Genomic DNA, 288358 nt, shown 5'->3' with positions numbered 1-288358 from the left:
GCTCACCAGCTGATGTAGTCTAGGTTGTGTGTGTTTGGTGTGCCACATCCTTCCCTTAGTCATAGTTTTTTGGGGTCTATTTAGTCATTTATATAGTAATGTCGGTAATTGGCAGTGACTAATATCGTTTTAACAATTTTTGTTGACGAAATTAACACTGTATTATACGACCATGAGTGAGGTCATTCATCACTTTCACCCGCTGCTGCTACACAGAAGCACAGCTCCATCAGAAAGTCAACATGGCCACACATTTTTACAGGGTGCTACTGACTGAATATGAGAATGTAGCTAACACTCTTGTGGTGATATAAGACTTCTGTGACTTCTTAAAATTAATTTACATCAATCACACAGACACAAATACCCACACACTCTCCATGCTAGTGATTTCATTTCCCCTCGGTGGTTGCCAGTACACCCCTCCATCCTCCCCCCCCCCCCCCCATTTTTTTACATTTACATTAGTCATTTAGCAGATTGGAGGTAAAAACCACATACAGTATCACCGTCATTGCAAGTAAAACCTTCTTCTAAATAGCCGACGTCTGCACAATCAGTGCTAGAAAGAAAAGACTCGCCCCTGTCATACCAGCCCTGCTGCCCCCACAGTGGACTGGAAGTGCCTTCAGGCACCACAATAGGTGGCTCTGCTCCAGGCTTCAGACTGGGGACTCGTTGGGAGGGGGGATGATAGAGGGGTGAACAGGCAGGCAGGAAGTGGAGAGTGAATAAAGGAAGGGAGGTCAGGGCACAGTGTCCTCTCAGTAAAGTGGTCCCCAGTTATCTCATTCACAACAGAGCTTCTTATGCATCCCCAGATAACCAGACCTTCCCCAAAACCAACACCCCAACCTCCACATATACACTGAGTATACAAAACATTAAGAACACCTGCTCTTTCCATGATATAGACTGACCAGGTAAATCCAGGTGAAAGCTATGAACCCTTATTTATGTCACTCTATGAGTATAGATGAACAGGTTAAATAAGGATGTTTAAGCCTTGAGCCAATTGAGACATGGATTGTGTATGTGTGCCATTCAGAGAGTGAATGGGCAAGACAAAAAATGTAAGTGCCTTTGAACGGGGTATGGTAATAGGTGACAGGCGCACTGGTTTGTGTCAAGAACTGCAACTCTGCTAGGTTTTTCACGCTCAGTTTCCCGTTTGTATCAAGAATGGTCCACCACCCAAAGGACATCCAGCCAACTTGACATAACTGTGGGAAGCATTGGAGTCAACATGGGCTAGCATCCGTGTGGAACACTTTTGACACTTTGTAAAGCCCATACCTGAATTCTAAATGGATTTGAAAATAAATCATACATATCTACACTGTGACGATCGTCAAAAGGAGTAGACCAAGGTGCAGCGTGGAAAGTGCTCATATTTATATTTATTGTAACTCAGAATACTCAAACAAAATAACAAACCAAGGAAACACGAACGTCACATTCTGCAGGCTTACAGAGCTGTACAAAAACAAGATCCCACACAGAAGGAGGGGGAAAAAGGGCTGCCTAAGTATGATTCCTAATCAGAGACAACGATAGACAGCTGCCTCTGATTAGGAACCATACTCGGCTAAACACTAGGAAATAGAAAACATAGAATGGCATAGAATGCCCACCCCACATCACACCCTGACCTAACCCAAAAAAGAGAAAATAAACGGCAATCTAAGGTCAGGGCGTGACATACACAAATCTGTTGGCAAATCTTTTGAAAACGATGTACAGAAATACCACATTTCCCTAAGTGTTCACACCCCTCAATCAATACATGTTGGAATCCCCTTTGGCAGAGATTACAGCAGTGAGTCTTTTAAATCTTTTAAAAGCTTTGCACCCCTGGATTGTAAAATATTTGCACATTATTCTATTAAAAATGTTTCAAGCTCTGTCAAGTTGGTTGTGGATCATTGCTAGACAGACAAGTCTTGCCATATAATTTCAAGCTGATTTAAGTCAAAACTGTAACTAGGCCACTCAGGAATATTCAATGCTGTCTTGGTAAGCAGTGTCTGTTGGAAAGCAAACTGAACCAGGTCTTCCTTTACGATTTTGCTTGTGCTTATCTCTATTCCATTTATTTTTATCATACACAACTCCCTAGTCCTTGCCATTGACAAGCATACCCATAACATGATGCAGCCACCACCATGCTTGAAAATATGAAGAGTGGTTCTCAGTGATGTGTTGGATTTGCCCCAAACATAACACTATGTATTTAGGACATAAAGTGAATTTCTTCACCACATTTTCTGCAGTTTTACTTTAGTGCCTTAACTGCAAATAGGATAAGTGTTTTGGAATATTTCTTTCTGTACAGGTTTCCTTCTTTTCACTCTGTAATTTAGGTTAGTATTGTGGAGTTTTTAATCCAGCCTCAGTAGCCACAGTAGCCTCAGCCTACTGTCACAGGCATTGAACTCTGTAACTGTTTTTAAGTCACCATTGGCCTCACGGTGAAATCCCTGAGCGGTTTCCTTCCTCTCCGGCAACTGAGTTAGGAAGGATGGACGCCTGTGTATCTTTGTAGTGACTTTGTTTATGAAACATCATCCAAATTCTAATTAATAACTTCACCATGCTCAAATATACAATGTTAGTTTTTATACCCATCTACCAATAGGCGCCCTTCTTTGCACAGCACTGGAACACCTCCCTGGTCTTTGTGGTTGAATCTTTGTTTGAAATTCACTGCCTGACTGAGGGACCTTACCTATAATTGTATGTGTGGGGTACGGAGATGAGGTAGTCATTCAAAAATCATGTTAAACACTTATTACACATATAATGAGTCCATGCAACTTATGTGACTTGTTAAGCACATTTTTACCAGTGAACTTATTTAGGCTTGCAATAACAAGTGGGATGATTACTTATTGACTTAAGACATTTCAGCTTTTCATTCATAAGTAATTAGTAAAAATGTCTAAAAAGATAATTCCACTTTGGCATTGAGGTATTGTGTGTAGGCCAGTGACACAAATCTCATTTTAACCCATTTTAAATTCAGGCTGTAACACAACAAAATCTGGAAAAAGTCAAGTCCTTTCTGAAGGCACTGTTTATAGGGATATGGGAGATGGGGAAGGATCATTTTTGGAGATTGTATTGGACCTAATGAATCAAGACTGAAACAGGAAAATGAGAGTCTTCTGAACAGTAGCCTCCACTATGGCTACTTTGATTATACCAATCTTTTCAGTTTGTCTCTGGTTTTTGGTGTTGATACTGTCTCATTCACTGTAATACTGACAATTTTTTTTATTTAATGGTGAAAAATGCAATTTTTGTGTTTATATTAAGATAAAAGTCACATTAACATTAAAAACACAGACACTGAGTTTGGCTTTATTGCGCCAGCTGTGTGTAGATGCTTTAAGGTGAAGATCCGTTTTCCTCTCTGAGATCTCTCTGACAAGCTTTCAGATTTCAGTTATTTCAAATTCTCAGAACACTCAGACAGAGGTGATTGGTGAAATCTGACAGCTGTTGATGATGTTAATATCAGCCATTTTATCTTCAGTTACTGTAACAAACTCAACAAAAAATGCTATTGACTTCTGAAATCCCTCTCTCTGTCATGACTGTGCTCTTCTCATTTGGTTCATTGATTTGACCTACGGACTGTGTATTATCATTATAAACAGTATCTATTAATTATGTGAATCAGATCAGTGAGTATCTCTAGTCTTTGCCCAGATAAAAAAAAAATCCACTGAGAAGTGTTTCAATGTATCCAGTGCTTGAATCCAGTCTTAAAGGGATACTTCGGGAATTTGGCAATTAAGTCCTTTATCTACTCCCCCTCATGGATACCATTTGTATTTGTCTTACATCCAGTATGAAGGAAGTTAGAGGTAGTTTCCCGAGCCAATGTTAACTAGCGTTAGCGCAATGACTATAAGTCTATGGTATCTACTAGCATTCTAGCAGTTACCATAGACTTCCAGTCATTGCACTAATGCTAGTTATCAATTGCATTAATGCTAGTTAGTAACTTCTTTAAAACTGCAGGCATATACAAATAAATGTTATCCACAAGTTCATCTGTCTCTGGGGAAGTAGTTAAAGTGCTTCATTGCAAGAATCCTGAAGTATCCCTTCAATGTAAATTACAAGATTCGCTCACCACATTACCGGGAACATCAAGCCCCAATGGCCACTCAAATGATCTTCCCGCAAGCATAGTATCGTTTATAACCGACTTAAACTGTACGTTTGTTTCAGCTAGCGTGGTGTCGAGCTTTTACTCAGGTGTGAGCCCAGAGCCACGTCAAGGTAGGATATCTATTATCTACAGACACAATGCTTTACAGTAGACTTTATTTACACCATGGCCATAAATGTTTGAAATCCAGGCTAGCGCGGGGTAGGAAGAGGATGTTCTCTGCTGTAGTCTTTGGAAAAACATGCTGAAACATTCCTCACGTTTGTTCGAGCACAGTACAAATAGCCCTGACTTTTGGCGTGATGCATTCAAATTCCCTTTGTGAATTAGATTTACTACAACTCAGATTTCTTCAGTTTGTATTGACTGCTACATGTGTAGATAAGAACATAAATATTGGGAATCGGTGCTGTAGAGGATATTGGGGTTGATGAGGGAGGATGCTGTGGTTCTTCGATGTGTGTGTGTCTGTGACACAATGTCCCTTTTGTTGGCAATCTCCTCCAGAGGATCCCGGGAGATCCCTGTGTAATGCCTCCACCTCCTGTCTGCTTCTGCAGCCTCACTGGGATCCGAACAACACAAAGAACCACTCTCTCTGTGCCTGTATGTGTGGGAAATAAAGTGAAGTGTGTATACACTGTGCCTGTGGTGTGTGTGGGGGTCTCTGTTTGTGTATGGGAGAGAAAGAGAGAAAGTGAATGAGGCTGAGAGAAAAGCGCACTGTACCCCGTTACCCGTTATATTGCTTTCACTCCTATGCTTGTCATCTGGACACAGCTAGAGACACATTGAGAGAGAAGACTAGTCTCTGTGTCTCTCCCACTCTTGACCCTCCCCTCCACATCCTCTCTGTGGTCCTGAAGACCGTGACTTTGCTCTCAACCTCCTACGTGGGACGATCCTTCCTGGACCAAATATGGACACACACATACAGAGTATTTTCTGAATTTATTAGTTTCTTCACCAGTGAGCCTATGCCATCCTAGACTCCTGAGTTACAGGCTGTCTGGCTAATGGGTGGGCCACGTTTCCACTCTTCCAGTCACACAAGGGAGGATAACATATTTTTTTACACCATACCCAAACCGGACGCAAGTGCATTTTGTCCTCCCACACCAAACGCGATCACGACTCGCAGGTTTAAATATCAAAACAAACTCTGAACCAATTATATAATTTGGGGACAGGTCGAAAAGCATTAAACATTTATGGCAATTTAGCTAGCTAGCTTGCAGTCGCTAGCTAATTTGTCCTATTTAGCTAGCTTGATGTTGCTAGCTAATTTTTACTGGGATATAAACTCCGACAATTAATCCACACATAAAATGGTCAACTGAACCGTTTTTAAGTAATCTCTCCTCCTTCCAGGCTTTTTCTTCTTTAGACTTTATATGACGATTGGCATCTAACTTTCATAATAAGGTGTATTACCACAACAACCGACCGACCTCAGTTCATCTTTAAATTAATGAGGAGATGGCACGTGGGTATATGCTTCTATAAACCAATGAGGAGATGGGAGAGGCAGGACTTGCACCGTGTTCAGCGTCACAAATAGAACTGACAACTATTTTAGCGCTTGGCAATGCAGATGCTCGTTGGCACCCGTGAGCAGTGTGGGTTCAATGATTTAATAACATGTATGTGTACATCTATTTTGAAATGATCGTGCACCCTACGTGAGCGGAGTGGTTAGCATGTTAGGAGCTACTTATCTCTCTACCTCCCCTTCCTCTATGTATGTCAGAGCATTATATGTTTTATTTAAAGGGAAACCCAAAAGAGTTAGCTCTCAACATTGTACATTGTTATAGTGTGTGTGTGTGTTTCCATGAGTCAGTATATTGAATGTTTGAATGCTCTGTGTTTTCATGTTTGTGTGAGTCTGTCTGTGTGGGTGCTTGTTTCCTCAATTTTTCTACTGCTTGAAGTGATAGGGAATAGTATACAGACACTGGAGGGCTAGGGACTCAGCCAGCTGCAGCATTCAAATACAGTCACTAAACAAACACAGAAAACAAAAGGTCTTTATTAGGATAAATATATATTTATATATCTCCAACAGGGCTTTTCTCTGAATTCTGTATTCAATCAGTACAGTAGATGGAAATACAGTATGTTTATTACAGTGACTATTACACTAAACCTGTTCAAGACAGATGCTGTAAACACCAGGTAGTGTACGCTGTCCACAACAATCGTAGTAAATAGTAATTCATTATATATCTAGCTAAATCTTAAATAATTTGGAAACTTCCCATTTCAAATATGCATGATGCTGTGTGAATAGTAGTGTAAATACAGGTGTGGATACGGTGATGATGATAATGGAGAAATCATCAGTCTCACACCATTTCATTGTTCTCTCTCACGGAGCCCCTCTGTCAGTAGACAGGAGGAACAAAACCCCAAAGGTGTCTGTCTAAAACAGCCAACCACATGCAGCTGTCAGGGGAGAGTGAGAGTAGTGTGGGGCTGAATAGACAGCCTGGAATATTAACACACTGACTGAGGAGAGATAAAGGAAGAGAAAGAGGTAAGGAAGGGAAGAGAGGGGGAAGGGAGAAAGGGAGGGGTGGGGGTTGAGAGTGTCAGTGTGTGACGGGTTTCAAATCAAATCAAATGCTATTGGTCACATACACGTGTTTAGCAGATGTTGTTGTGGGTGTAGCAAAATGCTTGTGTTTCTAGCTCAGACAGTGCAGTAATATCTAACAGGTAATATCTAACAATTTAGAATATATAAATATATGGACGAGCAATGTCAGAGCAGCATAGACTAAGATACAGTAGAATAGTATAGAATACAGTATATACATATGAGATGAGTAATGCAAGATATGTAAATATTATTAAAGTGACTAGTGTTCCATTTATTAAAGTGGCCAGTGATTTCAGCAGCCTCTAATGTGCTAGTGATGGCTATTTAACAGTCTGATGGCCTTGAGATAGAAGCTGTTTTTCAATCTCTCGGTCCCAGCATTGATGCACCTGTACTGACCTCGCCTTCCGGATGATAACGGGGTGAACAGGCAGTGGCTCGGGTGGTTGTTGTCCTTGATGATCTTTTTGGCCTTCCTGTGACATCGGGTGCTGTAGGTGTTCTGGAGGGCAGGTAGTTTGCCCCTGGTGATGTGTTGGGAAAACCGTACCACCCTCTGGAGAGCCTTGCGGTTGCGGGCGGTGCAGTTGCCATACCAGGCGGTGATACAGCCCGACAGGATGTTCTCAATTGTGCATCTGTAAAAGTTGGTGAGGGCTTTAGGTGCCAAGCCAAATTTCTTCAGCGAAGTGGAGGTGTTGTTTCCTACCTTCACCACCTGAGGGCGGCCCATCAGGAAGTCCAGGACCCAGTTGCACAGGGCGGTGTTCAGACCCAGGGCCTCGACCTTAATGATGAGCTTGGAGGGTACTATGGTGTTGAATGCTGAGCTATTTTCAATGAACAGCATTCTTTCAAAGGTATTTCTCTTGTCCAGATGGGATAGGGCAGTGTGCAGTGTGATGGCGATTACATCGTCTGTGGATCAATTGGGGCGGGAAGCAAATTGAAGTGGGTCTAGGGTGACAGGTAAGGTAGGGGTGATATGATCCTTGACTAGTCTCTCAAAGCACTTCATGATGACAGAAGTGAGTGCTACGGGGCAGTAGTCATTTAGTTCAGTTACCTTTGCTTTCTTGGGTACAGGAACAATGGTGGCCATCTGAAGCACTGTGTTATCCTCAAAGCAGGCGAAGAAGGTGTTTAGCTTGTCCGGAAGCATGACATCGGTGTCTGCGATGTGGCAGGTTTTCTTTTTGTAGTCTGTGATTGTCTGTAGACAATGCCACATATATTTCTTGTCTGAGCCGTTGAATTGCGACTCCACTTTGTTTCTACACTAACGTTTTGCCTGTTTGATTGCCTTGCCGAGGGAATAACTACACTGTTTGTATTCTGCCATAACTGTTTGTATTCTGCCATATTCCCGGTCACCTTGCCAAGGTTAAATCCGGTGGTTCGCACTTTCAGTTTTGCGCGAATACTGCAGTCTAGCCATGGTTTCTGGTTAGGGTAGGTTTTTATAGTCTACTATACAATTCCTGATAAACTCAGTCACCGTATCAGTATATTCGTTAATTTTACTCTCAGAAGCTACACGGAACATATCCAAGTCCACGTGATCAATCTTGAAGCGTGGATTCTGATTGGTCAGACCAGTGTTGAATAGTCCTTAGCATAGGTACTTCCTAGTTGAGTTTCTGCCTATAAGAAGCGAGGAGCAAAATGGAGTCGTGGTCAGATTTGCCGAAAGGGGGGGGAGGGCCTTGTAGTCATCCCGGAAGTTGGAGTAGCAGTGGTCAAGTGTTTTAGCAGCACGAGTACTACAGTCAATGTATTGATAGAACTTTGGCAGCCTTTTCATCAAATTTGCTTTGTTAAAATCCCCAGCTACAATAAATGCAGCCTCAGGATATGTTGTTTCCAGTTTGCATAATGTCCAGTGAAGTTCTTTATGGGCTGTCGTGAAATACACTGCCGTGACTACAACCGAAGAAAATACTCTTGGGAAATAATACGGTTGATTGTGAGGTATTCTAGGTCAGGTGAAAAAAAGGACTTGAGTTCATGTATGTAATCACAATTACATCATGTGTTGTTAATCATGAAAAATACATCCCCGCCTTTCTACTTCCCGGAGAGATATTTACTCCACTCCAATGAGGGTACAGTATGTGGTGTGCCTGACTCAGGCCCAATCTCAAATTCAGTCAGCTAAGAAAATCCACAGCTCATACTGATACCATTCATACATTTCATAAATAGACAGGGTTTCATACTTAGCCTCATTATTTTTAGAAGGGCTATTTCAAATCCTACAGGAAATAAAGTGTTTTCAACCTCCTTTCTCCTGAGTTTCTCTCCTCCTCCTCTCCTCCTTTATCCCTTGTTCTTTCCCTTTTTCCCACATCCGGCCTGACTGTACAGTAGCTCCCACGCCAGTGGTTTACTAAGCTCGTTTCCCTAAAAACGTGGGAGGGTTCTCAAAAAGCCCGGTCTATTGTTGGTTTTGCGTGTGTGTCTGTCTTTGTGTGTATTTGTGGTTTTGGTGTATTGACTGATGATAGTGAGTAGTCATATTGTGTATTGTGATGTCTGTGTTGGTAATATCATGTGGTAGAAAAGTACTGTACTCTATTGTGTGTTGGCAGAATGTGGTTCTGTGTGAACAGAATACTGAATCCCATGCTTTGGTATTCCCAGTGCGTTGAAGAGAGTATTTGTCGGCTCTATTATCTGTGATTTGGGGAATAACTTCCTTTGTTTTGTTCTTGACGTCGGCATCCTAAAATGCACCCTAAGGAGTAGGCCTGGAAGAGACAGTAGGGTTTAGGAGCCAAACAACCTCGTTGTTTAACCACAGAGAAACAGCTCCTAATCCACCTACACATTTCCCTGTTTCTCTAGTTATTCTATTCAATTATGCAGTACAGTTACCTCTTATAGTATTACTGTATAATTGGCCATTACTAACTCCTGTCTCCTGGAACACCTTTGGCCTCTCTGAGAATGCTGGGGTTAGATCTCAGCTGTCGACTAAGAGCAGACGTTTATTCTCCCATACATTTATTTATTTATTTAACCTTTATTTAACTAGCTAAGTCAGTTTAGAAAAAAGTCTTATTTACAATGACGGCCTACCCCGGATGATGCTGGGGCAATTATGCGCCACCCTATGGGACTCCAAATCACAGCCGGTTGTGATTCAGCTTGGAATTGAACCAGGGTCTGTAGTGACGTCTCTAGCACTGAGATGCAGTGCCTTAGACCGCTGCGCCACTCCTTTACCACTCTAGCCATCTCCAGCAGATGTGTAATTCTTGTGGAAAAAGATAGAATTTTCACAAAGAACCCCCCCACTACACCAAACCAAATTATTGTGATTATAGAGAAAATGCCCTGGGGCATAGTGTGGTGTGGTGGTGTGTGATTGTGCGAGCTGCTTTATATGAGAACTCAGCATGCTTAACGTGATGAGTGTGTTCTCCTTAACATCCCATTGGCTGAGTTTACCCTCACTCTGATTAGTGTTTACATTACCACCATCCAACCAGCCCCTCCAGTGGCACTCTCCGTGTGTGTGTGTGTGTGTGTGTGTGTGTGTGTGTGTGTGTGTGTGTGTGTGTGTGTGTGTGTGTGTGTATGTCCTGTGCAAGTGGGCGTGTGCAAGTGGGTGTGTGTGCGTGTGTGTCTCATCTGGACTCAAATTAGCACATTCCCAATGAAGTGATGAAGTTTATTTTCTATCTCTGATGAGTCATTGCGAGTCTGTGTGTGTGTGTGTACTATGTGTGTAAAACGGCACTATTTTGTGTCTAAATAATTGGATTATAACAGGATTTTGGTAATCTATGTTAACCCAGAAGTCAAATCTTGGGTAATTTGGTCAGCTGCATGATTAACTTCTGTGTTCATATGTGTTAGAAATTGAGAGTTCCGGTAAAACAAAGTCCACTCTCACGAAATAAAAATATCAGCACTCCCGATACGCCCAAATAACCAGTGACGAAAACCCCCAAAACCAGAATATATGCTGTTTGGATCTCATGCATCCAATTCAGTCCTGGAAGATTCTCTCTGTCTACACACAGAATCTGCCCACGGGAGATTTGGATCATGGTGATTATGCCCAACAGAGAAAGAGGCAAAGAGAGTGAAGTTTTACCCAGCTCCGTAGCTCACATTGAACAACAAGAGAGATAGGCCCGAGTTGCCCCGGCAGTCTATTCACTGTGTCATTCAGTCTAGCTCAGCCTCTGAGCAGACAAACAGACAGGCAGGCAGGCAGACAAACAGACCCAGAGGCATGTTTTGAAAGGTTGGGGATTATAGTGGACTTGGCTGCCTAATTTGAAGTGAAAGTTAACTTTAAATAAAGAATAGACAGCTTCATGCCAAGATTAGCAAGTCTGTCTCTTTCTGTGCTCAGTATTTTGGAATGAGGGGAGATGTTTTGTAGTACTACTCTATGGGATGGATTTACACAGTGTGTAAAAATAAAAAAAAAACACAAACAAAACGAAAGCATGAAAGGAAATTATTTACACAGTGTATAAACCAAAAATACGAAACAAAACAAACAAGAAGAAAGTATGAAAGGAAATGAAATAGTCTTATCCGTTTTCTTAACCTTCACTTTTAATTTTTTTGTTTTATTCTCTATAGAAAGTAGTAAGTTCAAAGACACTTAAATTGTTTGTCAATTTGACAATCCATGACTCAATTGTCTTAAGGTTTAAAAATCCTTCTTTAACCTGTCTTCTCCCCTTCATCTATACTGATTGAAGTGTATTTAACAAGTGACATCAATAAGGAATAATAGCTTTCATCTGGATTCACCTGGTCAGTCTATGTCATGGAAAAAGCAGGTGTTCTTTATGTTTTGTATACTCAGTGTATATCTCTCTATTATGCGTGCGAATACTTTGGAACAAATTCCAAAATGTAATTAATTTGATTTGCTGGTGTTTTTGCAGTCTTTTATGTCCCAAATAAAATATTTATAAAAAAAAAATATATAATCACCTGCTGGTCAAATTCGGCCCACGACTCAGCAGTTAGTGAACACTGTAGAGAATCTGTGGCTTTCCCAATGGCTATAGTTCCTCCTGTAACAGAGAGATGGCAGCAGTGAGCCACCAAGTCCTCCCTTGACAATACCGCGTGTACAGTACAGGGACCGTAGGATAGGGATTAATGCTGACCCCCCTGCACCTATTACATATACAGACACTTGGTTTCTCTTATGAACATTCTGTTGGACCATAACAGGTTCAATAGACAAATATTCAAAAGTCTCAGAGAGAAGTTTCAAGTTGTATTTGTCACATGCACAAGTACAGTGAAATACTTAACTTGCATGCCCTACCCAACAGTGCAGTATTCAATATAAAAAGGTATAACTAATTCTAAAAAATAAAAACAAAATATTAGAAATAAGAGAGGACGCTATATACAGGTTCAATGCCAGTATTGAGTTAGATATGTACGTGCACAGTAGGCACGGATTAGGAGAAAGTGACTGGTAGCAGGATTAATAATAGTAAACAGTATGGCAGCAGCATAAGTGGTGGGTGGGTGTATATGTAAGTGTAAGTGTGTGTGTGTGAGAGTGTTTGTGCACGCAAGACTGGCAGTGTAGGTGTGATAGGCGGATATACATGTAAACAGGGCTGAAAAGTGACTAGTAGCAGGAATATATAAATACTTATGATAATATACTAATGGCAATATAAACATGTAAACAGCAGTAATAGTAATAAGTAGCAGGATAAATAGATAGATAATAATGTTAATGGCAATCAATAATCAATGAACAGCAGCGTAATGGTAGTAATAAATCGAACCAATAATACTTTTTCAGCAGCGTAGGTGTGAGGGGAAGCAGTAGTTGTTAGCCATTTAACAGTTTTATGGCCAGGGGATGGAAGCTGTTTTGGAGTCTGTTGGTTCTGAGCCTTGATGCACCTGACGGGAGCATGGAGAACAGTCCATGTCTTGGGTGGCTGTAGTCATTGGCAATTTTTGGGCCTTTCTAAGACACCGCCTGGCATGTGGGTCCTGGATGGCTGGAAGCTCACCCCCAGTGATGCGGGTGAGCTTCACTCTCTGTAGGGCCTACCAGTTGAGGGCGGTGCAGTTGCCATACCAGACGGGTGATACAACCAGTCAGGATACACTTGCTGGAGTAGCTGTAAAAGTTCCATTATAATCTGAGGGGCCATACCAAATTGTTCCAGCCTCCTAAGGGAGAAGAGCACTGCCTTTCCTTCTTCACGACTGTGCTGGCGTGAGAGGACTATGTTAAGTCCTCATTGATCTGGACACCAAGGAACTTGAAGCTCTTGACCCTCTCCACTGCGGCCCCGTCGATGTGGATGGGAGTGTGCACCCGCTCCTGTTTCCTGTAGTCCACGATCAGCTCCTTAGTATTGCTGACATTGAGGGAGCGGTTGTTGTCCTGGCACCACACTGCCAGGTCTCTGACCTCCACCCTGTAGGCTGTCTCATCGGCATTGGTGATCAGGCCTACTACCGTCATGTCGTCAGCAAACTTGATGGACTTGGAGTCGTACATGGCCACAGTCGTGGTTGAACAGGGAGTACAGGAGGGTGCTAAGCACACACCCCTGGGGGGCCCCCGTGCTGAGTGTCAGTATGGCTGAGGTGTTGTCGCCTATTCTTACCACCTGGGGTCGGCTTGTCAGGAAGTTCAGGATCCAGTTGCAAAGGGAGTTGTTCAGTCCCAGGGTCTCGAGCCTGTTGACCACCTTGGAGGGTACTATGGTGCTGAACACTAAGCTGTAGTCAATGAACAGCATCCTCACACAGGTATTCCTCTTTTCTAGGTGGGAGAGGGCAGTGTGGAGTGCAATTGATATTGTGTCGTCTGTTGGGGCTATATGCAAATTAGGTGTCTGGGATGATGGAGTTGATGTGTGCTGTGGCCAGCCTTTCAATGCACTTCGTTATTACATATGTGAGTGCTACAGGGTGGTAGAATAGTATGCTGTGGTGGTCTGTCTGGGAATAGAGTATGTTAGGGCCTCCAGGATGTCAGATGACACCATACCACTCTGCTAGAATAGATGGAAAGGGATGAGGAGGGATTTCAGGGAGGGAACTACTTCTCAGGGTGCTTGATTCTCAGTCAATGTCTACTGTTAAATCATGCATGTTAAGACTTGAGAGAGAGACAAAGCAAGTGACATAGAGAGAATGTTGGTCAGGGAATATTTGTTTGCTGAAGTGTCAGCATTCTCTCCCCCTCTCTTAGTGAGGAGTGAGAAGTGATTTAGCGTAGCCTAGTGTGTTAGCGTAGCACGCTAGTATGGGAGAGCCAGTGTGGGTCGTCTGGATAAACACCTCACCACTCAGCCTCCCCACCATCTTTAATTAGTATTGTAGCAGGGGCACAGTGGAGGCATGCTGAGGTGAGCCCACATTCCCCACAGTAACCAGTTATTGGAAAATGCATCATGGAGGCTGTTGCTACATCCTTATCCCGGGTGACATTTTGGCTCTGGAAATGATAAACAGTCTCACAGGAAGTGCCTTGAGGCTGGAGTTATTGGTGATTTATCTGGTTTCTGGTGATGTTATCATTGATGAGATACAGCATGTTCATAGAGCATGTTATGTCCTGGCCTTTCACATGCAGAGATGAGTTGGCAGCCTAGCCTAGTGGTTAGAGCTTTGGACTAGTAACTGAAAGGTTGCAAGATCAAATCCCAATGCAACACTTCACATAACATTTATGTTGCGCATAATGGTTGTCTGCATACGTGTGTATGTTTTTTTTGTGTTTTGGCGTTAGTTATCATAGCAATCCACAAGGGTTGATGCGAACTTTGCCAACGTTTCTTTCAGTTAGAGAGCTTATGTTCACACCTAGCATCAAGAAACACACATAACCAACATACTAAACTCCAAAAGAGTTTACACAACGAGTGCTCTATACACACAAGGCAGTTGACATAGAGTTTACAGGCATTGTCACATTGTGTACACACACACAAAGGTGTTTATACAGCGCTTACTCTCTGTCTACTCAGGGATAAAGAGATGAGTACACACACAGGGCTTTATTGCACACACACACACACACACACACACACACACACACACACACACACACACACACACACACACACACACACACACACACACACACACACACACACACACACACACACACACACACACACACACACACAGCAAAGGGAGGAGGACAATGCTTGGTTGTTGTGTACATTTAATTAAATTTAAGTTCTAAAAATAGTAGGTGTGTGACTTAAGAAGAAGTGTACACTGTCAGCTGGGTTGATACCTGTTCTGTGTGCATAGCATGGCATGCAGTATGGAACAGATTAGTATATTCCTTGATAGGATCCTTGTCTATCATCAGTAGAGACTCATTCATTAACATGCACACACAGTGGCACAAGCTTGTTTAGGAGATGTGTAAACATTGTTGCTAATCTGTGACCTCAAGGCCTAACTTCTGTTTCTCTCTCTCTCTCTCTCTCTCTCTCTCTCTCTCTCTCTCGCTCTCTCTCTCTCTCTCTCTCTCGCTCATTGAAACTGACACACTTTGTACACACTATCATAAATACAATACACACCAAGGCTTCCTTTACTGAGGAGGCATAATGGGTTGTTTGTGTAGTTTTCTAGTTTGTTTTGGGTTTTCCTTCCGAGTGTGGGCTGTGGCTACATCGTGATACTTACTCTCAGCACATGAGCTGACTGTGCCCTACTACTGCATGGCTTAAATCTAAGTCTATGAATAAAGCTGCAATACAACTGTAAAATAGTAAATCAGTGTTGTAATTGTTGTATCATCTTCCTTAGTTAAAAAGGCTTTCTTCCTTTGTGGGTGGGCATGGGCGTGCGTATGTGTATTATTGGGTCATTTAGGGATTGCTGCATTCTTACTCATTCATTGTAATGACCAATGATCTCACCCCTTTGGATCAGTGAGTATTTCTCACAAAAACAAGAGAGAGAGAGAGAGAGAGAGAGAGAGAGAGAGAGAGAGAGAGAGAGAGAGAGAGAGAGAGAGAGAGAGAGAGAGAGAGAGAGAGAGAGAGAATTTGTGTATATTAATGAAGCTACAATACAACTGTATAATAGTAAATGGTAATACCAGTGTTGTAACTCTTGTGTAATCTTTCTTAGTTACAACGGCTTTGTTCCATTGTGGGTGTGTGGGCGTATTATTGGGTAATTTAGGGTTTGCTGCAAACTTACTCATTCATTGTAATGACCTATGATCTCACCTCTTTGGATCAGTGAGTATTTCTCACAAAAACGAGAGAGAGAGAGAGAGAGAGAACATTGGTGTATATTAATTAAAATACAATTGTATAATAGTAAATGGTAATACCAGTGTTGTAACTCTTGTGTAATCTTTCTTAGTTGAAATGGCTTTGTTCCATTGTGGGTGTGTGGGCGTATTATTGGGTAATTTAGGGATTGCTGCAAACTTACTCATTCATTGTAATGAACTGTGATCTCACCTGTTTGGATAGGTGAGTATTTCTCACAGAAACAAGAGAGACAAGAAGTTGGAGAAGAGAGGTAGAGAGTGGGAGGGAGAGAGAGGGGGGGGGAGAAAGGTAGAGAGAGGGAGAAAGGGAGCATGGATGTGTGTATAATGACAGCGGATAGTAATCTAAATGAAGGGTAATTGTTTTAGCCGGAGTGTTTTGCCTTTTAAGTGAAGTATTCTTTTTTTTTACTATGAGAGTTTTCCTGCGTGCGTGGATGCATGTGTCTCTTTGTATCTGTGTTTAATTGAAGACTTAAATCAGTCTGTCGTACCTGTAGTGCTCTCCTCCGTTTACGTCAACAAGCTGACAAACAGGCCTTTATTCATCAAATACACACACGCACGTTCACACACACGTTCCCACACGCACGCACACATCAGAAGTTATTCAGGCTAGTTTATTTTATTTTTCTGTTTGTGAGGCCAAGGTGAATAAATGGCTCTTTGGAAGTGCTCACTTAGGGTGTGTGAAAGTGAGTAATATGAAAATCAAAGGTATAAGATATGCGTAAGGGAGAAACAATGGGGGGCTATGCATTCTATGGAAAATAATGCACAATGTGGAAGGTGTGTGCCACTACGTGCTAGCGGACAAACAATTGGCCCAGCGTCGTCTGGGTTAGGTTTGGTCGGTGGGGCTTTACTTGACTCATCGCGCTCTAGCGACTCCTTGTGGCGGGCCGGGTGCCTGCAGGCTGACCCCAGTTGCCAGTTGAAGGGTGTTTCCTCTGACATATTGGTGCGGCTGGCTTCCGGGTTAAGATGGCGGGTGTTAAAGAGCGTGGTTAGGCGGGTCATGTTTCGAAGGACGCATAACTCCACCTTTGCCTCTCCTGAGCCCGTTGGGGGAAAAAAGGGGGGTAAAATAAAAAAATATAAATTAATTTGCCGGTAGAAATGTGTTCAACATCCACTGAAGTAGCTAGCAAGTTTACTAGATAGCTACCGTTTACTAACTTAGCTAACCAAATCATCAGTCCTAGCTTGCTATTATGATACTCTAATTCAACAATGACAATAATGTTTTCAATTCGACTTTTACTTTCGAAAGCAGCTCAAACATAGAACATGTAAGAATTAACTTCATGGACATGTAATGGTAGGGAAATAATGCACGCTCTAGAATGCCCTTCAAGCCAATCAGAAATGAGTATTCAACAATGCCATGTGTCACACCCTGTCTTGTGCTTGTCTCCACCCCCCACCAGGTGTCTCCCATTTGTCCCCATTATCTCCTGTGTATTTATACCTGCGTTTTATGTTTGTCTGTGCCAGTTCATCTTGTCTTGTCAGGTCATTCCAGCGTTTTTCCTGTTTCTCAAGTTTTGTTTTCTAGTCTTCCCGGATCTGACCATTCTGCCTGCCCTGACCCTGAGCCTGCCTGCCGTTCTGTCCATGATTGACTCTGACTTGGATTACTGACCTCTGCCTGCCCTTGACCTACCGTTTGCCTGCCCCCTGTTTTATAATAAATATCTGAGATCCAAACTGTCCGCCTCCTGTCTGCATCTGGGTCTTATCCTAAGTCGTGATACCATGGTATAAATGACAATAAGTCAGACCTGCTGAAAAGTGCAGAGACTTGGATACTGTACAAACCCATGGCAGTGCCTCTTTTACAACATGGAGCTTCTAACTCTCAGAGACATGCCTAAGCTACATCTAGTGACCGTGAGAGGTGTCTCTGTGTGTGTGTATAACGGAGAACAGAACATGATTAGTCAGTAGAGAATCTGTCTCTCCATCTGCTTCTCGTGGTGTAGCGTGGCTAGAGCTCCGAAGACAAAACACACACTGTTTTCTTCCCTTCTCCTCCGTCTCACACACACACACACACACACACAAAATAATTACAGGACGGGAAGTCTGGGAAGTGTTTGTCGGCATGAGCCTGAAGTGTGTGTATGGTGTTAACGATATGTGCAGCGTGTGTGTTGCTGTGGGGTTCCCAGAACGTTCCCAGAATGTTCCCCCAACATTCCTTCCCCCAATTACTAGGATAATGAGGGGGAAAGCCATAGATACACAAACAGTGGTTTGGGCAGCATTCACACTTTCCTCTCTAACTGTCCTAACTGTCCAGACCTCCAGGGTCTCTGACAGTGAGGGCCAATCCACTCTACCCTACAGGGTTTGATCTCCCAAAGGAAAAAACATAATCTATCCCTGGGCTGCCGGTGTGTTTACATCTCTGACATCAACTCAGGATACCTAGGAATAGTGTGTGTGTCTGTCTGTGTGTGTGTGTGTATATGTGTCTGTCTGTGTGTGTGTATATGTGTGTGTGTGTGTGTGTATATGTGTGTGTGTGTGTGTGTATATGCGTGTGTGTGTGTGTATATGTGTGTGTGTGTATATATGTGTGTGTATATGTGTGTGTATATGTGTGCGTGTGTGATATGGGAGCGTTTAGTTACAACACGTGTGGCCGACGTTCAGGCAAGGCTACCAGTGGTGCTGACTGCCTGTGAAAGGTTTATAATTTCTTTAAACACTGCGTATTATTATAAAATGAGACTGCCTGATGTAATAAAACTAAACTGTCATGTTCATCGTATTATGGTGGAATTAAACTGTCTCACCCTTGGGGGTAAGGCTGTAAAGTTCGGATCATAACCCGAAACACATTCCACTACTCCCTTCTCGTTCTTCACATACAGGTGTGTGTGTGTCACGGAATTGGTGTCAGTCCGTGCCTGATATTCTGACTTGACAAATGAATAACCAGACATCAAAAACAGTTTATGGGTTTATGAAAATGCTAATGAATTTATGGAATATGTTATGTGTATAATGCCATATCCTTTGGTGCTGCAGCCTGTAAAGAGAGAAAGATGCATGTTAGAGGTGGTTGGCACGCTGGCAATTCCAACAAGCTCTCATAGTCTCACTGCAAAATTAGACTTTCATCCACGTTCTCCAAATGACACATTTCGAAGTCGCTCAAAATGACACATTTCAAAGTCTTTTTGTTCCTCCTGCTGCTCTGTATTATTCAATTTCTCCAAATGTCAAATTTCGAAGTTAAAGCTTAAGTTTAGGCACTCATTCCGAATTTGGGATAGGTTTAAAACAAAAAGTAATGGATTATGCCTATCCGCTATCCCTGTCCACAACACCCTGGAAAAACCCAAGCCTGCTTGGCGGTAATAGCGCTGACTGTTGCTCCTATTGGCCGGTTTTGAAGGCATTTTACGACTTTCTCAGGACGTCAATCTTGAACGATCTCTCTGGGCAAATCAACTGGGTTTGGCACATGCAAATCCATTTTTTTTTTTTGCACCTGTATTTTATTCTTTCAATCAAGTATTTTCTTGTATTTAATTTGCCTTACAAAGCACACATTGTAATGGTAATTAGATGGCAATGAGTTAGTACTCAAGGGAATATTTGATTTAGTTTATCACTAGTTTGTTACCTGTCTACGTCTTCCTTGTTATTTTAGTTTTGTAAATATTCCTACTCTTCGCCGGGTATTATTATCCTCACTTTGCTAATAAAAGCCTCACTCTGAGCAAGAAATTCAGCTCTGCATTGTTGTCTCTTCACTGAAACCTCAACCGCTATTGTGGCTTCCCTTATGTATGTGTGTGTTATGCATGTCTTACATTTTTGTTAACTTCTTATGGATCCGTTTGCGCGCCAATCCCTTTAGCGGGATCGATTTGACAACACCCAGTGAAATTGCAGCGCGCCAAATTCAAAAACAGAAATACTCATAATAAGAATTCATAAAACATACTAGTGTTATACATCGGTTTAAAGATTAACTTCTTGTTAATCCAGCCACAGTGTCAGATTTCAAAAAGGCTTTACGACGAAGCAGACCATTCGATTATCTGAGGACAGCGCCCAGCATACCAACACATGAAAATCTGATTTCAACCAGGCAGGTGCTACACAAAAGTCAGAAATAACGATATAATTCATGCCTTACCTTTGAAGATCTTCTTCTGTTGGCACTCCAAAATGCCCCATAAACATCACAAATGGTCCTTTTGTTCGATAAATTGCTTCTTTATATCCCCAAAATGTCCATTTATTTCGTTTGATTCAGAAAAACACCGGTTCCAACTCGCCCAACATGCCTACAAAGTATCTAATAAGTTACCTGTAAACTTTGTCCAAACATTTCAAACAATTTTCCTAATCCAACTTACGTATTTTAAATGTAAATAATCGATAGAATTTAAGACGGAATATACTGTGTTCAATAAAATGAAAGTGGAGCGAGTTCCAGGTCGTGCACACCAAACAAAAAAGTACACTTGGCTTGACACTCAGAGAGGAAAGGGCTACTTCTTCATTTCTCAAAGGAAAAACATCAACCAATTTCTAAAGACCTTTGACATCTAGTGGCAGCCATAGGAACTGCAAGCATATTTCTATGAAAAAGGGATTGCAATAGAAAAATAAAGGAAAACAGATTGAGCTCAATTTTTTTCCCCCTGGATGGATTGTGCTCGGAGTTTTGCCTGCCAAATCAGTTCTGTTTTACTCACAGACATTATTCAAACAGTTTTAGAAACTTCAGAGTGTTTTCTATCCAAATCTTCTAATAATATGCATATCCTATCTTCTGGGCCTGAGTAGCAGGCAGTTTACTTTGGGCATGCTTTTCAACCAGACATGAAAATACTGCCCCCTAGCCCAAAGAGGTTTTAAGCATTTCGTTGCACAACACCCCCCCCCCCCCCCCCCGACCCGACCATCTGCCCCACAATTATTTTTGGCAGGCAGATGGTCGGGGTGGGGGTGTGGGGGTTGGTGATTTTATGGTGCAAACGGTGCAATGAAATGCCCCCCAAAATTATTGTGGACCCCCGGTATCCTGTGCATATGACCAATAAACCTTGGTGTGTGTGTGTGTGTGTGTGTGTGTGTGTGTGTGTGTGTGTGTGTGTGTGTGTGTGTGTGTGTGTGTGTGTGTGTGTGTGTGTGTGTGTGTGTGTGTGTGTGTGTGGATGTAGATGTGCCAGGTAGTTGTCTGTCAGGTAGACAAGGGCAGCCGAGTGCTTAGTGATGATTGGTGAGCGGTTGAGGCTCTGTGAGCGTCTTTGTCTGTCTGCTGGATTGTGTTTTGACTTGCATAGTTCTGGCTGCCATCACAGCGCTAACATCACTAAGCGAGATGCTGAGAGACAATCACTAAGCGAGAGAGACAGAGAGAATACCTCAGCCCCAGATGTTTCTCTCGCTCAACCTCTCAGGGATATGTCTTCACTATGCGTGAATGGTTATCATGTTTGAGAGACATGAAGGCATTACCAACCTGTCACTCATCATCTCCCCTGCCTTGGTGACCACTGCTGAGAGCAAAGACCAGAGCAGTGATATCTTAGCGACGTTAAATGGACGTTAGCAATGGATATTTTGTTCCAGAGCCATAGACATATATAGGCTAGTTTTTATTCTAGATATGTTTTACTGTTAAATTATTCTTGGCTCTGTTCTCAGTTATGGACTTTGACTTGTGGGTTAAGTAAGAAAATATGGCCCATCATCGCCACATGTGTTACTACTGTGTCTTGTTTAGGGAGATTTATGAATGTAGTTGTGGATGTTATAGGCCTAGATGCAGCCTAGTGTAGAGAGTGGTAGGCTATCTATTTTTAGTCATGCTAACAAGGGCATCATGGGTTGGGCAGTGTAACAGTTTTACTCCCTTCATACACCACTTTACCCTCCTCCATTTTACACATATAAGACTTTGGAATGAGGAAATAAAATGTTTCCATCCTGAATAGTATGAGCTGAAAACCAAACATATTTGCAAAACCCATTGTTAGCTATCATTTGACATTAATATACATATGTTTCTTATCCAAAGGCTGCTGATATAAGAAAGGGATCTAAGAAAGTGACAGATCCTTAGAAACAGAATGGATTATATATGAAGCCTGCACACCTTCAGTATTGTATTTGTTTTCCATTGTCACAGTGAGCCAATAAAAAGTATGTTCTGTCTTAAAACAAATAGATTGTTTCTGTTTCGCTCCTCAAATAAAGCATCACAGACGAGAATAGAGGGGGACACAGTGGGGCCTTTTATCTCAATGCCAATGAGTGTAGTGACTGTGTGTGTGTGTGGTGTGTATTATGCAATCTTTGTGTGTGTGTGGTGTGTACTATGTAATCTGTGTTTGTGTATTCTTGGAGTTGTTAGGGATCTTTCATTAATCAGAGTTAATTTCCGGGGGCATATTGTAACCTAACGTTATCGCAGAGACAGTCAATTATCTACACAGATTATTTCCCTGCTGTCGCCTGACACAGAATCAACCTGGACGCAAGCCTAGTTTTTCTTTCACAATTGTCTGTAATCTTCTCTTAAATATCAAAATGATTAATGACGCCTCAGTTACACATCATCACAATAATATACAATGCCTTGACTAATACCACTTGTGTTACTGACGGAATTCCTCACTTATCTACACACAAAACCCCATAATGACAAAGTGAAAACATGTTCCTAGAAATGTTAGCAAATGTATTGAAAAAAATAACATTTACATAAGTATTCACACCCCTAAGTCATTACTTTGTAAAAACACCTTTGGCGGCGATTGCAGCTTTGAGTCATCTTGTGTATGTCTGTATCAGCTTTGCACATCTGGATTTGGGGATTTTCTCCCATTCTTCCTTACAGATTTTCTCAAGCTCTCTTTAAGTTAGATGGGGAGCGGCGGGGAACAGTAATCTTCAAGTTTTTCCAAAGATTTTCAATGGGATTCAAGTCTGGGCTTTGGCTGGACCACTCAAGGACTTTCACATTCTTGCTCTGAAGCCATTTCAGTATCGCTTTGTCTGTATGCGCGAGGTCATTGTCCTGTTGGAACATAAATATTCGCCAAAGTCTAAGGTCATTTGCACTCTGAAGCAGGTTCTCATCAAGGATTTGCCTGTATTTGGCACCATTCATTGTTCCCTCTATCCTCAGTACCTGCTAATGAAAAGCATCCCCATAGCATGATGCTGCCACCACCATGTTTCATGGTAGGGATGGTGTTAGACAGCCTGGTTTTCTCCAGACATAGCGCTTTGCATTCAGGCCAAAGTGTTCATCAATCTTTTGCCCTACCTGTCTTTGATATGCCTTTTTGCAAACTCCAGGAGTGCTGTCATGTGCCTTTTTCTCGGGAGTGGATTCCGTCTGGCCACTCTCCCATAAATCCCAGATTGGTGAAGCGCTGTAGACACTGTTGTCCTTCTGGCAAGTTCTCCCATCTCAGCCAAGGAACTCTGTAGTTCTGTCAGAGTGGTCATTGGGTTCTTGGTCACCTCCCTGACCAAACTCGTTATTGCCCAGTTGTTCAGTTTGGTTGGTCGGCCAGCTCTAGGCAGAGTCTGGGTGGTTCCATAATTCTTCCATTTCCCAATGATGGAGACCACTTTGCTCTTGGAAACTTTAAACACTCTAGAAATTGTTTTATACTCTTCCCCAGATACATGCCTCATCAGAATTCTATCTTAGAGATCAGTTCCTTGGACTTCATAGTATAGTTTCTGCTCTGACATGCACTGTCACCTGTGGGACCTTATACTGACAGGTGTGTTTCTTTCTAAATCATGTCCAAACAATTGAATTAGCCACAGGTGGACTCTAATCAAGTTGTAGTGACATCTCAAGGATGATCAAAAGAAATTGGATGCACCTGAGCTCAATTTGGAGTGTCACAAGAAAGGGGTGTGAATACTTACAGTGCCTTCGGAAAGTTTTCAGACCCCTTGACTTCTTCCACATTTTGTTACAACCTTATTCTATAATAGATTTTTTTGAAATCTTCAGCATTCTACACACAATACCTCATAATGACAAAGTGAAAACAGGTTTTTAGAATAGCTTAGTAACGGTTCCGTAACTACAGAAGCGGTGAGACAGGAAGCAAGGACAGGGTGAAGATTTAATAATAAATAGATATGAAACAAAACAAGAACAGCGTCTGGGCAAGAGAAACAAAACAACATCAAAACAACGTGACAGGGACACCACCGGGCATCCATCCTGGGCGAGCCTGAAGGGCTGTCCAAGGCATGGAAGCCCGGCGAGCCTGCTGAGATGCGGTAGCCCGACGAGCCGGCTGAGTGGTCCAGCCAGAGCCCGGACTTGAACCCTATCGAACATCTCTGGAGAAACCTGAAAATAGCTGTGCAGCAACACTCCCCATCCAACCTGACAGAGCTTGACAGGATCTGCAGAGAAGAATGGGAGAAACTCCCCAAATACAGGTGTGCCAAGCTTGTAGCGTCAATCCCAAGAAGACTGGCGGCTGTAATCGCTGCCAAAGGTGCTTCAACAAAGTACTGAGTAAAGGGTTTGAATATTTATATAAATGTGATATTTCAGTATATTTCATAAATTAGCAAATTACCTGTTTTTGCATTGCCATTATGGGGTATTGTGTGTAGATTGATGAGGGAAACAAACTATTTAATAAATTTTAGAATAAGGCTGTAACCTAACAAAATGTGAAAAAGGTCAAGGCATTTGAATACTTTCCGAAGTCACTGTGTGTAGAAAATATATTTCTGTATTTCATTTTCAATAAATTTGCTAAATTTGTTAAAAACATCTTTTCACTTTGTCATTATTGGTTATTGTGTGTAGAAGGGTGAGCAAAAAAATGTAAAAACGTTTTGAATTCAGGATGTAACACAACATCATATACAATATGTCAAGGGGTATTCTTTCTGAAGGCACTATAAATCATGGTCTGTTATTGTTTAGTAAATCAGAGCAAAAAAGTTGCCAAATAAACTGTTGATCAAATGATATTTTAAACAACAGTATAACTAGCCTCAGTCCAAAATCTCCCACCATGGAGCAAAAATGATTGATATATTATAACAGCCGAGCCATTTGTTTTGAAGAACATAATAGGCCTACAGTACTTGTAATTGTTTAAGACGCTAAGACATTTGAATCTAACAAGTTGTTTATTTCCCTCTCCCTGAAAGCCAAGGGATTCTATAACTTTATAGAATGTGAGAAGAGGATGACATGACACCATGTAAGTGAACTTGCTGACACCAGCGACACCTCTCAGAACACTAGTTCAATTATGCTGTGAAGAATGTATCCATATGTATTCCAGTCATTACATAACTACTGGTCCACACAGTTAAGACATCACCCAGGTAAAAAACATCACTGTGACTGAATAGGCCAGTGATTAATGTACATGATTAGATGAGTGAGAGATTTAGACAGAGGAATGGCTGGTTGATGCTGCCTGGGCTGTTGGTGTCATCGTGGTAGGTTGTTGTTTGCTTACACATTGTAACTGCATTCGGAGGTTGTCACAAACACAATAGTGCCTCTCTCTGTGTGTTGACATGGCCTGTCAGATAAAGCCGTAATCCATATGGTCTATGTGAGATCCCCATTATCGGCTTGGATAGCAGTTCAGCTATACTTACCATGTGCTGTTTTAATTCAAAGTTAGAATGGAAGTATTCCGTATCTAAGGCTGACTCCTAATGCTGAGGAATCTGTCTTTACACTGTTTCAACCCAACAGTATAGGGTGTATGTGGCATTGTAAGAAACCTGTTGCACACACACACACACACACACACACACACACACACACACACACACACACACACACACACACACACACACACACACACACACACACACACACACACACACACACACACACACACACACACACACCACACACACACACACACACACAATCCTTATTTGTGCCCAGTAAGAGGAAATAAGCAGTGTGAATGCAGATAGAGTGTAATCGTGTGTCATTCAGTAGGAAGGGAATTTGTATGTAGTTAACCGGTTACAGGATCCTGCCGAGACAGGGTTGTGGTCAGACCAGGGTGGGGAAGCAGTCATCCGATTGATGGCGTAGGCCTACTGTGGTTGATCATAGAGACAGAGGGTGGATAGAAATAAAGACACGGGAGCAGATCAGAACTGTGTGTGTCCGTGTATGTGTGTGTGTTCGTGAATATATGCTGGGACAAACAGCTGGGGAACCCAGAGTTTGCTCCTGTAGTCTGGGCAGGTTGCTGTTGGATTGTGGGATAGAATATAGCTTTCCGCCCTGTTCTGGTGGACGTCCTACTGTACACTCTTACAAATAAAGGTGCTAACTAGAACCTAAAAGGGTTGTTTGGCTGTCCCCATAGGAGAACCCTTTGAAGAACCATTTTTGGTTCCAGGTAGAACCTATTTGGTTTTCCTTTGTCGCGGTGAGCCAATAAAAAATATGTGCTGTCTTAAAACAAATAGATTGTCTGTGTTTTGCTCCTCAAAGAAAGCATCACAGAGGGTTCTACATGGAACCCAAGCGGATTCTACCATGGGGACAGCCGAAGAACCCTTCTGGAACACTTTTTTCTAAGAGTGTAGCTACTGATCTTTTCTCCCAAAACCTCAACATTATCAGACATATGCCTCACAGTACTGCTTCAGTGTTAGACCCAATGTGGGAATATACTAAATGTATCATGCTTCACATCATCAACATTCATTCTCAAGCATACAGGCCTTCTATATGCCTAACCATATCTATGGTTTACAGTGTAGTGTCAGTAGTGCAGGTATATTCTCAGCTAACACATGGTCTGTCATTCAAATGAAATCAAATCAAATGTATTTATATAGCCCTTCGTACATCAGCTGATATCTCAAAGTGATATACAGAAACCCATCCTAAAACCCCAAACAGCAAGCAATGCAGGTGTAGAAGCACGGTGGCTAGGAAAAACTCCCTAGAAAGGCCAAAACCTAGGAAGAAACCTAGAGAGGAACCAGGCTATGAGGGGTGGCCAGTCCTCTTCTGGCTGTGCCGGGTGGAGATTATAACAGAACATGGCCAAGATGTTCAAATGTTCATAAATGACCAGCATGGTCAAATAATAATAATCACAGTAGTTGTCGAGGGTGCAACAGGTCAGCACCTCAAGAATAAATGTCAGTTGGCTTTTCATAGCCGATCATTGAGAGTATCTCTACCGCTCCTGCTGTCTCTAGAGATTTGAAAACAGCAGGACTGGGACAGGTAGCACGTCCGGTGAACAGGTCAGGGTTCCATAGCCGCAGGCAGAACAGTTGAAACTGGAGCAGCAGCACGGCCAGGTGGACTGGGGACAGCAAAGAGTCATCATGCCAGGTAGTCCTGAGGCATGGTCCTAGGGCTCAGGTCCTCTGAGAGAGAGAAAGAGAGAATTAGAGAAAGCATACTTAAATTCACACAGGACACCGGATAAGACAGGAGAAATACTCCAAATATAACAGACTGACCCTAGACCCCTGACACATAAACTACTGTAGCATAAATACTGGAGGCTGAGACAGGAGGGGTCAGGAGACACTGTGGCCCCATCCAATGATACCCCCGGACAGGGCCAAACAGGCAGGATATAACCCCACCCACTTTGCCAAAGCACAGCCCCCACACCACTAGAGGGATATGTTCAACCACCAACTTACCATCCTGAGACAAGGCCGAGTATAGCCCACAAAGATCTCCATCACGGCACAACCCAAGGGGGGGGGGGGCGCCAACCCAGACAGGAAGACTGCGTCAGTGACTCAACCCACTCAAGTGACGCACCCCTCCTAGGGACGGCATGGAAGAGCGGCAGTAAGCCAGTGACTCAGCCCTGTAATAGGGTTAGAGGCAGAGAATCCCAGTGGAGAGAGGGGAACCAGCCAGGCAGAGACAGCAAGGGCGGTTCGTTGCTCCAGAGCCTTTCCGTTCACCTTCACACTCCTGGGCCAGACTACACTCAATCATAGGACCTACTGAAGAGATGAGTCTTCAGTAAAGACTTAAAGGTTGAGACCGAGTCTGCGTCTCTCACATGGGTAGGCAGACCATTCCATAAAAATTGAGCTCTGTAGGAGAAAGCCCTGCCTCCAGCTGTTTGCTTAGAAATTCTAGGGACAATTAGGAGGCCTGCGTCTTGTGACCATAGCGTACGTGTAGGTATGTATGGCAGGACCAAATCGGAAAGATAGGTAGGAGCAAGTCCATGTAATGCTTTGTATGTTAGCAGTAAAACCTTGAAATCAGCCCTTGCCTTAACAGGAAGCCAGTCTAGGGAGGCTGGCACTGGAATAATATGATCACAATTTTTGGTTCTAGTCAGGATTCTAGCAGCCGTATTTAGCACTAACTGAAGTTGATTTAGTGCTTAGTCCGGGTAGCCGGAAAGTAGATCATTGAAGTAGTCCAACCTAGAAGTAACAATAGCATGGATTAATTTTTCTGCATCATTTCTGGACAGAAAGTTTCAGATTTTTCCAATGTTACGTAGATGGGAAAAACGCTGTTCTTGAAACAGTCTTGATATGTTCTTCAAAAGAGAGATCAGGGTCCAGAGTAACGCCGAGGTCCTTCACAGTTTTATTTGAGACGACTGTACAACCATCAAGATTAATTGTCAGATTCAACAGAAGATCTCTTTGTTTCTTGGGACCTAGAACAAGCATCTCTGTTTTGTCCGAGTTTAAAAGTAGAATGGTTGCAGCCATCCACTTCCTTATGTCTGAAACACAGGCTTCTAGCGAGGGCAATTTTGGGGCTTCACCATGTTTCATTGAAATGTACAGCTGTGTGTCATCTGCATTGTAGTGAAATTTAACATTATGTTTTCGAATGACATCCCCAAGAGGTAAAATATATAGTGAAAACAATAGTGGTCCTAAAGCGGATCCTTGAGGAACATCGTCATTTACAGTTGATTTGTCAGAGGTCAAACCATTCACAGAGACAAATAGATATATTTCTGACAGATAAGATCTAAACCAGGCCAGAACTTGTCCGTGTAGACCAATTTGGGTTTCCAATCTCTCTAAAAGAATGTGGTGATCGATGGTATCAAAAGCAGCACTAAGGTCTAGGAGCACGAGGACAGATGCAGAGCCTCGGTCTGAAGCCATTAACATCTCTGGGCTAGGTGGGACGTTAGCGTCCCACTCTATTCAACAGCCAGTGGAATCGCGTAGCGCGAAATACAAATACCTCAAAAATGCTATAACTTCAATTTCTCAAACATATGACTATTTTACACCATTTGAAAGATAAGACTCTCGTTAACCTCTTACATCTAGACGTTCCGCTAGCACAACACCTGCTCCAATATCGAATGATAGCCATGGCGCGATTTACAAATTCCTCAAAAATAATAATTTTTCAAACATATGACTATTTTACAGCATTTTAAAGACAAGACTCTCCTTTATCTAACCACACTGTCCGATTTCAAAAAGGCTTTACAGCGAAAGCAAAACATTAGATTATGTTAGCAGAGTACCCAGCCAGAAATAATCAGACACCCATTTTTCAAGCTAGCATATAATGTCACAAAAACCAAAACAACAGCTAAATGCAGCACTAACCTTTGATGATCTTCATCAGATGACACACCGAGGACATTATGTTATCCTCTTACATCTAGACGTTCCGCTAGCGGAACACCTGCTCCAATATCCAATGATAGGAGTGGCGCGAATTACAAATTCCTCAAAAATACAAAAACTTCCATTTTTCAAACATATGACTATTTTACAGCATTTTAAAGACAAGACTCTCCTTTATCTAACCACGTTGTCCGATTTCAAAAAGGCTTTACAGTGAAAGCAAAACATTAGATTATGTCAGGAGAGTACCCAGCCAAAAATAATCACACAGCCATTTTCAAAGCAAGCATATATGTCACAAAAACCCAAACCACAGTTAATGCAGCAATAACCTTTGATGATCTTCATCAGATGACACTGCTAGGACATTATGTTATAAAATACATGCATGTTTTGTTCAATCAAGTTCATATTTATATCAAAAAACAGCTTTTTACATTAGCATGTGATGTTCAGAACAAGCATACCCACCGAAAACTTCCGGTGAATTTACTAAATTACTCATGATAAACGTTGACAAAATACATAACAATTATTTTAAGAATTATAGATACAGAACTCCTTTATGCAAACGCTGTGTCAGATTTTAAAATAGCTTTTCGGCGAAAGCACATTTTGCAATATTCTGAGTACATAGCTCAGCCATCACAGGCTAGCTATTCAGACACCCGCCAATGTCGGGGCAACCTAAACTCAGAATTACTATTAGAAAAATTGGATTACCTTTGCTGTTCTTCGTCAGAATGCACTCCCAGGACTTCTACTTCAACAACAAATGTTGTTTTGGTTCCAAATAATCCATAGTTATATCCAAATACCTCCGTTTTGTTCGTGCGTTCAGGTCACTATCCGAAGGGTAACGTGCGAGCGCATTTCGTGACAATTTTTTTTCTAAATATTCCTTTACCGTACTTAGAAGCATGTCAAACGCTGTTTAAAATCAATTTTTATGCTATTTTTCTCGTAAAATAGCGATAATATTCGAACCGGACAACGTTGTATTCATTCAAAGAGGAAAATAAAAAAATGGCGAGGTCTCATGAACGCGCATCTCCAGTCTCACTGTCCCCAGTTAGACCACTTACAAACTCTCCTCCTGTTATCTGCCCAGAGACAGGAGACGCGTCATTCCACTTTCTGAAGGCTTTAGAGAGCCAATGGAAGTCTTAGAAAGTGTCACGTAACAGCACAGATGCTGTAATTTCGATAGAGATGCATCAGAAGGACTACAAATTGTCAGACAGGCCACGTCCTGCATGGATTCTTCTCAGGTTTTTGCCTGCCATATGAGTTCTGTTATACTCACAGACACCATTCAAACAGTTTTAGAAACTTTAGAGTGTTTTCTATCCAAATCCAAATCCAAATACTAATAATATGCATATTCTCATTTCTGGGCAAGAGTAGTAACCAGTTTAAATCGGGCACGTTTTTTATTCGGCCGTGAAAATACTGCCCCCTAGCCCAGATTGGTTAAAAGGTCATTTACCACCTTCACAAGTGCAGTCTCAGTGCTATGATGGGGTCTTAAACCAGACTGTAGTGTTTCGTATGAATTGTTTGTCTTCAGGAAGGCAGGGAGTTGCTGCGCAACAGCTTTTTAAATTTTTTTGAGAGGAATGGTAGATTCGATATAGTCCGATAGTTTTTTTTATTTTCTGGGTGAAGGTTTGGCTTTTTCAAGAGAGGCTTTGTTACTGCCACTTTTAGTGAGTTTGGTACACATCCGGTGGATAGAGAGCCATTTATTATGTTCAACATAGGAAGGCGAAGCACAGGAAGCAGCTCTTTCAGTAGTTTAGTTGGAATAGGGTCCAGAATGCAGCTTGAAGGTTTAGAGGCCATTATTATTTTCATCATTGTTTCAAGAGATATAGTACTGAAACATTTTAGTGTCTCCCTTGATCCTAGGTCCTGGCAGACTTGTGCAGACTCAGGACAACGGAGCTTTGGAGGAATTCACAGATTTAAAGAGGAGTCCGTAATTTGCTTTCTAATGATCATGATCTTTTCCTCAAAGAAGTTCATGAATTTATTACTGCTGAAGTGAAAGCCATCCTCTCTTGGGGAATGCTGCTTTTTAGTTAGCTTTGCGACAGTATCAAAAATAAATTTCGGATTGTTCTTATTTTCCTCAATTAAGTTGGAAAAATAGGATGATCGAGCAGCAGTGAGGGCTCTTTAATACTGCACGGTACTGTCTTTCCAAGCTAGTCGGAAGACTTCCAGTTTGGTGTGGCGCCATTTGTGTTCCAATTTTCTGGAAGCTTGCTTCAGAGCTCGGGTATTTTCTGTATACCAGGGAGCAAGTTTATTATGACAAATGTTTTTAGTTTTTAGGGGTGCAACTGCATCTAGGGTATTGAGCAAGGTTAAATTGAGTTCCTCAGATAAGTGGTTAACTGATTTTTGTCCTCTGACATCCTTGGGTAGCAGAGGGAGTCTGGAAAGGCATCAAGGAATCTTTGGGTTGTCTGAGAATTTATAGCACGACTTTTGATGCTGGGGGTCTGAGCAGATTATTTGTTGCAATTGCAAACGTAATAAAATGGTGGTCCGATAGTCCAGGATTATGAGGAAAAACATTAAGATCAACAACATTTATTCCATGGCCCAGAGTATGACTGTGGCAGTGAATAGGTTCAGAGACATGTTGGACAAACCCACTGAGTCGATGATGGCTCTGAAAGCCTTTTGGAGTGGGTCTGTGGACTTTTCCATGTGAATATTAAAGTCACCAAAAATTTGAATATTATCTGCTATGACGACAATGTCCGATAGGAATTCAGGGAACTCAGTGAGGAACGCTGTATATGGCCCAGGAGGCCTGTAAACAGTAGCTATAAAAAGTGATTGAGTAGGCTGCATAGATTTCATGACTAGAAGCTCAAAAGACAAAAACATGTTTTTTTTTGGTTTTGTAAATTGAAATTTGCTATCGTAAATGTTAGCAACACCTCCGTCTTTGCGGGATGCACGGGGGATATGGTCACTAGTGTAACCAGGAGGTGAGGCCTCATTTAACACAGCAAATTCATCAGGCTTAAGCCATGTTTCAGTCAGGCCAATCACATCAAGATTATGATCAGTGATTAGTTCATTGACTATAACTGCCTTGGAAGTGAGGGATCTAACATTAAGTAGCCCTATTTTGAGATGTGCAGTATCACGATCTCTTTCAATAATGGCAGGAATGGAGGAGGTCTTTATTCTAGTGAGATTGCTAAGGCAAACACCTCCATGTTTAGTTTTGCCCAACCTAGGTCGAGGCACAGACACGGTCTCAATGGGGATAGCTGAGCTAACTACACTGACTGTGCTAGTGGCAGACTCCACTAAGCTGGCAGGCTGGCTAACAGCCTGCTGCCTGGCCTGCACCCTATTTCATTGTGGAGCTAGGGGAGTTAGAGCCCTGTCTATGTTCGTAGATAAGATGAAAGCACCCCTCCAGCTAGGATGGAGTCCGTCACTCCTCAACAGGCCAGGCTTGGTCCTGTTTGTGGGTGAGTCCCAGAAAGAGGGCCAATTATCTACAAATTCTATCTTTTGGGAGGGGCAGAAAACAGTTTTCAACCAGCGACTGAGTTGTGAGACTCTGCTGTAGACCTCATCACTCCCCCTAACTGGGAGGGGGCCAGAGACAATTACTCCATGCCGACACATCTTCCTAGCTGATTTACACGCTGAAGCTATGTTGCGCTTGGTGACCTCTGACTGTTTCATCCTAACATCGTTTATGCCGACGTGGATAACAATATCCCTATACTCTCTACACTCGCCAGTTTTAGCTTTAGTCAGCACCATCTTCAGATTAGCCTTAACGTCGGTAGCCCTGCCCCCTGGTAAACAGTGTATGATCACTGGATGATTCGTTTTAAGTCTAATACTGCGGGTAATGGAGTCGCCAATGACTAGGGTTTTCAATTTATCAGAGCTTATGTTGGGAAGCTTCGGCGTCTCAGACCCCGTAACGGGAGGAGTAGAGACCAGTGAAGGCTCGGCCTCTGACTCCGACTCGCTGCTTAATGGGGAGAACCTGTTGAAAGTTTCTGTCGGCTGAATGAGCGACACCGGTTGAGCATTCCAACAGCATTTCCCTCCAGAAGCCATGAGAAAGTTGTCTGGCTGCGGGGACCGTGCGAGGGGATTTATACTAACGTTACTATCTGTACTTACTGGTGGCACAGACGCTGTTTCATCCTTTCCTACACTGAAATTACCCTTGCCTAACGATTGCGTCTGAAGCTGAGCTTGCAGCACAGCTATCCTCGCCGTAAGTCGATCGTTCTCCTGTATATTATGAGTACTACGACTGCAATTAGAAGGCATCATGTTGATGTTACTACTTAGCTTCGGCTGTTGGAGGTCCTGACGAACCATGTCCAGATAAAACGTCCGGAGTGAAAAAGTTGAATGAAAAAAAGTTGAGTGAGGGAAAAACAAAAAATATAAACGGTAATTAAAAGGTTGTAAGTTTGGCAAGAAAACGCACAGCACCACGTAAACAAGTCTGCAAGTTGTGTAAACACACAGTACTGTATGTAGTTCTCTCTACCAGCCAACCACTGTATAGAATCCAGTCATTGGGTGGGATTGGTGAGTTTTATATCACTTGTTTAGTGCCTCTCTTCCTGGCTATATATCTGTTTCATGTTTCTTTAACATTTTCCTTTGCTGGTGTGTGTGTGTGTGTGTGTGTGTGTGTGTACACTGTGTGTACACTGTGTGTACACTCTGTACTGTGTGTGTGTCAGTGTGCTGCTGCTTGCACTTCTGCTCTCCTCTGCAGCCAAGCTGAAGGGAAGTCTTTCCATTGATATATAAAACTCCAGCAGAGCACTTCCCTTTCCCGAACCGTTCCTTGTGATAGCTCTCCTTCAAAGACGTTCCGTCCCAGCATTCCGACCCCTGACACGGCGTTCCCACCCTGGTGAGAGAGGCGGGTGGAGCTGCATTTGACCTGAACCCTGCACATTGTCTTACAGTAACCTTTCTGTTACCGTGCATGTGTGTAAAATCTGTTTGTGCGTGCGTGCGTGTTATGATCCATTTGTCAGAATGCAGTGTCCGAATGCACAGAGCGTATGTGTGCAGATTGCGGTGATGCCATCCAAATCTGGCATAAAGGGAGAGGCATGGAGAGAGAGACAAATAAATGTAGAGAGGGGGGGGGGGGAGGGGGTTTAGTATGTGTCACGGTCTTACAGTGTGAAGTATCTGGTGCCTAATAATGGAGATTGAGATGGATGATCCAGATTAAACTCTCATTTAAAACCAAAGTAGTGAAATACGTGCTCAGATTATACAGCTTTTCATCCAAAGATTAATGTGTGATATTAATGTGTGATTATTTGGTTTAAAGAGGTTGGGTGTTCTCTCTGCACTCTGCATGCCTGTGTGATAACATTCATCTATCTATCAGTCATATAACCCCTTTCCAAACATTGGGACTTAAAGCCACAGTCTGTCTTTTTGTCTTTAATGTTATAGTTCAATCCTTTGACTTAGAAGAACATGACTTATAAATACCTTATTGAGATTATAACTACCTACCAAACATTGGAACTCAAACACGGTTAAAAAAATGGCAGGAGAGAGAGTGTGGTGTAGACAATGGCAAACCATAACATGACTGTGTTTTCGGGTGGTCTGGTGGAGGTGTCATGGCGTGATGGATCATTCTTGTTCCTTTGCTGGTCCAGTTATGCACTGTGGACTTGGACATATTTTCTCTGATCGTACAGTGCACTGTGGACTTGGCTGCAGCAGATATGAAAACATGAACCTCTGCACTGATTTATGATGGAACAGGCTTGCCAGATATTTTTTAATAACACTATAATAGTATTATAGCATGATGGTCCAGTAATGCTGTGGTCCTTCATTCTCTGACTCTCCCTTTTCTCTCTCCTTCCTTCCTTCCACCTCTTTTTCTATTATGTATTTATTTACCAGGTAAGTTAACTGAAAACACATTCTCATTTACAGCAACAACCTGGGGAACGGTTACAGGGGAGAGGAGGAGGGATGAATGAGCCAATTGTAAGAAGGGGATGATTAGGTGCCCATGGTGGTATGAGGGCCAGATTGGGAATTTAGCCAGGACACCAGGGTTAACACCCCTACTCTTACAATAAGTGGGATCTTTAGTGACCACAGAGAGTCAGGACTCCCGTTTAATGTCCCATCCAAAAGACAGCACCCTTCACAGGGCAATGTCCCCAATCACTGCCCTGGGGTATTGGGATATTTCTTTTCACCAGAGGAAAGGGTGCATCCTACTTGCCCTCCATCACTTCCAGCAGGATCTGGTCTCCCATCCAGGAACCAACCAGGACCAACGCTGCTTAGCTTCCGAAGCAAGCCAGCAGTGGGATGCAGCGTGGTATGCTGCTGGCCTTTCTTTCTTTTAATTTCCTTCTAACATAACTTATAAACAGTTCATGAATAATAAAGGGGGATGGGGCAAAGATAGATGGAGAAATAGGGTGAGTGTGCATGGCCGGGAGGGAGGGGGAAAGATGGTGAGATGGTGAAAGAGAGGAAGAGAGGGAGGAAGGCATTGAGATAAGAGGGTGTACACCCACTAACAAATCTCCTTCAGATTAAAGGTGGTGCTGTGATGGGGTGATGGGGAAGGGCCACTCCTATGACTACGGTTATGACTCCTATATTACACTGTTTTTACTCCTACTCTCCATGCCATCAAGCATCAAGCATCAGCTGTCAGAGCAGCTCACAGATCACTGCACCTGTACATAGCTCATCTGTAAATAACCCATCCAACTACCTCATCCCCATATTGTTATTTATTTTTATTATTTTTGCTCCTTTGCACCCCAGTATCTCTACTTGCACATTCATCTTCTGCACATCTATCACTCCAGTGTTTAATTGCTAAATTTAAATTACTTCGCCACTATGGCCTATTTATTGCCTTACCTCCCTAATCTTACCTCATTTGCACACACTGTATATCGATTTTTTTCTATTGTGTTATTGACTGTACGTTTGTTTATTCCATGTGTAACTCTGTGTTGTTGTTTGTTTCACACTGCTTTGCTTTATCTTGGCCAGGTCGCAGTTGTAAATGAGAACTTTTTGTCAACTGGCCTACCAGGTTAAATAAAGGTGAAATCAAAATAAATCAAAAAAATAAATCAGAGATTCCATCACAGGTACCTACCGACAACATAGTAACATAGTAACAACATAGTAACAAACACACACCCAACTGTATGACTGAATGTTGGGATCGGATCATACTATGGGTTCCTGTGTGTCACACCACACAGTGCCTCAACCTTATCCTTATCACATCCCCATCCCTCTCACTTTCCATCTCTCTGTTCCTCTCTCACTCCCTATCTCCCTTATTCTCTTGAGGCATTTGCCCGTTTCCCATCAAATCCACACACACACACACACACACACACACACACACACACACACACACACACACACACACACACACACACACACACACACACACACACACACACACACACACACACACACACACACACACCCGGCATGCATACATGTGCTTGTGCCCAGGACAAGTACAACACATCATAAAGTTGACTTAGACACATTCATTGACCCTCAGACAGTTGTTCACGTACAGAAAATATGTTATTTACAACCAAAGAGCACAACAACCAAGCAGTAGACTGGCCAGTAACACATGAAGACACAGCTGTTCTCATCTACCCATGGGGTAGGGGTCATGGGTGGGCCCTGGCAGGAGGACTGTCTGTAACAGGGCTGGGCAGGGGAGGTTTGGGTTGTGGTCTGAGTAAATTAGGCGTATTGGGGGTCTGGAGTTTAGGCTCCAGGCTGTGTGACAGGGAACAGGACAGCCAAACTTTAGAAAATAAAAAAATAAATGTTTGCTTGACAGTGTGTGAGTGTGTGTGTGTGTGTGTGTGTGTGTGTGTGTGTGTGTGTGTGTGTGTGTGTGTGTGTGTGTGTGTGTGTGTGTGTGTGTGACCAGAGGGGTAGCACCTGCAAGGGCGGTGGTCCCTTGACTTCACTTCTATTTAAAGATCATATAAGCAATGCCAGGGGCAGGGATGGTAGGGAGGGGAGGATGGCTCTGCTCACAACGGGGGCATTCATCAAATGAGAGGGGATGGGGGGGAGAGGGGGGCAGGATGGAGACTCGACAGGGGCGCTGGAGTATTAAAGTGGGGTGTGAGGGGGTGTAAGGGGGAAGGAAGGAGGTACAGGGAGGGAGGAGGAGGAGGTGTGGGGCCTTTTGTTGAGTCTCACCCCTCCTAATCAGAGAGGACGCTGGTAGGCTCATTACAGACAAATGGGGGAACAGCAGCAGCAGCTGAGGAGGGGGGCAGTTTGGTCCCCGGTCTCTACAGGGGGCTCCTCAGGAGTGGGGGGGTCTCTACTCACCTTTCCTTCCCTCTCTTTCCCCTCCCCTGCCCTCCAGTTCTCTCCTCCCCTCTACTGCTTTGATATCATCTGGTCCTGCTGATACAGTTGATAAAAGAGTGAGAGAAAACTGACCGACTGGAGAGGGAGGGATAAAGAGATAACTGTGTTCCAAAAAAGGTACAGTTGCCAGGACCACACATACAAATTCCATCTAGACATGGAAGCCCTAGAGCACACAAAAAATTATACCTACCTCGGCCAGAACATCAGCACCACAGGTAAATTCCATAAAGCTGTGAATGATCTGAGAGACAAGGCAAGAAGGGCCTTCTACGCCATTCAAAAGGAACATAACATTCAACATCCCAATTAGCATCAGGCAAAAAAATACTTTAATTAGTTATAGAATCCATTGCCCTCTACTGCTGTGAGGTCTGGGGTCCCCTCACAAATCAAGAATTCACTTTGCATGCAGAACTCTGCAAAAACCTCCTCTGTAAAACACAAAATAATGCATGCAGAGAAGAATAAGGATGATGCCTGCAAATGATCAAAATCCAGAAAAGAGATGTTAAATTCTATAACCACCTAAAAGGAAGAGATTCCTAAAACTTCTACAGCAAAGCCCTCACCTACAGAGAGAATAACCTGGAGAAGAGTCCCACCAGTAAGCTGGTCCTGGGGCTCTGTTCACAGACACAAACAGACCCCACAGAGCCCAAGGACAGCAATACAATTAGAACCAACCAAATCATGAGAAAACAAAAAGATAATTACTTGACACATTGGAAAGAACTAAACAAAAAACTAAGCTAACTGGAATGCCATTTGGCCCTAAACAGAGAACGCAAAGCGGCAGAATACCTGACCACTGTGACTGACCCAAAATTAAGGTAAACTTTGACTATGTACAGACTCAGTGAGCATAGCCTTGCTATTGAGAGAGGCCAACGTAGGCAGATCTGGTTCTCGAGAGACCTGGTTCTCGAGTGCCCACTGCCCACAAAATGAGGTGGAAAATGAGCTACACTTCCTAGCCTTCTACCAAATGTATGACCATATTAGAGACCAATTTCCCTCAGATTACACACACCCACAAAGAATTTGAAAACAAATCCAATTCTGATAAACTCCCATATCTATTAGGTGAAATTCAGTACCACATTGTGCCATCACAGCAGCAAGACTTGTGACCTGATGCTACAAGAAAAGGGCAACCAGTGAAGCACTATTGTAGACACAAAATATATTTATCTATTTATGTTCCTTTTCGAAGTATATGCATATTGTTACAACATTGTACATAGCCATAATATAACATTTAAAATGTCTTTATTCTTTTGAAACTTTTGTGAGTGCAATGTGTACTGTTTATTTCTGATTATATAACATTAGTTTACTATCTATTCCACTTGCTTTGGCAATGTAAACATGTTTCCCATGCCAATAAAGCCCTTTGGATTGAATTGAGAGAGGGACCGAGAGAGAGGGAGAGATGTTAGGGGAAGGAAGGAAAGGTATGATGAGAGAAAGATACATTAGTTGGTATAAATTCAATATAAGCGTAACGATCATCTGAAAGAGGGGACCAAGATGCAGCGTGGTGAGTGTTCATATTGAAGTTTTAATAATACGAAACACTTGAACATAAAAAACAAACGCCAACAGTTCTGTCAGGTGCAAACCACACAACAGAAACAACTATCCACAAAAACCCAAAGGAAAACAGGCTGCCTAAGTATGGCTCCCCATCAGCGACAACGAAGTACAGCTGTCCCTGATTGAGAGCCATACCAGGCCAAAACAAAGAAATACAAAAACATAGAAAAAAGGACATAGAATGCCCACCCTAGTCACACCCTGGCCTAACCAAACTAGAGAATAAAACCCTCTTTATGGCCAGGGCGTGACAATAAGAGAATGTTTGAAATGCACTGAATATGACAGTGTCAGTGTGTAAGTTGGTGAGTGGAATGTTGTAGATGTGTTGTTCAACAGGGCTAGGTCCAGGCAGGGTTACTCTACAGGAAGAATATACAGGTTGCCAAAATAAAGTAAACACTTAAGAAAATGAGGGATAAAAAGTATATTGAAAGCAGGTGCTTCTACACAGATGTGGTTCATGAGTTAATTAAGCAATTAACATCCCATTATGCTTTAACTCATGTATAAAATGCCCAGTTGCCCAGTTGCTAGAAGAAGAGATTTCACTACCCATGTTTCCATCCACAGTTTTTATTCGAGTAAAGTCATATCATATAAAAAAATAAATCACAACAGCTCTGATGGAAACAGGAAGGTCTGGTACAATTTTATAAACGCCGACAGACCATTTGTTCGTTCCACATGGTGGGATCTTTTTGTGTTGGTAAAATGTATTATACGAGAAATGGTGGTGTAAACGCCTTTCTGAGCAAATATTGATACAACAACGATCATATTGAAGTTAACTTGGAGTCACAAGATGATATGGTGTGTGGTCCTCCAGCTACGACTTGGGAAACCATGCAGTTTATTATGCTACAGATTAAGTATTGTTGTCTTAGGTCTTTCTTTATGTAGTGTTGTGTTGTCACTTCTGTTGTGATGTGTGTTTTGTCCTATATTTATAGTCTTTTTTTTTTTAAATGTTAGAATTATTTCAGGCCCCTGGAGGAGGCCTTTTGCCTTTTGGTAGGCCGTCATTGTAAATAAGAATTTGCTTAACGGACTTGCCTAGTTAAATAAAGGTTAAATGTTATTTAAATTTTTTTTAAGTAAGTTATGATGAACTTCACAGAGTGGTGAAAGTGCACTGTGATCTTGATGCTTCTTTCCAATAAATATTGAAGGTCTTATTCAGGTGACATGATGATTGAAGCTTGACTACTGTTTGACAAATATTCTCACTCTTATCATAATAATCTCATCATGTAGCCTAGACTAGCCTACTTGCACAGCGTACCCGCACTGTATCTGTGAGCTGTTGGTTAGAGCACATGTGCCAAGACCAGAGTGGGCACATTTGCTATTTAACGCAACAGTTTTTGTGAAAAACTTCTCGGTAGAGTTGAAAATGCGATTGAAACACATTGAACTTTAGATTTGTATTCGGCACATGAAAACTTACGCAGAAAAGTACATTTTGTGTGCACTATGTCATCACGCACTGATTTTTATCTTCAATAAGTCAGATGGAAACTAGGGTTGAATGGAGGGAACCTGGTTACAAAGACTCATGGGGATTTACCGCCCCTTAACCACTCCCTTTTCCCCGGGATAAATAACTGCGAGAAAGCGGTTTAATTTTAACAAATTATTTATACGAACAGCATGGCGTGAAATGGAACTGTTAAATTATATGCAATGTCTAAATCTGGCTTCTCTATGGCCTCTGCGTGATGAATCATCAACGCTCATGTTGGGGACAGACAGTCCATCTCAGTATGGAGTGCAGTTCACAATAAATGTAGACCTATCATCTCATCATGGTAAACATTTTTCTTGTGACAGGTAGGCCTGCATTTGGTGCAGCATAGTCTATGCTACAGTAATATAAAGACAGAATGCATGTCCAATTTAAAGACTTACATCTGGCTTTCGGGGGTCACATAATTTTTTTACTGTAAAGACCATCATTCTTTCAATTGCAGCTGCAGAGTTTTAAAACAGCCTATCACTCGAATATAAATGCTTTAAATCAGCATGATCACTCTCTCACAGTCTTTCTCTCTCTCCATCAACTCCATTAAAATTGCATCCAAAATAGATAATCCTGTTCTAGATTAATTTATAGCCCTATATATATAGTGCGTTCGGAAAGTATTCAGACCCCTTGACTTATTCCACAATTTGTTACGTTATAGTCTTATTTTAAAATGGATTACATTGTTTTTCCCCCTCATCAAACTACACATACTAACCCATAATGACAAAGCAACATTTTTTACAACTGAAATATCACATTTACATAAGTATTCAAACCCTTTAGTAAGTACTTTATTGAAACACATTTGGCAGCAATTAGTCTTAGTCTTCTTGGGTATGATGCTACAAGCTTGGCACACCTGTATTTGGGGAGTTTCTCACATTCTTCTCTGCAGATCTTCTCTAGCTCTTTAAGGTTGGATGGGGAGCGTTGCTGCACAGCTATGTTCAGATCACTCCAGAGATGTTCGATCGGGTTCAAGTCCGGGCTCTGGCTGGACCACTCAAGGGCATTCAGAGATGTATCCCGAAGCCACTCCTGCCTTGTCTTGGCTGTGTGGTTAAGGTCGTTGTCCTGTTGTAAGGTAAACCTTCGCCCCAGTCTGAGGTCTTGAGCACTCTGGAGCTGGTTTTCATCAAGGTTTTCTCTGTACTTTGCTCTGTTCATCTTTACCTCGATCCTGACTAGTCTCCCAGTCCCTGCCACTGAAAAACATCCCCACAGCATGATGCTGCCACCACCATGCTTCACCGTAGGGATGGTGCCAGGTTATCTATAGACGTGAGGCTTGGCATTCAGGCCAAAGAGTTCAATCTTGGTTTCATCAAACCAGAGAATCTTGTTTCTCATGGTCTGAGAGTCTTTAGGTGACTTTTGGCCAACTCCAAGTGGGCTCTCATGTGCCTTTTACTGAGGAGTGGCTTCCATCTGGCCTCTCTACCATAAAGGCCTGATTGCTGCAGAGATGGTTGTCCTTCTGGAAAGTTTTCCCGTCTCCGCAGAGGAATTCTTGAGCTCTGTCAGAGTGACTATTGGGTTCTTAGTCTCCTCTCTGACCAAGGACCTTCTCCCCCGATTGCTCAGTTTGGCCGGGTGGCCAGCTCTAGGAAGAGTCTTGGTGGTTCCAAACTTTTTCCATTTAAGAATGATGGAGGCCACTGAGTTCTTGGGGACCTTCAATGTTGCAGAAATGTTTTGGTACCCTTCCCCAGATCTGTGCCTCGACACAATCCTGTCTTGGAGCTCTGCAGACAATTCCTTCGACCTCATGGCTTAGTTTTTGCTCTGACTTGCACTGTCAACTGTGTGACCTTCTATAGACAGGTGTGTGCCTTTCCAAATAATGTCCAATCAATTGAAATGACCACAGGTTGACCCCGATCAAGTTGTAGAAACATCTCAAGGATGATCAGTGGAAACAGGATGCACTTAAGCTCAATTTTGAGTCTCATAGCAAAGGGTCTGAATACTTATGTCAATAAGGTATTTTGTTTTATTTTTAATAAATTAGCAAACATTTCTAACAACCTGTTTTTGCTTTGTCATTATGGGGCATTGTGTGTAGATGGATGAGGATAATAAAAAAAAAAAATCCATTTCAGAATAAGGCTGTAACGTAACAACATTTGGAAAAAGTCAAGGGGTCTGAATACTTTCCGAAGGCAATGTAGATGTCCTGGCCTACCTCTTTCAGGTAATAAATGAACTGCAGTGTTAGCCTTATATTTAGTTAATTAATTATGGGTTATGCATAATAAGCTTCTAACTTATAGCCTCTGTCTCTTACTCGATACGCACGCAAGTGTGCTTTAGTGGCGGTTATGATGAGGGAGGACAATTGTTTTTTTATGAGCATGGCCTTATTTATATTACAGCATGTTGGATGACTGTCATTCATATTCCATTCACCCAGTTCAATGTAACATCGATAGGTTCAGGCGACTACATGATACTTGAATTTTCCCTATACCCATCTTGAGGTTGCTACAACCAAGCATATCAATGAAAATTTACGACGTAGGTACACACAGTTCAAGATACATTTTTTAGATGACAGGCAGTGACACATGGACAGACAGTGCCACATTCAATACCTCCTTGCACTCTTGCCTGCATCTAGCTTATCTAGGGTGTAATAATTATTCCAACAGTTGCAAACGAGAGTTTCTATTGGACGAATGCAGGTATTTTTTTATTCCCGTTTCGTTTGCTTCCGTTTAAGAAACGTTTTTTAACAGAATCGATGGAATGAATACACCCCTGATCACGCATAAACTCAGATCACTTTCATATGTAGCAGCCACATTGTATTCATTCTAGCCTCTATGCACTCTCCTCCTCTCACCTTTTACCTTCATTTGTGGACTTCAATAAACAACACATCAGCTGTATGTGACCAGGCAGTCATGATGTGCGCAACTGGTTGAAGGTAAGTGAGCAGCGGTATGGAGTACGCCGGGGCCCCCTCGATGTCCAAAGGGGGCGGAGGAACCTCCCGCACCTCAGACTCCTGGAGTGGGCCAGCCACCACCGGCCTGAGGAGAGCCACATGGAACGAGCGGTTAATACGGTAATCGGGGGAAAGCTGTAACCGGTAACTAACCTCGTTCAGTCTCCTCAGGACTTTAAATGGCCCCACAAACCGCGGCCCCAGCTTCCGGCAGGGCAGGTGGAGGGGCAGGTTTCGGGTCGAGAGCCAGACCCGGTCCCCCGGTGCGAACACCGGAGCCTCACTGCGGTGACGGTCTGCGCTGGCCCTCTGGCGCAGCACGGCCCGCTGGAGGTGAACATTGGCGGCGTCCCAGGTGTTCTCCGCGTGCCTGAACCAGTCGTCCACCGCAGGAGCCTCGGTCTGACTCTGATGCCAAGGCACCAGAACCAGCTGGTACCCCAGTACACACTGGAAGGGGGAGAGGTTAGTAGAGGAGTGGCGCAGAGAGTTCTGAGCCATCTCGGCCCAGGACACGAACTCCGCCCACTCCCCCGGCCGGTCCTGGCAATAAGACCGCAGAAACCGACCCACATCCTGGTTCACTCTCTTCACCTGCCCATTAATCTCTCCACCTGCCCATTAATATAGTGGCTGATCGAGACCCCCAGATGTTCCATGAACACCCTTCAGACCCTCGAAGTGAACTGGGGACCCCGATCAGACACTATATTCTCAGGCACCCCGTAGTGCCGTAAGACGTGTGTAAACAAGGCCTCCGCAGTCAGTAGGGCCGTAGGGAGACCGGGCAGAGGAAGGAGATGGCAGGACTTGGAAAAATGGTCCACAACGACCAGGATTGTGGTGTTACCCTGTGAGGGAGGAGGAGCGGTGAGGAAATCGACCGACATGTGCGACCAAGGTCGTTGTGGAACAAGTAAGGGGTGTAGCTTACCTCTGGGCAGATGCCTAGGAGCCTTACACTGGGCGCACACCGAGCAGGAGGAAACATAAACCCTCACATCTTTTGCCAAGGTGGGCCACCAGTACTTCCCACTCAGACAGCGCACCATCCGACCGATGCCTGGATGACCAGAGGAGGGTGACGTAGGGGCCCAATAGATCAACCGGTCACGGACAGCAGACAGAACGTACAGACGCCCAGCGGGACACTGGAGGGGAGCGGGCTCTGCACGCAACGCCCGCTCAATGTCCGCGTCCAGCTCCCATACTACCGATGCCACCAGGCAGGAGGCCGGGAGTATGGCGGTAGGATCCATGGGCCGCTCCTCTGTGTCATACAGCCGGGACAGTGCGTCTGCCTTAACATTCTGGGAACCTGGTCTGAAAGACAGGGTGAAAACAAAACGGGTAAAAAACCTCACTGCACGGATGTACTCCAGGTTGTGGTGGTCAGTCCAGATGAGAAAAGGGTGTTGAGACCCCTCAAGCCAATGTCTCCATGCCTTCAACGCCTTGACCACAGCCAACAGCTCCCAGTTCCCCACATCATAGTTTCGCTCCACCAGCTGAGCTTCTACGAGAAGAAGGCACAGGGGCGGAGCTTCGGTGGCGTTCCCGAGTGCTGAGAGAGCACGGCTCCTATCCCAGCCTTGGACGAGTCCACTTCCACCGTGAACGCCAAAGAAGGATCCGGATGCGCCAGCACGGGAGCCGAGGTAAACAGAGCCTTCAGGTGACCAAAAGCCCTGCCCGCCTCAGCCGACCACTGCAAACGCACCGGGCCCCCCTTCAGCAGTGAGGTAATGGGAGTCGCTACCTGACCAAAACCCCGGATAAACCTCCGGTAATAATTGGTAAACCCTAAAAAACGCTGCACCTCCTTTACTGTGGTGGGAGTCGGCCAATTACGAATGGCTGAAATGCGGTCACTCTCCATCTCCACCCCTGAGGTGGAAATGCGGTATCCTAGGAAGGAGACGGACTGTTGGAAGAACAGGCATTTCTCAGCCTTGACATACATGTCATGCTCCAACAGTCGACCAAGCACCTTGCGCACCAAGGACACATGCTCGGCGCGTGCAGCGGAGTATATCAGAATGTCATCGATATACACCACTACACCCTGCCCGTGCAGGTCTGTGAAAATCTCGTCCACAAAGGCTTGGAAGACTGACGGAGCATTCATCAACCCGTACGGCATGACGAGGTACTCATAATGCTCTGAGGTGGTACTGAACTCGGGGGGAATGCGCACGGTGGAGACCTGATCGGGACTTTCCACCGTAGTAGCACCAACGGAAACCCCTAAACACCTGCCCGAGCACTCTCGTGACCACCCTGTGAGAGCCCTCCGTTGCCATGAAACAGTGGGGTCATGACAGGCTAACCAGGTTAGGCCTAGCACCACGGGAAACGCAGGAGAGTCAATGAGGAAGAGACTAATTCTCTCCTTGTGACCCCCCCTGCGTCACCATGCCCAGGAGAGCGATGGCCTCCCTAATTAACCCTGACCCCATTGGTCGACTGTCTAAGGCGGGAACTGGGAAGGGCTTAGCCACTGGAACAATGGGGATCCCTAAACTATGGGCAAATGATCTGTCTTTGAAATTCCCAGCCGCGCCTGAATCGACGAGCACCTTATGCTGGGAATGCGGGGAAAACTCACAAAAGTTAACTTGCAAAAACATGTGGGCAACAAAGGGCCCTGGATGAGAATGGTGCAGGCTCATCTGGGGTGACGCCAGAGTGCCCTGCCTGCTGCCTCGACCCCCAGAGGTACGAACCAGATACCGACCGGCAGTGTGCCCTCTGCGGCCACAGATGGTGCACATGAAGGCCCCTCCTCCGGCCTCCCTGAGTGCAGCACCTCCCAGCTCCATAGGCACCGGAGCGGTGGTGCTGGAAGATGGAACCGTTCGAACGTCCGCAGGTGGCCAGCAGGTTATCCAGCCGGATGGACAGGTCCCCCAGCTGATGAAACGTGAGGGTGGTGTCCCTGCAGGCCAACTCCCGACGGACATCCTCGTGCAGGCTGCAGTGATAGCGGTCGATCAGGGCCCTGTTGTTTCCATCCCGCTCCGGCGGTCAGGGTCCGAAAGTCCAAGGCGAACTCCTGGGCGCTCCTCGTCCCCTGCCTTAGGGGCCGCCATTGCGCGGGTGGTCGAAGACTGCCTGGAAGCGGCGGGTAAACTCCTCAAAGTGGTCCAGCGCCGCATCTCCTTCTACCCACACGGCGTTGGCCCACTCCAGGGCTTTCCCCGAGAGGCACGAGACGAGGGCGGACACCCTCTCACGTCCCGAAGGAGCCGGGTAGACGGTCGCCCGATACAGTTTCAGCTGCAGCAGGAACCCCTTGCAGCGTGCCGCCGTCCCATCAAACTCCCCGGGAAGGGCAAGACGAATCCCACTGGGACCGGGTGCAGGAGAGGCGAGTAGTGGAGACCCCTGTTGTGCTGGGGAGGGCACTGGAGGAACTCCCTGTCTCTCCCAGCGGTCCATTGTCTGGACGACGCGGTCCATGACGGGGCCGAGATGGTGGAGCATTGCCGTGTGCTCTCGGACGCGCTCCTCGACCCCTACAACAGGGGTACCTGCTCCTGCTGACTCCATCAGGGGTGTGGAATTCTGTCACGATGTGTGCAACTGGTTGAAGGTAAGTCAGCTGCAGGAGAGCAGAGATGGGTGATAACAGGCACACTTTATTCATGCCCAAGGAAAACAGCGATAACGCCCAAAGTACACAAATGGTACAATTAACAAAACACACGGGTCAAACACATACCCAGTGCAAAGGGTAATACACATTTAGTCAGATGAGGGAATTTGAACCAGGTGTGCGGAAAACCAAGACAAAACAAATGGAAAATGAAAGGTGGAGTGGCGATGGCTAGAAGACCGGTGACGTCGACCGCCGAACCCCGCCCGAACAAGGAGAGGGACCGACTTCGGCGGAAGTCGTGACACAGGTGGAAAAACCTTCACACCATGTCATAACCGCTACACACAGCCTACATCGTTGTCCCCACATTAGCTAAAGTAACATCCTAGTCAACATAGCTAATAGAACTAGTGCGTTAGTAAAACCGCTACAATCATGCAGTAATGTTACAGTGTATAGTCAGTAAGAAGTTAGACCGGCGGGCTCCGGTGGCAATAAATGAATAAAACCAAAAGCTTAACTTGATCAGATCCAATAACAACATTAGAGGATTAGAAATCCAAGGCTTAAAAACGAAGGTGTCCATGTATGCCGATGACTCAAGTTTTATATTAAGTCTGCAAGCTAGATCCCTGCAATGTCTCAGTGAAGATCTAGATGACTTTTCTGGCTCTCTGGACTAAAACCTAATTATGATAAGTGTGCAATATTACGTATTGGATCTTTAAAAAATAGAACTTTTACATTACCCTGCAGTTTACTTATAAAATGGGCTGATGGCGAAGTAGACATACTTGGTATTCATATCACAAAAGATATAAATAAGCTCTGCACAATGCATTTCAATAGAAAACTTGTAAAAATTGACAAGATCCTGCAACCATGGAGAGGTAAATACCTGTCTATTTATGGAAAGATTGCCCTGATTAACTCCTTAGTCTTTTCTCAGTTTACTCACTTACTTATGATGATTTGTTTATGAAATCATATGAGCAAAAAATATTTTGCTTTATCTGGGATGCTAAACCAGACAAAATAAAATGTGCCTATCTATATAATGAATATGAATTGGGTGGGTTGAGATTATAAAATATAAAAGCACTAAACCTTTCTCTAAAAGCTTCACTTATTCAAAGGTTTTACTTGAACCCTAAATGGTTCTCAAGTAGATTACTAAGAAAAGCTCATCCATTGTTTAAAAAAAATAGTGTTTTTTCCTTTGTGCAGATTGCCATGTCTCATTTTCGATTAATTGAAAATGATACTTTTTTTTTCAAAGTATCTCTCTTTTTCAAACAAGCATTGCAGAGTTACAATTTCAATTTCATCCCCCTGAAAAGATATAACAAATATTACAACAAATATTATGGCTGAACTCAAATGTGCTGGTTGATAAAATACCTGTATTTATGGGAAAGATGTTTGAAAAGGGTATTTTGTTCTTAAATGATATTGGAAATTGGAATGGTAGAGTTATGACCTTCATGGAGTTATCAGAATTGTACGGGAAGGTCTGCTCAATCCAAGAGTACAAGCAATTGATTACAGCATTACCCCAAAAATGGAGGAGGCAGGTGGCAGCGGGAGTAGGTAGGGAACTGGTCTGTCTGCCCAATATAAAGGATCAAAACTGGTGGAGGAATAAAAATAGCATTGAAAGGAAAGTATACCAGTTTCATTTGAGGACCAGGATGTTGACAACTGCCATACAGATTGCAAAATAGTTGGGAAGAAATTTCTAATGTACCGATTCCATGGTACAGGGTGTATGTCACAATGGGTGGTGTGTGGATTCAGAAGAGTCAGGCGCAGGAGACAGAATGATTCCGTGAAAGAATTTAATAAAATATCCACATGGAAAATATGCAACGGTATGGAGTGCAAAGCGTGCAAAAAGAAACGCACCACCCTTAAAAGAACGTAACCAGGGACGCAGCCCAAACGAATAGCGTAACTCCAAAAATACAGAACCTCATGACAAACACACCCTGACAACACGAACAATCCCGCACAAACAACAAACCTAACTAACTAGCCTAAATACCCCTCCCCACTAACAACTAACACAAAACAGGTGCGCAACTAACCTAGGCCTAACTAACAGAACGTGAAACATAAATCGATGGCAGCTAGTAGGCCGGCGACGACGACCGCCGAGCGCCGCCCGAGCGAGGAGGGGCGCCACCTTCCGTAGGTGTCGTGACAGTGTATGAGTTAATATATAAAACAATGCAAGATTCAAGACTTCGTGCTTTTCAGCTAAAATTATTTTATAGCATTCTTGCCACCAACAAAATGCTTAATATTTGGGGCATAAAATCATCGAAGCCCTGCAGATTCTGTTGTGAGGAAACAGAATCAATAGACCATTTATTTTGGTATTGCCCTCAGGTAGCCTGTTTCTGGTCTCAGGTTCAGGAATGACTGAAAATGCAAAGCATTGACCTAAAATTGACCCTAGAAATAGTACTGTTAGGAGATCTGGAGAGACCGGGTCAGTCAATTACAAATTTACTAATACTCTCAGTAAAAGTATTTATCTTCAACTCGCAATCTGTGGATTCTATTCGATAGATTGAAATTGTAAGTTAAACATCACAGCATAGCTAAAATACAGTTGAAGTCGGAAGTTTACATACACTTAGGTTGGAGTCATTAAAATTAGTTTTTCAACCACTCCACTCTTGTTAACAAACCATAGTTTTGGCAAGTCGGTTAGGACATCTACCTTGCGCATGACACAAGTAATTCTTCCAACAATTGTTTACAGACAGATTATTTCACTTATAATTCACTGTATCACAATTCCAGTGGGTCAGAAGTTTACATACACTAAGTTGACTGTGTCTTTAAACAGCTTGCAAATTTCCAGAAAATGATGTCATGGCTTTAGAAGCTTCTGATAGGCTAATTGACATAATTTGAGTCAATTGGAGGTGTACCTGTGGATGTATTTCAAGGCCTACCTTCAAACTTTGCTTGATATCATGGGAAAATCAAAAGAAATCAGCCAAGACCTCCACAAGTCTGGTTCATCCTTGGGAGCAATTTCCAAACGCCTGAAGGTACCACGTTCATCTGTACAAACAATAGTACGCAAGTATAAACACCATGGGACCATGCAGCCATCATACCGCTCAGGAAGGAGACCCGTTCTGTCTCCTAGAGATGAACGTACTTTGGTGTGAAAAGTGCATATCAATCCCAGAACAACAGCAAAGGACCTTGTGAAGATGCTGGAGGAAACGGGTACAAAAGTATCTATATCCACAGTAAAATGAGTCCTATATCGACATAACCTGAAAGGCCGCTCAGCAAGGAAGAAGCCACTGCTCCAAAACCGCTATAAAAAAAGCCAGACTACGGTTTGCAACTGCACATGTGGACAGAAATCGTACTTTTTGGAGAAATGTCCTCTGGTCTGATGAAACAAAAATAGAACTGTTTGGCCATAATGACCATCATTATGTTTGGAGGAAAAAGGGAGAGGCTTGCAAGCCGAAGAACACCATCCCAACCGTGAAGCACGCGGGTGGCAGCATCATGTTGTGGGGGTGCTTTGCTGCAGGAGGTACTGGTGCACTTCACAAAATAGATGGCATCATGTGGACGGAAAATTATTATGTGGATATATTGAAGCAACATCTCAAGACATCAGTCAGGAATTTAAAGGAGGCCTACAAACCTGATTCGGTTACACCAGCTCTGTCAGGAGGAATGGGCCAAAATTCACCCAACTTATTGTGGGAAGCTTGTGGAAGGTTACCCGAAACGTTTGACCCAAGTTAAACAATTTAAAGGCAATGCTACTAAATACTAATCGAGTGTATGTAAAATTCTGACCCACTGGGAATGTGATGAAAGAAATAAAAGCTGAAATAAATCATTCTCTCTACTATTATTCAGACATTTCATATTCTTAAAAAGATGTGGTGATCCTAACTGACATAAAACAGGGATTTTTTACTAGGATTTAGTATAGTTTTATCTAAAAAGGATCACTTTTTCTATGTTTAGCGATTTTTATTTTTATGAAATTCATTGAGGAGGATGGTCCTCCACTGGTGTGCTTAGCTGGCCTCTCTCCCTGTAAAACGCTCCTTAGCTCTTGGAGTCCCATGCAGGAATAAGCTAGACTAGAATAGCTTGCTGGACATATTTTTTTAGCATTTCTTATACCAATCGACTCGTCGAAGAGGGACGCAAGCTCTTGTTTGCTGAATGTTAAATACAGCTGTCAGTAGAACTCATGGGTCGTTTTAAAGAAGAGCGAACGCGCAATGTCGGTAGGCTGTTGCAGTTATTTATTCAGACCCATGACCTTTCAATCTTCGAGAAGAGAAGTGAAATCCTTCTGCATCTAATTCTAGTTCTACATTATTCAACAATGTCATTAGAATGATGAAGATAAGGACAATGAAACGTATATAGTTTAACTGTTGAAAGTGAGGAAGAAATGAAGCAACAATAGAGAGATATAGAGGAGGTAGGCTAATAACATTAGGGGAAATACTATGAAAGGTATATATGCTTTAGCCTACTAATTATAGAAATAGGCCCAATTTATATTTCAAAATGAAAATACAATTCGTAACCTATACTTGTGACTTTGTAGGCCCCATGTGATGCACCAGAATCCCATATTCTCTCTCTGCCTTATCATGGTTTGAACGATGTGCATAATCCCAGTCCATATAATACAGTATAATACAGTACAGTAATACAGTTCACACTCAAAAAGATTAGCCTACTGGAGCTACTTTCATTTATTTACCCAAGAGAGCATATGGCTAGCTACATCTATGGGCTTTTATGTTTTTCTGTCCTGCTTAATGTGCAGAAGCCTATATAATATTCAGTATGTATTGGATAATGGCACAATCATTTGGGCTTTTTTGGGCTTGGGCTCATTAAATGTCTTTAATGTAGGGCTCATAAAATGTATTTAATGTATGGCTCATCAGGCTCAGGTAGCATCAGGTTTGAATTTTCAAATGACACTTGCAGTTTTGGCAGGAAATACCAGGTTAACCGGGAGAAAAGTGGTTTATTATCGGGATGGAACATTTGTAAAATACCGGGAAAATATTCAACTCTAGTGGAAACACACCACTGGTGGGAAAATATGGATTTTCTTTATGCAGATTTTTGAATATTCGCATGAAAATCTGTCACCAATTGGATGGAAACCTAGCTAGTGACTTTGAAAGAGGGGTCTCAAAGGAGCATAGTTGGTTTAAAGGCTGTGTGTGTGTGTGTGTGTGTGTGTGTGTGTGTGTGTGTGTGTGTGTGTGTGTGTGTGTGTGTGTGTGTGTGTGTGTGTGTGTGCGCGCACGTGTGTATGTTTGTGTCACAGTCAAAATCTCAACCCAATTGAACACTTGTGGGAGATTTTGGAGCGACGCCTGAGACAGTGTTATCCAACAAAATACCAAATTATGGCATTTTTCGTGGAAGAATTGTGTCGCATTGCTCCAACAAGGGTTCCAGACACCTGTAGAATCTATGTCAAGGTGCATTGAAGCTGCTTTGGTGCCCCAACACCCTATTAAGACACTTAATGTTGGTGTTTCCTTTATCTTTGGCAGTTACCTGTATATTGCACTAGATGTATGAATCTCTGATTCACAGTGAGCAGTTGTGTGGTGCAACCATTCTCCCACTGCAGAAGATGAGTGTGTGTGTGTGTTGTTGTTTTGATGTTGGCAAACCACAGCTAAACACCCATCAGGGTAAAGACGATGATGCAACACACACACACACACACACACACACACACACACACACACACACACACACACACACACACACACACACACACACACACACACACACACACACACACATGCACACGCACAAAAACACCTCCCCGACCATATGCGTGTGTATTTGCTAAACGCAGCAGTAGCCCTGGGGCCTGACCACAGACCACTGTAATAAGGTCTGTTGCCATGTTTACACGCATGTCTATTTTTGTGAAGGAGGATGATTGATGATTGGCGTCTACAGGCTAAACGGGCTGATTGGGATGGAGTGAATAGGTTCTCCTATCTTTCCCAGGGAGTTCCCTCTCTGGTTATGTAAAGCATTTTACCCAACACTTAAGGACAGCAGTCTAGTCCTCTCTCCACAAGCCTAATCACGCAGCAAAATTAGACATTTTCGAGATCACAACGTCTATCCACGTCTTTCATCATTGTTCCATGTACTACCAATTAGAATGGTGCCTTACAGAACATGCACGGTATTATCTCTTTATGAAGCTAGGAGATAGATGACTGATGACACTAATGGGCTTAGGATCATCAAGGCAACGGATTGGCCAAAACATTCCAGGCATTCCGTGCAAGTCAGAGCGTCGGGAGGAGAATGGGAACAGGGTGTTGACGCTAGGCAGCGAGATTGGCCGCCCACGCATATCGATACCCGTCACACGGATCTGGTAGGAGAGAGGGATGGAGACAGGAGGAAGGATGGAGAGATGGATGAGAGGGAGAGGTAGAGAGTGAGAGTAGGCCGGGAGGCATCTTTGAGGGACTTTCCAGACTCTCTTCTTCTATAAATCCTGTGTTTGACAGCAGATCTACAGGTCTCTGTGTACCTGCCCTAACAGACTCTCTCGTACGCCTGCCCATACAGACACTCTCGTATGCAACACATACCTTCACTACACACGTGCCGTATCTCCCACTCTCTCAGCCTCCCCTCCTCCCCTGTTTAAGTGTTTGAGTTGTATTTGTTCATCTCCATAGCTGCAGCGACATCTTTGCTAGCCAAGCCGATAGCACCTGCAATTAAATAGACAGACAAACTGAGGCGAGAGGGAGAGGGAAATCATTGGGAGAAAAACAGTACAGGGGAATCGGGGTCTTTGTGGGTGTATGCGTGTTGAGCCTTGCACTATGATCTCTCATGACTAACTAGGTGATAAGGAAATCAGTGACTTATCACAACTAAGTGTGTGCATCCACAATGGCACCCTACTCCTTACATACATTTTTAGGAAATAGGGTGAAATTTGGGACAAAACCAATGCCTTATCACAGGGCTGTCAGTGGGTGTCCTGAGCTAGAAACTGCTGCATTTTCTTTTTTACTGTGGAGTAAGATAGTCTTGAATGAATGGTGTGTTTTCTTCTTAACCTGGGATTCAGAGCAGTCTTTTAATGCTACAGTACAAAGGCACCTGGCAACAAAGGCAACGTACACATCATACCAATGGTGAATGGTGTCTTGGTTTCTGAATGTGTAGTGGGATGTGTTCTCAGTCAACTTACCTGGTAAAATAGGGGTCAAATATGTGTGTATATATTTTTTAAATGTGGCGCCGTCTTTTAATAGCACAGGACTGCAAGTGTAGCAAACACACATTCCAATTCACATACCAATATGGCGGGAAACTGTTTTGTTTCATATTGTCACCACAGCATTTCAATGTCACAGGTATCCCATGGCTAGTGGGTAAGTAAATACTTTCTAAACACTTTTTTTCTTAAAACTACATTGTTGGTTAAAGGCTGTTGTATTCAGTGAATGTGACAAATAACATTTGATTTGAAGTCCTCTGGTGTTAGTGTTTTTGGTTTTACTCTCCTTGAGAGGACCAGGGCCCAGATTCACAAAACACGTCTTACGCAAACATTTAAGAAGCTTCTGAAGAAAAAAAGTTCATAAGATAGTTCTTAAGTGCAATTCCTCAACAATATCTTAAGATTAAATGATTTTCCTACGAACTTCTCAAATATCTTCTTACAAATCTTCTTAAGATGTATGTTGCTAGGGAACCGTTTTAGCTAGCTATCTAGTTAGCAATGGCAATCATGTTAGTATATTTGTTACTGAGATTACTGTTCTTAAACATGTTCTTGGGTTTTAAATAATCAATACTGAAACTTTCAGATTAAGTTTGCGAGTGAATTAAACATGTTCAATTGCATCCATGAGCTTTTTCTCTCACTGTCCTGAGTTTAGAATAAGGGTTTTAGCTATCTTTGAATTAAGAACATTTACAATAACTTTATTTTCAATCATCTAATTTCTTTATAACTTTTTGCTTAAGGAGAAATATAAGAAATTAGAGGTCGACCGATTATTATTTTTCAACGCCGATACCGATACCGATTATTGGAGGGGCAAAACACCAATACCGATTAATCTGCCAGTTGTTTTGCACAGTATTTATTTGTAATAATGACAATTACAACAATACTGAATGAACACTTATTTTAACTTAATATAATACATCAATAAATTCTATTTAGCCTCAAATAAATAATGAAACGTTCAATTTGGTTTAAATAATGCAAAAACAAAGTGTTGGAGAAGAAAGTAAAAGTGCAATATGTGCCATGTAAAAAAGCTAACGTTTAAGTTCCTTGCTCAGAACATGAGAACATATGAAAGCTGGTGGTTCCTTTTAATATGAGTCTTCAATATTCCCAGGTAAAATGTTTTAGGTTGTAGTTATTATAGGAGTTATAGGACTATTTCTCTATATACGATTTGTATTTCATATACCTTTGACTATTGGATGTTCTTATAGGCACTTTATTATTGCCAGTGTAACAGTATAGCTTCCGTCCCTCTCCTCACTCCTACCTGGGCTCAAACCAGGAACACATCGACAACAGCCACCATCGAAGCAGCGTTACCCATGTAGAACAAGGGAAACAACTACTCCAAGTCTCAGAGCGAGTGACGTTTGAAACGCTATTAGCGCGCACCCGGCTAACTAGCTAGCCATTTAACATCGGTTACACCAGCCTAATCTTGGGAGTTGACAGGCTTGAAGTCATAAAAAGCGCAATGCATTGCGAAGGGCTGTTTGAATCAATGCTTACGAGCCTGCTGCTGCCTACCATCGCTCAGTCAATCTGCTCTATCAAATCATAGACTTAATTATAACATAATAACACACAGAAATACGAGCCTTAGGTCATTAATATGGTAGAATCCGGAAACTATCATCTCGAAAACAAAACGTTTTTCCTGTCAGGGAAATACGGAACCGTTCCATATTTTATCTAACGGGTGGCATCCCTAAGTCTAAATATTCATGTTACATTGCACAACCTTCAATGTTATGTCATAATTACGTAAAATTCTGGCAAATTAGTTCACAACAAGCCAGGCGACCCAAACTGTTGCATATACCCTGACTGCGTGCAATGAATGCAAAATGACACAATTTCACCTGGTTAATATTGCCTGCTAACCTGGACTTCTTTTAGCTAAATATGCAGGTTTAAAAATATATACTTCAGTGTATTGATTTTAAGAAAGGCATTGATGTTTATGGTTAGGTACAGTTGTGCAACGATTGTGCTTTTTTCGCAAATGCGCTTTTGTTAAATCATCCCTCGTTTGGCGAAGTCGTCTGTCTTTGTTAGGAAGAAATAGTCTTCACAGTTCGCAACGAGCCAGGCGGCCCAAACTGCTGCATATACCCTGACTCTGTTTGCAAGAGAAGTGACACATTTTCCCAAGTTAAAAGAAATTCATGTTAGCAGGCAATATTAACTAAATATGCAGGTTTAAAAATATATACTTGTGTATTGATTTTAAGAAAGGCATTGATGTTTATGGTTGGAGCAACGTGTACCTAAGTGATTATATGCAACGCAGGACAGGCTAGATAAACTAGTAATATCATCAACCATGTGTAGTTAACTAGTGATTATGATTGATTGATTGTTTTTTATAAGATAAGTTTAATGCTAGCTAGCAACTTACCTTGGCTTCTTACTGCATTCGCGTAACAGGCAGGCTCCTCGTGGAGTGCAATGTAAAGCAGGTGGTTAGAGCGTTGGACTAGTTAACCGTAAGGTTGCAAGATTGAATCCCTGAGCTGACAAGGTAAAAATCTGTCGTTCTGCCCCTGAACAAGGCAGTTAACCCACCGTTCCTAAGCCGTCATTGAAAATAAGAATATGTTCTTAACTGACTTGCCTAGTTAAATAAAGGTCCACATTTTTTATTTTTTACAAATTATTACAAAAAAAATTCAACATTTGGCCAAATCGGCGTCCAGAAATACCGATTTCCGATTGTTATGAAAACTTGAAATCGGCCCTAATTAATTGGCCATTCCGATTAATCGGTCAACCTCTATAAGAAATAGGGCAAGAAAATTTCCAAGAACCTTTTTGAGGAATAGCAACTTTGCTTAGCTTTCTTCTTAAGCCTATAGTGAAGGAAAGAATGGCAGTTAAGAAGATTTTGTGAATCTTGGCCTGGAAGGGTTAGGGGTTTGGCTTAGGGTTAGGTTAAGGTTTAGGGAAAAAATGATTTAGAATGTGAATCAATTGTTTGGTCCCCACGAGGATAGTAAAGCAAACGTACGTGTGTGTCATTTTTTTTTTAAGAATAGACTGACGCATACACACATGTACGTTTGTTTTACTATCCTCGTGGGGACCAAACAATTGATTCCCGTTCAAAATCCTTTCAAAATCCTCCCAAAATCCTTACTGCCTATCCCACAAGGAGAATAAACTAAAAAACACACACACCAGAGGACTTATTCACTTGCCATGGGCTACCTGTGACATTGAAATGCTGTGTCTTTATACAACGTGGTTATAGAAGTTATTGCGGTAATGCTTCCTCTGGTGTGTGTTCAGTGTGCGATGGCAGTGTCTGTCAGTGAGATACCGCTTGTTTCCTCTCCGGGCAAAGAGAGGCAGGCATCAGTAGAGATAGGAATGTTTCTGCGTAGTCTGTCAGGCTGTTATTCTGATCCATTTTAAGAAACTTGGTTTCCACTGAAATCAAAGGGGAACGATTAATGACGTGACGCGAGTTCCAACAAGGCTCTGAACTTTGTTAAATCGCCTCTCTCTCTCTCTCTCACGCTCTCCCTCCCTCTCTCCCACTGTTTGAGTGTTATTGTGTCTGGTTCTTAGGGAACGTCAAGTTGGCACATCACAAGGAAATATAATGCTCTGGTTTTTTTGGCAGGTGTGTGTAGGTTGTGTGTACAACCTAAACATAAGTGATACAATTGAAACAAGACAGGACTAGAGCTGCAGAGGTTGGTGAAGCAACCACCCTTCATAACATATACATTACAGTACATGGTAATAGATACAGCATATACTGTACACATAGATGTAAAGAGATGTGCTGCTGTGTAGTATTGCATAATGTAGATCTCTTGTGAAATTTGACCTCAATGTCCTTAAACTCGCATCTTCTTCCAAGGTAGCCTACAACCTTAATGTCCACTCCTATGTTTTGTGTTCTAACAGTAGGCTATAGGAGGAGATGTACTTTACATTGATGATTCAGTGTATTCTAAAACTCACAAGTTATTTCAGAGTATGACAGGGACGAATCTTGTGTTCATTTTGAGTATAAACTCAATGCCCACTCCCAATCCTTCCTGAACGACTCATAGATCTAGTAACTATCATAACAAAAGGTGTACTTAGCTAGCTGTCATTTCGTCTACAGCAGTGTGAATCAGAGGGATAGTGATATTTCAGTGATGCTATTTCCCCTCATGTAGTCCCATAGCCCATACTATAACCCAGGCACCATGCTTACAGAGATGAGGGACGTTGCTGAGTAAACTTCATGAAAGTGGAGTAATTGATCTGTCTGAGCACGTGTGTATGTATGTACGCGAGGCCTAACCCGTGCTCCTGAGGGGATCTCAGCCTGTTTGTATTTGCCCTGTTAACACACGAATGGCCTAATTTCAGCTCACACAAATGTGATGACAAAGGTATAGGCAACTGAGGTTTCTCTCTCTTAGTGATCACTCTATTAGTCTGTTTGTAGTGGAGGAAAAATGTGCGTCAGTTTCTGGATTTCACATATTGGTTAATATGTTCGCTGTCCTCTTTAATGCTCTTACAAATATTTCTAAAACACTAATATAGAAAATCAGGGGAGGAATCAGTGTAGTTGAATGTTGATGATGTGGTTGTGATGCTGCTCTCCAACATGGTTTGGGTCAGTTCCTTTGTAATTTCAGTATATGCTCTCCAATATCTGGCAGTTTGCTGTTCATAAGACTGAGGACTGCTTACATCAACGCTACTGTGTGTGACCTCATACCTGACCCATTTGTCCATGTGGGGAAAGAGGAAGTCGAACAATACCACTATATCTAACTGTTATAGACTTCACAGGACCACTGCTCATCAAAGAGTAGTGTGCATGTGTGTGTGTGTGTGTGCGCATTTTACAGCTCTAAATCAAATCAAATAAAATGTTATTTGTCACATACACATGTTCAGCAGATGTTATTGCGGGTGTAGCGAAGTCCTTGTTTCTAGCTCCAACAGTGCAGTAATATCAAACAATACACCCAACACACACAAAATTAAAATAATAGAATTAAGGAAAATATAAATATTAGGATGAGCAATGTCGGAGTAGCATAGACTAAGTGGCACAGTAGAAGAGTATACAGCATATACAGTTGAAGTCGGAAGTTTACATACACCTTAGCCAAATACATTTAAACTCAGTTTTTCACAATTCCTGACATTTAATCCTAATAAAAATTCCCTGTCTTAGGTCAGTTAGGATCACCACGGTTTTTAAGAATGTGAAATGTCAGAATAATAGTAGAGAGAATTATTTATTTCAGCTTTTATTTCTTTCATCACATTCCCAGTAAGTAAGAAGTTTACATACACTCAATCAGTATTTGGTTGGATTGCCTTTAAATTGTTTAACTTGGGTCAAACGTTTCGGGTAGCCTTCCACAAGCTTCCCACAGTAAGTTGGGTGAATTTTGGCCGATTCCTCCTGACAGAGCTGGTGTAACTGAGTCAGGTTTGTAGGCCTCCTTGCTCGCACACGCTTTTTCAGTTCTGCCCACACATTTTCTATGGGATTGAGGTCAGGGCTTTGTGATGGCCACTCCAATACCTTGACTTTGTTGTCCTTAAGCCATTTTGCCACAACTTTGGAAGTATGCTTGGGGTCATTGTCCATTTGGAAGTCCCATTTGCGACCAAGCTTTAACTTCCTGACTGATGTCTTGAGATGTTGCTTCAATATATCCACATCATTTTCCGTCCTCGTGATGCCATCTATTTTGTGAAGTACACCAGTCCCTCATGCAGCAAAGCACCCCGACAACATGATGCTGCCAACCCCATGCTTCATGGTTGGGATGGTGTTCTTCGGCATGCAAGCCTCCCCCTTTTTCCTCCAAACATAACGATGTTCATTATGGCCAAACGGTTCTATTTTTGTTTCATCAGACCAGTGGACATTTCTCCGTGTGCAGTTGCAAACCGTAGTCTGGCTTTTTTATAGCGGTTTTGGAGCAGTGGCTTCTTCCTTGCTGAGCGGCCTTTCAGGTTATGTCGATATAGGACTCATTTTACTGTGGATATAGATACTTGTGTACCTGTTTCCTCCAGCATCTGCACAAGGTCCTTTGCTGTTGTTCTGGGATTGATTTGCACTTTTCGCACCAAAGTACGTTCATCTCTAGGAGACAGAACGTGTCTCCTTCCTGAATGGTATGACGGCTGTGTGGTCCCATGGTGTTTATATTTGCAAACTATTGTTTGTACAGATGCACGTGGTACCTTCAAGCATTTGGAAATTGCTCCCAAGGATGAACCAGACTTGTGGAGGTCTACAATTTTCTTTCTGAGATCTTGGCTAATTTCTTTTGATTTTCCCATGATGTCAAGCAAAGAGGCACTGAGTTTGAAGGTAGGCCTTGAAATACATCCACGGGTATACCTCCGATTGACTCAAATGACTTAAATTAGCCTATCAGAAGCTTCTAAAGCCATGACATCATTTTCTGGAATTTTGCAAGCTGTTTAAAGGCACAGTCAACTTAGTGTATGTAAACTTCTGACCCACTGGAATTGTGATACAGTGAATTATAAGTGAAATAATCTGTCTGTAAACAATTGTTGGAAAAAATTACTTGTGTCATGCACAAAGTAGATGTCCTAACCGACTTGCCAAATCCATAGTTTGTTAACAAGAAATTTGTGGAGTGGTTGAAAATCGAGTTTTAATGACTCCAACCTAAGTGTATGTTAACTTCCGACTTCAACTGTACATATGAGATGAATAAAGCAAAAATATGCAAACATTATTAAAGTGACTAGTGTTCCATTATTAGATAATTCATATTAATATCTGTCAAGTCACACAGTTAGTCCTTGCTCAAAAGCTTGGATTCCAATAGGCAGTACACGTACGAATATATGAACTTGTGTCTGTGTGTGTATCCCAAACCCCGGGTCTGCACGTATTCTGTACATTTAGAAACCTTTTAAACAGTTACCTCTTTTTTTATGTCTCAATATCTGCTTGGCAGCCGGTGGACCCCCAATGATGACAGAGCTTGGCTGGGTGCCTGGACCTAGAACAATATCAGGGGGCTGGAAAGAGTGAGAGGCCCGGCCAGAGACACGCACGCAGCCATGCAGCTACCCACACACATACAGAAATGTCTGGCCTCTAAGCCGTCAGCACCACGGCCCTACCTTACATAATGACAGAGAGTGTAGGCATTAAGACAAGTTGTTTGATTTAAGATGTCAAGAAGTCCCGGACCCTGCCCTTCTCAGCTGGTTTTGATACCACGGCCTGTGTGTGTGTGTGTGTGTGTGTGTGTGTGTGTGTGTGTGTGTGTGTGTGTGTGTGTGTGTGTGTGTGTGTGTGTGTGTGTGTGTTCCTTCTGCATACCTCTTCTGTGAAATAAAAACAAGAGGAATGGACAGGCTCACACACACAGGGAGGTAAGTAAGGGAGGTAGCACATTAAGGTCTGTGAGAGGCAAGAAAGGGCGAGGAATGACAAAAGCTAGGGTTGCGCAGAAGAGGGAGGAAGAGGGGGTGTAACGTGTACACTAATAATCGGGAAGCAAGTATAGGGAGTGAATTTAATGAATAAATGAACAAAACAAGAAACACGAAAAGCATACACACTTGAAACAGAGTGAGTATTCTTTAATGTATATTTTTATTTTACTAGGCAAGTCAGTTAAGAACAAATTCCTATTTTCAACAACAGCCTAGTAACAGTGGGTTAACTGCCTGTTCAGGAGCAGAACAACAAATTTGTACCTTGTCAGCTTGGGGATTTGAACTTGCAACCTTTCAGTTACTAGTCTAACACTCTAACCACTAGGCTACCCTGCCGCTCAGTATATGCTGAGAGTCAGAAAGCAAGTGCAGGTGGTGAGTTTAATAATAAACGAAACATCGAACAATAGAACAAACACGAGTAGCGTATAGACATGAAACACATAAACAGAAACAATAACGCCTGGGGAAAGAACCAAAGGGAGTAAATGTGACGGGGGGAAGAGGAGGAAGTAGGAGAGGAGGAGGGTAGGAAGATGAAGGACAGGAGTGAGGGTAAAAAAGTGAGACGGGAGAGGAAGAGGATAAGAAAAAAAGAAGGGGAGAGAAAAAGGTGAGGGGTAGAATTGTCTATAAGAGTTGGCATTCGTTTTTTAAGGTAGTGGCCTCACATGAAAGAGGGCATTGTGGGACTGTTAGGCCTATAGTTCCATTTGGAGCCAGAGAAACACAGCCAAGGATTGTGTTCCAAATGGCACCTTATTTCCTTATAGTGCACTACTTTTGACCAGGGCCCATAGGGCTTTCTAGGGCCCAGAGTGCACTATATAGGGAAAAGGATGCAATTTGGGATGCAGCCCAGGCCTCTCCCCCCTCTGCACTGCTTGGTGTAGTAGCCTGGTAGTTTAGGGACTTGTTTCACTCAACAACTCCTGACAGCTCAGTGGGAGAAAGCACTTCTTGACTAGGCAGTGTGTGTAGATGTGTGTGTAGACGAATACCACCCTAAGCCAATAGTACGTGTGTGTGAGTGTGAGTGTAGTGGGCACCGTTAATGAAAACTTCAACAAAAAGAGTGGAGTGTCAAGGTTGATTAGGCTGAGCTCGAACGGAGGAGTTTAATCGAAGGTGATCGAAACCAACCTATGTGTGTGTTTGTGTGTGTGTGAGTGAGTGAGCCAAAAAGAGCCCCTCTGTTCTCTATCAGGTTAAATAGTGGGTCTTTATCCTAGAGCCCTGTAGCAATAGGGGGGAAGCAGTAAACTGTTGACACGTTTCCACTGTGCAGAGTGTGTGTGTGTATGTACAGTACGTGTGTGTGTGTGTGTGTGTTCACAGTCAACCACCAACACATTTCCGCTGTGCAGACAGCGCTCCTACCGCACAGTCCAGGAGTGTCGACCATGACCAGCTTGGCTTTACAAGGTTAAATGTGATCTTGTCCTCAAAGGGTCTGGTCACACACAGGGAAAGAGACACACACTCTCCAGACTACATACCCCCTAAAAGTTGAACTTCTTGGTCCTTTGAACCGCATCAGAACAACACTTTAACACTAGTATGATTTCCATTTGTATTGACGTGAATGTTTTCTCTCATTCTTTCTGTCAGAGCTCCACTAACACTCTAATGTGGATGGTGTTGGTGCTCGGCATCTGCTGTACGCTATAAAGATGTGTGGTCTGACCAAGCGTGTGAAGTTCTACCAGGCCTCTACTAGTGAACTCTACGGGAAGGTCCAGGCAAAATTCTACAAGGCCTCTAACTGGGGAACTCTACGGGAAGGTCCACCCCGTTCTACCCACTCTTACCTTTTGGTAACAACACGTGCGCACGTACGCATGCACGCACAACACGCATGCACGCACACGCACACACGTCTCTACTCGGAGGACATTCAAGCTTAGTTTCATATGGACGCTTCTATTCCCTAGCACTGCTCTTCAAAAAGGTGTGTGTGTGTGTGTGTGTGTGTGTGTGTGTGTATGTGCGTGTTTTCATGCGTGTGTGAACAGAGAGGGCTTCAGAGTTGCCTACACACTCCCCCAGGCTAAACCTCTTACTGAAGACTGAAGTGGGTCATACTTTAACAAAGACACCTTTATGCCCAGCGCAAACACACACACAAACACACACACAAACACACACACAAACGTCTCAGCGTGATATCAGGTTTCATGTTCTGTGTTGTCTAAATGTTCTCCTCCCTGACACTTTCCCTGCCTGTCTGTCGACACCTGATCTGCTTGTATGGGAGGGAGGGGATGCAGCATACCATAATAACCAGGACCACTCCACTATTAATTAGAGGTGGGGGGAGCATGGTGTAACTATGGTGACCTCCCTTCACCTCCTGTCCATGTCAGTGTGCCAACCCTGTGGCTTAATCAACGAGCAGGGCTCCTCCCCTCCCCTCTCCTACCCTCCATTCCCTCCCTGAGTCTGTGGCACCTCTCTCATCATTGGAGAGGGAGGATGAGGAGAGAGAGGAGGGGTGAGGACTGGGTAGAGGGTGAAGAGACGGGGAGGCAGAGAGGTGTAGGGAGAGGAGAGAGTAGGAAATGGGAGAGAGTGAGGGGGGGTGAGAAGAGGGGACAGGGTGAGGAGAGAAGGGGAGGAGAGAGCGGGAGGACAAGGATGGAGGGGTTGATAGAAAGACGCTGAAAATGGTGAGGGAGATCAAAGAAAGAACGATGGAAACTATGAGAGAAAGGAGGAGGGGACGTTATCAGTCTTGTGATTGCTTCTACTCACTCATCATTAGACTGCAGTCCAGTGAAACATGATCTGTAGTACCACTGGACTCAGGACTCAAATGTTATGACTTGACTGTTGCACATTCATGTTTATCTCTCTCGCTCTCTCTCTCTCTCTCTCTCTCTCTCTCTCTCTCTCTCTCTCTCTCTCTCTCTCTCTCAGGTGCTGCTAAGCTGTATGCCTGGATCGTGGTGAACTTCAGGGAGGCCTATAACCTGGTTGCTGTCAACGGGATCCTCTTCAACCACGAGAGCCCCAGAAGATATGAGCACTGCTGCCTATAATTATAGCTCACTTCCTGTACTGTATTAAACTTCTTACAATGTTCCATGATGCGCTCATAAGTCATATATGCTAACTGCTGGAGCCATGCCTGCTATGGGTGAAGCACATTTTTACTATTTCCAGCCTTACTTTTTAGGATTTGTTTTTGGGGAATGAATGACACACACATACACACACACACACACACACACACACACACACACACACACTACCACATATTTGTGCGCACACACACACACCAAAGCCACTGGTTGTGGTAAATAACGTGGATTTTTTATATGCGTTGTGAGCCCAGAGGTTAGAGAGGTCGTGAGCACTGGTTTAACCTGATTTACACACCACTGTGACCTGAAATGAGTACCACATGACTGGACACACATACACATACACACACCCACCGCTGTGCCCGGGTCGCCTGTTCAGGTGTTTATGATTTATTCCTAATGAAAGCCCTGGCCACGACCGCAGTCAAAGGTCAGGGGTCGGCCAGTAATTCCTAATGGTTTACTAGAGAGACGGGTGAATCAGGGGGAGGGTGTGGGAACGGTTATATGAGCTAAATTGGAGTTACTCCAAGCATATAGAGTCAGACATTGAGACTGACTGGTGAGAAGTGTAATTTGACTGACTGAGGGAGATTTGTCTTAGAGACAGATGAAGAGATGGAGGGACAGAGCATTAGAATGAAAGAGGCATGGGAGAGTTAGCGATGAAGAAAGATTGAATAAGGGATTGAGTGTGGGCTGGCAGGGAGTGAGGAAGACAAGTGGAGACAGACAGAGAGATATGCAAGGAGGGATGGATTCAGACAGACACTCAAACCGACAGACAGATTGAACCTCTGACCCTATGAAATCTAAGAACCTGGTCTTCCCCCAGAACACTTATTTGGACAATACGCACACTGCCCCCTCCTCTTCAGCCTTTCTTTTGACCTTCTCTCTTTCTTTCTCCCTTTACATTTACATTTTAGTCATTTAGCAGACGCTCTTATCCAGAGCGACTTACAGTAGTGAGTGCATCCATTTTTCATACTGGTCCCCCATGGGAAACGAACCCACAACCCTGGCGTTGCAAGCTCTACAAACTGAGCTACCCCCCCCCCCCCCCTCTCTCTCCTTCTCCCCCCTCTATCTCTCTTTCTCTCTTCCCCATCCCTTCCTCTTTCTGCATCGTTCTAGCAGGATGTTGTATGTTGGCATCTCCTCCTCTCAGATGTATGTCTGCTGTTGTTCATAAACCATGAAAGCTCTCATCAGATTCCTCTGTCTGATCTGGTGAAACATCCCCCCTCCCAACACACACACACACACTTTTACGTCTGGTTGTTGTGTTTCTCAACCCAGGGTGGCGTTTTGGTTGGCCGGCCAGTTTAGAACCCCGGCCGTGGCACTGAGGGGGTTTTGGACTTTACTCTGTCACCCCTGGAGGGGCAGGTGTCACCCCAGAAGGGGTAGGTGTGTGTGTGTGTGTGTGTGCGTCCATGTGTGCTGGTGTGCATGCGGGTATATGTGTGTGGCTATAATGGACTCTCCCTTCCCTCACAGCACATTTCATGTCCTTTATAAACTCATAAAACCACAGGGAATTCAACGCTATTCAAAAAATATATATAATTGAGTGGTGCAAAGTATTGGAACTATGTGTGTGTGTTTCTGTGTGTGTGTGGGTGTGTGTGTGTGTGTGTGTATTTGTTTGATATTAAAGGGCCATTCATTACCTGCCTGCTGCCCCTCCCTGCTCCAGCACCACATGGTCATTAGTCACCAATGGAGCTGGGAGAAGATGATGTAAGAACGTTCTGTTGCGATGACATCACCGCATCCTCCACCTCCACATACAGGAAACACTGTGATGCCATTGTCCCAGCGTGCCACCGTGACCTGGCGGAGTGTGTGCGTCATAACCGGAATAAATTTTATTTTAAAAACTGGAATAACCACAATGCAGCAGCAGCACACAGACATTTTATGAATGGAACAGCCTTGGGACATCTAAATGCCGGTTTATACTTAGGTGTAGCAGGTCAAAACTACATTTAATTTTTACTCTGGTGGAATGCTGCACAGACATGAAAAAAGTGAATATGTCTGTGACTGTCACAACATCTGTTGTCGTGGTTACTGGGCTGCTACAGCAACAAATCCAAATCCATCTGTGACGAGATCTGCAGGAGTGCTAAAATTCTCAGATAGAATGACCTACTTTTATTTCGGCGCACTCACAACCATAAGCTATTTTCTGTAAAATCGCCATCATTAACTTGTAAATAATGAAGTTGTTGTGGGTTTCTTTTCCTGTTATAATGAATAAAAGTAACTAAAGTTAAGACGTTGTCAGCTATACACTGGTCATTATTTGAACTGCCTAGCCTGCTAGCTAGTATTCATTTTTTCTTAGTTTCTTCCTAAGAAAAAATGGGATGCTTGAAAATAATGTTTAGGATTTCTTCTTGGAAATGTACTTAACTTAAGGACTGCTAAACCCTTGTCTTGTGACAAATGGATACTTTTGTAACCATTAATGTTTTCTTGCACCACTGCCACAGACAAATTACATTTTAGCAGCCACTCTTATCCAGAGCAAGTTACAGTCGTGAATGCATACATTTCATACATTTTTTTCTCCATACTGGTCCCCCGTGGGAATCGAACCCACAACCCTGGCGTTGCAAACACCGTGCTCTACCAACTGAGCCACACAGGCTACCCAACATTTAAATATAGCAAGAAAACTAATTAAACACGCATTATCTAGCTAGCTAGTAATTAACAATATATTATGTTAAATAGCTTGTGTTAGCTCGTCAATTTGCAAAGAAGAACTTGTCTAACTAAGATAATGTTAACTTTGTTAGCTATGTTGGCTATAATGTTGCTATGCGTTAGCTAGCTAACGTTGCTACCTAACTTACCGGTCGCGCAGTCTCTCTACCACCTTCTCTCCTATCATCAACACCTCCTCAAGCTGGTCCACATGAATGGTCTCTCAGTTCCCTTCTTCTTAGCAGCAGACTTAATGTCAGACCACTCATTTTTTTTACGGCAGTATCACTCTCCCTTGCCATACCCCCGATGGCAGAGACAGACTCGGCCACTCTCGCCCATCCTCTCTTTTTGGTCCCGGTCGGTAGTGACACCGCAGTCTTTGAGTCTCCCCAACAGTTTCTATTGCGCTTTCCTTGGTTATCCATTTTTGTTTTATATAGCTAGTCTGATGGCTATATTGTGGTGTGAAAAAAATAAAGTTTATTTTTCCACATGAAGGGTTCGTGGGCCAACAAAAAAAAGAATCTTGAGACATAAAGGAGATTAATTAATGTCATTAAATGGAAATATCCACATTTTATTATAGTGTGCTAAATCCTATCATCCTTGTCACATAGGCTTATTTATTGGTTTCAAGCACGTCACTAATGTCAATGCCACATAAGAAGATATTTACGAAGTTACAGAGAAAACAATGAATTCTTAAGAACATTTTGAGGAATTACATTTACTATCTTATGAACTTTTTTTTTTCTTCCTTAAGAAACTTACGTTTTTTCGCAAGTAATGTTTTGTGAATCCGGCCCCAGGCTGCTAATGTCATGCAGAGTCTGTCGCTTTGTGTTTTGACTTTTTCATAATGATAACTACAAGTTTGATGTCGAATGACAATAGAATGTTCATGATGTCACCGCGACAACTGTCTACAGACATGTCAATAGACCAACTGTGAACCAGCTTTAGCCCTGGAAATTTGACTGGTAAACTCATGGGTAGACTTGCAATGACTGCCTGGTATTGTGATGCAATAATTTCCATGGTAATGTAAAATGTTCATTCAAATGATGTTAACTGACATGGCTCATGCCATGGAATGTATTTTTGTAATATCAGTTGAGTTCAATCAACCAATTACAGCCCATATTTTAGCACATATTTTACCTCCTGCTTTGCTCCTACGGGGTACACTCGTAATGACCGCTGGTCCACCCGTTCCACCATCATTGACTCGAATGGGGATGCACGTTCTATTCATACTATTTCTATGGCAGCTCATGCAGTCAGGACCGTCATCCAAAATTCCATGACTGTCACAGCCCTAGCGTGCGTGTGTGTGTGTGTGCGTGTGTGTGAAGATGGTTGGCCCTATCTATTTGAGGGAGTTTTTACAGAATGATCCAAAACATTGAGTCCCATTGCTATTGGCCTCTGTCTGTCTGACTGGGCACCAGTCACACCAGTAACTGTTCTGGTGTAGTGTGGTCTGATGTGGTGACTACTAGGAAAGGGTGAAACTTGGAAGGGTGACCTGACCACACACACTCTCTCTCTAACTGCCGTCTCCAATGTTCACTTCTATCCTTCTTTCTTTATTGTATTTCTGATGAGGTTGTCACAGTGAACAAAGAGCATCTCTCTCTTTCTCTCTCTCCCTCTCTCCCTTCTCCGTTCTTTGCTGTCGTTCAGTGAACAAAGAGCTATGTTTCCAGGTCAGCTCCTAGCTAGGATGATGAGTTAATCCCAGATGGCATTTATCTTCAGGATTCTCTTACCTCGTCTCCTAAACACCTGGCTGTTCCACCAATAAACAGGGGATTCCTATTGTTCTGTTGTAGAAAGGTTCTGCAATCAGAACTCAGGAAAGTTGAGAAGGAAAAATAACCTTTGAACTAATCCAGCATGAACCAAAGCAAACAATGAATCACTCCGTATCTCCCGGCCTGGGTGGTTTACACCGCGGCTAGGCTGCTAGCTCTAGAATGGTTAGCTTAGCCAGTTAGCCATAACAAACACTGCTCGTTTACTGATACGGTGTGGGGATTAGCACGCCGCACACACAGTTAATGGACTCCATATTGGCCCCGTAATAAGATACACAGCAGTCTTACTGAGTAGCTCACACAGAGTAGCTTAGGACCCTACAGGATCACTGACCAGCACTGAACCCTTTTAAAACTTCTGTCTGTCTGACAATTCTCGGTCTGTCGGTCTCGTTTGATGTCTGTCTGATTGGCTTCATACTAGTATGTATCAGCTCTCAGGTATCAGTCTCTCAGCACACCTCAAATCAAATACAAGTTTATTGGATGGGTACACAGATTTACAGGTGTTATAGTACATGCAGTGAAATGCTTATGTTACTAGCTCCAACAGTGCATTAGAAAGGGAAAGGGGGATACCTAGTCAGTTGTACAACTGAATGCCTTCAACTGAAATGTGTCTTCCACATTTAACCCAACCCCTCTGAATCAGAGAGGTGCGGGGGCCTGCCTTTATCGACATCCACGTCTTCAGCGCCTGGGGAACAGTGCCTTGCTCAAGGCAGAATGACAGATTTTTACCTTGTCAGCTCGGGGATTCGATCCAGCAACCTTTCGGTTATTGGCCCAATGTAATATAGAAATACACAAACTAAATGCTAACTTTACATGAAGTACATTTGTGGTGCTTGCTTAAGCTCTTTAAAAGTATTTTTGTGGTAGTGGAAGAAGTTCAAAATGTTTAACTTGACTATTTTAAGCAAAGCAGTTACATATAGTCAAATATTCGTCTGATTACTTTGATAGACTACTATATCATTGTTTGTCTACATGTAGTTATATTTTACCTTTTATAATGGTCTGTAGGCTGCCTTGCACAGTAGTAAACCCCCATCCGGCTGGCGATCCTGTTGTGCGTTTCTGACTAGGAAACATTATCTTCAACCTAGCAAGGAACACGGAAGTAGGATTAGAGATGACTTTGTTTTGATTTCAAACATCCTTTTTGTGGAGTAAAGAAAGACATACTAACTGAACTGAAAAGGCTGCATGACTCTGATTCTAATTAAAATGTCTAAACTACAATTAGTACGGTGTGAAAACTGAAAGAAGAAAGACATGACAAAGCGGTCTTCTGTCAGAAGATGGGAATAAAAGGTAGGATCCTGTGCAATAATTTCCATGGCAGTGTAGAAAGTTCATTCAAATGATGTTAACCTCTCTGGGCCAGTGGGACGTTAGCGTCCCACCCTAGTCAACAGCCAGTGGAATCGCGTGGCGCGAAACACAATTACCTAAAAAATGCTATGACTTCAATTTCTCAAACATATGACTATTTTACACCATTTTAACCTCTGAACGCAAGAACAAAACGCCGCTATTTGGATATAACAATGGATTATTTGGGACCAAACCAACATTTGTTATTGAAGTAGAAGTCCTGGGAGTGCATTCTGACGAAGAACAGCAAAGGTAATAACATTTTTCTTATAGTAAATCTGACTTTGGTGAGTACCAAACTTGCTGGGTGTCTAAATAGCTAGCCCTGTGATGCCGGGCTATCTACTTAGAATATTGCAAAATGTGCTTTCACCGAAAAGCTATTTTAAAATCGGACATATCGAGTGCATAGAGGAGTTCTGTATCTATAATTCTTAAAATAATTGTTATGTTTTTTGTGAACGTTTATCGTGAGTAATTTAGAAAATTCACCGGCAGTGTTCGGTCGGAATGCTAGTCACATGCTAATGTAAAAAGCTGTTTTTTGATATAAATATGAACTTGATTGAACAAAACATGCATGTATTGTATAACATAATGTCCTAGGGTTGTCATCTGATAAAGATCATCAAAGGTTAGTGCTGCATTTAGCTGTGGTTTGGGTTTATGTGACATTATATGCTAGCTTGAAAAATGGGTGTCTGATTATTTCTGGCTGGGTACTCTGCTGACATAATGTAATGTTTTGCTTTCGTTGTAAAGCCTTTTTGAAATCGGACAGTGAGGTTAGATTAACGAGAGTCTTGTCTTTAAAATGATGTAAAATAGTCATATGTTTGAGAAATTAGCCCATAGAGGTTAAAATCAATTTTTATGCGATTTTTCTCATAAAATAGCGATAATATTCCGACCGGGAGACGTCGTTTTCGTTCAAAGACTGAAAATGTAAAATTGACTCTTCACGTGCACACGCGCACCCGTTTCATTGTTCTCAGATCGACCACTATCCAAATGCGCTACTGTTTTTCAGCCAGGGACTGCAGAGTCATCATTCCCCATTCTGGGGCCTTCTGAGAGCCTATGGGAGTTTTAGAAAATGTCACGTTACAGCAGAGATCCTCTGTTTTCGATAAAAAGGCTATAGAAGGACTAGAAATGGTCAGAGAGGGCACTTCCTGTATAGAATCTTCTCAGGTTTTGGCCTGCCATATGAGTTCTGTTATACTCACAGACACCATTCAAACAGTTTTAGAAACTTTAGGGTGTTTTCTATCCAAATCAAACAATTATATGCATATTCTAGTTTCTGGGCAGGAGTAATAACCAGATTAAATCGGGTACGTTTTTTATCCGGCCGTGAAAATACTGCTCCCTATCCTAAACAGGTTAACCTCATCATCATTGTATCATTGCAAATCCAAAGTGCTGGAGCACAGAGCTAAAACAACTAAATGTGTCACTGTTCCAATACGTTTGGAGCTCACTGTACAATGCTGAGATCCGTCATTGTACAGCATTGTACTGATATCTCCGTTCCTCCAGGGTTTTTGGTTGGGGTATGTCCGGATTGTTATTGTGGGTACAATCAAGAGATTTCCTAATGAAGCCTGTGACTGATGATGTATATCCCTCAACGTTGATGGATGAGTTCTGGGTGGATGAATCTTTGAACATATTCCAATCAGTATTCTCAAAATAATCCTACAGCATTGAGTCTGCCTCCTATGTCCAGTGCCTCACTATTCTCTGTGATGATGAGTCCCTCGAGTTGCTGCTTGTAGGTGCGAAGTAGGAACAGAGAGACATGATTGGCCGAACTAGGGGCGGGAGATGGCTTTGCACTTGTCACGAATGTTTTCGTGTAAATCGTCAAGCACGCTGGATCCTCTTATGGGACAAGATACATGTTGGTTACATTTTGGTGAAAATGTGTTTTAAATGGGCTTGGTTAAAGTCACCCGCGACAGTAAAGACTGCTACCAGGTGAGAGGATTCTTGCTGGCTAATAATCTTGTACAGTTTGCTAAATGCCGCCCTGGTGTTTGCTTGTGGCGGTATGCACAGAGCTGTGATAATACCACACGTGAATTCCCTTTGCATATAGTGGGGTTGGCATTTTAGCGTCAGAAACTCAAGGTCGGATGAACAGGAGCTCGCAATGTTGGAAGTCTGGGAGTTGATGACGTGGAAATGTTGGCGGTCTGGGAGTTGATGATGTCACAATGGGACCTTTAGAATGTTGAAGAAATCCCATGAAAGCTTAGCAGTTTAAAAAGTATAAAATATATCAAAAGTTGTATACAAATGCACTGGTCCTGTCAATGGCAGTTGTAAGAGGAGTAGCATTCCAAATAATAACAATAAGAAGTATTACAAATATTTCAGAGGCGACTCTTGCTTTGCAAGCCCCACTAATAATCCCAGAGACCACCCTTACCCTTCCCGGACCACCCTTACCCCTCTTACTCCCCTCTCAGAGCTCTAATTCCCTTGTTTGTTTGGGGATAATTTAAGGAAGCCTAAACATGAGGTGAACTGTGGCCAGGTGAAGACGAGAGACTGTCAGACAGACACCTCAGAGGACAGATGTTGACAGAACTCTTGTCAGCCTCACCCTCTCTCACCCCCTCTCTTCCCCCTCTTTTCACCCTCTCGCCCACCTCCTCCAGCCACCCTACTCTCACCTTCTCACCAGCCTCCCCCACCCACCCTCTATCCCCCCTTACCCACCTGCCCCCCCACCTCCTCTCAACCGCCTCACTCTCTCTCCTCCTCTAATGAACTCGGAGGTAAGCCTCCACGCTCTCCTCCCTCTCACCGACCCCCCCCCCCCCCCCCCCCCCCCAGGGGCATCATCACTCAGCACCACACCTGTGTTTGTGTTGCCGGGCAGGTTGCCACGGTAACTACAAATCTGGATGACGGTGATGCTTTTAGCGGTGCTAATGAACTCGGAGGTAAGAAAATCTCCCCTCAATCCCCTCTGAGCCTTGGTGTGGCGTAGGCAGATTTCGGTGATTGGTGTTTAAATATAGTATTTGTGGGGTCTGATATGTACATTGGCCTTGTCTTATTGGCCAGACAGAATTAGACGTTTTGTCTGTCTCATTCTCTCTCTTTGTTCTGTTCTGTCGTGTGTTCAGTCATGCGAGAAACATGCCTCATCTCTTTCTTCTTTTCTTTCTTTCTTTCTCTCTCTTCCTTTCTCTGTCTCAATCTCAGTCTGTCTCTGTTGCTCTCTGTCTCTCTGTCTCTCTCTCTCTCTCCCCCCTGTTCTCTCCCTCCTTACCCTCCCAATCTTTCTTCACACCTCCACAAATCCACTCTCTCACTCGATCTCATTGCATCACACCTGAGAAGATTTAGGGAGCAGCTAACTCCCTCTCTTTCTCTCTCTGTCTCCAGTATCCCCCTTTCTTTCTCTCTTTCTTTCTCTCTCTTCACACCCTCGCTGTCCCCCTCCCTCCCTCCCTCCCTCCCCTCCAGTTGAGTCAGCCCTGAGTGAGAGGTTGATTCTCTCAGGTGTGAACAGACATTCTCTTGGCGGAGAGAGAGAAAGAGAGGATAACTTACTTTGGATGAAATACAATTCTTTTCTCAATTTTAAACTCGGGATCTGTCAGGATCTAAGTTGTACAATGATGGCTGACAGTTCCTTGGCCCAGCCACGTGAGTGTGTGCATGCACGTGTGTGCGTGTGTCCAAGTACCCAATGTTCAGATTTATCAGCCACACTGCACTCCAAGTTCCTATTAGTCAGCTACTCCAGTCATAAGTCACTATTGATAACAAGAGTGATAGAGGCCACTGAAAGGTTTATGAAGAAATCTTTACATAGAAATCCAGCTAATTTATTCCCTGTATTAGCTGTGTATGTACTCATACTGAGGTTAGTTAGGGGTAAATAAGGGTCGGTTCAAATCCCTACCTGTGCGGGGGTGGGGGGAATAGTAAGACTGGAGGAGGGATTTCATATGGAATCTTCCACTAAGCCACTCACCTCCTGGGCCCTTGCTCCCTGACATCAATGTTTAATGGGATTTGCGTTCTGGAACCCCTCTGTTGATGAAACTCCAATGTTTCCATGACAACTCAGCAGCATTCAATTCAAACTACAAAGCAGCAGTTACTTCTTTAAAATCATTTTTTTCCTCATCCGGTATCAATGTCATTTTTTCACGACATACATGGCTAGTTCAAACAGGTTCAAGGAAAGGTAGCAGTCATGTCACATAGCTGGAATAGTTGTGATTTTGTGCTATTTGCTATTGTAAGTGAAAGCATTTTTCAATCCACACTGAACAAAAATATTAACGAAACATTTAAAGTGTTGGTCCCATATTATTTGTCTCCAATGTATTTGTCTCCAATTTTTGTGAGCGGTTCTCCTTTGCCAAGATAATCCATCAACCTGACAGGTGTGGCATATCAAGAAGCTGATTAAACCGCATGATCATTACACAGGTGCACCTTGTGCTGGGAACAATAAAATGCCACTTTAAAATGTGCAGTTTTGTCACATAACACAATGTCACAGATGTCACAAGTTTTGATGTAGCGTGAAATTGGCATGCTGACAGCAGGAATGTCCACCAGAGCTGTTGCCAGAGAATTTAATGTTCATTTCTCTACCATAAGCTGCCTCCGATGACGTTTTAGAGAATTTGGCAGTACATCCAACCGGCCACACAACCGCAGACCAAGTTTATCCACGCCAGACCAGGACCACCTTCTTCACCTGCGGGACCATCTGAGACCAGCCACTTGGACAGCTGGTGGGTGGGGTGCTGAGGAGTATTTATGTCTGTAATAAGAACTTTCGTGGGGAAAGAAACCGATTCGGATTGGCTGGGCCTGGCTGCTAGTGGGTGGGCCTATGCTCAGGCCCACCCATGGCTGCACCCCTTCCCAGTCATGTGAAATTAATGAATTTATTTCAGCTGAAATTGTTGCATGTTGAGTTTATATTTTTGTTCAGCATAAATGAAGTAGAGACAATGATGTGGGTAAATGTAGTTAATATGACTATATTATACAACGGGTGGGTCTAATACTGAATGCTGATTGCGTTACAGCCAGTGTCTATTCCACAAGTTCCACCGGCTAAATCTATCTTGTTAAAATGCCTATTTATTCTGTTCCATCTTATTGCGCAATCCACTGTCTCATCAGCCCAGCCAGTCAATTTATAAACTTGACCTCCACTATAAAAAACATCTCGACATTATCTCACATTTCTTTTAGACTAACATTTAGTTTTCATCAGTGGAGATTCGTATAAACCTTGCTGTCTGTCTCTTCGACATTTGCAACATTGTTTCTACATTCAAATTCGATCTCCAGATGTCCCATAGTAAATTGGGAGTCGGGATGAGAGGCAGGCAGCTTTTCTCAGCCAGTCAAAATCATGAATCAGCACAGTTTTTATGGATAAATAAGAAATGTCAATTGAAAAAAGGTCAAACAAAAGAAGTGCTGCTAGGGTGCAGTCTTTCCAGCTTCAGTTTGAAGTGATTGTTGTGTTGTTGGCTAGCTCCTCTAAACAACAGTGTCCTGACGAGTGAGCAAATATCCTATGCCAGGTAATAGCATGCCTCATTAGCTCATTGCTATGGATGTATCCAAATAAATGTCACTAGAAAACAGTTTAAACAAATGCAAATGCAGCTAATTTGCTGTTATTCTGGCTGCATTGTTTGTCGTGACTGTATATTAGCCGTAGTTGGCTAGCTAGCAAGCAAGGGATAAGAACGTTGCTAGCCAGTATGGCAATGGAACGTTTCAAATGACTGGGTCCATAGATGCAGAACAAAAAGACTGAATGACTGGGTCGCGTCTCTGGCAACCGAACCAATAAAACGAACGACCAGCCGGCTTGGGTAGCAACCCTAGATTTGTATCGGGACTAAATCTTGTGGAAGGATGAAATAGTATGAATACATTAATCAAAATAACGTTTTTAATGAAAATAATGTGTAGCAAAATTTGAAATTGTGTTTTTTACATTGGATAAAAGTAGAAATCAGAGCTAGAAAATGATATATCATACACTACAGTTGAGGAACAATGGAAAAGTAATTCTGCTTTGAAAGTTGATTAACTTGTAATCTCACTTTTGAGAACATGGCCTTTGAATATTTTGGTACACCTACTGGAGACCTCTTCTTTGTATACACCCATTCAGAATTGTTCACACCCTCTTAAGCTTTAGCCCCACCCATCTCTTTAAGGGTTGAACCTAGCGTTCTGTCCTAACAACAGCAGTCAAGCACCTAAGATAACTGGCTAACATTGGCTAGCTTGATAGCTACTTCCAGACACAAATGAGAGAACAGTTCACTCTGACCATTTTACTCACCCTAGTAGAGCTGGTTAGGCTGTTTTTATGTTACCCAGAGTGTTGGTTACTGCAACTGTGCTGCTGGCAACAATTTACACTTTTTTGCCAACGTTTACCGACACTGGCCATATTCAACGGGTGTTGAGCATTCGTAAATTCGTCAGATATTCTGCTCTCTGGCACACACAGATTAGAGTGCTCTGAAGTCTGAGTAGATAGCATAGCGAATTTACCAGCTAACTCTATAAACAGTTGTCACAGTGACATCATTAACATTCTATTGAAATGGTTACTTGCATAGTGGAGTCTTTTGTTAAGATGAACCATAACCATAATCTCAAATCATGATGTTACTACACTGCATGAATCTGCAGGTAGCTAACCAACCAGGTTCAATGTTAGCTAGCTAACATTAGACTATAACTAGCCAAGCAAATGGCTCTGAGATACGAATAATATTACTACACAGATCATACACATAATGTTAGCTAGCTGACCTAACAACAGCAGTCAAGCACCCAAGCTAACTGGCTAACATTGGCTAGTATGCTAGCTACTTCCAGACACAAATGAGAGAACAGCTCACTCACCATTTTAGTCGCCCTATGGAAATGGATACCTACATAGTGGAGTCTTTTGTTAAGACATATAACAACCTACCTAAACATTGAACAATAATCCTAACTCATGACGTTACTACCCTGCATGAATCTGCTAAACAATCAGGCTCAATGTTAGGTAGCTAAGATTAGGCTATAACTAGCAAAGCAAATGGCTCTGAGATACAACTAATATTACTACACAGATCATAAATGTAACGTTAGCTAGCAATCCAGCCAGCTAACATTAGCTAGCTAGCTAACAGTACACTTTAACTTGAAATGAAAACGACTTTCTGACAAATTTAGAAACGTGTAATATCTGAATACACTTCTCACTCTCTCACAGATGCCATGGCTGCCCTTAGTTTGAATATGTAATCCAGAGACAGGTGTTTTCTCCATCTCCTTAGCTATCCTACTCTAATTCCACTGATTTCAAAACAGAAAATGGAGAGCAACACTGATGCAGTTCTACTACGCAATATATTTAAAAAATAGCCGTGTTAGACAGGATTACCTACACATACTGACCAACTCAAATAGACAGAAGTGTGCTACATGGCAGTCCAATCCAAACTCATCTCTCAGCATGTCCAGCCCACTCATTATCTCAGCCAATCATGGTTAGCGGGAAGGTTGCTGACTTTTTCTTTGGCTAAACCAACTAGACTCGAAATTTAACAATTGTATTTGAATTTAAAGATGGCATACAAGTTTGTTATGAAGGCACATGGAAGTTCATGTGTTCAGAAGGCATTTCTGCCAAAAAACGCATTTTGATTTAAAAAAATAGTTTACGTTCAAATGGCTCTCCTGTGAAGTAGTAACGTACGACATACGCCTAGTTTCCTGAAACGAGTCACATATGTCAATCATTCTTTGAATATGTTGGTAACCCCGTTGTATAAAAGTGATAATGCCCTCGAAGCTGGTGTATGGAGGACATATTGGCACAGTGTGGGCCTAACAACACCCGAGCCAATATATCCTCCAAACACTGGCTTCTTGGGCATTATAACTTAAATAAGCCACTCTGTCTCTCAATCTGTACTCCAGCTGCAATGACCGGTGTGTGTGTGTGAGTGAAAGTAAGCTTACCAACAAACACACTGCTTAGCTTCCTGGACTGAGAGGAAACACACACACATACACACACACACACACACACACACACACACACACACACACACACACACACACACACACACACACACACACACACACACACACACACACACACACACACACACACACACACACACACACACACACACACACACACACACACACACACACACACACACACACACACACACTGGTCAGGCACACACATACAGAGAGAAAAGCTCCCACATAACTGTATGGTAGTGTGAGTCAGACAGCCATTTTGAGGTCTGTCTGTCTGTAAGGCTGGGTAAGGCTCGTCTGTCACGGAACATGAGGGCAGACTTCATAACTCATCATCCCTCAGTGTTATGGCTCACTGGTATTATAGCACCGTTATAATGACAGAGTTACTGCCACCAAGAGACCCTGAATAACCCTGCAGTGCCAACTCAACGCCACCAAGACTAGTCTCACCTCTAGCCTGATCCCCTGTCTGACCCTCTCCTTCTCACTCTCAAGCTAACACACAACCACCCCCCAGGAGTAACCTACATGACCCTCTCCTGGCCAAGTGGACTAGATTGGCGTGGGGTAGGGTGGAGTGAGGTGGGGTAGAATGGGATGGGGGGGTGTCTCGTTTCCCACTGTCGGCAAACATCCTCCCCAAGACTCCTCTCTTCCTCCACCCCTCCATTCCCTCATCCATCCCCAGTCGCAGATGTGCCAATGTAGCCCGTGTCTTACGTATTTCCATTCCCTTCTCTCGTCAAAGAAACCAAATGGAATCGGAAAAGAAAAAAAGGACAGAAGTGAAGGGATAGAGAGAGAGAAGGAGAGAAAGACAGAGAGAGAGCGAGAGAGAGAGAGAGAGAGAGAGAGAGAGAGAGAGAGACATTTCCTGGCATGGGTTTTTTTGCCTGCTCGGTTTTCACAGCCTGTGGTTTTATTGGACTTTCCGCAGGGCGAGGTTAAACGGCCACCGCCGCCCCATTCACACACACACAGAAACACACACCTCAATGCGGCTGTGCTGTTGCCAGTAAAGGAACACGCATTGACAGCAGGGAAAGTAACAGAGCAGGCTTTGTGTTACTCAGCAGTCCATTAGGGTAAGAGCGGTGTGTGTTTGTGTTTGTTTGGAGCAGTACAGCGCTACAACTAGGGAGGGAGGAGACCCACAGCCCACTCCAAACAGAGGTATGAGCTTTACTGGCCAGGGGAGTACAGGTGTGCATGTTTGCCTGCTCTTGTTTGTGTGCCTTCCTGTCTGTGTGTGTGCCTGCATATGTGTGTGGTGTGTGTGTGTGTGTGTGTGTGTGTGTGTGTGTGTGTGTGTGTGTGTGTGTGTGTGTGTGTGTGTGTGTGTGTGTGTGTGTGTGTGTGTGGGTGTGTGTGTGTGTGTGTGTGGGGGAAATCAAATCAAATTTATTTATATAGCCCTTCGTACATCAGCTGATATCTCAAAGTGCTGTACAGAAACCCAGCCTAAAACCCCAAACAGCAAGCAAAGCATGTGAAAGAAGCACGGTGGCTAGGAAAAACTCCCTAGGAAAATCTCCCTAGAAAGGCCAAAAACCTAGGAAGAAACCTAGAGAGGAACCAGGCTATGAGGGGTGGCCAGTCAACTTCTGGCTGTGCAGGGTGGATATTATAACAGAACATGGTCAAGATGTTAAAATGTTCATAAATGACCAGCATGGTCAAATAATAATAATCATAGTAGTTGTCGAGGGTGCAACAAGCACGTCCGGTGAACAGGTCAGGGTTCCATAGCCGCAGGCAGAACAGTTGAAACTGGAGCAGCAGCACGGCCAGGTGGACTGGGGACAGCAAGGAGTCATCATACCATGTAGTCCTGAGGCATGGTCCTAGGGCTCAGGTCCTCTGAGAGAAAGACAGAAAGAGAGAAAGAGAGAATTAGAGAGAGCATATTTAAATTCACACAGGACACCGGATAAGACAAGAGAAATACTCCATAAGGAGTAAGGTTTAGTTTATTAGTGGATTGGGCTGGGGGTTTGGGTATCCCTCCCTGTGTTTCCATAAGGCTTACACCTCCAGGCTGGAGAGTTCTGATAACCTGAATTTAACCTGCTCAACAGGAGTTTGGATTGGATGGTGTTACAGTTCAGGCCCTCGCCATCCCATAGTATACATACATACCACCATAGTTACCAGTCTGAGTTCTAGTTATACTGCCCAGGCCCAGGCCCAGTCTGTGGGAATGTCACGGTTTAAGTATGTGATAAGGATAGTAAAGTGTGGCGGTCAGTGCCGATTAAGATGTGGGAGGACAATTTTTTTTCATTAGCATTATTTCTATTACAGCATATTGGATTACTATCATTCATATTCCATTCACCCAGTAAAATGTAACACCGATAGGTTTAGGTTACTACAAGATACTCAACTTTTCCCTATACCCATCGTGAGGTTGCTACAACATAGCCCATGAATGAAAGTTTACAAAGTAGGTGCACACAGGTTGAGAGAAACATTTGAGGTGACAGACATTTAAGAAACATTTTTTAATAGAATCATCAGAATGAATACATCCCTGATCACGCATAAACACAGTTCATTTTCATTGCAGCCATGTTATATTCCTTTTCGCATCTATGTGCGCTCCTTTCACCGTGTCCCTTCGCTTGTGGACATCAATGCCTAACACATCAGCTGTATGTGACCAGGCAAAAAAAAAACGTTCCAAGCCAAACCATATCATAACTGCTACATATAGCCTACATCTTTGTCACCATATTAGCTAAAGTAATGTCATATTCAACATAATAGAACTAACGCTTTAGTAAATCTGCTACAATCATGCAGTAATGTTACAGTGTACAGTCAGTAAATCAAATGAAATGTTATTTGTCACATACACACGGTTAGCAGATATTAATGCGAGTGTAGCGAAATGCTTGTGCCTCTAGTTCCGACAGTGCAGTAATATCTAACAAGTAATCAAACAAATTCACAACAACTTCCTTATACAACTACCTTAAAGGGATGGAATAAGAATATGTACATAGAAATATATGGATGAGCGATGGCCATGCGGCATAGGCAAGATGCAATAGATGGTATGAAATACACTATATACATATGAGATGAGTAATGTAGGATATGTAAACATTATTAAAGTGGCATTATTTAAAGTGACTAGTGATACCTTTATTAAATCCATTTAAATCCATAAATCCCAGTGATTTGGGTCTGTATGTTGGCAGCAGCCTCTCTATGTTAGTGATGGCTGTTTAAAAGCATGATGGCCTTGAGATAGAAGCTGTTTTTCAGTATCTAGGTCCGAGCTTTGATGCACCTGTACTGACCTCACCTTCTGGATGATAGCGGTGTGAACAGGCAGTGGCTTGGGTGGTTGTTGTCCTTGATGATCTTTTTGCCTTCCTGTGACATCGGGTGCTGTAGTTGTCCTGGAGGGCAGGTAGTTTGCCTCCGGTAATGCGTTGTGTAGACTGCACTACCCTCTGGAGAGCCTTGCGGTTGAGGGCAGTGCAGTTGCCGTACCAGGCTGTGATACAGCCCGACAGGATGCTCTTGATTGTGCATCTGTAAAAGTTTGTAAGGGTTTAGGTGACAAGCCAAATTTCAGTTTGTCCGTGATGTGTATGCCAAGGAACTTAAAACTTTCCACCTTCTCCACTACTGTCCGGTCGATGTGGATATTATTTTTTTTTTAGGGGGGGTTGTTGAACGAGAGATTGTTTTCCTGACACCACACTCTGAGTGTTTGGAAGCAAGACGTCGGTGTCTGTGACTTGGCTGGTTTTCTTCTTGTAATCCGTAATTGCCTGTAAATCCTGCGACCTACACTACCGTTAGAAAGTTTGGGGTCACTTAAAAATATCCTCGTATAAGAAAGAAAAGCAAATTTTTTGTCCATTAAAATAACATCAAATTGATCAGAAATACGGTGTAGACATTGTTAATGTTGTAAATGACTATTGTAGCTGGAAACGGAAGCTACAATAAGGAATATCTACATAGGCTTAGAGAGGCCCATTATCAGCAACCATCACTCCTGTATTCCAATGGCACATTTGTGTTAGCTAATCCAAGTTGATCACTTTAAAAGACTAATTGATCATTAGAAAACCATTTTGCAATTATGTTAGCACAGCTGAAAACTGTTGTCCTGATTAAAGAAGCAATACCACTGGCCTTCTTTCGACTAGTTGAGTATATGGAGCATCAGCATTTGTGGGTTTGATTACAGAAACAAAGAACTTCCTTCTGAAACTCGTCAGCCTATTCTTGTTCTGAGAAATGAAGGCTATTCCATGCGGGAAATTGCCAAGAAACTGAAGATCTGGGTGGGAGGCCCCGGTGCACAACTGAGCAAGAGGAGAAGTACATTACAGTGTCTAGTTTGAGAAACAGATGCCTCACAAGTCCTCAACTGGCAGCGTCATAAAATAGTACCCGCAAAACACCAGTCTCACAGCCAACAGTGAAGAGGCGACTCCGGGATGCTGGCATTCTCGGCAGAGGTGCAAAGAAAAAGCCATATCTCAGACTGGCCAATTTAACCTCTTACATCTAGATGTTCCGCTAGCGGAACACCTTCTCCAATATCCAATTATGGACGTGGCGTGAAATACAAAGTCCTCGAAAATCCGAAAACTTCAATTTTTCAAACATATGACTATTTTCCACATTTTAAAGACAAGACTCTCCTTTATCTAACCACACTGTCCGATTTCAAAAAGGCTTTACAGCGAAAGCAAAACATTAGATTATGTCAGCAGAGTACCCAGCCAGAAATAATCAGACACCCATTTTTCAAGCTAGCATATAATGTCACAAAAAACCAAACCACAGCTAAATGCAGCACTAACCTTTGATGATCTTCATCAGATGACACTCCTAGGACATTATGTTATACAATACATGCATGTTTTGTTCAATTATGTTCATACTTATATCAAAAACCAGCTTTTTACATTAGCATATGACGTTCAGAACTAGCATTCCCACCGAACACTTCCGGTGAATTTACTAAATTACTCACGATAAACGTTCACAAAAAACATAATTATTTTAAGAATTATAGATACAGAACTTCTTTATGCAATCGCGGTGTCCGATTTTCAAATAGCTTTTCGGTGAAAGCACATTTTGCAATATTCTGAGTAGATAGCCCAGCCATCATGGCTAGCTATTTTGACACCCACCAAGTTTGGTACTCACCAAACTCAAATTTACTATAAGAAAAATTGGATTACCTTTGCTGTTCTTCGTCAGAATGCACTCCCAGGACTTCTACTTCATCACCCAATGTTGTTTTGGTTCCAAATAATCCATAGTTATATCCAAATAGCGGCATTTTGTTGTGCGTTCAAGACACTATCCGAAGGGTAACGAAGGGTGACGCGCCCGGCGCGTTTCGTGACAAAAAAATTCAAAATATTCCATTACCGTACTTCGAAGCATGTCAAACGCTGTTTAAAATCTATTTTTATGCTATTTTTCTCGTAAAAAAGCCATAATATTCCGACCGGGAGTCGTTGTTTTCGTTCAAAGACAGAGAAAGTAAAATGGACTCTTCTCGTGCACGCGTGCGCCAGTCTCATTGTTCTCAGATCGACCACTATCCAAATGCGCTACTGTTTTTCAGCCTTGGCCTGCAAAGTCATCATTCAACGTTCTGGCGCCTTCTGAGAGCCTATGGGAGCGTTAGAAAATGTCACGTTACAGCAGAGATCCCCTGTTTTGGATAGAGATGATCAAGAAGGCCAAGAAATGGTCAGCGAGGGCGCTTCCTGTTTGGAATCTTCTCAGGTTTTGGCCTGCCAAATGAGTTCTGTTATACTCACAGACACCATTCAAACAGTTTTAGAAAATTTGGAGTGTTTTCTATCCAAAGCTAATAATTATATGCATATTCTAGTTTCTGGGCAGGAGTAATAATCAGATTAAATCGGGTACGTTTTTTATCCGGCCATGAAAATACTGCCCCCTATCCCAAACAGGGTAAAGAACAGTATCATCTGCATAAAAATTAACATCCGCTGTTTCAATAAGATCCCCAATGTTGTTGATATACAAAATTCACAACAGTTGGACCAAAATAGAACATTGAGGAACACCTGAGCACACCTCTATGGACTCAGATTTACAACCATCCACCATTGCACATTGTGTGTGATTTGATAGGTAATTTATAAACCAATCTAGAGCATGACCAGTAATTCCAAACATGTTAACCTTTGCACTAACACAGCATGTTCCAAGACAGACACACAATGTAACGTCTTGTCAAGAGCACAGTGGATGTCATTTAAAACTTTCAATGTTGCTGAAGCAGTGCTGTAGCCAGACCTAAAACCTGATTGTATTCCATTTAAGATGTTGTTTTCTTGGAAATAGATCTTTAGATCTTTAAGGACTCCAGTACCCTTGACAGTACAGACAATTTTGATATGGGTTGATAGTTGTCAAGTAGCGAAGGATCTCCACCTTTCAGGAGAGGCAGTACAAAAGCAGATTTCCATAACTTGGGGATTTCCTTTAACATCAAGCGTGAGGTTAAAAATATATGTTAAGGGAGGAGCAATGAAGTCTGCAGCTAGTTATAGGAAGCGGGGGTCTAGTTCATCAGGGCCAGGGGATTTTTTTCCATCAATTTCTTTCAGGGCTTTACGCACTTCTGAAACAGAAGGATGAAAAGGAGAACCTGGTTAAGGAGTGCACAGGGGTGTCAGGTAAATTCATAGGGGGCTCAATTATACCTTTGACCTTTTCAAATTAACTGCCTGCATCTATAAAATGCTGATTCAAGGCTTTCAGAATGGAGGTTCTCTGTGTGTCTACCAACAATTGTTTGGGAAGGTGTGTGTCTTTTTTGCACTCCAAACCTTTCACTACTTGCCAAAATTTGGATGGATTTAAATTATCTGAAGTACATTTAAATTTTTGTCATTTAGCAGACGCTCTTATCCAAAGCGACTTACAGTAGTGAATGCATACAATTTATAAAAAAATGTTTCCCATACTGGACCCCCGTGGGAATCGAACCCACAACCCCTGGCGTTGCAAACACCATGCTCTACCAACTGAGCCACACAAGTCAATTTCAGGTAGTGGTCTGCTTTCAGTTTTTAAATGTTTGAGGAGGATGGTCCTCCCCTTCCTCGTCTGAGGAGCCTCCACTGATTGACAGTGAACTGATAATGAGGCCAATGCCATCAGTGTGAAGACAACAGTTTTATTATCTTCCTGAGCTGATGACTTGGTAAGTAACACACACACACACACACACTTTTCCCATTATAATGCTAATAAAGCAGATATTATTATACTTGCCAGTGTATTATACTTGCCAATGTAAATGACCTGGCAGCAGGCCTGGCAGCAGAGAAAGCATAGACATCCCCCGGGGCAGAGGAGAAGCTACTGCATCGGTTAAGACAGGATCGATCTGACACAAGGTGGTTTCCAACATTTATCTTCACTTTACAGGCATGCTCTATTTTCAAATGAATATGTCAATTATATTAATTCATGAATGTTCCAACTTCTAGTGAATAATTGACAGCTTTGGTGACCGACTTTGATAGCTCGTTTTTTCACCTTTAAACATGATCAAACTTGCTAAGTCAGTTTTGACATTGTGATTCAGCAGCTGTGTAGTTGTTTAATATGCAGCAAATATTTGCAATATAATAACTGTGAAACAAGAAAGTGGTGACATGGGGCCATACAGCATGCACACATCCCAAGCTCTCCAAGCATCATAGAAAATGCCATATTCCTCAAAATAAGTCCGTCTAGTCTAACTTTCTAGTCTGGGGTCTGTTTTCGCTCAACTTCGAAAGCTGTCACTTTTATATGAAATAATTACTACAAATTGGGTGTGTGTGCATGACTGGGTTCATGGGATTGTGCTGTAGCAAGCGTTTCCCGCCTGCTCCGCATCATGGCAACAGGGACACAGGGAAGAGACAAAGCACTAGGTAATTATGGTCTGGGGCCCTAATACGTAGCAACATCCCGCTTACCTTTATAAGTTTATTTGGCCTAGAACTCCAGATCTGGAGGTCTAATAATGGAGGCACATAGGTTGTGGAGTACTGTGTTGTGTTAAGCCTGAACTGTTGTAACCCAACCTGTTTTTTTATCCCTTGTAATGGCTTTGTAACTAATTGAAATATAGCCAACAGTTAGACTGACATTGAACAACAATGTTCCAGTGTAAATGTAGTATAAAACTAGTAATATTCAAATGCCGCAATCAGTAATTGAAGTATTCATTTTAACCTTTTATTTCGCTATCATAGAATATTCGATTTCATCACGTTTTGATGTCCATCTGTCTTTCCAAGCATTTTCTGTGCCCTTAAATTGCATCTGTAAATTAAATTATTAAACTAAGAAACAATTTTGTCTGTATCTAGGATTCCATCCAATTGTCGACAGATTTTCATGCAAATATTCTAAAATTCGCATTAAAGAAATGATGCGCATTTTCCAAACAGTGGTGTTTTCACTTAACAGACCTGTTGCAGATAAAAATCAGTGCATGATGACATAGTGCACAAAACATGTACTTTTCCTCAGGTTTTCAAGTACTGAATAAAAAGTAAGAGCTCAATCTGTTTCCATCGTATTTTCAACTCTACCTTTTTGTAAAAAAAACTGTTGTGTTAAATAATAAATGTTCCTACCCTGGTCTTGGCACAATAGCCTTTGCCAACAGCTCACAGATACAGGAAGTCTAGGCCTACATTATGAGATTATTATGGATAACAGTGAGAATATTTTATTTGTCAAACTGCAGTCAAGCATCGATCATCATGTCACCAAAATCAGACCCTCGATATTTATTGGAAAGGAGCATCAAGATCACCGTTATTTTTTCTGTAGCCTAATCAACTACATGGTTTCCTTAGTCGTAGTGGGAGGAATGTTTCTGAAAATATTATTTTTAAGTTTCCATAGTAATTCGAGTTTCAAAGTTGTTTACATATTATTTTCGTGTTTTCTTAGTAGGCCTGCTAAGCTTGTGTACAGGGTAAGAAAACAAAAATAGTTGTGGTCCTCCTCATTATTACCAAACTAAATTCAACAATACAGCTAATTTGAAGGTTACTGTCTAAACTGCCATAACCCTCAAGTTTTAATTACATGTCTATTTCCAGACAGCCCCATTATTAGACATTACTTTATAATATTCAGTGTTGATATCAGTCTATATAATTCAGTGTTTTACTTGGATAAAGGTCTCCAGATAGTTCCACCATATAGTTATAGGCTATCATCTGTGTCTGTGTGTGTCTGTGCTCCATGGTACGAGGGATAGAACATGACACCGGGCCACAATGTTCAGCCAAACACCCAAAACCCTCTCTTCATAGCTCCAGGGTGCACGCATGCACACACACACACACACACACACACACACACACACACACACACACACACACACACACACACACACACACACACACACACACACAGAGAAAGCCATTAGAAGATCATTTGTTTTACCACAAATACAATCTCCTCGTGTGTCTGGTCCAAGAGAGCAGCAGCACCAGGCAGAGAGGTCGGCGGTCTGGCACACTTACCCGCCCTGTGGTGCTGTTGGACCAAACACCCTCCACTAGCAGAGTCGGGGTGGTCCTCTCCATCTCTCTCTGTGTGTGTGTGTGTGTGTGTGTGTGTGTGTGTGTGTGTGTGTGTGTGTGTGTGTGTGTGTGTGTGTGTGTGTGTGTGTGTGTGTGTGTGTGTGTGTGTGTGTGTGTGTGTGTGTGTGTGTGTGCGTGTGTGTGTGTGCGTGATAGTGCTCCGCTCCAACTGACGGCCCTGTTTTATTCCGTTTATACCCTTTTTTAATGAAACTTTTATGGTGATTTTTGGGTTAATAGACCGACATTGCGATACAGGCTAGATTTGGTTTGGCCTTGAGCCGGGAGTTAATTTTGAAATGGTGAATTAAGGGTAAAATGAGAGGAGAGATGAGAGAGAGGAGTCCCTAAATGTACAGTATGTTGTAGTTGTAATGTGAGATGGTAACTGATCTGTGTGACTCGCCGGTGGCTTCTTGGCTTTCTGTGGTGACTGGCCAGGGAGAACCCAGACCTGGCTTCAAATACTATTTGAAATAATTTGAAATGCTTGATGTGCTTGATTTAGCTTCCCTGACACCAGGGTTGGGTAGGTTACTTTCTTAATGTAATCCGTTAGTTATTAGTTACCTGACCAAAATTGTAATCAGTAACATAACATTTGGATTACTCAAACTCAGTAACGTAATCAGATTTTTTTAGTTACTTTTAGATTACTTTCCCCTTAAGAGGCATTAGAAGAACACAAACATTAGTATTACCAATTGAACAACATCAATTGCAAGATAAATCAATGTTTGAGTTCACACAGCTGGCCATAAATGGATGTTGCATTTTACTTTATGGTTTTGATTATGTAGTGTTCTTCTAACTCACTGCTTTCTACTACAGATAATAATACAATCAGACTATATCTCTACATTAAAAACAAAAGTCTGTCAGATTTCTAGTCATTCCAATAAATTGAATACCCCTTTATCTTCAAGAATATGACTTGTAAATATAGATTAGCCAATTTTTTTACCTGAGCATAACCCAACATCTAAGGATTCATTAACCTACTCTGGGATTTATGATTTTGTTGTAATGGAGGACGGATTTGACAGGTGGATGTTTATTGGGATGAGTCTTGTCCTTGAGGCAAAAGTGAGTGATTTTCCCTACATGCAAAGTCAAAATTGGCTATATTGTGAAAACAAAAGTTTTGGTCATAATTTAAATTTAGGGTTAGGCATTAGGGTTAGCAGTATGGTTAATGTTACAGTTAGGTTTAAAATTAGATTGAATGACTTTGTGGCTGTGCTGCTAATGACCACTGCAATGCTGCAGTGGTCATTACATTCATGACTTAAAACGCTAACGTGCACTGATTGGGCTCATTGCTTTGAGTTGAAAAATAAATGCTGCTCTCATTTTAAATAAAGAAATTGATAGATATTTCACCTTTATTTAACCAGGTACTCCAGTTGGAAACAAGTTCTCATTTACAACTGCGACCTGGCCAAGATAAAGCAAAGCAGTGTGACAAAAACAACAACAGTTACACAAACAAACGTACAGTCAATAACACAAAATAACATTTTAAAAAAAAATCTATGTACAGTATGGGCAAATGTAGAAGAGTAGGGAGGTAGGCAATAAATAGGCCATAGAGGTGAAATAATTACAATTTAGCACTAACACTAGAGTGATAGATGTGCAGATGATGATGTGCAAGTAGAGATTCTGGGGTGCAAAAGAGCAAGAGGGTAAGTAATAATATGTAAATGAGGTAGTTGGGTGTGCTATTTATAGATTGGCTGTGTACAGGTACAGTGATCAGGTAGCTGCTCTGACAGCTTATGCTTAAAGTTAGAGAGGGAGATATAAGACTCCAGCTTCAGTGATTTTTGCAATTCGTTCCAGTCATTGGCAGCAGAGAACTGGAAGGAAAGGCGGCCAAATGAAGTGGGGATGACCAGTGAAATATACCTGCAGGAGCGCATGCTACCGGTGGGTGTTGCTATGGTGACCAGTGAGCTGAGTTAAGGCGGGGCTTTACCTAGAAAAGACTTATAGATGACCTGGAGCCAGTGGGTTTGGCGACGAATATGTAGTGAGGGCCATTCATGGAATGGCATGCTTTGAAGACTACCGAAAAGTGCTATTTGCATGGTGAAAAATATATGCCATATGCTGGATTTTTTGAAGGCCTATTGTTTATGTTTTTGTGGGTGACACTTTGATATCTCGATAATTTGCAGCTGTGTAAGTCTAAAGTGCTGTGTCCGTTAGGCCTATGGGCATTTTCTTTTTAAACAGCACGAATGAGATTGAGCAATAAAAGCCCCACTCTTGGTCTTCTTAAATTAAACTAACGTTTAACTCTCTGGAGCACAATACCTAGAAGGAATTTAGAAGGGAGGAACTCACTCAAACTTTTATTCCGTAGCCTGAGATCTGGACTATGCAGCTGTTGCAAGAGCGCATTGTCACGGACTGTCCACTGGTCGCAAAAGCAATGATTGATCGGCAGCTTAAACTTCTTAAATTCAAACATTATTAGGTTAAAATACACATATAGAACACATATAGAACAGCCATCCACAACAATCACAATCCGAAAGGCGCAAATAGCTACAGTAATTGAGAGCAGCAGTGTGATTCACGTCAATGCACGATGTAGATATCAATAATAAGTGTTATCTGTATCGCCTGTTGGCTACACCACTGCTGTCGTCCTTAAATCCGAGCTTTTATTCAAGTTGGATAATCTTTTGATGCCAACAGCAGTCGCACCATTGGAAGACATAGCTTGGACTGTAGCCAACACAAGCTTATTCCTTCTCTTTCACGCAATCCATCAAACGCATCTGTACCATCATCATAGTGGTCTCTGACTTATGGTCAGACTTTCTCAGGCGAAACAAACTTAAACTTGCAAATTTCTTCAATGCTGATTTGAATGTCATTGAGAAAAAAGAAAGGAGTCAAATAATTTTTTGGCAAACATCCTTTCTGAGTTAAAAATAATGCTACAAGCAATCATCAATTTTTTCTAAAGTACACTACATGACCAAAAGTATGTGGACACCTGCTCGTCAAACATCTCATTCCAAAATCATGGGCATTAATATAGAGTTGGTCGCCCCTTTGCTGATATAACAGCCTCCACTCTTCTGGGAAGGCTTTCCGCTAGATGTTGGACATTGCTGTGGGGACTTGCTTCCATTCAGCCACAAGAGCATTAGTGAGATTGGGAAATGATGTTGGCCGATTAGGCCTGCCTCGCGGTCTGCGTTCCTATTCATCCCAAAGGTGTTCAATGGGGTTGAGGTCATGGCTCTGTGCAGGTCAGTCAAGATCTTCCACACCGATATTGACAAACCATTTCTGTATGGACCTCGGTTTGTGCACGGGGGCATTGTCATGCTGAAACAGGAAAGGGCCTTTCCCAAACTGTTGCCACAAAGTTGGAAGCACAGAATCGTCTAGAATGTAATTGTATGCTGTAGCGTTAAGATTTCCATTCACTGGATCTAAGGGGCCTAGCCCGAACTATGAAAAACAGCCCCAGACCATTATTCCTCCTCCACAAACTTTCCAGTTGGCACGATGAACTAGGGCAGGTAGCGTTCTCCTGGCATCCACCGAACCCAGATTCGTCCGTCGGACTGCCAGATGGTGAAGCGTGATTCATCACTCCAGAGAAAGCGTTTCCACTGCTCCAGAGTCCATTGGCGGCGAGCTTTACACCACTCCAGCCGACACTTGAAATTGCACATGGTGATCTTAGGCTTGTGTGGACATTTCATGAAGCACCCGACGAACAGTTCTTGTGCTGACGTTGCTTCCAGAGGCAGTTTGGATCTCGGTAGTGAGTGTTGCAACAGAGGACAGATGATTTTTATGCGCTACGCACTTCAGCACTCGGCGGTCCCGTTCTTTGAGATGGTATGGCCTACCACTTCGTGGCTGAATCATTGTTGCTCATTGACATTTCCACTTCACAATAACAGCACTTACAGTTGACCGGGAGAGCTCTTGCAGGGCAGAAATTTGAAAAACGGACTTTTTGCAAAGGTGGTATCCTATGACAGTGCCACGTTGAAAGTCACTGAGCTCTTCAGCAAGGGCATTCTGCTGCCAATGTGTGTCTATGGAGATTACATGGCTGTGTGCTCGATTTTATACACCTATCAGCAACGGGTGTGGCTGAAATAGCCAAATCCACTCATTAGTAGAGGTGTCCACAGACTTTTGTATATATAGTGTATCTGTAATCTGATTACAATATTTTAGCTCGTAACCTAACCGATGACAGTTACTGTTTTTGTTGTAATCCGTTACTCCCCAACCCTGCCTTGTGCAATGGGTCAATAGAATAGTCTCAAATCCAGCCGACTTGACACTGCAGGCAGTCCAAGAAAATAGAAAATGAAAGATTTCAAATAATATTTGGGCCTAGTGGACCCTGGGCCAATGCATCGACGGGGAGGCGTAAGGTCGCTGGGTGGTGGAGGGTTTTTAAAACGTTCATGTTTCCATGGTCAGGCCATTACCTCACTAATATCCACTATCATCTTTCTGTTTGTCTCTGTCTTTCTCTTTCTCTCCTCTCTCTCTCACTCTTTTTCCCAGGGGCGAACTTCGTGACTCGTAAGATCAGCCGTTCTGTGGCGAAGGTTCACCTGGGCCAGCTGGAGAGCATCAGTCTGGGTAACCTGGACTCCAAGAGAGACTGGGACCATGCCAAGGACTACGTAGAGGTAAGACTGGACATATACACACACTGCACTCTGACACACACCCTCACAATCACACACATACAGCATTGTGGGGTTAATGTTTTCCCAGATCATTTGAGACTGAAATATGTGATCTGCATGAAGCCCCTTAATAGCCTGCCAAAGAGAAAACAGAGAGAGAGAGAAAAAACGAGGTTATGAGAGGAGGGAGAGGGCCGCTTGCTGTGAGGCCACAGACGGCACTCCAATTTCCCACCACTCACCCACGTCCCAAAACTCCCTGAAACAGAGCAGCCCTGCCTCCCAAATGGCAACCGATTCCCTATTATGGTGCACTACTTTTGACCAAGGAGCGTAGGGCTGTGGTCAAATGTAATGCCCTATGTAGTGAATAGTCTGTCATTTGGGATGCAAATAAGAAGAAAGAGAGATATTAAGGGAATGCCTTGTGGTGCTGTGCGATGCTGTGGATGATGACAGAAATACAGTGTTTGTGTTAATGTAATGGTGCCAGCAGCAAGCTGAGAGATGAAACGAACAGTAAGGGGTCGCCATGTCCGGGAGCAGAACTCGCTGTGTGTGTGTGGTGTGTGTGTGTGTGATTTTGTGTGTGTGTGTTGTGAGTGTAAACGATATGTTAGTGCAGCACTTGTGTGTGTGTGTGATAGGTAAGTGTTTGTGTCTCTCTCTTTCTCTCGCTCTCTTTCTCTATGAAGATGAAAGTCTCTGTGTGTTGCCATGTCTGACAGCAAGACTCCTCATGGTGGACCCTGTTATTAATAGGGGGGTGGTGGTGGGATGGTTGACACTTCGACGGGGGCTAGAAGGGGTAGCGTAACTGGAACTTCAGTGTGGATCACTGCGTCAGGTGTTGGTGTGGTGGATCATACTGTTAAGGTGGGACTGAACCTGTTATGCAGGCCTGGGTGCCATGCTGTTGATGCATTCATAGATCAGTCATATCCAATTCAAACCGCAGAGCTGAGAAGAGAGAACACTGTTTTTTGGTTCCTATCTGACTTATTTGTTCATTGATGTGATTTTGTTTCTGTGGTAGTGAAATGGCGACGTGGTCTTTAAAAGTAGTGCTTATTCTCTGCTACTTCAGGGGTTTTTCTGTATTTAGCCATGATTTTGCACTTCAGTGTAGTAGAGTCATAGAAATAAGAATGAATAGAACGGGCCATTGAAGTCGATGATGGCATAATGGATGGACTGGCGGCCATTGCGAGTGTACACATTGGAGCAAAGCAGGAAGTAAAATTAGGAAGTAAAAGCAGGATGTGTACCCATCAATCTGTGCTATGATTTGTTGAATCAACTCAAATTACATTACAAAAAATATATTCCATTGAATGAGCCACATCAGTTGGCATCATTTGAATAAACATTCTTCATTACCATGGAAATTATTACATTACAATGCATGTACCAGGCAGACATTGCGAAGGTAAGAGGTTCCAAGCCTGTGCTATATTAAGTGATAATGCCAGAGAAGCTGGTGTTTGGAGGATATATTGGCATGGATGTTGTCGGCTTTGAGGGCATTATCACTTTTATACAACGGGTTACCAACATATTCAAATAATGATTGAGATATTTCCTAAAAAAATATATTTTGATGAATTTATTAAAACTATTTCATCCTCCCTCAAGATATAATCCTGACACAAATCTAGGGTTGTTACCCAAACCGGCTGGTCATTCATTCTATTGGTTCGGTTGCTAGAGACGCAACCCAGTTGTTCAGTCTTTTTGTTCTGTATCTATGGACGTGACCCAGTCATCCGTTCTAAATGTTCCTCTGCCATACTTGCTGGCAACGTTCTTATCCCTTGCTTGCTAACTAGCCAACTACAGCTAACTTACAGTCATGTCAAACAGTGCAACCAGAATAACAGGAAAGTAGCTGCATTTGCATTTGTTTGAGCTGTTTTCTAGTGAAATTTATTTGGATACATCCATAACAATGATAAATGAGGCGTGATTTCGCATGGCATAGAAAATGTGCTCACTTGTCAGGACACTGTTGTTCAGAGGAGCTAGCCAACAACACAGCTAACACAATCACCTCAAACTGAAGCTGGAAAGACTGTAAACTAGCTGCACTTCGTTTAGTTTGACCTTATATACACTGCTCAACAAAAATAAAGGGAACACTTAAACAACACAATGTAACTCCAAGTCAATCACACTTCTGTGAAATCAAACTGTCCACTTAGGAAGCAACACTGATTGACAATAAATTTCACATGCTGTTGTGCAAATGGAATAGACAACAGGTGGAAATTATAGGCAATTAGCAAGACACCCCCAATAAAGGAGTGGTTCTGCAGGTGGGGACCACAGACCACTTCTCAGTTCCTATGCTTCCTTGCTGATGTTTTGGTCACTTTTGAATGCTGGCGGTGCTTTCACTCTAGTGGTAGCATGAGACGGAGTCTACAACCCACACAAGTGGCTCAGGTAGTGCAGCTCATCCAGGATGGCACATCAATGCGAGCTGTGGCAAGAAGGTTTGCTGTGTCTGTCAGCGTAGTGTCCAGAGCATGGAGGCGCTACCAGGAGACAGGCCAGTACATCAGGAGACGTGGAGGAGGCCGTAGGAGGGCAACAACCCAGCAGCAGGACCGCTACCTCCGCCTTTGTGCAAGGAGGAGCAGGAGAAGCACTGCCAGAGCCCTGCAAAATGACCTCCAGCAGGCCACAAATGTGCATGTGTCTGCTCAAACGGTCAGAAACAGACTCCATGAGGGTGGTATGAGGGCCCGACGTCCACAGGTGGGGGTTGTGCTTACAGCCCAACACCGTGCAGGACATTTGGCATTTGCCAGAGAACACCAAGATTGGAAAATTCGCCACTGGCGCCCTGTGCTCTTCACAGATGAAAGCAGGTTCACACTGAGCACGTGACAGACGTGACAGAGTCTGGAGACGCCGTGGAGAACGTTCTGCTGCCTGCAACATCCTCCAGCATGACTGTTTTGGCGGTGGGTCAGTCATGGTGTGGGGTGGCATTTCTTTGGGGGGCCGCACAGCCCTCCATGTGCTCGCCAGAGGTAGCCTGACTGCCATTAGGTACCGAGATGAGATCCTCAGACCCCTTGTGAGACCATATGCTGGTACGGTTGGCCCTGGGTTCCTCCTAATGCAAGACAATGCGAGACCTCATGTGGCAGAAGTGTGACAGCAGATCCTGCAAGAGGAAGGCATTAATGCTATGGACTGGCCCGCCCGTTCCCCAGACCTGAATCCAATTGAGCACATCTGGGACATCATGTCTCGCTCCATCCACCAACGCCACGTTGCACCACAGACTGTCCAGGAGTTGGCGGATGCTTTAGTCCAGGTCTGGGAGGAGATCCCTCAGGAGACCATCTGCCACCTCGTCAGGAGCATGCCCAGGCGTTGTAGGGAGGTCATACAGGCACATGGAGGCCACACACACTACTGAGCCTCATTTTGACTTGTTTTAAGGACATTACATCAAAGTTGGATCAGCCTGTATGTCACATCCTGGCCAGTATAAGGGTAAATTGGTATTGTAGTTTGGTCAGGACATGGCAGAGGGTATTTGTTTTATGTGGTTCAGGGTGGTGTTTTGGAAATAGGGCGTTTGATTTAGTATTTCCGGGTTTTTGGTTTATGATCTATGTTTAGGTAATTCTATGTCTAGTCTAGGTAGTCTGTGTTTCTATGGTTGATTAATTGGGGTTGGGACTCTCAATTGAAGGCAGGTGTTTTCTCTTTGCCTTTGATTGAGTGTCCCATATATTAGGGTGTGTTTGTGTTTGGGATTTGTGGGAGATTGTTTTTGCATTGCGTGTTTTTGTGAGCCTGCAAAACTGTCATTTGTCGTGCTTATTGTTTTCTTGTTTTCTCGTGTTCAACGTTCTTTAATAAATTATGAAAATGAACACCAACTCTACTGCGTATTGGTCCACACTTTCAGACGACGATTTCGCTATATCATCGGATGATGAAGAAGTTCGTGACACTGTAGTGTGGTTTTCCACTTTAATTTTTAGTGTGACTCCAAATCCAGACCTCCATGGGTTGATAAATTGGATTTCCATTGATTATTTTTGTGTGATTTTGTTGTCAGCACATTCAACTATGTAAAGAAAAAAGTATTTAATAAGATTATTTCTTTCATTCAGATCTAGGATGTGTTGTTTAAGTGTTCCCTTCATTGTTTTGAGCAGTATATATATATATATATATATATATCCATGAAAATGATGCCAGCTGATTCATGCTTTTGACTGGGTGAGAAATTCTGCTTGCCTGTCTGTTTCGTTCAGATTCCCTACACGTTCCTTACTATGGGACAGCTGCCAATCAAATTTGAATATTGAAACAATGTTGCAAATGTCGAAGAAACAGACTGTCATGGTTCCACCTGTCACCAGAGGGCGGCAGAGACTGTCCTAGAGACATTAACGACACTCAGGTGTGTCCTATTTACTCATTATGATTTCCCTGTTTAAAAGAGGTGTGTTTTCTGTTGTCCTTTGCAGAAGCTAAAATTGTTTACCGTTTGTGGTCGGTTCCTGAGTTTTCGAGACTTAGTGTTAGTTGTTTTTCAAGTGTACTGTGATCCTGCGGCTACCATTTCTCAGTAAAGTATTTTGTTTATCCTTTTCCACTGATTCCTTGTCTTGTCTCTTCTCTGCACCTGGGTCCAATCTCACCATGTCACAGCAAGCTTCAGCCTCAACATGGACCCAGCAGAGATCTCCCAGATCCAGAATGCTATAACCCAACAAGGAGCAAATCAAATCAAAGTTTATTTGTCACGTGCGCCGAATACAACAGGTGTAGACCTTACAGTGAAATGCTTACTTACAGGCTCTAACCAATAGCTCTAACCAATAACCAAAAGGTATTAGGTGAACAATAGGTAAGTAAAGAAATAAAAACAACAGTAAAAAGACAGTGAAAAACAGTAGCAAGGCTATAAAAGTAGCGAGGCTACATGCAGACACCGATTAGTCAGACTGATTGAGGTAGTATGTACATGTAGATATGGTTAAAGTGACTATGCATATATGATGAACAGAGAATAGCAGTAGCGTAAAGAGGGGTTGGCGGGTGGTGGGTGGCGGGACACAATGCAGATAGCCCAGTTAGTCAATTTGTGGGAGCACAGGTTGGTGGGCCAATTGAGGTAGTTTGTACATATGTACATAAATGTATAGTTAAAGTGACTTTTAAGCTATTTTAAAATCTGACATAGCGTTTGCATAAAGGAGTTCTGTATCTATAATTCTTAAAATAATTGTTTTGTATTTTGTCGACGTTTATCATGAGTAATTTAGTAAATTCACCGGAAGTTTTCGGTGGGTATGCTAGTTCTGAACATCACATGCTAATGTAAAAAGCTGGTTTTTGATATAAATCTGAACTTGATTGAACAAAACATGCATGTATTGTATAACATAATGTCCTAGGAGTGTCATCTGATGAAGATCATCAAAGGTTAGTGCTGCATTTAGCTGTGGTTTGGGTTTTTGTGACATATATGCTTGCTTTGAAAATGGCTGTGTGATTATTTTTGGCAGGGTACTCTCCTGACATAATCTAATGTTTTGCTTTTGCTGTAAAGCCTTTTTGAAATCGGACAATGTGGTTAGATTAAGAATTATAGATACAGAACTCCTTTATGCAATCGCTATGTCCGATTTTAAAATATCTTTTCGGAAAAAGCACATTTTGCAATATTCTGAGTACATGGCTCGCCATCACGGGCTAGCTATTTTGACACCCACCAAGTTTGGCCCTCACCAAACTCAGATTTACTATAAGAAAAATTGGATTACCTTTGCTGTTCTTCGTCAGAATGCACTCCCAGGACTTCTACTTCAATAACAAATGTTGGTTTGGTTCAAAATAATCCATAGTTATGTTCAAATATCCTCTGTTTTGTTCGTGCGTTCAAGACACTATCCGAAGGGTGACGCGCCCGACGCGTTTCGTGACAAAAAAAATCTAAATATTCCATTACCGTACTTCGAAGCATGTCAACCGCTGTTTAAAATCAATTTTTATGCGTTTTTTCTCGTAAAAAAGCGCTAATATTCCGACCGCGAAACCCAGTTTTCGTTCAAAGACGAAAAAATAAAAACATGGTGTCGGCTCGTGCATGCGCCCCCAGTCTCATTGTTCTCTGATCGACCACTATCCAAATGACCTACTGTTTTTCAGCAATGGGCTGCAAAGTCATCATTCACCGTTCTGCCGCCTTCTGAGAACCTATGGGAGCCGTAGGAAGTGTCACGTTACAGCAGAGATCCTCAGTTTTCAATAAAGAGAGTGTAGAAGGCCAAGAAATGGTCAGACAGGGCACTTCCTGTATAGAATCTTCTCAGGTTTTTGCCTGCCATATGAGTTCTGTTATACTCACAGACACCATTCAAACAGTTTTAGAAACTTTAGGGTGTTTTCTATCCAAATCAAACAATTATATGCATATTCTAGTTTCCGGGCAGTATTAATAACCAGATTAAATCGGGTACGTTTTTCATCCGGCCGTGAAAATACGGCAGTATTTTCACGGCCGGATGAAAAACGTACCCAAATTAAATGGCCTACTACTTGGGCCCAGGAACTAGAATATGCATATTAGTAGATTTGGATAGAAAACACTCTGAAGTTTCTAAAACTTTTTGAATAATGTCTGTGAGTATAACAGAACTCATATGGCAGGCAAAACCCTTAGAAAAATCTAACCGGGAAGTGAGAATTCTGGTGCTTGTAGTCCTTTCAAGTCCTTGCCTTTCTAACAGACAGTGAGTTAGGGTTCATTTTGCACTTCCTACGGCTTCCACTAGATGTCAACAGTCTTTAGAGAGTTGTTTGAGTCGTCTATGAGGAACAGAGACCGAATGAGAAGGCTGGGAACTTGGTGACCCCGGGAATGAGACGCGCGTTCATGCGAGAGGTAGCTCCACGTTCCGAAACGTTTTTCAAGACACTGGTTTCGTCCGGTTGGAATTTTACTGAATCTTCACGTTCTAAAGGCCCTAAAGATTGATGCTTTACAACGTTTGACATGTTTGAACGAACGTAAATTGATTTTGTTTTTTACTTTTCTTCGTGACATTTTCCGTGAACAACAAGGAGCTATTTGGACATAAATTATGGAGTTTATCGAACAAAACAACATTTATTGTGGACCTGGGATTCCTAGAAGTGCCTTCTGATGAAGATTACTGAAGGTAAGCGAATATTTCTAGTTTTATTTATGCTTTTAGATGACTCAAAAACGGCGGCTATCTGTATTGCTTGATGTCTTTTTCTGACCGCAGTACTCAGATTATTGCAAAGTGTGCTTTCCACGTAAAGTTATTTTGAAATCGGACAACGTGGTTGGATTCAGGAGATGTTTATCTATAATTCTTTGAATAACAATTTAATATTTTATCAAGGTTTATGAATAGTATTTTTGTAAATCGGTGTGCTGTTTCACCGGAAGTTTTGGAGGCAAAATATTTTCTGAACGTCACGAGCCATTGTAAAATGCTGTTTTTTGGATATAAATATGTACTTGATCGAACAAAAAAATGCATGTATTGTGTAACATGATGTTCTAGGAGTGTCATCTGATGAAGATCATCAAAGGTTAGTGCTGCATTTAGCTGTGTTTTGGGTATTTGTGATGCATGCTAGTTGCTTGGAAATGGCTGTGTGGTTTTTTGTGTCTATGTACTCTCCTAACATAATCTAATGTTTTGCTTTCGCTGTAAAGCCTTTTTGAAATCGGACAACGTGGTTCGATTCAGGAGAAGTGTATCTATAAAATGGTGTAAAATAGTCCTATGTTTGAGAACTTTGAATTATGACATTTTGTGGTTTTAAGTTTGGTGCTCTGATTTGTCACTGGCTGTTGAATAAGAGTCTTATCTTTAAAATGGTGTAAAATAGTTGATTGTTTGAGAAAATTTAATTGTGGTATTTTAGTTGGTTTTGTATTTCGCACCGTGCAATGCCATTGGCTGTTGGCTAGGGGTTCCGCAGGCAGAACGGGGTTCTGCTAGCGGAACGTCTGTCCTCAACAGGTTAACCTCTTACATCTAGACGTTCCGCTAGCGGAACACCTGCTCCAATATCCAATGATGGGCGTGGCGCGAAATACAAACTCCTCTAAAATCCGAAAACTTCCATTTTTCAAACATATGACTATTTTACAGCATTTTAAAGACAAGACTCTCGTTAATCTAACCACACTGTCCGATTTCAAAAAGGCTTTACAGCGAAAGCAAAACATTAGATTATGTCAGCAGAGTACCCAGCGAGAAATAATCAGACACCCATTTTTCAAGCTAGCATATAATGTCACAAAAAACAAAACCACAGCTAAATGCAGCACTAACCTTTCATGATCTTCATCAGATGACAACCCTAGGCCATTATGTTATACAATGCATGCATGTTTTGTTCAATCAAGTTCATATTTATATCAAAAACCAGCTTTTTTACATTAGCATGTGACGTTCAGAACTAGCATACCCCCCACAAACATCCGGTGAATTTACTAAATTACTCAAGATAAACGTTCACAAAAAACATAACAATTATTTTAAGAATTATAGATACAGAACTCCTCTATGCACTCGATATGTCCGATTTTAAAATAGCTTTTTGGTGAAAGCACATTTTGCAATATTCTCAGTAGATAGCCCAGCCATCACGGCTAGCCATTTAGACACCGACCAAGTTTAGCCCTGACCAAACTCCGATTTACTATTACAAAAGTTTGATTACCTTTGTTGTCTTCGTCAGAATGCACTCCCAGGACTGCTACTTCAATAACAAATGTTGGTTTGGTCCAAAATAATCCATCGTTATATCCAAATAGCGGCGTTTTGTTCGTGCGTTCAAGACACTATCCGAAGTGTAAATAAGGGTCACGAGAATGGCACAATTCGTGACAAAAGATTTCTAAATATTCCATTACCGTACTTCGAAGCATGTCAACCGCTGTTTACCGCATTTTTCTCGTAAAAAAGCGATAATATTCCGACCGGGAATCTGCGTTTAGGTAAACAGACGAAAGAAAACAAAGCATTCTGTCGACGCGGGCACGAGCCTGAGTCTCACAGTACTGTAACCAGCCACTACCCAAACGCGCTACTTTTTTTCAACCAGAGCCTGCAAAGCCACGATTCAGCTTTTTGCCGTCTTCTGAGAGCCCATGGGAGCCGTAGGAAGTGTCACGTAACAGCAGAGATCCTCTGTAATGGATAGAGATAATCAAGAAGGGCAAGAAATTGTCAGACAGGCCACTTCCTGCATGGAATCTTCTCAGGCTTTGGCCTGCCAAATGAGTTCTGTTATACTCACAGACACCATTCAAACAGTTTTAGAAACTTTGGAGTGTTTTCTATCCAAAGCTAATAATTATATGCATATTCTAGTTTCTGGGCAGGAGTAATAATCAGATTAAATCGGGTACGTTTTTTATCCGGCTTTGAAAATACTGACTATTTTACTTTTAAAGACAAGACTCTCGTTAAATTAAGTGAAGGTTGCCCACGAGGTCCATTAACTGCTTCATACAGTATGGATATCAATGTACAGCAAACAGCATGTTGCTTTCATCTGCTCTGGTTACAAAAGTTTAAACACCAACCAGCTAGCTACTTACCTAAACAATGGAAGGTGCATAATTCATGGCTACAAAACTAGCTAGCTAGTTACCTATAGCTACTCTGTAAGCTAACGTGACATACTAGAAAGTAATATAAACAAGTTGAGAAAAAAGTTACTTCAAGAAACATTGTTTTTTATCTTCTGAAGCAATTTTATAATCCTGTCTTGATTGTAGAAGTTCTATTTTGCTATTTCATACATTTTAAAGTGATCTTTTTGAAGAGAGTCAGTGAATCAGGCCATCACCATGGTAACCAGGCACTCTTTATGCCATACATGCCTTCAAAACTACCGTAAAACCCCTTAAATTTGCCCTTACCTAAGGAAATATTTGAGGGGCTCTATGCAACGCCCTTAAGCAATTCTCTTAGGTAAGGGAAAATAATTTATTAAAGAGCAACTGCCCCTAAAAAACGACTTCTCATTTAGAAAACAGCCTATGCGACATCTATAAGAGGCAGAATCATTTATTCTACCCTCAAGATGTACCACGAAGTGTAAATAGGATAATTTTGGTCATAAAGTCAGTCTCGTCCAAATCGGAGTTTTATGAGACATGTGGCCATGACTGCCTCACAACATTCATAAATTCAAAGGGTTTTGCTCTTGGAGCGTTCAGAGCTCACATTGGACGCTCTGGCTGAGGAGTAGGATTGATCCGAGCGTTCTGACCTCACAACAGCAGTCATGCACCCAAGCTAACTGGCTAACATTGGCTAGCTTGCTAGCTACTTCCAGACACAAATGAGAGAACATCTCACTCTGACCATTTTACTTGCCCTAGCAGAGTTGGTTATGTTTATTCATGTTATTCAGAGTGTTGGTGACTGTAACTGAGCTGCTGGCAACAATTTAGTTTTTTTGCAGACGTTTACTGACACCGGCCATATTCAATGGGTGTTGCGCGTTCGTAAATTCATCAGTTATTCTGCGCTCTGGCACACAGACGAGTGTGCTCTGAAATCGGAGTAGAGTGTTCAAAGCTGTTTTCAATTCAAAGGGTGGCTTTTTGAAGATTCTCAAACTAAAATATATTTTGATTTCTTTAACACTTTTTTGGTTACTACATGATTCCATATGTGTTATTTCATAGTTTTGATGTCTTCACTATTATCCTACACTGTAGAAAATAGTCAAAATAAAGAAAAACCCTGGAATGAGTACTGTAGCTGTTCTAAAACGTTTGACCGGTAGTGTATTAGGGTGAGGCACATGGGATACTAACAGTTTACAACACATTTTATCAGACGCTCTTATCCAGAGCGACTTACAGTATTGAGTTCATACATTTTCATTCATACTGGTCCCCCGTGGGAATCGAACCCACAACCATGGCTTTACCAACTGAGCCACACGGACCACACAACATATACTTAGTATTACTTTCTTAGCTACAGTATACATATCTCCCTGGCATATTACATCATGTATACAGCACCATACAATACATTTTTGGACTCACCTTGTTGTGCTGTGCTCACGTGAACAGGAAGGTCATTCGTGGGCAAATTTTGTCATTAAACTTTGACATTAAAGTCTGGCATTCTCTGGATATATGGTTCCTTTAAGACAACTGGGAACTAAGAAAAAAATAAGGTTGAATCATGACATTATTGATCTTCAGGTCGGAGCTCTAGAAAGAGGCCCCACAGCATATTTTCCCAGTCCGATCTTGTTTTTTTCGAGTTCCCAGTTGTCTTGAACTCACTAAAGTCTGAGATTTCCCAGTTCCAAGTTTCCAGTTGTTTTGCAAGCAGCAGAAGTCATGCTGGATTGACAGCATGGGCAATGTTAATCCATTTAAGCTTGGAAAAGAGATCCTTAAACCCAGACTTGGACCATACATCCACTCGACTGAATAGTAGGCTAGTGATTGCGTTTCAATGCTTGCAGTTAGCCACTGATTCCTTCCAAACCAGTCATTGTTGAATTTGCGACTTGTTGTGTAATGTTTTTGTGCAACGGCCGATGAGCACCGATATGTTTTATCTATCATTTCTGTTCGTAATTTATCTTCATTTGACAAGGATTGAAAAGGATTTGCCAGTAGATTGTTGACTTGATTCATAATGATGACATGATCAGTCCAATCAAAATTACTGTGATATGTGATTTGACGTCATTTTATCTTGAGCCTTCTTGGACGGCACTTCTAATGGAGCTCTATGGCAGCACCCAAGGGGCTTGAATTTTTGAGCTCTCCCTGTAGATTTTGCTGTTATGTATTGTCCCTATGAGTGACAGAACACTGAGCCAATCACAGCGCAACTAGAGAACATTACCAACCCCTACGCTCTGAATTTTCCGCTGGCTGCCCCACCACCACAGAAAGAACTGTGCTAAGCTGAAAAACCTGCATTTTGGAGCTGCCTTACTCAAGAAAGCAAAAAAGAGACCATGTTTGTATGCGGCTTTATTAACTCAATGATTTTAACAATTATTTTGCAAACTGATATGTGACACGTATTGATGCCAAAATAACATGCACATTTTTTAAATTTACCTCTACAGGATCGGTGGGTGCCCTGCGGGACTGTTGAGCTAACATAGGCTAATGTGATTAGCATGAGGTTGTAAGTAACAAGACCATTTCCCTAGAAATAGACATATCTGATATTGGCAGAAAGCTTAAATTCTTGTTAATCTAACTGCACTGTCCAATTTACAGTAGCTTTCACAGTAAAATAATACCATGCTATTGTTTGAGGAGAGTGCACAATTATGAACTTGGAAATGTATTAATAAACCAATTAGGCACATTTGGGCAGTCTCGATACAACATTTTGAACAGAAATGCAATGGTTCATTGGAACAGTCTAAAACTTTGCACATACACTGCTTCCATCTAGTGGCCAAAATCTAATTTGCGCTTGGGCTGGAATAATATATTATGTCCTTTCTCTTGCAAAAAGTATTTTTTTCTTTGTATTATCTTTTACCAGATCTAATGTGTTATATTCTCCTACATTAATTTAACATTTCCACAAACGTCAAAGTATTTCCTTTCAAATGGTATCAAGAATATGCATATCCTTGCTTCAGGTCCTGAGCTACAGGCAGTTAGATTTGGGTATGTCATTTTAGGTGAAAATTGAAAAATAGGGGCAGGTCCTTAAGAGGTACAGTTTGGATATCATTGCATAAGTGTTAGACCAAAGTTGAGGACACAACAGTTCACCTGACACAAGACTGAATCCAAACATTACACTGTTGATTTTCTGTGCATTTTAAATGTACTGTATTGTTCGCCCCATTTGTTGATGAGAAAATCTGAAAATAATCTGGATACATTCAGTAACATGATAAGAATATTTCTATAACATGTGGAGTAGGTGCAACATAAGACAACACAAATTACAAGGGTTTCAGTGAGAGGACTAACTGGTGTCTCCAAGTGGCCAAACACCTCTCCAGAGTGTGCACAGTTATTTTCACTGCTCTTTTATGACTAAATAAAATATGAGTAAGGTGCTTTTTGAGCTCTCCTAGTTGTGCTGTTGAGGAACTAGGGCAAGCAAACTTGTATTTGTTTGGTTTGGCACACAACCCTGCCTCCCCGCCATCACACATTTACTGTTGTTGTTTACTCAATCCAAAAACGATCCATTATAAATCGTGGTCTGGGTCAGGTGGGCATCATTGAAAGCTTGTTCTATTGCCAACATGACAAGCTAAGTTATAAAATACGATCTAACAGTGTTAGGCTTTCCCAAAGAAACTCAGAGAAAGATCATCATTTTGGTGTGCATAGAAAGGAGTCATGAAGTGCATTAAGGTGCATGTTCTGCTGCAAATCTTCTTCACAATAGACAAACATAGGCTCATTCTGTTTAGAACAACCCAGGGTATGACGCCATGTCATCTTGTAACTGTAAATCAAACATAATGATCATAAATGTTGACATTGTATGTGACATGAGTTTTATGATATGGAAATGCGAAGCGTACATTTTGACTCACTGGTGTTTGGCTTGCTTGTATGACATCGAAGCAGTATTTATTATAATCCTCAACGTCTCATCTTTCAAAATACATTGAGTCCTCTTAATTTACAGCATTTCCCTCACTCAGACGACAAAACATTTGTAAAAGTTGCCCGATTAAAGGGAGGGATGGGGGCAACTTCTTGTCGCGTGCATACTCAAGTTCAGAACGGGTGTTAGTCAGGAGCCATACAACGCTGTGAAGCGCAGAGCCAGAGCTCTGATGTCATTTACAGCATGTTACTGTACAGCCACTGCGTTCCAATTTAGGCGCATCGGTGCCCAAAGCTGCCATGTTCAACACGTGTATGGGTATGAGTGTAAAGGGTTAATTGAACAGTATAATACAATCAGAATGGAGAAAGCCCCATTAAAATCACTTAGAATTGATGTGTTGCCACCCATGAATTACTCATAAAGTCTATTTAGAATTTGTATTATTCAAAAACATAAAATACCGTCAAATATGAGCTATCCTGGAAACTCATTGACTGGTTCTGATTGAATTGGTGTAATCAGTCTAGCATTTGCATGTCATGGGTGAAACTACTCATTGTATGTCTGTGTGTGCAGGTGTTTGTGAGTGTGTGTGTGTGTACACCCTCCCGCCTGTCAGGGATACCCTGGGTTGAGACACTCCAGGTTTCCTGTGGGAACGACGGCATTCCGGGTCTGGTGAATCACGCACCTCCACACTATGCAGCTCCGGTTTCGACAAGGCAGATTTCGGTAAGTCAAACAGAACAGAAGCTCCTTTTTCCTCCCTCTCTCACTGTTTCTCAGAGTCACTAAGAAGACACATAAAAATGACATAGTAATGCCGTATGTCCCTTTTTAGTAATTTTTCATTCAGCTGGCGTCACCAGTGCGTTACCATGGAAAAGTCCAACAACAGGCAATGTGTAAACAGAACCATGTTTTTCCACCGTGGGCAACTCTCTCTCTATCTCTCTCCCTCCTCTCTCTATTCTCTCTCTATTCTCTCTCTATTCTCTCTATTCTCTCTATTCTCTCTCTCTCTCTCTCTCTCTCTCTCTCTCTCTCTCTCTCTCTCTCTCTCTCTCTCTCCACATCCCTCCCTATTTCTCTCCCCCTCCCTCTCCCATCTCTCTCCATCCAGGAGGAACAGGGAAATTGCCTCTAATAGTGTGAGGATGCATTTGGGGTGGCATAAGGGGCGTGCAGTGTGTCTGCACTAACAACGTCTGAAGCCCTGTGGTCGGGCGTCGGCTCACCAGCCGTATCCAGTGTCTTACACACACACAGACACACACAGCCCTGAATGGAGCGTTTATGTGATTATGGGATGGATCTATGACTGGCCTCTTTTGTGTGGGTGGCTTTTTTGCTAAAACGGTGAATAAAATCATTCAGAGCCTATCAAACCTAATCTGCCTTCAGTTTTAATCTGATTTAGAATAAAAATACGGAGAACAGGTCTGAGAAGTGAAACATAAGTAAGTTTGAAGATGTATTTATATTGGTTCTTGTAAATGTACAGGAACACACAAAGGGCTCACAGGAAAGGAAAATGCACGCTAGCATGGACACACACACACACACACACACACACACACACACACACACACACACACACACACACACACACACACACACACACACACACACACACACACACACACACACACACACACACACACCAAATCACATCCCCACACACAGGAACACATATATTGATCTGATCTGAGAGCAGCAGAGGAGGAAGGTGGTGTCTGCTATCTTTACCCTACCCTGGCCTATATATTTACCCCTCACTCTGTCATGAGTGTCTCTCTCTCTTAGTTGGCCTGGGGGTGTAGGGTTTACAGGGTACAGCACACGTTATCCTCCAGCTGTTTGGATGTCTATGCCCATTCTCCTCTCTGCCACTCCTCTTCCCACCACCCCCCATCCTCTGGCTGTAGGGAGAGCCACATCCTGTGCGTAGAACATTCTGGCCCGACCTGAGTGGTTTGGCCCTCTCTCTACCATGGGCTTCAGGCTCTGCCCCGCTTCGCTGCCTCCACAGAATGTCTCTCTCTTCTGGATCTGTCTCTCTGCATCTGCTTCACTTAATGTCTCACTCTCCTGTCTGACTCACTCTGTTTCTGTGTGTCTCTCTGCGTCTCTCCTCTTGTCTCACTCTCCTGTCTCACTCTATTTCTTTGTGTGTCTATAATTCTCACTCTGTCTCTCGCCTTGTCTCACTACGTCTCTGTCAGACTTTGACAAGCTCCAGGACTACAGTACCATTTGCAATTTGTTCTCCTGGCTCACACTCACTTCCCTATCATAGTGCCCTTATTTGGCTAGCACCCAGTCACCCGTGGGTTCCCTCTAAGATCTGCTAGCTGGTGCGTTCTTCTCACTGACTCTAGCAGGCGATCTGCTGCTAATGCTGCTGCTGTTGTTGTGGGCTAGAGGGGTGAAACTAGCCTGGTCCCAGATATGTTTGTGCTGTCTTGCCAGCACTTATGGTCACTGTAATGCCAAATGACCAAAGGAGTTGGCTACACAGCACAACCAGATCTGGGACCTGGCTAGTACGGAACTGTAGCTAGATGAGTGTATCCTAGCCTCCCTCTTGCCCCCACTCCTCCCTCAAACTCCCTCCCACCACCAGTAAAGAGAAAAAAAAGTGTTGTTTCCAGAACAGTTACAACACCTCACTCTTTTTTGTCATTTTTTTAATGTTTGTTTTCAACACATAATGGCCTGTTAAATTGGGCCTTTTGATGTTTACTCACGTGTTGGAGTGGGTCTGGCAGAACCTGGCAGTGCGTGTCTGTGTGGCAGTAATGTGTGTGTGTAGCATTGAGTTCAGGCGTCGTGGAGGTGACAGCCCAGCCCTCTCTGTCTGTGTCATTTTTCACATGTATTTTTCTTGTCTTTTTTTTTCCTGAGCAGCTGCCTCTCTGTGCAGTAATGGTTACAGATGAGGCTAATTAGCCAATCACAGCGCACATCAGACACAATCACAGATGATTGATGAGGGCAGCTGGCCATTCATCACATGTTTTTGGCTGGGGGGGGGGTGACAGTGGGGGCAGGGCCAGCAGCGTAGACAGGGTAAGGTACAGTAACCCCTGTTCCGTTCCAGCGGGAGTCATGCCAACCCCAGACAATACTAGACCCTCAGTGGAGACCCATGGTGGGGGAGAGGAGAATTGCAGCTCACGGTTATTTCCACACCGATCTCGACAAACCATTTCTGTATGGACCTCGCTTTGTACACGGGGGCATTGTAATGCTGAAACAGGAAAGGGCCTTCCCCAAACTGTTGCAACAAAGTTGGCATGCTGTAGCGTTGAGATTTCCCTTCACTTGAACTAAAGGGCCTAGCCCGAACCATGGAAAAACAGCCACAGACCATTGTTCCTCCTCCACCACACTTTACAGTTGGCTCTATGAATTGGGGCAGGTAGCGTTCTCCTGGAATCCGCCAATCCTACATTTGTCCATCGGAATGCCAGATAATGAATTGTGATTCATCACTCCAGAAAATTTGTTTCCACTGCTCCAGAGTCCAATGGCGGTGAGCTTTACAGAATTGTGCAAGTTGACCTTAGGCTTGTGTGCTGCTGCTCGGCCATGGAAACTCATTTCATGAAGCTCCCAATGAGCAGTTCTTGTGCTAATGTTGCTTCCAGAGGAAATTTGGAACTCGGTAGTGAGTGTTGCAATCGAGGACAGGCGTTGTTTCTCCTAGACGTTTCCACTTCAAAATAATGCCATTTACAGTTGACTGGGGCAGCTCGAGTAGGGCAGAAATTTGACGAACTGACTTGTTGGAAAGGTGGCATCCTATGATGGTGCCAGGTTGAAAGTCACTGCACTCTTCAGTCAGGTCATTCTACTGCCAATGTTTGTCTATGGAGATTGCATGGCTGTGTGCTCAATTTCATTTTCGTGTCAGAAACGGGTGTGGCTGAAATAGCCGAATCCACTCATTTGAAGGGGTGTCCACATACTTTTGTATATATAGTGTAGCATGTGTTTAGTCAGGAGGTACATGAGTGCCTGTGTTTAAAGCAGTCATTGACTTTACTGCAGTGATTCGGGGTGCTCAATAATTACCTTCACTTTGACTATAACACTTTTATAAACACAGCTGGACTGGTAAAGAGGAGATAGGGGCATATAGGGCAAAAGCTAATCAGTGTTCATGACATAATTTCATCTCTAAGGAGAGTACGTGTGTGTGATTACCTAAGATTACCTACAGATGGGGTCAGTTTGAGGAGGAGGGTGTTCAAGGAGCTTCGCTTACTGCTCATGCTCTCTTGACATCCCACGCAAGCAGGGTAAATAAATGCCAGCAGCTGCGTGTGAGCGTGTGTCTGTGCGTATGTGCATGAGGTGTGTGTGTTAGGGGTGTTAATTGCAGGTGAAACTTAACCCGTGCACTGAGCAGCAGCTTATTGAAGCAGCTTCTGCCCCCCTGAGGGTAATACAAACACACGCTGAACCCCCCACCCTAACGCCCTACCCTCAACCAGCCCCAAACTGACCAGAAGCAGGAGGTACTATGGGCTTACCCACAGAGCCAACCAATACCATCCATCACACACACACAAACTCACACACACACACACACACACACACACACACACACACACACACACACACACACACACACACACACACACACACACACACACACCACCTCCTTATGTAAAAGTTCAAATCAATGCATAAAAACGTGTAATCAGATGAGACATGTTTCAGCAGCTCAGTCGTTAAATTTCTAACGGATGAGTTAACACAATGAATCTCCTTTGTTTTGTTCTTTGATTTATCTGTTATTTATCTCTCAGAATTTGATTAGTTTGGAGAAGTTTAATTATGCTACTGCAGTTCCAGAGCCAAGAGCTGGGGTTCTAGTGTTTCAGAGCCTGAGGTGGGGTTCTCGTGTTTCAGAGCCTGAGGTGGCTCAGAGCTGGAGGGATTGGGACATCAAGATAAACAAACAATGTGTTTTTCAGTATTGTTCTGTTTTTTTCTCAACTTTATCATGTACTGTATAACTGGGTTTGTGTTTCTGGAATTCTCTTTACATCAAATCAGGGGGAAGAGGTGTTGTTGTGTCCTGTTTGGTGTGTTTGGACCATGATAGGTCTGGACAGCGAGGAACTTGGAGCTCTCAACGAACTACACTACAGCCCCGTCGATTTGAATGGGGGTGTGGTCAGCCCTCCATTTTCTGTAGTCCACGATCAGCTTCTTTGTCTTGCTGACGTTGAGGAGGTGGTTGTTGTCCTGGTACCACAATTCCAGGTCTCTGACCTCCTCCCTAGAGGCTGTCTCATCGTCGTAGGTGATCAGGCCTACCACTGTTGTGTCGTCTGCAAACTTAATGATGGTGTTGAAGTCATGCGTGGCCACGTAGTCGTGAGTGAACAGGGAGTACAGGAGGGGACTAAGCACACACCCCTGAGGAGGCCCCCATGTTGAGGGTCATTGGGGCGGATGTGTTGTTGCCTACCCTCACCACCTAGGGGCAGCCCATCAGAAAATACAGTATCCAGTTGCAGGGGGAGTTGTACAGTTCTTCAGGTCCAATTGATAGGATAGACTCGGACAGAGCTCATCCAGTTTGTTCTCCAGTGATTGTGCGTTCGCCAGTAGAATGTAGGATAGAGGCGGTTTATCAACTTGCTGACGTAGTCGCGCCACGTATCCCGCACGCTGACCTCTATAACGTCACCTCTTTAACCCCATACCCTTACCACAATACTATCAAAGAGAGTTGGGTCTGAGTTGGCATCTGTATGCATTATATTATTCAATAGTATTACATGTTTATTACATATATCAAATCAAATCAAACTTTATTTGTGACATGCGCCAAATACAACAAGTGTAGACCTTACTGTGAAATGCTTACTTACAAGCCCTTAACCAACAGTGCAGTTCAAGAAGAGTTAAGAAAATATTTACCAAATAAACGAAAGTAAAAAATAAATATAAAGTAACACAATAACATAACAATAACGAGTCTATATACATAGGGTACCGGTACCGATTCAGTGTGCGGGGGTACAGGTTAGAGGTCATTTGTACATGTAGATAGGAGTGAAGTGACAATGCATAGATAATAAACAGCAAGTAGCGGCAGTGTACAAAACAAATAGAGAGGGTGGGGGAGGGGGCGGGGGTCAATGTAATAGTCCAGGTGGCATTTGATTAATTGTACAGCAGTCTTATGGCTTGGGGATAGAAGCTGTTAAGGAGCCTTTTGGTCCTAGACTTGGCGCTCCGGTACCACTTGCCGTATGGTAGTTGAGAAAACTGTCTATGACTTGGGCGACTGGAGTCTCTGACAATTTTATGGGCTTTCCTCTGACACCGCTTGTTATATAGGTCCTGGATTGCAGGAGGCTTGGCCTGTACTGGGCCATACGCACTACCCTCTGTAGCGCCTTACGGTCAGATGCCGAGCAGTTGCCATACCAGGCGGTGATGCAACCAATCAGGATGCTCTCGATGGTGCAGCTGTATAACTTTTTGAGGATCTGGGGACCCATGCCAAATCTTTTCAGTCTCCTGAGGGGGAAAAGGTTTTGTTGTGCCCTCTTCACCACTATCTTGGTGTGTTTGGACCATGATAGATCGTTGGTGATGTGGACACCAAGGAACTTGAAACTCTCGACCGCTCCACTACAACCCCGTTGATGTTAATGGGGGCCTGTTCGGCCTACCTTTTCCCATAGTCCATGGTCAGCTTCTTTGTCTTGCTCACATTGAGGGAGAGGTTGTTGTCCTGACCTCCTCCCTAGAGGCTGTCTCATCATTGTCGGTGATCAGGCCTACCGCTGTTGTGTCATCAGCAATCTTAATGATGGTGTTAGAGTCGTGTTTGGCCATGCAGTCGTGGGTGAACAGGGAGTACAGGAGGGGACTAAGTACACACCCCTGAGGGGCCCCAGTGTTGAGGATCAGTGTGGCAGTAGTGTTGTTTCTTACCCTTACCACCTGGGGGCGGCACGTCAGAAGTCCAGGATGCAGTTGCGGAGGGAGGTGTTTAGTCCCAGAGTCCTTAGCTTAGTTATGAGCTTTGAGGGTACTATGGTGTTGAACGCTGAGCTGTAGTCAATGAACAGCATTCTCACGTAGGTATTCCTTTTGTCCAGGTGGGAAAGGGCAGTGTGGAGTGCGATTGTGATTGCGTCATCTGTGGATCTGTTGGGGCGGTATCCGAATTGGAGTGGGTCTAGGGTATCCGGAAGGATGCTGTTGATGTGGCCATCACCAGCCTTTCAAACCACTTCATGGCTACCGACGTGAGTGCTACGGGGCGGTAATCATTTAGGCAGGTTACCTTCACTTCCTTGGGCACAGGGACTATGGTGGTCTGCTTGAAACATGTAGGTATTACAGACTCAGTCAGGGAGAGGTTGAAAATGTCAGTGAAGTCACTTGCCAGTTGGTCTGCGCATGCTTTGAGTACACATCCTGGTAATTCATCTGGGCCATTGACTTTGTGAATGCTGACCTGTTTAAGGGTCTTGCTCACATCGGCTACTGAGAGCGTTATCACACAGTCATCCAGAACAGCTGGTGCTCTCGTGCATGCTTCAGTGTTGCTTGCCTCGAAGCGAGCATTAAAGGTATTTAGCTCATCTGGTAGGCTCACATCACTGGGCAGCTCGCGTCTGGATTTCCCTTTGTAGTCCATAATAGTTTTCAAGCCCTGCCACATCCAACGAGCATCAGAGCCAGTGTAGTAGGATTCAATCTTAATCCTGTATTGATGCTTTGCTTGTTTGATGGTTCGTCTGAGGGCATAGTGGGATTTCTTATAGGCGTCCGGATTAGTGTCCCGCTCTTTGAAAGTGGCAGCTCTAGCCTTTAGCTCGATGCAGATGTTGCCTGTAATCCATGGCTTCTGGTTGGGGTATGTACGTACAGTCACTGTGGGGAAGACGTCGTCGATGTACTTATTGGTGAAGCCGATGACTGAGGTGGTATAGTCCTCAATGCCATTGGATGAATACCGGAACATATTCCAGTCTGTGCTATCAAAGCAGTCCTGTAGCCTAGCATCCGCGTTATCTGACCACATCCGTATTGAGCGAGTCTTTGGTACTTTAGTTTAGTTTTTGCTTGTAAGCAGGAATCAGGAGGATAGAATTATAGTCAGATTTGCCAAATGGAGGGTGGGGGAAAGCTGTATGCATCTCTGTGTGTGGAGTAAAGGTTGTCTAGAGTTGCTTTTCCTCTGGTTGCACAGAAATATGGTAAAACTGATTTAAGTTTTCCTGCATTAAAGTCCCCGGGCACTAGAAGCGCCAACTCTGGGTGAACATATTCTTGTTTGCTTATGGACTCATAGAGTTGGTTGAGTGCAGTCTCAGTGCCAGCATCGGTCTGTGGTGGTAAATAGACGGCTATGAATAATATAACTGAAAATTCTCTTGGTAGATAGTGTGATCTACAGCTTATCATAAGATACTCTACCTCAGGCGAGCAATACCTCGAGACTTCTTTAATATTAGACATCGCGCTCCAGCCGTTATTGACAAAAAGACACACCCCTCATCTTACCAGACGTAGTTTCTCTGTTCTGCCAGTGCATCGAAAATCCCTCCAGCTCTATATTATCCGTGTCGTTGTTCAGCCACGACTCGGTGAAACATAAGATATTACAGCTCTTAATGTCTCGTTGGTAGGATAATTATAATCGTAGGTCATCCATTTATTCTTCCAATGATTGTATGTTAGCAAGTAGAATTGATGGAAGTGGGAGTTTACTCGCTAGCCTACGGATTCTCAAAAGGCACCCCGATCTGCGTCCTTTTTTCCTCCATCTTTTCTTCACACAAATGACGGGGATCTATGCCTGTTCCCGGGAGAGCAGTATATCTTTCTCGTCGAACTCGTTAAAGGAAAAAGCTTCTTCCAGTTCGTGGTAAGTAATCCCAGTTCCAATGTCCAGAAGTTATTTTCGGTCATAAAATACGGTAGCAGCAACATTATCTACAAAATAAGTTAAAAACGAAGTTACAAACAATGCAAAAAAACGAACGAAATAACACAATTGCTTACGGGCATGTAAAATGTCAGCCATCCTCTTCGGCGCCATGTATGGTGTTTATTGGGAGTCAATTAAACCTACAGTGGGGGGAAAAAGTATTTGATCCACTGCTGATTTTGTACGTTTGTACATTAAGGTCCTGAAGTGGCCTAGCCAGTCTCCAGACCTTAATCCCATAGAAAATCTGTGGAGGGAGCTGAAGGTTCGAGTTGCCAAACGTCATCCTCGAAACCTTAATGACTTGGAGAAGATCTGCAAAGAGGAGTGGGACAAAATCCCTCCTGAGATGTGTGCAAACCTGGTGGCCAACGACAAGAAACGTCTGACCTCTGTGATTGCCAACAAGGGTTTTGCCACCAAGTACTAAGTCATGTTTTGCAGAGGGGTCAAATACTTATTTCCCTCATTAAAATGCAAATCATTTTATAACATTTTTGACAATGCATTTTTTCTGGATTTATTTGTTGTTATTCTGTCTCTCACTGTTCAAATAAACCTACCATTAAAATTATAGACTGATCATTTCATTTGTAAGTGGGCAAACGTACAAAATCAGCAGGGGATCAAATACTTTTTTCCCTCACTGTAGTTTACTATTTTAACCATTTATCCACACAAAAATAGATACTGAGCCTGGTCCAAAGAAGCATTATGAAGAGATTTATTGAAGAAACACAGCACATAAATCTGATAAAGACCTGTCAGAAGAAGAGAGAGGGAGGGAGAGAGTTGGAGGAGAGCAGGACAGCACAGAGAGATGAGTGAGAGGGAGTGAGGAAAGGTGAGAGGGAGGGAGAGAGTAGGAGGAGAGCAGGACAGGACAGGACAGAGAGATGAGTGAGAGGGAGGGAGAGAGTAGGAGGAGAGCAGGACAGGACAGAGAGATGAGTGAGAGGGAGTGAGGAAAGGTGAGAGGGAGGGAGAGATGAGTGGGAGATATGATATGTGTGAGTTAGGGGGTGAAGAGGTGTCAGGTGAAATATGATTCTCAGGGAGGGTTGCACTCTTGTCCCCCCTCTGGGACTCTTTGACTTGGCCCAGCCCTTATTGACTCTCTGATTATAAAAATGTAGTTAAGTGTGTGACTGTACAAACAGCTTAGAATGGGGGGGTCACGGGGGTTCAGATGAGCTAGCCCGGCAACACAGTTGAGATGATGTGGTGGTTAATGAATGAGGCATTCTAGTTCGGAGCTGTGTGTCATTTAAGACCGAGAAAGAAAGACAGAAAAAAGGAGGAAGAGGATAAAGAGAGAGCGCAGACGATACTTTTCTCTTTCTCTCTCCATCTTTCTCTCTCTCTCTATCTCTCCCTCTCTATCTCTCGCTCTGTCTCTCTCTCCCCCTTGTCTGATTGATTAGTACCAGTGATGGTGGGATGGGCAGATGAGTGTACGGATTCTCTCCCCATGGTGTATTTCACCCTAGTTGTCGTGGCAGTAATTGTGTGTCGTTGGGTTACTGGGCTGGCTGTGTGTCTGTCTCAACAAGATCACGTGGTTTTATGAACTTGACTTCAGATTCTGACATTTATCCACATTTCACCTAACGTCAAATATAAAAGTTACTCTAAAGGTCAAATTTTGAAGTGTTTTTGATACCCTCGGTTGTTCCTCCTACTCCACATCGTTCAGTTTCTCCAAATGTCAAATTTCGAAGTTGCTCCAAACGTCAATTTTCGAAGTTAAGGTGTTGGATAGGGTTAAAACATTAAGTTTAGGCATTCATTCCGAATGGTTAAGACTTAATGTTTAGGAGAGGGTTTAAACAAGATAATGTAAAACGACTGTCTACCACTGGGATTGAACACGTAACCTTCGTCTGTTCTGTCTGCCAGAGTGGCTGCAGCTTTACAGTCAGAAACCTGACTCTGGATGTGTCTTTAGTTCTGGAGAATTAGACTCTCTCACACACACACTGACTCTCCATAAATGTACAGTATGAGATAATCTCCCTGTATGAATATATCTCCTTAACTCCCCTTCTCTCCCTCTCGCTCGCTCTCTGCATCTCTCTCTCTCTCTCTCTCTCTCTCTCTCTCAATCTCTCTTTCTCTTTGCATATCTCTGTCTCTCTGTCTGTGTCTGTAGTTTGGCAGTTAAGTGCTGTGTGATTGGCTGTGGGAATGGGAGCTCTCATGTAATTGGCTGGAAATCTGATAACGCCTGATTGGGTGTCAGAGGTTAATGGCTGCTGACTGGGGGAGGTGAGGGAGTAGCAGGCAGTTTCACGGAAGTATGGCTTGTTGTGGCGTGCGTGTGTGGGGGTACGTACGTGCATGTGCGCGGGATTGTTGTAGTTTTATGCATATTTTACTGGTATTTTATGGTTTCTCTGTTTCTCTTTCCTCTGGAAAGTATGCGTTTCATCCTCCTCAATGTCAGTTATTGTCCCAGTGGTCAGTCTCTCTATGCGGCAGTGTCTGGCTTGTCATTCTGAATATAATATAATATATAATTCACAATGTCCATGTAAAAAGCTGCTGGCCATGTATTTCACCTTCTGTTCTAATGGGAACCAATGGGAATGTGCTGTGAATAGTGGCTCTCTCTCTCTCCTGTCCTGGTGGATATGATATGATATGGAGGGGATTCAGATATGCTAACAAACACACATGACATCCCACTGAACTTTGAACTGGAATACTAGTACATAGGATGGTTGTGTGTGGTTGAGAGAGAGAGTGTGTGTGTGTGTACACGTTCCTGCATGAGTTTGTGTGTGTGTTTGCGTGTGTGTGTGTGTCCTCACACTGGCAGCTGGCTGTCTCTCAGACTGACAGGTCTAAGCTCTTCCCTGCTGTGTTGAGGATGAAAGCAGATGCTGCCGTTTTTTCTCCCGCTCTCACTGTTTTTCTCTCCCTCTTCTCTTCTCTACACTGTGTAACTTGAATCCTCAGCTTTCAAATTGACCTAGCAGGGAATTCTTCCCCCACAGTCATACACTGAGCACCATTCCCAACAGACAGATAGACAGACAGCCAGACAGAGACCAGAAACTGCAGTTACCTCTCTGAGAGTGAACTAACTTTTGCTTTGCCTTGTTTATTCATTGAGAATATAATATGTTTTCTGATTACTTTTATTAAGCTATGTATTATGATGGGTAAATATTGACACCCTGTTCAGTTTGGGATGGGCAGGTTGTAGGTCTGTGGGTTGGGTTTGGGAGGAAGGGCATTTTAGTGCAGTTCTCTGTGTCTTGTGGTTCAGCTGAGCTACAATGTTGTTTTGTTTGCGGGGTGAACAGATTCCACACAGTGTGAATCCTAGGGTTACCTCCCACCTGGACAGAGAGGAGTGGGAGATGGGAGTGGGGGAATGGGGGGGGGGGGTGAAGGGAGGTGTGTGAACTGTGGTCCCATGGAGACTCTGGTAGATGGATGGATGGTTGGGATAGTATGGGTGGGGGAACACAGAGGGATGTAAAGAGGGTTTGGGTCTCACACTGTGGGCTTAACAGGATGGAGCAGAGGGGTCTGAAGGCTGATGAGTACAGCGATCTGTGAGGGTGGTGATGGGAGGGAGGGAGGGCAGAGTGGCAATGGGGAGTGCACGGGGTTAGGGTGGGGGTAGGAGTTTGGAGGGTCTGGAGGTGAGATGATGAGTAGTGGGACGAGGGTGTGGACAGGGTGTGGTATGTCTTGGATCCCACAGCTGGCCCTGTGAAGCAGAGAAACTCCCTGAGTGGGAGGCACAAGTGTGGGAACCACCCTAATGCAATAATCCCCCTTTCTACAGTCTGTGTGTGTAGTGTATGCAATTTTTTTTGTGGCACCCCCACACTTGAGATTTTGCCATTGGGCGTAGAGAAATTGTTGCAGTTTTAACGGAAGTTGTCTGCAATTCTACACATTTTGCCAAGGGGTAGAGAGAAACATTTGCAATTTTATAACACATTTCATACTGTTCTACACATTTTGCCATGAGGCGGAGAGAAAAATTGTCAATTGTATAACACATTTCATGCAATTATACTAATTTTGCCATGGGCAGAGATATTTTTTGCTGTTTTACAGCTAATTTCCTCCAATTGTAGTCATTTTGCCATTGGGTGGAGAGAATGTCTTGCAATTTTGATGCAAATTTTCCTGCAATTCTACACATTTTGCCATGACTTAAGCCATGTTAATTATATCTGAGTGAGAGTGACTAGCACAATCAATGGGGGCCCCCTGGAGATCAGGGCCCCTGGCCACGTGCCCTGCGTACCCGGTCGGCATTTGGCCATAATTACTCTTAGACTAATTTACCAAGCTAAAAATTGCTAGCTGACTTGACTAACTGACTGACAAAACAAGAGAAAAACTGCTGATGCACAACCAAATTTCAAACTTGCAGCTTGTGTATTCTACTATTCTAACTCTCAACAGTAAGTTGAGACTCCAACTGAATATATATACATATTTTAGATTTTTTGGTTGGGGGCCCTAAGCGACCACTTTTGTTGTTTATGCCTGAAGCGGCCCTGGTCAAATTTCCCTATAAATATGCAAGTTGATGTTTGTTGTCATAAATCTTGCCCTGGGGCAGAACTGAGCGATTTACGCTAGATGGGCCAGCTTCAAAGTCAAAATCGGTTATATCGTAAAAATTCATGAAAACAAAAATGTGCTTTTGTTTTTTAATTTAAGGTTAGGATTAGGCATTAGGGTTAGCAGTGTGGTTAGGGTTGAGTTTAAAATCAGATTTTATGACTGTGGCTGTACCAGCTAGTGACCAGTCTTCAGAGCTGCCTCCAAGGCAAGATTCATGACAATAAATGCCAACCTGCCATAAATATCAGAATGGTCAAGCCCATTATCTGTGGGGCCTAGGGTAAATGGAGATTGGGATAGGTCATTTAGGATCTGTGGGGGACTTGGCCAATGAGGGCTCCTGACACTGCTGTTCCTGTCCATGCATTCTGTTTCTTTGATTACAGTTGTTATTGTGAAGAAGAGTGTGATGGTCTGGTGATTGTGAGGTTGGTGTTGAGAGTGTGTTCTGGTTCTAGTGGGTGGGAGAGTAAGACTGTGTCCCAAATGGCAACCTATTTCCTATGTAGTGCACTACATAGGGAATAGGCTGGCAATCGGGACAGCCTAGGTCTTCTCCCTTTTCACTGGTTAATTGGCAGAGGAGTCAGTCAGACTGACTTGTTTTGGACTGGAATGTGTGTGACCTCCTCCCTCTCCTTTGTTTTTTCTCACTCTCCGTAACCCTCGCCATCAGACGCAGTCAAGTGGCTCATGGGAAATCCCCTCTTCCCGCGAGAGAGAGGGAGAGAGAACGTCAAACAGTGAGCCAGGCCAAATATCATGACTCCCAGCTCCCTTACACATCTCACACCTCTCTCCCTCTCCCAAGCTGCTTCTCATATCATACATCACTGGCCTTCTTTTCTGATTACATTTTTCAGTGACTGACTTGGCTGACTGTATGTATAGGACACACACACACACACACACACACACACACACACACACACACACACACACACACACACACACACACACACACACACACACACACACTCCTTCCTACAGTATACAGGGAGCTAGCTGTATGTAGTATATTGAGCGTGGCAGAGGCTGTGTCTGAAACAGTCCACTTCAAACAGCCCTGATGCGTTTAATGTAATGGAGACATTGGTTGGGTCACAGCACTGAAAGCCTGTCTTTCCTCATTTACTGAGCAAAATGGCTTCCTCATGTTGTCTGTTTTATATTACATTGTGAGATCTGCACTCACGGCACAAGCTTATAAAATCAAACTGGGCATATGCAGACACATACCCACGCACGCACGCACACGCACACACACACACACACACTGTTGCGCGCGTATACACACATGTTTACAATATTAAACTGGGTAGCCTATATTGAGAAGTTGCACACGTACTGTGAAGGGTGCACAGTTTTAAATTGAGCTAGCATTTATTAAAATAGGCATTTTCCTCAAACACAGTCAAACTCTCTCCCCTCCATCCCTCCCAATTCCCCCTCTCTCCCCTCTCTCTATTTGTTACTAAAGTCCTGTGAATAATTGGTGAGGAAACGTTGTGTGGAAGTTAGGGTCAAGGTTGTGGAGGTGTTTGTCTGAGGAGAGAGAAGTGATTCAAAGCCCCATACTACCTTCACTACAGCACAATTAAACTTTCACTGAGCTGCTGCTACTACTGAACTCTACCCCTTATTAAAACAGAGAGAGAGAGAGGGCGAGAAAGAGAGTGCGAGAGGGAAGAAGAGAGGGGGAGAGAAAGAGAGAGAGTGAGAGAGAGAGAGAGGGCAGTGCTTGGGTTTAGAAGTTGGAACTTTCTCTGGGAGGGCCAGGATTACATTTTTTTATTAAGTGGCACTCGCACTAAGGCACCATTCAGTGGGAAGTTCTTTTATAGACAATGTCAAGACTAATGTGCAATCCCTCACCGTGATTGAGTGAGTGTGTTTGTGTGTGTGTGTGTGTGTGTGTGTGTGTGTGTGCTGCGTGCATGTGTGTCAGGATGCTGACTAAGGGATTGTGAGGCGAGGGAGAGAGGATGAGAGTGAAAAGGGACCGAAGAAAAAATGAGGCGGAGGGAGAGATAGAGAAAATAAAGAGAGTAGGGGTCAGGGAAAGGTGGTGGCAGGGTCAGCCGGGGGTTTAAATAGGACGCAAACGAGGAACTTAAGGGGCAAGTTGAGAATGAAGAAAAATGCTATCATTCAGAGGTCACAGACAGGGGACCCCCTCCCCACACACACACACACACACATACTCACTCAATCACGCTGAGGGATTGCACATTTGTCTTGACATTGTCTTCCCACTAAACAGTGACGTCCTCTCATATCTTTACAGAGCCACAGCTGAATGGAGAACTGTCTGTCTCACAGCAGAGTATGTCAATTGACTACAGATAAGTCTCTCACTGTCTCCTTTTCTTTCGTTCTTTCTCTGTCTATTCTTCTTCTTTCCCTTTCTCTCACTCTCACTGACTACAGATCTGTCTTTCACTGTCTCTTTCTTTCTCTACCTATCTCACCGTCGCTGTCTGGATCATTCCACGAAAAGAGCCCTTTTTCCATCCCTTTGATATTTTAAGCAGAGATTGTGCACCAATATGGCATTTTGAAAGCCTGTTTAGTATTTTAAAGTGCCTGGAGGAACATGCAAAAATGCTGATTATAATGAATTTTCCATGTGGTCTATATTAAAGGGATACTTTGGGATTTTGGCAATTAGCCCTTTATCTACTTCCCCAGAGTCAGATGAACTCATACCATTTTTATTTGTCTGTGTACAGTATGAAGGAAGTTAGAGGTCGTTTCACGAGAGCAGATACCCATTGACTTTCAGTCATTGTACTAATGCTAGTTAGCATTGGTTTGTGAAACTACCTCTAACTCCCTTCATTGTGCTAACACTAGTTAGCAATTGCACTAGCGCTAGTTAGCAATTTCCTTCAAACAGCATGCAGAGACATAAAAATGTTTTCCACGAGTTCATCTGACTCTGGGGAAGTAGATAAAGGGCCTCATTGCCAAAATCCCAAAGTATCCCTTTAATATAGACCACATGGACAATTCATTAAATTCTGAATTTTATGTTTGATGGCCCGAATGTCTGGCGAATATCGAAACTCAAGCCAACTTTACCACGGTGTTTCAACAAGCTTTTTGCTTCGGATGTTTTTATCTGCTCTACCACGCACCTGTCAGGTAAGGTAGAACGCCTCCTTTCCTACTCAGCCTCCAGAAAAAAGCTTCTCCCAAGCAGATCAGACACTAACTCCCGTTGCCTGCTGCACTGCTGCTTGGATCCCACCCGGCGATCTCTTCCCCGTCTGCCCTGGCCTGTCTCCCCCTGTCTGGTACAGGTATACCTGCCAAACTCCCCCCTCTCTCCCAAGCTTTTTCTCACCTCCAGCACACACACATACACACCGGAGACTTTGGACTGATCAGAGTTTTATGTAGGCAAAATAACTTGTGAAGCTTTTTATGTGAGCTTACACAGAAACAGTTCAATGAACTAGTATAGGCCTACTATTTATTTATTTTATCTCAGACTTCTATAGCTATATGGACTCATATAGAGCTACTTTTTCAAGTTATCTTGTTTGGGCGAGTTACTCTTTGAACTTACAATGGCTAACCCCAGGTCATTTTCTTTTTTTATTGTGCTTTATGCTATTTGTCCCATGACTCCTGTGTGCTTTGTTGACTATGAACTTGCTTGTTTACTCGACCATGGGACAGACAATGTTTGTTTCCACACTCACGACTCTGACTCTCTATTGGTTACACAGTCTCGTAGCCTCCCATCCTATACTAACCAGCTCTCGCCCACTTTGTATTCATGTTACCTGATGAAATTCCTGTACAATATGATCTTGTTACCATCTGATGCACATTCAATTGTCATAGAAAATCAACACTGCAGAGCTCTCCCTTTCCTCTGCCGTGCCCTGATTGTATTACTGCTGATGATATGGGGCGGTGTCACGTCCTGGCCAGTATATAAAGTTAATTGTTTTGTAGTTTGGTCAGGGCGTGGCAGAGGGTATTTGTTTTATGTGGTTCGGGGTGGTGTGTTTGTTAAAAGGGTGTTTGGTTTAGTATTTCCGGGTTTTGGTTTATGTCTAGGTAGTTCTATGTGGAGTCTAGTGAGTGTATGTCTATGTTTGGTTAATTGGGGTTGGGACTCTCAGTTGAAGGCAGGTGTTGTCTATCTGCCTTTGATTGAGAGTCCCATATATTAGGGTGTGTTTGTGTTTGGGTTTTGTGGGTGATTGTTCTGTGTTGAGCTTTGCTTTGCCAGACTGTTTGTTAGTTGTTAGTTTTTCGGTTTTGTTATTTTGTATGTTAATTTTTGAAGATAATTAAAAATCAAGATGAGCATTCACGTACCTGCTGCGTTTTGGTCCTCATTCACCGACAACAACCGTGACAGAATCACCCACCACTCAAGGACCAAGCAGCAGAAGAAGGAGCAGAGGGAACTCGAGTTGGACTGGCGGGAGAAATGGACCTGGGAGGAAGTTCTGGACGGGGCCGGACCTTGGCATCAGGCTGGGGATTATCGACGCCCGCAGTGGGAAATTGAGGCAGCCAAGGCAGAGAGGCGGTGGTACGAGGCCAAGTACGCGCTGAAGGAAAAGCACGAGAGGCACCCCCAAGAATTTTTTTTGGGGGGGCACACGGGTAGTTTGGCTAGGCGTAAGAAGAGCCGGAAGCCAGCTACCCGTGGTTATATGGAGGAGCGTATGGGGTGGAGAGCGCTATGTTTCGCTGAGGAGCGCACTATCTCACCCATACGCACGCACAGTCCGGTGCGCGTTATTCCAGCCCCTCGCAGGTGCCGTGCTAGAGCGGGCATCCAGCCTGGTAGGAGGATGCCTGCGCAGCGCATCTGGTCGCCGGTACGCCTCCGAGGACCAGGCTACCCAACTCCCGCTCTACGCACGGCTACCATCAGACCCCTGCACAGCCCAGTCTGCCCTGTACGAGCACCCCGCTCGTACAGGGCTACTAGTTCCATCCAGCCAAGGCGGGTTGTGCAGGAGGTAAGATCTAGACCGGCTGTGCGCCTCCATAGCCCTGGGTTTCCAGCTCCTGTCTCTCGTGCGGACCCGGAAGTGCGTCCACCCAGTCCGACTCGTCCTGTTCCCGCTCCCCGCACTAAACTGCAAGTGCGTAAACCCAGCCTCGCCAGTCAACAGTCATCATCAGAGCTGCCCGCCAGTCAACAGTCATCATCAGAGCTGCCCACCAGTCAACAGTCGTCGGAGCTGCCCGCCAGTCAACAGTCGTCGAAGCTGCCCGCCAGTCAACAGTCGTCGGAGCTGCCCGCCAGTCAACAGTCGTCGGAGCTGCCCGCCAGTCAACAGTCGTCGGAGCTGCCCGCCAGTCAACAGTCGTCGGAGCTGCCCGCCAGTCAACAGTCGTCGGAGCTGCCCGCCAGTCAACAGTCGTCGGAGCTGCCCGCCAGTCAACAGTCGTCGGAGCTGCCCGCCAGTCAACAGTCGTCGGAGCTGCCCGCCAGTCAACAGTCGTCGGAGCTGCCCGCCAGTCAACAGTCGTCGGAGCTGCCCGTCAGTCAACAGTCGTCGGAGCTGCCCGTCAGTCAACAGTCGTCGGAGCTGCCCGTCAGTCAACAGTCGTCGGAGCTGCCCGTCAGTCAACAGTCGCCGGAGTGGTCAGACTGCGCTGAACTGCCGGAGTGGTCAGACTGCGCTGAACTGCCGGAGTGGCCAGACTGCGCTGAACTGCCGGAGTGGCCAGACTGCGCTGAACTGCCGGAGTGGCCAGACTGCGCTGAACTGCCGGAGTGGCCAGACTGCCCTGAACTGCCGGAGTGGCCAGACTGCCCTGAACTGCCGGAGTGGCCAGACTGCCCTGAACTGCCGGAGTGGCCAGACTGCCCTGAACTGCCGGAGTGGCCAGACTGCCCTGAACTGCCGGAGTGGCCAGACTGCCCTGAACTGCCGGAGTGGCCAGACTGTCCCGAGTTGCCAGACTGCCCAGACTGTCCCGAGTTGCCAGACTGCCCAGACTGTCCCGAGTTGCCAGACTGCCCAGACTGTCCCGAGCTGCCAGACTGCCCAGACTGTCCCGAGCTGCCAGACTGCCCAGACTGTCCCGAGCTGCCAGACTGCCCAGACTGTCCCGAGCTGCCAGACTGCCCAGACAGCCTGGAACGGCCTGAGCCGGAGCCACCTCCAAAAAATAGGTGGGTTGGGGAGGGGGGGTGTAGCACAGTGCCGTCGTTGACGGCAGCCACCCTCCCTTCCCTCCCTTTAGTAAGGGGGAATTTTTCTTTTGGGTATTGTTTGGGGTTATTTTTTGTTTGTTAAGGTGCTTCCGGGGTAGCACCTTTAAGGGGGGGGGTACTGTCACGTCCTGTCCAGTATATAAAGTTAATTGTTTTGTAGTTTGGTCAGGGCGTAGCAGAGGGTATTTGTTTTATGTGGTTCGGGGTGGTGTGTTTGTTAAAAGGGTGTTTGGTTTAGTATTTCCGGGTTTTGGTTTATGTCTAGGTAGTTCTATGTGGAGTCTAGTGAGTGTATGTCTATGTTTGGTTAATTGGGGTTGGGACTCTCAGTTGAAGGCAGGTGTTGTCTATCTGCCTTTGATTGAGAGTCCCATATATTAGGGTGTGTTTGTGTTTGGGTTTTGTGGGTGATTGTTCTGTGTTGAGCTTTGCTTTGCCAGACTGTTTGTTAGTTGCTCGTTTTTCGGTTTTGTTATTTTGTATGTTCATTTTTGAAGATAATTAAAAATCAAGATGAGCATTCACGTACCTGCTGCGTTTTGGTCCTCATTCACCGACAACAACCGTGACAGGCGGCAGGTAGCCTAGTGGTTAAAGCGTTGGGCCAGTAACCGAAAGGTTGCTAGATATAATCCCCGAGCTGATAAGGTAAAAATCTATAGTTCTGTCCCTGAACAAGGCAGTTAACCCACTGTTCCTAGGCCGTCATTGTAAATAAGAATTTGTTCTTAACTGACATGCCTAGTTAAATAAAGAATAAATAAAAAAATATATGGAATTGTGCATGTACGCCCTGGCCTGTCTCCTGTTGCTAGCCCCAATTTTGACTTCGGCTCTGATTTCTGCTTCACTGATTTATACTCTCATAAAAGCCTGGGTTTTCTGCACGTTAACACGAGAAGCTTATTACCCTAAATGTATCAATTGAAAGTGTGGGTTCACAGCTCCAATCCAGATGTGTCAGTCATTACTTAGACATGGTTAAGAAAGAGTGTTCGAAAACTGATGTTAACCGTTCTTGTTATAACCTTTTTTGTCAAGACAGATCTTCCAAAGATGTTGGAATGGTAATCTTTACCAAGGAACACCTTTAGTGCTCAGTTGTCTCCACCAAGTCTGTTCCCAAACAATTAGATTTGCTGGATTTAAGCATTAAGCCTTCAAATAGCTCTTTGTTGACTGTTACTGGGTGTTATCGTCCACCATCAGCACCGGCCTGTACTCTAACTGCCCTAAGCTCTCTTCTGGCCCCTTGCACTAAGTCTGAATAAGCAACCTAAACTGGGACATGCTTAACATAACTCTTAAGGATTAGCCCCTTTTTTTTCAATATTCGCCTACAATGACATACCCAAATCTAACTGCCTGTAGCTCAGGCCCTGAAGCAAGGATATGCATATTCTTGGTAACATTTGAAAGGAAACACTTTGAAGTTTATGGAAATGTGAACGGAATGTAGTAGAATATGACACAATAGATCTGGTAAAAGATAATACAAAGATACACATTTTTGAAATGCAAGAGAAAGGCCATAATGAATTGTTCCAGCCCAGGTGCAATTTAGATTTTGTCCACTAGATGTCATCAATATATGTGCAAAGTTTTAGACTGATCCAATGAGCCATTGCATTTCTGTTCAAAATGTTGTATCAAGACTGCCCAAATGTGCCTAATTGGTTTATTAATATGTTTTCATATTCAAAATTGTGCACTCTCCTCAAACAATGGCATGGTATTCTTTCACTGTAATAGCTACTGTAAATTGGACAGTGCAGTTAGATTAACAAGATTTTAAGCTTTCTGCCAGTATCATATATTGATATGTCCAGGGAAATTTTCTTGTTACTCGCATTAGCTTACGTTAGCTCAACCGTCCCATGGAAGTGACACCGATCCAGAAGAAGTTTCCACCTGACCAAGTCTTAAAACAGTGGGTATGACTCCAAACACCCAGAAAAGTCTACTCTCCTTGTTGTTATCATCACAAATAATCTTGATAGATATCCGTCTGGTGTTTTCTGTAATGACCTTTGTGATCACTGTTTTACAGCCTGTGTTCGTAATGGCTGCTCAGTTAAATAACCTGTTCTGATTTGTAATTGACGCTTTCTAAAAAACTTTAATGAGCAAGCCTTCCTTCATGGCCTGGCCTCTGTAAATTGATATAGAATCAGCTTGATTCCCTCTGTCGAAGACGCTTAGACCTTATTTTTTTATATATTTTCAGTGATATTGTTAACAAACGTCCCCATAAAGAAAAGGAGAATTGACTGACTGGCTCTCATTCAGGCAAATGAGAAATAAGTGCACTCAGGCAATCTGGAAGGCTTAAGTTATTTACTTTAAGGAGCAGTTCTCTCTCTGTGGGTCTAACCCCAGGAAGTTGTGAAAGAACGGCGAAAGACCTAGAGAATATAGCATCCTCCTCACAGCTGCCCATGTCCCTTAATGTTGATGATGTGGTTATTACTGACAAGGAGCGTGTGGCTGAGCTCTTTACTCACCACTTCATTAAGTCAGGATTCCTATATGAGTCAGCCATGCCTCCTTGACTATCCAACATTTCCTCATCTCCCTGCCCTTCTAATGAGACTTGCCCTGATGCTCCTCCCTCTTTTTCACCTGCCCCGCTACAAAGTTTCTCCCTGCATTCGGTCACTGAGTCTGAGGTGCTAAAGGAGCTCCTTAAACTTGACCACAAAACAACATCTAGGTCAGATGGTTTAGATCCTTCCTTCTTTAAAAAGTTTGCAGCCCATATCATTGCCGAGCTTACAGTGCTTTCGGAAAGTATTCAAACCCCTTGACTTTTCCCACATTTTTTTACATTATAGCCTTATTCTAAAATGGATGAAATATTTATTTTTCATCAATCTACACACAATAGCCCCTAATTACAAAGCAAAAACCCGTTTTTAGAAATGTATGAAAAACAGAAATAACTTATTTACATACAGTAAGTATTCAGACTCTTCGCTATGAGACTCGAAATTGAGCTTAGGTGCATCGTGTTTCAATTGATCATCCTTGAGATGTCTCAACAACTTGATTGGAGTCCACCTGTGGAAAATTCAATTGATTGGACATGATTTGGAAAGGTACATACAGTACACATCTATAGAAGATCCCACAGTTGACAGTGCATGTTAGAGAAAAAACCAAGCCATGAGGTTGAAGGAATTTTCCGTAGAGCTCAGAGACAGGTGTAAGGATCTATGTGTATCTGGTGCAGAGGAGTCAGGTGCAGGACAGCAGAGATCAGTAAATAAAAATAACTAAATACTCAAAGTCATCAACATACAAAATAATTACCAAGCCCACAAATACGGACCTCAATACAACAAACAATCCCTCACAACCAAACATGGGGAATAGAGGGTTAAATAATAAACAGGTAATTGGGTGAGTGAAACCAGGTGTGTAAGACATAGACAAAACAAATGAAAAATAAAAAGTGGATCGGCGGTGGCTAGAAGGCCGGTGACGTCGACCGCTGAACGCCGCCCGAACAAGGAGAGAGATCGACTTCGGCGCAAGTCGTGGCAACAGGATTGTGTGGAGGCACAGATCTGGGGAACGGTACCAAAAACACACATAGTCATTCCAGGGTTTTACATTATTTGTACTATTTTCTACATTGTAGAATAATAGTGAAGACATCAAAACAATGAAATAACACATATGGAATCATGTAGTAACCAAAAAAGTGTTAAACAAATCAAAATACAGCTTGATTACAGCTTTGCACACTCTTGGCATTCTCTGAACCAGCTTCATGAGGTAGTCACCTGGAATGTATTTCAATTAACAGGTGTGCCTTGTTAATTTGTGGATTTTTTTTTTTCTTAATGCGTTTGAGCCAATAAGTTGTGTTGTGACAAGGTAGGGTTGGTATACAGAAGATAGCCCTATTTGGTAAAAGACCAAGTCCATATTTGGTAAAAGACCAAGTCCATATTATGGCAAGAACTGCTCAAATAAGCAAAAAGAAACAACAGTCCATCATTACTTTAAGACATAAAGGTCTGTCAATACGGAATATTTCAAGAACTTTGAAAGTTTCTTCAAGTGCAGTCGCAAAAACGCTATGATGAAACTGGCTCTCATGAGGACCGCCACAAGAAAGGAAGATCCAGAATTACCTCTGCTGCAGAGGATAAGTTCATTAGAGTTACTAGCCTCAGAAATTGCAGCCCAAATAAATGTTAAATTAACAGACACATCTCAACATCAACTGTTCAGAGTAGATTGTGTGAAACCTTCATGGTCGAATGAAACCACTACTAAAGGACACCAATAATAAGAAGAGACTTGCTTGGGCCAAGGAACATGAGCAATGGACATTAGACCGGTGGAAATCTGTCCTTTGGTCTGATGAGTCCAAATTTGAGATTTTTGGTTCCAACCGCCGTGTCTTTGTGAGACGTAGAGTAGGTGAAGGGATGATCTCTGCATGTGTGGTTCCCACCGTGAAGCATGGATGAGGAGGTGGGATGGTGTGAGGGTGCTTTGCTTATGACACTGTCAGTGATTTATTTAGAATACAAGGCACACTTAACCAGCATGGCTAACACAGCATTCTGCACCGATATACCATCACATCTGGTTTGTGCTTAGTGGGACTATGACTCAACATACCTCCAGGCTGTGTAAGGGCTATTTGACCAAGAAGGAGAGTGATGGAGTGCTGCATCAGATGACCTGGCCTCCACAATCACCTGGCCTCAACGCAATTGAGATGGTTTGTGATGAGCTGGACCGCAGAGTGAAAGAAAAGCAGCCAACAAACGCTCGGCATATGTGGGAACTCCAAGACTATTGGAAAAGCATTCCAGGTGAAGCTGGTTGAGAGAATGCTTAGAGTGTGCAATGCGATCATCAAGTGAAAGGGTGGCCTACGTTGAAGAATCTCAAATATAAAATATATTTTGATTTGTTTAACACTTTTTTGGTTAGTACATGATTCCATGTGTTATTTAATAGTTGTGTTGTCTTCTTTATTATTCTACCTTGTAGAAAATAGTACAAATTCTGAAAAACCATTGAATGAGTAGGTGTGTCCAAACTTTTGACTGATACTGTATATATACTGCTCAAAAAAATAAAGGGAACACTTAAACAACACAATGTAACTCCAAGTCAATCACACTTCTGTGAAATCAAACTGTCCACTTAGGAAGCAACACTGATTGACAATATATTTCACATGCTGTTGTGCAAATGGAATAGACAACAGGTGGAAATTATAGGCAATTAGCAAGACACCCCCAATAAAGGAGTGGTTCTGCAGGTGGGGACCACAGACCACTTCTCAGTTCCTATTCTTCCTTGCTGATGTTTTGGTCACTTTTGAATGCTGGCAGTGCTTTCACTCTAGTGGTAGCATGAGACGGAGTCTACAACCCACACAAGTGGCTCAGGTAGTGCAGCTCATCCAGGATGGCACATCAATGCGAGCTGTGGCAAGAAGGTTTGCTGTGTCTGTCAGCGTAGTGTCCAGAGCATGGAGGCGCTACCAGGAGACAGGCCAGTACATCAGGAGACGTGGAGGAGGCCATAGGAGGGCAACAACCCAGAAGCAGGACCGCGACCTCTGACTTTGCGCAAGGAGGAGCAGGAGAAGCACTGCCAGAGCCCTGCAAAATGACCTCCAGCAGGCCACAAATGTGCATGTGTCTGCTCAAACGGTCAGAAACAGACTCCATGAGGGTGGTATGAGGGCCCGACGTCCACAGGTGGGGGTCGTGCTTACAGCCCAACACCGTGTAGGACGTTTGGCATTTGCCAGAGAACACCAAGATTGGCAAATTCGCCACTGGCGCCCTGTGCTCTTCACAGATGAAAGCAGGTTCACACTGAGCACGTGACAGACGTGACAGAGTCTGGAGACGCCGTGGAGAACGTTCTGCTGCCTGCAACATCCTCCAGCATGACCGGTTTGGCGGTGGGTCAGTCATGGTGTGGGGTGGCATTTATTTGGTGGGCCGCACAGCCCTCCATGTGCTCGCCAGAGGTAGCCTAACTGCCATTAGGTATCGAGATGAGATCCTCAGACCCCTTGTGAGACCATATGCTGGTGCGGTTGGCCCTGGGTTCCTCCTAATGCAAGACAATGCTAGACCTCATGTGGCTGGAGTGTGTCAGCAGTTCCTGCAAGAGGAAGGCATTGATGCTATGGACTGGCCCGCCCGTTCCCCAGACCTGAATCCAATTGAGCACATCTGGGACATCATGTCTCGCTCCATCCACCAACGCCACGTTGCACCACAGACTGTCCAGGAGTTGGCGGACGCTTTAGTCCAGGTCTGGGAGGAGATCCCTCAGGAGCCCATCCGCCACCTCATCAGGAGCATGCCCAGGCATTGTAGGGAGGTCATACAGGCACGTGGAGGCCACACACACTACTGAGCCTCATTTTGACTTGTTTTAAGGACATTACATCAAAGTTGGATCAGCCTGTAGTGTGGTTTTCCACTTGAATTTTGAGTGTGACTCCAAATCCAGACTTCCATGGGTTGATACATTGGATTTCCATTGATTATTTTTGTGTGATTTTGTTGTCAGCACATTCAACTATGTAAAGAAAAAAGTATTTAATAAGATTATTTCTTTCATTCAGATCTAGGATGTGTTGTTTAGTGTTCCCTTTATTTTTTTGAGCAGTATATTTCTCTCTCTCTGTACTTCTATCTCTATCATCCTACTCACTATCTCTCTCTGTGACTAGAGATCTCTCGGGACTCTGTCTTTCTCTCCCTCTCTCCCACTTTCTCTGCTTCTGTGTGTGTAGAGCTCATTGTAGTTGATATGGGCGAATTCCTGTCTCTCTGACACTGTGTTTATCGCTCCAGGGGGCAGCCAAGTTTAAGTGTTTGTTTACATCTGCCGGGCGTTAGTTTGGAGGGTAGAGGAGAGGATGGGATGGGAGGAGAGAAGCGAGGAGAGAGACTGCTGCTGGCTATGTTCACCAGTCAGTCACATGCTAGTAATCGTACAACCACTCTGTGTGAGTCTGATTCGTTTTGTAACTAAATATGTGCAGTTGTCTATGTGTGTTTTGTCTTGGGTTTGTTATGTGCACTAAGTTGTTTTATATTTCCAAAACCATCACAACCTCTAATAGACTTTTTAACCACCCATTTTAACGTTAGGCCTGTCACATTTCCTGTCTTGCACCATTCTCACTGTCTCAGAAGAGGAAATCTATCGTATAAATAAGACATTTCTTCTATTCCTGTGTATTACTGGCCACCCCTTATAGCCTGGTTCCTCTCTAGGTTTCTACCTAGGTTCTGGCCTTTCTAGGGAGTTTTTCCCAGCCACTGTGCTTCTACACCTGCATTGCTTGCTGTTTGGGGTTTTAGGCTGGGTTTCTGTACGGCACTTTGAGATATCAGCTGATGTAAGAATGGCTTTATAAATACATTTGATTTGATTTGATATTAGGTCCACAGCCCAGTGTTGGGTACATCCCCTGAGTCATCCTGGCCTGTCCCATCATAAAGACCTTAGCGTTTGATGAGAGCTATAATGAGTTTGACTGTGAATATTAGGCGTCTTTATTTACAGTCCATTACAGACCTTTCCACTGGCATTCACACTCTAACCTGAGAAAACACTACTCCCACTACCTCCCTCCCTCCATCTCAAACAGAGGCTGTGTATGTACCGTGGACTATGAGAGACATTCTATGTTCCTCGGGGGGTGTGTGTGTCACCCCGAAATAGCATCCGCGCCCGTAATTACTGGTGCAAACACAGGTGTGGAAACCCACACCCTGTCACCGCACAACCCCCCCTGACTTACGTCTCCTACACAGAGCCCGGTGTGTGCTCGTTTTGGAGCAGTGGAAGTCCAGACTCTGTGTGTGTGTTTGTGTGTGTGTGTGTGTGTGTGTGTGTGTGTGTGTGTGTGTGTGTGTGTGTGTGTGTGTGTGTGTGTGTGTGTGTGTGTGTGTGTGTGAGAGAGAGAGACTCCATACCACACCCTTTGAAGTAAGGTCTTGTTAGGGTTTGGGCACAGCTTCCCCCTTCCCTCACCTGTCTCCCTAGTCTCCCCCCTGCTGCTCTGGAACCAAATCTCCCACATCAGTCAGGCCTTTCACTGATACATTTTTCATTAGTGAATACACACATGGGTGCACACACACATAAACACACATAAACACACATACCCTTCCTCATCCTATTCCACCGCCTCTTAGTCCCTGGCCCTGTCTTTCCTCTTGGCATAGGAAGTGGGTTTGAGGAAGGCAGGTATGGGGCAACTCTTTAGTTGGGGATAAAGAGCGGCCGTTGGGACTGGGGCAACGTTGGAGTTTGGCAGGCGGCATCTGTAAACAGTGAGAACTCTGTCCCTCTGTCGCTCTGAGTTTACGTCTGTACAACTTTACCTTACTGAGAAACTCAGGCTCAAAGCTGTTTGGCAATTTTTGTGTTTCCCCTCCTGTCTCTCTCTCTTTCTCTAACTCCATCGCACTCTCTTGCTCGCTCACTCTCCCTCTCTTTCTCATCCTCTCTTCCTTTCTCTTCCCCATCTCTCTCTCTCCCTCTCTCTCTATCTTTCTCTCTTTCTCCCTCCCACTCTCTTTCTCTCTTTCTCTCCCTCTCCTCTCTTTCCACGTCTCTCTGGACTGGAGACTGAATACATTTAATGGAAAGTGACCCTTAGTCAACAGCTGTGTTAAGTACAGAGACTTTGCTGTACAAGAAAACGTATGGGCAACATTAACCAAACTTACTGACAACATATTGCTGTAGTGACAGACGTGTGTGAGAAATGTTTTGGACTAATTTACCAAACAATCCTGCAACCCTTGGCAACACTGTTGTTAGGCATGCCAAATGTATTAGTTGTGTGGATTAGGCTTGGGTGATATATTGAGTATTTTGAAATACTGATGGCATGATTTTCAATAACGTGGGGGGGCAGCTAAGTATCTTTACGTCAAGATCGAGCTTCTTGGGTACAGCAGAGACATTCAATCCCCCTTGGATCAAGAGCCCGTTGACTAACATGTTTTGTGCATCCTAAAAAATAGAGCCCCTTGTGTACACTTCTGGTAATACCGTATACCCCAGTATGGTACAGAAACAGTATGGCGGTATGAAAATCCTGATACCGCCCCAACCCTAGTGTGGATACTAATCAGGGGGAAAGCTGTAGTGTGTTCAGTAAGAACAACATACTAGTAATCAGCAGGAGTGTGTAAGAACAACATTAATATAAATGCTGACAATTTTACATGCCTCCTATGCTTGACACACCGTTTTTTTATGTGGGGTTGACACTGCGTGGAAGCAAAGATGATTGTTGAGAGCGGAGTTTCAATGTGTATCACATCAGCACTGTTGCACAAATGGTTCCAAGGTCTGCAAGCTCAGTTATAGTAGCCATGAGGCCGTGTGTGTGTGTGTGTGTGTGTGTGTGTGTGTGTGTGTGTGTGTGTGTGTGTGTGTGTGTGTGTGTGTGTGTGTGTGTGTGTGTGTGTGTTGTGTGTGTGTGTGGCCTAGGGCAGGAAATGAGGAAACCTCTGGGCTACTCTGTGGATATTTGTCCGCATTAACTTGGAACATTTAGTTTAAACAGACATGGAGCTGGGTTCAGGTCTAGTTCGCTGTGTGTTTGTCTGTGTGTGCGTGCGTGTGTGTGAGAGAGGGTGTGTGTAGTTAAAGTCACACTTGCTCAGTCCTGTTTTTAGCATATGCATGCATGTATATGGTGTTTACACTGTAAAACATTTATTGTAAAATGTACAGTAACTTACTGACAGCAATTGGCCAGTAAGTTACTGTAATTTTACATGACAGTTTTACTATCATTTTACATTATAGCTACAGTAATCCATTTTATGGTAATCCATTTTAAGGTACCAAAAATATTATTGTAATCTAATTTACAGTATATTACTGGAGTTACCCATGCAGCGACATTACCCAGTGTTCTTTTCAAGCTTACATTTTTACATTTAGGTCATTTAGCGGGTGCTCTTGTCCTTAGTAACTTAGTCAGTGCTTCAACCAAGGTTGAAAAAAAACACATCACAATCATACCAAGTAAAAAGGATGTAGTTAACCTCTATGAGATCGGTGTCACCCCCGCGGGATGGTTAGCATGAGGTTGTAAGTAGCAAAAACATTTCCAAGGACATAGACATACCTGATATGGGCAGAAAGCTTAAATTCTTGTTAATCTAACTGCACTGTCCAATTTACAGTAGCTATTACAGTGAAAGAATAGCATTCTATTGTTTGTGAACTTGAAAATGTAGTAATAAACCAAATAGGCACATTTGGGCAGTCTTGATACAACATTTTGAACAGATATGCAATGGTTCATTGGATCAGTCTAAAATGTTGCACATACACTGCTGCCATCTAATGGCCAAAATCTAAATTGCGCATGGGCTGGAATAATACATTATGTCCTTTCTCTTGCATTTCAAAGATGATGGTACAAAATGTTTTATATTTGACCAGATCTAATGTTTTCTATTCTCCTACATGAATTTCACATTTCCACAAACTTCAAAGTGCTTCCTTTCAAATGGTATCAAGAATATGCATATCCTTGCTTCAGGTTCTGAGCTACAGGCAGTTAAATTTGGGTATGTCATTTTAGGCGAAAATTTAAAAAAAAGGGTCTGATCCATTTAAGGATACATTTGTCTTAAACATTTTTTTATTACAACAAGATATCTTGTCATATACTTCTTGGTGTTTTATATCACATGAACTTAACTTCTCTAGGGCCAGTGGGACGATTTCGTCCCACCTACGTAACAGCCAGTGGAATCCCGTGGCGCGTTATTCAAATACCTTAGAAATGCTATTACTTCAATTTCTCAAACATATGACTATTTTACACCATTTTAAAGACAAGACTCTCGTTAATCTAACCACACTGTCCGATTTCAAAAAGGCTTTACAACGAAAGCAAAACATTAGATTATGTCAGCAGAGTACCCAGCCAGAAATAATCAGACACCCATTTTTTAAGCTAGCATATAATGTCACATAAACCCAAATCACAGCTAAATGCAGCTCTAACCTTTGATGATCTTCATCAGATGACAATCTTAGGACATTATGTTATACAATACATGCATGTTTTGTTCAATCAAGTTCATATTTATATCAAAAACCAGCTTTTTACATTAGCATGTGACGTTCAGAACTAGCAAACTTCCGGTGAATTTACTAAATTACTCACGATAAACGTTCACAAAAAACATAACAATTATTTTAAGAATTATAGATACAGAACTCCTCTATGCACTCGCTATGTCTGATTTTAAAATAGCTTTTCAGTGAAAGCACATATATTCTAAGTAGATAGCCCGGCATCACAGGGCTAGCTATTTACACACCCACCAAGTTTAGCCCTCACCAAAGTCAGATTTACTATAAGAAAAATGTTATTACCTTTGCTGTTCTTCATCAGAATGCACTCCCAGGACTTCTACTTCAATAACAAATGTTTTCTATCCAAAGCCAATAATTATATGCATATTCTAGTTTCTGGGCAGTAGTAATAACCAGATTAAATCGGGTACGTTTTTTATCCGGCCGTGTAAATACTGCCCCCTAGCCCTAACAGGTTAACAAGGCCTTAACAAAGGCTTCTAAATTGACAGTGACTACAGGGCAAAACAAATCGAAAGGACATGGTTAGCCACTCAACTATTAAAACTTCTTATGGCTTGGGGGCAGTATTTTGATGTCTGGATGACAAGCATGCCCAAAGTTACTCAGGCCCAGAAGCTAGGATATGCATATAATTGGTAGATTTGGATAGAAAACACTCTAAAGTTTCCAAATAATGTCTGTGAGTATAACAGACCTGATATGGCAGGCGACAACCCGAGGAAAATCCATCCAGGAAGTGGGATTTTTTGTTGTGGGTAGTTTTCAGTTGAAAGCCTATTGAGTATCTAATGAGTTAGGACCCAGATTGCAGTTCCTATGGCTTCCACTAGATGTCAACAGTCTTTAGACATTGTTTCAGGCTTGTTTTCTGAAAAATGAAGAAGAATGAGACCTTTCTGTCAGTGGACTGAGGAAGCATGCAGTGCTGCTTTGTGCGCCTGACCGTGTGCACGCCCTTCATTGTTTTTCTTTCTATTGAATACGCTATTGTCCGGTTGAAATATTATTGATTATTAAGAAAATTAACAACCTGAGGATAAATAAAAAACTTAGTTTGACATGTTTCGACGAACTTTACCGGTACTATTAGGATGTATTCGTCTGCATGTTTTGACTGCCTTTGAGCCAGTGGATTACTGAACAAAATGCGCCAACAAAACAGAGTTTTTGGGATATAAAGAGGGACTTTATCAAACAAAACAAACATTTATTGTGTAGCTAGGACTCTTGTGACTGCAACCAGATGGAGATCTTCAAAGGTAAGTGATTAATTTTATCGCTATTTCTGACTTTCGTGACTCCTCTACTTGGTTGGAAAATGTTTGTATGCTTTTGTAAGCGGGGCGCTGTCCTCAGATAATCGCATGGTATGCTTTCGCCGTAAAGCCGTTTTGAAATCTGACAAAGCGGCTGGATTAACAAGAAGTACATTTTTAAGCCGATGTATAACACTTGTATTTTTATGAATGTTTATTATGACTATTTCTGTATTTTGAATTTGGCGCTCTGTCATTTCACAGGATGTTTTCGAGGTGGGTCGCTAGCGGCACGCCTGCGCCAGAGAGGTTTTAAGGCTTGAGACTTGCTGGCACTCTGATCTGTTTCCTATATACAATACCACACACACACTAGTGTTCAAAAGGTTTTTGGCGATTCCAAAGATTCTGTATTTAGTGTAGAGTTTCAGGACAAGGTTTGTAGAATTCCTAAAATATGGTATGTTACTGTATTCTGTGAGGTACAGCATTCTAACTAATATAGCCTCTTACAAGGCACGCCTTAAAATATGTTAATGAGCCATAGACTCTTCCCCTGCCAACAACATTTTCCCACAATGCAACATAATTAATGCTTTTAAACACATTTACGGTATTTTACTGTGCATTCTACAGTGAAATTACAGAAAGGTCTTACAGTGTGCTTTAAAACAAATGTATGGTATTTTACTGTGCATTCTACGGTTTTCTACTATATTCAGGTTATACAGTATCATCCCGTTGATTTAATACAGTAAGTTTCTGATAAAATTACAAAAATGGCTAACAGTCTATGTACAGCATATGTGTGTGGAGGAAATTGACGTAGCTTTTTTATGATGTACATTTTGACTTGAAAATGATTTGCTAGAGATATAGTGTAGGTGGAAGCAGTGGCGGATTTAGGTATAGGTGACATGGGCAGCCGCCCAGGGCAGCATCTAGCCGGGGGCGGCACGGGCACCCGCACAAAAAAAATCGGAATGGTGACCTTTGCGCGATCGGTTTTCTATCGCTCATTTGACATCACGTCAATGATATGATGTCACCGTGTGGGACTGTGGGTCAATTAACCTTGTCGGAGTTGGCACCCTGATTCTAGATTGTGAGCTAGGCAGGCTACTGCCTGGGAAAGTCTCCCACTCAGAAGTATGAGATGGGGAGAGAGGCGGTGGTAGGTTGACCTCAGGTCTCCTCACTGGAAGCCCGAGGTAGGGGGAGCGGGGGAATCTATCAAATAGCGCACCTCTAACTTTGTACAGTACTAATGCAATTAGTCAAATCAGTCACACTACGAAATGCTACCAAATAAACAACAATTGCATTTTTTTGTGGTTTGTGCGAAATCGTTAAGAATAATATAAAACCAATCTGCACACCACCAAGGTGAATTGGTTTAGTCTTGACTCTTGCTTGACAGTATTGGGGGATTAAAAAAAAGATATATATATATTTCACCTTTATTTAACCAGGTAGGCAAGTTGAGAGCAAGTTTTCATTTACAATTGCGACCTGACCAAGATAAAGCAAAGCAGTTCGACACATACAACAACACAAAGTTACACATGGAGTAAAACAAACATACAGTCAATAATACAGTAGAAAAATAAGTCTATATACAATGTGAGCAAATGAGGTGAGATAAGGGAGGTAAAGGCAAAAAAAGGCCATGGTGCCAAAGTAAATACAATATAGCAAGTAAAACACTGGTAAGGGAATGGTAAGGGATGAGTAATGTGTTGATGCTTGAGTGCCAAATCAACACAAATTTGTTTCTATTTGTCTTTGTTACTTGTTTTTGATTTTAATGAGTCTTATTTTTGCATATATTTTATATTTATATAGTTTTAAATGTTATGATTATTTATTTGTGGCTCTGATGGGGGGGGGGGGGGGGGGTGCCCAGGGAAACATACAAGCTAGAACCGCCACTGGGTGGGAGTGTGTGTGGTAGTAGAGGTGAGGTATAGTAGATTAGGTTGGAAATATTAGTGGGAGTGTAATGTATGACAGAGAGGTGTAGGAGGCTATGTGGAGATGAGAGCTTCTGTGTGTGTGCGTGTATGTGTGTGTACTGGGGAGCTGAATCCTGTTGATCTAGAGGACGTTTGTTTTACGGGAAACCAAATCTCTCTGACCTCTTTGTATTCATCCTCTCCTACTGGACAGGACATAGCGGGATGTTAGAGATGACACGGACACACACACTTCTAAGGAATCAACGTTTTGCTGTAAAGCCCTGGCCACCCAGAAGGCTATTGTGTGTTCAGATTAAGCAGATGGATATGCCAACATCATTGGGATTGTTTCAGTGTATGTTTCATTTCTCCCCACCCACTCCCCGGCTGGTGTATATTTACCTATGATGAGCCCCACCAGGATTTTGTCCCTGTAACTTTTATTGAGCGTTAGATTTAAAAGCAGATTATTGCAACTCTGGTATAAAGCAGTCAGCAACACGGACGTAAACCTGAGCTAGGTTTCATATTGCTCACTTACTTGAGGATGAATACGGGGGATTATTAACACATTTGATCAGTGTTCAGTTTCTGGCGCTTTCGCAGATCCTTATCCAACCTGTTACTTTTTTTGTAGGTTTCAGCTCGAGGGTTGAAAGCTCATGATAACGTTTCACAATAATACCATTTTTTTGTGTTGCATACAGTAAATTGGAGTCCATTGTGTATTTTGTGCTGAAATATTTAGCCCTAGTCAATAATGGTATGCTAGCTATTAGCCTGGCATGCTATAGGCTAGCTAGGAGTCACCAGGGTGAATTAGCTGGCACATGACCTAGGCATCCCACCGACTGACCCCATCCATCTCCATTATGCATGAGTTATCAGCTGTTATTGTAATTACCATGGTTGTGAGGCTCTGGAAGGTATTGGTATTTTACCATGTTGTCCTCATAGAGCCCCCCTCCACCCAACACGCAGACACACACACCAATCCTGACAGGGTAGAACATAGTTGAAAGGTGAAAAGTGCAGTCAGCATCCACTGCCGGTTCCCAGCATGCCGAGAGTGAGGTCAGTGTCTGACCGCCGGGCCACGGCCACGCTGAGAATCATGGGAAAGAGCGGTGGAGAATTAATCACAGTCAATGAGGCGGAACCAGGCTGGCTGAGACGTCACTAACACCCATTAAAAGAGAGAGAGAGAGAGGTTGTGTGTGCCCTTGTACAGTGTGTGGGTGCAGGAGTGGTACTCTCTGGGACAATACAAGGCTCTCTGAAAGAAAGGGTACAAATAAATCCTGGGTCATGTTCAGTAGGCGTGAAACGGGAGAAAACAATGAAATGGAGTAGAACAGGGAGGTTCTATTTGAACTTGTCCAATAAGAAGGGTTTGTGTTGTTTTGCTACACTGTGCCCTAATGAACATGACCTTTCCGTTACAGTACAATACTGTTAGAATAACTTTAATGATTTGATAGCCATTTAGTGGTTATCCTGATATGGATAGGGGGCAGTATTTTCACGGCCGGATAAAAAAACGTACCCGATTTAAACTGGTTACTACTCTTGCCCAGAAATGAGAATATGCAGATTATTAGTAGATGTGGATAGAAAACACTCTGAAGTTTCTAAAACTGTTTGAATTGTGTCTGTGGGTATAACAGAACTCATATGGCAGGTAAAAACCTGAGAAAAAGTTGACCAGGAAGTGGAGGATCTGAGAAATGTAGTTCTTCTTTCTAGTCCCTTTCGAAACTAAAGTATCTGTGCTGTTACGTTGCACTTTCTAAGGCTTCCATTGGCTGTCTAAAGCCTTCAGAAAGTGGATTGATCCTTCTCCTGTCTCTGGGCAGAGTATAGGAGCTCAGTTACTGAGTGGTCTGCCTGAGGACAAAGGGATTGGATATGCGCGTTCCCGCGAGCACGCTGTTTTTCTTTTTCTCCTTGAATGAAAATGCTATTGTCCGGTTGGAATATTATCGCAATTTTACGTAAAAAATACCATTTTTAAACAGCGTTTGACAGATTTTCACAGCGTTTGACATGCTTCTAAGTACGGTAATGGAACATTTTGACTTTTTGTGTCTCGAATTGAGCTCGCGCGTTACCCTTTGGATAGTGACTTGAACGCACGAACAAAACGGGGGTATTTGGACATAACTATGGATTATTTCGAACAAAAACAACATTTCTTGTGAAAGTAGCAGTCCTGGGAGTGCATTCTGACGAAGATCAGCAAAGGTAAGAGCATATTTCTAACACAAATTCTGAGTTTAGGTTGCCCCGAACTTGGCGGGTGTCTGAATAGCTAGCCGTGATGGAGAGCTATGTACTCAGAATATTGAAAAATGTGCTTTCTCCGTAAAGCTATTTTAAAATCTGACACAGCGGTTGCATAAAGGAGTTCTGTATCTATAATTCTTAAAATAATTGTTATGTATTTTGTCAACGTTTATGAGAAGTATTTTTGTAAATTCACTGGAAGTTTTTGGTGGGAATACATTTTCTGAACATCACGCGCCAATGTAAAAAGCTGTTTTTGGATATAAATATGAACTTGATTGAACAAAACATACATGTATTGTGTAACATAATGTCCTAGGAGTGTCATCTGATGAAGATCATCAAAGGTTAGTGCTTCATTTAGCTGTGTTTTGGGTTTTATTGACATATATGCTTGCTTGGAAAATGGCTGTGTGGTTATTTTGGTCTATGTAGTCTCCTAACATAATCTAATGTTTTGCTTTCACTGTAAAGCCTTTTTGAAATCGGACAATGTGGTTGGATTAAGGAGAAGTGTATCTTTAAAATGGTGTAAAATAGTCGTATGTTTGAGAAATTGAAATTATTGGATTTTTGAATTTTGCGCCACGCTGTTCCATTGGATGTTGGCTAGGCGTTCCGCTAGTGGAACATCTGTCCTCATTAAGTTCATAACTATACATACGTTTTTTAGCCTTATATTAACTGTTGTGTTTTTCTCTCCTCTCTCTTTGTCTACTCTCTCCTCTACTCCTGGGCCCTGACTGTATCTCCGCACCTCTCTGATTCAGAGGGGATGGGTTAAATGCGGAAGACACATTTCAGTTGAATGCATTTAGTTGTACAACTGACAAGGTATCCCCCTTTCCGTTTCCCTCTGACACCACTCAGGTAAGACATGAATATGTATCAATACTCACACAGGCATTGTTTGAAAGGCTGTTCAATAGTAGCATGGCTATTACAGTATATGCTTGTTGTACATCTGCCTTTGAGTGTGTGTTTGGTATTATTGTATAGTAATAGGTGTTAAGTTTGAATGGTCCTCCTGTGCTCTCACAACAGCTGTATGTTGTCCATACACCATGCTGGCAGTGTGATTTACATTTGACATTTTAGTCATTTAGCAGACTTACAGTAGTGAATACATACATTTCATACATTTTTTTCTCCGTACTGGTCCCCCGTGGGAATCGAACCCACAACCCTGGCGTTGCAAACACCATGCTCTACCAACTGAGCTACACAGGACCATGACATGGTGACATGGACGATGAGTGTGAGGTGGTGTATGTGTTTCTTTGTAGAGGGGTGTTGAGAGAGACCATGACTGCTGAAGGACTGTGGCCTCCATGTCGGTCACAATGTAATAGAGGTGTGTGTGTGTGTGTGTGTGTGTGTGTGTGTGTGTGTGTGTGTGTGTGTGTGTGTGTGTGTGTGTGTGTGTGTGTGTGTGTGTGTGCACCCGTATACTTGCATTGGTGTGTGTGTGTAGTTGTGCACGTATCTGTGTGTGTGTGTGTGTGAGACAGAGGCATGGTGTATTAGTCCAGTGTTATAACAGAGCCTCACACTCTCTATTTTACCCAGGACCGGGCCGATGACAGGAGGGCTAAGGCAATGTGTCACGTAGCAGCATACATGACACACACACACACACACACACACCTTATTTTACACAGTACAGTAGTTGCATAGTTGAGTTGTGTCCTCTACCAGTAGGATGTGGTAGATTGCACTGTAAATGAGAGCTGCCTCTGGGTTAAATAAGCTTACTAGATGAGTGAATTCATATGTGAGTGACTTTATATGTGAGTGACTTTATATGTGAGTGACTTCATATGTGACTGGAAATGACATAGAGTTCAACAGATCCCTATGACCTCTGTGTTTGTGTAGGTCTGCATCTGCAGTGGCACCCTATTCCCTATATAGTGCACTGCTATTGACTAGCATTTACATTTAAGTCATTTAGCAGACGCTCTTATCCAGACTAGGACCATGTGCATGCACAGACGCAGCCTCGGTGTTTACCACAGAGTGCATGAACGTCCTGTGACAATTGGAACATGACATGCAGACATGAAAGATCCCTCTAAAACATGATACATGTCTGAGACCTTAAAACCCTCTACACTACATGTCTGATACCCTAAAACACACTACATGTCTGATACCCTAAAACACACTGCATGTCTGATACCCTAGAACACACTGCATGTCTGATACCCTAAAACACACTGCATGTCTGATACCCTAGAACACACTGCATGTCTGATACCCTAAAACACACTGCATGTCTGATACCCTAGAACACACTGCATGTCTGATACCCTAGAACACTCTACATGTCTGATACCCTAGAACACACTACATGTCTGATACCCTAGAACACTCTACATGTCTGATACCCTAGAACACTCTACATGTCTGATACCCTAGAACACACTACATGTCTGATACCCTAGAACACTCTACATGTCTGATACCCTAGAACACTCTACATGTCTGATACCCTAGAACACACTACATGTCTGATACCCTAGAACACACTACATGTCTGATACCCTAGAACACACTACATGTCTGATACCCTAAAACACACTGCATGTCTGATACCCTAGAACACACTGCATGTCTGATACCCTAAAACACACTGCATGTCTGATACCCTAGAACACACTGCATGTCTGATACCCTAAAACACACTGCATGTCTGATACCCTAGAACACACTGCATGTCTGATACCCTAGAACACTCTACATGTCTGATACCCTAGAACACACTACATGTCTGATACCCTAGAACACTTTACATGTCTGATACCCTAGAACACTCTACATGTCTGATACCCTAGAACACACTACATGTCTGATACCCTAGAACACTCTACATGTCTGATACCCTAGAACACTCTACATGTCTGATACCCTAGAACACACTACATGTCTGATACCCTAGAACACACTACATGTCTGATACCCTAGAACACACTACATGTCTGATACCCTAGAACACACTACATGTCTGATACCCTAGAACACACTACATGTCTGATACCCTAGAACACACTACATGTCTGATACCCTAGAACACACTACATGTCTGATACCCTAGAACACACTACATGTCTGATACCCTAGAACACACTACACTGTCTGACACCCTAAAACACACTACACTGCATGTCTGACACCCTAAAACACACTACACTGCATGTCTGACACCCTAAAACACACTACACTGCATGTCTGACACCCTAAAACACTCTACACTACATATCTGACACCCTAAAACACTCTACACTACATGTCTGACACCCTAGAACACTCTACACTACATGTCTGACACCCTAGAACACTCTACACTACATGTCTGATACCCTAGAACACTCTACACTACATGTCTGATACCCTAAAACACTCTACACTACATGTCTGACACCCTAAAACACTCTACACTACATGTCTGACACCCTAAAACACTCTACACTACATGTCTGACACCCTAGAACAGTGATTCCCAAGCTGTGCGGCGCACCCAGTAGGGGAGACACGAGGGACCGGCAGAGGGGGATGTCGGGTCCACCCCAAAACATTGTTTTATCCGGCTTTCAACTTACTCTTGAAAGTTGTAATCGAAATTGGGTAGTGCATCATCAGTTTCACTATTGTCATGTCAGTCATTGCATACCTTAGAGAGCTATTTATAACTTGTCAGAAATGGGGGGTGCGTGATGTTCCCCATTGCTGGAAGGGAAGAAAAAAATGTTTTTTTATCCCCTGCCCTCTACTCTACAGCCAGGCTGAGTTACACGCCTCACGCGTGACACACATATGAAGTGTGTCCAATGGGTTTGTAGCTCCCCAATGTATAGGCTATGATTCATGTCTGCTTTTTAGGAGGGTGTGTGCTTGTGCAATGTACAGTATAACCCCACCTGTCTCTCTCAGCATGCTCCCCTGTTCTTATGCTAGCTTAGGAGAGAGGTTTAGGCCAGTGACCCCTCAGACCCATCCATGCGCCCTTCCACTCCTTACAGGGGGATCACTCTGTACCCTGTCCTACGGATCGCTCTGCGCTGGAGTCGTCTGTCTGACTGAGGACACAGGAGGGGGGTGTGTGTGTCTGTGGTAGTGTGTGACCAGGGGGCCGTGTCGTCAGCTGTTATTGTTCCATGTGTTGTCCCTCCACTCACCATGAAATCCTCACCCCTGCCCTAGCTTTAGGGTTACTGCCACAACCTGCAGACTGACTCCACAGGTTACAGGTCACACACACTAGTATTTAAAGATGGCGGGTTTTGAGAAGCTGGCGTAGTTACAGTATCTAACACACACACACACACACACATACAAACACACACTGTTGACAGTGGAGGCCCATGCAGCCCTGTCCGAATACTCTCTGGGGGGGTCAGAAGAGAGCACCATTTGTGACATGACTACAGCCCACAGCTGGGGAGATGGGTAAGGAAAGGCCTAGGGTTCTAGGTTTTGGGTTGGGGGGGTGACACACATACTCACACTGGGAGGAGGTTTGGGGAGGGAGGGGTCCGTGATGCCCCAGTAGGATATACGGCCTGGGTCGGGGGTAGTGGGGTGTTGTAAATCAGAAGGGGGTAATCTCCGTGGCGATAGCGGCTGGTGCCGGGGTCGTGAGCGTGGCGTCAGCCTGTAGAATAATGCTTCATTACGTGACACTGACATGGCACCACATCACACACACAACCCCCATGTAAGGACATTGAGACTCAAGGCAAGACAGACATTGAGCTACTGTCCATCAGAGAGACAGGGAAAGAGAGAAAGGGAGAGAGAGAGGGAAAAAGATTTGGAGATCTTCTGTTGTTCTCAGTACAGAAGAAAGTAGAAGGTAGACTTTAACAATTTTGTAATTTAGGAAGAAAGGCTGCAAGAGTAAGAGAAAGAGAGAGAGCAAGAGGATGAGCATAGAGTGAGAGACAGAGACAGACCGAGGTGAGAGAGGAATGTGACTGAAACAGATCTGCTGTAGTGTGCATTGTGTTGTCTTTGGTGAGATCATGTTTAGAGACATTCTAACATGGTTTGTAAATCACCTACTATACAGCTCTCTGTTTACCCACACCCTGTAGCCACTCTCATTCTTAGAAACCACCCATCTCTCTCTCTCTCTCTCTCTCTCTCTCTCTCTCTCTCTCTCTCTCTTCTGTCCCTTCATCTCGCTCTCTCTCTCTCTCTCTCTCTCTCTCTCACTCCTCTCTCTCTCACTCTCTCTTTCTGTCCCTTCCCCTCTCGCTCTCTCTCTCTTTCTCTCTTTCTCTCACCCCCTCTCTCTCCCTCTCTCTCTCTCTGTCCCCCCCTCTTTCTCTCCTTCCTGTCCCATGTATCTCTCCCTAAGTGGTCTCCTCATGTCCTCATGCTGTGCTCTGTGGTACGTATCATTTCCCTGCTCCTGTCTGTCAGTGTACCCGCATCACTAAAACCTGACTACACAACAGGGCCACAGACATACTGACAGACAGAGGGCCTGGGGAGCGAGCTGTACACTGGGGCCTGCTGCACAATGGGGCCCAGACACTGATGGAGAGAATGAGTTCTCTAACACACTGTCACCCACTGATACTAAATGACCAATCACACACTGAACTAATATGTTTTCACTCACAAGATACAGACCCCCTACCTCCACCAACCCCTCTCCCTCCTCTCCTCCCTCTCTCCCTCCCTTCTTCCCTCCCTCAATTTTTTTCTCACTCAATGTACTTTTTAATCTGTTTTTCTATGTGTAGTGTGTGACAATAGGACGTAGCCATTCTCTAGGTAACGGATTTGGTGCTTCCATGGTCCATTTTCATTCCCGGTTGCTCCCTCTCCAGATCACAGAGCTCCCAAAGCCCTGCTTTACGGTGTGGTACTCTGTAGAACCTACACCCCCATGCGATAGGGACTGAGGGAAAGAAAATCCCTGTGTTAGGTGGGTTAGGAGGTAGAAGGGGAGTTGGAGACATGGGTGTTCCACCTGAGGGGGTTAGATGGTGTGTTGTTATGCTGTCGGCTGTTATGCTTCATAATTCCCTTCAGCACAGGGTCAGCAGGGAGGCAGGGAGAGGGGGAGTAAAGAAGGTGGACAGTGAGAGTGAAGAGAGGAGGGCAGTGACGAGGAGAAGGAGGCAGCTGAGAGGAAAAAGGGGAATGAGGATGGTGACGACGGCGTTAGTAGGGCCGGATAGTTTTCCTCTCCTCACTGTGAGTGTAACTGTGTGTTAGCGGTTAGCTGTTAGCGGGGGGGGGGGGGGGGTTGTTGTTGTCATTGGGGGTTGGTGAGTGGGCTTGATGAGAAGCTGAGCTGTCTGTGTGTGTGTGTGTCAGTATCGGTTTAATACTTTGTCCCTGCTCTTTAGTCTGAAGGGCGAGGCTAGAGGACGAGATGTAATGATTTCAAAGTGTAGTGTAGTACTGTATACACACCCTTCTCCCTACTCCCCTCTCCCGTCTGGTTCCAATAAGATGTCATTTAGCAAGTCTGGAACAGATTTCTCACATGAAGGAAGGTTTGAACTCTGTCCTGCCTGACCCTGTGCACCCCTTTAACCTCCCCCACATGCCTCTTCATACCTCTTGTTCCCTCATACTCATACCCGGGTGTAGCCCACCGGCCATGCACCCCTCCCTGACCTCTACCCCCATCATCATCTGGGGATTCTGTTTGCCCGCCCCACCAGTCACCCTCAGTGCCCCTCCCCAAGGGCACAGGAAATCGCAGGAGAGTAGCGTGGTTTGTTTCCCCGGGGGTGGAATTAGCAGGTGCACCGGTGTTTGTTTCAACTCCTCCCCATTGCCACTGGTTAATGGTCAGAATAAACATGCTAGGGCCAGGTGCTCTCTGGGTAGTTCTCAGTCTGGAAGAGAGTAGTCTTTCTGTAAACTCGCTCTCTCTCGCTTTCCCTCTCTCTCTCTCTCTCTCTCTCTCTCTCTCTCTCGGCTTCCCTCTCTCTTGCTTTTCCTCTCTCTCTCTCGCGCTTTCCCTCTCTCTCTCTCTCTCTCTCTCTCTCTCTCTCTCTTGATTTCCCTCTCTCTCTCTTGGTTTCCCTCTCTCTCTCTCGGCTTCCCTCTCTCTCACTTTTCCTCTCTCTCTCTCAGCTTCCCTCTCTCTTGCTTTTCCTCTCTCTTTGTTGGTTTCCCTCTCTCTCGCTTTTCCTCTCTCTCTTTCTCTCCAATTCAAAGGGGTTTTATTGGCATGGGAAGCGTATGTTTACATTGCCAAAGCAATTGAAATAGTCAATCAACAAAAGTGAGAAGAAACAAAAAATAAATACATACAAAATGTACAGTAAACATTGCACTCATAAAGGATTCAAACGGATAAAGATATTTCAAATGTTATGTTATCAGCTAGTGTATTTAACAATGTGCAAATAGTTGTAGTATGAGTAATAGGGGAAGGTAAGTCAATAGACAAATATTGGTTTGTGCTCCACTGATTGCTCGTTTCTCATGGCAACGGGTCACACATCTTGCTAATGTGATTGCACACTGCTGTATTTCGCCTAACATACATGGGAGTTTATCAATGTTTAATTTGTTTTCAAATTCTTTGTAGGTCTGTGTGATCTGTGGGAAATATGTGTCTCTAATATGGTCATACCGTTGACAGGAGGTAGGAAAGTGTTGCTCAGTTTTCACCCTATTTTGTGGGCAGTTGGCTCATAGCCTTCCTTCTCTCGAGAGCCAGGTCTGCCTATGGCGGCCTCTCTCAATAGCAAGGCTATGCTCAGTGAATCTGTACATAGTCAAGGATTTTCTTAATTTTAGTCAGTCACAGTGGTTAGGTTTTCTGTTACTGGGTATTCTCTGTTTAGGGCCAGATAGCAATCCGGTTTTCTCTGTTTTTTTGGTTGATTCTTTCCAGAGTGTAAAATATACTGAGTGTACAAAACATTAGGAATACCTTCCTAATATTGAGTTGCACCCCCTTTTGCCCTCAGAGCAGCATCAATTTTGTCGGGGGAGTGGACTCTACAAGATGTCTGAAATGTTCCACAGGGATGCTGGTGTATGTTGACTCCAATTCTTCTCACAGTTCTGTCAAGATGGCTGGATGTACTTTGGGTGGTGGACCATTCTTGATACACACAGGAAACTGTTGAGCATGAAAAACCCAGCAGCGTTGCAGTTCTTGACACACTCAAACCGGTGCACCTGGAACCTACCACCATACCCTCTACAAAAGCATTTCAATGTTTTGTCTTGCCCATTCACCCTCTGAATGGCACACATACACAATCCATGTCTCAATTGTCTGAAGGCTTAAGAATCCTTCCTTAAATGAACCTGTCTCCTACCATTCATCTACACTGATTAAATGGGATTTAACCTCTATGTGACCGGCGGGACGAATTCGTCCCACCTACGTAACATCCACTGCCAGCCTGTGGCGCGATTTTCAAAATCTTCAAAATCCTATTACTTCAATTTCTCAAACATATGACTATTTTACAGCCATTTAAAGATAAGACTCTCGTTAATCTAACCACACTGTCCGATTTCAAAAAGGCTTTACAACGAAAGCAAAACATTAGATTATGTCAGCAGAGTACCAAGCCAGAAATAATCAGACACCCATTTTTCAAGCCAGCATATAATGTCACCAAAACCCAGAAGACAGCTAAATGCAGCACTCACCTTTGATGATCTTCATCAGATGACAACCCTAGGACATTATGTTATACAATACATGCATGTTTTGTTCAATCAAGTTCATATTTATATCAAAAACCAGCTTTTTACATTAGCATGTGACGTTCAGAACTAGCATACCCCCCGCAAACTTACGGGGAATTCGCTAACATTTTACTAAATTACTCACGATAAACGTTCACAAAAAGCATAACAATTATTTTAAGAATTATAGATACAGACCTCCTCTATGCACTCGATATGTCCGATTTTAAAATAGCTTTTTGGTGAAAGCACATTTTGCAATATTCTAAGTATATAGCCCAGGCATCACGGGCTCGCTATTTAGACACCCGGCAAGTTTAGCACTCACCATAATCATATTTACTATTATAAAAATGTCATTACCTTTTGTTGTCTTCGTCAGAATGCACACCCAGGACGTCTACTTCAATAACAAATGTTGGTTTGGTCCAAAATAATCCATCGTTATATCCGAATAGCGGCGTTTTGTTCGTGCGTTCCAGACACTATCCGAAATAGTAAAGAAGTGTCGCGCGCTTGGCGCAATTCCTGACAATAAAATTCAAAGTATTCAATTGCCGTACGTCGAAGCATGTCAACCGCTGTTTAAAATCAATTTTTACGTCATTTTTCTCGTAGAAAAGCGGTAAAATTCCGACAGGGAATCTCCTTTTCGGCAAACAGAGGAAAAAATCCCAAAGGCGGGGGCGGTCGGGGTCACGCGCATAAGCTAGTGTCTCTTGATGGGCCACTTGAGAAAGGCGATAATGTGTTTCAGCCTGGGGCTGGAATGACGACATTCTCTTTTTTCCCGGGCTATGAGAGCCTATGGAAGACGTGGGAAGTGTCACGTTAGAGCAGAGATCCTTAGTAAATGATAGAGATGGCAAAGAAGTTCCAGAAATGGTCAGACAGGCCACTTCCTGTAAAGGAATCTCTCAGGTTTTGACCTGCCATTTGAGTTCTGTTATACTCACAGACACCATTCAAACAGTTTTAGAAAATTTAGGGTGTTTTCTATCCATATGTAATAAGTATATGCATATTCTAGTTACTGAGTAGGAGTGGTAACCAGATTAAATCGGGTATGTTTTTTATCCAGCCGTGTCAATGCTGCCCCCGAGCCCTAACAGGTTTTAACAACTGACATCAATAAGAGATCATAGCTTTCACCTGGATTCACCTAGTCGGTCTATGTCATGGAAAGAACAGGTGTTTCTTATGTTTTGTACACTCAGTGTAGTTATTTGTTTTCTCATAATTTGGTTGGGTCTAATTATGTTGCTGTCCTTGGGGTCTGTTTGTGTTTGTGAACAGCGCCCCAGACCCAGCTGGCTGAGGGGATTCTTCTCTCGGTTAATCTCTCTGTAGGTCTAGGACTTTATTGGTGAATGTGTGGGCATCGCTTTTTCTTTGTTATTGGTTGGTGAGCGGACCCCAGACCTCACAACAATAGAATGCAATGGATTCTATATATATATGTTTAACCTTTATTTAAACTAGACAAGTCAGAAAGAAATGGGTTCTATAACTGATTGAAGTATTTTTAACAAAATCCTAATTAGGATGTTGAGTTTTATGTTCCGTCTGATGGCATAGAAAGCCCTTGTCTATAGATCGCTTACAGCCTTATGGAAGTTATCATCAGTTTGTATAGCAAACTACAAAATTGATGTCAAATTGATTCAAAAGCATGAGAGGACTTTGCTTTTGTTTTGGCTAGTTTTTTGTCAGTTAGGGTGTGCAGGGTGTATCCAAGGTCTGTCATATGATATGTTGGTAAGAAACCAATTTAAACATTTGCTCAGGACATTGTTTTTCACCTGAGAAAATGTTAGAATCTGTTGAGGATTTTTCAGAGGTTACTATTGACGCAGTTTCCACTGTACTCTCTCTCTCTCTCTCTCTCTCTCTCTCTCTCTCTCTCTCTCTCTCTCTCTCTCTCTCTCTCTCTCTCTCTCTCTCTCTCTCTCTCTCTCTCTCTCTCTCTCTCTCTCTCTCTCTCTCTCTCTTCTCTCTCTCTCTCTCTCTCTCACACTATTACTCTCGCTCACACTATTGGTTCCATCTCCTCTCTATCCCTGTCTATTCTTTAATAGGAAGGCTGTTCACTCTTTGGGTGGGGGGTCTAAACCAGTTAAATATACGGGACAATCTCGACTTTCAGCCTTCATTTTGCTGCTCGACTTTAATTTTACAGCTCTGCACTAGCTTTCGATTCTAGGTTTGGTCTGTCGTTTAGTTTCGTTGACTAGCAAACTGTGGCGATGTAATGTCATATGCTATTTTTTCTGGCAACGTAAAGTGATCTGTAATGTCTTTTAAGAGGACCTGATAGGTAGGAGAGGAGGTCTGGATGCGTCTCAAACGGCACCCTATTTCCTATATAGTGTACTACTTTTGACCAGAACCCTATGGGTAGGGGGAATAGATTGCCATTTAGGACACAACCTCTGTCTGTCTCAGTAATTGTTGGCTATTTTAACTATCCATTATATCCCAGGTATGTGTCAGCCATCTTGTTCTCGTGTTACCTGGCAACCCCTCTAAGTGAGCTCTAAGTGTCTGGATGGATAATAGTGGGAGAGCGTCAGTTTAATGGCGTTGGGGTCGTCCTTCAGGGTCAGAGGTTAAGGGTCAAATGTTGCCACAATCCCAGGCTCCATGTTTGGGTCATAAAAAATAAAGCTCTCAGTGGCTTGGGGGGGGGGGGGGGGGGGGGGGGGGGTAATTGATAGGGGGGAGTACGGGGGGGCATATTTCACCTGGAGAGGAAATGGGATTGACAGTTAACAACCAATCCTGGATTAGCACCTTGGTGGGTGAGAGCGGGGGGCGGGAGGGTGGGAGAGCGGGTTAATGTGGCATGCTTTAAGTCTTAAACGTTGTTAGTGTAGCTGCAGATGTGCTGAAACAGAAGTGTGTAGTGCTTTGCTACCTCTCTTTCTCTCACTCTATCTCTCTCTCTCTGTCTCTCTCTCTCTCACACAATCTCACAACAGCAGTGTGTCAGGTGATGATTGTTTGCAGAAGTACATTTTCATTATTACTATTTATTTTTACGTTTTTAAAATGTTTTCCTCCAACAGCCAGGTAACATGAGCCACAGCCTTGCCGGGAAAAACACAGATGAGGTCGAATGACTTTACAAAAAGAAGGAAGGCAGCCAGAAAAGACAGACCCTGTGAAAGTTCTAGTGTGTGTATTTGTCTCTGTGTGGTTCATGTGCGTGTGTGTGTGTGTGTGGTGTACATGTGTGTGTGTGTGTGAAAGAGAGTGAGAGAGAGAGAGAGAGAGAGAGAGAGATGTAGTTAAATGATCTTCTGATGTGAACTCATTCAAAACAGTGTATTGTTTTCAGACCCCAGGTCCCTGAGGACTGGTACAGTATGTGTGTGAATGGACAGTTTCAGTCTCATTAGGTTTTACAGCGGACATGAGTACAGCATTATAACCATATCTCTCCGTGCCAACTGTTAAACTAACAAGTGGCGTAACCATGGTCAACCAACGGCGTCACTTTTCTTGTTCTAGTATCCATTGACGACTGTGTTTTGATTGGCAGAACAATTTTTATTGTTTATGTAACCTTTATTTAACTAGGCAAGCCAGTTAAGAACACATTCTTATTTACAATGACGGCTTACTTGTAAAGCCCCCCCCGGCCAAACCCTCCCCTAACCCAGATGACACTGGGACAATTGTGCGCCGCCCCATATGGGACTCCCAATCGCAACCGGTTGTGATACAGCCCGGGATCGAACCCAGGTCTGTAGTGACACCTCTAGCACTACAATGCAGTGCCTTAGACCGCTGTTCCACTCGGGAGGCCCATCTCACAGACAGAACAGAACGCCACAGGATATCAAGAGTGAGTGGAATGGAGTGACTGCTTCCTGATTAGACAGGATGTGAGGTCTTTATGAGGGCGAAGGATTGATTTCCTAACATTCCAGAAGCAAGAACCACTTCCTGTTAAGAAGAATACCGTGCCCAGTGCCTAGTGCCCACTTGGCAACAAGATATGATTTTAGCTCTGTGCATGTGTGGGTGTGTTGGGGTGTGGTGGTGTTGTGGGGGGTGTGTGTGTGTGTGTGTACTGTGAATACAGGCCATTTTGTCTTTAAACCACCCTTGAGATCTGACCAACTACTCCCTCACCAACTCTCATTGAGAGAGAAAACTAAAAGTATTTTTATTTCCTCACTGGACTGGACCTCAGAGAGATATGGAGAGAAATAGAGGGGGAGAGACAGAGAGAGTGAGATTCCTCCACATTGGGACGTCCTGTACTGGGATAAATCCCCAGAGGACTCCTTCATTCCTACCTCCCTCCTTTCCTCTCTCACGCTTTACCTCACCCTCTGGCATCCCTCGCTCCAACGACTCCTTTGATCGTTCCCTGTTCCTTAACACCGTGACCTAACCCTTCCCTCACTTCTCCAGACTTCCAGACATTTCTATCCCTTCTCCTCCCTCCATCTCTCCATCATTCTCCCCCTTCTTCACTCAGAGCTCACACCTTTGCCTGCCCCCCTCTTTCCCCCCTTTCCCGTTCTCTATCTTCCTCTCTCTCTCCCTTTCTCCCTCCATGTTTCCCGGTGGTCCAGTGCTGGTCCCAGCTGGATTGATGGCATTCCCCCTCCGTCATTCTCCCTCATTCTCCGACAGGCACAAATAGATGGATGACGCAATTCTCTCTCTAAATTACCTTAGGGAGAGGAAACCAAAACAGAACACACATACTCGTACTCTGAGAAACGCACGCGCACACACACACACACACACACACACACACACACACACACACACACACACACACACCACACACCACACACACACACACACACACACACACACACACACACACACACACACACACACACACACACACACACACACTATACACACACACACACACACACACAGAAGGGAAAATGAAGGGAAAGGGGATTCCTAGTCAGTTGTACAACTGAATGCAATCAACCTAAATGTGTCTTCCACATTTAACCCAATTCCTCTGTATCGGAGAGGTGCAGGGGGCAGCCTTAATCTACATCCACGTCATCGGTGCCCATGGAGCAGGTGCGGTTGGGGGTTAACTGCCTTGTTCAAGGGCAGATCGGCTGATTTTCCACTCGTGCAGACGCGTGCGCACACACACACACACACTCACACAGATCTCAGTAAGACAAGAGCACAGCCAAAGCCCGCTCCTATACCAAAGGCATCTGCAAGGCAGGGCTGAGATCCAACGAGGCCAAAAGCTACGAATCGTTTGTAACTCGCCTTGATGTTTACATTCTCTGAGATCGCGAAGGCTCCACTTCTCACCCCACTCAGGTCATGTGGGAGGTGATAGGTCAAAGGTGTAGGGTCGTAGGCAGCTCCTTCTAGAGAGGGGGTCGTGATGTTGGAGGTCTTTTGGCCGAGGCGAGGGGTTTTTAATTTGAGGAGGAGAGCCTTCCGTCCTGCACATCTGGTCGCCCCGCTCAGAGAAAAGCTCATTTGGAAGAAAAACAAGAATGTTTTTATTTCCCAGGAGAAAAGAAGAACTCCATGGTTCAACCAGTCAGAGGCATCCTGGGTAGTCATCCTGGGTCCTCACTGAGACCTCACTGACCAGACTGGGATGTTGTTGTGATCTGGAGAACTGATAGAAGAGAAGAGAGGAGAGGCAGAGTCTTGCGCTTTCTCTTTCTCTCTTTCTCTCTCTCCGTTTCTCTCACTCTATATCTCTCACATATACAAGAACAGCTTAAAAGACCAATGTTAGCATATCAGACTGTGTGTGTATGAGAGAGAAAGCGAGAGAGTGAAAAAACGAGAAATGGATAAAAGAGAAAGAGAGGGAGGGACTGAGATAGAGGCAGGGAGACCGAGTCGTTTTTTTCTTCCTTCGGGTCTCAGTTAATCAAAAAGTTATTTGCTTTGTTTCAGCTGCAGCCAAATGCAATCAAAGACCAATTCCCTAAATTTACGAGCAGCTCGCCAACCTTCTCTCTCTCTCTCTCTCTCTCTCTCTCTCTCTCTCTCTCTCTCTCTCTCTCTCTCTCTCTCTCTCTCTCAGAAACATGCTGTATCTGTGGAGCCTCTCTCTCCTGACAACCAGAACACACACACACACACACACACACACACACACACACACACACACACACACACACACACACACACACACACACACACACACACACACACACACACACACACACACACACACACACACACACACACCACACACACACAGCTACAGCTGGGCCCTATTACAGCAATGTACAGTAGCCATTCCTCCACCCCTCGCCTGCAGCCTTCTCTGTGACTGTTATTGGAAATAGAGCGCTGCTGCAGGAGCTAGCTAGCTCATAGCGGATTTATGCGACACAGGTGCATACACTGAAAGTGAGCAGCACGCACACTCCTACTCCCACACACACACGCTCACATACACTCTCACACACTCAGCCACACGTGAGGACTAGCCCGCAAAAGACAGCATCTAATATCAGACACTTGCACCCCTCACTAGTCACAACACACTTCACACACACATCATACCCTATTCCTGTCTTCACCACTCACTCTCTTCGTCCAACCCAGACTGAAAGCATCACCCATCGCCTCTCTTTGTGCCACTTGAATAACCCCATATGATTCTGATTTCTGACTTTTGGGATTGAATATGACAAAAATGTATTTCATTTTAACTTAATATTATTTCCTCTTTCCCTGCTCTACCGCTAGATTGCTACTTTTCTCTAGGAATAAGTCTGGCATTTCCTCTGTGTGCTATCCTAGTGTTGTATCCCAAATGCCACCCTTTTCCCTACATAGTGCACTACTTTTGACTAGGGCCCATAGGATAGTAGTGCACTATATAGGGAATAGGGTGCCGTTTTAGGATCCTGTCCTAGTTTTCCAGTAAGATCAGGGTCGGAGCGGAGGGGAGGTATGCGCCAGGGCCAGTTGGGCGGGGTGGGCTTTCTCCATGGCGTTCCGAGATGGTGTTCCGTATGGAGCAGGCCGGAATACCGACTAGGGATACAGTTTCCCTCCGGAAAGGAGACAAAGACATTCCAAAGTGGAACGTTTGGCTAGTCTAGAGTTCTACAGTGCCTACACACCGATACTGTCTGCATAGAGGTCGTATTAAATTACTCTATTATTCTAATTCCTCATACTATGACTGTCTGTCTGCTGGAATAGGAAATTCTGTCCACATTTGGCTAAACAACCTGTAGAGTTGGGAGTTACAATGGAGCCTTTAGGTAGAGAATGAAATACATTCCATTCCGTCCATAGAAATTCTAACTGTATAATTAATTCCATCTTTAGGTGTGCAGGAATATGAAAAATGTTGCCATGCATAATGATGTAGAGCATATAAACAGATACGCTTGTGGTTGATTTGTATTTGGTCAGCTGATCTTCTGAGACTGTGCTGGGCACATGGCATTGGTTTAACCTGTTATTGCCCTTGAGGTAACGAAGGCAGCAGGTTGAAGTGTGTTATAGATTTGTGTTTTGGTGTGGGGGGAGGGGCGTTTACAGTAGCCTGGGTCTGTTCTTCACTCAGCAAATGGTTGGGTGGGGTGGATTAGGGTGAGATGACGAGGAGAGCGGTACACTTGGAAACAATGGGTCTAAGTGGCTCATAGGTCCTTAGTTGACTGTCAAAGGTCAGATGGCACATTGCCACCCATAATGCAGTAGATTTTATTTGTATACTTAATTGCTGTGTTTATTTGCTTTGTGTTGGTTTCGTTGGTGAAGCACTCTGGCCCATGTTGAGGCGTGGACAGACAGCTGTCAAAGAGGCATTGGGAGTGTTCTGGAACGTTGGGAATTGTGTGGCGTTCCCGAGAGCCTTCCTCTGAATGGTGCTTGTGGCAGTCAGTTAGTGACAGCAGCAGGCACAAACTCAATACGCCCAGGCACATAACTGAGACCCAGCTTTCCATGACCAGACAGACTCACTATATAGAAAACCACCTCAGAGAGAGAGAGAGAGAGATCTGCCTCTCTTTTGCTTTCTCTTTCTCTTTTTATGTCTGCCTCTTCTCTTTCTCTTTTTCTACTCTCATATTCTGTATGAGATAGAGTTAATAAATCCTCCTTTTCCCTCCTTCTCTGTAATGAGATAATGCTCAGCTGATGTTGTAGGAGGGAGTAACAGTAGCTGTTGGATATAGTCTAGTGCTTTTACATGTGGTCGAAACACTCTCCCATGTCCCCTTTGTGTGTGTGTGTGTGTGTGTGTCTGTCATCTCCAAGTGGATGTCTCCATTTCTCTGTTGGGGAGGGACACATGATGGCCGTAAAGCAGTGACGGGCCATGATCCGTGTGTGTGTGTGTGTGTGTGTGTGTGTGTGTGTGTGTGTGTGTGTGTGTGTGTGTGTGTGTGTGTGTGTGTGTGTGTGTGTGTGTGTGTGTGTGTGTGTGTGTGTGTGTGTGTGTGTGTGTGTGTGGTGAGAGAGAGAGAGATGGTTATCAGTATGGTTTAATCACTTCCATCTGCTGATGGTCACTAGAGTAATACATCCAGGGTGTCGCCATGCCAACAATTACCCTTACTGTTCACTTTCTCACACACACTCACCATTCCAGTGAAAAAGCCCCCACAGCTGTAGACTTCCATGTATTTTACAGGGCCCGGGGCTGCTGCCTTTACAGGACCTGGTCACTCCGGTGGTCTTCTCTCTCCTCCTTCTCTCTCCTCCCACTCTCTCTCTTCCTCCTCTTCCTTTATGGGAAAGAGCCTGGGAGAAAGCTGTCTGCTGATACAGAGAGAGAGAGAAAGGGAGAGAGACGAGAGAGAGGGAAACGGAGAGAAAAAACGACCAAATATATCATCTTTCCTTCATTTGATTTGTATTTTGGTAGAAGGCAGAGCCGCTGATTCTGAGGTTGTGTTTCATTTGGCGTGGATTATTATTCTGCCTAGTTGGCTTTTAACAAGGTTTTAACTTAGATATCTAAAACGCCGACTAGGACTCTACCAGCTACCACCAAGGTCCAACCAAGGGTAAAATGAACCAAATTCTCATTCTGCCCCATTCACTGCTCCCTTTGTGTGTTTTCAGCCAAGTCCCCTCTTTGAACCCCCTTTCACTCACTTTGTGATTGCACCGTGTAGGATTCAGTGTGTGTGTACACTAGTGTGTGTGTGTGTGTGTGTGTGTGTGTGTGTGTGTGTGTGTGTGTGTGTGTGTGTGTGTGTGTGTGTGTTCACGCGTGCATGTGTTCCTGAGTGTGTATATCTGTGCACGTTGTGCCTTTTAGTTTAACCCTACTTATACCCATCAGCATAATGCAGACATTAGCACGGCTAAGTCACTACAATGCTTACTCACACACACACACACACACACACACACACACACACACACACACACACACACACACACACACACACACACACACATAAGCCTGATGCTGTGCGCACGTGCATGCTTGTGTGTATGTACGTATGTGTCTTTGCATGGATTGTAAGCTGGGAATTTCCAGGGACCTCAAGATACAATATTATTCCGATTCTTAGGTACTGATATGATATGTATTGAGATTCTTACGACTCTATATGTATTTTGATTCGATACTGTCAATTTATTGTAATTTGATGCTACAAACATGTGACTTCAGAAAGTTTTCATACACCTGGACTTATTCCACATTTTGTTGTGTTACAGCCTGAATTCAAAATTGATTAAAACGCCATAATGACAGAGTGAAAACATATTTTTAGTAATGTTCGCAAATTGATTGAAAATGAAATACAGAAATATCTAATTTACATACCGTAAGTATTCATACCCCTGAATCAATACATTGTAGAAGCACCTTTGGCAGCGATTACAGCTATGAGTCTTTCTGGGTACGTCTATAAGAGCTTTCCACACCTGGATTGTGCAACATTTACCCATTATTCTTTTTTAAATTATTCAAGCTCTGTCTAATTGGTTGTTGATCATTGCTAGACAACCATTTTCAGGTCTTGCCATAGATGTTCAAGTAGATGTAAGTCAAAACTGTAACTCGGTCACGCAGGAACATTCACTGTCTTCTTGGTAAGCAACTCCAGTGTAAATATGGCAGACATTTTTTGGGGTTATTGTCCTGCTGAAAGGCTGAATTCATCTCCCAGTGTCTGGTGGAAAGCAGACTTTTTGCCTGTGCTTTTGCTCCATTCCGTTTCTATTTTATCCTGAAAAACTCTTAATTCCTTAGTGATTACAAGCATATCAATAAAATGATGCAGCCACCTCTAGGCAGGAACATATGGAGAGTGGTACTCAGTGATGTGTTGTGTTGGATTTTCTCCAAACATAATACTTTACATTCAGGACAAAAAAGTTAATTGCTTTGCCACATTTTTTTCAGTGTTGTTGCAAACAGGATGCATGTATTCTGTACTGGCTTCCTTCTTTTCACTATGTCAATTAGGTTAGTATTGTGGAGTAACTACACTGTTGTTGATCCATCAGATTTCTCCTATCACAGCCATTAAACTTTGTAACTGATTTAAAGTCGCCATTGGCCTCATGGTGAAATCCCTGATCAGGTTCCTTCCTCTACGGCAACTGAGTTAGGAAGGACACCTGTATCTTTGTAGTCACTGGGTGTATTGATACCCCATACAAAGTTTAATAACTTCACCATGGTCTCAGGGATATTTAATGTCTGCTTATACATGCTCTTCTTTGCGAAGCATTGGACTCCTTGGCCTTTGTGGTTGAAATTCACTGCTCGACTGAGGGTCCATACAGATAATTTTGTGTGGGGGGTACAGAGATGAGGTAGTCATAAAAAATCATGATAAACAATATTATTGCATACATAGTGAATCCATGCAACTTAATATGTGACTTGTTAACCTCTTAATAAACAAATTAGGAACATTTAGGCAGTCTTGATGCAATATTTTGAACAGAAATGCAATGGTTCATTGGATCAGTCTAAACCTTTGCACATACACTATTCTTTTCTTACTTTTCTTTGTATTATCTTTTACCAGATCTATTGTGTTATATTCTCCTACATTCCTTTCACATTTCCACAAACTTCAACGTGTTTCCTTTCAAATGGTACCAAGAATATACATAGCCTTGCTTCAGGGCCTGAGCTACAGGCAGTTAGATTTGGGTATTTGGGTCATTTTAGGCAAAAATTGAAAAATAGGGGCGGATCCTTAAGAGTTACTTCTTTGGGATCGGTGTCCCTTCCACGGGACCATTGAGCTAACATAGGCTAATGCTGTTAGAATGAGGTTGTAAGTAACAAGAACATTTCCTAGGACATAGACATATCTGATATTGGCAGAAAGCTTAAATTATTGTTAGTCTAACTGCACTGTCCAATTTACAGTAGCTATTACAGTGAAAGAATACCATGATATTGTTTGAGGAGAGTGCACAATTTTCAACATTGAAGTTATTAAGCAAATGATTACTCCTGAACTTTTTTAGGCTTGCCATGACAAAGGGGTTGAATACGTATTGACTTAACCTCTTGGGGCTAGGTGGGACGCTAGCGTGCCACCCGTGGTGCACTCCATCAACAGCAGGTGCATTTCAAGAGCGGCAAATTTGAATCCAAATAAATGTTAAAATTCAAATTTTTCAAAAATACAACTATTTTACACCATTTGAAAGATAAACATCTCCTTAATCTAACCACGTTTTACGATTTCAAAAAGGTTTTACGGCGAAAGCATAAATTTAGAGTATGTTAGGACAGTACATTTACAAGAGTTGTGTGTAATGTTTTGTCAAGTCAAAGACAGGGTCACCAAAACCATAAAACCAGCTAAAATGATGCACTAACCTTTTACAATCTCCATCAGATGACACTCCTAGGACATTATGTTAGACAATGCATGCATTTTTAGTTCTATCAAGTTCATATTTATATCCAAAAACAGCGTTTTACTATGGCATTGATGTTGAGGAAATCGTTTCCCTCCAATAACCGGCAGTCAAGTCAGCGTCACAAATTAAATAATTAAAATTAGAAAACATTGGTAAAATATTATATTGTCATTTAAAGAATTATAGATTTACATCTCTTGAACGCAATCAACTTGCCAGATTTAAAAATAACCTTACTGGGAAATCACACTTTGCAATAATCTGAGCACTGCGCCCAGAAAAATACGCGTTGCGATACAGACTAGACGTCATGTTGGGGAGATCTAAAATCGAAAATACTATGTAAATAATCCATTACCTTTGATTCTCTTCATCAGATGTCACTTCCAGGTATCACAGGTCCATAACGAATGTAGTTTTGTTCAAAAAAGCTCATCATTTATGTCCAAAAATCTCCGTCTCGTTAGCACATGATGTAAGCCAGCCGGACTTCTCGTCATGAACGAGGGGAAAAAATATATTTCCGTTCGTTCAAACATGTCAAACGTTGTATAGCATAAATCATTAGGGCCTTTTTTAACCAGAACATGAATAATATTCAAGGTGGACGAATGCATATTCTTTTATAACGTATTGGAACGAGGGTACCCAACATGAACTCGCGCGCCAGGTGTCTAATGGGACATCATCGTTCCATGGCTCTTGTTCGGTCAGATCTCCCTCCAGAAGACTCAAAACACTTTGTAAAGGCTGGTGACATCTAGTGGAAGCAATAGGAAGTGCCAAAATATTCCTAAGCCCCTGTGTTTTTCAATGGGATAGGTTTAAAGTCAATACAACACATCAGGTATCCACTTCCTGTCAGAAAATGTCTCAGGGTTTTGCCTGCCAAATGAGTTCTGTTATACTCACAGACACCATTCAAACAGTTTTAGAAACTTTAGAGTGTTTTCTATCCATATATAATAAGTATATGCATATTCTAGTTACTGGGTAGGATTAGTAACCAGATTAAATCGGGTACATTTTTTTTATCCAGACGTGCAAATGCTGCCCCCTAGACCCAACAGGTTAAGACATTTCAGCTTTAAACTCTTAGTTAATACAAAATAAAATAATGGAAAACATAATTCCACTTTAAAATTATGGGTATTGTGTGTAGGCCAGTGCCAAAAAATATCAAATGAATGCATTTTAAATTCACGCTGTAACACAACAAAATGTTGAAAAGGTCAAGTGGTGTGAATACTTTCTGAAGGCACTGTACAGTATGTCTGCTACAGAGAGATAGAGCTTTCATCAGTCATGGAAATAAAAATGCTGAAAACATGTTGGCTCACTATTTAAAGGTCCCGAACAGTCATTCTGATTCCTATGAAAAATAGCCGTTTGAGTGACTAAAATATCAAGCTGAGTGGGTGGGGAGCTTATATTCATGAGCCTCGCTTTGACTGACAACTCTTTGAAATGCCTATGTCAAGAAACTTGGACGCAGTGTTACAGTAAAATCATCTCAATCTAATTTGGTAATGCTCAAAGCAACTCAAGCAACATTGAAATTGCATCCCTAGAATTATTTTTTATACATCTCCCTTTTGGCATGCCTCTTGTGATGCAATTCAAAGCAGCTCTGACAGATTTGTTGACATGACAACTGCGTCAGAGTGTTGAATGACCCTTCCCTTTTGTTACATGCTGGCTGAAGACCTAGCTTGCCTGTAACTAACTAACAATCAATCAATCAAACAAATTTATTTATAAAGCCCTTTTTACATCAGCCAATGTCACAAAGTGCTATACAGAAACCCAGCCTAAAACCCCAAACAGCAAGCAATGCAGATGTAGAAGCATGGTGGCTAGGAAAAACTCCCTAGAAAGGCAGGAACCTAGGAAGAAACCTAGAGAGAAACCAGGCTCTGAGGGGTGGCCAGTCCTCTTCTGGCTGTGCCGGGTGGAGATTATAACAGTACATGGCCAAGATGTTCAAACGTTCTTTAATGACCAGCAGGGTCAAATAATAATAATCACAGTGGTTGTAGAGGGTGCAACAGGTCAGCACCTCAGGATTAAATGTTAGTTGGCTTTTCATAGCCGATCATTCAGAGTTAGAGACAGCAGGTGCGGTAGAGAGAGAGAGAGAGTCAAAAATATCAGGTCTGGGACAAGGTAGCACTTCCGTTGAACAGGTCAGGACTCCATAGCCGCAGGCAGAACAGTTGAAACTGGAGCAGCAGCACGACCAGGTGGACGGGTGACGGCAAGGAGTCATCAGGCCAGGTAGTCCTGAGGAATGGTCCTACAGCTCAGGTCCTCTGAGAGAAGAGAAAGGGAAAAAATTAGAGGGAGCATACTTAATCTTACATCTAGACGTTCCGCTAGCGGAACACCTGCTCCCATATCCAATGATAGGCGTGGCGCGAATTACAAATTCCTCAAAAATACAAAAACTTCAATTTTTCAAACATATGACAATTTCACAGCATTTTAAAGACAAGACTCTCCTTTATCTAACCACACTGTCCGATTTCAAAAAGGCTTTACAGCGAAAGCAAAACATTAGATTATGTCAGCAGAGTACCAAGCCAGTAATAATCAGACACCCATTTTTCAAGCTAGCATATAATGTCACAAAAACCCAGAAGACAGCTAAATGCAGCAATAACCTTTGATGATCTTCATCAGATGACACACCTAGGACATTATGTTATACAATACATGCATGTTTTGTTCAATCAAGTTCATATTTATATCAAAAAACAGCTTTTTACATTAGCATGTGACGTTCAGAACTAGCATACCCCCCACAAACTTCCGGGGAATTTGCTAACAATTTACTAAATTACTCACGATAAACGTTCACAAAAAGCATAACAATTATTTTAAGAATTATAGATACAGAACTCCTCTATGCACTCGATATGTCCGATTTTAAAATAGCTTTTTGGTGAAAGCACATTTTGCAATATTCTAAGTACATAGCCCAGCCATCACGGGCTAGCTATTTAGACACCCGGCAAGTTTAGCACTCACCAATATCAGATTTACTATTATAAAAGTTTGATTACCTTTTGTTGTCTTCGTCAGAATGCACTCCCAGGACTGCTACTTCAATAACAAATGTTGGTTTGGTCCAAAATAATCCATCGTTATATCCGAATAGCGGCGTTTTGTTCGTGCGTCCCAGACACTATCCGAAATGGTAAATCAGGGTCGTGCGCATGGCGCAATTCGTGACAAAAAAAATCTAAATATTCCATTACCGTACTTCAAAGCATGTCAACCGCTGTTTCAAATCCATTTTTATGCCATTTTTCTCGTAAAAAAAGCAATAATATTCCGACCGGGAATGTCCATTTAGCTAAACAGAGGAAAGAAAACAAAGCTTTCGGTCGACGCGGGCACGAGCCTGAGTCTCACAGTACTGTAACCAGCCACTACCCAAACGCGCTACTTTTTTTCAGCCAGAGCCTGCAAAGCCACGATTCAGCGTTTTGCCGCCTTCTGAGAACCTATGGCAGCCGTAGGAAGTGTCACGGGACAGCTAAGATCCTCACTCTTCAATAAACAGAGACAAGAAGAACGACACCTTGTCAGACAGGCCACTTCCTGCATGAAATCTTCTCAGGTTTTTGCCTGCCATATGAGTTCGGTTATACTCACAGACACCATTCAAACAGTTTTAGAAACTTTAGGGTGTTTTCTATCCAAAGCCAATAATTATATGCATATTCTAGTTACTGGGCAGGAGTAGTAACCAGATTAAATCGGGTACGTTTTTTATCCAGCCGTGAAAATACTGCCCCCTAGCCATAACAGGTTAACCTCTCTGGGCTAGGTGGCACCAAATCGTCCCACCTATGTAACAGCCAGTGTAAACCCGTGGCGTGTTATTCAAATTCCTCAAAAATGCTATTACTTCAATTTTTCAAACATATGACTATTTTACACCATTTTAAAGACAAGACTCTCGTTAATCTAACCACACTGTCCGATTTCAAAAAGACTTTACAACGAAAGCAAAACATTAGATTATGTCAGCAGAGTACCCAGCCAGAAATAATCAGACACCCATTTTTCAAGCTAGCATATAATGTCACAAAAACCCAGAAGACAGCTAAATGCAGCACTAACCTTTGATGATCTTCATCAGATGACACACCAAGGACATTATGTTATACAATACATGCATGTTTTGTTCAACCAAGTTCATATTTATATCAAATACCAGCTTTTTACATTAGCATGTGACGTACAGAACTAGCATACCCCCCGCAAACCTCCGGTGAATTTACTAAATTACTAACGATAAACGTTCACAAAAAGCATAACAATTATTTTAAGAATTATAGATACAGAACTCCTCTATGCACTCGATATGTCCGATTTTAAAATAGCTTTTCGGTGAAAGCACATTTTGCAATATTCTGAGTACATAGCCCAGCCATCACGGCTAGCTATTTAGACACCCACTAAGTTTAGCCCTGACCAAACTCCGATTTACTATTACAAAAGTTTGATTACCTTTGATGTTCTTCGTCAGAATGCACTCCCAGGACTGCTACTTCAATAACAAATGTTGGTTTGGTCCAAAATAATCCATCGTTATATCCAAATAGCGGCGTTTTGTTCATGCGTTCAAGACACTATCCGAAGTGTAAATAAGGGTCACGAGCATGGCGCAATTCGTGACAAAAAATGTCTAAATATTCCATTACCGTACTTCGAAGCATGTCAACCGCTGTTTAAAATCCATTTTTATGCAATTTTTCTCGTAAAAAAGCGATAATATTCCGACCGGGAATCTGCATTTAGGTAAACAGAGGAAAGAAAATAAAGCATTCGGTCGACTCGGGCACGCGCCTAAGCCCACAGTACTCTGATCGGCCACTATCCAAACGCGATAAAGTGTTTCAGCCAGAGGCTGCCTCGATATCGTTCAGCTTTTTCCCAGGCTCTGAGAGCCTATGGGAGCCGTAGGAAGTGTCACGTTATTGCAAAGATCCTCAGTCTTCAATAAAAAGAGCCAAGATAAAACACACCTTGTCAGACAGGCCACTTCCTGCATGGAATCTTCTCAGGTTTTGGCCTGCCATATGAGTTCTGTTATACTCACAGACACCATTCAAACAGTTTTAGAAACTTTAGGGTGTTTTCTATCCAAAGCCAATGATTATATGCATATTCTAGTTACTGGGCAGGAGTAGTAACCAGATTAAATCGGGTACGTTTTTTATCCAGCCGTGTCAATACTGCCCCCTAGCCCTAACAGGTTAAATTCACATAGGACACCGGATAAGACAGGAGAAATACTCCACATATAACAGACTGACCCTAGACCCCCAACACATAAACTATTGCAGCATAATTATTGGAGGCTGAGACCGGAGGGGTCGGGAGACACTGTGGCCTCGTCCGACTATACCCCCGGACAGGGCCAACCCCACCTACATTGCCAAAGCACAGCCCCCACACCACTAGAGGGATATCTTCATCCACCAACTTACTACCCTGAGACAAGGCCGAGTATAGCCCACGAAGATATCCCCCATGGTACGAGCCCGAGGGGGCGCCAACCTGGACAGGAAGATCACATCAGAGACTCAACCCACTCAAGTGATGCACCCCTCCTATGGACAGCATGGAAGAGCACCAGTAAGCCAGTGACTCAGCCTCCATAATAAGGTTAGAGGCAGGACCAAATCGGGAGCAAGCCCATGTAATGCTTTGTAGGTTTGCAGTAAAACCTTGAAATCAGCCCTAGCCTTAACGGTAAGCCAGTGTAGAGAGGCTAGCACTGGAGTAATATGATCACATTTTTTGGTTCTAGTCAAGATTCTAGCAGCTGTGTTAAGCACTAACTGAAGTTTATATAGTGCTTCATCCAGGTAGCCGGACAGTAGAGCATTGCAGTAATCTAATCTAGAAGTGACAAAAGCATGGATCCATTTTTCTGCATCATTGTTGGACAGAAAGTTTCAGATTTTTGGAATGTTACGTAAATGGAAAAAAGCTGTCCTTGAAACAGTCCTGATATGTTCGTCAAAAGAGAGAGTAATGCCGACACAGATGAAAGGGGATAAATACAGTGGGTATAGAAAGTCACCACCCCCTTTCAAAATGTTCACCTTTTGTTGCCTTACAGCCTGAAATGAAAACACATCAAATTTGACTTTTTCAGGATTTATTTGCACACAGTAACCCACAATATCCAAGTGATAATAGTTTCTCCTAAAAAACTCTGAAAATATGTTATATTTAAAACAGTAAAATACCTTATTTGGATAAGTAAACACCCCCCTTAAAATTGCAATTGCAAACTTGCTGAGTTGTAACCAACCACCTTCCAGATCACAAATAAAGCATTTGTTCATAGAGGACTCCACTGCTTAGTAGTGCAATTCAAAGCAAAGAATCCACTATGGGCGGAAAGGTACTTTCAAAGATCTATGAGATAAAGTTGTGGAAAGGCACAAGTCAGGGGATGAATATAAAAAGATTTCAAAGGCTTTGTATGTTCCTCGGAGCACAGTTAAGTCCACTATTAAGAAGTGGAAGGCGTATGGCGACACCCTGCATAGATAAGGTCGTCTCTCCAAACTGGATGACCGGGCAAGGAGGACACTGATCAGAGAGGCTACTAAGAAGCCAATGGCGATTTTGAAGGCGCTTCAGGCCTTTATGGCAAAGACTGGTCAATGTGTGCATGTGACCACAATATCACAAGCGCTCCACAAATCTGGCCTTTATGGGAGGGTGGGAAGAAAAAAAACACTCCTCAAATAAAGCCACATCAAGTCTCGTTTGAGCTTTGCCAGAAAGCACATTGTAGATTCTGAGGCCAAGTGGCAAAAGCTGCTGTGGTCAGATGAGACCAAAATTGAACATTTTGTTCTTAACGCAAAATGATATGTCTGGCGAAAACCCAATACGTTTCCAACCAAAGCACACCATGCTTACAGTAAAGCACGGCGGTGGCAGCATCCTGCTGTGGAGGTGTTTCTCTTCAGCAGGGACTGGAGCACTTGTCAGGATAAAAGGGAAAATGGACAGTGCAAAATACTGACAGATTCTTGAGGAAAACCTGCAGCCCTCTGCCAGGAAGTTGAAAATGGGAAGATGGTTCACGTTTCAACATGACAATGACCAAAAGCACACCACCAAAGCAACCGTACAGTGGTGGATGGACAAGAAGGTGAATGTCCTTGAGTGGCCTAGTCAGAGCCCTGACCTAAATCCCATTGAGAATCTGTGGAATGACTTGAAGAGTGCAGTCCATGAGTGGTGACCATGCAATTTGACTGAGCTTAACAATGGGAAAATATTGCTCTGTGTAGGTATGCGAAGTTAGTAGAAATGTATTCAAAGAGACTCTAATTCTCTAATGGCTGTAATTCAAGCAAAAGGTAGTTTCACTAAGTATTAACTCGGGGAGGGGGGGTGTTATCTAAATATCCAAATTTGAATTAATTTTCACTTGGATATTATGGGTTACTGTGTGTAAATAAATTCTGAAAAAAATCTGATTTTATGTGTTTTCATTTCTGGCTGTAAGGCAACAAAAGGTGAACATTTTTAAAGGGGGTGGTGACTTTTCAGCTGTATACAGTGCCTTCAGAAAGAATTCACACCCTTTTACTTTTTCCACATTTTGTTGTGATGCAGCCTGAATGTAAAATGTATTAAATTGATATTTTGTCACTGGCCTACACACAGTACCCCATAATGTCAAAATGGAATTATGTTTTGAGAAAAGTTTATAAATTAATAAAAAATGGAAAGCTGAAATGTCTTGAGTCAATAAGTATTCAACCTCTTTCTTATGGCAAGCCTAAATAAGTTCAAGAGTAAGAATTTGTGCTTAACAAGTCACATAATAAGTTGCATGGACTCACTCTGTGTGCAATAATAGTGTTTAACATGATTTTTGAATGACACATACAATTATCTGTAAGGTCCCTCAGTCGAACAGTGAATTTCAAACACAGATTCAACCACAAAGACCAGGGAGGTTTTCCAATGCCTCGAAAAGAAGGCCACATATGAGTAGATGAGTGATGGTCATATTTGAACCTGGTGAAGTTATTAATTACACTTTGGATGGTGTATCAATACACCCAGTCACCACAAAGATACAGGCATTCTTCCTAACTCAGTTGCGGAGAGGAAGCAAACCGCTCAGGGATTTCACCATGAGGCCAATTGTGACTTTAAAACAGCTACATAGTTTAAGTGAAAATAATAAAATATTCAAAAACATGCATCCTGTTTGCAGTAAGATACTAAAGTAAAAATGCAAAAAATGTAGCAAAGAAATTAACTTTGTCCTTAATACTATTGCGTTATATTTGGGGCAAACACAAGACATCACTTGTACCGCTCTACATATTTTCAAGCATGGTGGTGGCTGCATCATGTTATGGGTATTCTTGTTAACGGCAAGAACGACCAAATTTGTTAGGATGAAAAGAAACGGAATAGAGCTAAGCACTGGCAAAATCCTAGAGGAAAACCTGCTTCAGTATGCTTTCCAACAGACACTGGGAGACAAATTCACCTTTCGGCAGGACAATAACCTAAAACACAATGCCAAATGTACGCTGGAGTTGCTTACCAAGACGAATTGAATGTTCCTGAGTGGTCTAGTTGCAGTTTTGACTTAAATCGGCTTGGAAATCTATGGCAAAACAGGAAAATAGCTGTCTAGCAATGATCATTAACCAATTTGACAGAGCTTGAAGAATTGAAAAAATAATAATATGAAAATATTGTACAGTCCAGGTGTGCAAAGCTCTTAGAGACTTATCCAGAAAAACTCACAGCTGTAATCGCTGCCTAAGGTGATTATAACATGTGTTGACTCAGAGGTGTGAATACTTATGTAAAGGAGATGTGTCTGTATTTCATTTTGAATACATTTGCAAAAATCTCTAAAAACATGTTTTCAGTTCATCGTTATGTGGTATTGTGTGTAGGCGGGTGAGAATATATATTTTTTATACATTTTGAATACAGGCTACAACACAACAAAATGTGGAATAAGTCAAGGGGTATGAATACTTTCTGAAGGCACCGTAAGTATCTTTGACATACTGTAGATGAATAGTGTCAACTTTTAATTATATTTGCTTACAGCCTACAGTCAAATTTTGGCACCAGTAGATTAGCTATCTAGCTATACAAACCACACCCCACCGCAACCTTCTCCGACGTTGGTTACAAGGCGGTACTTATTCACATTGGGTATGAGAATATCATGTTACTATCGGTGTATTAGAATTAAAGTTCAGGTAATGTCACCCTATCCCCTTAACAACCCCGCCTCCTGAATCCAAGTGTTTGACATGAGGGAATAGACCAGTAACTTTATGATCAAACTTTATCAATGTAGGAGCAACAGTCACCATATCATCCAATTTGATGAAAAACATGATTTTGACTGTTCATGATCTTTAAAAATATAGAACAAGCTATAGGATGAAAAATAACTGTGTTTATGCTGAAGACTGCTAGCTATCGCTACTTTAAAATAAAATACAAATCGATGTCATTCAAAATAATATTGCAATATGTAACTGTAACAATTTTCTCCCCCATCACTACATTCCTCACTGTGTTCGCAGTAAGTGTGAGTATGTCACGTATCTTGTTCAATGCTACATCTATAAATATCAAACAATGAATAAGATATTCTCTTACGTCGCTGCTCCCCATTAACTGTCAATAACAGCTTAGTTGGAATAACTAGATTGTGTGTGTGCCTGAGGGAAATCCAAAACACACTTCTCGTTTGTTTGTTCCTTGCCAACCGTTTCTACACTTGTCGATAGTTTGTTCTGTGCCAACCGTTTCTAGAGAACAGACATGTGCCTTTGTCTTTTGAGGTGCGTGTGTATTGGGCACTGCAAAATACTGTGAGAGAGAAAGTGAGTGTAGAAGCGATATGTTTAGTCATTGACGGTGCATACCTCAGTGACAGACCACACTGGGCCTATTGTTCACAGGGCGTGTGTGTGTCTGTCACAGAGGAAAATATCAGGTCTTACCCCATCTCTGTATCTGTGGTAGTGGATTGCTTTTATATAGCACCTATCATCAAGTGAGAGAGAGAACTATGCAGCCAGACAATGTGTTGCTGTGTGTTTCAGTATAGGCCTAAGTCAGATTATTAATTCAGGCTCATACAGCAGAAATATAGAAATACATTTAGTTGAAAAGAAAGTCTTCTCCCTTCTCTCCCAGAGCATAAGGTGAAATATAAACAGGGTAAATTGATGGAGTTTTGTTGTAAAGAATGCATTGCAGTGAAGTAATGTTCGTGTGTGTGTGTGTGTGTGTGTGTGTGTGTGTGTGTGTGTGTGTGTGTGTGTGTGTGTGTGTGTGTGTGTGTGTGTGTGTGTGTGTGTGTGCGTGCGTGCGTGCGTGCGTGCGTGCGTGCGTGCGTGCGTGCGTGCGTGCGTGCGTGCGTGCGTGCGTGCGTGCGTGCGTGTGCGTGCGTGCGTGTGTGTCAGCTGATGGAGGAAAGTCTCTCAGCCTGTCCTCAAGTAGAATTCTGAGCGTGTGTAATTGTTACGTTATGGTAGTAGCTTTCCTGTGTTGTGTGTCCCTGTCATTGTCTTCATGTGTACTTGTCATTGTCTTTATGTGTACGTGTCATTGTCTTCATGTGTATTTGTCATTGTCTTTATGTGTACCTATTTAAAATATATATATATATATACCTATATACACGTATATATATATATTTAACCTTTATTTAACTAGGCAAGTCAGTTAAGAACAAATTCTCATTTACAATCACGGGTACCCAGGCCAAACCCGGACGACGTGCCATAGACCGCTGCGCCACTCGGGAGCCTGAGTGGCGCACCTGTCATAGTCTTCATGTGTACTTGTCATTGTCTTTATGTGTACGCCAGTGTATGAGTATGAGAAGCCTATCATTCAGTGTGAGTTTGATTCAGACATACAGCAGGGTGCCTCATGAAAGACCACAAATCTCTCACCCCAACCTCTCACTGCTCACCCTTGTCCTGTTCCAGCCCTCATAACCCTGGGGGCCAGGCACCTGTTTCCTGTGCTTCTGTAACACATGGAGGCATTGTGTTTGGCTCTCTGTCTCTCTCACACACACTGATTCACAAGCACACTCCTTTACTCTTTAATCTACTCTGATCATTTCTCTGGCAGGCTCAACTGGGCTGGCACTCAGTGTATGTAGTGTATGGTTCTGCCTTACAGCAGTGTGAGAAATGTGGTATAGTATTAGGTCAGAGTGTCTTTCTACATTCATCCATCGCTCTGTCTCTCTCCCTGCTATCTTTATTACAGAGAGGTGTTAATGGCATGAGGATTAGGGTTGGGAACCACTGGCTGCAGGTAAACTGAGATAGCTGACTGGAATCAACATTAGTAGGAAGTGGAGTGTGTGTGTGTTTTCAGGAAGTGTGTGTTCTATGTCTCCCATAGCTCCTGCTGCAGTCGTCAGATAACAGTAATGAAACTGTGTGTGTACGTGTCCAACGGGACATCAGATGGGAGAGGGGTATCTGCGTCACAAATGGCACCCTGTTCACTATATAGTGCACTTTTGACCAGGGCCAATAGGGAATAGGGTTCCATTTGGGACGCACACAGACTAGTGCGACGTTGGCAATAAATGTTTTGGTAATAGATTGTTTAAATATTGTTTTGTTCCCACTTTGTTGTTGCCTGAGAAATGATGACTGCGTGATCTCCCACCTGTCCCTATAGACCTCTGGTTCTCACTGTAGTTTATGCTGATATTTTATCAGTGTTGTGTCAGAGTTATGGAGGGGAAAAACTCAGACACAGAAACACACACAAGCACACACAGAGATAAACACATGCGCATCTGCACACACATACACAATTATGCATACACACACACACAATCAGACACACACACACACACACACACACACACACACACACACACACACACACACACACATGGTTGTTCACAAAGACACACTGCTCTTTGTTCTGGGAGCTGCTGGTAATAAATTAAAGCCAGATAGCTTCCTCTGTGACAGCCCACCTGGGTAACGTATCAATCCTATCTGAACCACTTCAGAGGAACACTCGCAAAGACACACACACACATACACACACACACACACACACACACACACACACACACACACACACACACACACACACACACACACACACACACACACACACACACACACACACACACACACACACTGTTCCATGTGTGAGTTATACACTCCTTGTGTTTTAGTGTCAACTGATTTGGGCCCCACTCTCCACCCAGGCCTACTAATCAATCAAAGATGTCTCCTGTTTCCACGGCAGTCATAGCGGGGCCCCTGCACCCCCATAAATACACTAACAGCTTTCTTAAATATGTGACAAAATACCCTTAAAGTTTACAGGCTGGGCCTCTGTCTGCACCCTATTTTACCAGGGGAAAAATAGGCTTTACTTCTCTTCCACCTGCAATTGAATGGGGGAAGAGACAGGGAGGGAAGAGAAAGAGAGAGAGGGAGCGAGAAGGAGGGGGCACTTCCATAAAACACAAATAGGGTTACAACTGCATTCCTTCCTGCTGAGTTTTATCATTGCAGTGCTGAGTAAGTCACACACACACAAACACATTCCTGCGTGCACCCATACACACACACACACACACACACACACACACACACACACACACACACACACACACACACACACACACACACACACACACACACACACACACACACACACACACACACACACACACACACACACACACCTGCTCTAGATTGTCCAATTTGCTAGCCATAAGCTGCCCGCTGTGGGGAGTGTAAACAGCCTGATACCATCTCATGAGATAACCCTCCGCTGCCTGAGAGACTCAACACACACACACCTCAGGAACGGTAGGTAAGGGAAACACATTTGGAAATAAAGAATCAGGGAAAACATGAGGAAAGATAGACTAGAACTGAAAGATTGATGTGAAGAGAAAACCAGAGAGGATGTTAAGTGACGGACAGAAAGAGGGAATTGGAGGAAGAGAGGGAGAGGAAGTAGGATAGTCTTTATAGGTGTCATATGTGAAGGTTCAGGGTTATGATGCAAATGGAGTCTCTTTATAACAGTCAGTGTTGGTCTGGGGCTCTGTATAGAGGTCAGGGGTTGTGCTTTTGATTGAAAGGTCAGAGTTCACCTGCACCACATAAGAAGTATGGGAATGCAATTAGAAAGAGACACCTTTGATTGACAGCTATAGCCACGATTAACCTCGCCCCCTTCTCGCTCCTCTGTCTGCTTCTGGTTTCTCACTTTAGCATTTGGGAGAGAGAGAACTATTATCTTGTTCATGCTCTCTCTCTTCTCCCACAGTACCTCTCACCTATTGATATTGCTATCGCTCTCATACACACATAACACACAGACACACAGAGCTATCTGGTCTGATTTGAATACCTACGCACATCATTATCACTGCTCTGATGTAGTAAGTAGACAAGAGCATTCGCTCAGTTTACAGACACATCTTTCTATCTCACTCCCCTTTATCAGAGCTAGGCTCATAGACTAGACTACAGTATCCATAGTCCATCTGACTCACAGGCTACAATTCCCAGTTTACACATACTCCCCTGCCATGCATGGTGCTGAATGAGATCTTTTTTAAACCCACACACTCCGATTCAGATCTGAGGGCAGAGGTGTCATGCCCACAGGGGGCACAGGAGCACGTGCCCCCTCAGATTTGTCTTTTTTTTATATAATTGTTTGTTGTTGTTTCTCTGTAATACAATTAGCCACGTATCAATGTTATGAAGTTGGCAATAGCTAGCCCAGATAGGTTCCCAATCTCCCAACCTCATAATTAGCAACCAAGAAGCCATTTCAGGCTATCAATCAAGTTAGAGTAGCTAGCTTGTCTAACTGGCTTAGCTGGCATGCCTGCTGGCAAGGTTGGAAGACTTTAGAGCAGGAAGCAATTACTAAATGTACTGAATAAGACTTTCATTCTTGTCAATCGTTTATCCAGATTTTAGCAGGTGCAGAGAATCATATTTAGTTTCTTTAAAAAATAACTACCAGTCAAGAAGATACAGACAGCTCACAAGAGGTTAGTTAGTTTAAAAAAAATTGTCATTTTTGTTGGGGGGGGGGGGGTTACAGGCAGAGGCTCAACTTTCACTGGGGACGGGGGGGAACATGACACCCCCACATTCAAAAATTGCATTTTTGTCCCCTCCAGTTTTATCATTTATAGCTTCCGTGTGCTTTAGGACCATGTGGACACCACAGAGTGTGCGGACAGGCTGTTTGAAGGCAAAGCTATTATTATAGGAACAGCACAGTGCTGCTGTCTGCAGCTGCTGTCTCTGTGTGTTGTGCTTTTTCTCCTGGTTGTAAAAGCAAGCAGAGCAGAAACGGGATACTCTTTATTTGACTGATGTAGCTGGTAAGGTAACTGTTGTTTGACTTAACAGAAAAAAGTGTTTATTCCCAGTGCTGAGCTATTAGTGTAACTGACATGTAACGTTAGCTAATGTTTCATTCCCTCTTGACTGAAGTTCTTTCTGCCTTGTAGCTACCACAGCCATTTCAGCTCTAGCTTCTAGCTATATGTCAGGTAGCAGCATCTAGCATCTGTAGTGTGTATGGAAAGGTTGTGTAGCCTTTTAACCTTAACTAAATTAACTTGCCTAGTTTTTGCTAGTTGATGTACCATTAGAGCTAGCCAAAAGTTGGCTAACATTAGCTAGCTAACTCACTAACTTTAGCTATTATTTTTGCCTCAATAACACTAGACCTGAATCAAATGATGAAACCAGCTGTCACATCCTGATCACACCCTGAACATAACTCAGGCAGTAGGAAGCTCTCTCATCCGTTTATATGCAGATGATACAGTCTTTTACTCAGCTGGCCCCTCCCTGGATTTTGTGTTAAATGCTCTACAACAAAGCTTTATTAGTGTCCAACAAGCTCTCTCTACCCTTAACCTTGTTCTGAACACCTCCAAAACAATGGTCATGTGGTTTGGTAAGAATAATTCAGTTCGCTAGCGACTGGAACGAGCTGCAACAAACACTCAAACTGGACAGTTTTAACTCAATCTCTTCATTCAGTGACTCAATCATAGACACTCTTACTGACAGTTGTGGATGCTTTTTGTGATGTATTGTTGTCTCTACCTTTTTGACTTTTGTCTGTTGACTGAGCCCAATAATGTTTGTTTCATGCTTTTTGCTGCTACCATGTTGTGTTGCTACCATGTTGTTGTTATGTTGTGTTGCTACCATGCTGTGTTGTCATGTGTTTCTGCCTTGCTATGTTGTTCTCTTAGGTCTCTATTTATGTAGTGTTGTCTTTCCTGTTGTGATGTGTGTTTTGACCTATATTTATATTGTATTTATTATTATTTTTTAATCCCAGGGGCCTGTCCCCGCAGGATGCCTTTTGCCTTTTGGTAGGCTGCCATTGTAAATAAGAATTTGTTCTTAACTGACTTGCCTAGTTAAATAAAGGTTAAATAACAAATAAATAAAATCTGTTTCACCTGTCTTGTGCTTGTCTCCACCCCCCATCAGGTGTCTCCCATTTGTCCCCATTATCACCTGTGTATTTATACCTGCTTTTTCGGTTTGTCTGTTGCCAGTTCATCTTGTCCAGTCAAGTCCTACCAGCATGTTTTCCCAGTTTTGAGTTTCTACTGTATGTTTTCTAGTCCTCCCAGTTTTGACCATTCTGCCTGCCCTGACCGTGCCTGCCGTTCTGTACCTTTCTGACACTGCCCTGGATTACTGACCTCTGCCTTCCCTGAGCCTGCCTGCTGTTCTGTACCTTACTGACACTGCCCTGGATTACTGACCTCTGCCTGATTTTGACCTGTCGTTTGCTTGCCCCTTGTTTTGTAAATAAACATCTGTGATTTGAACTGTCTGCATCTGGGTCTTGTCCTGATACCAACGGCCAAACGATTGAAGACCAATATTCTGACGTTTTTTGACAGCGCAATATGAGTTTTTATTCGAGTCCATATAGCAACGTTATTGATCTGTCATTTTCCCTAGCTAATTCCCTACTTTTCACACTGACGCGGTATAAACAGCATTACAGGCTTCACTGTCATGGTGCACAGTCAGTACACAACACTATGCTCATCATGTCAGGATCAGATGGTGACAGGTGTACATGCAGGGTCAGACAGCCAGGGAAGACCAGTCTACAGAGCTCAGGTGAATTTTGCAGTATATTACAACAATCAGTGAATGGATACAAAGTTCCATCTTGAGTTGATGGGTAGAATTGGGAATTCTTGAGAATTCGCTGTTATGTAGAGAGACACGGAAGCCCAGTTAGCCTAGCTAGTCTGTAGCCTAGCTGGCTCCTGGACAATTTGGACCGCCCAGACTTTCAATGTAGCAACAGTTTGATTGCAGAGGACTACAGGGGCGAAGTGACTACTCTTAGCAAACAACCTACACAAGCTACTGGGGAATCCACTCCCGCCTACTTTTTCTTATACCCCAGTAGACGGACGCCTCTCTGGTATGGTGAATGTGTCGCCACCGTGTAGGCTCTCCACAGCCAACTGGCCGGCACTCTGCAGGGATCCCTCCCTGAAGGGGTCTCCCCCTTCCCTGGAGAACAGAGATAGTAGAATGCTCCTGGAGAGCATTTTACTCTTCCTGGGGTCCACACAAAACATGAATTGTGACATAATACAGAACATTAATAGACAAGAACAGCTCAAGGACAGAACTACATATATTTTTTTTAAGGCACATATAGCCTACATATCAATACATACACAGAAACTATTTTTGTCAAATAGGGTACAGGCGTTGTGCCGTGAGGTGTTTCTTTATCTGTTTTTTGAAACCAGGTTCACTGTTTATTTGAGCAATATGAGATGGAACAAAGTTCCATGCAATAATGGCCCTATATAATACTGTACACTTTCTTGAAATTGTTCTGGATTTGAGGACTTGAAAAGACCCCTGGTGGCATGTCTGGTGGGGTAAGTGTGTGTATCAGAGCTGTGTGTAAGTTGAATATGCAAACAATTTGGGATTTTCAACACATTAATGTTTCTTATTAAGAAGTGATGCAGTCACTCTCCTTAACTCTTAGCTAAGAGAGACTGGCATGCATAGTATTTAATTCAGCCTTTGATTACAATGAAGAGCAAGACGTACCGCTCTGTTCTGGGTCAGCTGCAGCTTAACTAGATCGTTCCTTGCAGCACTGGACCACACGACTGGACAATAATCAAGATTAGTCAAAACTAGAGCCTGCAGAACTTTATTTTTGGAGTGTGGTGTCAATAAAGCAGAGCATCTCTTTATTACAGACAGACCTTGCCCCATCTTTACAACCATTGGTAACGCCAAGTCATTTAGTCTCCACAACTTGTTCAACAGCCACACCATTCATTTCCAGATTCAGCTGAGCTCTAGAATTTAGGGAAAGATTTGAGTTCTATGAGATAGATAGCTATGAATCCATGATATGGCTGAGGTTGAAAGGCCATAATACATACGTTTGTTCAACAACAGGTTATGGTCAATAATATCAAAGGCTGCACTGAAATCAAACAGTACAGCTCTCACAATCTTATATCCAATTTCTTTCAACCAATCATCAGAAATTTGTGTCAGTGCAGTACATGTTGAATGCCTTTCTCTAGAAGCATGCTGAAAGTCTGTTGTTAATTTGTTTACAGAAAATTAGCACTGTATTTGGTAAAACACATTATTTTCCAAAAGTTTGCTAAGAGCTGGCGGCAAGCTTATAGGTCTGCTGTTAGAACCAATAAAGGCCGCTTTACCACTTTTGGGTAGCGGAATTACTTTTGCTTCCCTCCAGGCCTAAGTACAACGACTTTCCTCTAGGCTCAGATTAAAGATATGACAGATAGGAGTGGCTATAGAGTCAGCTACCATCCTCAGTAACTTTCCATCTAAGTTGTCAATGCCAGGAGGTTTGTCATTATTGATCGATAACAATAACTTTTCCACCTCTCCCACACTAACTTCTTTCATTATTTGTTTTTTTATTCATGACTACGATGGCTCACTGTTCATTGTTGGTATTTCCTGTCTATGTTTGCTCACTTTGCTAGTGAAGTAATCATTAAAATGGGGTGGCAGGTAATCTAGTGATTAGAGCATTGAGCCAGTAACCAAAATGTTGCTGGATCAAATCCCCAAGCTGACAAGATAAAAATCTCAAATTTTGCCCCTGAACAAGGCAGTTAAACCACTGTTCCCCGGTAGGCCGTCATTGTAAATAAGAATTTGTTCTTAACTGACTTTCCTAGATAAATAAAAGGTTAAATTAAAAAAGAATCCTAATAATTGGCAACATCAAATGGTTTTGTGATGAATAAGCCATCTGATTCAATGAAATTTGTCTTTCTGCCCATAATTTCATTTAAAGTACTCCAAAGTTTTTTTTATCATTGATCTTGGCTTTAAAATACAGTTTAGTCACATCATTTCTCAATGTGCAGTAAGTCAGCCAGTCAGCCAGACTTATTAGCCACTCATTTTGCCCCATCTCTTTCAACCATAAAGTTTTTAAATTCCTCATCAATCCATGGAGCCTTAACAGTTCTAACAGTCAGTTTCTTAACAGGTGCATGTTTATCAATAATTGAAAGAATAAATTTCATAAATTTATCAAGTGCAGCATCTGGATGCTCCTTATTAATCACATCAGACCAACATAAATCATTTAACATCATACACACAAGAGTCACAGCAAAATATTTTGTATGATCTCTTATATACTATTTTAGGCCCAGCTGTTGGAACTTTGGCTTTCCTGGATATAGCCACTATATTGTGCTCACTGCATCCAATGGGTACGGATACAGCCTTAGAACAAAGTTCTACAGTATTAGGAAAAATGTGATCGATGTGGATGATCTTGTTCCTGTAGGGTTTGTAAACACCCTGGTAGGTTGATTAATAACCTGAGCCAGATTACAGGCACTGGTTACAGTAAGAAGCACCCTCTTGAGTAGCAGCTTGATAAAAACCAGTCAATATTCAGGTCCCCAAGAAAGTAGACCTCTCTGATTACATCACATACACTATCAAGCATTTCACATATATTATTTAGATGCTGACTGTTTGCACTTGGTGGCCTATAGCAATGCCCCAAAAGAAAAGGCTTTAGATGTGCCAAGTGAACCTGCAACCACAACACTTCAATAACACTTCACATAAGATCTTCTCTATGCATTACAGGGATATGTCTCTGAATATATACAGCAACACCTCCCCCATAAGCATTTCTATCGCTTCTATAGATGTTATATCCTTGTATTGCTACTGCTGTATCATCAAATTAATAATCTAAGTGAGTATCAGAAATGGCTAATATATGAATGTTATCTGATGTTAGCAAGTTATTGATTTTATGAACCTTATTTCTAATGCTACATGTATTAATATGGGCTATTTTCAGCCCTTTCCTGTATAGCTTATCTGGGGCTAGGCGTCCCATCAGCGGGACACCTGTCAACAACATCCGGTGAAATTGGAGGGCGCGCAATTCAAATAAATATCGTAATATTAAACATTTATGAACATACAAGTATCTTATATCGGTAAAAAGCTTAAATTCTTGTTAATCTAAGTGCATTGTCCGATTTACAATAGGATTTACAATAGGCTGGTGAGAAATATCTTGGTTCCCAGTGCAAGAAAATGACATTGTCATGACGTTGCCCTGTTGGTGAGGTTTATGACCCCCATAAATACATTTCCCCCTTTTCTCTCTATACTCTACAGATTGGACTCTTGGAAAGCCCTTTGTTAACATAGAGAGAGTCTGGTAACATCAAAAGGTTGTGAACGGAACCATATTTCGGTAATCCAACCAGTTGAAAATATCCGTTGGTACTTAAAGAATATGATGTCAGATCAGTTGTCGTCTGAGACATTATTACTGCTGATAGGACCACATAAACTGTTTCTTGGGCAGTTTACACATTCTTGTTATCAGATTCACATGGAATTGTTGTGCAATTTAAATGCTTAAATATGAAACTATTTGTGAAAAGACTAAATTAAATTTTAGCTTCTAAATGAGAGAATTGTTTTCATAAGTGACCTATGCTCACTCAGTGGCCTGGCCCAAGTGAACATGCATTGGTTGTGAACTATGAAACACGCCCTTCTCTTCCCCACTACAAAAGCCCATTGACGAAAGTCAACATTGTGTTCCCGATGACGTGAGGACAGCTGTCCATACGTTTAAAAGGGCTAATTTCAACGCGCAGGTGACAATCGACACGCTGGAAGGATGAATTTCGACTATACCAGCCAGAATATAACATGGGTTTTTAGTATGGCAACTTGGTATGAACTTTGAACTCCGTTCTACCACAGCCATATTCTTCAAAGGACAAAGGAGATCTCTGCTGGGCAACCCAGCCTTCCATCTTCGACCAATCTATCGAACCAGCCGTCATATCGGTTCCATCCGCTAGAGATGTTTTCTTGTATGACATACAGTAATTAGTAGTCAATGTATGATCCATCCTGTGTATATGTAATTCTGAGTGATTATTTAGGTATTTAGTAAATAAATAATTAAACCAGATTTTGAATTTTTTTTTTGTATTTTTTTTCTTTTCATTTTTTTCTTTAGGGGTGGATCAGCTTAATATTGCGGAAAGAATATTGCTTCCATCAATGTAATTGTCTGCATCATTTCCAATCCCCCATTTATTTTTTGGGGAAATATATATATCCATACACGCATGCATACATATACACATATATACATACACATACCTATATAGACATAAATACTTTTTTAAAGAATATACCTTTATTACTATTCCCCGCAAACCCTACCACCGATCGCCCAATTGGAGTAAACTAATAAGCACTTCGGCTTTTACCTTAATTTTATTCATATTATACACATTTTACAGACACAGTCTATTTTACAATAGTTCTTTTTGGTTTGTTTTTAGTCCTTCCTCTATTTCTGATGTCCATCTAGTTTGATTTGTATTTGTAACTGTACTATATCACAAAAGTTCTGAACCTATATACATTTTACAGACCCCATATGTTTTACATTGTTTATCTTGTTATTAGTCCCACCCTTCAGCTCCATTCAACCCTTCCCATCTATTCATCAACATCATCCATTTCGGATTTCTATTTGCCATATATTTTTCAACTGTGCTGTGATGCTTCACAAAACAATTGAACCTTTCTATTCTCATGTAAATTAAAAATATTTTTTTGTGCTAAAATAATTATTATATTATTGATTGATTGACTACGGCTTTTCAAATCACCCAGTATTGCTATCTGCAGCGTTAGTTCTAGGCAAATGTTGCAATTCTTCAGCCATTCCTGGACCTGTGACCAAAAACGAGCTACATATGGACAATACCAAAATAAATGATCTAATGACTCTACCTCCTCACAGCAGAATCTGCAGAGCTGGGAAGATTGTATCCCCCATATTTATAACATTCTATTAGTTGCAAGAATTTTGTATAGTAATTTAAATTGAAAAATTCTACGTTTTAAATCCGGCGTTGTTTTGCGTATCAATTCATAAACCATGTGCCATGGAATGTGCACATCGAAAATCTCTTCCCAACTATTTTGCAATTTATATGGCACAGCTATCAATTTTTTGTTCCTTAAATTAAATTGGTATATGTTTTTATTTATCACACTTTTCTTTCACCATTTATGTTCTTTAATACATGGCCGACATACAAGTTCCTTACTTTTTTCCCCTTCTACGTGCCTCTTCCATTTTTGTGGTAATGCTGCAATTAATTGGTTGTAATTTTGGGTAGAGCAGACATTTCCATATGTCTGTGTTAGCTGCATGTGTGACATCACTCCACCAGTCCTATTTATAATATCATTCACTAAAATTATACCTTTTTTAAACATTTCTTCGAAAAAAACCCAGTTTTTTTTGCAATTACTATATTTGAATTTAACCACATTATTTGTTGTATTATTTATTCTGTCTTTTCAGGTGGATTAAACTGAAATTGCAACCAACTTTCTAAGGCTTACTTTCTAAGATATTTTGGAGATTATTTCCTTTTCAAACAACCGAAGGTGGGCAGGTGTAATCTGAATAAAGGGAAAATGGCCCGTCTTGAACATAGGATAAGACATTTGTACCAATTTATTAGAAAACCAGTTGGGATTTAAATATAATTTTGGTATGACTGATGCCTTTAGTGAGAGGTCTAATGCTTTAATATTGAATCATTTCTGCCCTCCGAATTCATATTCTTTATATACATAGGCCATTTAAATTTTATCTGGCTTGCTGTTCCAAATAAAATTGAATATTTTTTGTTCATATAATTTAAAAAGCAGGTCACTAGGTGTAGGCAAAACCATAAGCAAATAGGTAAACTGTGATATGATTAAAGAGTTAATCAGGGTGATTTTCCACAAATAGACAGGTATTTTCCTTTTCATGGTAGCAAGATCTTATCTATTTTTGCAAACTTTCTATAAAAATGTATTGGAGTGAGATCATTTCTTTCTTTTGGGATTTGTATACCGAGTATGTCCACATCTCCGTCAGACCATTTAATTGGTAAACTGCATGGTACTGTAAAAAAAAATGTGTGATCCAATAGGTAATATCTACACTTATCATAATTTGGTTTTAATCCAGAGAGGATAGCAAAAGTATCTAGATCCTCTATGAGGCCGTGGAGAGACTCTAATTGTGGTTTTAAAAGAAAACATGAATCATCGGCGTACAATGAAACCTTGGTTTTTAAGCCACAAATTTCAAATCCCTTAATATTATTGTTTGATCTAATCTTAACAGCTAAAATTTCAATGACAATAATAAATAAATATGCCGATAGTGGACAACCTTGTTTTACTCCTCTAGATAGTTTAAAACTTTCTGAGGTGTAGCCATTATTTACTATTTTACACCTAGGGTTACTATACATAACTTTAACCCATTTTATAAGAGATTCCCCAAAATTGAAATATTCTAGGCATTTATATATAAACTCCAGTCGTACTTTATCAAAAGCCTTTTCAAAATCAGCTATGAAAACCAGGCCTGGTGTCCCCAATATTTCATAGTATTCTATTGTTTCCCGTACTTGTCTTATATTATCTCAAATGTATCATCCATGTAAAAAACCTGTCTGATTAGGATGAATACTATCTGACAATAGTTTTTTAATTCTATGCGCCAAACATTTTGCTAGGATTTTTGCATCACAACACTGAAGTGTAAGAGGTCTCCAATTTTTTTAATGGACTGGATTATATATACTTTATATATACCATTTGGGTCCGGTTTCAGTAATAATGACATCAGACCTTCTTTTTGCGTGTCTGATAATCTGCCATTTATATAAGAGTGGTTAAAACATGCTAATAATGGTCCTTTGAGTATATCAAAAAAGGTTTTGTATACTTCCACTGGTATGCCATCCAGCCCTGGAGTTTTCCCATCCTTAAAGGCCCCAATTGCATCAGGCAGTTCCTCCTCTGTAATTTGGCCTTCACATGAGTCTTTCTGTACAGATGTTAATTGTACATTATTATTAGGAAAAAAATCCATACAATTAGTTTCAGTTAGTGGAGATGGAGGAACCTGAAACAAAAGTTTTAATAAAAACAATTTGGTAGCATTTCTATATTGAAGATTGAAAAATAATTTGGTGCATTTTTCCCCATATTTGTAACGGCCGTCGTTGAAGAGAGAAGGGGACCAAGGCGCAGCGGGTTGCGTGCTCATCATTATTTTATTTAATTAAAGTGAACACGAAAACAAGAAACAAAGAACGAACGACTGACAGTTTCACAGGCTATAATAACAGCAGCGCAAAATACAACTACCCACCTACATACACATAACCCCCGAACCATATAAAACAAATACCCTCTGCCACGTCCTGACCAAACTACCATAACCAATAGCCCCTATACTGGTCAGGACGTGACAATATTCCATCCAGTTCACTTTGTTTTTATAATATATTACACTAGATCTTTCTTGAATAAGTTCCTCCATTTCTTTTTGTTTTTCCTCTAACTTATTCTGTGCCTCTATGGTACCGTTTTTATTGCTATCTAACTGTACTGTTAGTCCTTCAATTTCCTTTGTTAATATGGACTCTTTTGATCTAAATTGCTTTTGTTTTATAGATGAGTACTGAATTGCATGGCCTCTAAAGGCACACTTAAAAGTGTCCCATACAATAAGAGGATCGGCTGTACCTATGTTATGTCTGAAAAAGTCAGTTATAAATTCTTCTGTCCTAGTTGTAAACAATTTATTATCTAGTAGGCTTTGATTAAATTTCCAATATCCTCACCCACGTGGAAATTCTGTAAGAGTAATATATATGCCAATTATGTGATGATCCGACCGCATTCTGTCCCCTATCAACACTTTTTAAACTTTTGGTACCAGAGAGAATGGCATAAGAAAGTAGTCAAGACAACTAGCTTGATTAAGGCTCCGCCATGTATATCTCATTAGGTCAGGGTATTTAAGTCTCCATATATCCACTAATTCCAATATATCCATGACATTCATGATTTCCTTAAGTGCCTGAGGGTGATAGTTTGTAGTGTGATTTCCTTTCTGGTCCATAGAGGTATTTAAGACCATATTAAAATCTCTCACCATAATAGTAGAGTCTAGTGTTGCTTGTAGAGTTGATAAATTCTTTTCTATATTTTCAAAGCTTGGATCATCATTATTCGGACCGTATAGGTTAATAAGCCATATCCGTTTATTGTCCAATAACATATTTAAAATAATCCATCTACCTTGATAATCTGTTTGGACAATTTGCACATTTGGATCAAAATTACTGTTAATTAAAACCATCACCCCTTTTGAATTTCTTTGCCCATGGGAGAAATATATTTCATCCCCCCCGTTCTTTTTCCACAAAACTTAATCTAAAATTGTTGAATGGGTTTCCTGTAAACAATAGATATTATATTCCTTCTCTTTTAACCAGGTAAATACTGATCGTCTTTTCTTATTATCTGCTAGGCCATTATATTTACATTTACATTTACGTCATTTAGCAGACGCTCTTATCCAGAGCGACTTACAAATTGGTGCATTCACCTTATGATATCCAGTGGAACAACCACTTACAATAGTACATCTATATCTTTTTCGGGGGGGGGGAGGCTAGGGGGAGGGAGGGTTAGAAGGATTACTTTATCCTATCCCAGGTATTCCTTAAAGAGGTGGGGTTTCAGGTGGTGATTGACTCCGCTGTCCTGGCGTCGTGAGGGAGCTTGTTCCACCATTACAATTGTAACTGGCTTTACTTATTTCTCCACATCATAATGAGACACGACTTTAAATTCTATTTATGAAAATATACACTGCTAAAAAAAATAAAGGGAACACTGAAACAACACAATGTAACTCCAAGTCAATCACACTGCTGTGAAATCAAACTGTCCACGTAGGAAGCAACACTGATGGACAATAAATTTCACATGCTGTTGTGCAAATGGAATAGACAACAGGTGGAAATTATAGGCAATTAGCAAGACACCCCCAATAAAGGAGTGGTTCTGCAGGTGGGGACCACAGACCACTTCTCAGTTCCTATGCTTCCTGGCTGACGTTTTGGTCACTTTTGAATGCTGCCGGTGCTTTCACTCTAGTGGTAGCATGAGACGGAGTCTACAACCCACACAAGTGGCTCAGGTAGTGCAGCTCATCCAGGATGGCACATCAATGCGAGCTGTGGCAAGAAGGTTTGCTGTGTCTATCAGCGTAGTGTCCAGAGCATGGAGGCGCTACCAGGAGACAGGCCAGTACATCAGGAGACGTGGAGGAGGTCGTAGGAGGGCAACAACCCAGCAGCAGGACCGCTACCTCCGCCTTTGTGCAAGGAGGAGCAGGAGGAGCACTGCCAGAGCCCTGCAAAATGACCTCCAGCAGGCCACAAATGTGCATGTGTCTGCTCAAACGGTCAGAAACAGACTCCATGAGGGTGGTATGAGGGCCCGACGTCCACAGGTGGGGGTTGTGCTTACAGCCCAACACCGTGCAGGACGTTTGGCATTTGCCAGAGAACACCAAGATTGGCAAATTCGCCACCCGCGCCCTGTGCTCTTCACAGATGAAAGCAGGTTCACACTGAGCACGTGACAGACGTGACAGAGTCTGGAGACGCCGTGGAGAACGTTCTGCTGCCTGTAACATCCTCCAGCATGACCGGTTTGGCGGTGGGTCAATCATGGTGTGGGGTGGCATTTCTTTGGGGGGCCGCACAGCCCTCCATGTGCTCGCCAGAGGTAGCCTGACTGCCATTAGGTACCGAGATGAGATCCTCAGACCCCTTGTGAGACCATATGCTGGTGCGGTTGGCCCTGGGTTCCTCCTAATGCAAGACAATGTTAGACCTCATGTGGCTGGAGTGTGTCAGCAGTTCCTGCAAGAGGAAGGCATTGATGCTATGGACTGGCCCGCCCGTTCCCCAGACCTGAATCCAATTGAGCACATCTGGGACATCATGTCTCGCTCCATCAACCAACGCCACGTTGCACCACAGACTGTCCAGGAGTTGGCGGATGCTTTAGTCCAGGTCTGGGAGGAGATCCCTCAGGAGACCATCCGCCACCTCATCAGGAGCATGCCCAGGCGTTGTAGGGAGGTCATACAGGCACGTGGAGGCCACACACACTACTGAGCCTCATTTTGACTTGTTTTAAGGACATTACATCAAAGTTGGATCAGCCTGTAGTGTGGTTTTCCACTTTAATTTTGAGTGTGACTCCAAATCTAGACCTCCATGGGTTGATAAATTGGATTTCCATTGATTATTTTTGTGTGATTTTGTTGTCAGCACATTCAACTATGTAAAGAAAAAAGTATTTAATAAGATTATTTCTTTCATACAGATCTAGGATGTGTTGTTTAAGTGTTCCCTTTATTTTTTTGAGCAGTATATGTTTGTAAACGTACCATTAAAAAGTAACATGATGATTGAGTGTCTATATAGCTGTTCCATGATATTTGCATTGCTACTAAGTAAACCTCCAATTGGTCCCTACTATTCCACCCGCTAAAAGCCTTCCTCATCCCTAGTTGGGTTGTCATCCCAATGCCCGGCAGACCACCCCTGATCCCCCGTATCCCATAGCCCTGAACAGACTGGGATCCATCCTTCGAAAAGACCACACAGTGCCATTTACCGAATTGAAGTAAATCAATTGCCAAATGCATTTCCATTGCCCTCACCTCGATTTGTATTATATATAGCTGTGGATCATCCTCTATTGTACCTAACATCTTTTACTCCTTCGCAACAGTTGTGGGATACACACATACACCCACACACACTCAACCCTTTCCCCCACACAACCATAAGCTCACATTCTCAACAGTTGCACCACCCAGAGCCCAACTCAAGAAAGGTCTTGATTTCCAAATGCATTTACAGTTGCAGCTGCATTAGAAGGCCTGCAAGACCGTGCAAAAAAGAAATGGGCAGAAATTGAGAGATTTTATTAACCATTGTCACATCCTAGATGATGGAGGTCAAATCTTCCCTGAAACACCCACAATACGGTCACCCGTATTGACCATATTCCCAAGCATCTCCATGCAGTCAGACTTTTGATTTTGTGCCACCAGGGTCACAATAATATACCCCCTCTTTGAATGTCTGAGTGTGACCCCCTCCCCATGGGTTACTGCAGCTAGTGTTGCCAGCACTGCCACTGCCTGGGTGGGGGCACCCCACCGGAATCCCCACCGGCTAGGTACAAGGTCGTCAAGGTTCTCATTAGTAGCTTTGAGAATTATTTGTGTAGTATGCTTTCCCTTTAGGGGGATTTGGCTTTGCAGGACTAACCCTGCCAAGCAGGCTCAGAATCTTGAGGGGGCAGTGCTGCTCTTGGTCTCTGACCGCATTTTGGCTGCATAGAGACCACTTACAGCAGGCACATAAAACAGTTAGGGACTTCTCCTTAGTATCTGGGTCATTCAGGTGGGTGTGTAGGGTATAGGGTTGTTGACCGTACCATTAAATTCGGATCATAAATAAATAGATATAATTTATTTAAAAAATGTAGATCCCCATGAAAGGACAATAAATAAATTAAAATGTATAATTTATTTTAAAACTGTTCCACCATGATAGGACAATAAATAAATAAATAAATAAATAAATAAGACGTATATTTCATTTTAAAAGTATATCCATCATCTGAGCAACATTGAAAGCCCTCTCATACCCCGGCTCACAGCAATACATTGGTTCTGGGATATGCAACCATTTCATTACTCACTCACTCAACTTTCCCAATCATAACAAATCAAATAAAAAGATAAACACACACCCACCATCCACACATACTGTGCCTTCTGTTTACTTAGTTTTTATCTTCACCATGTTGAATTAGTGCTTGTGTGTGCCAATTAGTTATATGTGAAGATAGATACAAAAGCTATTTTTTTTTATTGTATTGTTACAATCCATAACCGGGCTAGAATTGTGTTTCATTATTTTCCTCATCTATGAGAACGTTGTAATTTTTTTAAATAACCATGGAGTAGTCTTTGTGTCTCTGAACAACTGGTTATCAATATATCGTTTATCAACGACGCGAGCTACTCGTTTCCCCTTTAATCTATTTTCTTTGAAAATTGGATACAGACCTTTATGCCAAACTGCAATTTCCTTCGGAAACTGATCATTCATGCCAATTTTGGTCCCAGCAAGTCTTTTACCCAGGCTTTTAACCATTATTTTATCTTTAAATGAAGCAAATTTGGCAACGATTGGGCGTTCATACCTTTGGCCTCTCTGTCCGAAGCGGTGTACACGTTCAAGTTGGATTTTGTCGACAGCTTCGTGTGGGATTTGAAGAGCTGAAAGGAGGAACTCTCTAACTACAGATTCAGGAACTTCCCCTTCTTTCTATTGGATACCTGTAAGTACCAGATTCTCTATCATGGTTCTAGTTTGTATGTCCAGTAAGGCTTCTTTCAGAACGGTGTTCTCCTTTTTAATTTCATTCACTTCGGTTTCAATCTTGTTGACTGTCCCTCTTAGCTTGTGTGTTTCCTTCTCTAATGTCGCAGCTTTTTCATCACTCATCTCGAGGCTTGCCTTCAACTCTTTTATATCCTTACTAACTAATTCAAGTATACCCAGTTTGTCATTTATTAATTTTAACAGATCGGTTTCGACCTTTACCATTCCCGGTGGTGAAAATATTAAATCGTCTGTGTCTGTAGAAGAGTCACGTTTTCGTTTTGAAATCGGTTCCCCTGTCTTACTCTCCGTCATGTTTGGGTGTTGCTTGCTTTCGTAATATTTGTCGATAAATGTCTCTAGTCTTAAGATTTTTTCGTGTTATTATCCAGATTGAAGGTTATCACCCACCAGATTGTGAAGTGTTAATATTTTTGTCTAAATTACCGATATTGAATATTATGTTTTTATCTTGAGGTGCTCTACATAACTTCATTCAGTCCGCCATCTTGCTTTTTGTATTGCTGATTCAACTTGTTAGCCAGGGTTCGTGAAGATAACCAAGAATTGTACGACATTCAGATGAGACTGAATGAGGTGACGATTGTTAATTGACTGCTATTGATATAAAAGATTACTAAGTCTTTAAGAGTTTATTCGGAAGACAACAGCTCTATAAACATTCTTCCGTGGTGCCCCGACTTCCTAGGTAATTACATTTACATGATTAGTTAAATCATGTAATATTAATTACAGAACATTTATTTGATAAAATAGCATGTCATATATCACTTAATCCATAGAAAAGACATGACAACAAAAGACATGACAACAAGCACGGAATATCTGAACATTTTAAAGAACTGATTCTAGCATTGAAAGATTCCAAAAAGCAGCCAATAATTTCAGGTCCAGTACCATCGTGGTGTGTGTGAAAGATTCAGCAGGCTACTGGCATTACACATCTGGCTAAAAGATTACTGTAGCTCTGTTGGAATCACTTTTATACATAACTTTGACACCTTCTGGAAACAGAAAGTACTTTACAGGAAATCATCTTGGCCCCTTGACTCTGTGCTGAATACCTCTGTTGATCCTACAGCTATTGTATGCATTAATCATGTGCCTATGATCCAGAGTTACACTGTTAGCAATGAGGTGTTGTGCACCAGTAGGAAGTCCACTGTGTGTAACTCAGCTCCAATATAAATAACATGAGCAAGTCTACTTCTGATAAGCTTCCCAGTATAGCATTAAAAACAGTTAACCCTTATGTGATGTTCGGGTCTGTGGGATCCATTTTCAATGTTTACTGAAAGAAAAATGCTACAATGAATTATTTTTTTCAACCTGAGACTCATTGGCCTTAGCCAATTTTCTGTGAAGAACATGTAATATAACACATTTTCACCCCCCTACACATTTATATTCCATACGTGTTCGGGTCCAATGGACCCGAGGGTAATAAAATTGAAAACAAGTAAAAATGAAACAAAAAAGGTTTGCTGTGTGTCTTCTTCACTCTGTCTTCCTCCTCCCCGGGCATGATGTTTCAACGTAGCACCAAGAATCTCCCAATTTTTTTTCTCACTCTTTTTCCTTTGTAGTGTGTGAAACTACACAATGTCTTGCGGGAACCTGCACAGTTATTACAATACAGTGAGGGAAAAAAGTATTTGATCCCATGCTGATTTTGTACGTTTGCCCACTGACAAAGAGAAATGATCAGTCTATAATTTTAATGGTAGGTTTATTTGAACAGTGAGAGACAGAATAACAACAAAAAAATCCAGAAAAACGCATGTCAAAAATTGTATAAATTGATTTGCATTTTAATGAGGGAAATAAGTATTTGACCCCTCTGCAAAACATGACTTAGTACTTGGTGGCAAAACCCTTGTTGGCAATCACAGAGGTCAAACGTTTCTTGTAGTTGGCCACCAGGTTTGCACACATCTCAGGAGGGATTTTGTCCCACTCCTCTTTGCAGATCTTCTCCAAGTCATTAAGGTTTCGAGGCTTCGAACCTACCATTAAAATTATAAACTGATAATTTCTTTGTCAGTGGGCAAACGTACAAAATCAGCAGGGGATCAAATACTTTTTTTCCCTCACTGTACATTATTTCAAAACATTATTTCAATACATTGTAAAAAATGCAGCATTTTCCCACACTCTACCCCAGCCAAGTGCAAATTGGGGGAGGGACACAACAAATAAATAACTTTGCATGTGTGGCTCCTTACCACAATCAATCAGAATGGCAAAAATGATCTCTGCTCAGAGGGCCTTAGAAATTATTTTTGCAGAGAGAAAAGTTAGTGTGGAAGGCCCGTCTTCCACTTTGGAAGATTAAGAATTTTCCAAATATGATGATTGTCGTGACTTTACTTTCATTAATTTGATGACTGTTATTTGTTTAATCAACTAACTAAAGCGTTAACATCTCCCGAATTAAACTCTGTAAAGTATATATCTATTTAATCGATAAACAGTCATCTTATTTTTTTATTTATTTTACCTTTATTTAACTAGGCAAGTTAGTTAAGAACAAATTCTTATTTTCAATGACTGCATAGGAACAGTGGGTTAGCTGCCTTGTTCAGGGGCAAAACGACAGATTTGTACCTTGTCAGCTCGGGGATTCGATCTTGCAACCTTTCGGTTACTAGTCCAACGCTCCAAACACTCTTATCAAATCATCATTATGAACGTCGTAACCTCATGCATCTGCAAACAAAAACAACCTTACTCATGATTCAGTACTACACCAATTGGGTTAATTATTTATTTACTAGATGACTAAAATGAGAAAAACAGAGCTGCACGCTTGTAAGGCTCTGGTGTCCAAAAGGGGGGGGGGGGGGGTCCCCCTTTTCCATCTTCTGACGTCTGTTCACTCTGGACGATGCTCCTATGGCAGCCTTTGTTAAAGTATGGGTCGCGACGTGTCAAAGTAAATTTATCATTATTAAATGAATTACTGGAATTGATTTGGCCAACTGCAACTGCAGTCTCTGTTCAGTGCGGTCTCTGTTCAGTGCGGTCTCTGCTTAGCAGCGGTCTCTGCTCAGTTTGGCAACTTACCAGAGCTTTTTTTATGCAGCTTTCTTTAAGATCACTCCGCGACACACACGATGCACTCACCGCTGTCATCAAATAGACTCATGCTAACAACAAGTTCTGACTGAGCTCAATCGCCATGAAATGCAATACACCTATGAGTTTCTCTCTCTTCATACTAACTTTGAGAAACAGCGAGGTGCGCCGGGTTTTGTGTGGGGAAGTGTTAAGTAATGAGTCAATCAAAACGAACAAATTAATATCACGACACATCCTGACTAAACATCCACAGCATGACGGTTAACCCAGGGTGTTCTTTCAGAACAAGGCAGCATGCTTCCAGAAACAGTGCTTCTACAGTGGAAAAGTAAGTCAGCTAGCAAGGTATTGTTGGAATTTTATAACATGTGATGATAAGCAGAAATAAAGGAGTACTAACTGACTCTCATAGTAGTAGATGTGAATTGTTCTTTCAAACAATCCCCTGGCCTTGTACATAGCTAATAGGTAACATTACATATTTTCCTAAAGCAAGCTAACTACTGATAGTGCAACCCTAAGTAACAGTACAGATGAAGATGAAAAATGATCAAGCCTACTGTACATCGTACTGTAGAAATTATTGTTGACAACAAGTCTAGGTTGGATCTGTTGCTGTTAATGGGACTCCCGATCACATCCGGTTGTGATACAACCCATAACCCATAATCACTATGCCGTTCGAGAGTCATGCAAGTCAGGGTTCTCAACTCTGACATTCTTAAAAAACAAGTATAGAAACAGTCTCAATGTTGAGCATGACCGCAGTGTTACACTGTCAAAAACAGAGCCCAGAATAGACGTGCTTGTTGAAAGTTTTAACCAGCCACACACCTCTCATTAGGACTGTGGGTGTATTCTGGTCTACATCCATGTGATGTGACCAATCAGTTTATTCCAGTTCAGAATAAAAATGAAGACTTGTATTTTAACAGCAACAGTTCCAACCTAGGCTTTCTTTCAACAATAATTTCTACAGTAAGATGTACAGTGGCTTGCGAAAGTATTCACCCCCATGTCATTTTTACTATTTTGTTGCCTTACACCCTCAAATTAAAATAGATTTTTGGGGGTTTGTATCATTTGATTTACACAACATGCCTACCACTTTGAAGATGCAAAATATTTTCCAACCAGGAAATAAGAAAAAAATGCAGAGAACTTGAGCGTGCATAACTATTCACCCCCACCCCCCCCAAAGTCAATACTTTGTAGAGCCACCTTTTTGCAGCAATTGCAGCTGCAAGACTCTTGGGGTAAGTCTCTATACGCTTGGCACATCTAGCCACTGGGATTTTTGCCCATTCTTCAAGGCATTACTGCTCCAGCTCCTTCAAGTTGGATGGGTTCCGCTGGTATACAGCAATCTTTAAGTCATACCACAGATTCTCAATTAGATTGAGGTCTGGGCTTTGACTAGGCCATTCCAAGACATTTAAATGTCTCCCCTTAAACCACTCAAGTGTTGCTTTAGCAGTATGCTTAGGGTCGTTGTCCTGCTCAAAGATGAACCTCCGTCCCAGTCTCAAATCTCTGGAAGACTGAAACAGGTTTCCCTCAAGAATTTCCATGTATTTGGCGCCATCCATCATTTCTTCAATTCTGACCAGTTTCCCAGTCCTTGCCGATGAAAAACATCCCCACAGCATGATGATGCCTCCACCATGCTTCACTGTGGGGATGGTGTTCTTGGGGTGATGTGAGGTGTTGGGTTTGCGCCAGACATAGTGTTGTCCTTGATGGACAAAAAGCCACATTATAGTATCATCTGACCAGAGTACCTTCTTCCATATGTTTGGGGAGTCTCCCACATGTCTTTTGGTGAACACCAAACATGTTTGCTTGTTTTGTTCTAGACACTCTTTCATAAAGCCCAGTTCTGTGGAGTGTACGGCTTAAAGTGGTCCTATGGACAGATACTCCAATCTCCACTGTGGAGCTTTGCAGCTCCTTCAGGGTTATCTTATGTCTCTTTGTTGCCTCTCTGATTAATGCCCTCCTTGCCTGTTTCGTGAGTTTTGGTGGGCGGCCCTCTCTTGGCAGGTTTGTTGTGGTGCCATATTCTTTCCATTTTTTAATAATGGATTTAATAGTGCTCCGTGGGATGTTCAAAGTTTCTGATATTTTTTTAGAACCCAACCCTCATCTGTATTTCTCCACAACTTTGTCCCTGACCTGTTTGGAGAGCTCCTTTGTCTTCATAGTGCCACTTGCTTGGTGGTGCCCCTTGCTTAGTGGTGTTGCAGACTCTGGGTCCTTTCATAACAGGTGTATTTATACTGAGATCATGTGACAGATCATGTGACACTTAGATTGCACACAGGTGGACTTTATTTAACTAATTATATGACTTCTGAAGGTAATTGGTTGCACCAGATCTTATTTAAGGGCTTCATCGCAAAGGGGGTGAATAGGTATGCACACACTACTTTTCCATTTTTATTTTTAGAATTTTTTGAAAAAAGTAATTATTTTAATTTCACTTCACCAATTTGGACTATTTTGTGTATGTCCATTACATGAAATCCAAATAAAAGTCCATTTAAATTACAGGTTGTAATGCAACAAAATAGGAAAAACGCCAAGGGGGTTGAATACTTTTGCAAGTCACTGTACAGTAGGCCTGATCTTTTTTTTATCTGTACTGTTACTTAGGGTTGCACTATCAAAAAGCCTGTATGTCTGTTCTGTTATGCATCTATGTGATGTGATCAATCAGTTTATTGCAGTTAAGAATGAAATTATTTATTGTATTTTAACAGCAACAGTTACAACCTAGAGAGATATGTAAGAGTGTTTTTAATGGGGAAAAAATGAATAGATATTTATATGGCTATTTCATTTAATTGTTATTTGTTTTTTCTATATTGCATTTTTTTAGGCATAAGGGAAATGAAATGCACCAATATTTACATTGAGTTGCATATTTTCCTAAACTTGGGACCCAGGAAAACATAGAATTTCTCATTTGGTCCCAGGCTGAAAAAATATAAGAAGCCCTGTCCTAAGTTGATGGTTAGCCAGCCATGTTGACGGTTCCCCTCAGTGATGAGATTAGGAGCATACAGTGCTTTGAAACTCATAGTAGGAGGGGATGGTTTGAAAGGTAGTAGAATGGTCCCACTTCGATGAGTTTTTCTAAATATCTGACTTAGGGCAGCAAATCAACCATACCAGTGATTGTCTGGGAGGTGAGCTTCTAGCCTACACCTTGTGTTGATCATTCAGGGTTTATGATTCAGACCCCTTTACATGCACAGCAGCAACCTGGCAATGTTCTGGTCTGGTATGTTGATTCTTAGCCAGTCCTTTTAATCACTCTGGTCGAAAAGGAAGGTTCCATCACACTGACACAATCGTCTGACCTCACTCGGGGCGTGGTTACTTAATGTGCAAAGGATATGATTAGACGTTATCTCTTATGACTCCTTAAATCACATTCCTATATTAACAAAAATACTTTCATCATTTTTGATATCACATGCACTACGTCTTGGATGGAAACTTGACAGATTACGGGGGTATCCTTTCCAAGTTACTGTATTTCTTCCATACAGTTTTAATGACATCACAAAATGAAAAACAATATGACATTAGTTTTCTACATCTCCCCACTGACCATTACCCACATTATTTATGTTATAATTATTGTTCCATTATACATGTTTTACAGTGGATAGGATTTTAGTGGGAAAAGTTTGTTAACATGTAACATTCCTTAGGTTAGATATGGGGGGATGAAAGAAAGTCTCCTTCTCTTGTAATTTACAACAGCGACCAATGGTCGACCATCCAGCAGCTCCTCCTCTCGCCTCTGTGGGAGACAGAGAGGCCTGGTTACTGTCAGACCCCATCCCCCCACCAGTCTGATCTGACCCATCCTGATCCTCACAGGACAGTCATGACAGGATCATGTCTCTGTCAATTCGGAGTCTGACAGTGAGCTTGAAGAAGAGGATGAGATTGACCCTCAGTCAGCCCCAGGACCAGCCCGTCAGCAGCCAGCTCAAGACCAGCCCGTCAGAAACCAGCTCATCAGCAGCCTGCAGGAGGACAAATATAGATCTAAAAAAATTGTGGAATTGAATGGTCTTCTTGCCGAAGGAATGAGCCGCCCCACATGGCTACCAATGTAATAAGAATGCAACCAGGGCCATATGTGGATGGCAGTCACTCATGTGCAGGACATAAAGTTTTCTTTTGAACTAATTTGGAGAAAAGGCGTGTTTCTGGATGATGGAAGGAGATGGACCAAACTCATTTACATGCGTACTTTAGGGTTCTTATCCTTGCTGGTATTTTCAGATCCAATGGGGAATCCACAGAATCCCTGTGGGATGCAGAAACTGGCAGAAAACGTTTGTCTCTGGAAAACTTCCACATTATTTCCAGGATTATACGCTTCGATAACCGAAACACCAGACGAGCTCAGCGGCAGAGAGACAAGCTAGCTGCAATCAGGTCGGTGTGGGACAAGTGGGTGGACTGCCTTCCCCTGTTTTACAACCCTGTGCCCAACGTTACTGTTGATGAGCAGCTTATGCCATTTAGGGACCGCTGCCCCTTCAGACAGAAAATACCATCTAAACCCGCAAAATATGGACTCAAGCTCTGGGCTGCCTGTGATGCTGCTTCACCATATCCGTGGAATTTGAAAGTGTATACGGGGAAGCCAGATGGAGGAGCCCCTGAGAAGAACAAAGGGATGCGGGTTGTCCTGGACGTGACACATGGACTCCGTGGCCACAACATCACATGCAATAACTTTTTTACTTCTTACAAGCTCGAACAAAAGCTCCTCAAGAGGAAGCTGATGACAGTAGGAACAGTACGATAAAACAAGCCAGAGCTCCCACCTCAGCTGTTGAATACACGGAACAAGCCTATCAATTCCTCTAAGTTGGTGTTCACGGCCGACACATCCCTAGTGTCCTATGTGTCAAAGAAATGCAAAGATGTTGTACTCATGAGTACGCTGCATAGGGATGGGAGAATCTTTGTCTAGGAACATAAAAAAACGGAAATCATAATGGATTACAATGCCACAAAAGGAGGGGTGGAAGCAGCTAATGGGGATCCATTAAGTTAAAAAAAATACCTTTGATGATACAATACATGGTTATAACATCTACCAAAAAGACAGAAATGCCAACGGGGGCAGTGTTGCAGTCTATATTCAGAACCACATTCCTGTAAAGCTCAGAGAGGATATCATGTTAAATACTGTTGAAGTAATATGGCTACAGATTCATCAACCTCACCTAAAGCCCGTTCTTGTGGGAAGCTGCTATAGACAGGGACACAAATCCCAATCAAAGGTGTTATCACATGCTCCATTAAGGCAGTTATTTATCTTTTAACTTGTCCTTGTGGTAAAAATTATGTGAGTAAAATGAAGCGTGAATTAAAAGTATGAATCTCAGAGCATCGTAGCCCCATTACGTGCAAAAACTCGAAGTAAGCAGTTGCGGCTCACTTTTTGGAAGCTAACCACTCGATTTCGTCTCTACATTATATCGGCATCGAACACATCACCCTCCCTAGGAGAGGGGGTGACATCGACGATTTATTGTTAAAACGAGAGTATGACTGGATCTTTAATCTAAAGACCCGAGCTCCCTTTGGTCTCAACGTATACTTTGATCTGAAGCCATTCTTGTGACTATTGTGATTTTGCTATTCATTGAAAATGTTTGTAGGCCTGTGTAGCCAAATTGTATCTATGATTGTATGCTATCCATTTATGTTTTGTTTGTTTTTTATATGTTCTATTTATAACTGTAAATTAACCAATGATATCAAGCCACGCCTGGCCATGATTACAGATACCTGTGTGTGTCCGTTGATGCTATATAAACTGGTGACCCGCAGTGTTTTTCATTATACCCTTATGAAGACAGCTTGTCTGTCAAAACATTGGTTATTAGGTTATTAAATTATTGCATCTGAGCTCCTAGAGTGTGCGGCTCTCCTTTTCTTTTTCAAGTGTTCTACTCTGCTAGCCAGCACCTCGCCTAAACAGGTGTGCGTTTCTTTCACCTCCAGATTAAGCTGCTTTAGTCTACCAAGTGCTAACAGTCAGTGTCTGGACAATACGTGTTAAATGTTTGATAATATATGTGATATCAACAGAGAGGTATATTTTCTGGGTGATTTAAATATGGACTGGCTTTCATCAAGCTTCCCACTCAAGAAAAAACTTCAAACTGTAACCAGTGCCTGAAGCCTGGTTCAGGTTGTCAGTAAACCTACCAGGGTAGTTACAAATGAAATCATCAACAGGTATTGATCACATCTTTACTAATGCTGCAGAAATGTGCGTTAAAGCAGTATCAAAGTCCATAGGATGTAGTGATCACAATATAGTAGCCATGACTAGGAAAACCACAGTTCCAAAGGCTGGGCCAAATATAGTGTATAAGAGGTCATGCAAGAAGTTTTGTAGTGATTCTTATGTTGATGATGTAAATAATATTTGCTAGTCTGTGGTGTGTAATGAGTAGGAACCAGACGCTGCACTTGACACATTTATGAAATTGCTTATTCCAGTTATTAATAAGCATGCACCCATTAATAAGAAAATGACTGTAAAACTGTTAAATCCCCTTGGATTGATGAGGAATTGAAAAATTGTATGGTGAGAGGGATGAGGTAAAAGGTATGGCAAATAAGTCTGGCAGCCCAACCGATTGGCAAACGTACTGCAAATTAAGAAATCATTTCACTAAACTAAATAAAAAGGTAAATAAATTATACTGTCAAACAAAAATAAATTATATAAGAATGATAGTAAAAAGCATTGGAGCACCTTAAATTACATTTTGGGAAAAAAGCCAACTCGGCTCCATCATTCACTGAATCAGATGGCTCATTCATCACGAAACCCACTGATATTACCAACTGCTTTAACCCTTGCGTAGTCTTAACATTCTGTATACTCCCCCTTGTCCTAAGGGTAAACAATGAGCCACCTTCACTAAACCCCTAAATTAAAGCAGCTTCATTGCATTTGAATTTAAACAACCTATCATTCATCACAAACTTTGTGAAAATGTGGGGGTTTTCCTCCTCACAATGCAGAAATACTGATCAGTGGACACCACTCATTTTTATTACAACACACCTGTCATAACTGTTTTCTTTACTAAAGTAGAGGTTTATTATTATTATTATTATTATTGCTGAAGGTACTGCATAGGTGTAAACATTCATTTTTTAGCAAGAGATAGCACTTGTATAGCCTAAGAAAGTAGCAGAAATGTGCAGAAAGTAGTTTTGAATACATTTTATTGAAGGGAAACAATATCAGTCTTGAACGTTTTTGGCAACATAGTGATATATTGGTATATACTGTACAATGAGGAATTCAACTACAAAATAGTAATCTTCTCCCATTTTTGGAAACATTGCCACAACCCACAAGGTGTATTAACAACGACAGTAAATAAGAATAAAATAAGATAATAGATACAAAACAAAAACGTGAAGAACATAAATCAATCAACTCTAATTAGCACATGTAGGACAGTATGCAAGTGTGTGTATGGACTTTGCAGATGTATTTCTCACATGTGCAGCACATAGTATTTGTTTTACAGTCCTTCTTTGGGGGGCAGAATTGGCATCTCCTCCTCTTGCCTGCCCCAGCTGCAGCTTCAGGTGGATCAAGATAAGATTCAGCCCCTGAACAGCTTTCACAAGCGCTGCAGAGGCTGCTGTGCAGAGGAGGCGCTCCCTTCGTTGAATGAATGGGGTTACAAGTGCCTTTCCCAGCTGCTCCAGGAACGCCCTCCTCTTGTCCCGCTTATCAGGCATCCAGGTAGGGTTGATCTTATTCCATATCACGAAGGCATTGTATGAAGATACATCAATGATGTTATGGAAGATGACCAGGGGGCAGCGGGCAGTCATCCTCTTGCAGCTGTAAGTTCCAATCACCTTGTCCAGGTTGTCCACGCTTCCTTTGTTGTGGTTGTAGTCCAGGATGATGGCTGGCTTCCTGTCCTCATGATCACTGATCTCAGCCGTTATGTGCACTGTGCTCAGGAGGACCACATTCTTGTTCCTCTTTGATAGATAAGAAACTAGAGTGGTAGTGGGGGTGAAGGCAAACATTGATGAGAAGGCCTCTCTCCCCCTTGTTGCGAGGAGTGCAGGGGAGAACTCATGCTTGTTCTTTCTAACTGTGCCAACCATGGTGATCTTCCTCTTCAGGAGCTGCTGGCTGAGTTCACAAGAGGTGAAGAAATTGTCACACGTGACATTGTGCCCCCTCAGTCCATCTGTCACATCAAGCACAACCCACATCCCCTGGTTCTTCTCCGGGCCTCCACTGGTCGGCTTCCCTGTGTAGACTTGCATCTACCAAGCGTAGCTGGATTGTGCGTCACAGGCCACCGATATCTTGATGCAATACTTTGCTGGCTTGCTGGGCATATACTGTCGGAAAGGACAGCGTCCTTTTGACAAAAGAGATTACTATCAGTAATTAGTATCAGTGTCACAGAAAACAATCAGATAAACCAATGATATTACAGCAATACATAATTAAATTAACAGTGAAAATCACTTACATTACAGATATGAAAATAAAAATGTGCCTCTGAATGAAACCAGTTGCTCATCCACTGTTACTTCAGGCCCAGGGTTGTAGCGGTATAGCAGACGCTTCACCCACTTCTCCCAGACCTCTCTTATGGCCACCAGTTTGTCTCTCACATGTCTTGCAGGTCTTGACTCACGGTTATCAAATCGTAGCAGTCTTGAGAAAGTGTGAAAGACTTTAAGTGGCATCGTGGCACAGAAAATCGCCCTTCCACTCTCTGCATCCCAGAGACTACATGTAGCAATGCCTCGGGACCTATACACACCTGCTAAGATTAGCAGCCCTATATAGGCACGCAGGTTAATCTCATCTATCCTTTTCCAGTTGTCTCCATATTTACGGAAACCCACCAAATTTCTCCTTTCCAGCATGATGTGATGACATCTGATGACATCATGATGTCCTGGACATCTGAAAAAATCTGATCAACAACCTGTTGGGCACTGAAACGTGCACTCATGGCTTCAGCAAATAGAGAACTGGGGGGACTGTCATATGCATCACCTTTAAACATGTGTGTCTGGGTAAGCGTCATCTAATATTTATAAAATATTTTTATGTGTACACTTTCTGTTTACCTGGAATTTTTCCTTATTGTAGGCTACTACTTTTACCATTTTTACTCTTAATCTTTACTACACTACTTATTGTTTAGCACATGACCTCACATGTGAATCCTTAAAGAGATGGTTGGGGCTGGCTTAAGTGGGTGTGAACAATCCTTAATGGGTGTAGACAAAGAAGAGCTCTCCAGTAGGTGTACCAAAAATTCAAGTGCCATTTCGCAAAAGTGGGGTTAAACGTTTATCAACTTTCAAAGCAGAATTAATTTTGCATTGTTCCTCAGATGCAGTGTATGATAAGCTAATTTGTATCATGCATACCCCACAAGACATTTCACCAGAGGTCTCTTCACAATCCCCAAGTCCAGAACAGACTATGGGACACGCACAGTACTACATAGAGACATGACTACATGGAACTCTATTCCACATCAGGTAACTGATGCAAGCAGATTTAAAAAACAGGTAAAAATACACCTTATGAAACACTGGGTACTGTGAAGAGACACACACAAAGGTACAGACACATGCGTATGCATACATTGTGATATTGTTGTATGGTGGTATTATACATTTTGTATTGTACATTTGGTATTGTAGATATGTAGCAGTGAAATAATGTTATATGATGTAATGTTTTATCTTTCGTTTTAGAGACAGGAGGGGTTAAAACTGTTGAACCCACTTCCTAGATTTGAGTATAAAAATAGTTGCCGTGATAAAAGTGTTTTGTTGTTGTGCACCTTTTCACTGTAATAGCTACTGTAAATTGGACAGTGCTGTTAGATATAAGACATGTCTATGTCCTGGAAAGTTGGCTGTTACCTACAACGTCAATCTAGTCACATTGGTGCACGTTAGCAACAACCGTCCCGGTTTAGGGACACCAATCCAGTAGAGGGAATAGCTGCTGTGGGGATCCCTAATAAATACAAATACAAAACGATAAACATTCACACGCAACACCATGGCCCAGAAAAGGTTGACTACATTGGGCATGCTGTCAATCCAGCATGATTTCTGACACATTCAAAGCAACTGAAAACTCGGTACTGGTTAATCTCAGACAGCAGTGCACTCAAGACAACTGGGAACTCGGAAGAAAAAATTAGCTCGGACTGGGAAAATACGTTTTCAACGGTCATCCAACTCGGAATTCCATGTCGGGAACTCTGGCCTCTTTACAGAGCTCCAACCTGAAGATCACTGAAGTCATGATTCAACTTTCTTTTTTTAAGTTCCCAGTTCTCTTGAAAGCACCATAAATCCAGAGAATGACAGACTTTGATGATAAAGTTTGACGACAACAACGGTGAGTCCAGAGAGATATGTATACAGTAGCTAAAAAAGTAATACTATGTGTATGTTGTGTAGTAAGCTGTTAGTAGCCCATTTGTCTCACCCTGAGAATTTGGTCCCTCTCCCCCTCAGAACTTAGCCTACTGTTCGGACTTGGTTGTGTACATGTAGCCTATAGCCTGTTTTAGAGAAATGTCATCATCGAATATTGTAAAAGCTTTCATTGTCTGCTTATATGCCCCCATTCTTTATCCTAAGGTTCTGAATTGGTACATAGGGAGAATATTGTAAGAACTGCCCATGTTCTGAATTCTGTCGCTGTACATTTCAAAAGTGCTGAACACATAGTTATATCGACTACTCGCTCATTAATGTCTTAATCGCAATTATGGCTTGCCTCGTATCCGCTCATCGTTCCCTTATGCTATAGTTTGTACATCTCAATTGTTATATTGCTTATATAGGTCTATCTCATTAGTATATTAATCAAAATTTTAGGCAATGTTGGAATGATTTCATTGTTTTGCTTACTTTAAGTATTATACTATATAATGTTGTTGAGTCTATATCCATCTTTTCCATTGACAGTCTCTTCCCATTAAAATATATTTTTTCAGCAAAAACTTCAGTAATAGACCCATGCAATTCTAGTTGATATTACGAGGGTTGTTTTGTTTGCACAATGCGCTGTCTGTTCATCGGTACAATGTCTATAAAAGTGCATCCTCAGGATTGCATTTTCCCTCATTCAGCCAGCCTGCACAAGATCATAACAAATGGAAATGTATCCCCTTTTGTGTTTTACACCTCCAGCAGAATTACATTTCTGATTGCATGATATTCAGTTTAACTGCCATATAGTATGTTCTATAGATAGTCTTAAACTGCAGTCATTTATGTCTGAGATTATATGAATGAACATGACTGGGCATTCAAAAATATCTGTGTACAGTGGCGATCTTAACATGTAAATATTGGTAGGGCAAACAACATTTATTTTTAGATGCACTACACAACAATAAAAAAATGTATTAGGCCTATGTGGTATAGGCCTAATAAAATAATGAATTGTTGTGTAGTGCATCTAAAAAACAAATGTTTGCCAAGATTATGGGGTATGTGGCTCAGATGCACAAGGCACATCTCTCTCCAGAATGCCCTCTCTCCTGCCATTTTGTTGCTATTCATTGTTTCATAACTTCATTATATAAATTGTTTGCTGTGTCTATCAATTCCCCATTATATATATATATATATATATCACCAGTAGTAGCCTACACTCACTGCTAATTTCCATAATTTCTAATCTGCGATGTTTGTTTGGTTATGGTAATTTATGTTAATGCATTCAATATATTATTATTACAGCCGTTTATCGTTCTCATTGTCAGAGTGGAGATGTGTTTTGCAGAACTCACAATTTATGTTACGCTTGTGAGAAACAGATTTTTGTTTATTTCATTCCATTTACAAGTTTTGTCAATTTATTCATCGCCTTTTGTTTGAAACGCACCTGTCAATGTTAAGTAAGGACGCACAGCTGATTATGCATATAGAAGTAGGACTAGTCTACCTGGCCTGCACACAAATGTAGGCCTATAAATGTGCCCATTTGAGGATGTCTTATAGTATTTCTGATTGTCTTAACTCACCACCACTAATGAGCTGTGGAGCTTCTCAAAGTAATTTTTCTTCACCCCAAAAAGCAAGAAAACAAAGTCTGTTTTTAGAATCAATTGAGAATGAAAATGGGTCCTCAAAGTATTTGAACAATATTTCCAGCGCTCTCCTTTTCGATAACCACTTGACATGAAAGGGAAAAATGTAATGCTCTGTTCTAGTGGAAACGTCATAAAATACCTGATTACTAATTATCCCTTTCACAAATAGCCTACAGTTGTGTCTGTCCAGACCTCACTGGTGTGGGAAACTCTGAGGGCCCAGAAAATTCAAGTTTGCTAGCGTGAGTTTCTGGGCGACCCAGTTGATAATTGATACAATGTTTCAAGTTCATTGCAGACAAGCCATGCGTGGCCAATGTGATTTATAGGATATTTATTTTTATCAGGATATTTTCTACCTGCAGGATACAATGTTTTTATGCGTTGGCTTTATGTAAGTTATTTTTAAGTAGTTGGCAATGGCAATAAAAGTTACTTTTAGATTTGTGTAATTTTCATTTCAATTTAAATAGAATGTAGATAAACCACAGACAATGATTTTGAGATACAAAGACTATTTTAAATTAAATGTGCATGTTAAAATTTTTCTCTTCCTCCCGGGGAAGGACTGCCCGTTCCATGATCTCGCCATCACGGTTGACAACTCCCTTGTGTCCTCCTCCCAGAGTGCTAAGAACCTTGGCGTGATCCTGGACAACACCCTGTCGTTCTCCACTAACATCAAGGCGGTGACCCAATCCTGTAGGTTCATGCTCTACAACATTCGCAGAGTACGACCCTGCCTCACACAGGAAGCGGCACAGGTCCTAATCCAGGCACTTGTCATCTCCCGTCTGGATTACTGCAACTCGCTGTTGGCTGGGCTCCCTGCCTGTGCCATTAAACCCCTACAACTCATCCAGAACGCCGCAGCCCGTCTGGTGTTAAACCTTCCCAAGTTCTCTCACGTCACCCCGCTCCTCCGCTCTCTCCACTGGCTTCCAGTTGAAGCTCGCATCCGCTACAAGACCATGGTGATTGCCTACGGAGCTGTGAAGGGAACGGCACCTCCATACCTTCAGGCTCTGATCAGGCCCTACACCCAAACAAGGGCACTGCGTTCATTCACCACTGGCCTGCTGGCCCCCCTACCTCTGAGGAAGCACAGTTCCCGCTCAGCCCAGTCAAAACTGTTCGCTGCTCTGGCACCCCAATGGTGGAACAAGCTCCCTCACGACGCCAGGACAGCGGAGTCAATCACCACCTTCCGGAGACACCTGAAACCCCACCTCTTTAAGGAATACCTAGGATAGGATAAAGTAATCCTTCTAACCCCCCCCCCCCCCCCCCTTAAAAGATTTAGATGCACTATTGTAAAGTGGTTGTTCCACTGGATATCATAAGGTGAATGCACCATTTTGTAAGTCGCTCTGGATAAGAGCGTCTGCTAAATGACTTAAATGTAAATGTAAATGTAAAATCATAACTGGCATGCAGATTGGTAGAAATTGTAAGATAAATTGGCACTCCAAATGGAAAAGGTTGCCGACTGCTGGTGTAGCCTATTAGCGGCAACTTCAGAAGCGTAACGGCAAAATCTGCGAAGGCCAGCGGCAGCGGGAGAAAGAGGGTCGGGAACATTTTTTTTTTATTTTGGTTAGGCTATGTTAATCTCTGGCTCCCACTTGAATAATTTGTGTGTCTTAATTATTTAATCAAACAGCGTGCTTAAAGCATCAGACAAGTTCAGTACATAGTTGAATTTATTAAAACACATAGGGTGTGTCTATATATGGAAAAATACACGTTTAAAATTTGGCCCTTTTGATTGGTCGAAAGAAAAGACTACTCTTGATCGACTAAGATTTTTTGTCTGGTACAGCCCTAGTAGAAATGCAGGAAATTCTGAGGGAAGACCCCCTGCCAGGGTATGTCCCGCCACTTCTAAAACCAAAGATGCACACCTGGTTACACGTACATTATAAATTTCAATTTATAAGTTTATGAAACATGTACTCAAAAGAAAAATAACATATTTTTTTTACATAGAATTAAACATAATGAATATAGCTCTAAATTGCAGGAAAAAGCTTTTTCAGGTGTTTGAAAAATTCAATATATTATGTCAATATAGAGTGTCAATATAAACAATGACTGCTGCGTCAGTTGAGTTGAGAGGCAGTATTCATGTCTTTTTCCCCCTCTCTGAGACAATTGAGACATGGATTGTGTATTTGTACCATTCAGAGGATGAATGGTCAAGATAAAATATTTAAGTGCCTTTGAACGGGATATGGTAGTAGGTTCCAGGCGCACTGGTTTGTATCAAGAACTGCAACGCTGCTGGGTTTTTCACGCTCTGGATGGCACACATACACAATCCTGTTTCCATGTGTATCAAGAATGGTCCACCACCCAAAGGACATCCAGCCAACTTCACACAACTGCGGGAAGCATTGGAGTCAACATGGGCAAGCATCCCTGTGGAATGTTTTCGACACTTTGTAGAGTACATGCCCTGACGAATTGAGGCTGTTCTGAGGGCAAAAGCAGGGGGGTGCAACTCAATATTAGGAAGCTGTTCCTAATGTTTGATATCCTCAGTGTGTGTGTGTGTGTGTGTGTGTGTGTGTGTGTGTGTGTGTGTGTGTGTGTGTGTGTGGGGGCTGTACAGCTATTTTTAGAAATATCATACTGTAGTTATGTGAGGGGCCTGTATGTCAATGGAATGTGCATATTTGAGAGACATTTGGGAGAATGTCAATTTTTTTGGTTTATTGCCATGGTTCTGGTGTCAGGGGAGTTGAAGTGTCTATCAGTGCATCTCGTTCTCTCATTCTCTGTTCCCTCTCTATCACTGGAGAATTGGAACATTAACATTTTCCCCGAACAGGAACGTTCACGCTCAAACCACCGCCAACCACAACCACTAGGAACGGCCAACAGCGGTCACAGTGACTGTTGACCAAACAACGGAGAGGAGCGGTCATCTGTGTGTCTGCGTCATCCCTGACCATGTTGAATGGGGTGAGAGGGTGAGATCAGTGTGTGTGTGTTGGTGTCTACAGGGTGAGGTCAGCATGTAAATATAGCCCTGTCTCCAGGCATGCACTCTCTCTCTGACGTCCAGAAAGTCTGTGTCTGACAAGGAAAAATGCTACAGTCTCCTGCTTTTTTGGTCAAAACACAACGTGAGAGGAGGGGGGACGAGGGAGGAGAGAAAGGGGTAAGGAGAAAGGGAGACTGGGGAGAGGGGGAGGCTAAATACTTCGGGATTTCAGTAGAAAAAGAAATAGAAAAAAATTGTCCTGCTAAAAATCTTAGCTCCATAGCAGCCATTGGATGAAGTGTTTTCCCTTTGGTGGGGCCTGGGAATGTGAAGTCAGAGTGTGTGTGTGAGTTTGTGTGCGTGTGTGTGTGTCTTGTAAATCATAGTTTGCTGTAATCTTGGTTTTCTGTATGTCATGGTTTGTATTGACCCAGGACAGTCTGGTCCAGATTAAGGCTCTAGTCATGTCCAGCATGTTCACAGCACTGCCAACCCTCACTGACTAACCCCTCACCAAGGCCATGCACTGACACTCAGAGAAGCGAGAGGAGGAGGAAGGGACTGGGATGGAGAGATTATTGTGCCAGAAAGAGAAAGAGAAAGAGAGGGAGAGAGAGAGCAGGGGATTAGGATGGAGGGGTGATGGGGCCGGAGGTAAGAAGAGAAGGGTTATAGATGAAATGATAGGGTAGTGGAAGGGAGGGGGAGAGAGAGAAGGGTCAGTGGATGAAATGATGACTAGGCTAGAGGGAGGGAGAGAGAGAGAGAGCGTGGGGGCTGGGATGGAGGGATGAGAGAGGATGTGTGAGTTTAGGATGTCAATGTGCCAGAGAGCGGATGAGACACGACTGGAGCTCATACAGTAGAACTGTTGGAGAGTCTCTCTCCTTGAATCAGTGAAGGATTCATAGTAGCCTACCTCTGGTCTTTGGCTGTCTGGTTTTGAAAGCCTTAGGATTTATATAACAACCACTGGTGGTGGATAGACCTTTTAGCTGACACATCTGATGTTAAGATCAGTATGGGGTAGCCTCTATAATATAGAGGGAAAACATCAGAGTGGCTATATGGGGAAAAACGGGGTTGGCTTAGATTGTTGAATATATTTAGTCTCCAATGTTTATTGAAAACAAATACATTTGGACAATGAGCGCTTGTTGTCTTTCAAATATACTATTTAATACAAAAGTATGTGGACACCCCTTCAAATAGTGGAATCGGCTATTTCAGCCACACCCATCGCTGACAGGTGCATAAAATCGAGCACACAGCCATGCAATCTCCAAAGACAAACAATTGCAGTAGAATGGCAAATTTCTGCCCTACTAGAGCTGACCCGGTCAACTGTAAGTGCTGTTATTGTGAAGTGGAAACGTCTATGAGCACCAACGGCTCAGTCGTCTGTCCTCAGTTGTAACACTCACTACCGAGTTCCAAACTGCCTCTGAAACAACGTCAGCACAAGAACTCTTCGTCGGCAGCTTCATGAAATCGGTTTCTATGGCCGAGCAGCTGCACACTAGCCTAAGATCACCATGCACAATGCCAAACGTCGGCTGGAGTGGAGTAAAGCTCGCCCCTCTGGAGTAATGGAAACGTGTTCTCTGGAGTGATGAATCATGCTCCTCCATCTGGCAGTCCAACAGACTAATCTGGGTTTGGCGGATGCCAGGAGTCGCTACCTGCCCGATTGCATAGTGCCAATCGGAAAGTTTGGTGGAGGAGAGATAATGGTCTGGGGTTGTTTTTCATGGTTCAGGCTCCTTAGTTCCAGTGAAGGGAAATCTTAACGCTACAGCATACAATGACATTCTAGATGATTCTGTGCTTCCAACTTTGTGGCAACAGTTTGGGGAAGGCTCTTTCCTGTTTCAGCATGACAATGCCCCCATGCACAAAGCATTGTCCATACAGAAATAATTTGTCAAGATTGGTGTGGAAGAACTTGACTGCCCTGCACAGAGCCCTGACCTCAACCCCATCGAACACCTTTTGGATAGATTGGAACGCCGACTGCGAGCCAGGCCTAATTGCTCAACATCAGTGAACGACCTTACTAATGCTCTTGTGGCTGAATGGAAGCAAGTCTCCGCAGCAATGTTCCAACATCTAGTGGAAAGCCTTCCCAGAAGAGTGGAGGCTGTTATATCAGCAAAGGGGGGACCAACTCCACATTGGTTTCCGAATGAGATGTTTGACGAGCAGGTGTCCACATACTTTTGGTCATGTAGCCTACATCATTACATTTGTTGGTTAGCTAGCTAGCTAGTGAATTCTAGCCATATTAGCATTGCCATTAAATCGGTCAAAACACCTCAAAACAAGACATGGTATCAAGAAATAGGTGAAACTAGCTGAAACGATTCACTTACAATTCCCCACATGACAGTTTTGTGTACTTGTTGTTAGCTATCTGGCCATCCAGAATCACAACAACTCACAGACTTCTGCCACACTGAATCATGCGCATCGGTTTCGTGGCGTTGTCAGCTAACCCATCTATACCTAGGAATTGAAAACTTTCCTGGAAAATAGAACCCACCTGAGGGAGTTGAACCTATATCGAATATGGGGGATTCTCGGAATGTCAGAATATCAGTTTTTATGGAATTTGTCCTCAAAGTCTGATGCTTGACTTCTTCATATACAATAAAAGGCATACTAATGTCATGTGGAATGCATATGTAAAGTGGACTCTGTGTCTCACTGATTAAACACTGCCTAACCTAACGTAGCATGAGTAGATAGATGCCTGAGCAGAGTCTCCACTTTCGTTTTTTTCAGGGGAAACGGAAGTTAGGTTGAAAATACTGTGTCCCTGAAAACCATAACCATCTGCTTTCTTCCAACGCCGCAAGTTTGTCAGGGGAAACGGAAGTTAGGTTGAAAATACTGTGTCCCTGAAAACCAGAAACATCTGCTTTCTGCCAACGCCACTAAGGGTGAACACTGCCTAACAGGTTTTAAAACCTTTCTAAATGTCTGACTGTAAGTTAGGAGTAGGACTTACCGTAGTCACAGCTAAACATCTGTTCAAACAACTCCTGATTCACATACTGTGCATAACATGATGTAAAGCCTTTATTAACACTATATAACTATAGTTGGCTATGTCAGTAGGCTATGTCAGCTTATTATAAACATGACATGAGTTAGTGGGTTGTTAGGGTGGATGTTTATAAAAGGTTTCATATCATCATTATCTCCAGGTGCTTTGCATATTGTTGGAGTTATGAGCTCACCTGACACAGCCCTTAGGGTGACAGCTGTGTGTGTGTGTGAACGTGTCTGCCCCTGTGTGTATGAGTATGTGTATCACTGTCTTTAATCCAGTCAGTTGAGCTCGGGCCGCTCCATCAGATAAGGAACAAAGGACAGTGTTGAGCAGCGAGCAACAGAGGAAACTGTCCTCTTCTACCACCATTTTGGGATGCTGCATCACACCCACACAGACATGCCACATACACACAGTCTTGTATAACTAACCTTGTGGGGATACACAATTCAGTCCCATTCAAAATTGTAGCCTCCTAACCTTAACCCGAAAACCTTACCTTAAAACTAACCCTAGTTCCTAATACTAAATCTAATTCGAACACTAATTCTAACCTCAACCCTTAACCCCCTAGAAATAGTATTTGACCTTGTGCGGACTAACAAAATGTTTGTTTGTTTACTTCTGGTCCCCACAAGCATAGTTAACCATGTCCACCACACACACACACACACACACACATACACAACGCTGCATCATACACGGGAGCATTTACTCTTTGTCCTATCTTTATTTAATCTTTGTGCCAAATATGCCCATTTTTTGAATACCTGTCTGTCACTGAGCTAATATTTACTTACCAAGACGGGACCTAGACCAGTCTTGATGTAATTCATACTTATGTTTAATCCTCCTCTCTCCCAGATCTCATGTGTCACTTCACCCTGGTTGGCCTTAGCCTGGTCGCAGATCTGTTTGTGCTGTCTTGCCAACTCCTATGGACATTGTCACACCAATAATCATAGGAGTTGGCAAAACAGCACGAACAGCTCTTAGCCCAGGCTATGTTGGCCTTGGCTAGTATAATGACTGGTTCTGTGGGGAAACGCTTGATAGATGCCTGCTAATTGCTGTCATGACTCTAGTCAGCGGAGAATCTGGTTCCAGACCAGTTTGGTTTCAGGACCTAGAGAGTTAGTTAGTGTACCATATCCTGACTGCCCCTTGCACTGGAAATTGATTCGAAAGCAGCAGTAAATGATTGATGCTTGGTGTATTTCTGAACCGCTGGTAGTACAGTGCAGGTCTATGAGTTTAACCACCTATCCTACTCATGTATGACTTATGACTGCTGTGGCCGACCTCAACTATAATTAAGGGTTCCTTTGAGTGTGTGTGAGTGGGTAGAGGAAATTAAAGCCTACATGTTCTGACTTCTGACCCTATCATGCCGGTAGCTAGTGACCTGATGTCCTAAGTAATGTTTTACTTACTTTGACCATGTCGTCCAAAAATATATACTTTTGAATCCTCTGTCCATAGAACATTCTTCCAAGAGTCTTTATGACCATCCAGGTGCTTCCAAGTGCTTTTTGGCAAACCTGAGTCAACTGTTTGGACGACATGGGTCGCATTAAGCCTGGAGAAAACCAAACACCGCATTCCACAGTTCGAACCTCATACCAACGGTCAAGCATGGTGGTGATAGTGTGATGGTTTGGGGATGCTTTACTGCCTCAGGACCTGGACGACTTACCTTAATAGAAAGAACCATGAATTCTGCTCTGTATCAGAGAATTCTACAGGAGAATGTCAGGCCATCCGTCTGTGAGCTGAAGCGGTGGTGCAGCTGGGTTATGCAGCAAGACAATGATCCAAAACACACAATCAAGTCTACATGAAAATGGCTAAAAAGCAACAAATTTAAAGTTTTAGAATGGCTTAGTCAAAGTCCAGACCTAATCCCATTTGAGATGTTGTGGTAGGACTTGAAACGAGCAGTTCATGCTTGAAAACCCACAATGTCGCTGAGTTAAGCAGTTCTGCGTACAAGAACGGGCCAAAATTCTTCCACAGCGATGTGAGAGACTGATCAACAGCTACAGGAAGCATTTGGTTGCAGTCAATGCAGCTAAAGGTTGCACAACTAGTTACTGAGTGTAAGGGGGCGATTACGGTTTCACACAGGGGAGTTGCTTAACTTTGTTAATTAAATAAATGAAATAAATATAATTTTGTTATTTGTAAACTCAGGTTACCTTTATCTAATATTAGGTTTTGGTTGAAGATCTGATAACATTCAGTATCAAAAATATGCATGCTGACATGGTCGCCAGGTGTACGGTGTTTCCTCCGACACATTGGTGTGACTGGTTTCCGGGTTAAGCGGGCATTGTGTCAAGAAGCAGTGCGGCTTGGTTGGGTCGTGTTTCGGAGGATGAATGGCTCTCGACCTTCGCCTCTCAAAGAGTCCGTAAGGGAGTTGCAGTTATGAGACAAGACTGTAACTACCAATTGGAAATCACGAAATTGGGGAGAGAAATTGGTAAAAATACAAAAATATAAAATTTAAATTAAACTATGCAAAAATAGAGAAAATCAGAAAGGGGGAAAAAAACGTATTCACGGCACTGTATAGTTAAATATAGATGTATATAAACAGAACAGCACATTGTTTCTCTACAGTAGTAGTAGGAGGTTATCAGGCCTGGGTCATATGATATTTCAGCTCTTAGGCCCTGACTCCATCTCCATTTTTAGAGCTGTAATTTCAATACTATTTGCCTAAACTGGGCACAAGATGGCTGCCACTGATTGCAAGAGTATCCGGGAAGCGGTTGCCGTGATGGATGTTGGTCCGAAGGGTCGTGCTGATAACAGTAGTGTATGATATCCATGAGGCTTGAGCTAGAACATGCTTTTAGCTGGCAACGTTAACGAGAGTGTGTGATGTTGGGTGTGTATGTGTGTGTTTGTGTCTTTGTGTGTGTGTGCGCTGTGTGTTTGTATGTGTGTGCGTGTGTACACATGCATGTGCGTGCGTGTGTGTTGTATGTGTTTGTATGAGTGTGTGTGTGTGCGTGTGTGTGTGTATGTGTTGTATGTGTTTGTATGAGTGATCTCAAACGTTAAGTTAGGTGTAAATCATTATTCATATTCTCTTATCATTAGTTACGTGTAGGTTGGGCAGGCTGGACAGCATAGTAGGATTCAAGACTTTTCAAATAACTTTATCGGGACCCGGTGCCCTGGGCGAGTACTGTACAGGTAAGGCCCCAGGGACAGTATCAAATATGGATTATTCATCACAAAACTGAGAGGCTTGAAGTCGATGTATAAATAATGATCCAGGCTCTATACGGTTACAGCGAGATTATAGATTTTTATAAACCGAGTGATTCGAGCCCTGAACACTGATTGACTGAATGCAGTGGTATAGTATTACCACGGGTATGACAAAAAAAATACTTTTTACGATTCTAATTACATTGGTTAGCAGTTTATAATAGCAATAAGGCACCTCTGGGGTTTGTGGTATATTGTCAATATACCACGGCTAAGGGCTGTATCCAGGCACTTCACATTGCGTCATGCATAAGAACAGCACTTAGCTATGGTAAATTGACCATATACCGCACCCCTTTGGGCCTTTTTGCTTTAATACAGGCATTCCTTTGCACAGGATCGATTTTCCCACTTTTCTGAATCCTAGGCCCTTAATGGGTGATGTAATCGTGTGTGAGAGGACTTTCTGGCAGAGCAAAGTTAGGCAGCAGTAAGGCTGGACTGTATACTCGTGTTATGAGATGGGAGAGATGCCAGCATTCCATCTCCACCACAGAATCAGATCGTGCCATACTTAGTTAGGTAGTTTTATTTGAACTGCGTGCTTGTGTTGTGACTGTGAGGTACTCGTTTAGTAACAATGTGTTTTGTATTTCAGCTCAGTGTGTGTGTTTGCGTGTGTGTGTCCATGCATCCGTGTGTGCGCTTGTGTTAAACCCCGGACGTTAACAGCGTTCGCAGGGGCTGATTGGGTACTGATAGGAGTCTCTGCATGGCTCTAACTACATCTCTGTTAAGTGTTTATTGGGAGCCATTACAAATGTAAACTCTGCTGAAACTCTGGGGTCAGGGAGATACTGGGGTGTAAGTTTGGCTAGATCTGGGATGGGTGCGATGGGTTTGGTGTGTATCCATGTAGGTGAGGTGTGGATGGTTGTAGATTTGGCCCTGGCTAGATTGGGTGTAGGGTCAAGGAGTTCGAGTGCTGTGGAGGGGTGTAGATGGCTGTGTAGAAGGGTGTAGGTTTGGCCAGAGCTAGTGTGGGTGTGGCGGGGTAGAGGTGGAGGGGTTTATATGGAGGTCAGGGGCTGGTCAAGTCATGTGAACAGGAAAGAGAACTCTGTGTGAACCTCACAGCAGTTTATCAGCCAGCTAATGATGCACATCAACCCTACACGAGAGAGGGGTGGAGGGAGGGAGTGATGGAGGGGGAACAGAGGGAGGGGTGGAGGGACGGAGGGGGAACAGAGGGAGGGGTGGAGGGAGGGAGTGATGGAGGGGGAACAGAGGGAGAGGGGGAGGGAGTGATGGAGGGGGAACAGAGGGAGAGGGGGAGGGAGGGATGGAGGGGGGACAGGGGGAGGGGGTTGAGTGACAGGGAGAGAGAGAAATCCGGGGGTTAGTAAAGGTTGGAAGAGAAAGAGAGGGTGAGAGAGAGTTAGGGAAAGAGAGAGGGAGAGGCAGGGGTTCACGTTAGCATATTTGTTGCATTTCCTGGTGAAAAATCGGTGTACATCACATCACTCAACTCCTGTATAAAACATTTTCTCTGGCTCAGAGAGAAACTGAGTTTCTTTCCCAAAGTACATCATCACACACACACACACACACACACACACACACACACACACACACACACACACACACACACACACACACACACACACACACACACACACACACACACACACACACACACACACATCATCATAATCATCATGACACAAGGGATTCTAACAGTAATTTAGCGGTTTAATTTGGATTCAAAATAAGCAGCCAGTCAAATTATCAAAATAATATTACTGCATTGATGTTACTGTGTTTGATACTTTAGTCTTTCCTGTGATAATTACTTGTAGCACACATGAGGATGGAGATTTCTGGTCATATTGGCCTTCTTGGCTGCCTTGACTGATTCCTTGGAATCAAACAGAAATGTGGCACGCTTAGTCAGGAATTAATTTGCTGATGATATTCCCAATCAAAAAAAGAACTAAGTCATTCAACACTCAATCAATTACTCATACAGTGCATTACACACACACACACACACACACACACACACACACACACACACACACACACACACACACACACACACACACACACACACACACACACACACACACACACACACACACACACACACACACACACACACGCACAGACACACACACATTTTTACATAAACATTTACATTTTAGTCACAAGTACTACACAGATGATTCAAATAATCAAAGGTTGATGATGGGTTATTTGAATTAGCTGTGTGATGCTAGGGCACCCAGGAGGGGCCAAAGGACCGAGTTTGGGAAACCCTGAATTAGCAGACGCTCTTATCAAGAACAACTTACAGTTAGTGCATTCAATCAATCAAATGTATTTATAAAGCGCTTTTTACATCAGCCGATGTCACAAAGTGCTATACAGAAATCCAGCCTAAAACCCCAAACAGCAAGCAATGCAGATGTAGAAGCACAGTGGCTAGGAAAAACTCCCTAGAAAAGCAGGAACCTAGGAAGAAACCTAGAGAGGAAACAGGCTCTGAGGGGTGGCCAGTCCTCTTCTGGCTGTGCCGGGTTGAGATTATAACGATACATGGCCAGCCTTCCCTGTAGCTCAGTTGGTAGAGCATGGTGTTTGCAACGCCAGGGTTGTGGGTTCGATTCCCACGGGGGGCCAGCACAGAAAAAATGAAATGTATGTATTCACTACTGTAAGTCGCTCTGGATAAGAGCGTCTGCTAAATGACTAAAATGTAAATGTAAGATGTTCAAACGTTCTTTAATGATCAGCAGGGTCAAATAATAATAATCACAGTGGTTGTAGAGGGTGCAACAGGTCAGCACCTCAGGAGTAAATGTCATTTGGCTTTTCATAGATGAGCATTCAGAGTTAGAGACAGCAGGTGCGGTAGAGAGAGAGAGTCGAAAACAGCAGGTCCGGGACAAGGTAGCACGTCTGGTGACTAGGTCAGGGTTCCATAGCCGCAGGCAGAACATTTGAAACTGGAGCATCAGTATGAACGGAGCATTTATATATATATATTTTTTTATTTTATTTTATTTCACCTTTATTTAACCAGGTAGGCCAGTTGAGAACAAGTTCTCATTTAAAACTGCGACCTGGCCAAGATAAAGCAAAGCAGTGCGACAAAAACAACAACACAGAGTTACACATAAACAAACGTTTAGTCAATAACACAAAAGAAAAGAAAAATAGAAAAATCTATGTACAGTATGTGTAAATGTAGAAGAGTAGGGAGGTAGGCAATAAATAGGCCCTAGAGGCGAAAATAATTACAATTTAGCATTAACACTGGAGTGATAGATGTGCAGATGATGATGTGCAAGTAGAGATACTGTGGTGCAAAAGAGCAAGAGGGTAAGTAATAATATGGGGATGAGGCAGTCGGGTGTGCTATTTACAGATGGGCTGTGTACAGGTACAGTGATCGGTAAGCTGCTCTGACAGCTGATGCTTAAAGTTAGAGAGGGAGTTAGAAGACTCCAGCTTCAGAGATTTTTGCAATTCGTTCCAGTCATTGTTCCAGTCATTGGCAGCAGAACTGGAAGGAAAGGTGGCCAAATTAAGTGTTGGCTTTGTGGATGACCAGTGCAATATACCTGCTGGAGCGCGTGCTTTGGGTGGGTGTTGCTATGGTGACCAGTGAGCTGAGATAAGGTGGGGCTTTACCTAGCAAAGACTTATAGATGACCTGGAGCCAGTGGGTTTGGCGACGGATATGTAGTGAGGGCCAGCCAATGAGAGCATACAGGTCGCAGTGGTGGGTAGCATATGGGGCTTTGGTGATAAAACGGATGGCACTGTAATAGACTACATCCAGTTTGCTGAGTAGAGTGTTGGGGGCTATTTTGTAAATGACATCGCCGAAGTCAAGGATCGGTAGGATAGTCAGTTTTACGAAGGTATGTTTGGCAGCATGAGTGAAGGAGGCTTTGTTGCGAAATAGGAAGCTGATTCTAGATTTAATTTGGGATTGGAGATGCTTAATGTGAGTCTGGAAGGAGAGTTTACAGTCTAACCAGACATCTAGGTATTTGTAGTTGTCCACATATTCTAGGTCAGAACCATCCAGAGTAGTGATGCTAGTTGGGAAGGACTGTGCGGGCAGCAATCGGTTGAAGAGCATGCACTTAGTTTTACTAGCATTTTAAAGCAGTTGGAGGCCACGGAAAGAGTGTTGTATGGCATTGAAGCTCGTTTGGAGGTTTGTTAGCACAGGGTCCAAAGAAGGGCCAGATGTATATAGAATGGTGTCGTCTGCGAAGAGGTGGATCAGAGAATCATCAGCAGCAAGAGCGACATCATTGATATATAACAGAGAAAAGAGTCGGCCCGAGAATTGAACCCTATGGCACCCCCATGGAGACCTCCAGAGGTCCGGACAACAGGATCTCCAATTTGACACACTGAACTCTATCTGAGAAGTAGTTGGAGAACCAGGAGAGGCAGTCATTTGAGAAGCCAAGGCTATTGAGTTTGCCGATAAGAATGCTGTGATTGACAGAGTCAAAAGCCTTGGCCAGATTGATGAAGACGTCTGCACAGTGCTGTATTTTATCGATGGCGGTTATGATATCACTTAGGACCTTGAGCATGGCTGAGGTGCACCCATGACCAGCTCGGAAACTAGATTTCAAAGTGGAGAAGGTACGGTGGGATTCGAAATGGTCGGTGATATATTTGTTAACTTGGATTTCGAAGATTTTAGAAAGGCAGGGCAGGATGGATATAGGTCTATAACAGTTTGGGTCTAGAGTGTCTCCCCCTTTGAAGAGGGGGATGACCGCGGCAGCTTTCCAATCTTTGGGGATCTCAGACGATATGAAAGAGAGGTTGAATAGGCTAGTAATAAGGGTTGCAACAATTTTGGCGGATAATTTTTGAAATAGAGGGTCCAGATTGTCTAGCCCAGCTGATTTGTATGGATCCAGATTTTGCAGTTCTTTCAAAACATCAGCTGTCTGGATTTGGGTGAAGGAGAAGCGGGGGGGGGGGATGGTTGGGCAAGTTGCTACAAGGGGTGCTGAGATGTTGGCTGGGGTAGGGGTAGCCAGGTGGAAAGCATGGCCAGCTGTGGAAAAAAGCTTATTGAAATGATCAATTATCGTAGATTTATCGGTGGTGACAGTGTTTCCTATCCTCATTGCAGTGGGCAGCTGGGAGGAGGTGCTCTTATTCTCCATGGACTTTACAGTGTCCCAAAACTTTTTGGAATTAGTGCTACAGGAAGCAAATTTCTGTTTGAAAAAGCTAGCCTTTGCTTTTCTAACTGAGTATATTGGTTCCTGACTTCCCTGAAAAGTTACATATCGCGGGGGCTATTCGATCCTAATGCAGAACGCCACAGGATGTTTCTGTGCTGGTCAAGGGCAGCCAAGTCTGGGGTGAACCAAGGGCTATATCTGTTCTTAATTCTAAATTTTTTGAATGGGGCATGCTTATTTAATTTAGATGGCGAGGAAAGGACTTTTAAAGAGCAACAAGGCAACCTCTACTGACGGGATGAGGTCAATATCCTTCCAGGATACCCGGGCCAGGTTGATTAGAAAGGCCTGCTTGCTGAAGTGTTTTAGGGAGCGTTTGACAGTGATGAGGGGTGGTCGTTTGACCGCGAACCCATTACGCACGCAGGAAATGAGGCAGTGATCGCTGAGATCCTGGTTGAAGACAGCAGAGGTGTATTTAGAGGGCAGGTTGGTCAGGGTGATATCTAAGAGGGTGTCCATGGTTGCGAATTTAGGGTTGTACCTGGTAGGTTCCTTGATAATTTGTGTGAGATTGAGGGCATCTAGCTTAGATCGTAGGACGAAAAGCATACCCCAGTGTAGGTCACCTACACTGGGGTATGAACTGGGGCACGAACTCTGAAGATAGATGGGGGGCGATCAATTCACATATGGTGTCCAGGGCACAGCTGGGGGCTGAGGGGGGTCTATAACAAGCAGCAACGGTGAGAGACTTGTTTTGGAAAGGTGGATTATTAAAAGTAGAAGCTCGAATTGTTTGCGCACAGACCTGGATAGTATGACAGAACTCTGCAGGCTATCTCTGCAGTAGATTGTAACTCCACCCCCTTTTGGCAGTTCTATCTTGTCGGAAAATGTTATAGTTAGGGATGGAAATTTCAGGATTTTTGGTGGCCTTCCTAAGCCAGGATTCAGACACGGCTAGGACATCCGGGTTGACGGAGTGTGCTTAACTCTTTGGGCTAGGGGACAGTAGGGTCTTCCCTGTGGCTCAGTTGGTAGAGCATGGTGTTTGCAACGCTAGCATGGTGTGTGCAACGCCAGGGTTGTGGGTTCAATTCCCACGGGAGGCCATTACAAACAAATAAAAAATAAGTATGAAATGTATGCATTCACTACTGTAAGTCGCTCTGGATAAGAACGTCTGCTAAATGTAAAAAATGCCATATTCAGAAGTTTGGATGACTGACGTGCCCAAAGTAAACTGCCTGTTACTTAGGCCCAGAAGCTAGGATATGCATATACTTGGTAGCATTGGATAGAAAACACTCAAAGTTTCTAAAAGTGTTAAAATAAAGTCTGTGAGTATAACAGAACTGATATAGCAGGTGAAAACCTGAGGAGAGTCCATGCGGATTTGTTTGTTTTGAGGTCACAGGCTAGTTCAATGCTAGTCCATGGGATATTCAAAATAATTCCTCCCAGATTGCAGTTCCTATGGCTTCCACTAGATGTCAACAATCTTTAGAAAGGGTTTCAGGCTTGATTTTTGAAAAATGTGCAAGTATTTGTATTTTTTCTAAGGTGTCCCTCGTTAGGACTTTAGTCTTGTGGCGCTTGAATGAGGGCGCACACTTCGTTATTTATCTCCGGTAATGAACATACTACATTCCGTCTTAAATTGTATAGTTTATTTACATATTAGGGTACCTGAGGATTGATTAGAAATGTTGTTTGACTTGTTTGGACGAAGTTTACCGGTAACTTTTGGGATTCCTTTGTCTGCATGTTGAACGAGTGGAATGTGTGGATTACTGAATCAAACGCGCCAACTAAACTGACTTTTTGGGGATATAAAGAAGGACTTTATCGAACAAAACGTAGCTGGGACCCTTGGGATTGCAAACAGAGGAAGATCTTCAAAGGTAAGTGATTTATTTTATCGCTATTTCTGATTTTTGTGATGCCTCTGCTGGTTTGGAAAATGTTTTTAATGCTGGTGTATGCGGGGCGCTGTCCTCAAATAATCGCATGGTATGCTTTCACCGTAAAACCTTTTTGAAATCTGACAACGCGGTTGGATTAACTTTTTTAGGATAGGCATGCCCAAAGTAAACTGAAAAGCATGCCCAAAGTAAACTGCCTGCTACTCAGGCCCAGAAGCTAGGATATGCATATAATTGGTAGATTTGGATAGAAAACACTCTAAAGTTTCCAAAACTGTTAAAATAATGGCTGTGAGTATAACAGAACTGATATGGCAGGCGAAAACCGGAGGAAAATCCATCCAGGAAGTGCCATTATTTTGAAATGGCTGTTTTTCCAATGAAAGCCTATCCACCATTTAAAGAGATAGGACCCAGATTCCGTTCCCTATGGCTGCCACTAGTTGTGAACAGTCTTTAGACATTATTTCAGGCTTTTATCATGAAAAATTATGGAGAATGACCACATTGAGTGAGTGAACCCTGGGATGTCCCCCGAGCAAGTTACTACTCACAACCGAGAGTGCGCCTTTCTTGTTTTCCTTTTATATTGACAACGCTATTGTCCGGTTGAAATATTGTTGATTATTTAGGCTAAAAACAACCTGAGGATTGATTATAAACATCATTTGACATGTTTCTATGAACTTTACGGATACTATTTAGAATTTTCGTCTGCCCGTTGTGACCGTATTTGAGCCATTGGATTACTGAACAAAACGCGGCAACAAAATGGAGGTTTTTGGATATAAAGAGGGACTTTATCGAACAAAACAAACATTTATTGTGTAACTGGGAGTCTTGTGAGTGCAACCATACGAAGATTATCAAAGGTAAGTGATTCATTTTATTGCTATTTCTGACTTTCGTGACTAATCTACTTGGCTGCTAACGGTTTGTAATATTTTGAGTGCTGAGCACTGTCCTCAGATAATCGCACATAAGGGCTAGCTAAGGCATATTGAGCAGGGCTGGAGGCTCTACAGTAAAATAAGACAATAATTACTAATCAAAACAGCAATAGACAAGGCATTGACATTAGGGAGAGGCATGTGTAGCCGAGTGATCATAGGGTCCAGTGAGTAGCTAGGCGAGCTGGAGGCATGGCGATTCAGACAGCTAGCAGGCCAGGGCTAGCAGCAGGCTATCTTATTAAGATAGCTAGATGGGACAGCCACAAATATTAAGTTATTTTTTCCACAATAAAGTAATTGCTAGTGGGGGGGTAGGGTTAAAATTGGGTGCAAGGGTGGGTGCTGTCAGATTATTTAAGATACTCTTTGAAGAGGTAGGGTTTCAAATGTTTTCGGAAGATGGCTAATGACTCTACTGTCCAAGCTTTAGGGGGAAGCTGGTTCCACCATTTGGGTGCCAGGACAGAGAAGACCTTTGACTGGGCTGAGCGGGAGCTGCCCTCCAGTAGGGGTGGGAGTGCCAAGAGACCAGAGGTGGCAGAACGGAGTACTCTGGTTGGGGTGTAGGTTTTGAGCATAGCCTGAAGGTAGGGAGGGGCATTACGTCTAGCTGCTCCGTAGGCAAGTACCATGGTTTTGTAGTGGATGATAGCTTTGACTAGAAGTCGGTAGAGTGTGCTGAGGAGCGGGGTGACATTGGAGAACTTCGGAAGATTGAATACCAGGTGGGCTGTGGCATGAATCGATCTAGGAGGATGAGAACAATGGAGAGAGAGTCAGCTTTGGCAGTGCAGAGAGCCTCTGTGACACAGAGGAGAGCAGTCTCCAGTTGAGCGACCCGTCTTGAAGCCTGACTGGTTAGGGTCAAGAAGATCGTTTGGAGAGAGATAGAGAGAGAGTTGGTCAGAGACAGCCCTCTCAAGTGTTTGGGAAAGAAAAAAAAGAAAGGTTTTGACGTCAGAGGGGTCGAGTGTTGGTTTCTTGAGGGGAGAGCGACTCTGGTCATTTTGAAGTCAGAGGGGATGCAGCCAGTGGTCAGGGATGAGTTGATGAGGGAAGCAAGGAATGGGAGGTCTCCAGAGATGGTCTGGAGAAGGGAGGAAGGGATGGGGTTGAGCGGGCAGGTAGAAAGAGATCAAATCAAATCAAATGTTATTGGTCAAATACACATGTTTAGCAGATGTTACTGTGGGTTTAGTAAAATGCTTGTGTTCAGTGCAGTAATATCTAACAATACACAACAATACACACAAATCTAAAAGTAAAAGAAAGAAATTAAGAAATATATAAATATTTGGACGAGCAATGTTGGAGTCCAGAGTATAAATATAGAAAGATAGATTATATATATACATGATGGGATGTATAGACATTAAGGACAGTATGTGGATAGAATATATAGTATATCTGAAGAATATGTGGATAGAATAGTTTATGTAGATCAGTAGTTGAATAGGATGGACTTGACTATAATACAGTATATACAGTGCATTCGGAAAGTATTCAGATCCCTTGACTTCTTCCACATTTTGTTACATTACAGCCTTATTCTAAAATGGATTAAATAGTTTTCTTCCTTCATTAATCTACACACAATACCCCATAATGACAAAACAAAAACAGGTTTTAAGACATTTTAGCAAATTTGTAAAAAAAAGAATAATAATGAAATATAACATTTGCATAAGTATTCAGACCCTTTATTCAGTACTTTGTTGAAGCACCTTTGGCAGCGTTTACAGCTTGGAGTCTTCTTGGGTATGGCGATACAAGCATGGGACACCTGTATTTGGGGAGTTTCTCCAATTCTTCTCTGAAAATCCTCTCAATCTCTATCAGGTTAGATGGGGAGTGTCTCTGCACAGCTATTTTCAGGTCTCTCCAGAGATGTTAGATCGGGTTCAGGTCCGGGCTCTGGCTGGGCCACTCAAGGACATTCAGAGAATTGTCCCGAAGCCACTCCTGCGTTGTCTTGCCTGTGTGCTTAGGGTCGTTGTCTTGTTGGAAAGTGGACTTTCGCCCCACTTTAAGGTCCTGAATGCTCTGGAGCAGGTTTTCATCAAAGATCTCTCTGTACTTTGCTCCGTTTATCTTTCCCTCGATCCTGACTAGTCTCCCAGTCCCTGTCGCTGAAAAACATCCCCACAGCATGATGCTGCCACCACCATACTTCACTGTAGGGATGGTTCCAGGTTTCCTCCAGACGTGACGCTTGGCATTCCGTCCAAATAGTTCAATCTTGGTTTCATCCGACCAGAGAATCTTGTTTCTCATGGTCTGAGAGTTTGTTAAGTGCCTTATCCCAAACTCCAAGCGGGCTGTCATGTGCCTTTTACTGAGGATTTGTTTCCGGCCTGATTGATGGAGTGCTGCAGAGATGGTTGTCCTCCTGGAAGGTTCTCCCATCACCACAGAGGAACTCTGGAGCTCTGTCAGAGAGACAATCAGGTTCTTGGTCACCTCCCTGACCAAGGCCCTTCTCAAATCAAAATCTAATTTATTTATATAGCCCTTCTTACATCAGCTGATATATCAAAGTGCTGTACAGAAACCCAGCCTAAAACCCCAAACAGTAAGCAATGGAGGTGTAGAAGCACGGTGGCTGGGAAAAACTCCCTAGAAAGTCCAAAACCTAGGAAGAAACCTAGAGAGGAACCAGGCTATGAGGGGTGGCCAGTCCTTTTCTGGCTGTGCCAGGTGGAGATTATAACAGAACATTGCCAAGATGTTCAAATGTTCGTAAATGACCAGCATGGACAAATAATTGTAATCACAATGAACAGGTCAGGGTTCCATAGCCGCAGGCAGAACAGTTAAAACTGGAGCAGCATCACGGCCAGGTGGACTGGGGACAACAAGGAGTCGTCATGCCAGGTAGTCCTGTGGCATGGTCCTAGGGCTCAGGTCCTCCAAGAGAAAGAAAGAAAGAAAGAAAGAAAGAAAGAAAGAAAGAAAGAAAGAAAGAAAGAAAGAAAGAAAGAAAGAAAGAAAGAAAGAAAGAAAGAAAGAAAGAAAGAGAATTAGAGAGAGCATACATAAATTCACACAGGACACCAGTTAAGACAGGAGAAATTCTCCAGATATAACAGACTGACCCTAGCCCCCCGACACATAAACTACTGCAGCATAAATACTGGAGGCTGAGACAGGAGGAGTCAGGAGACACTGTGGCCCCATCCAATGATACCCCCGGATAGGGCCAAACAGGCAGGATATAATCCCACCCACATTGCCAAAGCACAGCCCCACACCACTAGAGGGATAACTTCAACCACCAACTTACCATCCTGAGACAAGGCCGACTATAGCCCACAAAGATCTCCACCACGGCACAACCCAAGGGGGGGCGCCAACCCAGACAGGAAGACCACGTCAGTGACTCAACCCACTCAAGTGACGCACCCCTCCTAGGGACGGCATGGAAGAGCACCAGTAAGCCAGTGACTCAGCCCCTGTAATAGGGTTAGAGGCAGAGAATCCCAGTGGAGAGAGGGGAACCGGCCAGGCAGAGGCAGCAAGGGCGGTTCATTGCTCCAGTGCCTTTCCATTCACCTTCACACTCCTGGGCCAGACTACACTCAATCATAGGACCTACTGAAGAGATGAGTCTTCAATGAAAACTTAAAGGTTGAGATTGAGTCTGCGTCTCTCACATGGGAAGGCAGACCATTCCATCAAAATGGAGCTCTATAGGAGAAAGCCCGGCCTCCAGCTGTTTGCTTAGAAATTCTAGGGACAATTAGGAGGCCTGCGTCTTGTGACCATAGCGTACGTGTAGGTATGTACGGCAGGACCAAATCGGAAAGATAGGTAGGAGCAAGCCCATGTAATGCTTTGTAGGTTAGCAGTAAAACCTTGAAATCAGTCCTTGCCTTAACAGGAAGCCAGGCTAGCACTGGAGTAATATGATACATTTTTTGGGTTCTATTCAGGATTCTAGCAGCCGTATTTAGCACTAACTGAAGTTTATTTAGTGCTTTATCCGGGTAGCCGGAAAGTAGAGCATTGCAGTAGTCCAACCTAGAAGTAACAAAAGCATGGATTAATTTTTCTGCATCATTTTTGGACAGAAACTTCTGATTTTTGCAATGTTACGTAAATGGAAAAAAGCTGTCCTTGAAACAGTCTTGATATGTTCATCAAAAGAGAGATCAGGGTCCAGAGTAACGCTGAGGTCCTTCACAGTTTTATTTGAGACAGCTGTATAACCATCAAGATTAACAGAAAAAAAAAAAAAAAATGTATGAAATTGTATGAAATGTATGCATTCACCACTGTAAGTCGCTCTGGATAAGAGCGTCTGCTAAATGACTAAAATGTAAATGTAAATTTTCAGATTCAACAGAAGATCTCTTTGTTTCTTGGAACCTAGAACAAGCATCTCTGTTTTGTCCGAGTTTAAAAGTAGAAAGTTTGCAGCCATCCACTTCCTTATGTCTGAAACACAGGCTTCCAGCGAGGGCAATTTTGGGGCTTCACCATGTTTCATTGAAATGTACAGCTGTGTGTCATCTGCAAAGCAGTGATAGTTAACATTATGTTTTCGAATGACATGGTTTCAAAAGCAGCACTAAGGTTTAGGAGCACAGGGACAGATGCAGAGCCTCGGTCTGACGCCATTAAAAGGTAATTTACCACCTTCACAAGTGCAGTCTCAGTGCTATGATGGGGTCTAAAACCAGATTGAAGCATTTTGTATACATTGTTTGTCTTCAGGAAGGCAGTGAGTTGTTGCGCAACAGCTTTTTCTAAAATATTTGAGAGGAATGGGAGATTTGATATAGGCTGATAGTTTTTTATATTTTCGGGGTCAAGGTTTGGCTTTTTCAAGAGAGGCTTTATTACTGCCACTTTTAGTGAGTTTGGCACACATCCGGTGGATAGAGAGCCGTTTATTATGTTCAACATAGGAAGGTGAAGCACAGGAAGCAGCTTTTTCAGTAGTTTAGTTGGAATATGGTCCAGTATGCAGCTTGAAGGTTTAGTGGCCATGATTATTTTCATCATTGTGTCAAGAGATATAGTACTAAAACACTTGAGTGTCTCCCTTGATCCTAGGTCCTGGCAGAGTTGTGCAGACACAGGCCAACCGAGCTTTGGAGGAATTAAAGAGGAGTCCTTAACCTGTTATGGCTAGGGGGCAGTATTTTCACGGCTGGATAAAAACGTACCCGATTTAATCTGGTTACTACTCCTGCCCAGTAACGAGAATATGCATATACTTATTGGCTTTGGATAGAAAACACTCCAAAGTTTCTAAAACTGTTTGAATGGTGTCTGTGAGTATAACAGAACTCAAATGGCAGGTCAAAACCTGAGAGATTCCTTTACAGGAAGTGGCCTGTCTGACCATTTCTTGAACTTCTTTGCCATCTCTATCTTTTACAAAGGATCTCTGCTCTAACGTGACACTTCCTACGTCTTCCATGGGCGATCAGAGCCCGGGAAAAACCTGAATGTCGTCATCCCAGCCCCAGGCTTAAACACATTATCGCCTTTCTCAAGTGGCCGATCAAGGGACTGTGGGCTTAGGCGCGTGCCCTGGCTGCCCCCGTCTTTGTGATTTTTCCTCTGTTTGCCGAAAAGGAGATTCCCGGTCGGAATATTATCGCTTTTTTACGAGATAAATTGCATAAAAATTGATTTTAAACAGCGGTTGACATGCTTCGAAGTACGGTAATGGAATATTTAGAATTTTTTTGTCACGAATTGCGCCATGCGCACGACCCTGATTTACCATTTCGGATAGTTTCTGGAACGCACGAACAAAACGCCGCTATTCGGATATAACGATGGATTATTTGGGACCAAACCAACATTTGTTATTGAAGTAGCAGTCCTGGGAGTGCATTCTGACGAAGACAACAAAGGTAATAACATTTTTGTTATAGTAAATCTGATTTTGGTGAAGGCTAAACTTGCCGGGTGTCTAAATAGCTAGCCCGTGATGGCTGGGCTATGTACTTAGAATATTGCAAAATGTGCTTTCACCAAAAAGCTATTTTAAAATCGGACATATCGAGTGCATAGAGGAGTTCTGTATCTATAATTCTTTAAATAATTGTTATGCTTTTTGTGAACGTTTATCGTGAGTAATTTAGTAAATTGTTAGTAAATTCCCCGGAAGTTTGCGGGGGGTATGCTAGTTCTAAACGTCACATGCTAATGTAAAAAGTTGTTTTTTGATATAAATATGAACTTGATTGAACAAAACATGCATGTATTGTATAACATAATGTCCTAGGTGTGTCATCTGATGAAGATCATCAAAGGTTAGTGCTGCATTTAGCTGTCTTCTGGGTTTTTGTGACATTATATGCTAGCTTGAAAAATGGGTGTCTGATTATTTCTGGCTGGGTACTCTGCTGACATAATCTAATGTTTTGCTTTCGTTGTAAAGCCTTTTTGAAATCGGACAGTGTGGTTAGATAAAGGAGAGTCTTGTCTTTAAAATGCTGTGAAATAGTCATATGTTTGAAAAATTGAAGTTTTTGTATTTTTGAGGAATTTGTAATTCGCGCCACGCCTATCATTGGATATTGGAGCAGGTGTTCCGCTAGCGGAACGTCTAGATGTAAGAGGTTAACCTCTTATGGACAGACTTTCCGCTAGCGGAACGCCTCACCAATATCCAATGGTAGCGCCTGGCGCGAAATACAAAAAAACCTTAAAAATGCTATAGTTTCTATTTCTCAAACATATTACTATTTTACACCACTTGAAAGATAAGAATGTCCTTTATCTAACCACATTGTCCAATTTCAAAAAGGCTTTACAGCAAAAGCAAAACATTAGATTATGTCAGGAGAGTACCAAGCCAGAAATAATTACACACCCATTTTTCAAGCTAGCATATATGTCACAAAAAACAAAACCACAGCTAAATGCAGCACTAACCTTTGATGATCTTCATCAGATGACACTCCTAGGACATTATGTTATACAATACATGCATGTTTTGTTCAATCAAGTTCATATTTATATCAAAAACCAGCTTTTTACATTAGCATGTTTTGTTCAGAACTAGCATACCCACCGCAAACTTCCGGTGAATTTACTAAATTACTCACGATAAACGTTGACAAAAAACATAACAATTATTTTAAGAATTATAGATACAGAACTCCTTTATCCTGTTGGGGATCTTATCCCGGTATAGGGATTCATTGTCAAGAGACCATGGCGGGAAATTCAAAACTGCAAGAATCTAATAATTTCAATTTCTCAAACAATCAACTATTTCTCACAATTTGAAAGATAAACATCTCCTAAATCCAACCACATTGTCCGATTTCAAAGAGGCTTTACGGCGAAAGCATAAAGTTAGGTTATGTTAGGAGAGTACATTGAAAATAGCTGTGTGTAATGTTTTGTCAATTCAAAGACAGGCGTCACCAAAAGCGGATAACCAGCTAGAATTATGCACTAACCTTTGACAATCTTCCTCAGATGACACTCCTAAGACATTATGTTATACAATACATGCATTTTTTTTTCCATCAAGTTCATATTTATATCCAAAAACAGCATTTTACCGTAGCGGTGAACTTCAGATTTTTTTTTTCTCTCAAATCCGGTGAACAACTTTACAAATTACAAAATTACTATTCGATAACATTGGTAAATTATAATATTGTCATTCTAATATTCATAGTTTAACATTTCGTAAATGCTACTGCATTGCCAGATTTCAAAATAACTTTACTGGGAAATCACAATTTGCAATAAACCGGGTGCTGTGCTAAGAACAATAGGCTAGGCTATACAGGTTAGCACCATCTTGTAACCATGTAATATCAAAATTACTATTGTCAATATTCCCTTACCTTTGATTATCTTCATCCATTGGCACTTCCAGGAATCCCATGTTCACAACAAATGTGGTTTCTTTCAACAAAGTTCATAATTGATGTCCAAATAACTCCAAGTTGTTAGCGCTTCGGTAGGCTACTAAAAAGTAGCGCGGGGGGGGTGGGAAGTCACTGCGAAAAGTAAAAAAAATAATCTATTTACGTTCATTCAAACATGTCAAACGTTGTTTAGCATCAATCTTTAGAGCCATTTTTAACGTGAAACATCAGTAATGTTTCAACCCGACCTCTCCTGTGTCTTGAAAAACGTATTTGAAAAATGTATCGCATCACATGATTGCGCAGGTGCAGCAAATAATGAAGTGACGACATCCCAGGGAGGTCAACTTCTCTTCCTTGTCATCCGGTCTCTGTTCATCATAGACGCTTCAAACAACTTTATAAAGATCGTTGACATCTAGTGGAAGCCGTAGGAAGTGCGAAATGAATCCTTTCTCACTGTGGTATCTAATAACAATGACAAAAAAAAAATAGTACAGCCACAAAATTATTTTTTTTTCTCAGGCTTTTGCCTGCCATATGAGTTTTGTTATACTTACAGACACCATTCAAACAGTTTTAGAAAATTCAGAGTGTTTTCTATCCAAATCTGGTAATAATATGCATATCCTAGCTTCTGAGTTGGTGTAGGAGGCAGTTAAAAATGGGCACATATTTTTTTCAAAATTCTCAATACTGCCCCCTAGCAATCGCAGTGTCCGATTTTAAAATAGCTTTTCGGTGAAAGCACATTTTGCAAAATTCTGAGTACATAGCCCGGCCATCACGGCTAGCTATTTTGACACCCACCAAGTTTGGCACTCACCAAACTCAGATTTACTATAAGAAAAATTGGATTACCTTTGCTGTTCTTCGTCAGAATGCACTCCCAGGACTTATACTTCAACAACAAATGTTGTTTTGGTTCGAAATAATCCATAGTTATATTGAAATAGCTCCGTTTTGTTCGTGCGTTCAGGTAACTATCCGAAGGGTGACGCGCCAGCGCGTTTCGTGACAAAAAATGTCAAAATATTCCATTACCGTACTTCGAAGCATGTCAAACGCTGTTTAAAATAAATTTTTATGCGATTTTTCTCATAAAATAGCGATAATATTCCAACCGGGAGACGTTGTTTTTGTTCAAACAGTGAAAGAAAAAAATGGAGTCGTCTCGTGCACGTGCGCGCCAGTGTCATTTTCCTCAGAAGGACCACTCACAAAAACCCCTGCTGTTTTTCGCCCAGAGACTGCAGAGCTATCATTCCACTTTCTGGCGCCTTCCTAGAGGCAATGGAAGCCTTAGAAAATGTCACTTTACAGCACAGATGCTGTATTTTTGATAGAGAGGCTACAGAAGGACAAGAAATGGTCAGACTGGGCACTTCCTGTATAGAATCTTCTCAGGTTTTGGCCTGCCATATGAGTTCTGTTATACTCACAGACACCATTCAAACAGTTTTAGAAACATTAGAGTTTTTTCTATCCAAATCTACTAATTATATGCATATTATAGTTTCTAGGCAGGAGTAGTAACCAGATTAAATCGGGTATGTTTTTTATCCGGCCGTGAAAATACTGCCCCCTATCCCAAACAGGTTGTTTAAGTTAGAAAAATAGGACGATCGAGCAGCAGTGAGGGCTCTTTGATACTGCACGGTACTGTCTTTCCAAGCTAGTCAGAAGACTTCCAATTTAGTGTGGCGCCATTTCCGTTCTATTTTTCTGGAAGCTTGCTTCAGAGCTCGGGTATTTTCTGTATACCAGGGAGCAAGTTTCTTATGACAAATGTTTTTAGTTTTTAGGGGTGGAACTGCATCTAGGGTATTGCGCAAGGTTAAATTGAGTTCCTCAGTTAGGTGGTTAACTGATTTTTGTCCTCTGACGTCCTAGGGTAGGCAGAGTGAGTCTGGAAGGGCATCAAGGAGTCTTTGGGTTGTCTGAGAATTAATGTCATGACTTTTGATGCTCCTTGGTTGGGGTCTGAGCAGATTATTTGTTGCGATTGCAAACGTAATAAAATGGTGGTCCGATAATCCAGGATTATGAGGAAAAACATTAAGATCCACAACATTTATTCCATGGGACAAAACTAGGTCCAGAGTATGACTGTGGCAGTGAGTAGGTCCGGAGACATGTTGGACAAAACCCACTGAGTCGATGATGGCTCTGAAAGCCTTTTGGAGTGTCTATGTGGACTTTTCCATGTGAATATTAAATTCACCAAAAATGTGAATATTATCTGCTATGACTACAAGGTCCGATAGGAATTTAGGGAACTCAGTGAGGAACGCTGTATATGGCCCAGGAGGCCTGTAAACAGTAGCTATAAAAAGTGATTGAGTAGGCTGCATAGATTTCATGACTAGAAGCTCAAAAGATGAAAACATCAGGTTTTTTTTGTAAATTGAAATTTGCTATCGTAAATGTTAGCAACACCTCCGCCTTTGCGGGATGTGCGGGGGATATGGTCACTAGTGTAACCAGGAGGTGAGGCCTCATTTAACACAGTAAATTCATCAGGCTTAAGCCATGTTTCGGTCAGGCCAATCACATCAAGATTATGATCAGTGATTAGTTTATTCCCTATAACTGCCTTGGAAGTGAGGGATCTAACATTAAGTAGCCCTATTTTAAGATGTGAGGTATCACGATCTCTTTCCATAATGGCAGGAATGGAGGAGGTCTTTATTCTAGTGAGATTGCTAAGGCGAACACTGCCATGTTTAGTTTTGCCCAACCTAGGTCGAGACACAGACACGGTCTCAATGGGGATAGCTGAGCTAACTACACTGACTGTGCTAGTGGCAGACTCCACTAAGCTGGCAGGCTGGCTAACAGCCTGCTGCCTGGCCTGCACCCTATTTCATTGTGGAGCTAGGGGAGCTAGAGCCCTGTCTATGTTCGTAGATAAGATGAGAGCACCCCTCCAGCTAGGATGGAGTCCGTCACTCCTCAACAGGCCAGTCTTGGTCCTGTTTGTGGGTGAGTCCCAGAAAGAGGGCCAATTATCTTTTGGGAGGGGCAGAAAACAGTTTTCAACCAGCGACTGAGTTGTGAGACTCATCACTCCCCCTAACTGGGATGGGGCCAGAGACAATTACTCGATGCCGACACATCTTTCTTGCTGATTTACACGCTGAAGCTACGTTGCGCTTGGTGACCTCTGACTGTTTCATCATAACATCGTTGGTGCCGATGTGGATAACAATATCCCTATACTCTCTACACTCGTCAGTTTTAGCTTTAGCCAGCACCATCTTCAGATTAGCCTTAACGTCGGTAGCCCTGCCCCCTGGTAAACAGTGTATGATCGCTGGATGATTCATTTTAAGTCTAATACTGCGAGTAATGGAGTCGTCAATGACTCAAGTTTTCAATTTGTCAGAGCTAATGGTGGGAGGCTTCGGCATCTCAGACCCCGTAACGGGAGGAGTAGAGACCAGAGAAGGCTCAGCCTCTGACTCCGACTCGCTGCTTAATGGGGAGAACCGGTTGAAAGTTTCTGTCGGCTGAATGAGCAACACCGGTTGAGCATTCCTACAGCATTCCCCTCCAGAAGCCATGAGAAAGTTGTCCGGCTGCGGGGACCGTGCGAGGGGATTTATACTACGATCTGTACTTACTGGTGGCATAGATGCTGTTTCATCATTTCCTACACTGAAATTACCCTTGCCTAACGATTGCGTCTGAAGCTGGGCTTGCAGCACAGCTATCCTCGCCGTAAGTCGATCATTCTCCTGTATATTATGAGTACAGCGACTGCAATTAGAACGCATCATGTTAATGTTACTACTTAGCTTTGGCTGTTGGAAGTCCTGACGAACCATGTCTAGATAAAGCGTCCGGAGTGAAAAAGTTGAATGAAAAAAAAGTTGAGTGAGGGAAAAACTAAAAATATAAACGGTAATTAAAAAGTAAAAACCGTAAAGTTGTCAGGTAGCAAAGTAAGGTTAGCAACAAAACGCACAGCAGCACGTAAACAAGTCTGCAAGTTGTGACCGGAAATGATACTCTGAATCTCCCCTGCTTGCTCAGTTTGGCCGGATTGTCAGCTCTAGGAAGAGTCTTGGTGGTTCCAAACTTTTTCCATTTAAGAATGATTTTCATATAAGAACGTAACAAAATGTTGAAAAAGTCAAGGGGTCTGAATATTTTCTGAATGCATTGTACATATGAAATGGGTAAAACATTATTTAAACATTATTAAAGTGACCAGTCTTCCATGTCTATGTACATAGGGCAGTAGCCTGTAAGGTCCAGGGATGAGTAACCGGGTGGTAGCCGGCTAGTGCCAGTGACTAACTTCAGAGCAGGGTACTGGGTGAAGGCCTGCTAGTGATGGCTATTTAACAGTGATGGCCGGTCCCAGTTTTGATGCACCTGTACTGACCTTGCCTTCTGGATGATAGGAGGGTGAACAGCCCGCTGCTGGGCTGACTGTAGTCCTTGATGAACTTCTCGGCCTTCCTTTGACACCGGGTGCTGTAGTGTGCTCCTGGTGATGCTTTGGGCTGACCACACCACCCACTGGAGAGCCCTGCAGTTGCGGACGGTGCAGTTGCCTTACCAGGCGATGATGCAGCCTGACAATGGTGTATCTGTAAAAGTTTGTGAAGGTCTTAGGGGCCAAGCCAGATTTCTTCAGTCTCCTGAGGTTGACGAGGCGCTGATGCGCCTTCTTCACCACACTGTCTGTGTGGATGAACCATTTCAGATTGTCAATGATGTGTACGACGAGGAACTTGAAGCTTTTCATCTTCTTCACTGCGGCCCCGTCAATGTGGATGGAGGTGTGCTCCTTCTGCTGCCTCCTAAAGTCCATTATCAACTCCTTCATTTTGTTGATGTTGAGGGAGAGGTTGTTTTCCTGGCACCACTCCACGAGGGCCCTCACCTCCTCCCTGTAGGCTGTCATTGATGGTAGTCAGGCCTACCACTTTTGTGTTGTCTCTTCAAACTTGATGATTGAATTGGAGGCGTGCGTAACCTCACAGTCATTGGTAAACAGGGAGTACAGGAGGGGGCTGAGCACTCACCCTTGTGAGGCCCCTGTGTTGAGATCAGCGTAGTGGAGGTGTTGTTGCCTGCCTTCACTACCTGGGGGTGGCCCGTCAGGAAGTCCAGGACCCAGTTGCACAGTTGCATTCTTACATAGGTATTCCTCTTGTCCAGATGGGATAGGGGACTGTGCAATTCTATTGCGATTGCATCATCTGTGGATCTATTGGGGTGTAATGATAATTCAAGTGGGTCTAGGGTTTCAGGTAAGGTGGAGGTGACATGATCCTTTTCTAGCCTCTCAATGCACTTCATGATGACAAAAGTGAGTGCTACGAGCAGTCGTTTAGTTCAGTTACCTTGGCTTTCTTGGGTACAGGAACAATGGTGGACATATTGAAGCAAGTGGGGACAGCAGACAAGGTTAGGGAGAGATTGAATGCTCCATGTTCTGAGAACGCAGCTAGGGATGCCGTCAAGGCATAGGGTAGTTCTGTGTGACTGGGACCAGTGGACTCAGTCGGCTGTGGTTGACAAGTGGTTGACAAAGTCGTCCGCAGAGGGAGGAGATAAGGGGAAGAGGTGGAGGATTAAGAAGGGAGGTGGATTAAGAAGGGAGGAGAGGTAGAAAAGTGTTTCCTAGAGTTAGAGGCAGAAGCTTTACATTTTGAGTGATAGAAAGTGGCTTTAGCAGCGGATACAGAGGAAGAGAGAGGAGGGAGTGAAAGAATGATACAGTTAGTCCTCCAGAAGTTAGTTTTCCTTTTCGCTCAGCAGCCTGCAGCCCTTTTCTGTAACACACACACTCTCAGTTATTGGAAGAACAGAGGAATTACACACGGACATACTCGGAGATGCCCAACTCTGATTGGTTAACCAGTCTGTCAATCATACACAGATCTTCTCTGATTGGCTGGTCTCTAGTGTGGTAGTCTGGGAAGGCCAATAAGGATCATGGGGTGAGGTCAGGGGTCAGGCTCATGGGAGCCATCAGCCCAGGAGCCAGGTAACCCCTAATGGGCCCCAGACAATGACCCTTCCAAACCCCAGGGGAATTATGGGTAATGAACATTCCATCATCACCACTGAGTAGGGGCAATGTTAACACTACCTTCCACCTCCCTACACACACCTGGGCAAAAAGGGTCCATATCAGGGGTTAGCTTTACGTGCCACGTTTTTGATATTATACAGAATTTAGACAATTTCTAGTGTATATTTTGAGTTTTGTGGATTTGCAACATATCCTGACACATTCTGAATCAAGATATGTCTTTTAGACATAATACATTTGAGATTACTCCGAATATCACACATTGACATTTCCTGTGTCCGGATCTGGGCTCATCCAATATCCTGAGATATGTGGCATCCTATTATCTCTCTTCATGTTGACAAATACTGACTGTATACATCTCATATCTGTGTTTTCTTAGACCTTACGAACACCCAGTGAAGTAGTGACGCGTGACATACGCCTAGTTTCCTGAAACGAGTCACATGTGGATGAATATTACATATGTAAGGATATCTATTGAAATTATGATAAAAAAAAAGAAAGATCCATAAATGATCAGGAAATGACTACAGATATAATATATTTCTGAAAGTACGTGGATTTGTTTATGCCTAAGTATAAAGGCTTAGAAATGTCAGCATGTTGACGCATACCCTTTCCGGTGTTAAAATATTCTACAAATGTGTAAGCGTCTGCACACGCATCAGGGGCGTGTCTTGGAGGGATCTCACCCCAGGTATCTCCATGGACTCATACAGTAGCAGGGAGATGTCTGAGGTCCAGATTGGATGCATGCAGAAACTGTTCCATTACAGAGAGTATCCTAGCTCCATGTATGAAATTAAGGACATCTGTATCTGGAGCATGTCTAAAATGATAAATAGATAAAGATATCCCCTGATATTGACCCTTTTCTTCCAGTAGCACATGCATACACACACACACACACACACACACACACACACACACACACACACACACACACACACACACACACACACACACACACACACACACACACACACACACACACACACACACACACACACACTTTTTGAAGTGTCAAATTTTTTCAACATTCAAAATCCTATTTTCCCTAACTCCTAACCCTAACCTAACACTAAACCTAAACCTAACCCTAACAGCAAAACCCTAAACCTAACCCTTAAGCTTAACATAGCGTTTGAACAAATTCAAGACCTGAAAAAAGTTTTTCAAAAAGTTTTTGTTTTCCTACCTTTTCAGGACATCAACGCGTAATGTTAGGGCATTGGGTTCCTGATAATGTGGGAAAACAAGTGCACACACACACACACACACACACACACACACACACACACACACACACACACACACACACACACACACACACACACACACACACACACACACACACACACACACACATTTCACTCAGGCTTCTATGACACACCCAAAGAGAGAAAGAAAGAGAGCTAGAGAGTCAGAGGAAGAGAATACTTCTGGTAAACAGCAATGGTTTATTGTGACTGAGCATCTAATAAGAGACAGAGGTGGTCTACTCTCCAGGTATGTGTGTGTGTGTGTGTGTATGCTATCTCATTCTGTGAGTGATTTATACAGGGTGTGAATATGAGAGCAGAGGGAGAAGAGATCAAATGTGTGGAGCGAGACGGCCAACTGCTGCTGTGTCCAACTGCACCACATTAAACGTGCTGATGGGCTTATTACACACACACACACACACACACACACACACACACACACACACACACACACACACACACACACACACACACACACACTTTCACTCTCTCTCTCTCTCTCTCTCTCTCTCTCTCCCTCTGTCTCTCTCTCTCTCTCTCTCTCTCTCTCACACACACACATACTCACTCCTCCAATTATAGCCCAGTGTGTTGATGTGCTTTTTAGAGAGCTATGATGAGAGGAGAAACAGAGAGAAGCACTGAGAGTTAATGTCACTTTAGTAGGAATCACACACACACACACACACACACACACACACACACACACACACACACACACACACACACACACACACACACACACACACACACACACACACACACTAACTAGAGGTCTTCACAGGTCCAAAAAGTGGGACCCGAGCCGATACGAATAATTTAGTTTTTTTTTAAATATGGAGACCCATTCCGAACAGACTCGACGACAACTAAACCCGTTCCGTATAGACCTGATCGGATCCAGACCTGATCTGAGTGAGGGTAGCGGCAGAAATGTCCTTTTTTAAGTTACTTTATTAACCAGAGCTGATAAAGCGCGAGAAGAGCGAGAGAGGTACCGCTCTAGCAGGCACGGGAGGGGTTGTACTGTGAGCGAGTGACAAGGGGAGCAGGACAGTGGTTTGGGTGGTGTGGTCCCCCCCGACTTGCGCTATAATGGACCAATAGCTGCCATAGCGATGATACTTATCATCAAATATGATGACGTAGTACCTGCCTTCACTGCATCAATCCAGGAGTAGCTTATTAATCAAATCAAATCAAATGTATTTTTATATAGCCCTTCGTACATCAGCTGATATCTCAAAGTGCTGTACAGAAACCCAGCCTAAAACCCCAAACAGCAAGCAAAGCATGTGAAAGAAGCACGGTGGCTAGGAAAAACTCCCTAGGAAAAACTCCCTAGAAAGGCCAAAAACCTAGGAAGAAACCTAGAGAGGAACCAGGCTATGAGGGGTGGCCAGTCCTCTTCTGGCTGTGCAGGGTGGATATTATAACAGAACATGGTCAAGATGTTAAAATGTTAAAATGTTCATAAATGACCAGCATGGTCAAATAATAATAATTATAGTAGTTGTCGAGGGTGCAACAAGCACGTCCGGTGAACAGGTCAGGGTTCCATAGCCGCAGGCAGAACAGTTGAAACTGGAGCAGCAGCAGGCCAGGTGGACTGGGGACAGCAAGGAGTCATCATGCCAGGTAGTCCTGAGGCATGGTCCTAGGGCTCAGGTCCTCCGAGAGAAAGACAGAAAGAGAGAATTAGAGAGAGCATATTTAAATTCACACAGGACACCGGATAAGACAAGAGAAATACTCCAGATGTAACAGACTGACCCTAGCCCCCCGACACATAAACTACTGCAGCATAAATACTGGAGGCTGAGACAGGAGGGATCAGAAGACACTGTGGCCCCGTCCGATGATACCCCCGGACAGGGCCAAACAGGCAGGATATAACCCCACCCACTTTACCAAAGCACAGCCCCACACCACTAGAGGGATGTCTCCAACCACCAACTTACTGTCCTAAGACAAGGCCGAGTATAGCCCACAACGATCTCCGCCATGGCACAACCCAAGGGGGGGCGCCAACCCAGACAGGAAGACCACGTCAGTGACTCAACCCACTCAAGTGACGCACCCCTCCCATGGACGGCATGGAAGAACACCAGTAAGCCAGTGACTCAGCCCCTGTAAAAGGGTTAGAGGCAGAGAATCCCAGTGGAAAGAGGGGAACCGGCAAGGCAGAGACAGCAAGGGCGGTTCGTTGCTCCAGCCTTTCCGTTCACCTTCACACTCCTGGGTCAGACTATACTTAATCATAGGACCTACTGAAGAGATAAGTCTTCAGTAAAGACTTAAAGGTTGAGACTGAGTCTGCGTCTCTCACATTGGTAGGCAGACCATTCCATAAAAATGGAGCTCTATAGGAGAAAGCCCTACCTCCAGCCGTTTGCTTAGAAATTCTAGGGACAATTAGGAGGCCTGCGTCTTGTGACCGTATCGTACGTGTAGGTATGTACGGCAGGACCAAATCGGAAAGATAGGTAGGAGCAAGCCCATGTAATGCTTTGTAGGTTAGCAGTAAAACCTTGAAATCAGCCCTTGCCTTAACAGGAAGCCAGTGTAGGGAGGCTAGCACTGGAGTAATATGATCAAATTTTTGGGTTCTAGTCAGGATTCTAGCAGCCGTATTTAGCACTAACTTAAGTTTATTTAGTGCTTTATCCGGGTAGCCGGAAAGTAGAGCATTGCAGTAGTCCAGCCTAGAAGTAACAAAAGCATGGATTAATTTTTCTGCGTAATTTTTGGACAGAAAACTTCTGATTTTTGCAATGTTACGTAGATGGAAAAAAGCTGTCCTTGAAACAGTCTTGATATGTTCTTCAAAAGAGAGATCAGGGTCCAGAGTAACGCCGAGGTCTTTCACAGTTTTATTTGAGACGACTGTACAACCATCCAGATTAATTGTCAGATTCAACAGAAGATCTCTTTGTTTCTTGGGACCTAGAACAAGCATCTCTGTTTTGTCCGAGTTTAAAAGTAGAAAGTTTGCAGCCATCCACTTCTTTATGTCTGAAACACAGGCTTCTAGCGAGGGCAATTTTGGGGCTTCACCATGTTTCATTGAAATGTACAGCTGTGTGTCGTCCGCATAGCAGTGAAATTTAACATTATGTTTTCGAATGACATTCCCAAGAGGTAAAATATATAGTGAAAACAATAGTGGTCCTAAAACGGAACCTTGAGGAACACCGAAATTTACAATTGATTTGTCAGAGGACAAACCATTCACAGAGACAAACTGATATCTTTCCGACAGATAAGATCTAAACCAGGCCAGAACTTGTCCATGTAGACCAATTTGGGTTTCCAATCTCTCCAAAAGAATGTGGTGATCGATGGTATCAAAAGCGGCACTAAGATCTAGGAGCACGAGGACAGATGCAGAGCCTCGGTCTGACGTCATTAAAAGGTCATTTACCACCTTCACAAGTGCAGTCTCAGTGCGATGATGGGGTCTAAAACCAGACTGAAGCATTTCGTATACATTGTTTGTCTTCAGGAAGGCAGTGAGTTGCTGTGCAACAGCTTTTTCTACAGTTTTTGAGAGGAATGGAAGATTCGATATAGGCTGATAGTTTTTTATAATTTCTGGATCAAGATTCGGCTTTTTCAAGAGAGGCTTTATTACTGCCACTTTTAGTGAGCTTGGTACACATCCGGTGGATAGAGAGCCGTTTATTATGTTCAACATAGGAGGGCGAAGCACAGGAAGCAGCTCTTTCAGTAGTTTAGTTGGAATAGGGTCCAGTATGCAGCTTGAGGGTTTGGAGGCCATGATTATTTTCATCATTGTGTCAAGAGATATAGTACTAAAACACTTTAGTATCTCCCTTGATCCTAGGTCCTGGCAGAGTTGTGTAGACTCAGGACAATGGAGCTTTGGAGGAATACCCAGATTTAAAGAGGAGTCTGTAATTTGCTTTCTAATGATCATGATCTTTTCCTCAAAGAAGTTCATAAATTTATTACTGCTGAAGTGAAAGCCATCCTCCATTTGCGAAGGCTGCTTTTTAGTTAGCTTTGCGACAGTATCAAAAAGAAAATTCGGATTGTTCTTATTTTCCTCAATTAAGTTGGAAAAATAGGATGATCGAGCAGCAGTGAGGGCTCTTCGATACTGCACGGTACTGTCTTTCCAAGCAAGTCGGAAGACTTCCAGTTTGGTGTGGCGCCATTTCCGTTCCAATTTTCTGGAAGCTTGCTTCAGAGCTCGTGTATTTTCTGTATACCAGGGAGCTAGTTTCTTATGACAGATGTTTTTAGTTTTTAGGGGTGCAACTGCATCTAGGGTATTGCGCAAGATTAAATTGAGTTCCTCGGTTAGGTGGTTAACTGATTTTTGTCCTCTGACGTCCTTGGGTAGGCAGAGGCAGTCTGGAAAGGCATCAAGGAATCTTTGGGTTGTCCGAGAATTTATAGCACGACTTTTAATGCTCCTTGGTTGGGGTCTGAGCAGATTATTTGTTGCAATTGCAAACGTAATAAAATGGTGGTCCGATAGTCCAGGATTATGAGGAAAAACATTAAGATCCACAACATTTATTCCATGGGACAAAACTAGGTCCAGAGTATGACTGTGGCAGTGAGTAGGTCCAGAGACATGTTGGACAAAACCCACTGAGTCGATGATGGCTCCGAAAGCCTTTTGGAGTGGGTCTGTGGACTTTTCCATGTGAATGTTAAAGTCACCAAAAATTTGAATATTATCTGCTATGACTACAAGATCCGATAGGAATTCAGGGAACTCAGTGAGGAACACTGCATATGGCCCAGGAGGCCTGTAAACAGTAGCTATAAAAAGTGAGTGAGTAGGCTGCATAGATTTCATGACTAGAAGCTCAAAAGACGAAAACGTCATTGTTTTTTTTTTTGTAAATTGAAATTTGCTATCGTAAATGTTAGCAACACCTCCGCCTTTGCCGGATGCACGGGGGGTATGGTCACTAGTGTAACCAGGGGGTGAGGCCTCATTTAACACAGTAAATTCATCAGGCTTAAGCCATGTTTCAGTCAGGCCAATCACATCAAGATTATTATCAGTGATTAGTTCATTGACTATAACTGCCTTGGAAGTGAGGGATCTAACATTAAGTAACCCAATTTTGAGATGTCAGGTATCACAATCTCTTTCAATAATGGCAGGAATGGAGGAGGTCTTTATACTAGTGAGATTGCTAAAGCGAACACCGCCATTTTTAATTTTGCCCAACCTAGATCGAGGCACAGACACGGTCTCAATGGGGATAGCTGAGCTAACTACACTGACTGTGCTAGTGGCAGACTCCACTAAGCTGGCAGGCTGGCTAACAGCCTGCTGCCTGGCCTGCACCCTATTTCATTGTGGATAAGATGAGAGCACCCCTCCAGCTAGGATGGAGTCTGTCACTCCTCAACAGGCCAGGCTTGGTCCTGTTTGTGGGTGAGTCCCAGAAAGAGGGCCAATTATCTACAAATTCTATCTTTTGGGAGGGGCAGAAAACAGTTTTCAACCAGCGATTGAGTTGTGAGACTCTGCTGTAGAGCTCGTCACTCCCCCTAACTGGGAGGGGGCCAGAGACAATTAATCGATGCCGACACATCTTTCTAGCTGATTTACACGCTGAAGCTATGTTGCGCTTGGTGACCTCTGACTGTTTCATCCTAACATCGTTGGTGCCGACGTGGATAACAATATCTCTATACTCTCTACACTCGCCAGTTTTAGCTTTAGCCAGCACCGTCTTTAGATTAGCCTTAACGTCGGTAGCCCTGCCCCCTGGTAAACAGTGTATGATCGCTGGATGATTAGTTTTAAGTCTAATACTGCGGGTAATGGAGTCGCCAATGACTAGGGTTTTCAATTTGTCAGAGCTAATGGTGGGAGCCGTCGGCGTCTCAGACCCCACAACGGGAGGAGTAGAGACCAGAGAAGTCTCGGCCTCCGACTCCGACTCGCTTAATGGGGAGAACCGGTTGAAAGTTTCTGTCGGCTGAATAAGCGACACCGGTTGAGCATTCCTACAACGTTTCCCTCCAGAAGCCATGAGAAAGATGTCCGGCTGCGGGGACCGTGCGAGGGGGTTTATACTAACGTTACTATCTGTACTTACTGGTGGCACAGACGCTGTTTCATCCTTTCCTACACTGAAATTACCCTTGCCTAACGATCGCGTCTGAAGCTGGGCTTGCAGCACAGCTATCCTTGCCGTAAGGCGATCGTTCTCCTGTATATTATAAGTACAACGACTGCAATTAGAAGGCATCATGTTAATGTTACTTAGCTTTGGCTGTTTGAAGTCCTGACGAACCATGTCCAGATAAAACCTCCGGGGTGAAAAAGTTGAATGAAATAAGTTGAGTGAGGGAAAAAGTAAAAATATACGGTAATGAAAAAGTAAAAAACCGTCAGGTAGCAAAGTAAGATCGGCAACAAAACGCACAGCAGCGTAAACAAGTCTGCAAGTTGTGACCGGAAACAGGAAACAGGAAACTTATTAAGCTAGATAACATTAGCTAGCTAGGCTAATTAAGACTGCAGTGCATGTACTTTCTCATCCTACAGTTACAAATAACAACAACTCCATTCAGAATATTAAGTAGCAGCCGACATGTTCGCTCTATCCATCTCCTTTAACTTTTAATTCGGTACTTTTAATTCCATCCTCCGTTGATTAGATAACTCCTAACTTTTCCACACACGGAGGCTCTATAATTGTAGCCTATTGCCGCTTTTATCACTTATGATTGGCCAACAACAAGTTACACGTGCCAGGCTCCACTCTCGTGAAAAGCAAGAGCAGTAGCATCAATTATCAAATGTATCTCTCCCTCTCGACTGCAGCTTTCACATTTGGATCTATACGGGCCCTTCTGGATAAATCAGTTAAAATTACACATACCCGAGACCCGTGAGAATCATGTCAGATCCGACCCAAACCCGTGACATTTAGAATTCTGGATCCGGACCCACTTGGGTACTGGATCGGGTCTCGGGGATTCGGGTACAAGTGGATCTGTGAAGACCTCTGACACACACACATACACTCACACACAAACACGCACACATAGTCTCGCATCTGGAATTCAGCTCTAAGCATCAGGAATTAAAGGAATCTTGCTGCTCTTAAGGAGGTGTGGGTGTGGGTGTGTATGTGTGTGGGTTATGCATGCATTGCGTGTGTGTACGTGTGTGTTCCTCCCTGGTGAGGTGGTGTAATCAGAGACGAGGTGTTAGGGGTAAACTTTTCTGACCTTTTGGCTCACGTTCACCATAAATATTATGGAATTATCTGTAGACACTCTCCTCTCTCTGACTGCATCCCAGATGGCACCCTATTCCTTTTATAGAGCATTACTTTTGACAAGGGCCCATAAGGCTTTGGTCAAAAGAAGTGCACTATATGGGGAATAGAGTGCCATTTGTGACATGCACTCTGGCTTTTTAATATAGTGCATCTCAGACCCAGGATGATCAGCTTTCACTGCTTTCAAGGGGATATAGGCTAATAATCGTGCTATTCTCTGCTCTGTATGGGCCAGGCTTGGAATATAGAGTTTGAACACTAAAACAAGTCAAGATTAGTGATGGTTGATTTTGCAGTTTTTGTCACTGTAGAGCAACATAATCTCAGAAAGTAGGTCTCTCTATTCTGTGCATTTGAAAGTGAACACGATATGGATGTGTGTGTTTGTGACAATAAGAAAAAAAACACTATTCAGGCATGTGCATGTGTTTATGAAAAGTGAGAACACTGTGAATTTGTGTGCGTTTGAAAGATAAAATACTATGACAGTGTGTGTGCCAGCATAAAAAGCCTCTGGGAGCTCTCTCTCCTCCTTTCCCACGGTACGTGTCCCATGAGCCTTTGCGGTGACGTCAGGACAGTGGTTTGGGTGGTGTGGTCCCCCCCTTCTGAGGTCACAGGTTCACTTCCTGTCTGTCAGGAACAGGAACATGTTGGTTCTACTCCAATCTGTGTGACCAATGAAGTGACTGTCTGTCTGTGTCTATCAGTGTTTTAACCCCCCCCCTCGGGGCTGATGCTTCAGGAGGAAGAGCCAGAGGACTTGGCTGGCCATAGCGACAGGGAACGTCCATAGTGTCAGGGAGTTAGTGGAGAAGTCCAATGGGCAAAACCATTGTGCAAGTATACACACACATGCATGCACGCAGACACGCACATGCAAGCACAAACAGAAAAACACACACGACACATACCCGCATCTGTGAGTCAGAGAAGTACCCAGTCAGATGTACACACCTGTGAATGTTCACATCATGTTGTGGTAGAGGCAGATCAGTCAGACAGAGAGGTGTGTGACATGTTTTGTCTGCTACAGACCTTACAGCAACAAACGACCCACCGGAAGGGAAGAGGGAGCGATAAAAAGAGATAGAGGGGAAAAAAGAGGTGGACACCAGGACAGATGTAGTTTATGGGAGTTGCCCTTGTCACTCAACTAACTGATAACATCTCTCTCTCTCTCTCTCTCTCCCTATATGTCTGTCAATTCAATTCAACGGGCTGTATTGGAATGGGAAACTTATGTTTAATAAACAAAAGTGAAATAAGCAATCAGAAAAGAACAGTAAACATTACACTCACATACATTTCAAATGTTATATTATGGAAATGTACAGTAAGAATGTGCAGATAGCTGAAGTACTACAGGGAAAATAAATAAATATGGGTTGTATTTACAATGTTGCTTGTGCTTTACTGGTTGCCCTTTTCTTGTGGCAACAGGTCACAAATATGTCTCTCTTTCTTTCTCTCCATTCCTCCCACCATATCTGTCTCTCTCTCTCTCTCTCTCTCTCTCTCTTTCTCTCTCTCTCTCTCTCTCTCTCCAGGTGGGAGGGGAAGGATGAGAACGAGGTTGGTCGTTGCCAGTCAACAGGGGTGGTGCACATTCATATATTTTTATGTACATATTGTTATTCATTCCTTTACACTTGTGTGTATAAAGTAGTTGTTGTGAAATTGTTAGGTTAGATGACTTGTTAGATATTACAGCACGGTCGGAACTAGAAGCACAGCATTTCGCTACACTCGCATTAACATCTGCTAACCATGTGAATGTGACAAATAAGATTTGATTTGATTTGAATGTGGAGCCCAAGTACTACCGTCCTACTGAAGTGGTGAGTCAACTGTGTGTGTGTGTGTGTGTGTGTGTGTGTGTGTGTGTGTGTGTGTGTGTGTGTGTGTGTGTGTGTGTGTGTGTGTGTGTGTGTGTGTGTGTGTGTGTGTGTGTGTGCGCGCGTGTGCGTGTGCGTGTGCGCGTTTTTGATGTTGGGGAAGTCTGAAATGCTGTTGACCTAACCTGGCTGTCGATCATAACACACTTTATGCCCCACAGTGACACATGAACTTGGAGATATGTCAGCCGCACTGTGATGCATCAACATAGACACTGGCGCTGTCAGACTCACAAACGCACACACACACACACCTGTCTCTCTGTATTGTGCACGTAAGGTTGCCCACACATACACTCTTGGGTTGCTGACAAAGCTGTGGGCAGATGCACACTATCACAAACAAATTGAAGAGTGATAAGATACAGACAAATACCTGAGAATCTCCTCACCTGAGAAACTGTGCCTTTTTCTTTCCACTTATCAGAGATTAGTCTAATCAGATTTCTCATGAACAGAAACATCCAACATAAATAAACAATGCACGCCACTTAAAAACCATCTCCCTGACAACCATTAATATCAAACCTTAACCATTACACGAGTTGAGTACGAAAATAAACCCCAGGTGAACGCCTACACAATGTACTCTACACTAACGAGTGGTTGTCTGAGTTCAACCTTAAAGGGGTACTTTGGGATTTTCGCAATGAGGCCCTTTATCTATCTCCCTAGAGTCAGATGATCTCGTGGATACCTTTTCTTTTTGTCTCTGTGTCCAGTATGAAGGAAGTTAGAGGTAGTTTTGTGAGCCAATGCTTACTAGTGTTAGGGCAATGACTGGAAGTCTATGGGTATTTACTAGCATGCTAGCAGGTACCTATAGACTTCCAGTCATTGCGCCAACGCTAGTTAGCATTTGCGCTAGCGCTAGTTAGCAACTTCCTTCAAACTGCGAGTAGAGACATAAAAATCGTATCCACGAGTTCATCTGACTCTGGAGAAGTAGATAAAGGACCTCGATGCCAAAATCCAGAAGTATCCCTTTAACCAACCCCTGGGACTAGCTGGGACTTGTACTGCAACTACCACAGCCCAGAGAAAACAATAGCTCTATCACCTGAATGAGGCTACAGTTTATGGTTTAGGCAGTTCGACTGAGCCTCAACAAGACCTGTACACCACAGCCAAACAAAAAAACGAAGACACTCTCCTGTTCCACACAGTGACTTATAACCTCGACAAAACCACACCACTTTCCGGTTTTACATTGCTCTATCAGCACATATCAAGGGCTACAGTACACTCCCCTACTAACCACAGTTACCACACCATCTTCAATTTCACACAAATCCGTCAATGAGTGAAAATCAATGCCCAAGCTAGTACCTATTCTGCCAAAAAAACTGATTCTGACTAAGCTCCACCCCCCCCCCACCCCTCCCCACGCACACACCACCTCTTAAACACAGCACACCTGCACAAGTTATCCCTCTCTTCCCCCCCCCCACCCCCCACCCCCACCCTCACCCCCTCTCCTATCCACAACAAATCTGCATGTATCAGTCACCCTCGATAACACTCACCAGACCAGACCGGAGCACACCTGCACAAGCCCTCTGCCCTCCCCCCAGCCTGCTCCCTCCCTTTGTGCGTGCTCCCCCCTATCACTCTCAGCCCAGTCTGTCCTCCCACCTCTCCTTCCCTCCCTCCCATCTCCCGAGGGGCTATAGGGAGATAAATGAGCTCATGTCAGACACACACACACTGACAGGGCTAATGACGAATTACACACACATTAGCACACAGCCTGGGGACATACACTCACATACAGTACATGCATTACAGACATACAGACAGTAGATAAGTTACACATAAATTAGCTGTGCTAGTGACTTTGCTATTATGCAAAGAACCATCCTATATATGAAGGTATTCATCTAAAGAGACACTTTTTCAATAATACTCTTGTTCGACTGATTAATTGTATCCTGGCTTTTGAAACATGCTCACACACGCACAGAGATCCAGACAATAACAGGTACTTCCAGTTGAGCAGGGGAACAATGCTAAGCCGTAGGAGCAGTGACACACATACTTCCTGTCTTAGGGGTCAGGGATCAGAGGTTAAATGCTCCTCATTCTCTCTTCTTTCTTTAAAAAGGAACTCTCATATCCTGCCTGTCTTCACCTGGAGTGACTCAGTGGAGAGAGAGAGAGAGAGAGAGAGAGAGAGAGAGAGAGAGAGATAGACTCTTTCTCCTCACCCCCAGTGATCCTGTGTCCAAATACTTTCTCTACCCAGTTCAACCAGTCTGTTTTACAACCATGCATGTATATCTGACAAAACGTCCTGCTCCTATTTATATCTCGAGTCTATAAGAGGGAGGACAGTGGTTCTCTCAGGTTTCTACTTTCTCTCCCCAGCCTATAAGACAGATTGCCCCATCCTCAGGTGTGTGTGGAGGTCCATCCCATCCATCAGTCTGCAGAGATTCCTCTATAATCCTGCAGCATCACTCAGCTGGGTCTTAGTCCTAAACCTCTAGGGCCATCTCACAGATCAGAGGGTCCTGGAGTTAAAACACTACCCTAATCCTGTCCCAAACACCCTTGGATAACCCTACACCCCATCAGGGGAAGCCCCGGTCCCCCTGGACTTTACCCCTGTGTCAGATTGCTGACAGAGGGACCCCCCCCCCCCCCCCCCCCCAAACCTTACTCTGTTCTTAAACAATACACCTCGCACCTGGAAACAGAGATTATCCACTACTTTGATACATGTTACTCTGTCTCTTTCTGTCTCTGCCTCCCTCCCTCCCTCAACACAGTTAATGTGACAGACTCTGAGACGGCTCTTCACTCAACACAGAAAGACCTGCAGCAAACTGACCAATTAAAGTGAGAGCAAATCTAACTCACAGTATACGCTCATACACCTAAACCATACAGTGTCGCATGCCTAAGTTTGAGTTCTCTTTCAGCACCTATTGATGGGATATACATTGAAAAGCAGCACAACGACAGAGAGGGAGAGCTGGACCTACAGATGTCTACTGGCCGTGTTATGACTGATAACTGTATGGTCTCACACACAATCACCGGTAATCAGATAGATAGAAAGAAAACGCTGATATTACATGTAAATCAGAGTACTTTTAACGTCAGGTAATAGGTGTTAGAAGAATGACAACCTAAGTTGACAAGGTAATGTATTAAAGGGAATCAGACTATGAGCACGATAAACAACAGCCCATACTGTTCTCTCTCCCTGCATGTCTCTGTCTGTAACACTTTCAAATAAGCTTTATAAGCACGAAAAGTCCCAGTAGTTCCCAAGTGAATGAGCTCCTGAGCCACATTGGCGGACAAACTGTGTCTCCTCAATTTGTCTTCAAGTTGAAGATCATGGTGATCAACCAGTTGGTGGTCATTTGAATCACAAAAGACCCCTAGAAGGAGTGAAACAAACTCACACACCCCATCAGACAGCTGACAGCACAGCTGTACTGTTCGTTGTAAACGGAGGTGTCTTAGCCATTTGCCTCCTCTTAAGAACAATGCTAAAGTGAGACAGGCCAGGTTAGGTCATCAGCATTTCACGCTTCCCCAACATCAAAAACACATGCACGCACACACACACGCGCGCACACACACACACACACACACACACACACACACACACACACACACACACACACACACACACACACACCTCGCACTCGCACGCACACAAACACACTTTATTTATGTTGGATGTTATTGTTCATGATAAATCTGATTAGACTAATCTCTGATAAGTGGAAAGAAAAAGGCACAGATTCTCAGGTATTTGTCTGTATCTTTTCACTCTTCAGTTTGCTTGTGATAGTGTGCATCTGCCCACAGCTTTGTCAGCAACCCAAGAGTGTGTGTGCTCCCTCTCCGGCCTCTAGATCACCAGGCTGCTCGTTATGGCGCACATCTGTCACCATCATTACGCGCACCTGCGCGTCATCAGACTCACCTGGACTCCATCACTTCCCTGATTACCTTCCTATATAAGTCACTCCCTTTGGATCCTTCCCCAGGCGTTATTGTTTCTGTTTCATGTCTGTGTGCTGTTAGTGTTTCCTGTTTTGTATTACGTTCCGTTTATTTTATTAAAACACTCGCTCCCTGAACTTGCTTCCCGACTTTCAGCGCACATCGTTACAGAATTACGCCTCACCTAACGGAAACATCAGGGAGCGTTTTTATTCTTTTTTTTTTATTCGGTGGGAATGATGTCGGGTCCGGGAGCCGCTACAGGCTTCCCTGCCTCAGCCGGCTCGTCGGGCTTTCATGCCTTCACCGGCTCGCCAGGCTCCCCTGCTTCCACCGGTTTGTCAGTCTCTCATGCCTCAGCCAGATCGCCATACTTCCCTGCCTCAGCCGGTCTGTCAGGTTCCCGCGCATCAGCAGTGGTGACCGGTTTGCTCCTGATCCCCGGGATTACCTTCCCTATATATGTCACTCCCTTCGGTTCCTTCCCCCAGGCGTCATTGTTTCTGTTTCAGTTTCATGTCTGTGTGCTGTTAGTGTTTCTTGTTTTGTATTATGTTCCGTTTTATTTTATTAAAACACTCACTCCCTGAACGTTACAGTGTGGGTAACCTTACGTGCACAATACAGAGAGAGAGAGGTGTGCGTTTGTGAGTCTGACAGCGCCAGTGTCTATGTTGACGCATCACAGTGCGGCTGACATATCTCCAAGTTCACGTGTCACTGTGGGGCAAAAATTGTGTTGTGATTGACAGCTCCTCTCTGTGGTTTGTCTCAGTGCCCTCAGGCAGAGAGGTGAGGAGGAGGGGTGGGCTCAGTGATACATTGAAATTCGTCCCTTCCCTCTGTGTATTTTTCTTCATCTAATTTGTCTTCTATACCTGTAGGTCTTTCTCTCTGTGTGTCTTTTTATTTCTCCCCCTCTTTCTATTAGCTATTTTTATCGCTATCTGATTATTTCTCACTTCTCCTCCATTCCGTATCTTTTTGTCTCTGTCTCATTTTTTTTACCTCCACTTCTGTCTGTCTTGCTCGCCCCTCTCTGCTGGTGTCTCTATGTCTGTCGGAGTGATATGCTGCAACAGTCAGGTAGACAGGGAGACTGTGGTTAGTTGAGCATGGAGGAATTCCCTTCCAGGCTGGATTATATTTGTGGTTGAGTTGCATAGAAGCAACCCTCCTCAACCTCCCTACACACCTACCAACGGGTGAAGGTGAGGTTGGTAGTAAACATGTGAGGTACAACAGGTGAAGCCCTTATACCTTCTATTCAGCCCCTTGTTCAGCCTCTTTATAAGGCCGTGTGTGTGTGTGTGTGTGTGAGTGTGTGAGTGTGTGAGTGAGAGAGGCAGGCACAGAGAGTGAGAGTGAGAGTGAGAGAGAGAGAGAGAGAGGCAGGCACAGAGTGTGAGAAAGAGAGAGAGAGAGAGGCAGGCACAGAGAGTGTGAGAGAGACAGAGGCAGGCACAGAGAGTGTGAGAAAGAGAGAGGCAGGCACAGAGAGAGAGGAAGAGAGAGAAAATAAGAAAAAGACACAGTAACATACAGTATAATTAGTGTTTAATTGTGGATGACATTCTTTCATGGAAACATAATTAGTCTCTATTTCTCATGCCCTTTCAAAAGGAGGGGTTTGACGCCGGCCACAAAAGCTAAAGTGATTAACAGCATATCTATCTATATCTGTGTCTAAGAGCATCACCTTTTGTGTCACTGGATTTGATCAACGACACAGTGACTGGTGAGATGATAAAAGTGCAGTTCCCCCAACCCTGCCTGTCCATGTTAGAACCTCACAATCCATACACATATTCACATCCACACTAAAGACACACCTCTTCACGCAGGCTTACCCAGATTATCTGTTCTTAGCTTATCCTCTGTCTAGTTCACTTCCTTGGCTAGTCTGTCATCATGTTTAGTGGTTGTATTGCTTTTTATCCTGCTGATTTTCTTCTGCATGTAAAGTGACTTTGGGTGTTGTGAAAAGCACGTACATGAAAATGGATTATTATAATATTAAACAATATCAAATAGCAAGAAGAGTTCCAAGTTCTAGGAAGAAGCCAGAAGTGTATTCCTCAGATTGTTGGGGGTTGAAACCTGTTTTGTGATTTCACTGATCTGATGCCGTCCTCGGGGTTAACACAGATACAAACAGGAGGTTATTCTTCTCTGTTGTCATTTGATTGATAGGTCTGAATTGGGCCCACAGCAGAGCCAGATACTAACGTTTTCCCACCATGAGTAATATGGAAGGGAAAGTTACAGTTCATCCAAGTCACGTACACACATTCCCTCCAACACAACACACCCACACATTATAGGACACACAGCCACTTCACTAGGTAGTCTTTGGCTTAGGTGAATATCAGGTCATTTCTAAGGTAGCTTGAAAACCAGTGCCATTGACCTCCCTATGTGTATACTTAATGCAAGACTTAGAATAATTAGAATCATTCTACAGAAATAATGAACCAACCTATTTGAAAGAGGTCACCACAGTGCAGTGACCAATTAGTAACACAAAAGTTTATTATAAACTGGGTGGTTCGAACCCTGAATGCTGATTGGCTGACAGCCGTGGTATATTAGACCGTATACCGCTGGTATGCCAAAACATGTATGTTTACCACTCTAATTAGGTTGGTAACCAGTTTATAATAGCAATAAATCATCTCGAGGGTTTGTGATATATAGCCAATATACAACGGCTAAGGGCTGTATCCAGGCACTCCGCGTTGCGTCGTGCTTAGAACAGCCCTTAGCCGTGGTATGTTGGCCATATACCACACCCCCTCGGGCCTTATTGCTTAATTATAACACACTACTGACACATTATAAATAACACCAGTGTTTCCCCTAGAATCATTTAGCAGTGGCGCACTGACACCGCTAAATCGTTGCCGCCAAGTCCCCAGAAATTCTAAAAATAATAATTATTATTATTATTTTAAACAAAACATTCTCCCGGGACGCACTTTTCAGATCAGCGTGACAAGTTACAACAAGTTACATGTCTTCCCCAGATTCTCATCAGATCGTCCGAGAAAACTCCAAAGTAACTAGCTAGATAGCTTGTAATCCTGGAAGTGTAGCCAACCCTAGTACTAGATGTATGCGATAATTGTTAGCTAAAATACGGTAGTAACGCTAAATCATTTTGGGGATTAATATACAATAGAGTGGTGATGTCACTGAGATCAAAATATCAAAGAAAGATAACATAATAACACTTTTCATGCATTTTTGGAGTTGACAGAATAAGAGGTCACTTATTCAAAAAGTGACCTTCTCAGTCGTTCATCATGCCCTGCTACCTCTGCCACCACCGCTGAAAAAAACAGAAGGCAAACACTGGACACTGACCCATTATAATCTACTGTAGACACAACAGCATGACAATGCAATGAGACAGGAGTGATAAGAGAGCAGGGTTTAGAATAGATCTGTGTCTCTCCTCGCTTTTGCATGGACAGCGAGATAAAACTGCAAGGAAGGATAAACTACGCACAGATAAACAGATACGGAGAGAGAGAGAGAGAGAGAAAGAGAGAAAGGGAGAGAAAGAGAGAGCTTCAAAGAAAGAAAGAAACACAGGTGTGTTTTGCACAATGTGAGAACATGACCATGGCTTAACTGGAATATTTGGGTTCACAAACATACCTGTGAGACAGTTTTAAATAAAGCATACCTGTGGATGCAGACTGTTGATACGAGTACAGATTTCCTAAGTTGGAATCCTCCCCTTTAACTAATGCACGTCATTAAAAATAACTCCATCAACATGCCACACCTCAACAAACTTCTATCTGAGCAGTGTGCGTGTGTGTGAGTCAGGGATATGACATGGAGGGGGATCTACAAGTGTTACCGTCTTCCTGCTTCCGGGATGTCTGTCATTTCGGCGGTGAGACATGCGTAAGACGCTCCTCAGAAACACACACGTCACTACATTGTTTATTAAAGCATCCTGATTTAGAAGAGCGAGAGACAGTGACACAAACGCCATAGCTGTAGTGAGGGGAGTAAAATAAAGAGTGGTGGGGTTTTGGTAACCTTTCTGAGGGCTGGCTGGGAAACCCCAACCACCCCATGTGGTAATTTACATTTACATTTTACATTTTAGTCATTTAGCAGACGTTCTTATCCAGAGCGACTTACAGTAGTGAATGCATACATTTCATTTCATGCATTTCTTTATTTTTTTGTACTGCTGACTGACTGGCTGTAGTTCATATCTAGTATGACAGAGTGAAAAATAAACATCTGACAGATCACATACTGTAGCTCAGTCAACCAGCTGGATCTCTGCCCAGAAAGATACCTTACAGCGCCTGGGTTAGGTGGGTTTAATGAGCGTGACCAGGGAAAACTCTGAGCCCTAGGCCCTCTGGGCCCTATAATTTAGGTGGTCTATGTGAGGAGTAAACTGTGCTAGTACAACACAACTCTGATGAGCCAAACCAAAAATTAGGAACACCTGCTCTTTCCGTGACGTAGACTGACCAGGTGAATCCAGGTGAAAGCTATGATCCCTTGTTGACATCACTTGTTAAATCCACTTCAATCCATGTAGACGAAGGGGAGGAGACAGGTTAAAGAAGGATTTTTAAGCCTTGAGACGATTGAGACATGGACTGTGTATGTGTACCGTTCGGAGGGTGAATGGCAAGACAAGATATTTAAGTGCCTTTGAAATTTCAGGTTTTAATGTCACATGCACAAGTACAGTGAAATGCCTTTCGTGCGAACTTAAAACCCAACAATACAATAATCAATAATCAACGTAATGCTAGAAAAAAAACGCACGTGAGTAATAAGAAGAAATATGAAGAACACAATAAGTAAGTAAATAAGTAAGTAAGCATAGTATATACAGAGTCAGCTCCAATACCATAGTTACATGTGAAGGGATACTGGAGTGATGGAGGTAGATATGTACTAGGCAACATATATAAGGTAAACAGAGTAGCAGCAGCTTGTATTTGAGTGGATGTGCATGTTTGTAGAGTCAGTATCAATGTATGTTCATATTATGTGTGACTGAGCAGATGATGGAGTGAATTTGTGTGAGTGTGTGGTGCCCTGTCAGTGTGCATAGAGACAGTAAGGTCTACAGACAATAAAAGGTCAATAACGATAACTCACATAGTCCGTGTAGCTATTTTGTTAGCTATTTATCAGTCTTATTGCTTAGGGATTGAAGCTGTTCAAGAGCCTGTCGGTGCCAGACTTGATGCACCGGTACCGCTTGCCGTGCGGAAGCAGAGAGAATAGTCTATGGCTTGGGTGGTTGGAGTCTTTAACGGGGGATAGTTGTAGGTATGGTAGTAGGTGCCAGGCACACCGGTTTGAGTGTGTCGAGAACTGCAACGCTGCTGGGTTTTTCATCCTCAACAGGTTCCCATGTGTATCAAGAATGGTCCACCACACAAAGGACATCCAGCAAACATGACATGTCTGTGGGAAGCATTGGAGTCAACATGGGTCTGCATCCCTGTGGAACGCGTTCGACACCTTGTAGACACCATGTCCTGACAAATTGAGGCTGTTCTGAGGGCAAAGGGGTGTGCAACTCAAAACTTTGGAAGGTGTTCTTATTGTTTTGTACAGTTAGTGTATGTCTACTGCATGGATCCAAATATGGCTCTGGTTTCTGTCTGTATGTGTGGGTCAGAGCTGGGAGGGCCTGGTGTTGGTTTTCATATGCCTCCACTCTGGCGGTCCGGACCTCATAAACCAGGTCCCAGAGTCCTTGTAGTCCTGTCTGTTCCTGGCTCTATGAACCTTGTTGGATCTGTGTCCACATTGGGGGAGGGAGAAGGATGAGTTGTGCTCTGATTGGGTGAGGGTCAGGACTCACTCTTTGGGTTTTTTAGCGGAACTGCTTCTTCAGGGGTTTCAGCATCACAACTGGGACCCTGCAAAACCCCCCATAACCCAACGTATGACCCCCACCTCTCTCCATCTACTACACCGAAACCCTTATGTACACACAAATCATTCAAATCAAGACGGAAAATATTTACACAAGAAGCAACCTAATATCACACAGTCAAACTCTCAGTCATTTAGTGAGTTCACCATTCTGCCATTCTCACTGTTAAACATCGCACAGTGTTCAACACAACGGCTCTTTATGTCATCATTTGATCTGATCAGTCAACGGCAATTTTTTCTTAGCACTTAGCCCTCACGGTCAGTATTGAACCTGTCCCGCTATACTCTACATACCAACCGACCCACTTCCCAAAAAATATTAATTTTAGATTTCCAGCTGGAATTGTTCCAAGAGAAACAGTGTCATATTAACATTCCAGAAGATTCTTGATGCAAACGACAAGAACAGCAGGTAAACCACTCAGCCTCAGCGTGAGTATATGAATATGTGGGTTTGAATATGAGCACACACATTTATGGTGTGTAGTAATCATTCCTTGTGCTCCAAAGAACCTTGAGAAAAGAAAACCTCCACAGTGTGCCTGCTTGTTGCGTAATATCTGGTGCTTGACGAAGCTTGAATTATGGTCGTTATTTCAAAGTTTCCGAGTATTAGGATGGAATTCCATTTCCTCTCCAGACATTTTACAGAGAGACCATTCAGCTGATCTGCACTCCAAATGGCACCCTATTCCGTGCTATAGTGAACTACTTTTGACCAGGGCCCGTAGTGCTCTGTTCAAAACTATATATGGAATAGGATGCCATTTGACTTGCAGCTAACACTCCTCTGGAGCAGGAAAGGACAGTCGGTCTGAATAACAACTACTCTTACCACAACACCACCTCTGATTTAAAACTGCTTCATTTAATGGCCTATGGTTTGCGTAATAACTTGTTAACGTGTTGCTCCAAAAGAAAAGTGATCTACAGTATAAAAAAAAAAGTATTTAGACTTTTGTAGACCAGAGTTTTATGTGCCGATTCATGTATTGAGTTATGCTAAGAACTATTACTCTCAATGCATTGCAAAGGTTTTGAGATGACAATTACTTACGGACATGGTTATTATTTAGACTTAGAATATAATAGAATAGTTTAGCGCACTTCACAGCTGGCTGGTCTTGACAGGTAGAGGTTTAGAGAGCCAGTCATTGTTGGAGTCTGAGTCTGGTTCAGTCAGTGCTGTGGTGAGAGCCCCAGGTAGCCGTGGGGATGCCAGGGGGTTGGGTAGGACGTGAGGCCAGGTGGGATGCGTCGTCTGTGGTTTGAGCCAGTGCAGCGGAGACCTCCACCTGAACCATGGAGACCTCCACCTGAACCATGGAAGACTGGAGTGAAAAGTGCAAGGAAACCTTTCAGCTAATAAAAGTGAAAGGAAAATGGAATACCTAGTCAGTTGCACAACAGAATACATTCAACCGAAATGTGTCTTCCTCGTTTAACCCATCCCATTAAAATATGACTCCATAAGGATGTCGTACCTGGCCTTAATAGGTCAAAATTGATTATTTTGATTATGGCAGGTCAATTATTCTCAAAACAATCAATTTATAGTCAATTGTGCCATTATTTACTTTGACGAAACTGGTCCTTTGAAAAATACTTTATCTTGGTATTTTGGCTCATGTTATTGGTGTTATTGGTTGCTATGCAGTATAAGGTAGAGATTATGGATTCCTCACTATGACTCCTCAGATGTTTTGTAACCGGACAAAGTGATAAGAAGGGACACGAGAGGTTTCTAAGGATTGTCAGCGGCTGTGTCCCACATGGCACCCTATTCCATATGTAGTGCACTACTTTCCGCCCTGGTAAAAAGTAGTGCACTATATAGGGCAGGGATGGGACCAATAAAAAATAAATAAATAAAACATGTTGTTTTTTATTATTATTGGGAACTCAGTCTGGGTCTCAACTTACAGCTAAGAGTTAGAATAATAGAGGTGTACTCAAAGTGCAATTTCGAAATTTGGTTGTGCATCAGGAGTTACTTAATTAGCCCATGTCAGTAAAAATACATTTGATTGGTAAGTTAGTCTAGCGGCCAGCTAAACTTGTAGTAAGCATGGTCAAATTACCAACCAGGGTGGGGCCCATTGATCATCAGTTATCATTTTAAAAACTGCAAACATTTTCCTCCACCCTATGGCAAAATGTGTCAAATTGATGGAAACTAGCTGTAAAACTGCACATATTTCTCTCCACCCCATGGCAAAATGTGTAGAATTGCACTAAATTAACTTTAAAATGAGCCACTGCAGCCCCTCATGATGAGTTCAGTCTTTTTGTTGCCCCCAACCCCATCAAAGTTGCCCATCCCTGATATAAGTAATAGGATGCCATTTTGGACACAATCAGCCAGTTTGGAGACATTGATAGATTGAGGTGAACGTCTGAACACCAGACAGACATAAAGAACCTATTTCTTATTTTATGAGGGGCGTGATTTATCCTCTGAACAAGCTTTGTCGAGCAGCGCCCTGTTCCACTCCGCTTGGCCCTTAAATTTACGATGTTTGACACCAAACTGGCTATCAGCACTAGAGGCTATGGATGTCTGGCAGCAAACCACACTTCTTTCACACAAAGGAAGCATGAAATATTCACAATATTTAAAAGGTTTCCTTATATTAGGGAGGAATTGGATGTCCTTTCCAAGACTCGAGGGTCACCCTAGATCCAATCACGTTCCTTCACCTGGAATTCTGCTTTCTGGAAGAATCCCTGTTATGTGACCAGGGTTGCATCCCAAATGGCATCCTATTTCCTATATAGTGCACTACTTTTGACCAGAGCCCTATGGGCACAAAAGTAGTGCGCTATTATAGGGAATAGGGTACCATTTGGGACACGAACCAGGCTTCTCAGAGTGGATGTAATTACAGGATGTCTGCAATTCAATATGCGATTTGAAGTTGTCATAATTCAGTCCAGTTCTGTTTGTTCGGCACTTTTAATTTACATAGACGTCAACTTCCCAAAAGTACTGAAAATCTAACACCATACCAAGGAGTCAGTTTCAGACCCAAGGAAAACTTCCCTGCCTACTGATATGTGGGTAGTGTCCCCTCCTTTAAGGGAAAACCAGCATTTTCTAATCAGCCTATAGGCAGGATCTCAGTTTGAGCCCACCACTTCCCAGTGACACCCCCCTTAGCACTCACATCCGTAGCAATGAAGTGCTTTGAAAGGCTGTTCATGGCTCACATTAATACCATTATCCCAGAAACCCTAGACCGCTCAAACAGATTCACAGATGATGCAATCTCTATTGCACTCCACACTGCCCTTTCCCACCTGGACAAAAGGAACACCTACGTAGGAATGCTATTCATTGACTACAGCTCAGTGTTCAACACCATAGTGCCCTCAAAGCTCATCACTAAGCTAAGGATCCTGGGACTAAACACCTCCCTCTACAACTGGATCCTAGACAACACATTTGCCACGCTGATCCTCAACACTGGAGCCCCTCAGGGGTGCATGCTCAGTCCCCTCCTGTACTCTCTTTTCACCCACGATTGCATGGCCAGGCACGACTCCAACACCATCATTAAGTTTGCAGATGACACAACAGTTGTAGGCCTGATCACTGACAACAACGAGACAGCCTATAGGGAGGAGGTCAGAGACCTGGCCAGGTGGTGCCAGAATAACAACCTGTCCCTCAACGTAATCAAGACAAAGGAGATGATTGTGGACTACAGGAAAAGGAGGACCGAGCACGCCCCCATTCTCATCAATGGGGCTGTAGTGGAGCAGGTTGAGAGCTTCAAGTTCCTTGGTGTCCACATCACCAACAAACTAGAACCATCCAAACACACCAAGACAGTCGTGAAGAGGGCACGACAAAGCCTCTTCCCCCTCAGGAACTAAAAAGATTTGGAATGGGTCCTCAGATTCTCAAAAGGTTCTACAGCTGCAACATCGAGAGCATCCTGACTGGTTGCATCACTGCCAGGTACAGCAACTGCTCAGCCTCGGACTGCAAGGCACTACAGAGGGTAGTGCATAAGCCCAGTACATCACTGGGGCTAAGCTGCCTGTCATCCAGGACCTCTATACCAGGTGTCAGAGGAAGGCCCTAAAAATTGTCAAAGACTCCAGCCGCACCAGTCATAGACTGTTCTCTCTGCTACCGCATGGCAGGCAGTACTGGAGCGCCAAATCTAGGAACAAAAGGCTTCTCAATAGCTTTTACCCCCCAAGCCATAAGACTCCTGAAAAGCTAATCAAATGGCTACCTGGACTGTGCATTCTTTACTTATTTTTTTTATTTTACATTTTTTCCTTACTTCTCTATTGTTTACCTAATACCTTTTTTTTAACTTAAAAACTGCACTGTTGGTTAAAGGCTTGTAAGTAAGCATTTCATTGTAAGGTCTACACCTGCTGTATTCGGCGCATGTGACAAATAAACTTTGATTTGATTTAGTGTAGTCTTTCTCCTGTCCTAATGTATCTCATCTCAGTCGCCAAGGCAATGAGAAGCTGCGTGTGTCGGAGTGTCGCCGTGGTGATGACAGCTCCCCTCCGCAGCTCAGCTCTGTGTTCGTCATCGCTGGAGTCCCATTTCCATACAGCTGCTTATCTGATGCTGCCCAGTCAGCGCCACACTTCCTCCCAGCTAGTTTACACTATCACTCCCTACCTCCCTCTCTCCCTTTGTCCCTCACTTTCTCTCTCCTACCCCCCCCCCTCACTATCTCTCTTCCTCATTCCCTTACCCCTCTCCCGCCCTCTCCCTTCGCCTCTACCTACCTACTTTCCTTTCTCTCTGTCCTCTCTATCTCCCTGTGTTTTTCTTTACTCCCTCATCTGTGGTAACAGCTCATCCCTCTCTCTTTCCCTCCCTCTCATGAAGTATTTTACAGCACAGATTAGCCACTGTAATGAAGGGCCTTTTAGTATGAAAGAGTTGTAAATATTTAGTGTTGTTTTAAACCCCGCAAGGTGTGTGTTTTCAGTGTGTGTGGACGTGTTTAACCAGAAGTCCCCACAAGAATAGTAAACAAACAAAAATGTGAAAAACTGGGAACATTTTGTTAGTCCCCACAAGGTCAAATGCTATTTCTAGGGGGTTTATGGTTGGTTAGAATCAGTGTTAGGGCTAGAATTACATTAAGGGTTAGGGTTAGGCGCTAGGATTAGTTTTAGGGTTAGGGTTAAGGTTAGGTTTTTGGGTTAATGTTAGCGTTACGGTTAGGGTAAGAGTATGGGTTAGGGTTAGGTTTAGGGTTAGGGGTTAGGGAAAATAGGATATTGAATAGGACTGAATTTTGTGTCCCCACAAGGTTAGCTGTACAAGGCTGTGTGTGTGTGTGTGTGTGTGTGTGTGTGTGTGTGTGTGTGTGTGTGTGTGTGTGTGTGTGTGTGTGTGTGTGTGTGTGTGTGTGTGTGTGTGTGTGTGTGTGTGTGTGTGTGTGTGTGTGTGTGTGTGTGTGTGTGGGGCTTGCGTCAGTCTCTGTCAATTAACCTGGCATTAATCTGTTGTCTCTGTGCTGGAACTGTAATTAACATGGATTAAATAAGAACCACAGTGGGATTAAAAAAGGATTACGCACACTTGATATACCTGGCTGCCGGAGCTCCAGGTAATACTAAGTTGTCTGCCTGTCAGATGGTTTACTGTTGAGGTCAGATGCTAATAGTTTGGTTGAGTTTTTTTGTTTTGGCTTTGCTTATTGGTTTTTGTAGTAATGTCCCCTGTGGGCATCCATACTTATAGAGGTGCATTCTAGGAGTAGATCATCTGTAACGCCAGGATGGCCACAGTGCTCATGTGATAAAGCTCTTTGGTAGCACTTGTTATCGGAATCACTCTTACAAATCGACACTCCCCTTTATAAATGGTGAAAAGCATGAGCTGGCGCACACTCCCAGAAACGTTAGCAGAGTGGGAGGGCAACTCAGTTGGGCTTCGAACCCTGACATCACATCATAAGTCACAGGAAAATGTATAGCATTTCAGGAAATTAGCTTTTAAACAGCAAAAGAAATCTCTGCCTCATGCCAAATGTGTAGAACTGGAGGAAGTTAGCTTAGAACTGCTATATATATATATATATATATATGTTGTTACTACTCCAATAAATGACAATATTAATCTCAGTATTAGGATGGTGTTCATAATGTTTTTTACACTCAGAGTATATTTCATTGTTTCCATTTCATTTGATGTTTGTTACCTTTGGTTATATTTTGGTTCAGTAAGCGTCATCAGTAACGGGAACATAAGTGCGTGCTGATGAACTGTGAAAACAATATGTTTATTTATCAGGCTTGTTCATAAAATAGACACGTTCATAAAAATGTTCATGGGACACAGGTCGCGTGCGAGCACAAACAATAGAGTTGGACTGTAAAGTTGGACGTTATCTCATTGTCTTTCAATGGCAGGAGACATGCTGTGGCTCTCAGGGCCACGCCATACAGGCGTCATAGAGACTTCCATCCGTGAGTGTTGAGGGAGAGAGAAGACAGAGGGTTTCCGACTTAGGGATAGCACTCCTCGGTCGTTCACCACATGTGAAGTGAATCTGGGTGACAGGGACTCTTACCATATAGAGGGTTTAAGAGGAAAACCAGGGTGTGTGCATGTGATGTGCGTGAGGATTCAGAGACGGGGAAAAAGAGGGAGAGGGCTGAGAAATGCAACTGACCTTTAACCCCTAGAGGTGGCCGTAATGTGACCCTGTGTGTCTATTGTGGCAAGAGGGCAGGGAGGTAAGGGGGTAGGATGGGTATGGAGAGAGGGGTGAGGAGGGAAAGGGATTAGGGGGAGAGGGAAGGAGTGTTGTGCAGGTGATAGAAACTTCCTGTGGTCAGTGTCGACGTAAATCACACACACACACACACACACACACACACACACACACACACACACACACACACACACACACACACACACACACACACACACACACACACACACACACACACACACACACACACACACACACACACACACACACACACAAGCACAGTCTAGATAGCAGTTAGTTATCCAGAGTCTCTCAGGTGAGGCCTTCAGCCCTGGGCGTGTGTGTGTATACACACACACACACACGCACGAATACACACCCCATTATGAGAAACAAACACACAGATACCTCAACTAACCCTGCTACTACTGCCGCATAGACGTACATTAAGCAAAAACAGAAGTTATTTTCTAGCCAAATCATTTAACTCACTGACTGATCATTTAAATCACGGATCCTTTGTTCTGTAATCCCTCAACACTCAACTGGTTTAATCTCGCTCCAATATAACACTGTTTATTTTCTTTAGGACCCTTTGATTGTCCATGACAATTCAATTTCAAGTAAATATGAAAATGAGAGTGAGTTTATCGCTGCTGAACAAAGATTCTACAGAAAAGACAAACGTCACAGCGCTCAACGGCCCAGCGCCATGCAAAATAGAAACACGGGTGTAGCGTCACCGCTAACCTATTAATATTTGAATTGTTTTTACAAACACAGAGAGAGGGGGATATGCCAATAATGCCCCTTCAATTTAAATTGAATTGGGAGGGGGAGAGAGAGGAGTAAAGAGACAGAGAGAGTAGAGAAAGAGAGATTATAGAGTGAGGAAGCAGAGGGGAAAGGAGAGAAAAGAGAACGAGTCAGATAATAGAGGTCATGGCATATTTTGCTAATTTGCCTCAGTACCCCATCATATCTCTCTTCTTCCTCAATTTATCTGACATGTTGAGAAGATAACTGTAGATTTATTAAGGCTCTCACTGCAACCTTAATAAAACTCTAACCTCAGATGTAGTTCTGACTACAGCCTTATTTAAACTTACAGCCACCCTTAAGCACAATGCTGTTCACAAAGCTGTTTTAATTTGTCCATTTCCCTGCCTGTGTTTAAATCTATAGGGCTATCACACCTTGTCACAGTCTATGTATGAGGGAGAGACTCCATATGTTTTTATAGGCTCTGAGCAGGGAACTTGAAAGCTAGAGAGAGGGGGGAGAGAGAGACCAGCGATGGAGAGAGGGAGGGAGGGGGAGAGAGAGAGAGGGAGTGAGGGAGAGAGAGGCACTTGGCTTTACAATGATTTAATGGTTAATTGGTCTCTGTCTATAAGTGAAGCAGTAAAAGGCCTGGCTGTTGGCCAATCGCTGCTGGCTTGTGTAACAAGGCTTTGCAGGCAGGCACCAGCTCAGTTCTCATCTCTCAGTTCACAGCCCAGGGCTGAAGGCCTCACCTGAGAGACTCTGGATAAACTTACTGCTAACTATAGACTGTGGTTGTTTGACTGGGCTTTTCTGACTATGTAATCCTGGGAGTTTTAAGTAATAGTCACAGACAGTTCTGCTTCGTGTCCCTAGGTTTTTGTGTAAGAGAGGTTTGCGTGTGTTTGTGTGAGCGTGAGTGTGAGCGTGTCTGTACTGTGTGTCGTCTCTGTATCTAGTGTGTGTGTGTGTCCAGTGTGTATCGAGCGTGTGAGTGTGTCTGTCTGAGCATTGTAAGTGTGTATCCAGTGTGTGTCTGTCTGTGCAGTGTAAGTGTGTATTTACTATTGTGCGTTTCCAGTGTGTGTCTGGCAGTCTGGTATTTCCTGAAGGAGTTTCCTCCTACCGTCGGAGCGGAACCACCCTGGGCCCCTCAGCAGTCCAACACACAGCCTGACTGACCCGGTACTACTCCCTGAGAGGGAGAGAGAAGGGGGAGGCAGAGAGGAAGGGAGGGGAGGAAAGAAGGGAGGGAGGGAAGCTGAGAAACAGGGGTGAGTGAGTGTGAGGGGGGTGAGAGAGCGAGAAAGAGAGAGAGAGAGGTGAAGAGAAGGGGTGTAAGAGAAGGGGACAGACCAGGGTTTTAAAGTATAGAGTATAGACTACGAGGGAAGAGAATGAGTGTGAGAGAGGTTGTTCAAAGAGGTAGAATTCTGTCAGCTATAGGCAGTTATCCAGAAATCTGTGTGTTTGTCAAAATGTGTGTATGCCTGAGTCTGTGTATCTGTGTACACCTTCCCTGTATGTGTTTGTTGACTGGTGTGTAGTATTCTGATGGGTAGACATGTCTTCAGCACCTTGCAGTAATTCCTTGGCAATGCTCAACGAGATAGAGGGAGGGAGTTTGTGTGCATCTGCTTAAGTGTGTGTCCTCAGCACCTTGCTGTAATTCCTTGGCAGCACTGCAGGGAGATAGAGAGGCAGAGCGAGAGCATCCAGGAGAGGAGCGTGGGCCAGAATTCCAACGCTATCAGACAGCCTTAATCAGCCCTCAACCTGATGAGAGAAACCTGCTCCAACCTCTCTCTCTCTCTCTCTCTCTCTCAAATTCAGATTCAGATTGCTTTGTTGGCATGAAATACAATTTGTAGATATTGCCAAAGAAGTATAGTGGTACAGCATTTCAGTAAATACAGTACAATGCAATGAGGATAATGAAATCCAGTTCATTTCAGTAATGATAATAATAGTACAACTAATAATGTATACAGGTACAACACTACTGCTGTTGTATTGTATAATCTTCGGTCAATACATTTAATTAAATAAAAATATGATTATAAAAGAAGAAAAAAAGAAAATAAATAAATAAACAACAAAATGTACAAGTACTCTGTCTTCTCTGTCTCACTGTTACTTTCTCTCTTTTTATTTCTCTTTATCTCTCTCTAGCTCTCTCTCTCTTACTCTTTCTCTCTCTTTCTCTCTTTCTCTGTCTCACTGTAACTTTCTCTCTTTTTATTTCTCTTTATCTCTCTCTAGCTCTCTCTCTCTTACTCTTTCTCTCTCTTTCTCTCTTTCTCTGTCTCACTGTAACTTTCTCTCTTTTTATTTCTCTTTATCTCTCTCTAGCTCTCTCTCTCTTACTCTGTCTCTCTCTTTCTCTCTTTCTCCGTCTCACTCTTACTTTCTCTCTTTTTATTTATCTTTATCTCTCTCTAGCTCTCTCTCTCTTACTCTGTCTCTCTCTTTCTCTCTTTCTCCGTCTCACTCTTACTTTCTCTCTTTTTATTTATCTTTATCTCTCTCTATCTCTCTCTCTCTTACTCTGTCTCTCTCTTTCTCTCTTTCTCCGTCTCACTGTAACATTCTCTCTTTTGATTTCTCTTTATCTCTCTCTAGCTCTCTCTCTCTTACTCTGTCTCTCTTTCTCCGTCTCACTCTTACTTTCTCTCTTTTTATTTCTCTTTATCTCTCTCTAGCTCTCTCTCTCTTACTCTGTCTCTCTCTTTCTCTCTTTCTCCGTCTCACTCTTACTTTCTCTCTTTTTATTTCTCTTTATCTCTCTCTAGCTCTCTCTCCCTTACTCTGTCCCTCCTTCTGACTCTCTCTGTCTCTCTTTTGCTCTCTGTCTTACTCTGTCTCTCTCTTTATCACTCTCTTACTCTGTCCCTCTCCCTCTCTTTCTCTCTCTTTACCCCATCCCTTCATCCAAGCTCCCTGTTGACAAGGAGCCAGACCAGAGGGTTGGAATGGGGTGTACTGTATGTCAGTCCTGTGTCTCTGCCCCCCAGTCACAGCTGGGACTGATTATCTAGGCAAGCTGTTGTCTGTCTGTTGAGCTCCGTGCCACTGGGCTGTCAGATTCTCAGAACTACCCCATGAAAGGTGCAGAGGATTTGGGTACGCTCCAAACTCCAGCCCCAGGCTAACACCTTGGCCGACTAGCCCCTTTGGGGTTGGGTTTCATATTCTAGACAAGTTATAGTTGAAGAAAGATTTGCTGACTCATCAATATGTTAGAAGTTGACAGGTGGCTTATAGCTGAAGATTTATACTGTTTTAGTGTTTTTCACATAGAAATATATTCCTATGGTGTTCCAGCGCCTTAGTCTGACTTTCAGCTGATCCTGTCTTCCTGACCTGTCATGTTCAGGAGGCTGTGGGTCCACTTTTAATGATGTCACACAAACAATGCCCCTCTCCTGTCTTTGTCCTCATGCTTTTACTAGAGAGAGGAATGGAGTGGAAAAAGAGAGAGAGAGTCAGACTCAGAGAAAGACAGGAAAAGGAAGAAGGAAGGAAGGACGGAAGGAAAGGAAAGGAAAGCAGGGAAGCGAGAGAGGTGTAGGCACTGTGTGAGTCAGATTTATAGTGCCATTTGTGTGTAATGCTGTGCCAGTATTGGTGCCTGTTTAAATGTAGACACTAAACACACACAGTAACCCACCATGTTATATTATGTCTATCTTTGTAGTGTAAATCTCATTCTGTAGCAAACCGACACTTGCGAATGGGTGTGTTTGTGTTTGCGCACGCTCACGTGTCTGTGTGTTTTTGTACAGTATGTGAGTAGAGCAGGCCCTCTGTTTGTCTGTTGATGAGGCTCATGCTTCCTGCTGTGTAATCTGAGTGTCTGGAGGAATGTATTATACAGTAAACAGCTGTTACTGTACCATACACTATTAGATGGCACACACGCACATACACTCTCTTAAACTCTGTTAGTGTGTTAATTATGACTGGGTGTCGGTCAGTCGTCTTGTATTGTGATTTCCTCTAACGAGTCTGCGTGGCTTACTGGGTATTCTCTCTCTCTCTCTCTCTCTCTCTCTCTCTCTCTCTCTCTCTCTCTCTCTCTCTCTCTCTCTCTCAGACATGGGACACACATGACATAGAGGTGCATGTGTGTGTGAGTGTGTGTTCAGAGTGTATAGGCAGGGGTTAATTGTGGTGTGACCTCTCTAATGTCTTTCCCTGGCTCGTTATCTTGATTGGGTAATTAATTCTGGGGCGCCTCTCCTAACTCCTGAACACACACACACACACACACACACACACACACACACACACACACACACACACACACACACACACACACACACACACACACACACACACACACACACACACACACACACACACACACACACACACACACACACACACACCATCAAACCCTCTTGAACTTAGGAACCCCCACATTCCTCCAGCCCTAAGGCTGCTCCATCACACTGCTTTTCCTCTTATTCAATCCCTCACTGCCTGCCACACTCTCCCCTATCCTCCCTCTCTCTCTTGCTCAATTTATTTATTTTTCCTCACTCAATCTTTCTCCCAACTTGTCTGTCATGCTAGCCTCCTCCTCACTCTTCCCCTCCCTCTTTCTCCTACCACAACGACTCCCTCGCTCTCCACTCACCCTCTCTTTCTCTCCATAGACAGTTTTTTTGTTCTGAGCATGCCCAGTAGGTTCTTCTCTCTGATTGGGCATTTCCTCTGCAGACCAGACAGTTCACTGTCTCTGCCACGCCATTTCTTATCACCACCCGAGAGACAATGACAGAAGTAGGTAGCGGAGTCCCCTCTGTGCCTTTTCTCTCTGTCTTTCTTGTTCTCTTGCTTTCTCTTGCTCGCTACCTTTCTCTATCACACACACACACCCTGGTTGTGGCTCTCCCTGTTTGGACATGATGAGTGCTAGGCTGTCTGATGGGGTTGATAAGATAAGGAATGTTGCTGTATTGGAGCGGGTCGAGAGCTTCAAGTTCCTCGTGTCCACACCATTGAGGAATTATCATGGCCCACACACACCAACACAGTTGTGAAGAAGGCACGACAACACCTCTTCCACCTCAGGAGGCTTAAAAGATTTGGCATGGGACCTCAGACCCTAAAAAAACTGGCTGCGTCACCGCTTGGTATGACAACTGCTTGGCATCTGACTGCAAGGTGCTACAGTGGGTAGTGTGTACACAGCCATGTCACCGGGAGATACAAGTCGGTATTCGACGTCCATCCATGTCTGAGGATGTCGGGAGATGACATTGAAACCGGACACATGGGAAACAGTGAGCACTGTTACAATCGATAGAACGTTGTTTTTGATATTTTTGTTTTAAGCCCATCCCAAGCCCTAACCCTTATCTTAACCATTCAGAGTTAATACCTAAGCTTAACCTTAAACACTTCGAAATGTAACGTTTTCAACAACTTCGAAATTTGACATTTGAGAAGCATGGATGAACGGCTAATTATGACGGGAGATTGTGAGCGCTAGTTCAAACCAAATTGTCACGATCGTCGTCGGTTATTGAGGACCAAAACGCAGCAGGTATGTGTATGCTCATCTTGTTTATTAACTTCCAAAAAACGAACGTACAAAAATAACAAAAACCACGAACGATTGACAAACTGACAGTCTGGTAAGGCACTAGGCTAAACACAGAACACCTAAACATAAACCAAAACCCGGAAATACTAAATCAAACATCCCTTTAACAAACACACCACCCCGAACCACATAAAACGAATACCCTCTGCCACGTCCTGACCAACCTACAATACTAATTAACCCTTATACTGGCCAGGACGTGACAGTACCCCCCCCCCCCCCTTAAAGGTGCTAACCCCGGAAGCACCTTAAAAAACAAAAACAACAAAAAAAACAACCCCCAAACAACAAAACCAAAATTCCCCTCTACTAAAGGGAGGGAAGGGAGGGTGGCTGCCGTCAACGACGGCACTGTGCTACACCCCCCCCTCCCCAACCCACCTATATCTGGAGGTGGCTCTGGTTCCGGCCGTTCCAGGCTGTCGGGCCAGTCTGGCATCGCCGGGGGGCAGTCGGGCCAGTCTGGCATCGCCGGGGGGCAGTCGGGCCAGTCTGGCATCGCCGGGGGGCAGTCGGGCCAGTCTGGCATCGCCGGGGGGCAGTCGGGACAGTCTGGGCAGTCTGGCAACTCGGGACAGTCGGGCCAGTCTGGCAGTTCGGGACAGTCTGGGCAGTCTGGCAACTCGGGACAGTCTGGGCAGTCTGGCAACTCGGGACAGTCTGGGCAGTCTGGCAACTCGGGACAGTCTGGGCAGTCTGGCAACTCGGGGCAGTCTGGCAACTCGGGGCAGTCTGGCAACTTGGGGCAGTCTGGCAACTCGGGGCAAACTCGGGGCAGTCTGTCAACTCGGGGCAGTCTGGCAACTCGGGGCAGTCTGGCAACTCGGGGCAGTCTGGCAACTCGGGACGTTCAGGGCAGTCTGGCCACTCCGGCAGTTCAGGGCAGTCTGGCCACTCCGGCAGTTCAGGGCTGTCTGGCCACTCCGGCAGTTCAGGGCAGTCTGGCCACTCCGGCAGTTCAGGGCAGTCTGGCCACTCCGGCAGTTCAGGGCAGTCTGGCCACTCCGGCAGTTCAGCGCAGTCTGGCCACTCCGGCAGTTCAGCGCAGTCTGGCCACTCCGGCAGTTCAGCGCAGTCTGGCCACTCCGGCAGTTCAGCGCAGTCTGACCTCTCTGGCGACTGTTGACTGGCGGGCAGCTCTGACGACTGTTGACTGGCGGGCAGCTCTGACGACTGTTGACTGGCGGGCAGCTCTGACGACTGTTGACTGGCGGGCAGCTCTGATGACGACTGTTGACTGGCGGGCAGCTCTGATGACGACTGTTGACTGGCGGGCAGCTCTGATGACGACTGTTGACTGGCGGGCAGCTCTGGTGACTGTTGACTGGCGTGGCTGGGTTGACGCACTTGTAGCCTGGTGCGTGGTGCTGGTGCTGGTACTGGGCTTACCAGATTATGAACACGCACCTCCAGGCTAGTGCGGGGAGCGGGAACAGGACGAGTCGAACTGGGTTGACGCACTTCCGGGTCCGCATGAGAGACAGGAGCTGGAAACCCAGGGCTATCGAGGCGCACAGTCGGTCTAGATCTTACCTCCTGCACAACCCGCCTTGGCTGGATGGAACTAGTAGCCCTGTACGAGCGGGGTGCTCGTACAGGGCAGACTGGGCTGTGCAGGGGCCTGATGGTAGCCGTGCGTAGAGCGGGAGTTGGGTAGCCTGGTCATCGGAGGCGTACCGGCGACCAGATGCGCTGCGCAGGCATCCTCCTACCAGGCTGGATGCCCGCTCTAGCACGGCACCTGCGAGGGGCTGGAATAACGCGCACCGGACTGTGCGTGCGTATGGGTGAGATAGTGCGCTCCTCAGCGAAACATAGCGCTCTCCACCCCATACGCTCCTCCATATAACCACGGGTAGCTGGCTTCCGGCTCTTCTTACGCCTAGCCAAACTACCCGTGTGCCCCCCCCAAAAAAATTATTGGGGGTGCCTCTCGTGCTTCTCCCTCAGCGCGTACTTGGCCTCGTACCTACGCCTCTCTGCCTTGGCTGCCTCAATTTCCCACTGCGGGCGGCGATACTCCCCAGCCTGGTGCCAAGGTCCGGCCCCGTCCAGAACTTCCTCCCAGGTCCACTTCTCCCGCCAGTCCAACTCGAATTCCCTCTGCTCCTTCCTCTGCTGCTTGGTCCTTGCGTGGTGGGTGATTCTGTCACGATCGTCGTCGGTTATTGAGGACCAAAACGCAGCAGGTATGTGTATGCTCATCTTGTTTATTAACTTCCAAAAAACGAACGTACAAAAATAACAAAAACCACGAACGATTGACAAACTGACAGTCTGGTAAGGCACTAGGCTAAACACAGAACACCTAAACATAAACCAAAACCCGGAAATACTAAATCAAACACCCCTTTAACAAACACACCACCCCGAACCACATAAAACGAATACCCTCTGCCACGTCCTGACCAAACTACAATACTAATTAACCCTTATACTGGCCAGGACGTGACACAAATCAAATTTTATTTGTCACATGTTTAGCAGATGTTATTGCAGTTGCAGCGAAATTCTTGTGTTTATAGCTCCAACAGTGCAGTATTATCTAACAATTCACAACAATAAACATAATACACACAATTTAAAATTAAAAGAATGGAATTAAGGAATATATCAATATTACGATGAGCAATGTCGGTGTGGCATAGATTAAATACAGTAGAATAGAATACAGTATATACATATGAGATGAGTTAAGCAAAAATATGTAAACATGTAAACAGTTGAGTACGACCCAGTACATCACTAAGGCCGAGCTCCCTGCCATCCAGGACTTCTATACCAGGTGGTGTCAGAGGAAGGCCCTAAAATGTTTTAAAGACTCACGCCACCCAAGTAATAGACTGCTCATTCTGCTACTGCACGGCAAGTGGTATCAAGTGTGGAACCAACAGGACCCTGAACAGCTTCTACCCCCAAGCCGTAAGACTGCCAAATAATAAGTTAAATAGTTAACCAATAGCTACCCGGAATATCTGCATTGATCCTTTTTTGCACTAACTATTTTGACTCATCACATATGCTGTTGCTACTGTTTGTTATCTATCCTGTTGCCTAGTCACTTGATCCCTACCTATATGTACATATCTACCTCAGTTACCTTGTACCCTTGCACGTCGAGTACTGGTACCCTTTGTATATTGCCAAGTTATCACTACTCATTGTGTATTTATTGCTCATGTTAATATTTTTATATTATTTATATGTTTTTCTCTCTGCATTGTTGGGAAGGGCCGTAAGTAAGCATTTCACTGTTAGTCTACACCTGTTGTTTACGAAGCATGTGACAAATAAAATTGGATTTTGATTTGATTTGGAAGAGGAGAGGAATCACCTCTCAAACAAACACGATCTGCTCTCTGGAGCAGTTTGGAAAACTGGAAAACCCTTTTTCCCTTTTCCCAGTGCAGTCTCCTTCTCTTATCCCACTCCCTGTCTCCTTACCCCCTCCTACCCCAACATCCTTTCCCCTTCCTCACCCCTCCTTCCCCCACTCCTCCCATAGGCTCAGGACTAAGGGGGGTAAGGCAGTAGAAGAGGAGGGGAGAGGCAGGAGGGAAGGGGAGACAGCTCAAGATGCAATGACCCAGGATGAACGGGCATGCCCGCTCAAGCCAGCTGCTTCTCAAACACATACTACACTACACTACACTACACTCTCTTACATACACCTCTTGTGCAGGGTTGATCCAAATGGTGCGTGTAAAATCCATTGATTACAGAGCTCCTCAACTATTCCTCTTCAGAAAGAAAAAGATAGTGTGAGTTTGTGTGTGTGACAGTATTTTAAGTGAGAGCTACAAGGGGATTAGAAAGACTAAAAGCTGCAGTAAATGCTGTGTGCTGTACCTAAGAGCCAAGAACACAGCAGCAAAGTAATTGGTCGACCACAGGCACATTTTGAGCAGTCTGTTCCACAAGGCAACCAAAAAGAAGGCACTGGCTTGCTTTTGCAACCCCTCCCACCCTCAGTTTGAGAGGCATCCCTCTGACCAGTGCTTCAGAATGCCCATGGCCAAGAACGTGTCCAAACATTCATTCTTTCCTTGTGATGTTGGACTACTAAATACAAAGTAAATTGCATGAGTATATGTGCATATCTATCCAGTGCAGATGGGAAAGCGGTCAGTTGTGAGTGAATGCATCAATGTCCTCTATGTTTTTAGTGTATGCAGTAGGACGGACTGACTGGTTTAAATGTGTATGATGTGAGTGTGTGTGTGATCCTTTTAACGGAAGGTGATGCCAAAGAAAAATGTCCATCCAATAAAGTTTTATTCTATTGTATTCTATTCTTTACAGCAGAAGGCTTTGTTTTGATCTCTAGTGGAACCACCTCACCTAACCATCAACTCAGCCCTGCTAGCAGGAAAGAAAACTACCCCCAGTTTCCTAATGGCCTGTACTCCATCATAGTAAGTAAGCATTTCACGGTAAGGTCTACACTTGTTGTATTTGGCGCATGTGACAAATCAAGTTTGATTTGATTTGTGTGTGCGTGCGTGCGTCTGCCCGCGTGTGAAGACCTATACCTTCCTCTTTGTGACACACACTCACACACAAACACACAGATGGGTGTAAGGGCACTTGCCTCTCAGCTGCCCTATCCCTCACTCCTCTGTGACAACTTTGGCAAAGCAGGTCTGTGAATAGGGGTTGGTTTGTAGCCTGTATTGTATGTATTAGTGTACTAGCGATAGCATGGGCCAAGACAGGGCAGTTTCACAATACACACATACACAAATAAATGAACTTAGCTCAGAAAGCATGATGTATGCTTCAGAAATGAGGGGGGGGGGGGGGGGGGGGGGAATCGAACAATATATATAGAACTGTAGGATCCAGACACCCAGAGAAACTTGAGAGCATTAATGTCACTCTAAACTCTAAAATGACTTAAATGTAAATGTAAACTTAATATAAATAATGTATCTGTTCTATTTGTTTCTAGGCACAAACACAATGTTCATTAGCACTAGTGTTCTAAGAACACTATCTAAATACGTTTGAACGATGGCGCCGGAGGGGAGGGCTGCCGTTTTATCGGCTCTTAACCAACCATGCTTTTTTGTTTGTTTTTTCGCATTGTTCATAACTTGTTTTGTACATAATGTTGCTGCTACCATCTCTTATGACCGAAAAGAGCTTCTGGACATCAGAACTGGGATTACTCACCTCAAACTGGACGAAGAGTTCTTCTTCAATGAGTCGGACAGGAGGGATATACTACTACAGACACCCGACCAAGCCCAGATCCCCGTGATTCGCTGGAGAAGGAAACTGAGATTTTGTGGAAAAAGATCAAGGTGCCTTGCGAGGATCAGGTAAAGAGTGGCTAATCTGCCCTTGCCTTCCGTCCTGCTAGCAAATGTTCAATCGCTGGAAAATAAATGGGACGAGCTGAAAGCACTATATCCTAGCAATGGCACATTAAATACTGTAATACAGAGTCGTGGCTGAATGACGACATTAAGAACATGCAGCTGGCAGGTTATGCACTCCATCGACAGGACAGAACAGCAGCCTCTGGTAAGACACGGGGCGGGGGCCTATGCTGGGGAACAATATTTAAGGAAGTCTCAAGGTTTTGCTCGCCTGAGGTAGAGTATCTCATAATAAGCTGTAGACCACACTGTCTACCTAGAGAGTTTTCATCTGTATTTTTCGTAGCTGTCTGCATACCACCACAGACAGATGCTGGCACTAAAACCGTGCTCAATGAGCTGTATACCGCCATAAGCAAACAGGAAAATGCTAATCCAGAGGTGGCGCTCTACGTGGCCAAGGACTTTAATGTAAGGAAACTTAAATCAGTTTTACCTCATTTCTATAAGCATGTTAAATGTGCAACCAGAGGGAAAAAAATTCTAGACCTCCTTTACTCCACAAACAGAGATGCATACAAACATCTCCCTCACCCTCCAATTTGCAAATCTGACCATAATTCTATCCTCCTGATTCTTGCTTACAAGCAAACACTTAAACAGGAAGCACCAGTGACTCAGTCTAAGATCAAAACGTACTACACCGGCTCTGACACTCGTCGGATGTGGCAGGCCTTGCAAACTATTACAGACTACAAAGGGAATCACAGCCGATAGCTGCCCAGTGACACGAGCCTACCAGACCAGCTAAATAACTTATATGCTCGCTTCAAGGAAAGTAACACTGAAACATGCGTGAGAGCATCAGCTGTGATCATGCTCTCCACAGCCGATGTAAGACCTTCAAACAGGTCAACATTCACAAGACCGGAGGACCAGATGGATTACCAGGACGTGTACTCCAAGCATGCGCTGACCAACTGGCAAGTGTCTTCAATAACATTTTCAACCTCTCCCTGTCTGAGTCTGTAATACCAACATGTTTCAAGCAGACCACCATAGTCCCTGTGCCCAAGAACACTAAGGAAACCTGCCTATATGACTACAGACACGTAGCACTCACATCTGTAGCCATAAAACACTTTGAAAGGCTGGTCATGGCTCACATCAACACCATTATCCCAGAAACCCTAGACCCACTCCAATTCGCATACCGCACCAACAGATCCACAGATGATGTGATCTCTTTTGCACTCCACACTGCCCTTTCACACTTAGACAAAAGGAACACCTGTGTGAGAATGCTATTCATTGACTACAGCTCAGCGTTCAACACCATAGTGGCCTCAAAGCTCATCACTAAGCTAAGGACCCTGGAACTAAACACCTCCCTCTGCAACTGGATCCTAGACTTCCTGATGGGCCGCCCCCAGGTGGTAAGGGTAGGCAACAACACGTCTGCCACGCTGATCCTCATCACGGGAGACCCGCAATGGTGCGTGCTCAGCCCCCAATGTAATACCTGTTCTCTCATGACTGCACGGCCAGGCACGACTCCAGCACCCTCATTAAGTTTGCTGATGACACATCAGTGGTAGGCCTGATCACCAACAACGATGAGACAGCCTTGTCGTGAAGAGGGCACAACAAAACCTATTCCCCCTCAGGAGACCGAAAAGATTTGGCATGGGTCCTCAGATCCTCAAAAGGTTTTACAGCTGCACCATCGAGAGCATCCTGACTGGTTGCATCACTGCCTGGTATGGCAACTGCTCAGCCTCCGACCGCAAGGCACTACAGAGGGTAGTGCGTATGGCCCAGTACATCACTGGGGCCAAGCTTCCTGCCATCCTGGACCTCTATACCAGGTGGTGTCAGAGGAAAGCCCTCAAAATTTTCAAAGACTCCAGCCACCCTAGTCAAGACTGTTCTCTCAATTATGTTTGCACAGCTGAAAACTGTTGTGCTAATTAAAGAAGCAAAACAACTGGCCTTTCGACTAGTTGAGTATCTGGAGCATCAGCATTTGTGAGTTCGATTACAGGCTCAAAATGGCCAGAAACAAAGCACTTTCTTCTGAAACTCGTCAGTCTATTCTTGTTCTGAGAAATGAAGGCTATTCCATGCAAGAAATTGCCAAGAAACTGAAGATCTCGTACAACGCTGTGTACTACTCCCTTCACAGGGCTTGTAAGTAAGCATTTCACTGTAAGGTCTACACCTGTTGTATTCAGCACTTGTGACAAATACAATTTCATTAGATTTGATTTAAATGCTGTCAGAATCCAATCAGAGCACCATCAAAATACTATTAGAAGAACCGTATCAGAATTCAATCTGAACATAGAGGTCCAAGTTTCATAAGCAAACCCAGACTCTGGTCCCTTAACGCAGGAGCATTAGTGAAATGAAACATCAACTAAGGAAAGAGCTAAATGAATCTTTCTCCCTCTCTCTCAATGTTTATTTCTCTCTCTTCCTCTCTTATACTCCCTCCTTTTGATCTTTCAAGTTTGCTGTAGTGTGGTTGAGAAGAATGTTGTTTAAATTGGGGAAATCATGTCTGCTTTGATATCACAATGAAAATACGAAATGTCCTGAGGCTGATAGACATATTACACAGACACCCAAGCGTGCACACACACACACACACACACACACACACACACACACACACACACACACACACACACACACACACACACACACACACACACACACACACACACACACACACACCTAGGCAAGACAACACAGTATCAGACAAACATGCAATGTGTCATGATAGAAACACACAAAATCTTTATTCACACACAATGTGCTTGTGCAGAGGAGAGGAAGGAGAGCCGGTTGATGTCTTTCATAGAGACTTAAGGGACTGCAACCTAATCTGTTTTACGGAAATGTGGCCCTCTTCCTCGATTTTGTCTCCATCCATCCAACCCACCGGGTTCTCTGTCCATCGTGTGGACAGGAAGAATGAACTCTCTGGGGAAAATAAAAGCGGAGGGGTATGTTTCATGAGTAATAGCTCATGCTGTGATGGTCGCAACATACAGGAAATCAAGTCCTTTTGTTTTCCCGATCTGGAATGCTTCACCATCAAATGCAGACCCCGTTATCGCCGAAATAATTTTAGGCTGTTATTGTTACAGCTGTGTACATTCCGCCTCATGCTGATGTAACTGGTGTGAAATGGCTAGCTAGTTAGCGGTGCTAATAGCGTTTCAATCGGTGACGTCACTTGCCCTGAGACCTTTAATTAGTTGTTTCCCTTGCTTTGCAAGGGCCGCGGCATTTGTGGAGCGATAGGTAACGATGCTTGGTGGGAGGCAGTTGTTGATGTGTTTAGATGGTCCCTGGTTCAAGCCCAGGTTGGTGTGAGGACAGGGATGGAAGCATCACTGTTACATTGATATATATACATTTGGTAAAAACAATATTAAAAATAAATAAATATATATATATATATATATATATATATATATATTTATTTATTTTATATATATATATTTTGGGGATTTTATTTGCGGGGGTTACAGGTACATTATTTATTTGAAATGTTACATTTATAAAACCTGTACCTGTAGAGGTCCACTCAAATGCAAAACAGTACGAAATACAATCAGTTCAAATGCCATGGATGGTTTGGACAAAGGATCCGCTTCGGGAAAGTCATATTCCTTGTCGTAGTGCTGGTAAATTGACGTTACTCTGATATCCAATAGTTCTTCCCGGCTGTATGTGATAACGCTTAAGATTTTCTGAGCTAACAATGTAAGAAATAACACATAAAAAAACAAAGTACTGCAAAGTTTCCTAAGGACTAGAAGCGAGGCAGCCCTCTCTGTCGGAGCCATCTTGAGTCAGTTTGTCTAATTCCTGCCTTGCTAGAGCTGCCCAAATGTTTTGGAGCAACAACGGCTCAGCCCCGAAGTGGTAGGCCACACAAGCTCACATCAGAGAACAGAACCGCAGAGTGCTGAACTGCATAGCCTATAAAAATCATCTGTCCTCGGTTGCAACTAGCATTACCAAGTTCCAAACTGCCTCCGGAAGCAACGTCAGCACAATAACTGTTTGTCGGGAGCTCCATGAAATGGGTTTCTATGGCCGAGCAGCCACACAAGCCTAAGATCACCATGTACAATGCCAAGGATCGGCTAGAGTTGTGTAAAGCTCACCGCCATTGGCCTCTGACAGTGGAAACGCACTCTCTGGATTGATGAAAAACGCTTCAGCATCTGTCTGATGGACTAATCTGGGTATGGCGAATGCCAGGAGAACGCTACCTGCCCCAATGCATAGTGCCAACTGTAAAGTTTAGTGCAGGAGAAATAAGTTTCTGGGCTGTTTTTCGGTCTAGGCCCCTTAGTTCCAGTGAAGGGAAACCTTAACACTACAGCATACAATGATGTTCTAGATGATTCTGTGCTTCCAACTTTGTGGCAACAGTTTGGGGAAGGCCTTTTCCTATTTCAACATGACAGTTCCCCCATGCACAAAGCGGTTTGTCGAACTTGACTGGTCTGCACAGAGCCCTGATGTCAACCCCATCGAACACCTTTGGATGAATTGGAACGCCGACTGCAACCAGGCGTAATCGCCCAATGTCGCCCGTGCCCAACCTCATTAATGCTCTTGTGGCTGAATGGAAGCAAGTCCCCGCATTAACCTTCCAACATCTCCACTCTTCCTAGCAGCAAAGGGGGAACCAACTACATATTAATGCCCATGATTTTGGAATGAGATGTTTGACGAGCAGGTGTCCACATACTTTTTTAGTGTAAGATATGTAATAGATGACGGACGTTATCTGAGGATAATAATTTTTTAACAAACCCGCTTTGGTCAAGATGTACCAATTTCGGTAAGTACGTTTAAAGATTGGGCGACACAATTTTTGAAAATAGTTTAATATCTGTGTTTATCAAAGTTAGAGGGCGATAAACAAATTGAAGTGTTTACGGACATATTCAATCTCTCCCTATCCCATTCTGCTGTCCCCACATGCTTCAAGATGGCCACCATTGGTCCTGTCCCCAAGAAGGCAAGTCCCAGCAAACGTAACTGAACTAAATGACTATCGCCATGTAGCACTCACTTCTGTCATCACGAAGTGCTTTGAGAGGCTAGTCAAGGATCTTATCACCTTAATAAAAGCGAAATTAGTGCTGCATTTACATCCCTTCCAAATGAACCTTTGTAAACGGCTCTGTTAATCATTTCAAGTAGCAGTGGTTCCAATAGACCGCAGGAAGAATACCATCATAACCAGGTGATTTGCCTTTATTACTGTTATCCAATGCCCTTTTAAGTTCTTGGAGAGAGATATGGGCTCCCAGCAAGCTTGCTTCCTCAGTTGAGAGAAGAGTTCTTATATCTTTTTAAAATGACTCGATCTGGCTTGGTGTGGATTTGCAATCAGAGATGTACAATTCTTTATAGAAAAAGGAGACTCTTTGGTTGACTCATTTTGGTTCTGATAGTAATTCACCTGATTCAATAGTTGCAATATCCGCTAATTGATCATTACTGAAAAGCTTCTTAGCCATTAGACAACGAGTATGGAGCGTGAGTGAAATCACTGGGGAAGCCAAGCAAGATTTAAAAAAAAGCCATATTACAATCTATGTGTTGTGATAATTGTGTTTGCTCTATAACCTGTTAGTTCATATGCCTTTTGACCATGATATATAGGCCTAAGGCCGAGACAAGGAGACAGTGGCAGAATAAATTCAACCACACCTTTGTTTCATCACAAAACCGGAGAGCAACATCTGTCATGTGATGTCCACAAAACATGTTGCATGTAACAAACAGTTACATAACCTACAGCATGCTCAAGCAAGATCATGTTTCCAACATTTTCGGACTACTAAACAACTGTTGATTTAGAACCACAGTTACCTCAAGTTGCAAAGAAAACAGGGGCTGCCTCCACTCTTCCAGCACCACTCTTCCAGCACCATTTCAACTTCAACAATTCAACATCATCAAATCACCTATGCTTAGTCTAATACACTGACAACTAAAATATACCAAAAATGATTTAGTCCAATCATCGTACGCTAAATATGATGTGGCTTTCCATGGTTCTGATTTCTGTGTGTGTGTGTGTGTGTGTGTGTGTGTGTGTGTGTATGTGTGTGTGTGTGTGTGTGTGTGTGTGTGTGTGTGTGTGTGTGTGTGTGTGTGTGTGTGTGTGTGGGCATTCGTGCAAGTAGAAAAAACATGTTGACTCACCTCACTTATAGAGAAACGACAATGCCATCCTCCTCTATTGCATGTTGACGAAACAGTCATACAGTACACGCTTTTTTTTTTTTTTGTACTAGGCTACCTGGCTAAAATGCTTGCTCGCTAGACTAACTTTAATGGACAATGATGAGCCAGCTAGTTAACATTAGCCTTCTACATCTAGCTACATATTGAACTTCCATCCTCTCAAGACACGGGCACTATGTATGAAATGTATTATTACTTTTTATTAATATTTTCTTTACAACACATTAAACATATCACACTAACCAAACAACAACAAACAAAACACCACCTGTAAGCACATGACAAGGTTGTTCTCTCTCTCCTATTTTGACTCACATTTCTATACTTTCCTTTTCTTCGTATATGACAATTTCATCCTAACAAAAAATGTAAATACAAATGTTGTATATATATGGTAGGGCTGCAATGAAATGTCAAGAACAGTAAATAAATAGGTAATTCGTATTATGAAATGGTAAATTTAGTCATAATCAGAAATTGCTGACATTTTTATCATGTACATTATTAGAAATGTACATGTTATTGATATATCGATTTTTAATCAAAAATGTTGTATCAATACCCATGATTAGTATTAATTACATATTATAAAGAAAATGTTCCCCTGTTTTCATTCACTCCAAGACAACTTCAAACTCGGTCAATTTTTCTTTATATTCCTTTAGCTTTCCATTTACATTTGCAATAATTTATTTCATTTGACAGTGTTCATTGACAGTTTGAGCCATTCTGCAAGAGTGACTGCTCCTCTTTCTAATGCCTTAAAATGACCCTTTTAGCAATGAGAGTTAGTGACTGGAGCATGGAAGCATTTGGTGTATTTTCTGGGAGGTTAATTCCCAGCAACATAAAGGCTGCATTTGTCTGTAGTCCATTTTCTACTGCTCCATGAAATAGAGAGAATATTATTTTCCAATATGTTTCCAATTTAGGATGCTTGACCAACATATGAACAAGCCCAGCATCATCTGATATACATCTCCAACATTTGCTATTGGTTATCATTTTTTGTCTTGTACATTTTAGAGGGAGTCCAGTAAGTTATATTAATTATACTGAACAAAAATATAAACGCAACATGTAAAGTGTTAGTCCCATGTTTCATGAGCTGATATAAAATACCCCAGAAATGTTCCATATGCACAAAAAGATTATTTCTCTAAAATGTTGTGCAAAAAAGGTGTTTACATCCCTGTTAGTGAGCATTTCTCCTTTGCCAAGATATTCCATCCACCTGACAGGTGTGGCATATCAAGAAGCTGATTAAACAGCATGAGAATTAAACAGGTGCACCTTGTGCTAGGGACAATAAAAGGCCACTCTAAAATGTGCAGTTTTGTCACACAACACAATGCCACAGATGTCTCAAGTGTTGAGGGAACATGCAATTGGCATGCTGACTGCAGGAATCTCCACCAGAGCTGTTGCCAGAGATTTGAATGTTAATTCCTTTACTGTAAGTTGCCGCCAATGTTGTTTTACAGAATTTGGCAGTACATCCAACCGGCCTCACAGCCACAGACCACGTGTAACCACACCAGTCCAAGACCTCCACATCCGGCTTCTTAACCTCCAGGATCATCTGAGACCAGCCACCCCGACAGCTAATGAAACTTTTTGTTTTGTGGGGAAAAACTCATTCTGATTGGCTGGGCCTGGCTCCACAATGGGTAGGCCTGATTCCCAAGTGTGTGGGCCTACGTCCTCCCAGGCCCACTGATGGATGTGCCTCTGCCCAGTCATGTGAAATCCATATATTAAGACCTAATTTATTTATTTCAACTGACTGATTTCCTTATATGAACTGTAACTCAGTAAAATCGTTATAAATTGTTGCATGTTGCGTTAATATTTTTGTTCAGTATCTATTATACTGAACCATTTGTGTTTTACACTCTCTGCACATTTTAAAGCAGTTTTTCCACACCTTTTTCCATTCAATTTCTTCAAATCTTCAAATCTTTACCCCATTTCCCTCTTAAGGGAAGGTGTAGTCCCCTTGTTTTTTCATTTATGAATTTAGGCATTCTAGATGCCAGGTGATTTTTGGAATCATTTCTTTGGCCAGTTGAAATCAATGGATGAATAACTTTCCTAAGTCTGTTTGCTAATAATATTTTAAGTATCTTAAAATCAACAGTAAAGCGATTGGTCTATTGTTGGAGCATTGAGACAGGTCTTTCCCCCTTTAGGAATGAGTGTGATAATTGCCTCAGCAGTAGTTCCATTCACAATACCATGATCCCAAAATATTTTATAGTTACAAACTTCTTATAAAATGTTGAGGTATATCCATCACTTCCCGGTGCCTTTAATTGTGGTAGCTCTAAAATGCCATCATGGATTTCCTGTTTTGAGATTGGTTCATCCAATTGGGACTCATCGTGCAACTTTAGTAACTTAATGGAATCAAAAAACATCTCAAGGTCTTTCTTGATACCGTAAGTTTTGGGTTTATACAAATGTTGGTAGAAATGAAAGAATGTTCATTTGTTCATTTCAACTGTTTCAGTTAATAAAGTACCATAAGCCCCTGCTCGGCTATGGAAAACCAGTTCATGAAGTTCCCGACGAACAGTTCTAGTGCTGAAGTTGCTTCCAGAGGCAGTTTGGAACTCGGTATTCAGTGTTGTACCCGAGGACAGACGATGTTTACACGTTACGTGCTTCAGCACTCATCGGGCCCATTCTGTGAGCTAATGTGGCCTTCCACTTTGTGGATGAGCCATTGTTGCTACTAGATGTTTCCATTTCACAATAACAGCACTTACAGTTGCCCGGGGCAGCTCTAGAAGGGCAGAAATTTGATGAACTTACTTGTTGGAAATGTGGCGTCCTATGACAGTGCCACGTTGGTCACTGAGCTCGTCAATGCCATTCTACTGCCAATGTTTGTCTATGGAGATTGAATGGCTGTGTGCTCAATTTTATACACCTGTCAGCAATGGGTGTGGCTGAAATAGCTGAATCTACTAATTTGAAGGTGTGTCCACATACTTTTGTGTATATATAGTGTATTTCTCCATCCCAATCTTTTAAAATTTGATCCATGTCTTGTTGCATTAAGTGAGTTTCTTGCAACAGGCCTTTGTCACATTTGGTTTCTTTAGGTAATTAATTATTCGTGCCATAGACTTCA

The 288358-nt window shown here is 43.0% G+C and overlaps 1 pseudogene; it reads left to right on the top strand.

The window, feature by feature from the left end:
- Positions 1–64233: 64233 nt before the first annotated feature.
- On the top strand, positions 64234–250782 carry LOC106584084 (GDP-mannose 4,6 dehydratase-like; annotated as a pseudogene).
- The last annotated feature ends 37576 nt before the right edge of the window (positions 250783–288358 follow it).

The sequence above is a fragment of the Salmo salar genome, chromosome 23 (assembly GCF_965601325.2).
Source record: "Salmo salar chromosome 23, fSalSal1, whole genome shotgun sequence".
NCBI classification, from domain to species: Eukaryota; Metazoa; Chordata; class Actinopteri; order Salmoniformes; family Salmonidae; genus Salmo; species Salmo salar.
This window is presented reverse-complemented; position numbering and strand designations above follow the sequence as displayed.